Source organism: Caenorhabditis remanei, chromosome I (genome assembly GCF_010183535.1).
Source record: "Caenorhabditis remanei strain PX506 chromosome I, whole genome shotgun sequence".
Classification (NCBI taxonomy): Eukaryota; Metazoa; Nematoda; class Chromadorea; order Rhabditida; family Rhabditidae; genus Caenorhabditis; species Caenorhabditis remanei.
In genome coordinates, this window is record NC_071328.1 from 10,247,639 (window position 1) to 10,522,019 (window position 274,381).

Sequence of the window (274,381 nt, forward strand, 5' to 3'; positions counted from 1 at the left end):
GCTTGTCCAGCTTCTCTTCTTTTCTCGCGTTCTTGTCGGTTTTGTAATTTTTTACAATAGGCTGAAAAGAAAAATAAACAATTTTAGTTTCGTCCATGTCAGATCCTGACTGGAACAGCTATTTTTCCAAAACTTACTCACGAAATCCTCAATAGAAGCATTGTCTCTATCTCCATTAGACATCATCTCTGCTCGTTTGGTTTTTGCAATGGCTAACAGTTTTTCTTTGTCAATAACTTCACGACTCCTGGATCTTCTCCTCTTGTATGCATCGTAATCTCTCCGTTCTCTTGATCTACTTCTCCATCTAGATGGCCTATCGTGACTCCTAGCTCTTCTCCCACGAGATTCGCTTCTTTTTCTTGTTCGATTATCTCGTTGAGATCGTTCTGGGAGTGGAGATTGTCTACGGACTGGATGTCGATCTCTAGATCTTGAACGACGGGAAAGCTTGCTGAAAGTTCAAGAAATATGATAACAAGTGGTAAACAATTATTAAAGAACATTACCTATCTTTCTTCCTGTCGCCATGACTTGACAAACTCCTTTTTCGCTTCTTTTCTGATTTTTCCTTTTTCTTTTTTTTCTCTTTTGTCTCATCACTTTCTGTCTTTCGCTCAATTTTATCTTCTTCAGCTTTAAGTTCTTTCTGCGATAATTTTATTAGCATCTTAATTAACAACACTTTTGTAATACCTTTTCGCTAGAATCTTTCGTCTCATTTTCCGCAAACGATGCCCCTGGCGGACCGTACACAATATCTTCAATCTCTCCATCTTCAATTTCGTTTGTTGGTTTGCTCGAGATTCCTTCAGCTTCTGGCAGAATTGACTTGATTGTGATTTCCAATTTAGTTTCCTTCTTTTTTCTATGCGTGCAGAACTCCTCTTCGACTGTGAAACTTTCGGATTGATCTTTTTTGGAAGGTTCCACGAAGTCTGAAGATTGTTTCGTCTCTTCTTTCTCTTTTGAGAGAAGCTGAGGTTTTCTAAAAATATAAATTGCAGTTAAATTAATACTCGAGAACAGCAGGAAAATATGTTTTGAGTACTGAAAAACTGCTATCTTTGAAAATGACGATTAACTTACTCTTTACCAGAAGAGGAAGAAGAAGAAGAATTAGCCATTGAATCGTTCTTCTCCACTTTCATGCTTTTAAGTCTGGAACGACTTCGGCTTCTACTTTTTCTCTTCTTGTTCTTTTTCCTTTCTTTATTTCGATTTCTACTCCGACTTCTGCTTCTTGAACTGCCGGAATATGTTCTACTTCTTCTCCGTTCTCTTTTACTTTTCTTTGATCGATGACTACTCCGATGTTTATGATGCTTCTTTCTCTTTTCACCTACGACATTAGTTTCGTCACATCCTGCTAACTTGTCAACGGAGAAAGTCTGAAAATATAACTAAAACTTTTAAGCTCATTCAAATCCCGAGACAAACCTTTTCAGAACTTTTCAAATCGTTCAAAAGATCGGCGATAATTGCCTCACTGTTGCTTTTAGGTAAGTTTTCACCATCATTTGACATTCTGAAAAATATTCAGTATTTGTTCGGTTGACGTTTACGAGCGAATTTTAAACGACACTCCGGTCTAACGGCTCGTAATCGTACATTAGCTGTTGGCTGATGGCCGTGGCCGCATACCGCTGGCTATTTTGCTTTTTTGCTGCACCCACACTTTTTTTCCGGGGACCCGTGACCACTGTTATTGTAAGCGGTGGAATTCAACTGTAGGAAGACAAATGATTAACGTTATTTCGAAATCGATTTTCTATTGTAAACAAATATTTCCTCATTCTTCTATTTCTCTTATTTTCCCTACTGGGATATCGTGGGAATCGCTAATTACTCACATGACCCTGGTCATCAAATAGTGCCCGTTTCTTGCACAAGAACAGAGCTTCAAGGTGTTTAACAGATGCTCGTGTTAACTTTCCGGTCACTCATATATTTCATAGTTTAAGTTTGCGAAGCTGGCATCCGTTCCCAATTTGTTTCCCTTCTTTAAAGTTCAGTTTAAAATTTCTTCTAGAGAATTTTCTTTTTTCGTTTTCGCAACAATGTCTCGAATCAACTTCTTCACAGTCTTGTAATGTTATTTTTTCAGAGTTTCTCTCTCAAAGATAACAACAGAATGGCGAAAACTTACGACTACTTGTTCAAGGTAATACTGAAAGTGTTGTTGCCCCATAGTTTCATGTGAACTGGGAGATGAAGAATTTCATTCATAATTGATATATTTACAGCTTCTGCTTATCGGCGACAGTGGAGTTGGAAAGACGTGCGTTTTGTTTAGATTCTCCGATGACTCATTCAACAACTCTTTCATCTCAACTATCGGAATCGATTTTAAAATCCGCACTATCGAACTCGATGGGAAGAAGATCAAATTACAAATTTGGTAAGTTTTAAAGAAATATCAGCCTTGAAAACAAATACAATATTCAGGGACACAGCCGGCCAAGAAAGATTCAGAACAATCACCACGGCGTATTATCGGGGAGCCATGGTTCGTTAAAAAATCGTTTTCTATTTCTATGCCCGATACGATCGTTATATATTTTTTGTATTGCAGGGAATCATTCTCGTTTACGATATCACAAATGAGCGTTCATTTGAAAACATCAAAAACTGGATTCGTAACATTGAAGAGCACGCAGCATCGGATGTGGAGCGAATGATTATTGGAAACAAGTGTGACATTGAAGAACGTCGCGAGGTGTCGAGAGAACGTGGAGAGCAGCTGGCTATTGAGTATGGTACGAAGTTCCTTGAAACCTCAGCGAAAGCAAATCTCAACATCGATGAAGCGTTCTTTACGCTGGCTCGCGACATCAAGAGTAAGATGGAGCAGAACGAGATGCGTGCCGGTGGATCATCTTCCAATGCGGGTCGTGTAAATGTCGGAGGAACTGGAACACAGAAGAAGAGCTTCTTCAGCAACTGGAGCTGTTCATTGCTTTGAATGAAACTAAATCTCGTCTCCCGCCACTCTTCTGCCTTTTCTATAGTGTATCATATCCTTTCTCTTTTCATCTTCTTTCTGTTCGTATTCGCTCCCCCCTCTCCTTCACACATTTTTGTATTCACTACGGTTATGATTGTAAAATAACCATTTTATTCACAAAAATTTTCATGGTTCACCGTTTACCATAATAACCTACTGCTTTTTTCTCATCTTTCTCGTCTATTTTAGTTTGCTCCCTCTCTCTGCTTCTATTTCCTGTTCCCGCTCTCGCATAGTCACAGCATTCTGATGAGATTTGTTTTCAGGATTTTAAATTTATTCTCTAACGTATGAACAAAATTGCATATTTTATATTTTCCATTCTTTCAGAATCCGAATATTGACTTTCGTAAAATATGAAGATAACTTTTCAGCATTACTACAAAATGTTTTCTGTTTTCAAAGGAAACGGTGATGATGGTTTCGGACATCAATCAAACACAACATTTACTCGCAGACAAATAGAAGATAATGTGACATTTCGTTCTCACATTCCATATCATCTCTTCCAAGGCTTGGAAGTTCCAAGCTACTCCCTGTACTACTGTAAAACGTGGAAATACATGTTTCTTTGCTGTCAAATGCGTTCAACCTGATGCAATACAGGTTGATCAATGAAAAAAAATGGTAAGAGAGGCTGATGACAATCGTCTAACAAAGACGATTGAGCGCACGTACCCTTTGATAAGCAGCGCACGTAGCGTCTCTTATCAGAATACCAACCACTGCACGCACACAGAAATTTCGTCTTTTCAATGTTGGAGCTCACGTGATGTGATACAATGATGATAAACTTCTTTCTTTGCCGCAGTAGATGTCAATATCGATTACCGATCACTTTGTGTTGATAATGGAAGGGTCAGGGATACAATTCATCACGGGATACGACCTAGATTGCGAAAATATCGTCATTCTGTATCAGAAAAGAATCCATTTTGGTGACCCGCGTCACTTCTGTGGCTTCTTCCTTTCGCCTTTTTTAAATCTTCATTTTAAATTTATTTAAAATTCTGGAAAATGAATTCGATTTTCGTAAGAGTGGTTGCCATGAAGACTGTAAGATCTTCGGTGCTTTCTCGGAGTTTCACTGGATTTTCATTGCCGTATGTTTCTTTTTTCTTTTGAAAAATTATTGGAAACGTATAGGTCTATAATACGAAAAAGAAATTTCAGTTACATTACAATTTTCGCGGCTCATACATATTCTTCCACAAAACTTGCGCGCTAGAAATGTATTATTCATCAAACAGTAACAACCATTTTCTATTGATCTATTCGAGTGACCGTTCATTTGTTCTCTTCAGTCAATTTTTTTTGTATTTAATTCAACTTGATTTTTTGACGCTGATCATTGTTATATTTTCTCAACTTGCTCTCTCCGTCGTTTCCTCTTTCTTCTTCTTCGTCTTCTTCTTCTTCTTATCACTTTTGTTAGTGACTCCACCCACTCTCCTCTCCGCCCATTTCTCTTTAAATACTCAACTGTCGGCTCATTGAGCAGTATTGCAGCATTACTAGCAACAAAAAATCATCACCAATCATGTCGCTCGCTCGTCAAAACTACCACTCTGAGGTTGAGGCTGCCGTCAACAAGCAGGTAATATTCTAGTCAATTGATTCTAGTCAATTGCTTTTTTTTTCCTTCCAGATCAACATCGAACTCTATGCTTCGTACGTCTATCTTTCGATGTCCTTCTACTTCGATCGTGACGACGTTGCTCTCCCAAACATTGCCAAGTTCTTCAAAGCCCAATCGGATGAAGAACGTGAGCATGCCACTGAATTGATGCGTGTTCAAAATCTCCGTGGAGGACGTGTCGTTCTTCAAGACATCCAGAAGCCAGAAAAGGACGAATGGGGAACCGCTTTGAAGGCTTTCGAGGCTGCTTTGGCTCTTGAGAAGTTCAACAACGAGTCTCTTCTGAAGTTGCACTCAACTGCTGACGGACACAATGACGCTCATCTTACCGACTTCATCGAAGAGAAGTATTTGGATGAACAGGTAAGACATTATCAGACATAAACTGACATCTGAATCTACCCATTTCCAGGTCAAATCGATCAACGAGTTCGCTCGTATCGTCGCCAATTTGAAGAGAGTTGGACCAGGAGTTGGAGAGTACGTCTTCGATAAGGAGCACTTCTCCGATTAAATCATCATATTTCTAGCTCTATCGCATCTTTTTCTGTTGCCTGTACATAATAATTTGCGAAAATCGACAAAATTTGACAAATAAAAAGTATTGCATCAAGTATTAACAAATATGTCGTTTCATTATCATTTCCGTGCCACGAGTTGAGATGATAATAGATAACTCCCAATTCCTTTGGAGTTCAGGGTTTGCTCTTTAATCTTATCAAATGTTTGAAAATGTGACACTGGTTGAATAAAAGAAGAAGAAGAAAAAGGTGACGCCGATCGTTCTCTGCTTTTTAGGACAGACCTCGGGGACCGATGCAAATGGGTTAGCGAGATGAGTTATAATTGAAGAAGGACATTTCATTGTTTGTTTTTATTTGTTTTATGAATGTAAGAGATTGGAAATCGGAAAGCGAGAAAGTTATGAGAAATTGAAACACGTCGATTCTGGTGACCTGTCTTCTAATCCTTTCATCTAACTTGTATTGTCTTGATATTTTTCTGCTTTTTTCTGTATAAGGAAGAATTAGAAAAAATAAATATTATTTTGAGAACAAGTGGGATTTATAAGCCTAAATTGAAAAAATGAAGTCCTTCTCCGGAAACGAGATCGAATTGTTTGTTTGTTCCCGTTCAGACATTTTCCGAAACACAATCTGTCAAAATCCGATATTTATGAAAAACACAAATAGAGCACCATTCAAAACGTTAATATAGTTTATTAATCACATCCAGCATTATCTTCTATATACCCTCTCGAATAATATACATGAAAATAGGTTTTGGAGGATTTTTCAAAACTAGTTTATTCTGGAAGAAACTCCTGTTGTTTCAAATTATGCAGTTTAGTAGTACAATTTTCAGCATAGTATATAACTTATCGGGTAGAATTTGAAACTGGGAGAAAATCCTTTCACTCATTCAATCCGATATTCTGCTCGTTACCTGGGTTATAACAGTAACAATAAATTAGAGTAATAGTCGTAATTTTTAATTGGATACAGTACCTAAAGTGCATTAGGACATACAATCAATTTCTAGTTTAAAGCAAATCTAATCCTATAGAAATACACTTCCTTTTCAAATCATTTCCTTACTAATTCTCTCAATTTAATAAAAGAAACGCTTCCTCCACTTTCTTCTTCTTCACTTTTCTCAATGAGGAGATATGCAATTCAATTCTTTTATTGTTATTAGAAATCCGTTTTGTGTGAATTACGACGAGTGGCCACACATGTGTACATTCACTCTCCTTGGGCATCCGATGACTTTTTAAGTTTGCCAATGATTCATGGTATTATCGAAAGTCCAGTAAACAAAAGGAAGAAAAGTATACATATGGACCATTTGTATGACTCTTTCGAACGTTATTCTCAAGATAAATGTTCTCAATTGGATTGCATAAATTAGATCTATCTATCCTGTTTCCAGACGTTCTTTATCAATCTGCTATCATTCTTCGATTACACTCTGCTTTTGTAATATCAATTTCCCCTGATTTCATAAGATATATACAGTATTCTCAACTTCATTTCTGTCTATTCATATACCAATCATCCGAATAAAGTTCCCATAAATGTCAAGTAATAACTGGTGAAGAGGTCATGAACCTGAAAAGAGAGTACAATACAAAAGTATTCGAAATAAGTGAGACTTTTATACCGAAAGAAGACGATTAGCCTTGTCAAATCCGTCATACTACTTCTTCTTCTTCTCCGTTTATTATTATTCTTCTTCTTCTTCCGACATTTTCTAAAAGTACTTGACAAGAACAGATTCCGATTCCTTCTCGGTCATAAACCTTGTTTCCCTCCGAGTGTTGTTGTTGCCACGTCATGAGTTTCCGAACAACCATCAAATTTTAATTGTTGTTTTGACTCCGCCTCCGTTGATATTACTTCTTTATCCCCTCTCTTCACCCTCTGATTGTCCTTTTATCCAACAATTACACTCTTTTCATTTCAAACTTCCATTTTCGGAATCCAAACAAAACTTTAGTTTTTTGAAAAGGAACGAAGAACTTTTGGACTCTCAGAATATCATTTTTCATTTCAAAAAAGGGAAAGGTACTCAACTTTATAACGACTGCAAAGTTATTTCGAGAATCCCTTTCATTTAAAACAAAGAAAAAGGTTCTTCGAGTTGTGCAACTTCCTTCAAATTGTTTCCAATCATCTTCTTCTTCCTCTTGTTTCTTCTTCTTCTCATAATGATTGAAGATGCGGAGAGCCAGAATCTCTTGTCTTCCCGGGTATAATTATATGTGTGTGGTGGTGGTTTTTTGAAAGAAAGAAAAGACTGCCAACTGCCAGAACCCTCTCTTTTCGACGTGATTGAGGAAGCATGTGTTGTTGCAACATTGTAAAATACACAGAGAGAGAGAATAGAAGAAGAAGATAGGAGGAGCCGTTGATTCTCATGAAGAACATCAATTAGAGAAACGACGATATAAGTTCTCTCGGGCTCTCTTATCATCTCTCTTTCCTCGATTCACCTCTCAATTCAAACATTTTTATTTCGAGTTCAGATATACTTTTGATTCGTGATCTTCTTGATTGATCCGTTTTTCCCAGAGGTTATCCGGGGATATCTTCTTCTTTTTCTTCTTTTTTCAAAGCATTCCTTTTCATTTCTGAGTTGACACATTTTTCGAAAGGAGTATTAATTTATCGGATAAATACACCTTCTACATATTCTAATTTATCAATACAATGGAAATCTTCTTTTCAAATCTTCTTTGTTTCGCCTTCACTCATGTCATTAAAACCTTAAAGCTACAGTATCCTTTTTACGATATTTGTAAATCTAAATTTTTGTAATCTTTGCCCCTCAACTATCAAAGACTAGGCTCTGACTTTATGCATTTGAATGAAAATACAAAAGTAAGACGGAAATTTCGAATGAAATGTGTACCGTAATTCAATACACCTGGAAGCTTTGAAGAGTGCATAGTTTGTTCGAATGTTTGCCAGATAATCCCTTGGTGCGAGAAAACAATTCACTCTTTTTCATCTATTCACAACTATTCCTACACACAGATTTTTCATTCTTTTTTGGTGTACAGGGAGGGGAAAAAGAAATAACAATTTTGTCGATGTGAAACTGAAATTGGAATTCCGGAATTGTTTTTTTTTTCATGTTTCTTCTCCTCCATCTCACACAATTTTCCATCTTTTTCTCATCCCTTTACCCTTATTCCGTTCCGCAAAATTTGTCTAATCTCAGCGAATCTTTAATAAAAATCTTGGACAAATGTGGAACATGACCAACAATCTGCATATTCTCATCTTATGTAATACATAAAATGTCAACAGATTTGACTAATTTCTTGAACAAACCACACCAATTTATGAAATTAGAATCTTCATTTCCATTCTTTTTTCACCTTTTTTCTCTCGAGAAATTGAAAAGAAAAGTGAAATTGGACCAAGGGAAAACGCACTGTTGCATGTCTATTAATGTTGCGTGACATCTGAGAAATATCTCGGATTTCTCGTTCAGTAGTGGTCGAAATGGCTTACTTAAAATTTCCGTTTTTCGCCTTTTAAGTTTTTAAAATTCGTTGAGAATCTCCACGACGTCTATTTTCAAATCATCTACCCTTTTTAGAAAATGTCTGTTGGGTGAAAAGCTCCCTAGTAATTAGCTGAAAATAAACACTTATTTTCCGATAAACACTTATTTTCCGTGTGGTTTACGTCGACTTAGTGTCGAAATTAATGGTTTTTTTCTCAAGATTTTATCGTCGCAAACTCTAATATCTCGATTTTAGAATTTTGCTCTAGCAATTCATTTGCTTGATTTCATTCATTTTGAAACATTTGTCCAGGTGTTGCATTTCTTATTCCAAACCGTAAATCTCAAGTAGACAGATGTTTTAACATCTTCTCCAACTGACCCACTGAGACACTCTCATGATTTATCTCGACAATTCAACACCTCTATTTTAGCATCCAGTCAACACTCATTTTCTCTCCTTCAATTATCTCCAATTACATAACTCAATCTGATTGATTCCTCAATCCAAACCACACCCAAATACTTCTTCCAACTCATTCCTGTATATTTTAGAGTAGAAATGTGGTCAGTTTTGATGTGAATTTCTCGATAAACACTTATTTTCCGTGTGGTTTGCGTCGACGTAATGTCGAAATTAATGGTTTTTTTCTCAAGATTTTATCGTCGCGCCTTTTCTGGGTCTATCGGGAACCAGGGGGATCCCACTCTGTGTCTCTTTTTCGTTCTCTTCCATTTTCATGCCTAAATGTCTCGTTTGAAAAAGAGAAAATAAAAAAGAGTTCGTCGTAATTGATAAGCAGCACTTATCAGTTCTCTCCTTTCTCGATGCGACGAAACCTCTCTCTTTTCTTTTTTCTTTTCAAAATGATCTGTTTTTCAGAAAACTGGCTGACGTGCACATTTCCATCCATTAAAATTTACCAAAATGTTGTCATTTCCTTCCTTTTTTTAGTTATAAAGACAAACTCGGATTTTTTCGTTTCAACTGAAATTTTTGGAAGTTTAAGGAACGATTTAACAATTTTGAGTATTAGGAACAAAAAAGCTTCACTGCTCGAAACCCTTTTTTCTAACTGTATTCTCCTATGTTTAGGTCACTTAGCCCAACTTTTTTTCTCTTTTTGGAGCGATTGTTCAAAAAAGTTGTCAAGAGATCTTATCTCATTTTGGACGATGCAGACCAATCTCAAAACTTACGATGTATGTTTGGTGAGTCTCGCATCAAATATATGTTATATTCAAGACTAACACTCCACTATCCATATTCCATCTGAACTCGTCTTGAATTAACAAATTCAGCCAATCAAGTCGGTTTGGGATCAAAATGTTCATATTTTTCTATTTCATTGGTTGGGTCCGTAACCTTTTCTCTTTGCTGATCATTCCCATTATTAAAGAACCCCATAAACTTGTTCTTGACCAGAGGAACATGCCCTCCATGCTTTTTTGTTTACTTGTCGGCGACCTCAAAGTTGTTTGTTCCATTCCGAAATGTGACTCCCTTTCGAAGGAAGAGAGAGAGAGAGAGAGAGAGTTCACACCCTCCCGTTTATATCTTTCCATGTGGCTATCAGTTGGCTTTTTGCCAACTAAAATCTCTTTTCTGCGTCTCTTTCGATTCTTCTTATCTTCTTCTTCTTCTTCCACCACAATCTTCAAATTCACCATGATCTTCTTGTTCTTCTTTCTTCTTCCAAATCTGTCGAATCTATCATTTTCCGCATGATAAATGATCTCCTTCTTCTCAAGTGTTTTATCACTAATCAGGTGTTACATATCTTCTATTTTACAGATATCTAAAATGCAAAAACAATGAACTCAATTATGAGTTGAAGAATCAGAAATGCTCTTTCTTATATTCCATCTTCTACTTGTTTCCTCTCTTGGCTCCGCCTCTTTTTTCAGTCCAGATACAAATGTTTCGCGAGTTGACGTATCACATCGTGAGTTAATTTTCTTATCAGAGTCAACTTATCAAACTATCACCCATGTAAACAGTTTTCGTCACTAAATAGTTTCGGAGAACGATCTTTTTGAATCGGATTCAGTTTGGAACATTTTATATTGCACTCTTCAGACAACACTTGTCATTTTATTCACTTTTAATTACAAAAAAGAGAGAAACTGGAACTAGTTCTGATTGGAAGTGTGTCATTTGGAGTGATCTGATAAAGAAGAGAAAGATAAAACGGAAGAGGGGAATATAAGTACTCAAATAGAGGTAAAAGTTCTCCAAAAGATACTGTAAATAGTTGAAATGTAGAATTTGAAAAAGCCTGGAAATCCGATGTTACAGTAACTCGAACGTTGTCATTTCCACCAAATGAAAAACTTGTGGTCCTTCATAAACTTGCTGATGAATTTGTACTTCTCGGTGGACGGAATCGTGTTTACAATGTATCAATCAGCTCAATGAATGAAATGAATCGATATGAATGGTCATCGAGTGAAGAAGCACGAAATAACTGTGCATCTATCAGCCAGGTTAATTTTATACTTGTCATCCTATCTTCTTATTAATTTATCTCCAGAACCCTGCTATGTGTGAAAACTACATCCGAACGTATTTTGAGTTGACAAATGACACATTTATTCTGTGTGGAACTCATGGATTACAACCAACTTGTGCTGAGTTCAAAAAAGGAAATACGAGTAGGTTCAGTAAGATTTAGAGAAAGTCGACGCTCCCAATTTTCAGAACCAGCTCGTCTTATCTCAGCAGTTGGAATGTCTCCTATTGACGCCGATTCCACGTCACCATTTATTCGATCTAATGACAATATCATCACTGTCAACGTGGCAGAGCTATCATCATCTGAGCCTCTTCTCATCCGACGAAATGTCATCAAAATGTGGAAAGGAATCGAGAATGACATCATACTCAGAACGCCACGTGGATTGAGCTCTTTTGAGCAAGCAAACTTTCTATCGATGCACAAAGTGAAAAAGGTTTGTAACACTCAGCGAAAATTAGTTTTGAATACCTCTTCAATTTTCAGGAAGTGCTCTTCTTTTTTTCTGAATCACCAATGGAAACCGAAGGATGTGGCCTTCATAAAGTAGCGCGGGTGGGACGAGTTTGTGAAGACGATCCCGGCGGCAGGTATCATCTTTATTTATCGTTTTCATGTCACTTTCTCTCTTCTCTAATCGAATATGACTGGGATTAGAAAGAGAGAGAGAGAGACAACTCTCTCATTTTCATCTTGTTCACACATTTCTTTCAGACTTTCATACAGTAAAGAATGGAGTTCATATGAGAAAGCAAGAATCGAGTGTTCAATTGAAGAAAACGATACGGATACTTTCTATTTCAACCAGTTTGCTGGAGTTGCTGAATCACCAAGTTCATTTTATGGAGCATTTCGATCCCAATTAGCTGGAATCGGTGCTTCTGCTATCTGTAAATACAGCAAGAAACAAATTTCAAAAAGTTTTTCGGGAGGATTCAAAGAGAATTCATCGGATTCTCCTGACTCTTGTGCAAGAGCAAATGATTTGGAAGAATTGAGTAAACTTCGGTTGAGGCCTCTAATAAAACAGAGTAAGGAGACATATTGAATGTTAAAAGAAGGAAAATATGATTATATTTTCAGAAATCTCATCAAATCCCATTTATATATTCCATGGAAAAGATCGTTTTGTCCATGTTTTGGCTCAAGAAGACACTCGAGATTTGAATAATCGTGCTTTCGATATTCTCTATGTTGGAACAAATCTTGGAAATGTTCTGAAAATTATAGTTTTAAACTCAGACTCTACTTCTAATGTAACAGGAAGACATGCTGTTACATTGAAAGTTTTACCTTCGAATTCAAAAATTGTTGATATGAGTTTTTATTCGAAAAATGGATTAGAGGAACTAGTCGTAGTAACTGAACAAAGTGTTAGTTTAATTCAACGAATTCTCTGAAAGCATGGTTGAAATTGCAGATTCTAAAAATGCCAACTGCCACGTGTCATCTTGCAACTAATTGTGCTGAATGTCTTGCTCATGGAGATCCTCATTGCGCATGGGCTGATGGAACCGAGTGTATTGATATTAGAACTGATCAGAGAAAAACCGCGAGTCACGACAGTGGAACGTGTGATGTCGTCAGCTTTGAGAATCATAAACCAGTAGTGTTGGCCCCACTTAAAAACAGTGAGTCCATCTACTAGTGGACTTTTTGGAAACGTATTTTCAATTTCAGAGGAATCTTCAAAAGTTCCAGTTTGTCTCTGTGAAACTGATAAACTCCGAAAACCATGTGCGACAGAAGTCATTCAAAAAGAGATTGTTCTTTCTGGAAGTTCAGGTGAGCTCTACTCAATCAATCATACATCAGCATAATGTATTTTTGCAGATCCATGGAAGTACATAACTGTATTTGCAGTTGGAGTTTTAACAGGTTCAATATTCAACTACTGCTATTTCTATTTCAGCAGGTACCTAACTTTCCGTTCTTATTGCATGTACACTAACCCAATATTAACCCAGAAATAAGCCATCCCGATTAACCGATGATAACTCTTCTACTAACGAGCACTGTCAGCTTCTTCTGTGAGCACTCTCACCGCTCTCCCCTAGTTATTTTTCAATAAATTGTTTCAGGAGTCTTGGGGGTAAAACTGTTTCATCATCTCGTTCATCTTCGTCAATGACTCGTCCAATTACAACATCTTCATCAACAAGACTTCCAATTGATGCTTTTACCACATCTTCGATTGCAGATGAAATGTTTTCATCAACTCTTTCATCAAATGCCAATAGATGTAATACTGTTTCAATGCATTCCTCAATTCGCACTTATTGTTAATTATCTTTTCTTCCTGTTCATATATCACGGGTTTAACATTTTCAATTTCTTTCCAGTTCCGGGTTTCAAACTTCTATTTATTTTATATCTGGTTGTTATTACAGTCATTCAATAAACTAATTCATTGTGAACATTTTTGAATCTCCGTTTTATTATCCGAATGTTTTCAGAAAAGTTTCTCACAGTCTGTGAATTTCGATTACCCATTGATGAGATTCATCACAATCTCCCGATAAGAATAATTCGATAATCGAAGTGTCCAAATTTGAAAACGTTCGTTCCCGTAGTTACTCGTGAACTTCGAAACAAAAAGCGACCTTTCAAAGCATAATCTCAGTTTATTCTATATTTATTTACTAGTTCTTTTTATGAAAATGGGAGCAGAAAACTCAGTGATGAGACCGCCTACGAAACGAGAACCTGAAAGAAGATCAATAATGCATAGAAGTGGTCCCCCATCTCAATATTATGATGCTAAGAATACGGTAAGTTCTTATGAATTCAAACAAGAAAGTATTGGTAGAGATTCAGAAATATGTTGAAAGTGAATCAAGTACGGTGTCAACAGAATCTACTACAACTTCTGAAGATACAGATGAGAAAAAAGAAATGAAACCATTCGAAAGAACTGAAAATGAGGCAAAACAAGCAACCACACCGAATCCCTTGAAAGCTCTTGAAGGACTTTCACAAGCGGATAAAACGAAAAAATCGGAAGAGATGCTGCGTCAATTATGGAAACGTCCTCACTCATCGTGGGATAAAATCACTACTGTAACAAATACGGTCACTGAAAGAACGAATACAGATGGACAAGTGACTGAGGAAGTGAGCCGAGAACTGGATTACAACATAGATAAAATCATATACGATATTCCATTAGAATACTGTCTCATTCGAGTTCCTCGAGTTCGCACCGCTCGATCATGTCCAGATCCATGGAGGAGACACGGGGCACATGTGAAATTGTGTGAAGTTAGTTGAACACACTTGTGATGGTGATAATTATAAGTCTTCAGGTTGGTGGATGGATGCCCGAAACTCGGAACAAAAATGCTAAAGTTACTCCAGTTCGGAAAGGATCGATTCCACCTCCTCCGCCGAGAACGAAGCCACTACGGACCGTTGACGATTACCTCAAAATGATAAAGAAATAAACTAGTACCTCGTACCATAAACTATTTGTCAAACATTCCCACCATGCGCTTTCATGGCTTGTTTGAAATCATAAATCATTAAAAAACAGTTTCTTACACCATTTTATTGGTTTTTGAACAATCTTTATAGGGTTGTTGGGGAATGATCGGGCAATCGGGAGAAATAGTCTATATAATGTCAGCCAGAACGCAGCTAAGCAAATGGCTGACATGCTAAATAGAAATTTTGGGTAAAGAGGGCTGGGCGGCAACATTCCATATTAGAGTGTATTGGTGGAAACCCCAAGAATGACTAGCGAGACTAGAGGGGTGGATTCATAAAAGAGAAAAAGAAAAATGGGGGACGAGACCTGATTGAAACTCTGGGGGATATAAACCTTTAGTTGCTCTCTGGGTAAATCGGGGTACGGGTAAAAAGGCACAGGAAATTGGATAAAAATGTTGATGAAGGCTAGGACCTGATTACTTGAATTAGTAGGGTAGGTTTGCTTAGATGCTTTTTGATTAGAAGTTTTGTGATAGTGGTCATAGCTTAAATCTATAAAGGATTTGGGTAAAGTGAGAAAGAAAAGAATGAGACGTATGTACAGTCGATGGTACACGAAACGGCAATCTAGTTAATGGACATGAGACGTGGTCTAGTAGTGGCCATGGAGACCCAGGTTCTCCTCCGATGTCCACTTTGTGCTGAGCGAGGTTCGTCGTTTGGTAGTCGGTGGATTGGCCATACGGCCCCGTCTCAAGTGTGGTGGCAAGTATTCCGGACTAGCATCTGCCTGACTGAAATCACCACCAGCTGCGGCAGCTTCACGTCCAGCATTTGAAAGACACATCATCGATCTGAAAAAATGTTCCGTTTTCGTTGACTCAGCGAAATATGCAGCAAAGTCGATTACAATCCCGAGAAAGCTCATAAATATTGGTGAAAAAATCCGCCTTTGCAACGTTATAATATATTCACTCACCCGGCGACGTTGCGATGCTTCAGCATAACTTTTGTTGGAGTTGTGGATCTTCCACTGGATCGCAAGAATCGTGGCTGATGTCTTGCAACAACGTAGTCTTCTGGCACGACATCCTGATCGAGAACTTGGTCATCAACCAATAGACGTTGCTGAATGGAAAATATTGAAAAGATGCAGAGAAGGTAATGTCCCTTACATATGGTGGGATGTTCTGGAATTCCTTGTCAGTTGGATGAACGAACTCGCATCTCAGTCCATACGGGCAGAAGCCTGAACCACCACGAGCGAAATTTTTGCACAATTTAGTCTTGTATTTATTGTTTGGGTATCGTGCCGGCTGTAAATTATATTTAAGAAATGAAAAAAGCTATATTTCGTACAGCATCAGTTGATCGAAGCTCTTTGAGTCCATGAGCAAATTTGCACCGAGATCCCATATCACAAGGTCTTGTTCCCGAAGCATGCATCATGCAGAGACGAGTCTTGTAGTTTGGTGGCTGCTCTTCAGCATTTTTGAATCCACGACGAGCGGTTTTCTCTCCGTGCTGCTAAAATATTGGAATAAGAATATGCGCAGGTAAAAATAACAAACCGCGAGCATATGGTTCTCCTTCTCGGCGCTCATTGTGTCATCATGTCCGATGTCTGAGATTTCATCAATCGGCAACTCATCATGTTCCATGACGCTGAAATTTTCCGATTCAGTTTCCAGCGATAACTGACGTTTAAATCTTACCGATGATATCTGAGCTGGATGTTTCTGTTGCGAGCATGGGTATCTCGTTGCATCGTCTCATATTCAGCACTGGTTGGAAGAGGAGTCGACGAAGTCAATGGAGCTGCGCGTGGATTACTCATCTCCATACCCATTGGTCTGTGTTGATGAGTTTGCTGCTGGAGGGTTGGCTGCATTTGAGGCATAACCGTCATTTGATCAGAGATCATTTGGGCTGATGTTGGCTGCATTGCATGGAAATAAACTGGTGCCGTTTGTGGAGGCATCTGTCCAATTGCTTGCTGATAATAAATAAGCTGGGGTTGTCCTGGTTGAACGACTTGTTGTGGTCCTTGTTGTGGTGGAGCCATGTAGATGTACGACTGTCCGGGTACCATTATTGGCTGTGGTGCAGACATCGAACTTTGTTGCGCAACCTGAACGTACTGTCCACTAGCGTCCTGGAAGTACTGATTGGAGGGAGCGTAAGCCTGGCTACTTCCATTTTGTTGAACGTAAGTCGGCATTTGCTGTCCAGGCATCGCAGCAGTGTAGTAATACTGCATCTGAAAATCAATTAGTGAACAAGGAGTACTCTAACATGTAATTGAACACTTTGCATGAAAAATGCGACAATATTAATTATTAATTGGGCTCAGCTAACCTGTGGATCATAGATCGCTTGCTGTTGCTGTGGATGGTGACTTGGTGGGGCAGGAGGTAGCTGCGTTTTTGTCGGTGACATGGCCCCTCCAGAAGATGATACACTGCTGGACGCCGCTTTCATTTTCTGACTGAAAAACGATTTTGAAAATTTAGAAATGGGTGTTTCAAAGAGAAAAGAGGGAAAAATATTATCAAATCATATATGCACATTTATTAAGCTGAAAACGCAAATAAAATTCTGCTCTCCAGAACTATTTTGAGCAGTTGCTTTCAACGGGTTTTCAGCGCAAAACTATGAAAACGAAGACGAAACATGGATACCACACAGTAAAATAAAAATTAACCGAAATTGTGGAAAACGAAAATTCGTTGGATAGAATCGGAGAAAAGAAAAGCGAATTACCCGCCGGCGGTCCCAGTCAAGATCAGCTAAACAAGTACTGTAGACGTGTCGAGACTCAACGACTGATTTAAAGAACGCTCCTTTAACCGTAGTGATTGGTCTCACGACGAAAACCTGTTTATTACTTTTTTAGTCAGATATCTTATTTTAGGTCTTTGAAATGCTAAATTTTATAGTTTTGAATGCGTTTTGTCATAACAATGTTTTGCTATTATAAGAAGTCGAGTAATGAAATTCAAAAATTGAAATAATTATATAAATGTCTTTAATTCTTTTTTGAACTTTTGAATCCCCTTCGCGAAGGCTTCGTTATCACTTCACTCTTTGAATCCGACTGCTAATGAGAATGCATAAATTATTTCATTACAGATGGTCCTCTACACTGAAGTTGTTAGAAGTAACCCAGTTTTTCATGCTGCATGGTAAGTTCTCTTTATTGAAAAATGAACTTTTTAATGTTTTTAGGCTACTGGGAACTGGCGATACAAAAAGTCTTTCGAAACGAGAAATCATGGCGCAAGATTTATCGGAAATTTGTGTGCAGATCATCAGAATGATGCCAGACAAAGACAGAAGTACCGAATCTAAAGCTGCTCTCTATCTGCTCTCACTATTGACTTATGGGACTGTTCTCATTCATCGAACGCAAGTTGAATTTTTGCAAAGTAGGAGCCTTATCGTTTTGGGTTTTTTTTTATATCGGGTTCTTTTTGTAGGAGATGCTGAAAAACTGAAGGAACTCATTCGGAAGAAAAGTTTCATTTTATTAATGGCAGAGAAGTTCGATAGAGAGCAAGAGATTCGGAAGCACACTGAAAATAGGGCTAAACTACGATCAACTCCGATCGCTTGTCTGGAAGATATCGATGAATTGGTTAATTTGGCGGACTTGCCTATGATCAGTGCGCGAATTGGAGTAAGTGAACCCATCAGTCGCTTTAAAAAACATATCTTTTTTTTGGAAATTTTTAGATTAACGGAGATCCACGTGACTTTACGATGCTGGATGCCGTTCCAAACTTTTCACAATGGAGTGATGTCACTGCGGACGTAGCAAGTTTTTATGGTTCCGTGGAAGCATATTCCAGGTGAATTCTAATTCAAGAATAGCATCTATTTTTCTTTTTTCAGTCAGAAAAGTGATACCTTACACTCTACTTTCGTTGAAGGAAATGGATCAAACGAACAAAGTAGAGAAAAGCGAGCAGCTACTGTATTTGCAAATTTCCATGAGAACATTGTTTCCAAACATGGAAATGAACATTCACCGAATGCAAGAAAGATACCTGTCGCCGTGGAAACAGAAAAGGAAACTGAGTGGATTGATGAATCGAAAGCAGGTCAAAATCAACTGGAAGCGGGAGCAGTTCTGGATCATATTGAGGAGCCACAAAGACTTCTTCCTGCGCAACTCGATGATCTAGATCTTGTGGATGTCCCGTTAGATCAACAAGCTAAAGTAACCGCGTACTTGCAAACAATTTTATCTTTATCACTCGATGAAACAAACTTACCGCCAGTACCACAAGATCTTAATCTTTTTGAAGACATTTTGTCACCTCCTCCTAAAAAATCGAGATTGGAAACAGAAAGAAACGGAGAAGAAGAGTTCCAAGACAGGGAAGTTGCTCGACGACGACAATCCTCACGTCCACATACTCCTATCAATCAGAACAACTTGACTGATCTTCATTCAACCTTGAAAACAGACGATCAGACTTCAAGAATCGAAGACCCAGCTGTAACAACGGAACAAGGGCAAACTATGAGAGCCGATAAGCCCACGACACCGATGGAAGATCCTGATATCCAAGTAGAGATTAGAGGAACAACAGACACAAATCGAACTGGTGAAAATTCAAGTCCAAGTCTTGAGCTTGACTCTCAGATACAGTTCATTCCGCCTCAGAGAAAAAGGTCAAGACGAAATTTACCTTTTGTACATGGCGATGACATGGAAATTGACGAAGTTGTACAAAATGTACTTCAAGCTGATTGGTCATCTTTAGTTCGCAAAAAGGAAGATGTTCTAGTCATTTCTAATGCAAAAAAGAGTGATATTCCATTGCTTATGTTCAACCCCGCTCCAAACTTTGGCCGCTCGCGTAACTTGCCTGAGGAACTCCAGGAATTCTTCAAATCCAGGGTGTTTCGTGGCTATACTGGATACGCTGTTAGCGAAACGGACGAGGAATCAATCAGAGAAGAGCCGGAAAAATTTGCAGCAATGCGACTGTTGACACCAAATCGCTTGGATGAGCCGATAGAATTTCAAGAAGAACTATATCAACGTGAAAGATTCAACGATGAATTGATGCCAGTTCAGATTGATGACCAGACAAAACTAATGCAAGAGGAATTATCTGTTACCAAACGGTTGGAAAACATTGAAAATGATCAACCACATGAAAAGCTCGTAGAGTCCGCATCACAGAACTTGAGTTATGCATTCACCAGGCTGCTAACACCTGAAAAGGAAAGAGAAGCAGCGATTATTGAGGAATTGGATTTAGAACCGCTACCAGTTACTCATAATTACGCCCATCTTAACTTATCCAACCCAAACAATGAAACCATGCGACCGAGTGATCCATATGAGTCAATCGGAACAGAAGAAGATGTTGAGAATGTTAGAAAAAGACAGAAAAGTAGTTTGGGTGTCGGACATCAAAGAAGTGAGTTATCCTCCTAAGTTTGAATAGCAAATTTTTGTTTTATTTCAGCTGAAGACTTGGAAGAGGACGCATTTGAAGTTCAGCGTCGCCTCCGAGCGTTCGATCGAGAAGAGCGCATGCGTCTCGCAATGGAAGCGAAGGAAGATGAAATATTCTTCTACTCATCCGGCTCGCTACTACCTAACAACAAGCAGATAATTCATGACCAGTTTCTGAGGTGAGCGATTTTTGATAATTATTCTCCTAGATTACCAGTTTTCAGAGAAGCGGAATCAAAATATCCTGGTTGGTTGGATTTCAATGAATTCACTGCTGATAAAACTTGTAAAGAAGCAGCTATCGCCTTCGAAGGCTTACTCTGTAATAAAAACTCTTTTGACAGTTAATCATTCTATCGTTACAGTGAATTTAAAGAGCCGCAACGTTCTCGCCGAGCAAAACGGCCCGTTTAGCACCATCTTTGTTCAACACGTCAAAAAATAGGCTAAATCTTTGATCCTGTACCATTCATTGTTATTGTTGTTGTTTTCCTTTCAATTTTTATTGCTTTCCTTGTTAATTTAATCCTGACATCCGCGTATGACACCCTGTAACATTTTGTTCGAAATATCACCTAATCTGACAAGTTTTAATGAATGAACGGTGAAATCGATTTATTATTATTTTGCCTCAACAATAAAAACAACAAAGAGAATCACAAATGCGAATGATTAAATCCCGTAACATGCGAAAACAAAGGGGAGCTTATTGGTAACAATTAATTTACAATTCATCGCGTTGGATGAGCTTCTCGAGAGTGATATCGAAATACAGACGAGCCTTTCCTGGAATTGATGGAGTTCTTCCATCATCACCATATCCGAAGTCCGATGGAATAATCACTTGACGACGTTCTCCCTCGCACATTCCAGTCATAGCAATATCCATTCCCTTGATTACTTCCTGAAAATGAATAGAATTAGAAGATTCCCTTCGATTGAGCTGTATAAACTTACATTGTTATTCAGCTTGAAGATGAATGGAGCGTTACGAGAGAAAGATGAATCGACGAAAGTTCCATCCTCCAAGTGGAGAACGTATTGCTGATGGATAGTGTCTCCGGTCTTCGACTTCTTGCACTTATCAGCCTCAATCTTGTGTGTTTGTTCGATCACAATTCCCTCATCAGTCGTCCATTTCTCTCCTGGAACAGCACGGAACAAATCGACGAGTTGAACTGTGTAGTAGAGTGTTTGATCCTCTTTGATGTTATCACGTTCACGTCCCTTTGCTCCGAATCCCAAGTTTCCTGGGATCACAACCTTTCTCTTCTCTCCCTTACACATTCCAGTCATTGCTCTCTCCATTCCTGGGATAACTTGTCCTTTTCCAAGAGTGAATGTGTATCTGAAAAGAGGAAATTAATCCATCTGAATAACTCATTCATTCCAACTTACGGCTTCTTGTTGAAGTTTGATCCAATTTCAGTTCCTTCCTTGTCTGTCAGTTTGTACCATTGATCAAGAACATCTCCTTCTTGTGACTTAATTGGACACTTCTCGGCCTTGATTGGTCTGATGATCTTGATTTCGAGGCCATCTTCATCCTTCCATTGCAGTTTTTGCTCTTCCTCAGCAAAACAAGCAGCCACCAACAGACACAGAAGAATGACACGCATTCTGAAAATTATTGAGTCTCTTTCTAGAAGTAATGAATAAGAGAAAGAGAAGGAAATAAGACATTTTAAAAAGAAAAGTGAGTATACTAGTAGGAAGGAAGAACGAAGAAATGTTTATGTTGAGTCGAAGAAGCATCTGGTGGTGGCGACCCTCATCGTGTCCGTCTGGTGCATCTGAGTAATGAAAGTGTAACCAAACAGCTGCCACGTCACCGTTTTAGTAGGTCACTGCACTCGCCACATTGCACAAATATTACAAAAAAAGGAAAGCTTCTAGAAGGTTCAAATCGATTCATCATAGTGAAGGAGTGTATGATTTTCGAGTTACAAAAAAATATTTTTCTAGATCAATTCGATATCACGTCATCAATAACGTAAAAAAGAAAATCTTGACAACAGTTGAATCTGAGTCAAATCAGGATACGGTATATACGATTCCTTTTCGAAATTATCCGAATGACTAAACGTCATCCAAATATAAATACAGAAGCGTCATATTCTAGATCAACGTGGAACTTCCTGAATCAAAATAATTGAATTTCTAAATAAAAGAGATGAGAAGAAGAATAAACGGGAAAGGAGAACAAGAATGTATATATGAATGGATCTATCCCGCACAAGTCTGTGGGTCATTAGTAGTGTCCTCCCGTCCTCTTCCTCCACCTCCTACTCGATCCGTCGCGCTGTAACTTTCTTTTCTTTTTCGCATCTTGTTGTCCAAGGTCTCCGCAATCCGAGTTATCTCTCCAGTTTGCAGTTCGATGGTCATCTCTTGGAGATCTTGGAAGAGAGGTCGGTTAGACGATGAGAATGTGCGAGAAGGGGAGAGAAATTGGAAGTAAAAAAGGAGAAGAAGTGGGTTACGAAGAACATTGGAACACGATTTGATTATATGTTTTATTTTATTCACAACAAGGCGGGAAATCGAGAGAAAATGAATTATTGATAGGCTGAGTATGGGACATTGTTTCCTGGAGTTCGTCGTTGACAGAAGAATTTCAGAGCGAATGCAGCCAGGCCAATGATGAGACAAGCAACGAAGATACCAACTGAAATTAATTCAATTTGCTTTTACACCAGGAAAGCTTTTCAGGTTTCATCGACCGAAGTGTTCTACTATTGAATGCTTTCCTTATTTTGTTGGGAAAACGGGAAGTTCTGAGTATTATAAATTTGGATCTTGCATATCACGGAGGTTTCTAGAACTTTATTCCAACTTGTCACGGTCCGGGCCGGACCAAAACCGGGTTTTTTCTCGTCCCGGGGTTTAAAAATAACACATTTTTTGAACGAATTTTTGAAGAAATTTTTGAAATTTTTTGAAGTTTTTCCAAAAAAGTCGAATTTTTGAAAATACTTTAGAATTCAATCTGAATCGGGACGTTTTTAAATGAAATATTGGAAAAAATTTAAAACATTTGGTTAAGAAATAAGTACTTTTTTGAATCCGGACCGGGCCGAGGCGGGCCAGTCCGTCGAGTTTGCTTTATTCGAATTTTTTTCTGCAAATGCCAAAATTTTTGTTTGGTGATTCCAGCAAAGTTAATGTTTATTTAATCAAGATGTTTGATTTGTTTGGTTTAGCTCATGTATTTTTGGAAAGTTACGGTGCAGCTGAAGCTGAAAACATAACAACACCCAATTTTTAAAAAGTGGATAGAGGAGAAGTTAGCTAATTTCAAACAGTTTTATATTGATCTACGCAGTATCTGAAACTCTAGAAAACGTTCTCGAAGTCAACCAGTTTGTTCCCAATTAAAAATGGTACAGGGTCCTAATCAAATCAGTTACAACCAAATATCTAGATTCTAAAATATTCTAGGATACAACGTATAAAAATTTGAAAGTTGTATCAATGGATCAAGTTGATACATGACTTACTATTTGTCTTTCCCTACTTTCTTTAGATCGGAGCTCTAGAACTCACTGAAAAAAGACCAAACCGTGAAAGAGGGTGCTTTGGGTTTTCCAGATTTTGGAGTAGTCGTCTTGACATCTGGGCCAAGAGAACTAGTTGGAATAGATGATCCTCTGGTTGAAAGAACATCAGTTCCATTTGTCGAAGTCGAATTAGTCTCATCGTATTGCTCTTCAATAGTCAGTTTTCCATCTGATGCATCTGTATTGTTACTACTGATTGGTTCATCTGATAACAGTTGTTCAACCGAGTTTGAATTTTTCTGGAATTTTAATTTTGATTTCCAGAATAAAAAAGAAATTTGAGCTCACATCTTCTGCAAAAGTTTGAATAAATGTAGCAAGAATTACGCAGATGAACAAAATCGGAAACCTCATGATTTTTTTGGATGTTGAAATGAATGAAATGGATTTGATTATGGGCAAATGAGAGCTCGGAAGCAAGGTGTGTAAATAGAAGAGTCAGCAACAATTCATTTTATTTGGTATAAAAAAAGAGGCGTAGGAGTGAGAGATCGACTAAGAGGGATATGAAAGAAAGAAAAAAGGGACAAAATAGGGAAGGTAGAATCGGCAGTGATTCTTCTTTTTATTAAAAATAGAACAACATAATATCCTAGCACATCCAGTTATGTGGAACCCATTGGGTCTCGTATCGAAGAGTTTCCAGAGCATCAACAAGTCTGAAATTAGAAAAGAGAGTTGGGTGAGATTCTGAAAAAAAAGAAGTTACCGTTTGAATGTGACATCGATATTTCTATTGACAAGAGTCAGATGAATTCTCGATTTGCATTGGAATCCAATCTTGGCACTCTCCTCACAGATTGATCGTAATTGTTCCTGGGTTCTGAAGATATGAACATATTGAGAACTTATTTATTGGCTTTGACTTTCTTCTACAGTAACTCTACAGTAACTAAAACAGCATAATAAGGTTTGTGGTTATTCAAATAAAAAGGTAAAAACACAGATGTTTGTTTATTTTACTTTTATAAAGAAGGAAGTGCATAGGCTATACATATCCAACCGACTTATCTGAAGTTTACAAAAAGTCCGAGTAATATAGCTCAACTTTTTTTTTAAATCAGAAGTTTTACAATTGCTTAAAGAGTTTCAAGTGTTTCTCATTTTTCTGGGAAAATTTAAATACTTATTTTACCAATTCAATCTACTAACCGATGGGTTCTTTTAACAGCTTCAAGTTGAATGAACTCTTCAATTGGAGGTGGAACTATATGGACTACAAATGGCATGAACTCGGCATTATATAAGTAGTCGACACTCTGAAAATGTCTGAATTCTAAAACAGTTATCGTTTCTCAACTGACCTGTGTTGCAGCATCTATAACACACATTCTTCCACTACGTACTTCAGCTCTAACTGCATCTGCAGTTGTTCCATATAACTGATTATCCATTTCACCCCATTCAACCATCCCTCCGTCACGAATCTTCTGATAAATGTCTTCTTTTCTCACGAAATGGTAATCTCTTCCTTCTACTTCTCCTGGTCTTTGAGCTCGCGATGTTACTGAAATAAAAGTTTTAGAGTGAACAGAAACTAGCTGTTTACAAAGTCTTACAAGGAACAATTGTTGAGAAATAGTGTGGTGCAAGACGTAAAAGCATTGATTTGATATCTCTTCTTCCAGTTCCAACACCTCCAAGAAGAACAAGAGTTCGCCTTCCGAATGGACATAGCATTGAGACTTTCTCTATTGTTATTGAAGATGGAAGATATCCAACTTGTGTCAAATCACCCAACTTTCTAACTTGCATCCATTTCTCATCTTTACTCAAAACTTGTATAACATCTCCAGGAGAAACTTCTAGATCCAACCAGAGACATGGACGATCCACGTCTTCTCGAGAACTGTAGTTATCCTGGACTCGGAAAAAGTTCTGAAATTCAAAAGAAACAATATATGAAATCTTTGAGTCTGGCTCACTGCAGGTGCACAATGAATAGCAGCTGGCTCGAGTGTCAACTCAACATTTCCTTTCAAATTCTCAATATCCGCTCGAAAATAGACATCTTTCCCGTCGACCTGAGTAATAACGTCTCCCGGCTTCAAGTCATAATTTGCTTTTTCGTTAATTTTAGTGACGACCAGCTGTCCGCCATGCTTCTCAACCTCCACCTGAGTTAATTGACCTGCGTCGACGGTTGTTTGTCTCGACTGGTATTGTGGAAGAAGGATGGCCGATTGATGAATTGGTGCATAATTATGGTTTTTATTTCCAGATGAACGAAGAATTGGAGTCATTGTTGGAGATGGACCATCAAGTGCAAGAGCATGGAATGTTTTCGTAGTCAGCACTCTTTCAGTTACTATCGTTCTCTTTTTCAATCCAGTTTTCGGATCAATCTCTGTTTTCTCTTCTATTTCTACTTGTTCAAACTTTTCTTTTCCATCTCTATTTGAAGAAGACGTTCCGCTGCTCTGAATTTATGAATAATGATGGGTACTGTAGGATTACTGTATCTCGGCGGGATCTAGATATTTCTAAATAAGAACTTACTTTTGTACTATCACCATCTTGTTCTTTTCCATTTTTCTTCTCGATATTTTCAATTTTTTCCAATAAAACATGCAGGCATCGGGATAAATTATCAGCATTTGATCTCAATTGAGCCAATTCATCCTCTTCACTCATCTTTCGTTCTTCAATATTGATCATTTGAAACTCTCAAACATTTTTTTCCAAAAGTAAAAGTAAAGGTTCACAGAAAAGGAGAAAAAAAATAGTGAAACTAGGGAAAACCAGGAAGCGAAACATGGAAGAAGGTGGTAGTGGAGGAGTGGGAAGAATTGAAAAGCATACAAAAATTGGCGGATGGAAGGGCAAACAAGTGCGAAACGACTACGCAATTCGAGGCTTAGAGCATTACAGAAAACATTGAGAAACAACAAATTTTGAAAATAAAGTACAGGTAAATATCAGAAAGATCAACAATACTGCTCATGGAATTGATTCTTGCTGATGATTAGAAGACTTGTTTCTAGCTTTTTTTTTGTCAATGAAGTGTTCAGCTAATCTAGATCATAGTTGAGAAGTGTGTTTATTCCAAAAATACGGTAAAAGATAGAGCAACAGGTTTTTGAAAATCCGAGAGTTCAAGATGATAAACACCAGGATTTATATAATTTTTTGTTATTTAAGAAGTAGAAAAAATCATAAAGAAATTAATGGGTTAGGATAGAGTGAGTTGAAATACGTCTATATCTAAGAACCCAGTAAATTTCAGAGTGAGATTTAATATTTGTATTCTAAAAAAGTTGAGATAGAAACTGAAACCAGAAGAAGTATCAAATTAACATGTGTGTATGTGTATATGTGTGTATGTTTCAAATAGACGGAGAACGAAAGCATGGGAAAGGAGCTCAAACATGTGAATTCATGTGCTCCTGTGAAGAGAGCAACGACTACAACTGGCGAAGAAAAGTGGTTGAAAGACGCAGAGAAGTATAGAAGAATCAATGGGGAGCAGCGGGGAAAAGAAAGTGACGATGGGGGGTTTAGAAGGATGAATTGGAAACGACATGAAGACAGAAGGGAGAAGGGAGGAAAGAATGCTAATTTAGGAGAATGGACCCGATACATGTTGTGAATGGAATATGAGAATTGGAAAATTGGGTACCATTGACTTGTTCTCAACCAAGTTATTGAACACAACAATAGATGAGGAATGCATTTTGAAGTGGATAAGAAAGTTGCTAAATGAATCAAAAGATCCAAGAACGGAAGAAGAATCTGAAAAATGAAAGCATCCGCGGTCATACTGTAGTTGACAGAAAGGAACAAGAATTACATCAAGATGTGAATCCGAAGTTTAATTTTCTTCATCATGATGAAACAATGTGACCCGGTGACCGTGAATGCCTTTCCAAAACTCTCCCTCTATTATTAGAGTATTTCTATTGTTTATAAACACGGGTGGCCTCCGGAGGGAATGAATGAAGTGGTACCGATGGTGTAATCCGAACGGCGGTTTTGCCTCCCCGCCTAGTGGAGTGAAGACAATGATTAATTGTCGGAGAAATCTTTCTCTCTTTCTAGAGCATTTCTTATTTCCTTTTCCTACTCAACGACATCTGCGTTCTCTCTTTCAAGAATGAATAAATTGAAGAAAAGATGAATACAAACGAACGTGGAACAGATGGTGGTAGTCCAATCTGCTCGTTTACGACTGGAGAATTGATCCGATAATGAAATAAATATCAAACATTGAATCGAGAAAGAAAAAAGCCTGATTGGATAATTTTTATGTTTACCAATGCACTTGATGACACTCTTCTCACATATATAATATCAATTTTAGAAGAAGACTTGTTCAAAGTGAACAAATATATCTCATAAAACTTATTCTCACTCGAGAAGTGATTCCAAGTCTCTAAACAGGCCCATTCATCTGTAAACCGACCCGGCATTTCGATTTTAATATGTGAAATTGGGCAAGATGAAGAACTTTGTCTTTCAGAAAACTTATTAAAGAAATATTAGATAAGACAGACTATTTTATTCAGTCTTCTAACGAGAGCGATCTGACAGGGATGCAATACTGGAAGAAAGGGAGACTTCGATATTGCTGGGTGAGTGGTGTCGGGATAGGTTCAGGAAAATAAAACAAATTATGGGACGAGTGATGTATAAAGACTGGGAAGATATAGTAATCCTTCACATAAATAGAAAATGTGTGGTGGATGAGGGCAATACATAAAACTCATTATACAAGAAACGAACGAGATGAGGTTTGATGATATCACTGGAAGAACATATGAGCAACCTCAAACTGAAAATCTACCAAACTTGAGTTGACATTCATTCGATTTCTATCAACTGAAGTATTCACAGTGAGATGATTAGTGGGGAAATGTGACTCATTCTTCTCGCAGAAATCGCGCAAAGTTGAAGATGTGTGCGTAGGAATTATGGTACAGGGATGAGCTGAAGTGAGAAAATATTAACAATTTCTGAATGATCAGTAACAAAACTCACCACTTTCACACCATGTCTGCTTTCCGGTCAGAAGTCCTTGGAGCTGCTCTTCGGTAATACCCTTCGAAGCCAGAAGCAAATATTTCGATCGCACTTTCGACATGAATTCCTGAAGACCAGCAGCAGAAATAGGGGTCACCATATTCTCGTTTCTAGGAGCCGTCACGAATTCGAAGTAATATGGACGTGCAAACTTTACGGGCTTCGGAGCGATTTTGGTTCCAGGAACAGATGGCATATTAAGTGTTTCAAAATTTGCAGCAGTCGGAACGGTAGCAGAATCAACCCGTTCGCTCTCAGAAATACATGCATTCAGAACATCATCCAAAGCTGGATCGGTTTTCTCGTAGTCAACGGTTGTTCCATCACTCTCAACAACGCTAGCCCTTGATTGCATCAAGTCGGTTCGTGGGACCTCTTTCGGTGCACCGTTTGATGGAATCGGGTTTGTTGTTTGGCCGGCGAATTGTTGTGGGGCGGTGAATCCATTAGAAGTAGCAATTGTGTTGGCTAATGCATTGGTGAACGGCAACGTGGCATCCTCTACCATTTGAGAACTCAGTTGTGAAATGTACTCTTCAGTCTTCTCATTGAGACCTAATTTTTGAAGTTCTCCTGAAATCCGTGTGATGTCTCCGACAACAGTGGTATTTCCTGATGACGTCTCTGCTGTTCTGTTAATTTCATTACAGATCTCCGACTGTTTGTTCACCTCTTCCTGTGGGTTTGGTGGAATTCGAGACTCCTGAAAATTATTGAATGAGTGAAAACTTCATGAATGATATTTTTTACAATTAATGAAAACGTTCGGAAATTCAAGACCCAGTTGATATTCATTTTGATATTTTTTATTAGTTTATGGTCTACGTACTAACCAAATTATGTGTAGAGGTTAGGATGTTTTCCTGTAGACTGATTTCTGATTCATCAAGAGCTCCGCCCAGATTCGAATGACCACGTTCGGGTGCTTTGAGAGCGTCCACAGTTTGTGGAGTGTAGTCAAGCAGAAGATCAGTGCTGCAGTCCGTTTCGTGAAGCGAAACCTGAAAAATTAATATAGTGTCTCCAAGTTATAAAAGACAAGCTGAAAATTTCTTTAAGAAATACAACTAAATTTCATGGTATTACTTTCGGAGTTACCACGATTTTGTCTCTGCCTTGTTCTTCTAATCCAGAATTCCTTGGAACATCATTTTTAGTTTTAGAAGATTCTTTTCTCCCCTCATGATGTGTTGGTGTAACCGAGTCGTGACCCATTAGTTTCATCGCGCTGTCCACAGGAGTTTCAGATGAAATATCCGAAAACATCAAACCGTGACTCTGAGTTGATTTATTCGATTCACAGTATGTTGAATCGCCCAGCTCAATTGTAGAGTTTTGTGACTGTGGAACGGAGGCGGTTATTCCTGTTACCGCTAATTCCGTTGCTTCTGTTGGCTCTGAAATCGGAACTGGAACAGTCGGTTTCGATGACGCAGTCTTTTGCATTGGCTTTGAAAGAGGTGCTTCGCGAGTCTTCACCAATTTTTTATTCTGACCGGGAGGCTCAGTGGTACGTCCTGCAGCTCTCGATGTGGTAGCTGATTTTGTACTATTGACAGAGATGAGTGGCTTCGGTGGAGCCGATCCTCTCGCTTGTGATCTTGCTGGAGCCGGAGCAGATGCCTGAGTCGTTTTGGGTGGCACAGGATTTTGTGGAAGTTTTTTTATTGGACGAACAGGTCTGGTGGTGGTGGGTGCTCGATAAGACGGCTCTCTCGAAGAACTAGCAGTGCTAGTTGGACGAGAAGACGGTCCTGATGTCATGGCTCTTGCTGTTGGCCGTCCAGTTGCCAATTTCCCGACTGACGACACAATGGGTCTTGAAATCGTTGGAACGGAGGTAACTTTCAGAGCATCTTTAGATTTCACTGTTGCTGCGTTGAGGAATGGAAGATACTTGGCTGCTTTGTCGAGAGATTGTTGAATTCTGCTTACGGTAGAAGTTCCTGTAGAGAAAAGAAATTTGAATAAATTGATAAATAGCATCCTCCAAGTTACCCGAAATCAGGACTCGGATCACAGAACTATCAGCGCTCGCTGGTCTCCACAACAAGACCCCGATCGTTCCATGATTCGCGGCTGCTCGTTCCACCTCGGCTTCGTTCCCAGATGCTAACGCTTTGGTGATGACTTCTCCATCCTTTGTATCTCCTGCTAGAATATACAATGAGAGGATTCCAACCACACCTGATTGACATAGAACAATGGCAGGATATTTCGGGTCGAAGAGCAGCGGAGTGTCACAAATAAGTTTCGAATTAGCATCCTGGATGGTCTTGACAATTTCTGCGCTACTGTCAGGCTTTGCTGTTTTCAGTGGCTTCGTGTTCATGAATACAGGGACAACTTTTCCCTTAAAACATACTTGATTTGAAGAAAAACCTCTAACATTAATTCACCTGGTCTAACAACGATGCAGTAGCTCCTAAGCTATTGCGAGTTGGTGCCGAGAGAATCACTGCACTGACAGTTTTAACAGTCATGAGAAATCCTGGTGTTTTTTCAGGTTGCCCACCATCGAGAATGTAGACACCATCGAAATCAAAGAGTGTTGCCGTGCTCGATGAGCCTCCCAAGATGTATGCAGATGAGGTCGTTCGTGGCTTTGAGGATTTGCCGCGTTCCTCGGTCATTCTGCAAATATATTTATAAATGTGCTTGCTTTCTAAAAAAGTGGAGAGAAACAAAACGAATGTTTTAAAGGCATATTCCAGAAAAAAAAGAAACCTTATTTTGACTTTTTAATATTTCGCGGGCAAAACAATTACAAGTTCGCGCTGAGATAAAACGGCTTCTACTATTAATCGGTACGAGACCGCAGGCTGATAAATTTTTTAAAGGATTTTCTGCAATATGAAAAGGCATCTTTTCAACAGACAAGCACACAGTTCGTTTCGCATTAATTAATATATTCACATGCTTGAAGTGTTTCATAAGCAGCTGTCTTTTTATAATCAAAGACCTATTATTTTTCATATTAAGCTCTCTTTCTCTTTCATTTTCACAAAGAATCCCTTGAGTTGACATTCATAATCAAAATTATATTCAGCTCTCCATGTTGAGATCTTATTTTTTTTGAGAGATGAATCTTTACTCTAAGTGTTTTATTATTGTAATTTTTCCAATCACAGCGATATTAGCTTTTACATCTCGAATTGTCAAGGCTCCTCCCATAGCTGTCGTAATTTAAGGCACATTGAAAGTTCACACAGACACACCGAATTCTACGCCAAATCACGGACGTCATCATTTCCAAATTTTTTTAAAGTTTCATCTTTTTTGTTCTGTTTTTGACAACATTTTCGTTCACTTTTCTTAGTTGTATTCGTTTATAAACTTATGCGTACCTAAAAACTTTTTTAAGACGAGATGGCCGGTATGCACTTCCTGGTGGGAATCTCCACCGAAAATTACGTGATTTTGGCTGCGGACAAGGCCACATTCGCTTACGGAGCCATTCTCGCAGACAGCGGTCAGTTTCAATGACTTTAATGCCCAAACTTCAATAGCAGAATTTCAGAAAATGACAAAGAGTACAGACTGGGAAAAAAACTCACAATGATGTGCATTGGTGAAGAAGGAGATGTCGCTCAGTTCGGCGACTGGACCAAAAGAAACCTTCAGCTTTATTCCGTCAGAAATGGTAAGTGTTTTAACTTTTTATATTAATCTGAGTGGTTTGTTACAGGTTATGAGGTGTCCCCAGCATGCGCTCATCATTTCGTCCGTCGCAGCATTGCCGAAGGTCTCCGTTCAAAAGATCACTACACCGTCGATGTACTTATTGGAGGTTATGATGACAAAGAGGAAAAGGCTTTCCTAGGATCCGTTGATTATTTGGCAAACGGTCTTGCTCAACAGGTATTCGCAACATTGATTATGTGCTCTTAGCCTTCCATTTTCAGCCATACTTGTTCCGCGGATTCTGTGGACGATTCTGCTACGCTATCATGGATCGTGAGTACAAGAAAGGTGATTTTTTTTTGTTTCTTGTCATGTAATCTATGAAGTTTTAAGACATGTCCGAAGCCGAGGGGCTTGCACTGATGAACAAATGCATTGGCGAAGCCAAGAGACGCTTCGTCGCTAATATTCCTGGATACAAGGTGGTGATTATCGACAAGAAGGGATATCGCAAGTTGGATGACGTCCTTTTCTAATTGGCAATTCATTTAACTTTTCCCCGGTTATTCCTCTCAACTCCCCAATTCTTCTCTGTTTTGATCGGTTTTAATTTATTGACACAATCGAATGTATCTTATTACACCTTAAAAATATATTCTACACATTTATTCTACCGTCAATTGAGCAATAACAATGAGAGAGAGAGAGAGAGAGAGATTTCAATTAGACAACTTGTTTTAGGAGCTGCTTTCGTCGTTCCTCAATGATGAGATTTCCTCGTTGTTCTGCGGCATGTTTCATAGTCAAAAGTGCTTCTCTAGTCTTCTTAGCTTCATCCGGTCTCGTCGAAAATTCAGCTGATGATTTTTTATCACTGGTTGAATAAATCTCGTTGATAGCTTTTTTGTACTCGTTCAAAATTCGTCCTTTTGCATCAGACGCCATTTTCTCTCTTCGCTCTTTACTCATTGGTGGCACATTTACATAGAGAACAGCACCTTCTTGTTGTGGAGTCACATTTAATGTGGATTTCTGAAAACTTCAGTTTGGATGGGAACAGTCGAAAAGATAATGAACCTGGATTGCTAGTTTTGCAGCTTTTATTGCAGTTGGATTATCTTGAAAATTCATCATGACCATCAGAGGCGATTTTAAAGTAACACGAGCGACCATAGAAAGTGGTTTCTCTTTTCTATTTTCAAGTTTTACCATAATATCTTCGTATTGACGAATGTCAACCTGGAGAAACAAAACTTATTTAACCAAGAACCACGCCGTTAACTCACTTTCAGTGAGAAATGTCTCGTGAGTTCTTCAACAAGAAGAGTCTCAACTCTTTGAATTTCTTTCAGTGCATTCTGTACAACTGTGTTGTCATCCAGATTGGAAAAAACTGCTGGTGGACTCTGGAATCAGCTAGTTGTAACTATAGGTGTTTCTAATTGAAAAAAATTTTTGGAGGAAAATTATGTTTTATTAGTTTGTATAAACTGAAAATTATAGTAACCTTTTTCTTGTTCTCAGCTTTCTTTTTTGCGTAGCCAACCACTGACGTCGAAAGTTGATGTTGATGTTGAATAAATTGTCTTCTAGAGGCACTTTGTGTTAATCTGACGACAGCCAACCGTATCATCTGTCCTGAAATTAGAAAAAAAAGATAAAAAATTATTTGAAAGAAAAAACATATTAAAAAGTACAGAAGCACGGCAAAGACGCCTTGTATTTGTTTTTCGTCTGTCGTCTCTTCAACATGAGAGACTCTCGCTCAAGAGGAATGGAGATGGCAGAAAGGAAAGTTGATTGTAAACCAGATAAGTCTTGACAGATGTTAAATGTTTTTAATTAAAACTGGAAATCAAATTAGAAAGATTTACTAAAGTAACAAGAACGAAAATTATTGTTATCATCAACTTTCTTGACATCAGCTATAATCGACGAAGCAAATAAACTGTAGATTCGTCGTCGAAGTATCGTTTAACAGATGAAGTGGCAACATATTTTCTGATAGTCTCGCTGAAAAGAAAACGATTTTTACATTGAACTTCATCCTTAACTGCAAAATCTTCCAATAGATTTCAAATGAATGAAAGAAACCTGCTGACTCCGGTTGGCATGACCAATTGATCGTTTCTGAAAAAAGAAGTTAGAAAGTAAAAGTTGCTGGGAAGACGTACTTGACTGCAAGATCGAATGCTTCCGCATACTCTTCCGTTGAGAAATTCTCTTCAGAAAACGTTGTAATGTTCAGTATAATAGGCTTTTCGAAGTGCTGAAAGATTCTACAGTAATCAACTTCACTAATGCTTGGGAGAGGTTTTTAGTTAGTGGCTACTTCTTGATATTCAATATTCATAATAAAAGAAATAACATATTGACCTCTATGAGGGAATAATCATTTCATTCGGAAACAAAATGGTTTAGAATCTTACCTGGATATTCGCTTTTGTCGGATGAGAAAAGTTGATAGAAACCAGAAAATAAATCAAAGAAGGGAGAATGAGGAGCAAACAAATATAGATTTTAGTTTTAGTTTCCATATTCTCAGAGCAATATCTATCACAAAAAGCGTCGACTGAATCGACTCTCGGCTCTCCGGGAATTTCAATAGCGAGTGGTTCAAGGCTTCGGACAGCAATTTCGCCTGTCGGTTGCACACTTTCAGTCATCATTCCATGAAATGAGAAAGAGAAAATATATTACTATTCTTCTTCTTCGTTTCCCAGTTTCAATTCTTCATTCTTCTTGAGAAAAAAAAACGAATGGGGTAGTACGCTATCGGAATTCTTCAAGTTCACACGAGTTATTTTGGCAGAAAGAAAACAAAGAGCGGAATTTGATAATTTATCGGGACGAATTCATAGTCAATATGAAAAAAGTTATAAGTTTAGTCACTAGCGGTACAATATGTTTACAAAGATTTACAGTTGTTTTAATTTTTAAAAAATGTCCGTTTACACAATGACGTGGATTTCAGATTCTGGTTTCCAGAGTTGTTTTATTTCAATATCTAGATGAGATTTCATGAAAAGATGAAGAAGGCGAGAGTGCATTCACAGAGGTTGCGATTGAAGCCACGTTGATCTTTGAGCAACTTTTGGTGAGACATTTGGTCTTAAAATCAAAGTTTCCTTTTCCATATTTCCATAAAAGAACACTCACCTCACGGCAATCGGTTTCGCAGCGAAAACATTCTTTGAGTTCAATCTGGGAGACCGTATCTTGCATGGCTGTGCATAGTGTTGATTTGGTTTCAATTCCATTTGAAGAGCCCGTCGAACTGGTGGAGAACGGGCTGGAGAGAAACGAAGTGGTGGTTTAGATGGCTGTTCTGGAGTGGATACGTAGACTACGTTGGCTCGAAACATTGCATCTGCTTTCTGAATCCATAGTTTAATGAGAATATCTATTAAGAATCTCCGTTTAATTACCTGCTTGTTCCATCGAATAACTTCTGCTTTTTGTGGTGTTTTTGATTCGTCGTTGAGGCTCAATTGGCTCAAACTACTCGGTAAATTAGTTGGTTCAATACTTGAATGTCGCTTCGATGATTGATTTATTACGGTGAACGCTGATCGACGCTAGAATTAAATCAACTGGATTATTCAGACATAATACTAATTTACCTCTTTGGTCAAATCAATCGGATATCTCGGCGGCTTCGAAAATCTGAAAAACATAAGTTTATATGGACTTTCTTTTATCACAAAAACGGGTATCAGTGAGAAACTTACAAGTATTCGGTAGCTGATGTCGTTGAATCGAACATACTTTTGGGTCGAACCCTCTGTGGTGACGTTTTCCATGCTCCTCGATGACAGCTTCTGGATGTAATTACAGGCGGTGCAAAGGATGTCTTCTCCATATATTCATTATCATTGTTGTTGTTATGAGGAACATTACAATGTGTGGATTCAAGGGACATTTTACGAAAAGTTGAGTAATTCATTGTTGTAGAACTATTCCTAAAACTTTACTTCTCTCTATAAATTAAAAAAAATCGCTAGCTTACTCATAAATATTCGAATGCCGATTTGATGTTTTGAAGTCTTCTGGTGTAGAACTACGAGTTGAGCTTATTGTATTTTGAGACGATATTCCAGAATCAACTGATTGTAAAGAGAATCGATCAAGAAAACCATCTCTTGATTTCTTTTCTCTTGCCTGTACATCATCTAAACTTCCCGGAATAACTGGTAGTCTTGAGCGAAGGTTCTGAAAATAAATGCAAATTAAAAGGAGTCAAAGGTTTATAAAACTTTCAAACCTGAATTAAAAGAGTATGTTTTGCTCGAAGAACATCTAATTCATGCATTCCACTCCGACATGCTTCGTATCTATTTTTAAGTCTATCATCTGTATGTCCCGATGACGTCATTCGTGGTACTGTAGTCCTACTGTAATAATCCTTCTCTGGTGGTGGTGGACCGTACCCAGAAGGACCACCACCGATCTGAGTACGGTCGGTGTCACGTGGCAATCGACTCAGATTCGGTGCTGAAAAAAGGATGAATGAAATGAATTGTTGAAGAGAAAAGTGTGTACAAGGGAAAAGTAGTTAGTCAATGAATATGCACTCGTCCACTTGAGACCCTCAACACGGAACGGGGTGTTTATTCGATGAAACGGTAGGAGAAGGATAAGTCGACATTATTAGGCAAAAGAGTTGAACGGAGGAGACGAGCATACAGAGCAAACTGCTCGATTCGGTTGAATGATTGAGCACCGGAAAATGGAGAAAAAGAAAGAATAAGTAAGAATAATTGCGTGAATATGATGAATCGAAAAGAAGAAAAACTGGGTCAACGGACGATAAAAACGACTTATTGATCATAAAAATAGAGGTAGGATAAGATTTGATTCAAGGTTATAAAAAGAAATATAAACAGATGATAAGTGTGTCAAAAGAGATTATAAAAAACGCATTACAAATATACATGTATCCGAATAAAGTGAGGGGAAAAGTATCTAAAATAATTTCAGTTGTTAGAGCTTCTTAATAGTTTCATATCAAAGAACGTTTCAGATTCTTCAATATAAATTTCCGATAAGCCTTTCATACCGTATATTTTAGAAAATCTGAAATGGCTATCACTCAGATAAGACCAGCTTGCGAAATAATATAATACAACTATTAGCAGCAATTTTTAAACCACTTAAAATGGAGAAGAACTATTTTCCTACAACTATGACCGCTCGAATTTCTAGAATACAATTACTTGGAACTAAGTTCAACAAACAAAGAGATAAATTGGAATAAAACAAAAGGAAAATGGGGGATTTGAAGATGATAATGGTGATGGGTGATAATATAAACGAGATGATAACTTGAGGAATCAGCCAGCTGATCGAGTGGTCGGGAAACACGAAAGAAGGCGTCCAATGTCTCTTTTCTTTTTCGGAAAATGACAAGTGAAAGCTGAGAAGAAATACAGGAAGAAAGGAAGGGAGGAGAGAAGAGATAGTCAAGTGTCCTTTTGGCGAGACATAATTCATATTTCGATAATGTTGTCTGATTGTTGCAAGAATGTTGAATGACCAGAAATTCGCACATACCACCATCTCAAAGAAGAAAAAGCGGGCGGGTTGCCGCTATTTGGAATCAAATCGAGAAACTTGATTTCAAAATGAAAAATGAAAAAAAAGTGATTGAGAAGAAAAGGGGAATCTACTCAAATATTTATTCAAAAAATTCAAAAAAAAACATAATAGAGATCTTGAGAAAGAACAAGAAAATTTCAGACAGACGAACCACATCCAGACGGGAACACAGTATTCACCTCAAATCTTGAATAATTCGATAATAGAAGCACAGTAATTTTCATTTTCTCACCTTCTTCTCAGTGTTCGGCGGGGGAGTTGAAGTATTCAATGGAACTATTGGGATGTTTGCTGGAGCTGGAGATGCAAGAACATCTGGAGTACGGACTGGTGCCATCGGAGATTTAGCCTAAAAACTATTTTTATTTATTTAAAAACTATGTGTTATAATTACCAGAGTAACATCCTTCGCAGTTGCCAAATCAGCTGATTTCGTTGTTTCTGGGGGACCAGTTCCAATCGAAGTGTTACCAGAAAGAGTGGTTGCAGATGGAGTAGATGCATTCACTTCTTTCGGAACAGTCATTTGAGTTCTAGTACGATTGGAATTAGCTTCTTCTGGTGCAGTGAAAGAAGTCATCGATGATTCATTTGATTGAGAATTCTCAGCTTTTGGAGCATTGAATGTTCCTACAGCTGGAACAACACTTGGAACAGAAGAAACCGAGTTTGAGGATTGAGAAGAGTTCGAGTTAATATTCACGGCAGGAAGAGAAGAAACTGGTTCAACAGCAGTTGTCACATCAGCAGATGCCGCATTTTCAAGAGCTCCATGTTGAGGTGGTGGTGGAAGTACTGTAGCGGATGATGGAGCTGGTAGTGGAACTGGTTTTTTTATAGTTTTCTCAGTTTGCGAAGTCTCGGTTTTCGATGCTTGACTATCCTCAGTTGTTGATTCCTTTGATGGAGCACGTACTTTTTTGGATACAGACATACTTGGAGAAATCGAAACTTTCATTTTCATTGATTTGGATGGCAAAACGTCCTTCTCATATCCAGAAGCCATCTTCGATTTGTCGTTTCTACTTGACTTGTTATCTTGTTTCGTGTTGTTATTCGGTTGAATAACAATTGCCTGTGGAGTGAAGTTCTGCTTCTTCTTTTTTCTTCTCTCTAAAATCAAAAGACACATGTTGATGGCTGCAAAAACGGCCAAAAAACTAAGAGTAATGATGAAGAGAACTTCTTTCGCACTGATTGATGAGAGAGTTTCATTAATTTCTTCACTGAAAATTCATCATTCTTGCGATTCTAACTTATTCGATAACTTACAGTCTCTTTTCAATATTCTCCGGATCCACGGAAGTCATGTTTGTCTTGTTCATTTCGACGATGATAATTGAACGTCTCGACAGAGCAAAGACTCTTTTTGAGAATATTCAAACAATCCACATGGCGGATGGGAACGGTCTAAGAAGTTCACGTTTCTCTAGTTTATAAGTTCTACAGTTCACCACGTCATCTTCATTTGAAGTTTCAGATAGACACGCGTTTTCCGAAGATATCCTGCTGAGAACACTTTTTTGTATAAAAACGCAAATTTTTTTCAGGGAGAACTCTCAATTCCAACAATTACAACATTTTTTTCTGGAAAACACCAAAAGAGAAGCGTTTTTTTCGAATGGAGTGCTTTTTTATATGTACCTTTATCAGCATTCAGATGATTTATTCTTATAATATCAATAGTTTCAAATCAGGTAAAATTATAAGAATACAAAATTGGTGAATCTCATATATGAAACTATTTTTAGTCAAAGAAAAGCTTATTAGGACATGTAAAAAATGAAATGAGATAAGGTAACTCGTTAGTGTTCGTTATTAGTTTCATCCACAGGTTTATCGGCGAGCTGAAAATAATTATAATTTAATTTAAAGCACACTTCGAAAGCCATACCTTGCCGGCGGTTTCTATTATTACCGCGAGGAACGCGTTGAACAGGATCATGGCGTGGTGGATTGCGTCTTCTAAGTCTTCTAAGAGCCAGACCTCCGCGAACGTCATCGTTTTCTTCCACAACAACTGGCTCTTCCGGTTCCGGAGCAACTACGCGACGATTACCACGACGATTTGGTGGTCTTCCTCTTCTTCTAGCGGGAATAGGTACATGTGCGGGAATATGTACATCCTCTTCCTCCTGGACCATAATTTCAGCATCTGGTTCATTATGTTCGATTTCAGCGATAGGTTGATTGTTAACAGCTGCTTCTGGATGCTCAAGTCTGAGTCTAATTTGAACTCTTCTTCTTTGAACATTCTGGGCAGCCATTTGACCATTATCTAGCAAATCCCGGTCAAATATGGCGATTTCATCAACTACTGGGTCTATTTCAAGAATTGGATCTTGCCCGTGATTATTCCTCTCCTCGTTTCTAACTCCTGGCTCCACTGCAACTTGATCGAGAAAATCAAAGACTCCACGTAGTAATCCGTTTAAAACTTGTTCGTGCTGTCTACCATTGATTATGTGCAGGCCCGCGACTCCTTCATTATTTCCGAAAGCAATAATATCAGGTTCTCCACCAACGTCACCGGCTTCAGCTCCAGCCCCAAATCGATTCATAATCTCCCGTACACGTCCCTCTCTTTCATGTTCATCAGCAACATGAATGATGATGTTCACATTGGCCCCTTCACCAATTTGGATGTTTTCACCGTCAAGCAGTCGCATTTGAGCAGGATTCTGAGGTTGTTGCTGCTGTTGCTCTGGCTGAATTTGCTGTGGTTGAATTTGATGTGGTTGAATTTGCTGTGCTTGAATTTGATGTGGCTGAATTCGCTGTGGCTGAATTTGCTGTGGCGGTTGTTGTAGTTGTAGTTGTTGTTGCTGTTGTGGCAAATCTGGTGGTTGTTGAACTTCTGGTATTGGATTTGGTGCTACACGTTGTGGTCGCGGACGGTTCTGTTCTGAGCGTGCAAACAGTACGGGTAGTGGACGGCTCTGTTCTGCGAAGTTCTTGATATAATCGGATAGTCCCTGAATTTTATTCGAATTATATATATTTTTTAATTTAAAATTTACCCCGAGATTTGTAGCATGAAAGTGGGCGCTGCTCCTTACGGATTCAATATTTTTCTCGAACGTTTGAAGTTTCTTTAGAAACTTCGCAGTTAAACAGTAGAGACTAGCGTCTTTTGGCCTTTCGTTCAATCTGACCATGCACTTTTCAATTAACTGAAAACGATTATGTGAAAATGAATTCAATGACTGTAAATATGAATTAACTCACACTAATGATTGTATCAAGCTCATCAGTGCAGTTGTCCAGAGCACGTCTGGAAGCATCTGACTTTCCTCGAATAAGGTCGGCTACCGTTTTCAGATCTTTCATAATCACCATATTGTCAAAAGCGGCCTCAAAATCAAAATTTGTCTAAAGCCATCTTAATTTTCATTGAATTACCTTGACCGCGGCCATTGGTTTCACATCATGTGTACGATGAGATGCATTGATACAATCGACGCAAATCAAATGATTTTTTGGTCTATCCTGAAATCGAACAGGTTGAGTATAAGAAAATATCATTTTTCGGAAATTCGGCAAGGTTTATGTGCCAAAAGAGTTATTAAGCATTTTACCATAAAATCCAAGTCTGCACCTGCAGGATCCTTCACACAAACACATTGGGTGCATCTGAAACATAATGAAAAGTTAAGCTAATCGAACCCGGAATGCAAACTCACAAATCCTCGGAATACTGTTTCTTGCAATCTCTACAATTGACGAAGCATAGGTCTGCACGTGCTTTGTCTTGCTTCTCCTTCAGTCTGGCTACTTTCTCAACTACTTCGAGCAACTGATAATTTTTGGGAAAGCTGAAAGTGTATGCTCCGCCGTTTAGCTGTCCGTAATGCCTCTTTCGACAGACTGGACACATCAATACAGGTTGAGTATGGCGCGGAACAAGAGCGCTTGAGCATTGTGAGCAAATAGTGTGCCCGCAAGGGACATTGATTGGAGATCGTTCAGTTAAGTCTGAAATAAAACTTATAGTTTACTGACTCATGTCGAAATGATTTCTTACTGTAAACTTCGCGACAAACCGGGCAAGAAATGACTGTACCCATCTCGATATCACCGAACAATTCATCGACATTGGTCATTTTGAATTTCGATTCAACCCCTGCAATTTTGTTAAAATCCGTTGTGTGGGAAAACCTATGGCTGCCGAAGAATAAATAGGAAACAAACAAATAGATATTTCTGATAAACGCGGAAACGTTTGAAACAAATTCAAATAGGAAGTTCGTTGAGTAAGTATCGTATTTTTAAAAATAAAACTCAAAGAATTATTTTGAAATATCAATACAAAGAAACACCGTGAATTTGAAAATAACGGGATATAAAAAGATATTATCGAAACAAAAAAGTTCCGACATTTTTTTCCGACGCACGAGAAATGCGCCTTGAGCTTTTGGCAACGCCCACTTTTCAGCAACATGGGCGCGAGATTTTCGCAATTCAGCGCACGAGGTTGTTGGCTTGCGGTTTACAGACCTTTTTTAATGATTTTATTTGCAAAAACTATATTTTTCAATCATATTTCTTGATTTTTCCAATGAAATATCAATTAAAAACGCAATATTTACAAGATTTTTATGTGTTTTATATGATTTTTTTCTTTTTTTGTGTTGGAATCGTCGATTTTCGCCGTGTCTCTTTCCCTTCTCTATTTCTTCCATTTTTTGCATGATTTTTGTTATATTTCAGATTCAAGTAGAACCACAATCATCGTTTCAACACTCGACTCTCACGGATTCTCTGTTTTTGTGTTAGTTTGTCTCGTAACTATTGTTTTCTCTCCGCCCAGTGTTAGTTTCAGAAACGCCGATTCATTCGGACAGTTGCCGGGCACTTCTGCAGACTCTCAGTCATCAACGTCTACTAAAACAAAATGTCCAGGATTGTAGTCGTGTTAGTTGTAGTAGAAACTATTGTCTTTTCTCTCCGCCGATTATTTTCAGGAGCACGATGCGAAGAAGAAAGACAAGAAAACGGAAGAAGATAACGAAAGACGAAGGAAAGTCAAGGTGAAGAACAGAAGGACAGAAAGAAGAGATGAAGTACGCAATTAAAAAAAAAAGTAAAATATGTGTTAAAAGATGGAAATATATTTGCGTGAAATCTAAATAAATGTAGTTTTCTTTTTATTAAAATTGTTGAAGAATTGGGCGGCATTTTTGGTTGTACGCCAGTTAACGGTTGAGCCATGTGATCTCGCATACACCTCCTGGTGCTTCGTATTTCTTACTGAAATCTTTATTGTTTCCTTCTCGGTTCGTCTTCATTGTCGCTTCGCATCGTGCTCCTGAAAATAATCGGCGGAGAGAAAAGACAATAGTTTCTACTACAACTAACACGACTACAATCCTGGACATTTTGTTTTAGTAGACGTTGATGACTGAGAGTCTGCAGAAGTGCCCGGCAACTGTCCGAATGAATCGGCGTTTCTGAAACTAACACTGGGCGGAGAGAAAACAATAGTTACGAGACAAACTAACACAAAAACAGAGAATCCGTGAGAGTCGAGTGTTGAAACGATGATTGTGGTTCTACTTGAATCTGAAATATAACAAAAATCATGCAAAAAATGGAAGAAATAGAGAAGGGAAAGAGACACGGCGAAAATCGACGATTCCAACACAAAAAAAGAAAAAAATCATATAAAACACATAAAAATCTTGTAAATATTGCGTTTTTAATTGATATTTCATTGGAAAAATCAAGAAATATGATTGAAAAATATAGTTTTTGCAAATAAAATCATTAAAAAAGGTCTGTAAACCGCAAGCCAACAACCTCGTGCGCTGAATTGCGAAAATCTCGCGCCCATGTTGCTGAAAAGTGGGCGTTGCCAAAAGCTCAAGGCGCATTTCTCGTGCGTCGGAAAAAAATGTCGGAACTTTTTTGTTTCGATAATATCATACGAGATTGGTTCCATTATTATGATATAGAACAAAAAATATAGCGAAAAAGAAATAAATACTAATTATTATGATGGCGTAGAGGTCAATTTTTTGACAAGGACTCGGATCCATTCATTCACGATTTCTCTTCGCAGCTGGTTCATCAGGAATAGGTGATTGGGCCCGTCGATGAAGATCTGAATAAAAGTGAACGATATGTAGATTTTAAGTTTGCCAGTTTTACCTCTTTCTACAACGTTTTCTGGTTCAATTGGGACATCGTTTGCAATCTGATTGATTGGCTCGATAGGATCTGGGATTACTGGCTCAGCTAACGGATTCAAAGCAGCAACTCCGACGGCAGCTCGTGCACGACGGTCCCTTCCTCTTTGAATCCATTCAAGTTCGAGAAGTCTCAATTCAGCAAGAAAGGGTGCAACTTGAATTGGTAGCAACTGGTTATAGTCTGGAACTCCTGGTATAGCTTCAGCATTTAAAAGGTGTGGCATTTCGATATGATCTGGCACTTGTGCTCCATTTGCAGCAGCTTCCGCGTGTGCTTCATTTCTCACCATTCCTATCACACGTTGAACTAGCTCAGCGATTTCAGCTCTTTGAATCACTTCTGGTTCGTATCCCTCAATTGGAGGAAGTTGAGGCAATGGTTCATCAATTACCTGATCTACCCAGGGTTCTTGAACTGGTTGAACTTCCGCTGGTTGTTGCGGTGGCACTGGTTGTTGCGCATCAACAGCTTCCAGTCTGTCTAACCGTTGACGTAACCTATTCAATTGGTCTTCTGCACGTTCAAGTGCGCGAGCGAGACCTTCATTCTCGCCCTGAAGATTGTTCTCTCTCCCTAAGATAGGCTCAATGTGTCCACCAATTTCGCGATCTCTCAATGCATCAACTGCCTGTTGAATAGCAGCTACATCCCGGAGAGCCGGATTAGCTTCTCTAGCTTCAATTAAATTAAGACGAGCTGCTCGGACGCCTCTGATTTGTCTTGGATTTTCCATACGACGAAAACGACGGGGAACAAATGGACCCCTAACCGCCCACATTCGATGGGCAAAGCCAAAATCATCCCGTGGATCGCGAGGAACATCTGGGTCGGCCAGATCAGCTCCTCCTGCGGCGGCGGCAGCACCTCGCACTGCGGCGGCAGCAGCTCGCATAGCGACGGCAGCAGCACCTCGCACAGCGGCTCGAGCCTCTCTAAGAGCAGGGACTTCTTCTGCGACAGCCAATTCTCCAGCGGCTCCTCCTGCAATTGGGGCTTCTTCTGCGACTGGATCTCCCCCCTCGATAGGAGCTTCTCCTGCGACTGGATCTCTTAATATGGGATTGTTTGGCACTTGATGAAGAAGAGGTGGCGGGATGACGTTCAGTTGCACATTTTCACCGCCCATTTCCAGTTGTTGCATCACGTGATCGATCATGGCTGCCATATTTGGCACACCATCAGCTAAGATACCACCAGCTGGTCTATTGCGAGGAGCAGGAAATGGACCAAAAATATTAATTCTTCCATTTCTATTCAATCGATTAATTGCTTGTGGAGCCCTATCTCGTGGTGGAACTAGATTGTTTGGTTCATCTTGCTGCTCTATTTTTGGTTTAATCATCTCGTCTCTTTGCACAACTGAAATCGGACGAAGTGTGTCATTACCAAATGCACGATAGTAGCGAGCCTGAAAACACAGATCATCAGATATACATGTCAAGTTCGGAATCTACCTTTGATTTCAAATCGAAATGGTATAAGTCTCCAATCAGACGCTTGAAAAGATCTTCAGATGCTTTCACCGAAGTCGTGAAACGGTTAAGATACTCATAAATAAGTGGGTGATCAGCCTCAGCTCTAATGTTAACTAACGCATTTCCCATTCTCTGAAAATCTTTAATGATCGCTGGCAAACATAACAACGAAACATACTCGTCTGTGTTCGATTATTTCGGTTTTAGCGAGTTCCATGTTTATGAGTGCATCATCGGCAGCTTTTAATGCTTTCGTGAGTGAGGTTTCGGCGTTGCGAATTTTTCTACAAGCTTCGTATTGTGTCGCCACCTTATCGAACGAAATGAAGTTATGGCGAGAGTGGTTTTTTTCAATGCACAAACGACATTTTAGGTGACATTTTGATCGTTTCTAAAGGTGTGAAATAATGTAATTGTTCAGGATGGATAAGCTCACGATGTTATCGACAAGTTTCAATCGTTCTTTATCAGTTACGTCTTGACAATTATCTTCATTGCACAATGTGACTCTGAACAATTCATAATAAACAATTCGGCAGAATTTTTGCAACTTACTCAGTTCCTTCATACACAATTTTACACTCGCTGCACTCTAGCATTTCCTCTTCCAGCACTGCTAACTTTTCCTCTTTTCGTTGTTCGAGCATGGCTGAAAAGACAGACTGTTGAGTTTCAGAGAAGAAGTCAAGATGCTCACACAGCACGCTGAAATTTGTTGGAATTTTCTCCGCTCCTAAGCCTGTACTAAAACGCGTATTTTGGCGGCAGGTTGGACAAATGACAGTAGAGCTACTCAAAAAACTTCTGTTTGTCATTAGTCCTTTCACACAACTCAGACAGAAGGTATGACCGCATGGAAACACCTTTGGTGTTCGTTTTCCAGTGTCTGAAATCAATTTGTTAATAAAACCTTGATAATTATAATGAACATACTGAACGAATCGTAGCAGATCACACACGAGAATCCTCTCATCTCTGTTCCTTTTTCGGTTAGAATAGGTCCTTCGAGTTCTTCTTTCACTTTATTTTTAAAAGATTTTGCATCAAGCACTCCCGCAACTGCAGCTTCACCTTGGCCATTTGGGTTATCTCCTTGTTGTGGCGCTGGATTTTCGTGCTCACCAAGAGGTATTCTTTCTTCTCCATTACCAGCAAGATCAATATTCCCTGGATCTTCCTGAGGATCATTGCCACCAACCATCCTATTTCGTCCGAGAAGCTGATCGACATTTCCATCTGGCTGATCGGCGTCTAACTGATCCATCCCAAATTGATCGTCAAGGTTTCCAACGTTCAATTCAATGTTCATGTGAACTGCAAAAGTCTAATAAAACAACGAACAACTGGGAATAATCAAGTAATATTTAAAACGATTCTTAATCCATAAAAATTGTATATTTTTTTAATTATATTTAACAATAAATAGATTCTGGATCTAATCGTTTTTGGTTGACTTTAGCACATCCAGTATTGACTCGTGTGCAATGAAACTTTGACAAATCGAATGTTAAAGGAGCATGGAATTTGTTAGGAAGGGTCTCGCAGTTGAAAACATGAGAAACCGTAGTTAAGTGTTTTATGCCAAGATAAAATACGGTATACCGCGGTATGTCATCCATTTCAACTACGATATCAGTTCTATTAAATTCCATGTGCCTTTAACATCACAGGGTTTTGTGAAACGGAATCAAAGTTGTTTTGCCGCGTTAATATTTAAACACATCCAGAAAGTTTTGACTTACTTTCGGCGCGCAATTCGTCCTGCAACTGGTTCAGGCGATCAAGTTGTTCCTCGAAATCCATGTCAAAATCATCCATTTCAAAAACTTTCCCAGTATCGTTCTAAAAATATGCAGTAATAAAAACTATTTTCTAAAAACAGTGCAGTAATAAAAACTATTTTCGGCAGAAATGAAATATATGTAATTATAGTCGATTAAACGCTGAATGAAAGCCATGCACAAACAATCAATTAAACTTTCATTGTATTACCGTCATTGTATTACCGATTTAGAAAAAATTACAACATATGAAACAAGAATGATTGACAAGGTTTGGCAGATATTAGAAAAATAAATATGAGAAATCTAAAATGTTTGAATCTGTGAAATGGTTAAAAAATATAAAAGTAGCAACCGGGTTAGTATTGAAATTTAATTAATATCGATCAGCGTTATGCACATAATAAATAAAGTTGTGGACTCATTTCGGGTACCATACGTTCGAAAATTAGATTTGCCGTGATCTGCCGTTATTTTCGTTTCAGCTTTTCGTGGGATGTAGAGGCAGGAGACAGAGTGCGGGAACACGACGGGCCTTCTTGATCAGCCGACGCTATTTCTTCGGCACGGCGTTTAGCACCTGAAAGATTGACAATGCGTGAGCTTTTAACATTTGAAAAACCTCTTGTTCCACTCGCTGGTGGACCAATCCGATGGTCTTGAAAAATTAAATTATTGCGAGCTTGACTTTGAAGTTGCTGCAAGCCAACCTCGGCTTCTCGTTCATTTTGATCGAATTGTTCAGCATCTGCTTCTGGCTCATTTTCATTTTCAACAATAGGCTGTACTTGAACAACGCGCTCGGCGTCTCTCTCTAGAAATTCGGCAGCATCCACTAGACCGGCAATCGGGCTGGGGGGACCAGCGTTCAGACCGAACTCTGCGTTATTGTCGAGCAGAAATTCTATCTCTTCTAGTCCTCCAAATATATTCGGAATCCCGCCATCATTGACGATATGTTGATCATTTGGAAACTCCAAGTTGTTTTCCATCCCATTTTCTAACCTATCAAGCTCCTCAATTTCGTCGTCTTCGTCGTCATCATCAAGCCAAATAATATCTGGCTCCTCTTCTCGAAGTGCATCCAACAATTGTGTAAAGGTAGCATGAATTCTATGAGCGGGAGGCAGAATATCTAAAACATTCCTCAGAACGATTTTCGCTTGAAAGCGAGCTCGTGGTGTTAGAATTCTGTTTTCATACGGTTCATTGAAGAAATAATCGTTGACTTCTTGCCATCCTGCGTTCCCTGGCACATTATTTACAAATCGCCGAATCAGATCGCCTAGAGTTTCTTGATACAACCCAACATAGCCCGGATTAAAAACTCTAAATGGTAAATGGAAACTATTCTGAATTCTGTTGGCGTCTTCAGGTCGCATAATTGCTTCTTGCTGTTGCGGTGCTGGATCTTGATTTTGCAAATTCATTTCTTGCTCTTCTGCCACCACCAGGTGCTGAGCAGGATTTCGCTGTAGATCAATTTGAACTTGCTGTTGCTGAACTAAAACTTGCTGCTGCTGAGCTGGCGCTTGTTGTTGCTGAGCTGGCGCTCGCTGTTGCTGAACTGGTGCTTGTTGTTGCTGAGCTGGCAGAACTGGTTGTAGTCCAGGTAGATTCTGAAAAACTCCAAAATTGAACCTGGTCTCTCCAAATTCATAATGTGGCCATACATTGAGGTTGGGTATCTGTTGGTTAATGTTCTGCGCTTGTTGTTGCAAATTAAGTGGCAGAAAGTTAACATGAAGAAACGGTAATTGTAGATCTGGGGGCAATGGTTGTAATTGCATGGGTCGTTGCATTTCTTGTAAAATTTGCTGCATTTGCTGATTCATTTCTGGTATTTGTTGTACAAATCGCTGGAAAAAGTTAGCAACGTTTGCTCCATTGTGCTGGTTCAGGTTTGGATTTGGTGGAAATGCAGGAGCAACGTTCAAGATGTTTGGATTTTGATTTCCTGCATTGAGCTGAGTATTAGGTCTTCTTGTTGCAGTAGGTCGAACCCAAATTCGTGTTCTAGCCGTTGATCCCGTCGTATCTGCATCGTTGAAGAGCTTCGACAACAGCTGTCCATATTCCGGGAGCTGATATTCTTTTTGATCTTCATTGTTTAGCCGAAAAAGAGCTTTTCCGAGTAAGTTATTTTGAGGAGCCTAAAATTTACAATAGGCTGATTAAATTATACAGTCTACACCAACCGTCGGATGTGTGAAACGATTGACACACTCAGTAGACATATCAATGAACTTTGAAGAATTAGGCAATGCATCCAAAAAATTTTGTAGAATGGAAGTGATGTCGATGTGATCAGCATTTTGTTGAATTTGAGCAACAGTTTCGAGTAAATTCTGAATAGAAGTTCATTAAGTTAAGCATTGTCTTCATACTCGACTTACATTTTTGAAGTTCTGTGCCGTTTGAATTGATGTCGTCATTGTATGCACAAAACGTGTGACACGAATATTTTCAGCGTTAGCAGCTTTCAAAAATTTGTCGAAAAGGATTCTATTCTCCCATCTTGCTGAAACTGTGGCATCGGAATCAAAATCATGCCCAACGTGATGATTTGTTATACAATCCGAACAAAAAAGAAACAACTTCGACCGACCCTAAAAATAATTTCTGTCCAAAGTTATTATCGAAAACGCTCCCCGAACTCACCATGAAATCTAGCGATTCTTCAGGTTGTATTCTCGGACAACATGTATCACATTTTCTCAAATTTTTTTCGTGAAACTCTTTTTTACAGTGTCGACAACTGTATTCGTTTCCCTTTTCGAGTTTATCGGATGCTTCCTGTTTCTCAAGCATATCTGAAAAAGTTGCGAAATTTTCACTGTGCGAGAATGCGATTACCTCGAAGCGAAAAATTAGTCGGGAATGTATTGGAATTTCCGAATGAGCAGGAGTGAGTTTGCCGACATGTTGGGCATGCTAACCTTCTGATCATAAATCCATCATTTGATAACAATGTTGTAATACAATCTTGGCATAAACTGTGTCCGCAGGGGAGAATCTTTGGAACTCGAGATTTTGAATCTGAAAAGATATATTGGAAATTTCGGCGTTAGAAACACCGTTTTTTGGTCGCTATGTTTTTGTTTTGAAGAAGTTGAATCAAAACAGCAAAATCAGGTACTCACGGAAATCGTTGTAGCAGACCATACAGCTGGGTTTTTCCTCGGCGGCTTCAGAGGGAGAAACGGAACGAAGTACACCCCTTTCACCACCCTCCATTGTTGCCTGAAAAATATTTTTGAATAAATAATCGAAAAAGCACAGCAAAATGAGAATTTATTGTTTGTAAGAAAGTTTGATGAAGCAGCAGGAGAACTTTCGAAACGCGAGTCTATACATCGATACTCACAATTTTGGAGGGAGCACGGCAACGCGAGCGCGACAAGGAGCGAGTGCGGACACCGGCCATAGAGACACGTATATTATCGATTAAAAAGGAAGACAAAACGCCCATGTGAGGCTTGCCAAAAGAGAATGAGGTGCACAGTCTCCCAGACTCCGAGTAAGAACTGCAAGGAAATTTTTGATCTACCCTCATGAAACGAAAAATTTGAGAAATTAGCAGGCCTGTAACGTTATTACTTTAATTTTTAGCGTAAAGCTCAAGGTCAGAAGTAAGAAAATTTCAGTTTTAGAATTATTCTGAAAGCATTATCCAATCATTCAATCCAAAAAATCCTGGTTTCAGATATTATTTCAGGTCGAAAAGGCAATTTTTCATTTGGACTTCGGAAAAATCTACGGGATTTTTTCATTTCTCAACATTATCCAACGAATGATATCTCAAAACGTGCTCCGGAGATTTGTACACATTTCTGTAGGACGGTTTTTCAATTTTCTCATTAGTTTTTGAGAAAATAACAAAAAATTGAAAGAAATTCGGAATTTGATCGATTTCTCAAAAACTAATGAGCAAATTGAAAAACCGTCCTACAGAAATGTGTACAAATCTCCGGAGCACGATTTGAGCTATCATTCGTTGGATAATGTTGAGAAATGAAAAAATCCCGTAGATTTTTCCGAAGTCCAAATGAAAAATTGCCTTTTCGACCTGAAATAATATCTGAAACCAGGATTTTTTGGATTGAATGATTGGATAATGCTCTCAGAATAATTCTAAAACTGAAATTGTTTTACTTCCGATCTTGAGCTTTACGCTAAAAATTAAAATAATACAGTTTTAGGCCTGCAAATTTCTCAAATTTTTCGTTTCATGAGGGTAGATCAAAAATTTCCTTGCAGTTCTTACTCGGAGTCTGGGAGACTGTGAGGTGTTCAAAAATGGGAGAACAAGTAGGCAATTTTTGAAGTTATTCTGTAGTCTTTTTCTTTTTTACTCTCAGGGACGCAGGAGACATAGATTCTAACATCTAAGGTAGTGAAAATGGTTTGTGACCAGAAATTGAGAATGTGTGAACCGGAATCAAGATTATTAGCTAAAAGCGGTTCTCGGGAGCATGAAATAAATATTAATTCTATTTTTTACTTTTTTTTTAAAATTATGATTTTGAAATTGTAGATTACTAAATATGAACATGAAGAAACGTATAGTTCTCGACTTGGGAGTAAATTTTACAATGCATAATACTTGATTTCGATCTAAAATCTTTCGTCTGGAATTTCTTGATGCAATAACAATACTAGTAGGTTGCAGATACTTGATTCGGACGAGGACGATTCGGGCACGTACATTCTAAAGTTAAAATAAAACTTTTATCGGATGATTTTGATGAGTTTTTGCTTCTTTCAAAAGCCTGAAAATAGAAAAAAAAAACGAATCATGGAACAGCAAAAATACAAATAAAATAACAAGTGAATACAACATCGAAAACTGCGGGAAAACGGGAAAAAAAATGAGGAGAGACCAACCAAATGATAATTAAAAAGTCAGAAGCATTGTTACAGGAATGAAAAAGCTGCCACTGATACGAACGAATACACGTATGACAGAATACGGGCATGAAGATCTTTGTATAATATTAAAACTTCTATATTGAACTAAGTCAGATGAAAAACAGCATAAGATCGACTTAAAAATGAACTTTGATTAATTTATTTTCTGCCACGGCGACGTTTTGGAAGTGGTTCTTGTGGCGCTTCCGAAACGTCTGCCTTTGAAGAAGTACTCGGTTCACAAGCCGCGGTCAGTTCCTTGATACGTTTTGTGGTGGGTTTCGTCATACAGCCTCCGAGCACTGGAATTTTTTGAATATATTTAACAACGAACGTCGTAAATAACAGTTTTGTTTTAATTAGTATTGATGAAAGTATGTACCTCCAAATCCATTTTTTGGAACGTCCCCTTTCTGGATCAACTCCAGCTTGATCGATCCATTCACTTCAGTTGCTTTCAATTCGAATGAGCCCTGGAACTCTAACTCTTCTAACTTTGCAGGTGGTTTCGCGCATTTCATAGCTGACTGTCCGGTTGCCATACTGTTTACTTTTGCAAATTTCTCAGCCTCCTTTGTCCGACCTTCGTCGTGAACAATTTGAGGAGTCAGTTTTCCCGTTTCAATGCAAATTCCATTGTCGTTTATGAATTTTATGATTTCCTCTGGAGATCCCGTCTTTCCGGCAAGTACTAAATGAGTTGCTCCATCAACATCCTTCCGCATGTACATTTCTGTTCCATTAAGGTCTTTCTTGGAAGCAATGTGAATTTCCATTTTATTACTGCGTCCTACTCTGAACTGGAAATGTTGATCGGTCTTCTTGACTTTTTCGCCTTTGGCAGTTCGCTCTCGTTCCATTTTCTCTTTTTCAGCAAGATATCCCATTAGCTGAAAGTTGGTGTTGCAAGTCTGAGATTGCATACGCTGTGTGAATTGGCGGCATGTGGGACAGCGAACTGATAGAGAAGGCCTAAACTGACAAAAGTTTGACTATAATTTATATAAAACTCACGAGTTTGCGTCTTTAAGATTTTCAGAGCATTCTTCGCAAACTGTGTGTCCACAATGAAGTACTTTCGGCTTCCTCGTTTTGGTATCGAATTCTCTGATGCAAATGAGACACGTTATGAGATCGGCAGTGGTGAAGTCGAGCCGCGTTGTCATGCTATAAAACTTATGTTGAGATAACGAAGAAGTTAAGTATAGACGCTAATCAATAATAACATAGACGCAGAGATTTTCAATTTGAATGCCAGAAAGAATTGAAGAACACGAGGAAAAGGAGGAAAGCAATGCGGAAGGTTTTCTGTAGTGGACACCATAGAGAGAGCAGACGGTGAGAGAGGAGGCAGTAAGTAAGCTTCTAGAAGTGAGGAAACATAGAGAAAGGGAAATTTCAGAAAAATCGTACTGTAACGATACTGTAATTGCTCGACTGCTTCTAAAAATCGTTGGGTCAGCTCAAACAAATGAATCATAAATGATGATGCGCAACGGCTGGTCCTTCGTTCTTACTACTACGGTCAGTGGCCCAGACGGTGAAATCAATATCCATGAACATCTTGATCTATATCAATCAGGCTCTGTGTGTAGAACGAATTAAAAACAACATATTTCAATGTCTCTTGTCAGCAAATGTTTTATGCCAATTTGTTGCAACAAAAAAAATTTATTGAGATTTTCAAGAGTTCATATTAAGGTTATGTGATTGTGACAAGAGGCATTTTAACTGAGTTTGAAGCTGTTAATACAGACGAGAAAAATAACATTATCAGTCGAAACATACTGCACGTGAAACAACTCGTCGTTAAAATTGAAAAGAAACGGAAAACGTTCAAAAGAGCGTCAGCTCACATATAGAATGTAACTACGCTCCATGGGACATATTGTGAAACAGCAATCATTTTCATTTGTGCGGCAAGATGAGGACCACGATCGCGATTGCGTGATCTAGCCTGATTTAAACAATAACAAAGACAGTTTGTTTCTAATACAATATCATTCCTATTGTATCAAATTGAAACTTGAGTAAAGATGGCAAGGATTTTGGCAGATATAATTTTTTTCGTTCTGTGGACCGGTATGTGCTCCCATTAGACAGACAAAAATGAACAAATTTAGTCACGTTTGTTGTTTGTTCCAAAAAGAGTCAAGAACCGAAACAAGAAGAAAAGAAACCGAATACAACGTCGACCTCTCCTAGTATAACAACTTCAGTGGATTCTGTTGAAAAGTGAAAAGAAAAGTGAACGGGAGGAATAAATATTAAGTTATATTACAGAACTTGCTCAAAGCAAACGACTGTTTCGAAGACAGTCTCAGTACAAAATGAAATCGAAAAAGAAATAAAAGATACTACTAACTCTCAAGAACTTAAAGAAAAAGATTGTCCAAAGTTAAAGATCGAGGTGAAGAAGAGCAAACAACTGGTTTTACAACCACAACCGACTAAAGATTCAGAAGAGAAAAAGACTATTCCGAAGATCGTGGAAAAAAAAGAACAGAAAGAGTCTAAAACAATTAAGAAAATGTCGCTTGAAAAGATAGCTGGTAGAGAAGAGGATGTGAGATGTGATAAAGAAGTTTCGCAGAAGGCCGAAGAATCGGAGCGCATTTTACATTTTTCGAAGAAGAAAGGACCGGAAAAAAATGAAGATAAATCAGAGTTACAGTTAGAACCAACTCCATTATCTTGGAATAATGAAGCATAGATATTTTTGTTTTTTTCTCACTAATGAATACTTTGATTTCTCACTAATGAATACTTTGATGATGAAAACAATAATGATTAAAAAAAACATTTTTTGCGAACATTTTTGTGTACGCAAATACTTGCCGAATCATGCTTACCGTAACCCCCGCGCAAACTTTAAGCGGGAAAATAATTTTTGCATTATTTGCTTCTCCGAACATTGAGACAGTTTTTTCTATTTGAACCTTTCAGCATTACTTGTTGCTTTTTAACATTGAAAAAACCAATTTTCTAAAAATTACATTGTATGTATTTCAAATTTATTAAATTTCTCTCTATATTCAGCCATGGCTTTGAACAGTGAAGTGATGTTCCGTGAACAAATCACCGCCATGCGTCTACAAGCAGGGAGAAAGCGTGCAACTTCTCTCCAGAGCTTCTGTTCCGGAAACAACGATGACTCGTCCACAGAGAGCATGGACAACATGTAAGTTTTCAGTTTATCAATGAAGTAATTCAAATGAACCACATACAGGGAGCACATGGTTGATTATCCGCAACAGAAAGGAGTTAGTCGCATGAGAACTCGGTTCAATAGCGATACAACGTTGAGCAAGAGTTTTCGAAGGAAAGTGAAGAGACTCGCTCAAAAAGACAGGTTGGTCATTGCCTTGAGGAAAAATCTGTAGGTGAATTTTTAGAAGATCCAAACAAAGTTTAAATGGTGATTCTGAAGACGAGATCGAGGTGGCACGCGGAGCCCCAACAGCGTATGCAGCTCCATCAAAATTACGCAAGTCGAAAGCTCTTGACTGTCTTATTTCGGAAAAGGTTAAAGAAGATAGAGAAAATGTCGGTGGAATTGCTAACATTGAAATGGCCAAAGAACACTTTAATAATGTTCGTATGAAGGTGTTTGCGGCAAGAACAGCAATGCAGGTCGAGCCAGGATTGGTGGTGAAGACGAAAAAAGTAATCGAAACGAAAAGCACAGTCTTAGGAAATGACCAATCGCCAGGCGCATTCTCACTTCATGCTGCTTATAAAATTGCTTCTACTCCCGATTCACGTGTGGGCTCAGTAACACAGAGTAACAAGAAGATAACAAAAGAAGCCATGGCTAATTTGATTCGCACGAGCTACGATGATACAGAGATTACACAAGATCTTCTGTTCTCTGCAAAATTCGACACAAAATGGAAAAGCCGTTATACTGACATCTATATCAGACGCGATGAGAATGGCAGAAAACCAAAACGCCCAGTAAATGGTCAGGGTTGGGTGATGCCGTTGAAAAGTATTTGTGAGAAGTTTGGAATCAATTCAACTTTTTTCACCGATCATCGTATTGATTTGCAATCAGCAAGGGATCAAGTTCTTCTGATGCGCCTTCTCTCGAAGGATCAGACAAGCACGTGGATTTCGGATATTCATCCAGAAGCAGTCAAGAACGAAACAATGTCAGAGTACCTTCTTCATGACTTAGATTCTTCCACAATGCAAAAGAGAGTTCAAGCTTTCAAAGCAAACGTTTTGGCTGATCGTGATCGAGTTCGGGTGGCTGGACAATGTAAGTTATAGCCAATTTCTACCCTGGAAAGAAATAGTTTACAGTTTACAACAACATCAGAATCGGAAAAAGAATGTTTGGAGCCGCAAGAAAAGCGAAGTTTGTTTCTACAATAATTGGTGGAATGGAACGACGCTTCGAAATTCTCGAAAATTCTGTCAACCATATACCGTTTACTCACGTCGCTTCAGATGCAAACCAAGACAAGTGCCGTAACTCACGCGTTCATTGTAAGGATACCACTCGAGTTTCTCTTGAGTTCCCTCATAATCAATACTTTGGGGATTTCATTCATGCCAATCGAATTTCCGGAAAACCGTTGTTCAATGAATTTATTTTGACCCAAGCACCTATGGAGAACACTGTAAATGATTTTTGGAGAATGGTATGGCAAGAAGAAGTTCCTTACATAGTCATGCTCACAAGCAGAAAGGAACCTGAGAGATGTGCTTACTACTGGCCGAGGACACCATCAGATCCCTCTATTCAAATTCCTGGCGGTGTTCGCATCGAAAATTTTGGAGTTTATCAGGCTCCAGATCCTCTTTTCCGTGTTACACATCTTCGTCTCATTGGGCCCAACCACGAAGAACGCCACGTTGAACATTGGCAAGGAGATGTCAATAATTCATCGAACATGTACTCTCCATTAAACATCCTTCGCTTGCTACGAAACACCTCTAAACCGGTTGTCCTTCACGATCACTTAGGAATTTCTAGAGCCGCCTGTCTTGTAGCTGCCGAAATTTCTATCTGCAGTTTGCTGCGAGGACCTACTTACAAAGTATGTCGTTTTTTAAATTTTAAACGAAAAATCTTATTACAGTATCCTGTGCAACGAGCTGTTCAATTTCTCCGTCAACGTCGCCCATTTTGCATAGAAACTCCTATGCAGTATGTGTTCGTCCATCGTCTCGTCGCATTCTTCTTCCGCGACATTATCGGCAGCGCCAAAGAGTTGGATATGGATTATGAACGGTGGTTGCAAGAAAGATCCGAGAGAATGTTTCTTGATGATATTGCTGCTCCAATTGCTGGATACCGTTTACTCTCTCCGAAGGCTGACCCTGACATTGTCCGAATGGTTGGAAGGCCGGAAAGGCCGAACTATAGACGGTAACTACTTATTATGCGTAAATTTAAAATAAATTAAATTTTCCAGCGAAGCACCAGATTGCGTCGGAGAAATGCCAAACAAAGTAACTACTGCCGAAGGAATTCTCTCGCCAGCTAAAAGTGTTTTCGAATTCTGATTGCTGTTTCCCTAACATTACTTTACAATTTACTTTACTACTAACAAGCTCTTATTATTAGAGCCCGCATGTCAGTTGTCTATATTCTCATATTATTGCATTCTGTAAAGTATAGCATGCCACTGTATAAAAGTCATTCAAAATGTGGAATATGTTCATTAGGTTAAGAGCGGAAAAAAATTACCAGTCGGGCAAAAACGAATCGTTGTTAAAAATGATTGAAAAAAAAAACAAAAATAGGAACGAGATAATTATGAGTAGGAAACTGAGTAAGAAATAAAAAGTTGAGAGCTTGATGAAGCACATTAAAAAAGCCTAGTTTCAAGTTTTGTGGGAAAAAAAACTCGGAGGTGGTCGGCAAGTGACAGGGTTATACAGCTGAATTCAATGATGAGTTCGAAAATAAATAATAATACTTAGTTTGAAGATCTATTTGGCAGCAATTCTTGATTCTCGACAGTATCGTTGTAGATCGGAACCATTTCTTGCTCAAAAACCGGATTATTGAACGATCCTCGCTGCAAAATTGTTGTGTTCATTCTAGAATGTTTCTCAAAATAATTTAACTCACATCGTGAGATGAAACAAGACTCGTATTTTGTGAAACTAGTTCTATACCCCCTTCATCTATCAAATAAGCTGGGTTGCTGAATTGATCGACGGGGGCACCATGATTTTGAAGTGGGTTGTGACGGAATTGACGGAAGACGGCGAATCTGTGAAATTACATAAATAAGAAAAGGTTATCATTGGAATATTAATACCTGTGTGAGCGGTTCGCGAGTATTCCGACAACAATGACTATGGTGATGATTATGATAGCAATAATGACAAGAGGTTCTGAAAAAACAAAAATGTTAGATTGATCGTTGCAACGTGTCTGTTTCGTTATAACTTACTTGCCCACCGGTCATCTTTATCATTAATTATAATAATTGAGGATCCTTTGACTCGATATTGACATCTGTCTCCGAAGAAAGCTTTGTAACAATCACATTGCGGTTCAAATTCTTCGTCAAGTGTACATTTTCCATCGTGATGACAGAAGTTGTCACATGAATGGTAGTCACAAAGAATTCCTTGAAATCCTGGACGACATACACATGATGGATGCTCTCGATTCACATCCAAATCTGATTCCAAACAGTATCCCTCATTTTGACATTTGAGTTCCTTGCATGTTTTAGCAGTTATCTTATTACAATACTCTCCTCCAAGACCTTGTGGACACTGACAGATTACTGTACCAGATGGTTTTTTGATACACTTGGCTCCGTTTTCACACTCACTGCATTTCGTGTCTTGTTCGCACCGTAATCCCTTGAATCCTGGTTTACATTCACACTCGAAGTGGGTTCCATTCGTTTCCACACATTTCGAATTGTTGGTACAGTAGTCATCACAATGGACAGGAACGTCACATCGAGGTCCTGTGAATCTTGGAAGACATTTACACTTTCCTGGATATCCAGGCATATCAATACACTTTCCACCATTGTGGCACCAATTCGGTTCTTTTTGGCAGATTGGGGAACAATCTGAATTGTGTGCAGCAGCATTCTTCTCACAGGAGCAAGTGATAGGATCCAATGGTTTTGTCAGATCATATGAGCATTTTGATCCATATGGACACGCATCTTTACACAAATAGTTTTCACAATGAAGACCTGTGAATCCAGATGGACAAATGCAATGTGGAGCAGAGGTGTTTGAGTGAGCATATGCACAGAATCCACCATTGAAGCATTCATGATTATTGCAATTTTGGCATCTGTTTCCAGTAAGTCCCGGCTTACAATCACAACTTAAATTAGACGGATTGTCTCCATCACATTGACCTCCACTAAAGCAGTGTCCATAACAGATTTTCGCATTTTCTTTGTGCCTACAATGCGGACCAGTCCATCCTTTGTCACATTCACAGAAGCTGTATGATCGACAGTGTGGTTCTGCTTTTGTGCAGGGAACAGTTTTGCATGATCCGCGTGGTCCACATACTCCTTCACAAACATTCGTGGCACAATCGATTTGTGTATAGTTGGCTGGACAGTGGCATTCTATGTTTCGGGTTGATCCTATTTCTCTGATCGCGCAAGTTTCTCCATTCCAACAGCGTTCGGAACATTCATTGATCTGTAAAAATTATTATACTCAGGAGCTATTGTAATACAAAAATTCTCTCACCTCACACTGCCTTCCATAAAAACCAGGTGGACAAATACACTTTTTCAACGAGCTGCAAGCGGCGTTATTATAGCAGAAATAGTCTCCACATTCTGTAAAATTATTAATTTTCAAAATGAGTTGAAAAATATTAAAAGGAACTAACGGGAAGCTTCTTGATCTTTTTCTCGGAGTTGCAAACACTTTTTGGTCGAAACCTCGAAGAATCTTCCAGCTCCACAGAGGCATTTCGGAATCAATACTTTATTAGCCTGAAATTTCAGAACGAATTGTTTGAAAGGAAAGATTGACCACTTACATCTAATTCTGGAACACAAACAGTTTCTGCAGGGCAATAATCGGATTTGCATGGATTTCTTTGATGAGTGATATGTGATACCGTATGCTTAGCAGGATGGGCGATAAGAAGTTGAATACGTGGAGAGACGTTTCGAATTCTCCGTTGATACTTGTTGGTTTTACCAGTAAACTTATGCATTCTTTGAATGTATCCTTGATTTGTCACCAAATAAATATATCCTCCGAGTAGATCCATTGAAACTGGAGTATCTCCTAATTCGAATTTTCTCACTGTTCTTCTGTCTTTACCATCGAAGGACACCGTTTCAACAGTTCTCTTGAATCCATCAATCCAATATAATCTTACGTTTGGTGAATCCAAAACAAGTGATCTTGGTTCAAAGATATTCCTTTCGACTAGTGCTTTATGAGGCTGTGATCCAGTTTTGAATGGCTGAGAAAGCGGAGTTCCATCAAGATGAGCGGATAGAATTCTCGGAACCGGAGCCACGGTTGTCCAGAATAAAAGTCTTTCGATTGGATCAACTGCGATTGAATTAATGGATCCCGTTGAATTTACAACAAGTGTTCGAGTATTTGTATTCTTTGATCTTGAAATATAAATATTTTCTTGAGTATGGAATAAAACTCCAGGAGAATATTTACTGCTTTCCGTGAAGTAAACATTGTTGTGCATGAAATCATAAGCAATCAATCCAGCCGTACTATCATCCGTTCTCTCTCCCCATCTATCCGTTAAGGTCGTTTCCGACCACTTCTTTGATCTGATATCAACTCGATTGTTTCCTACTCCAACAGAATACATTAGAATAGTTCGGTACATATCATAACCGAAATCAAATCGACCAGGAATCAAATCCATTTTGTAGTTGAAAACAGTTCGTAAACTGGCGTTATCGACAAGCATCAAATGCAGTTGTTTACCATTCGAAAGGAACATTTCAGTCGATTTCGAGAGGGGTTCACATCCATTCAGATCGTGTTTCGTTCTTGCATATCCAGGTGCACAATGACATCTTGCAGTACTATTGTATGCAATCCAACACTTCTGAGGACATGTTCCGAAATGATGGCACTCAAGTCCACAAGTATCTTCATCTGAACCATCACCACAATCATCTCTTCCATCACAACGTGCTAATTCATCAATACATCTTCCATTTGTACACTTGAATTTATCTCTGCACATATCTCTGCAATGAGCTGGAGCCTCGTCACTTCCATCGACACAATCTTTTATTCCATCGCACAATGCAGTTGAAACGTCCAAACATTGTTTCTTGTCATCACAGAACCCAATTCTGAAGCATCCCGCTTTTCGAGTCGCGCACATTTCCGGAGATTCGTCGAGACCATCAGCGCAATCCCACCGCCCATCACATACTTGCCATTCTTTAACCGTTTGTCTCGAACATTGAAATAAAGGATTACTGTAGCCACCATAACTTTGACAGTTCTGTTCATCTTTTCCACTTTCACAATCTATTTTTCCATCACAAATCAGAGATTCGTTGCTCGAAAGATGACATTCCAAATCCGGACATCCTTTTTCATCAGATCCATCTTCACAATCAACGATTCCATCACATGTAAATCCGCCACATCGACGAAGTGCTGGCTTATCGAATAACTTTTTTGTGGCACATGCGTCTTCATCTTCATCTGATCCATCAGTACATCTTGACTTTCCATCGCAAAGATCATTGACAGGAATACAAGTATTATCACATACAATTGCACATTCCTTTTTACATCCTCTCTCATCTGAACCATCTTTACAGTCAATTTCTCCATCGCATTGTCTTCTTTTCGGAATACATTTTCCACTGTCACATTGGAATTGTTCATGAGTACATTCTCCAATTCCAAAACAAGTATCTGGTTCATCTTGACCATTCGGACAGTCATCCTCTCCATCACAATAGAAATCCCTTGGAATACATTTGGTTATTTGAGATGTTGTTTCGTTGACACAAGCAAAGAAGTCAGGTTTACAACTCTTGATATCACATTCTTTCTCATCTGATCCATCGTCACAGTCTTTTTTATTATCACAAACTGAGGTGAGTGGAATACATTTCTTTTTGTCCAAACATTTGAATTGAGCTTCCGTGCATTCAAAATTCTCGCAGAAACTCTCTTCTTCGTCATCTCCGCCTGAGCAATCTTTCGATCCATCACAAAGTTTCGAGGCATACAGACATTGAGCAGTGGCGTTTGGAGCAGTCTTCGAGCATACAAACTGCCCAGGATCACATGGGAATGGAGGACAAACTCCATCAAGGAAGAATCCTTCATCTTCTGCATCTCCACAGTCATCTTGTCCATCACATCTCCACCACGAAGCAATACATTTGTATGTTTTTGTGCATACAAAATCATTTGGCTTGCATTCAGAAACACATGATCTACCTTCTGATCGGAATCCTTGCGCACACATACAAGTGAATTCTTCAGGAGAATTTGCAGGTATACATAGATTGTCACATCGAGCGGGTTGAGAACATGGATGTTTAGCTGTTTTCAGACTTCCCATACTTTGCAATGATGGATGAACAATCTTGAAGCCCATCGGTCGAAACTGTTTATCTTGAATGAGTATTTTTCTGTTATCTCCAGTTATTTTATGCACTCTTTCGATAGTATGATTATGCCAATCACTCCAATAAACATAATCTTCGAACACTGCCAGTGCAAAGATATGTCGTACAGATTTCCTTAAAACAATTCTTCTCTTCGTTCCATCGTAATTGCAAGAGGCGATGTAATCTCTGTGTGCATCTCCGAAATATAATCTCTGTGCTGGTGTATCAACAGCCAATGCATTCGGCCAACGAATCGTACGATCTTCCAGTATGATTTGTTCGCTCGTTCCATCCATATTCATTCTTCCAATATGTGCAGAAGCACCCCAATCAGTCCAGAAGATGAGTCCATGTATTGGATCGAGTACAATTGCTCTTGGATCATTCAGAGGAGTTCCTTTGAGAAGAATTCGATTGAATCTACCTCTCATATCACAAACAGCAATTGCATCGTGATTTCTGTCAGTGTAATAGATGTTCCTTCCAAGCCAATCGACCGCGATTCCATCAATTCCTTTCGTTGGAAGAGAGTTAATAATTCGATAAGTGTTTGGTTGATTACTCATTGATACGATTCCTGCTTTGTTTCCACTATTTGTTACATCTGTCCAATAGATCAAATCACTCTTCACATCGTAATCCAATGCGACTCCGTTCGTTAAATTCGAGAGAAGTGTTGCTTTTGCGTGTCCATTTATCGTGAAAAGCTTCAGTCGATGACCATAAATCAAAAGAATTTCCGGTTCAATTGTATCATTTCTTCGACAATCTCTCTGATTATCAGCAAGAATATAGCCAGGAGCACAGAAACATTGATGCCCGATATCCCGACGATCAATACAGAAATGAGAGCAATTCGCTTTTGGACATGAAGGCGATCGTAGACAAGTCTTCTTGTCATATGGAGACAGATGGAATCCCTCATCACAGGAACATGTTTCGAAGCCAGCATGTCGGTGACAATTCCACGGTTGTTCGCATGAATTTCTAGTTGACGAGCAGTTTCCTTGTGGTAGATCACATTTCTCATCGAGTCTGAAGTAAAGGAAAAGTTATTATTTAAACTGATTTTTTGATTCAACTCACCCAGACATGCAATCCTTCTTTCCGTCACAAAGTTGTTTCTCTTGTAAACATCCAATAGTTCCGTTTTTTAAAACACACGACCATCCATTCGGACATCCTCGTTTCGGTGGTTCAGATAGTGAGCATATCTCAACCCATTCATCTGAACCGTCTATACAATCAACTGATGCATCACAGAGACGGGATGAGTCAATACATTGTCCACTATCGCACATCCACTCATTCTTTTTGCACTGTCTATCCAAAGAAGCACAGTTCTCTTCATCGAATCCATCTTGACAATCCCTGATTCCATCACAAACAACTGCCGTCAACTCACAAGCAACAACACATGTCTCATCGGTACATCTTGATGGAACGTGATATGAAGTCTTTCCAGGTGCACAATCAATCTCATCTGATCCAAGGGACTTTGCATTATCCAGACAATCATCAGTTCCATCACATCTCCAAGCCATTGGAATACATCTGTGGTTTGTGCATCTGAATGTTGAATTTGCATCTTTTGAATCACATTCCGTTTCACAAGAGTTCTCATCTTCACCGTTCGGACAATCACTTCGTCCGTCACATTTCTGTTCAAGTGGAATACATTTTTTCGAAAATCCACAAGTGAATTCAAACGAGTTACACGCTTTCTCTTCACAATCTTTCTCATCTGATCCATCAGCACAATCCGGTTGTCCATCACATCTCCATCGCTTTGGCATACAGTTTCGAGTCGCCAAACAAGCGAATTGAGTTTCAGAATCACAACTTCTCGGAGGTGAAACACTTCCTTTATTGAAATCGAAATCAACGAGACAATCGGTTTCATCTGATCCATCATAGCAATCATTTGTTCCATCACATTTCCATGAAGGATGAATACATTGAGATGTAGTTTGACAGTTGATTAACCCTGTCAATCCGAATTCATTAAGAACTGAGCAGTTTCTGAATGGGCATCCAATTTCGTCACTTGCATCGTTACAGTCCTGGACATGATTACATCTAGCAGTTCGTGGAATACATGTCCCAGAAGTACACCTGAATTCATTTCCACTGCAAGTGCAGTTCGCTTCATCCGCAAAATTTGTGCAATCATTGACACGGTTGCATAATTTTTGTTCAGGAATGCAGAGACCATTTCCGCAGTTAAAATATCCAGGACGGCATACACGAGTCGAGCAATATTTAGCATCTTCATCATCGAACATCGGACAATCATTGAATTGATCACATGTATCTTCATACCGAATACACAGGTCAGAGTGTAAACATTTGAATTCATTCTCTGCGCACTTCTTGTCGTCAATATCTGTAAAATAGGTGTTCGTTGAGTTGCTTTTTTCATGAAGTCTCCTTCCTACTTCCAGTGCATGTCCTATTATCCGGATTCAACCGTCGTTCTCCGTTACAAGCACATGTTGCTTGTCCATCAGCCATCAATCTACAGTAATCCTCGCATTTCAATTCGTTTTCGAAACATGGATTTTTGGTGCCTGCAATGTTTTATTGCATAAAACATGTGCGAAACAGAAAACTCACAAAATTCTTTTTCCATATCAACAACAACTAAACCAACTGGAACTTCTGTGGCGCGGTTCAATGTTCGATTCTCAACTCCTGAAATCTTATTGATTCCAACCACTGATCGCCTGACCCAATCAGTGAAAATAATTTCATCCTGATAGACAGCAAGTTCGAATGGATGAATTGATGGAATGTCGGAATTGGAAACAACGATCTGAAATACTTAGAATGATCGGTGAAAGTATATGTGGATAGTATACCTCTCTATGAGATCCATCATAATCGCAGCGAGAAATTTTGAAATCTTTGGAATCCGAAAAGTACAATTTCTCTGAATCAAGATCAATCGTCAATCCTCGTAAGTCATGGAGATCTTCTTGAACGATTTGTTCCTAAAAAATTATTTTTGGAAAAATTACGCATAAAAATGAACTTACTCTTTTGAACCCGCTGAAAAATACCCGCTCAATAACTGATCCAGTGACTGCATTATTTGTGAAAAATAGAAGCATTCGACATGGATTAATTGCAATATGGCGAGGACGATCTCTGATTGTCAGAGTCAAAACGACACGTGGCTCCTTTGGATAACTTTCAAGATCGTTATCAGATACATCGATTCTCCAAATACTTGCCGGATTAGCTCTCACATAATACAGTTCTCGATTCACTTCGTCATATGCCATACTTGGAACAACCCCAACATCCTCTGCAATCACAACGCATTGAGTTCCGTCGTAGTTTACTGCAGAGATTCTGAATTTATCGTAGTCAGCGAAGTAGATTCTTCTCCTTGAAATATCAGCAGCGATTGCTCCTATCTTCGACATGACACAACGATTTGATGTGATTTGTTCATGTGGAGCAGACAAATGACCAGGAGTTGGCGACAGAAATTCAATTGAAGTGAAACGAGTAAAAGCTATAAATGAATATGTTTCACCGCAAGTTCCATCTTCTTGAGTGATCGAATGAACACAAATACATTCTTTTTTGACTATCGCGTCGGTTGGTGTAGTGATACAAAGATGTTCACATCCTCCATTATTGTTAGAGCACGCGGTGTAAAGAATCGAGTTTGTCGTATCCATCAAATCGAAATCAATGACTCTCAGCTTCTGTCGTGGCAATCGTTTCTTGATTGAATCAACTAGAACCACAGTTCCATCTTTTTGAACTAATCCTCTTACAATACTTCCAGAAGAATTGAACTTGTCGAAGAAGAACATTTCGTCTCCATTGAATGATAAACTGACAACTTCAGCGAGTCCTTGTGCTTTGAACATTGCCACATTTCTCTGCTCATTTTCTCCATCGTAGTCGACACAATCGACTGCAGCTCTTTCTGAATCCATATAACAGAGACGAGAACGTTGTTCATCCACTGCGATTGTTGCAATCGAAGACTTTGGTACAATACATTTGACTTCCGTTCCATCGTAGTTTGATGATTTGATACAATGAGCACTTGCCCAGAAAAGTTTTCTGTAAAGCAATCAAGTTAAATGTGTTCCATGTGATCAATTGAGAACGTACCCTTTGGGAGGATCAACTGAAATCTCATAAGGAACTTTCTCTTCATCTTCCACAATGGTTGAATACATTCCTTCCTCGTAACGCTCTGGATCTATCAAAACAATAATTCCTCTAGCTGAGACTGATTCTCTTGCGGAAACAAGTAGATATCCAGTTCCTCTATCAATTGTAATTGCAGCTATCCGATGAGAACTCGTAGAATAAACCATGTGAGCAAAGGAACCATTTGTAGCACACTTCCATACCTCATTCTGTCGAGTCACAACGTAAATCTGAAGTTTCAAACTATTGCTCACTAGTTTTTGTGATTAAATAACAAACCACATCTTTTTTGGAATCAGCTACAACTCGGACAATCCTTTTCTTTGCCACATCACTGTGCAAACTGTGAGCTCGAATCTTCTGACTCATCTCCTTTGCTTTCTGATCTTTATACCATCCAACAGAATGAACTGATCCATCATCGGTGACACAGAAGACTCGCTTTTCAGCAGTCCGACATTTTCCGTTTTCCATGAAAAAGCCTTGAGGACAGGAGCATTCGTATTGATTGCTTGGTAGACTCAGACAAAGGGATTCACACTTTTTGCAGTCATCTGGAACTCTTTTGATCACTGGTGAAGTATCAACAATTGACAAGAAGAACTGAACAGAACTATGAAGTGGAACAAGCATTACACTTCCTCGTTGCGTTGTTTTTATCCCCTTTATTCCCAATCGCCTGATCGTTGTTTGATTTGCAATTCGAACAAATTCTCCGATCAGAATATCTCCATTTGATGGATCAACAGCAATTGAACTGACATTTTTATCTCCTCCGGGCACTTCGATCTCTTGAATTTCTTCGTTTGCTGGATTGAATTGAACTATTTTTCCTTGAGATATCCAGTAGATCTGAGAATTGAATTGGTCTACAGAAGGATTATATACTTTCGTGAGCAATGTGGAATTGACTTTAAGCTTCTTCGCATCATTTCCATTGACGGACATTGTGAAAATAGTGAGGGGACTTGTTCCAGAATCAAACCAATACAGTCTCTTTGTTGAATTCATGAAAAGAATATCTCGTGGAAGTCTCATTCCACTCAAACTATTCGAATCGATCAACACTTTCTTTGATTTTCCATCCGCACTGATAACTTCAATTCTCCCGATTCCATCAGTCGACATTGTCATGTAAGTATTTCCAAGAACGGGGTCAATTGCCATTCCACTAACTCCATATAGATCACTTCCAACAGCTAGAATCTGGTCATCTGCTTCTCCAGTTAGATTGACAAGTGACACGTGAGTTGACATATCATCTAGGATTTGAAGACGATTGTTGAAACTTCCAACTGCTCGAATGTTCTCAAATTGTTTTCCAGAGACGAGAGGGAACGCATGTGGATGCGGAGGAATCGTCGAATAGCCACGTACTCCGTTTTTAGTAGAAATGAGAAGAGTTTGTTGGATATCAACACATCCATCATCAGTTGTTGATTGCATGTTTGTACACTGGCAACTTGCTTTATTCTTTCCATTATTCAAACAGATTCCATTGCATTCGAATCCATTACACATGTTTTTCAGTTGTTGTTTCTGCTTCGAGCGGTGTACAATCTTCAGTGAAAATGGCTGAGTTGAAACTCTTTCAATAATTGACACATTTCCTCCAACCCATTTATCAACTTTATTTATTGTATTCGTTCTCCAATCAGAAAAATAAACGTGTCCTTCATAAACATCGATTCCAAAACAGTGCCCAAGTCTCTCTGGATCTCTGAATACAATTATATGATCTCTTCCATCATATGTTATTGTATGAATTGAGTCTGATTTTGCATCAACCCAATAAACTCTCTTTGAGATTGTATCCAATGCGATTCCATTCGGCCATCCAGCTTGAGCAACATTTGATATCTTCCAGACAACTGCTCTATCCTTTCCAGCAAGAGAACATCTTTCAATTCTAGGGTTCGCTTCTTCCCAATCAGTCCAGAACATTAAACCTTCTTCAACATCAATTGCCAGAGACCGTGCATTTCCCATATTCTCATTTACAACTGTTCCTCTTTTGGATCCATCTTCCGATATGACTTGAATTGTATCTAGATAACTATCAATCCAATAAATGTTTCCAGTTATCCAATCGATTGCAATGCCTTCTGCATTATAAACTCCATAAGAAACAATTGTTCGTTGGTATAAAATTGTTCGCTGGTCCACTAATCCCGCGTATATTTTATCAGAGGATAAGTCCGTCCAATATATTGAAACTGATCCATTTTTATTATACTTGAAGTCCAAAGCAATCGCATTCACAAGGCTTGAAATCATCGGAGAACTTCCTGGATATTTCGATTGAATCATCCGAATTTCATGACGATTTGAATAAATCAAATATGGTTTCTGTGGGTCATCCGAAACGCAGGAGAATCCATCATCCGAAAGTTTGAATCCATCTTCACAGTAACATAAATGACGAGATCCATGTGGAATACAGTGTTGCGAACATTGTCCAAATCTACATGGGTCTTTCTTAGAGCACGTTACACCGTCTTTATCAAGATAATGTTCGTCTGGACAAGAACATATTGGACCAGATGGAGTAGCACGGCAAGTATGAGAACATCCTAGTTCATTGGTGGCGTTGCACTTGAAAGAACACCAGATTCCTTCGTCATCTCCTCCTGGACAATCATTTTTTCCGTCGCATAGCTTTTTGTCAGATATACATTCGAACTGCTCGCTGTCACATTTGTACATTGGAGCTTTGCAACGAAGATTGGCTGCCTGAAAACCAAAGCTTTGTTAAAATTAAATTGTTAAAGCTCAAAAGTATCTCGAATGTTAGAACTGTCTCGATGTATAAATTTCCATTCTCAAAAAATCGAAATGTGTTTCTGATAGGAAATGGCTCTGAAATCTACCTTTCTAGAATAGGAATATTGAAAACCCCAAAAATGGAAAAGACTTACATCCAATCGAATGTTTTTACAGTTGAGTTCATCTGTTTTATCACCACAATCATCGACTCCATCGCATGCCAACTGCTTCGAAATACATTTGTTTCCGTTTTTGCAGCTTATATGTGTTGTACTGTTACACATCGACGCAGGACATTCCTTCTCATCTTCTCCAGTCAAACAATCCGGAAACCCATCACAGAGTTGGAAACTTCTTAAACATTTTCCATCGGCACACATGAATTGATTCATTTTTGAGCACGTTGAAGAAGTGTTTCCTTTGCAGAATTCAGGTGATTCGTCACTTTCATCCTCACAATCAGCCACTCCATCACACTGGAAAATCGCATCCAAACATGGGGATTTTCCATTTGAACAACGAAATTCTCTTCCTTTTATACACTTTTCTTCGTCACAATTCCTCTCATCCAATCCATCCAAACAGTGTGAAACTCCATCACATACTTTTAATTGTGGTATACAAATTCCAGTTCCACATCTAAATTCTTCCGGGCCGCACAGATTTTTTTGTTGACAATTTTCCTCATCTGACCCATTGTCACAGTCTTTGACTCCATTGCACTTTTTGAGTAAATCGATACATTTGGTCTTCGAACAACGGAATTGATCTGCAGTGCATTCTTGTTTTACAGCTTTCTTACACAGATGATCCAATTCGTCTGTTCCATCAGCACAGTCGGTCTTCCCGTCACACAAAAATGACGGTGGAATACAATTTATTCCATCACATTGGAATCGGTGTCCAACACACTTGAAGTCTTCTGGAAACATGAATATTAACTTTTTGTCGAGAAGTCCTGAAGTGAAACACTTACTGCAAACTGCATTCGGATCTTCATCACTTCCATCTCCACAATCATCATCTCCATCGCATATATTCTGTCTCGAAATACATTTTTTGCTATGCAAACAAGTGAATTCTGTTTCATCTTCACATGCGCTCGGATCAATCCATTTCTCGTCCCTCACACATTTTCCATTGAAAATCAACTTCATTCCATCTGCACATCCACATTTCACTGGTTCACATCCTACTGTTCCTTTACAAGAACTCGCAAAACAGAAGTGTTCACAATTGTTTGAAGAAGTTGAGCACGGTGATGTGGCTGGAAATTTTCAATTATTTTTAGTTTTTCGCGTTCAAAAATCTTACTGTTTGGAGGAGAATTTTTGAATACTGCGAGCTCAAAAACAGTGGCAGAATGTTGGAAAATCTCTTGAACTTCTTCAGGAAAATCAACGTGAACTCGTTTGACAGCTCCTCGTTTGAATTCAGTGAAGAAGATGTGATTGTCAAAGAAAGCAAGACCATATGGGTGAGATATCTGAAATTAAACGAAAAGTTATTGAAACTGATAACCAAGAAGAAACAAACCTTGTCCACGCCTTGAATAAGAATTTCTCGATCAGATCCGTTCCACCGGATTCTTTCAATCACATTTCGATAAGCATCACACCAATACAAAAAGTCATTTTTCAGATCAAGAGCCAATCCATTAATCCACATTGCATTCTTTGAAACCAATGTTTTTCGTTCGGTTCCATCAAGTTTCGATCTTTCAATCATTGCAGGAATACTCTCATCGTCAGCATTTTCTTCGCTCCAACTTCCCCAAAACAGATAACTTTTTGCAATATGAATTGCAATTGCTCTGGGATTACTCATATTTCCACTCACAACAATCTTTTGTATCGAGAGATTCGATAATCTCTGTACTGTAATCAATTTTCGTTTTTGATCAGTCATATAGAGATTATCTGAAGTATGATCATAAGCCATTCCTTCACAATTCATAACTCCAGTCAATCCGTGATACGTGGCATTTGATTGATCCATCTTCTGAATAACTAGTGAACGTCTCTTCAAGTCAAACATCAGTATTCGTTGTCCTTTTGGATCAAAAGTGATTGCACTTGGTCGTTTGACAGGAAGAATGTCAGGAAATCCAACATTTTCAGTAGTGTAGTTTGAATTGAAACCAAGAACTTTTACTCTCGCGGGTCTCAACTGAGCAAGCACCAGTAGCTCTTTGTCTTTCAAATCTTTTCCATTTATTACTTGACATTTGTTTTCTTTTTGAATCAATCCATCTCTACAAATGCATGAGAATTTCTTCTCGATGTGTCCAATACAGATGTCATCACAAGATGCTGCTTTACAAATATTCTTCCCTTTGTTCTTCCAAGCGTGTTCATTTTTTCGGAAATGAGTTACATCGACAAGAATTGTGTTGGGTCCTCCGTTATTTGGCGGGGTAATCTCTTTCCACGTCTTCAACATAGAATCAGAATCTTTTTCCAGAGAATTTGCAACAAAAACACGATAGTCTTTCAAAGTGATTATCAGTTTTCCTTCAGCATAATCCATTTTTTTGATCTTTTTAGCTATTCTCCCGGAAACAACAATTCTCGAATAATTGGAGTTGTAATCGATTGCTTTGATTGAATTAGCAGTATTATCCACGTAATAAAGTGTTTCCGTAAATGGATCAACAGCCAATGCAGGAGCAGTTATTGGCTGAGTTGTCAGTCGATATCTTTTTCCCGAGGAAACGTCGATTCTCCAGATTCCTTGTTGGAAATAGTCGCTGTCCGTGATGAAGAGTTGACCATTCAATCCATCATACTTGAGATCTTGAAGAGTTCCCATTCCTCCAGCAACGAATGTGTGACATTTCGAAATTCGAACAGAATCATGCTTACAGATGAAGATGTAATAGGAACCATCCGAGAAAATCCAGTTATTTCCAAAGTTGTCAAATCGAAGCAAACGAATGGCGGTCAGTTCAAAATCAATGGCATATGATTTAGTTGCAGGTTCAGATCCTTCAGCATTTCCGCAAGTGATATAACTGTCATTGGAAGTTGGATGCTCGGTTAGACAGATAACTGGAACAGTTGCTTCAGGAAAGTCCGGATGTTGGGTAACAAGAGTGATAGCTCCAGGTTTTCCAAGTGGGCGTGGCATGCTTGTATAATTTCTTCTTGAGTTGTTTTGTATGACGTAAAGTTTGAGCTTGGTGAGAATAGCAATCGTCGGAGTCGATGCTGAAGTTTAGGGAGAAATTTTAAATATTTAAAAAAATTAATTTACCTTTTACATTTTCGACACAATGAGTTCCATTTACCAGGGAGAGCCTGGGATCGAAGCAAGAACAGGAAAATGTTCCATTCTTATGATCAGTGCACCCTTGACTACAAACTGGTGGAAGACCTGAAAATTGGCATAAATGTTCTCTTCTTACTTTTCTTGATTCTCACCATTTTTAACTTTTGCACAGTAATCAAGAAACTCGCATTTTCCTTTTTCATTCAGAATCTTGTTTCCTGGACAATAACATTTGATTCCATCCATTGTCATTGCTGCTCCATACTCGCATTTGTCAGCTGTAGTTGGATCTTCCACGTGACACATTGCATGTTCATCCGAGCCATCAGAACAATCAAGTTTGCCGTCACAAAACTTAAAAAGCGGCACACATTGAGCAGATTTCAAGCATGCATACTCGTTCTGCTCGCAATGCAAAGGTTGGTTGCCTGAAAACATTTCAAAATTGTTTGAAGAAAACTATCTGGAAAAGATACTGACACATTTCGGGAGCTTCATCGGAAAGATCTTTTTCTCCACTTGGAAAACGTCCACAATCAGGCTGTCCATCACACAAATATCCAGGAGGAAGACATCTGCCCGTTTTGCATACAAACTCGCTTTGAAGGCACGGTCTTCCTGGAATCACAGTTTATGAATAAGACACTTAAAACTAGAAAATTTTTAAACAGAACATTCACAAGATTTATTCTTTTTTAAATCATATTTTTTTTCAAATTGATGAGAAAAAAGAATAAGCTATTATCAATAATAGTTAGAAACTGATGGGTTCCGCCGTTGACCGTTTTCGGAAGCACTATGATTCCCCCTAATTTTTCCCTCGCCTTCTCCAATGACAGTAGGAAAAATTAGATTTTTTGGGCTTTACCTGTTCGACTGAATTTTCGGAATATACTGATACAACATGAAGCTTAAAATATGAGTAATATATAATTGATTTGATGTTTGCTATTGAATTAAAACCAAATGAGCTAGAATGTTTGGAAGAGAACAAAGGCGAAACTTACTACACGTGGAAGGTTCATCTGAACCATCTTGACAATCGGGATACCCGTCACAATACCATTGCTCTGGATAACACTTCGGACCACTTTCCGTAAGACGATCGCATTCTCTCATAGGAGGTAAACATGGTGGAGATGGTAAAGAATGATCTAGAAATTGAGAAATATTTCTTATTTTCTTAATCAGTTAGAACTACCTTCCCAGTCATCTGAAGATTTGACGATATTTAAACCCAGAAGGGCGATAAAAAGAATAGCTAAATAACGGGAAGAGAGCATCGGTATGTATACAAAACCTTCATGGAGAGCCGGTAGGAACAGGTTTCGACTGAAATGATCATATAGCGTGTGACATGGAAAAAGAGAAGAGAATAGACAAAGACTAATTCGATTGGTGATTTTAATTTGGAACTAATTGCCATTTGGTTTCGATAGTTCAGAAGAGAAGAAACGAAATCAAGGGGAGGAGAGAATTGGAATGAATAAGAAAGGGAAGTAAGATGGAAGACGATGAGCCGAATGCAATAAACAAAATTAAAATAGAGGAAGGACGGGAAAGAGAAACAGAAGAATCAGATTTGAACAAGAGAAGAAGAAGAAAGAGAGAAGAAAAGATTTGCAAATCATATTGGTTCTCAAAATGAACTATGACTCAGTAAAACATATTTTGAATTGAGGAAAAAATAAGACATACATAATAATTTGTTACTTTCTAAAATTTGCTAGCTTTTCAGAAATATATCAGAAACGCTTCTTTCAGTGTTCGATTCTCATGAACTGATAATTTCTCAGCCGATAAATGGAATCTCCCATTAAATACAAGACGAGTACAGGTTTTTCAAGTGGTTTGTAGTGAAATAAACTCTGAAAACTTGATTCAAGGTGATGGTCAAAAACGGAGAGAGTAGAGAAAGTGAGACCCAGATATAAAAAGAGAAAGAATGCGAACTTTCGGCATTTGACACAAAAGAAGGCAATTGAAAAGAGAGTAGAGTTATGTTATGGTACGGAGGCGGCACAGAGAAAAGAAAAATGGAAGGGGTAGACGGGAGAAAGAAGAACAGTATGTGGTGGATACAAAATACACCATTTAATAGATTGAATGAAGGTAAGTAAGTGCATTCGACAATACAGAAAGTATTGAACAACGGAAGGAACGAATATGACAGATTCCAATCCAAGTACCAAATTTCTTGTGGAGTAAAAAGAGCCCACGAATCAGAGAGAAGGGCTCCATCCAGATGTGAATAAATTCCATCCATCTTTCAAACTACTTTGAAACCAAAAAACGATGCAGTCGACAAAAAAGCCGGAGGGCGAGTAAGTACCCAATAAAACTGGAGACATTCCAACCCTGGGTGTCTTTTTGACTTGAAGAAGAAAAATGAACGGAAGTGAAAAAAGAGGATGAAAAGAAGGATAGAAGAGAGATATCTGGAGAGCCAAGAAATTGTGCGTGATGGAGAACGAATGGCTATTTGGGAGAAAAGGGTACCAAGTACAATTTATGATACGAGAATTGGATATCACCGCAAAGGGCAAGAAAAATTAATGGAAAACGTTCTAGCAAGGGAAGTGAGATATTGAAGAATACTTTTTTTTCTCAAGAATCCACTATTTTTAAATTGATTTTCGGTTATTCTGAAACAATTATTTTTCAGGAAACTGTATGTTATCGATGAAGTAGTTCACCTAATGTTAATTAGAAGAAAGTGATCACCAAGTTTTAATTCAGACTAAAATAGATTAATCAGCAAATAACACGATAAACAGAAACAGATATTTGTCTCCGAATTAGAAATAAAACCGTTTGAATACCACATTTCAACAAAAAGAGACCGAATCCCCCGGTGAAAAATTTGGAAAGAAGAATGAAAAAAGTTGAAAAGAGAAAAAAGAGTTTCCACTCGCAACGGACAGATATGTCTATTTCGTTTTCTCTCTCTAACTATCTAAATCTCTTTTACTCTCTTTTCAGAGTGACCTCATCAGTGGTCGAAGTGTGAAAAAGACCTTGGAAAATCGAAAAGAAAAATACAAAAATAAGAGAAAAGAATGGAGAGTAATGTGTTTGTGTTTTCAACTGTATTATTAGAAAGGAAGGGGTCATGTGAGTAATTATTGAATCATTAGAAGAAGATGGAACAAGGAATTTCATTGGGGTCAAATATTGCAAATATGTATTGTAAGTCTACCTCAATCGCAGATAAATGAGCCAGATGATTATAGCTTGAAGTATTTTCTATAAATATTCATCAAAAAGGCAGAAAGTTGGAACTAGCAATTATGAAGTGGAGAAAACTCGTAAAACATCTGGAATAGCTCTCGAACTTCGATTAACCGGATTATAAAAACTCGAGAATTTGAAATGAACGACAGCAATTTCACATATTTATTTCTTTTTCGGAAACCAATTTCTTTCTGGCACGTTTACCTCAAGAAGTAGTTTTTTTCTGCGAATAGTTAACAATCGTTTCTTTTTCCCACAGATTTTCTCAGAATTGGCTCTCTTTTTCTTGAAGTTTTGAATGAATTGTTGAAAACGAAGTGACAAGTTGGTTTAGTTTTTCCCCCCGTTACGGCTAGATGGTTTGTCTCCAAAAGACATAATCCGAGAAGAAGAGCACTCGAAAAAGGAAAGAGAATGGGACCATAATTGGGTGAGAGCACGAGAAACGAGAAGAAAGGATTAAGGAAAGACAAGGAAAGAGAGAGAGAAAGGACTAGTCAGAAAGTGATGAAAATTGAATCGAATCGAGAAAGATGATTGGAGGAATGGCCAGCAGGGGTGAGAGTGCACGGAGACACGGGGGACACAAAAAATAAGTGACAAAGACTTCTGAGTCTCCACTCTCTTCTTGATCTTTTGAGGGAACATTTGATGCCACCTGGTTGACGGATATCGAGTGATATGTCTTCTTCAAATTTCATCTTATTTTTGGATTTTATTACTCGAAATGAGTTTTTTGTGACAGAGAGTGTGAAAAGAACTTGTGAGAAAAAGAAAAGTAAGACGAGGAAAAAAGAAGAAAAGAAGACCAACGGATAGCAATTAAAAAAGTGAAACAGGGGTAGAGAAAGAGAATGGAATGAACACTTCACGTTTTTTGAAACTACTTCTTTCTTGATAATGCAAAAAAGAAGAGGAGTAATTGTTCCAATATAGATCTCTTTCAAACGAAATGATACAATTCTGTGCAAAAAACAGTAACAAGCAACCGTCTAATCCCCAAAAAATATAACTAAAACGCATTGCATTATCCTTAGCAAATAAAAACAAGAATAAATAATTCAGCGATGAGTTCCCTCGTCTGTCATCAAAAAGAGACTGAACCTTTGCAAACAAATGGGAATTTGTTAGGAGGATAATCGAATTACTTGTACATTTTCAGAGGAAACGAAGATCTTTTCATTAATTCGAAAGAAAGGTTTTTGCAGCGAAAAAACCAAAGCAACAGTTTGTGGAAAAGACAAGGTCGGTGGAGTGTGATGGATGCACACGACGATGCCTCCGGATAGCCGAAATGACGACGACAGATGGTACAGAAGAAGAGACGCAGATAGTGTTGAAGAGGAAGAGAGAAAAAGAAAAAAAGGAGAAGAAGAAAAAGAATGCGTGATGTTGCGGTGGCTCGGGTCTAGTGGAGAAAGCCGAAGGATATACGTACCTATGGGACACAGGATAAACAACAACAAATATACTACTGCTGGAAGGGAGGAGAGTGAATTCAAGTTTCATCTGAACTCCTTGGAACGAATCTTCGAGATGTCTAGTTTTAAGTTATTTCCATCAAGAGTCATTCCACCTCGTTCTTTATTTTTTAGTCTGTCAAATACAAATTTTGATTGAATTGCAACTTCTCCGTTACTGCATAGTTATATGACCTCAGGTAGCAGGTGCCGTCAGTCTCCGATGCCCTCAAAACGTGTGGCATTGTAATGTGGCAACATGTGTCATTATTCTCATTATTTGAATAACATTGGATGGTAATTGGTCATTCAGAGATGATCGACAATCCTCTTTCAATCAAGGAATGCTGCGCTATATATGGATTGAATGCCGTATCTCAAACAAAAAAACTTTAGCTGTGACTCAACACTTGTACTTTGAAATAAGAGTATCCAGGGAAAAAGTGAAGGCATTTTCGGACTTCTACAGATGTCGCAAGCACATTCATTATTTCTTGCCTATTCACCTCTTTGTATGTAGTGAATTATCATATTTCTCGCCCTTTCTCTCTCTCTTCTACACAATCTAGTTCATTCATCTCTCTCCCTTTACTCAACCATTTCTCTTGTGTACTTGTATTGATAAGAATCTTTGATTGACATGTAAATTATGTACATATAACCATTTATCCAACAAGAAATCCTCAAATAACAACTCAATATTCCTACTGTTGTTTCTCTTTAAAGCTGTGCCAAAGAGGTTTCAGAAACTCTGCCGCTTCGAAAATTGTGGCATTCGCGTAGACGAGATGTGTCAAGTTAACTCCATCGATTCTCAATATTTTCCGATTGAATTCTCCAACTTCTGTGTCACTGATATCAGAATCTCCGGTACAGGAAAGAATATTTGAAATGAAGGAGACCTGATGATGCACTGTGAATCGGAAGATAAATCGAAATATGTCATAAATTGAGAGAACAGCTAACACAACATACCACCACCAGAGAGCAATAAACAGTTTCTCATTGAACATGTTCACCTGAAAATAAGGGATTTTTGAGTCAGAGCAAAGTGAAAACGAACCATCAAAACACATTGAAGTGACCAATTATTCACATAACCCAGTTCTCGAACTTCGAAATCACAGAATGTAACTCTCGGGAATGTTCCACTTTCTTGCCATTGACGTCCTTCTAGCAAGTCTTTTGTGACCGTCCATCCGTAGAATGGACCCATTCCCATGAAATAATCAATGAAACCCATTGAAGTTAAAATCATTATTGTTGCAAATACTTTTGTAACGAGTAGACAAACGGTCAGTTTGGATCCCCAAAACTCTCCATTAGCTAAAAATCTGGGATTCAATTATAGACTAGAAGTTGATGAACACTCACTCTTTTCACTGTCCGCTTTCTTTTTGCTCTGCATTTGTTTTGTTTTCTTTTCAATATCTTCCCCATCTGAAGTGAATCCACCGATTGCATTCTGTCGAAGGTAAGATGTTACGATAGAGATGTTAATTCCAATTACGGATTGAAGAATGACCCATATAATTCTCGGAATATAAAGAACCAGTGCCAATCCGAATAGAATGAAAGGAACCCACTGAATGATCATTAGATTGGAATTCTCTTTTGGATTTCTAGCGTCTACCTGATAATACCTCAATTCTTTATTTCCTCGAACCCCTTCTGTCGGCAGGTTCGTGTCATTCATATTAACATAATATGTATTCTCAATGAGACAATACGTCTCTGCATAGTCCTCCCATCCTCCTTTGAATTGTTTTGGCGCCCAACATTGAATACTTTGACCCACATATTGTTTCGTCATAATGAATAAAGCACATGCACTGAGGATGATTACTGTGGCAAAGTATCGAAGTCTGAATATTGTAAACTACTCAAAAAAAAGTTTTCTGGTTGTGACTCACCTATCAATTGCATCTGAATCATATGTAGGAGTAACTGTTTTTGAATAAAAGGCTGTTTCGATCTTCATCTGCAACAAGTTATTCGGTAAAAGATTCAAACAAGTTTAAATTTAAAGAGATATAGATATGGTTTGTTGATCCAAATTCAAAAATGCTCATTTTACAACAACTGTTAAATTATTTTAAATTGAATTCAGAATCATATATTTGTAACTAATAAAAGAAAAAAATGATAAGTTTTAGATTATGAAAGTTGTTGATTCGAATCGCTTTCACTGTCGATTGAAGCGTGTGGAGCATGTGCTGAAATGATTTGTTTTTATTCTAGATCTAATTCAAGTTGATTTCACTTGGATAATTCTCCATGAACTCTTCAAGAACCATACTTTCACTGTGATTCAGGTCTGAAGCCCCTGAATTTTGTTTATGATCTACATCATTTTTTGTTCCTATTTCTCAATCATTTCCCTCTACTAATCCCTTTTTCACTCACCAGTTCCTATTGTTCTTCATCAATTGGAGTACTCAAATTGGTTGAATCTGAAAAAGGAACTGTTGAGTGAAAAGGGATAGAGAGAAGAAAATGAAGGGAATAAAGCTTACTTCCAACCGAAATATTATAAATCTTCCTCATAAGTTCTTCAGAGTTCAAGCGTCCACTGTTTGAATCGAGAAGTCGCAGGAATAGAACTCCATCGTCACGGAGCACATTATCGTACAACTCGTTTGCTTTTTGTGGAGAATGATCGATTCCTTCTTGGTTCTGAAATTATCATTATTTTTAGAAATAGATCAGATCAAGTCTTACAAGAAGGTCTAGAATGAATCCGATTCTCGATTGCTTGTCGAATCGTCTCCAAACCCAAACAATGAAGTCACACGTGGTTGCAACAAGAAGGAAAGCAAACCAGAACCACAAGAAAATGAAGATCTTCTCGTTGAACATATTAACCATGAGCACGCATTGAAGACTCCAATGATGTACATTTCCGAGTTCTCTTACATTGATATCGCAGAATGAAACTCTTGGAAAATGACCACTTTCTTGCCAGTGTCTTCCATTGAACATATCCCAGAAAATTCCCCATCCCCAGAATGTATAAGCAGTGTTTAGGAATGAGTTGAGAAGGAAAAATTGAAGAATAATATTGATTAGAATGAGAAGTTTCATAACCAGGTAACAATTGAATATCCTCGATCCGTGACCTTTCTGTCGTTCAGTTCTCCAGTTTGCCAGTGCGACTTGTTCAAGCGCCTTTTCAGCACTTTCCAGTTTCTTTCCATTCGCTCTTGCGGCAGTTATCATATCAGCAATTGTAAGTCCACTGTACGATGGGAATATGATCCAATATGCTCTTGGAACACAGAAAAAGAGAGCTTGAATTATCAACAGGAATGGAACCCACTGCAATTTTTTTCATTTCTTTCTTCAGATTGAGCTGATCCACTGACCTGATAATAAATCATTTCCCTATCTTCTCTCGTATCCGCTGCTGGAAGATTTGAGTCTTGCATTGGAACAAAATAAGTATTTTCAATGAAGCAATACTGCTCAGCAAATGACTCCCAACCGTCGTTGAACTGATTTGGAGTCCAACATTGCATTGGTTCTCCCACATAATTTTTGGCGAATAGAAGAAGGGAGAAGCCAATTAAAATGGATGTGGTAACTACATAGTTCAATCTGCAACACGTTTCAAAGTTATAATTTGAGGAGTACAATAAAAATGGTTACCTATCAATGGAAGAATCATCATGATCTGACAGTTTACTAACAGTTGCCGCATAGTTTTTGATGTTGCTTAACATCTTGGTCAACCCTGAAAATATAAGAATGAGTCAAATTGAGAAAGTTTTGGAATTGGAAAAAGATAACAAGTAAATCAAAAAAGAACAACAAAAAACTTGAGATAAACTGTTTTTGAATGAGACAGATGGGTGATTCATATAGGAACATTGGGGTTTCAAGTCTGAAGTAGAGTCAGGTTAAAAGTTTTGTTCACAGATCGATCATAGAGAAACAAAAGAAGAAAGAACTGTAGTGATGGAGCCTCTATTCGCGGCATGCCGTACTCAAACCTGTAAACTGATAACTTCATTTCCAGCTCTTATCTTTTGTGTCTGAAACTCCTCCTCCCACACACTCTCTTTTTGAGTCACCATGTTAACTGACTGATAATCTAAATGAGGCCGAATACGTCCTTGTAATAATGTTGTGTGCTGTGTGCTCTTTCTCAATTCTTTTCATTTTTGTAGTACTCCAGTCGTCAAAATTTCAACTTTATCTCATTACAGGTGATGGATCAAATCCTGAGTTTAGTGACTCAGTATACCGATAAGAGACATGAAGACGATTTCATTGATCGACTCAACTTTCAGTACACTTCATATGTTTTCGCTCTGTCAGCATTGATTATTGGATATAATGTAAGTCATTCTGAAAGGCATAAACTAAAATGCTAGATCTCATTCAAACTTCAGACATATTTCGGCACTGCAATTTCCTGCTGGACACCAGCTGAATTCAAAAAAGGATGGGTCGAATACACTCGAGATTACTGTTTGATTGAAAATACGTACTACGTTCCGATTGAAGATCCAAACATGCCACCGGAAAGATATAGAGAAGAGAGAGAACTCACATACTACCAATGGGTTCAATTCATTTTGGTATTCCTTGCATTCCTCTTCTATCTTCCGTATTTATACTGGAGTACAGTCAACTGGTGGTCTGGTCTTCAAGTGAAAGCAGTTGTGGATGAAGCATGCAAACTGGATAAAACAGATGTACAAAGTCGAGAAAAACAGATTGAAAGAATTGCAAATCATTTGAAAAAATATATTGATAGACAAGGAAGAAAGAGTCCAATTCCGTTCATTCCAAATGCAATCGGAAGAAATTGGGTGTCGTTCAATTATGTTTTGACGAAGGCATTGTTCGTTGTCAACTTGATGGCTCAAATGATTTTGATTCATTTCTTCCTTGGATTCGATATCGATGATTTCTTAAGTGAGTTTCATTCTTTTCTTTGAATATATGAATTACTAATACTCTATCTTTTCAAGGTCTCCGTGTTGGTTTCGGTAGCAATTGGATTGCAAATGGAATTTTCCCAAGACAAACTATGTGTGATTTCGAGGTGAGTGTCTAGTTTCTGGTCCTTGTGAATACAAACTTCTGATTTCAGGTCCGCAAAAAAGGAAGTATTCAAAAATACAGCGTACAATGTGTTCTCTCGATGAACATGCTGAATGAGAAGATTTTCCTTGCTCTTTTCTATTGGCTGCTTGCTCTTCTTCTTCTCACAATTTGGAATCTCGTCTCTTCATTCGAACATTTCTTCCGTGATTCCTCCAGAAAAGCTTTCGTTAGCAGAATGCTCAGTGCTGGTGGTCACGGATCAACAGATGATGAGGTTGGGAGTCAGAGCGATGAGAAAGTTCCACTTGTTGAGAGACCAACTAACTACACGGTAAGAAACTAGTTGGGCTATTCAACTTCAAACCATTCTGTTTCAGAACGACTACAATCGAGCTCTTTCAATCAATCGAGATGTCGTTGTTGTTCTTCATCTAATCGCGAAGAATGCGGGAGATAATGTTTGTCAAAATGTCGTCAGCGTATTGTTTAAGAAACTCTCAGAAAAATCTCAATAATAGTTTATCACATTTACTCATGTTCTATATTTTGTTGTCTTCAATCAAAGTTTTATGAATTCCAATAAATTATGAAACGCTTTTTCCAGTTTTCCAAGTAAAACACTCCAGTAAATGTGTGGTTCCAAGTGTCTCTTTTTGACCTAAAATATTTCTTTCTCATCCCAATTCTCACTTTTTTTGGATATTCATGAGGCTTTTCCATTCTTTATTAGCTCACCTGTCCTTCGCAGACTCCAACGAAATGACCGATTTCTTTTTGTTGACCATTCCTATCCTCTCCATTAGGTTATACATATTTCAACATTATAATGTTTTCCTTCTCCCATATTTTTCTTCTTTCCATTACAACTTCCACACTTTTTTCTGCTCTTTCTAATTCTAAAACAGGTATTTTCTCTGTTTCCTTCTCTCATTTTCCAACGGGTAATTCAGAATTTCGAGTATGCTGTCAAGTCGGAACGAAGTCCGAAAACTGTACTTCCTACTCTGAACCCCGTGAATTGATTGGTGTCGCCTGTTGTGGCAGCCACGTTTACAATACATCAAGTCAACTATGTTGCGAAGAAAATGTACACAATAGGGACAGAGGTACGTGCTCTCTTTGTCTCTCTCTTTCTTTTACTCGCTTATCTATTTGATTCCTTTCAATGGCATTCCTTTAACCAACTAATGTGCTAGTTTATCAGTGAAAAAGGGCGAATACTAATGTGTATAAATAAATAATCATAGTAATCGGGTATTGTTTCAGGCGGTGTCATGGCTCATTCCTGTTGCGGTACACAGCCACTTCGTCTCGATCAAACTTGTTGTAAAGGGGTGGTAAGAGAAAATGAGAAAAGGGAATTGGGAGAAGAGGGAAATAAAAATGAAAGTATTACTTGAATCATTTGAAAGCTAACACTGTAATTATCGTGGAAACAGAAACACTTCTTGTGGCCGATGTAAGACGAATACAACTATAAAGAGTACTAAAAACGAGATTGAAGCTAGTTAATTCATATATCTGGAAGATTGATCACACTTGTACTTTGAGCTGGAATGATTTTGTTCCTGTAGAAAAATAGCTTTCGAAACGTGTTTGTACGAAAGTATGCGTGATTTCAGAAATGGAATCTTTGGACTCGAAAACTAAGGTGGCCCCCTCTTCAGCAGTAGTTTGATTCAGTTTTTATGTTCTCATGTTGAACAAAAACCGTTTGTTAGTAAGACCTCCAATTCCAGTACTCAGATCTTCAGAACTACTCAGGTTGCAGTTTTTCATGACACGGGTAGATGTGGAAAGTTTTGGAACCCTTATTCCACAAAAGATCTCATTTTTCCTTTTCTAAATCCCCTCGTTACTGAACATACTTTCTGTTTTCGATCTTCTAGCCAAAAGAAGTTTAAGAAACTTGCTAACCCCTTATCACACATTGAATATCTTTCTTCTGACTAGAATGTATTCATTTATCACTTACGATGATCAGGATTAAACTAGATACATAACGTAGCGGCAATCTGTTATGCGTACGATTATGTCATGAAAAGGGTTCGCAAGATCATCAAGAAGCTTTACGTAATGTTTTTCGATCTCTAGAACCTTCATTTCCAGATTCATAATATAATTGGCGGTGATTGCTGCGGCACCGACGTCTATTTCCAACGGGATACCACATTTTTGTGTTGTGATCAGACGTTATCAGTGTGAGTTTTTCTTTATTTCAGGTTTGTAAAGTGGAATGAGGATGAATGGCATTTGAATGGATGGAGAGGAAGATGTAAAGATTGAGAACCATGAAATGCCCAAAAGAGAGAAAAAAAAAACTTTTTCCCAGCCTCGTTTAACGGCATTGTCGTAAACATAAAATGGGTGCGATCAGATCTCGTTCGTTTCGAGGTTGATTCCGTTTTTACCTATTTCTTGCCGCCAACTACAAACCATAGATGAACAATAAGATGTGGTTGTAAAGATGAATGTGTAATATGAGTAGAGGAAAAAAATGAGGAGGAGAAGAATAGGTGTAGTAGGCGATGAGTAATTTCAGATATGTTGTAATGTGGTCATGCCACGTCACAGACAATGAAGCCGGCTAAACAAGTTTCTTCAGTAGACGTGATATGTTTAGTAGACTACTTTGTGGTGAATGAGGTAAACAGATACCGTAAAAACTGTATTAGAGCGACACCTTTAATAGAACGACACCTCTAATAGAACGACACCCATCTATACTCAGGATTCATGAATATGATTATCCCAGTGTATTTTCTTGGTTCTGATTAAAATCATCGTGAAGAATAACCTCTAGATCAACAAATAGAACTATCAAAAAAGTTTTTTCCGTTTAACTTTAATGAGTTTCTGAAATAACAAAATTTTTCTGAGAAGCGGTTGAAAAATAGAGCGACATATCGCTCTAATACAGTTTTTACGGTATGTGAAAAGTGAAATTTTAGAGTTCGGTTGTTTACAACAGCTCGATAGCCAGAATAATTTCCAGACCCCCACAACCACAGAAATTATAGAAATATATCAAGAACCGTTTCTTCTTCTTGAAAGCTCTGTTTTCCAATTTCGTTGCATAATGTGATGCTATAAATAACATAAACTGACGACCTTCATTACGTAGCGGAAAGCTGGCAGATTTTATCTAGCTGACCAAAGTTTTCAATCCTTTGTACAACTTGACTCAAAGACTTTCTATTCTCGTTTCAGAAAAACGACTCCAGATGATGTTTGTTGTGGCAATTCCACATTTGACGGCGGTGTTCAACAGATGTGTTGCGGGAACTCTGTGTTTGAATCATCTGAATACAACTCTTGTTGTCAATTGAACAATGGTACCGCCCGTCCTTATCACTCATCAACTCATGTTTGCTGTGATGGTCCATTAGAGAAATCATCAACCGTCCGAGCATGTTGTTATCTTCGGAATGAAGACGGAAAGTTTAGAGATACGGTGCGTTTTATAGGTTTTTACGTGTATAGTGAGGTACAATGCCAAATTGATAATCAACAACTGATAATACCAATTATAATTTATTTATTTTGTTTCAGCAATACGACAAAACGAAACAATGCTGCAAGTATCCGTATGACAAAATTTATTCAATGGGAAAGAATAAAAGTTGTTAAAATTAGATTTTATTTGTTTTATATCATTGCAGAGAAGATCAAAGGGGGCCCTGAAAAGACACAAGAAATTGAAGAAATCGTCTGAAGAGAAGTCTATGTTGTGGCGGAGGGGCTTTTAATTAACTATGATTATGAAGGAGAGCTTGCAGCTTTTCAGACAATTACCGTAAAAACTCTATTTGAGGTGCCCCTCTATTTGAAGTGCCCCTCTAATAGTGGTGCCCCCCGACAGACTCTTTGAACAATAGAGTTGCACCCTCTAATTGAGGTGCCCCTCTAATACAGTTGCCCTCCAGTGATTTCCACTTTTCTCTAATATCATCATTAACTGACTCCTAACTGTTCTTTCACATCACTATTTCGGCATTTTTGTTGTTAAAAACGTAGTTTGCTATGAAAGTTCAGGATTTTTTTTCCGTTTTTACCTAAAAGTTCGAAAAATTCGGCATAAAAACTAATGAAATCAAACAAATTCAAAAGATAGTTGGGTATCGAGGACGGGCGAATTCGTCGACGAAAAATAGAGGTGCACCCTCTATTTGAATTGCCCCTCTAATAGAGTTGCACTCCGACGGACCCGTTGAACAATAGAGTTGCATGCACCTCAAATAGAGTTTTTACGGTAGATAATTTCTGGCAATATCACCTCGTGCTTTATCAAGTTCTAGTGTTTCCTAATATCCTGGGTCCCTCCTGTCTCTCTGGAAAACTATTCATTTTTCGCTATCTGACTTTCTTGGTGTTAACCAATTACCAGAACGTGTGAAATTCCAACAATCCGGATGGATAAATGTTGGCAACATTTATTTCATGACAAAAAGGCGTCACATTTCCAATTTGCATACATTTAGCGGGTCTTCTTTCTCTTATTTCTATTCATTTTTCAACCATTTTTCTCCCTAAAAGTGGTGCCTCCGTTTTTGAATGAGGCGGGGGTCTTGTCATTGTAAGTGGCTTCCCGTCTTTTCTGCCAATCTCATTTTATTCCATTTGAATAACGCCCTCCCTTCTTTTTCCCTAAAATACAACAGGTAACGAGATCAAGAAAAGAGATGAATAAGAAGAAGCTGAATAAGAGAAAAAAGGGAAAAGCTGAAGGCCGCAACGGCAGGTGGTCGAATTGGGATCCCGCCTACTCTACGTGAGATACTATAAAACTGTCTGAATGGATCAGTTCGGCATGCCATTTTTGGTTTCAACACAATTATGAAGTTCTTCTCTGCTGCTGCTTTCGTCGCCGCTCTCGTCGCTTCTGGAAATGCTTGCCTCGGAGGAGGAGGTGGTGGTGGATGCTGTCCACCAGCCCAGCCAAGCTGTGGAAATCCATGGTATGTTTCATCCTCATCGTGGCTTTGTTTCAGCCGGAATCTCATAATTTTAAATAATTTCATCTTTCAGCGGAGGAGGAGTCGGACCAGCACCAATTGGACCAGCTGCTTATCCAGTCGCTCCACCACCAGCCTATGCTGCTCCAGCTGGAGGATACCCAACTGCTGGAAAGTAAATATCTCATCATCTGAAGCAACTCGATTGATGCCATGAGCTCTCAAGTTCCCTCTTTTTCTGTATATTTCGAAATCCATTCATGTTTTCAATAAATTTTCATTATTGCATCTTTTCTCTAAAGGAAATACAAAATATGCACATTATCTACTTTGAAGTGAAATGAGACTACAACGTTGAACGATTGGAATTCTGAATCTCCTTGGAGAAAGTTTTGAAGAACACAACTTCGACAAAGAGAAAAAACTATCTAAGTTTTATATGTCCTTCCAAATCAGTCACTTGAAAACTTCACCTTCTGATCCGATTTCTCTGAATCCAACTACCGTAACCAATGAGATTAAAACACATGAAATCTTGTTTAGAAGAAAAAGAAAGTGGCGTCACCGCTAATTTTTTCAAGCGGATTTCGCGGACAACGACGTAATAAGAAAGGAGAAGAAGCCGTCGGCATGTTCAAAGTACATACATCATCATATGAATACTTAATGTATAGTGACTTGCTTTGGAATTCAATGATATAGTCAGGTGACATTGAGTTTCTCTGTTGGTTTTTTTTTCAAAATCCAATCAAAAATCTTCAAAACATGTGGAAATTTTGCAATATTTCCCATATTTATGGAATTTCAATGAACATGAAAATTTCAATTTCTAACGGTCTTCTATGTTTTTTCTACTTTTCAGTTTGTGATGACATTTGAAGCTCATTTCCAACTACCAGCAAGCTTCTGAGAAAGACGACTACACTTGTCTAGACACCTATAATGAAAGATCGGTAGCAAAACTTTTTTCGTAACAAGAAGTGGAATAGATTACGCAACATAATATCTTTTCTCTATCTGAACTTGTCTGTGGATCGCCTTGGTGTAATGAAGATGCCGATGTATCAATCTCATATAGTGTGTTCGGAATGAAAAAAAAAAGTTGGATGCAGAATAATTTATTTGTTTTAGACAGCGTTTTTCAAATATACAGAAACAAAACGGATTCGAAAAAGTGTTTACTTTCCGGCAGTTGGATATCCTCCGAGTTGTGGTGGAGCAGCGTATTGAGGTGGTGGTGGGGGTGGAGCAGCATATTGTGGTCCAGCTCCTTGGCTGAAAATAATAAATGTCATACATTTTTTCAAAGTCAAAATATTGCATACCATGGGTTGGAGCATCCTGGCTGAGCTGGTGGGCAGCATTGACTGCCACCTCCTCCTCCGATACAAGCGGATCCAGAAGCGACAAGAGCAGCGACGAAGGCAGCAGCAGAAAAGAATTTCATGCTTAGATAGATGTGATAACCGACGAAGGTATGCCAATTTTCGTATTTTTTTCTTTTTATACCCGGATTAAATCATCTGATTGTAAAAAAGAGGCGGGTCAACACATGGCCTACATCTGTTATTTTCTTGTGCGAAACATGATTTTTTGTCTTTATTTTATCTGTAGCTTGATCATTTTGCAACACCTCGTTTTGATCTTTAATTCACAAAAAGAAATCTGTGGCTTGAAACTGTAAAACACAACGATCAGAAGCTATTCCGGTCCTTGGATGAGAAATGGGAGAAATGACACCCACAATCAAGGAAATGTTCCACCTTCCGGTTCGATAAATGAACAAACAGCAGGTAACAACGGTCCGCCTTCTGATGGATATGCAGATGAGAATACTATAAAAAGGACAGAAATTGTTCTTCCAGCATCAATTCATTCGTCTTCTTCGACTCAAAATGAGATTCTTCGTTATCTTCTTCGCTCTTTTCGCTTTTGCTTCAGCTTGTCTTGGAGGTGGAAGCCAATGCTGCCCACCAGCTCAACCAGCTTGTGGAAACCCATGGTAAGTCTTGATAATAAAGAGAAAAAGCATTTTAGTGATGGAAGTGAAGTCGTTAATCCAGACACGCCCATACTTTCCGAGAATCATCTTTTAGTCGGTCAAGAATAGACTGTTTGTTGACTTCTCATTCATTGTTCAGCCTTTCATATTCCGTCTAAAAAGAAAACAATTTTCAGTGGCGGAGGAATTGGTCCAGCACCAATCGGACCAGCTGCCTATCCAGTTGCAAATGCTTATCCAGTTGCTGGAAAATAGATGTTTTGCTGAAATTGTACCATGTGCTGTATTCGCAATGTTCATTTTTCTGTATATTTGGGATATTTTATTTAACTTTAAATTCAAATGAATAAACCAGTCAATGCTCATAATTTTGATTTTAAAAGTTCTAGATCAACAGATAACCCCATTATTCAGGTCATGTAAAAATGCATTTTAATACATTTTCTCCTTATTCACGAGCATCGAGAAATTACTTTCTACAAATCTCAGTTTAGCGTTGGTCTAACAGCGTTTCTCCCCTTTTTTTGCATTTTTCGGCATGCGCATGTAGAAAAACTGTCAAAAAAAGGGGGAGAAATGTAGAAAAATGGGAGAAAAACATGTGAAAAAATACATTTTTTACCGTTCGTGAATGAGGTAAAATTTGTACTAAAATACATTTTTACATAACCTGAATAATCCCATTAGTGATATAATATGAAATTAACAATAGAAAAAAAATTCTTTAGGAGGTGCAGCCTGATTGGTATGAATGGTTTACGACAAACCTGCGAGAAAAACCTGAAGTAAATCCAAATTGAACCCGTTCTAGTACTTCAGTTCCAATCGTCTTTGAACAAAATTAAAGAGCCTCAAATATTCTGGAAAAGAAATAGATACATCTAAAAAAAGTTAGATGGTGAACTGTGACTGATTCGTAACTTTATGAAAGTTGCACGCCCTCATTTATTAGACTAATATCTTTCTAAATCTGAAGAAATATCAAGGTTTCATAATTCCGTATCACAAATCTCAGGAAAATATTCCGAAACGAGAACAAAATCCATGTAATTTTCTGTAAAATACGGTTCAAGTCCCAGTTAATCACACATCGAAAACTGTTGAATCATCAATTTTCTATCAGGAGAGTTTATTTTCTGAACATGAAATTTAAGCAGGAATCAATAGGACTTGTAACATCCAATGTTTCAGAATGTAATAAATAACTCTCTCCGGTTTTCGTTTCTTTTTTAGTTCTTCCGTTTATCAATATTCTATCCGTAATCTCTCTGGAAGATCTGGAAAGAACATTACAAAACTAACAATATTTGTATGCAGAATAATTTATTTTCACTCTGGGCATTGAGTTGATATGTTTCAAATATACAAACAAAAGAAATTCCTCAAATGAGTTGTTTACTTTCCAGCAGTTGGGTATCCTCCAGCCTGTGGTGGGGCAGCGTATTGTGGTGGTGGTGGAGGTGGGGCAGCAGCATACTGGGGTCCAGCTCCTTGGCTGAAAATAAGAAATTGTGTTTCATTCTAAACCCAAAACAGTTTATACCATGGGTTTCCGCATCCTGGCTGAGCTGGTGGGCAGCATTGACTGCCACCTCCTCCTCCGATACAAGCGGATCCAGAAGCAACAAGAGCAGCGACGAAGGCAGCAGCAGAGAAGAATTTCATGTTTAGATAGATGTGATAACCGACGAAGGTATGCCAATCTTCAATCTCATCTCAGTTTTATACCCAGATTCATCCAGCAACAGCTTTATTAATGGGCGGGGCATCAGATAGCATAGTTAATTTTTCTGAAAAAAAACCCGTTTTGCCTTTTTTCAATATGCTGGATTTTTCGAATTTTAAACAAAAGAGGCATTCAAAACATAACATTTTTTCAAACACTGAATTCCTTTTGACAGGTAAAGCGACTTACCTCTTGTCTACCATCTCCTCTTATTCTCGTTTTTTTTCTCATATCCAATTCGCACTTTCCATTTCATAATCTCTTTTGTGAATCATCGTGAAACCACTATAGCTTTTCCTGATATCGTGCGTGATCATTCGGCAGTGTACGATGTCCGTAGATTCCAATCGGCAAAAGAACTTGAACTTGCTTTCCGACGTGTGTAGTCTTCTCATTACGCAACGTCTTACCGCATGGTTTCCTCGCGCGATTACGCAAGGTGCCGGTTTCTGAAATGTCAAAAAGAATACAGCAATATTATCAAATGACCCTCCCACTCGTCGGATGAAAAAGCGGCTTCAGGTATTGGGTATAAAACTGAGATGAGATTGAAGATTGGCATACCTTCGTCGGTTATCACATCTATCTAAGCATGAAATTCTTCTCTGCTGCTGCCTTCGTCGCTGCTCTTGTTGCTTCTGGATCCGCTTGTATCGGAGGAGGAGGTGGCAGTCAATGCTGCCCACCAGCTCAGCCAGGATGCGGAAACCCATGGTATAATCTGGTTTGGTTTAAAATGAAACACAATTTCTTATTTTCAGCCAAGGAGCTGGACCCCAGTATGCTGCTGCCCCACCTCCACCACCACCACAATACGCTGCCCCACCACAGGCTGGAGGATACCCAACTGCTGGAAAGTAAACAACTCATTTGAGGAATTTCTTTTATTTGTATATTGGTAACACATCACCTCATCATTGAAGTTCAAATAAATTATTATTCCACCCAAAGTTTTAGTGATTTTCGTTGGTTTACAGAAGTAAATTTTAGCAGGGTTCGATGGAACAAAATGAGAATAACAAGAAAACCAAAATCCAGATTGTCACCGCTTTTCAAAAAACCGTCTGATTCTGAGCATTATACTCCAGTGGATGGAAAGCATCAGAGAAGAAAACGTTTCCGAATTTACCCATTTTAATCTAATTAGGAATACGTTTTCGGAATGAATATAACTTGTCTTTTGTATTTTTGAGAATTTCAACAACTGTCAATAATCGTTTCAAGGAACATTATCTCTTGTTTTTGACACAAAAACAAACTGACAGTATCGAGAGAGAACACGAGGGAGGCGGTTATCAATTCTATCTTTTCAATATTTGTTGACTTGATATTTATCATTTTTATTATTTCCAATTCATACCTATCACTTCTTCTCACTGCCAATTCTGAGAGTATGTTGAAAATAGTTTTGGTTGTTCTCCTGGCTTTTTTGGTTCAATATGTATTCAAAACACTGTGAGTTTGTAATAAAATTGAAGATTTTAGAATATTCATTTTCAGATTAATGTTTGATATTCACAAACAAACGTACAATCATCGGCCAGGACAATGCAGAAAAATAGAAGGACCAGTTCACGGATCAGAAGATATAACAATTGTTGATGAGAAGAACATTGCATTTATTACTTCTGGATTAGTCTATTTGAATGATGATCCATCTCGTGCCACGTGGAAAGGACATATATTCGTTTATGACTTGACAAAGAGAACCTATAAAGCAGAATCAATTCCAATTCTGAATCTGGAGGATGAAGAAGGATTCCATCCACACGGAATATCTCATTGGGTGAAGAAAGATGGATCGATTCGATTGTTCATTGTTGTTCATTCGAAGGATTTCAAGCATTCTATTGTTATTCTGGATTTCGATGAATCCAAACGGCAATTGAATCATGTCAAAACATTGAAAGATGAGAAATTCGTCAGGTAGTTTTTAGGTTTCAAACATTAAAGGAGGACTGAAGTCATATTTTTTTATTTCAGATTCTGATACTTCAGAAAATTCTGAGCAACTTTCATCATTGGAGCATAGGCTAAAAATCGCTCTAAATACCCAAAATTCACGTTTTCCCGGCTCAAATTGAGGTTTCGTGGAAGAGTTTTCCCAAGCGAATTTTCGCCCCCGTGTAGTCCTCTCGGATAAAATTATTTCTTTTAATTTCTCGATTTCTCGTTTTCTTGCTTTTTTCAACGAAATTTCGTGTTTTTTCTTCTTTTTTTACGATATAAATTGAAAAAAAAACACGAAATTTCGTTGAAAAAAGCAAGAAAACGAGAAATCGAGAAATTAAAAGAAATAATTTTGTCCGAGAGGACTACACGGGAGCAAAAATTCGCGTGGGAAAACTCTTCCACGAAAGCTCAATTTGAGCCGGGAAAACGTGAATTTTGGGTGTTTAGAGCGATTTTTAGCCTATGCTCCAATGATGAAAGTTGCTCAGAATTTTCTGAAGTATCAGAATCTGAAATAAAAAAATATGACTTCAGTCCTCCTTTAAATTAAACTACATTTTTAGACCAAATGATATTGTTGCAACTGGAGATAACTCATTCCTTGTTTCAAATGATGGTGGTGCTCAGACTGTTTTGGCAAACGCAATCGAAATGCTGACAGGGTTTTTCAAAGGAGGATTAGTATATTACGATGGAAAGGTAGATCACTATCTTGAATGGACTTGAATATAATAACTGGGTTCAGAAGACACAATACCTTCTGGAGAATACTGTAGCCAATGGTATAATTCTGTCTCGTGACAGAAAAACTCTATTCGTTTCTCATATAAATCAAGAAACCATCGGAGTCTTTGCTTGGAATCAAGAGAAAGTTTCAATTCGAAAGATTTCTGAGATTGAAACTCTCACTGGATGTGATAACTTCTTTATTGATCAAGAGAACAACCTGTGGTCGGTAAGGCTTTTGTTCTTCTTCTCCCCCTCGTATCGATTTTCTTTCCGGAAATTAATACTTTCAGGGATGCCATCCTGTACTAAAAGACGCTGTCGGACATCTTGGTGATGCCACGAATCCATCTCTTTTCTCTCAGTCTCAAGTCCTTCGTTTCAAATTTTCATCCGATTTGAAGACAGCTGAAATGGTTGAAGTATTCTCTGATGATGGAAAATTCACTTCTGCAAGTGCAATTGCTGCAACATTTGACAATGGGAAGCAACTTTTGATCGGAACGGTTTTCCGTGATCTAACTCATTGTGATATTGATGTTCCACTTGATTTCTGATCGTTTTAATTTGCTATCGCCACAATTTTAGATGATAAAAGACTAACTTTATCGGACAAAAATCAATTAAAAAGAAGATAGATATAATTGACCCCACTTTCAATCTACCGACAAATACTTATGATGACAGGCCGACGTTTTTGTCTCATTGTTCGATGGTATCTACAAAAAAGAGAGCCAAGTGGAATCGGATTTGATTATCATTGATCGAATCAGATAACAAAGATTATGTTACGTAACCACCACTTTTTTCACTTCTTATTTTCGAACAGAAGTTTTTTGAACACTGATATCAGAACTATCGTTTTGTCCTCGCTTGTTGGAATCTGTGATGAACGAAAACATTTCTAAACCAAAAAAAAACCAAACAGACATTATATAGTTTGGTTCCTATATGTCTGTTTACCTACATTTGAGAAAGTAATCGAACGAAGGTACACAAACGAAACTTCTTGCTTTCAGTTGGAGAAAACCCTCAACTAACTTGATTTGAATACTTTTTTTAAATTAAAGATTCTCATAATTTTTTGTATCTCTTGTTTACTCAGTAAACTTATAAATCAGTAAAAAGCATGAGCACATGTTTTTTTCTTTCCTTTCTCTCATATTTCAGTTGAGTATAATTCTTAGATCCACCTCCAACAACAACAACAACTCTCAATCATTTTCAGGTAGTCAGAAATGCTACTAAAAGCATTATTCGTGTTGCTCTTGGGCCTTTCGGTTCAATTTGTTTTCAAAACTTTGTAAGTTTTTACCCAGAAGAACCAAAATAAGTACATATTTACTTTGTTAGGTTGATGATGGATATAAACAAAAGAGTGTATAATCATCGTCCAGGAGAATGCAGAAAAGTTGAAGGACCAAGTAAGTCTACTTCCTTTTGACGCGAAAAACAGTTAAATTTTAGGTCAAGGATCTGAAGACTTTGTCTGATGTAACAATCTGATGTAACATGGAAAGGAGAGATTTACCTTTACGATCTTACGAAAAGAACCTACAAAGCAGAGTTGATTCCTATTCTAAATTTAGAAGATGAAGAAGGATTCTACCCACACGGGCTGTCCCATTGGGTTATGAATGATGGAACTATTCGATTATTTGTTGTCGTTCATTCGAAAACTTTCAAACATTCCGTTGTGATTCTGGATTATGACGATAGGAAACAACACTTGAATCACGTAAAAACGATACGAGATGATACATTTATCCGACCAAACGATATAGTGGCAACTGGAGAGAACTCGTTCTTGCTCTCTAATGATGGAGGTGCTCAGACTGAATTGGGAAATATGTGGGAAGTTATCAGTGGATTTTATAGAGGAGGAATAGTGTATTTCGATGGGAACGTGAGTGAGCTTGCACGTAAATTGCTTCACTTATTCATTTAAACCGCCAGTTTTTTTTTAGAAATCACATTATTTGATGGAGAACCACGTGGCAAACGGAATTTCCTTGTCTCGAGATGGTAACACACTTTTCGTGTCGCATATCAATCAGGAGACAATTGGAGTTTATTCCTGGAACCAAGAAAAAATTTCCCTGAAGAAAATATCCGAAATTGAAACTCTCACTGGTTGTGATAATTTCTATATTGACAAAGATAATCACATGTGGACGGTTTGTAGATCAAAATTTGATTCTTTAAAAAATATTTTTAATAGGGTTGCCATCCAGTAACGAAAGATGTTCTTGCTCACTTTGGAAATCGTTCGGATCCATCTCTTTATGGCCCATCTCAAGTTCTTCGCATCACATTTTCGAAAGGCTGAAATGGTTGAAGTTCTTGCTGATGATGGAAGGCTAGTTTCTGCAAGTACAATCGCTTTTCCTTTTGATGACGGAAAGCAAGTTTTGATCGGAACTGTTGGACGTCACCCTGTTCATTGTGATGTAGCTGTCCCATTAAGTTTGTATTAGAATGTATGGTTTATGTGGATTATGGCACTTTATACTATTCGAATATCACAATGGAAATAAATAAGTTTAGTTGGAAAGAGACAATTATCAGTCATGTTTTCTTATGAATTGGACAATATATCCTTTGGAAGTCATAATGGAACGTTTGCGTACCCATACCGAATAGCGAGACAGCCATGTTGTCTCGAAAAGAGGGCTGCACACTGCTTTTTGGCATCCACTGTCAATCTGAAAACAGAAAATAATTTATATGAGTCAGTCTTGTTTCTATTTACGACGAAATCATTTTTTTCGAGAAAAAATTAGAATGAGACTAATCTGAGAACTAGTTACAATTAGAGTTATAAATAGATCGGAATATTTTTATTATCCCTTATTCTTAGCATCACTCACCTCACAAAATGTCTTGAAAATATTATTAGTTGGGAACGGGGTAGGATCATTGTGAACTAGAAGTTGAACATCATGGTCATTGGCTAGAGCTTGCAATTCTGGGGGGACTTGACAGCATCCGTCAAGTCGTACATGATTGATACTAGGTTTAACATCAAAATGCTCAAGAACTTCTTTTAGTTGACGTGCAGAGAAATCAGAAACTCCAATTGAAGCTATCTCCGAAGTTTCAACAAGTTTTTCCATGTACGTGTACAAAGGCTTCACTTTTTCGAACCAACGACGGTGTTCATCGTCTTCAGATTCTCCGTCAATAAGGTCTAGTTCAGGGAAAGACAGAATGAGAACCTGAAAATCGAACCTATTTTATGTTTAATTCTTCTAAATAACTCAATACCTCAATATCTTTAGTCTTGAGTTGTTCCTTTAAACTAGTTACAGCCTGGTCAATCTGTTGAACATCCCATGCTGACAGAAAAACCTTCATTGTTATTTTGATTTCATCTCTCTCATAGTTGTCCATATGATCATTGTCGCATAGCAACAAGCAGCTGTTTTCCTAAATACGAGTTGAAATTTTTTAGCTTGCAGTTACATGAATCACTTTGAAATCCGCAGCGATTGGATTTGAGCTTAACTGGAGGTCGAGACATGCGGATAGCTCTTCTGCTGACGTTTCGAATCGACGAACCTGATAAGTAGAAATGGTTGTTATGTGCGTTCATGGGAGAAGTCCCTTTTTAAAGAAAAAACAACATCATGTTTGCAATATAATGCTTTATTCGAGAATCAATTTCGTAAACCCCCTTCCGAAATGTCAGGAAACACGTATTTCTTTTCTACTGTTCAATTTCGTCACAGGTTTTTTAAATCACACACCCTTTTTTATTCTCTGTCTCACATACACTAGAAGGTCGTCTTGTTGGATTCTACAACTTCTTACCTTCAACTGGGTGTATCCATTGACATTACCGGTGTGAAGACGGAATCGGGTCAAGGATGAAAGGTTGCTCAAAAATTGGTGGCAGTACGTCATCTTGTAGAACTGCTGAGCTGAAATAAAAGCTTTTCCGAGACGAAATGGGACAGAAAAGGAGAACTGAAGATAGAAAGAGGCAAATAGAGCCCTCCAGTGAGTCTAGCAGCTTTGTTTAAAGAGTGCGGGTGCTACGGCTGGCTCGCAGAAATGACGATGGAAACAACATGACAAAAAGGAATTGTCATCATTTTTAGCTGACGCTCTCTAATTCTCTGTTTCTTTTCTAGAAATTATCTTCATTCTTCGTCTGACGTCTCCTATTTCTCATCACTCTCGCAGACCTTATTTTCATCAAGCTGCCATTGGGAACCACATCCACACACAGCTGAACGAAAGGCTAGTGCGATGTAATCTCAAATACGTCACTTGCCAAGTAAAGTGATAAATCAATGTTTGAGTTAGATTAAATCGGTTAATGTAAATACGGCTACAGTAATAACAACTAACTGGAAACGCACACTTGTAAATAATAAATGCCAATATTCTGAACAGAAAAATGTAACAATAAGTATCTAAATAGCGAGGTATAAGAAGAAAATGAAGAACACAAACTTAATGATTCAAGGTTTTCCTGGGACTGATGAAACAACTATTAACTAGTCATTTCTGCGACGTAATTCTGTTTCAAAACCCTCTCGACAAACGCGAAAAAGAAAAAAAGAGATACCGCTGTGAAGAATGATAAGTTTCGCTAGCTGATGAAATCATTCACATATTTCTTCGACTTGACATGAAGGTCGTTGTCTGCCATGAAAATTTAAATGCATTTGGTGCAAATAATTTACCCTCAAACTTTTCTGAAAATATTTTGATGCTGGTACAATTTTCATTCTTCTACAAATCTTGCACTAGGAGTTTCGGAATTTGAGCTTATTCCATTTAACGCATACGTTTCTAGATATTGCTTACTATTGTATAATTTCATACCAAGAACACCAATAAACCGTCTCATTTCGATGGTAAAATGAAATGGGCGTGCCCGAACGATGTTTGAACTGGCGGCGCAGTTAGATCTGCAGGTTCTCTCCACCGTAACCCTCCTCCCATTCATTCATTGATTTTCTCATTTTCGCATCGTTTCGTTCAGTGTTCTGACGCGTCGATCCCAGTTCATCGATTTATATTCCAACCAGTCTTTCATAAACTAATTCAGGAGTGTCTCAACGAAAGACGCCTTCTCTTCTCTTCGTGCTCGGCTGCGGCCTCACTCTTTTTCTCTGCTGGGAGATATCGATTTTTTAGTCGATGCGCTTGCCGCCCCATTTCTTTTTACACAGCCTGCGCATTGCCTGCTTGTCTTCACAATTTTCTATTATTTTCCTTCACTATACGCTTCGGGTTACATATTTTAATTTAAAATTCTTTTTTCGTTCACGTTGATTTTTTAGGAATGTTTTCGAAATTATTTCTATCATTTTCTATAAAATTTCGTAAGCTTCTTTCTTGAATATGTCGTATCCTCTAGTGTGAGCTTTTGAGAATGTTAAAATCGGTTAATTCTTTGTTTTACAGTGGTGAAATAATGGCTTGTGGACTCGCACTGAAAAGACCTCTGCAACACGAATATGAGTCTTTTTTAACCGATGAATCATACAATGGGGAAGCTAAGCGAGCAAGAACCCAGTGCCCTCCGTTTCGTGCTCAAATGGGAACAATCGCCGCTACACTGCCATCTACCAGTACATTTGCTCAGAAGTTTAAAGAACAGGTAAGCATAACAACGGTTACAATCGTGTCATATATTCCTCGTTTAGCGGATCTATTCCTTTTCGAGCTCATAATGACACCATATTAATGGCAGAGTTGCAACTTGTTAGAACTTTGTAGTTCTAGCTATACTCTTTTCTGACCACATTTATTGAAGTTAGAATCCAAATAACGAAAACTCGTTTATTATGGGTCGTAAATATACAGCGCAAAACATTTATAGATACAATTTTCAGGAGGAGAGCGTTTTTCAAGCAGCCACAATCATGACTCGCTTATCCAGAAATCAGCTGAAAACCTACCTTTGTTCGGAAGTAAAAAATCTTCGTAAACGGAAGGCACTTCCTCGCGGCAATGATTGTGATGATGATGGAGAACAGAGAGGAGATGGATGTTCTTCTAGTTATTCTAAAGCATACAGAGCTCCTTGCTCCCCCAAGGTAATTTTTTCGTCTTTCAAACTGCTAATACTGTGTCTGTTATTCCTTTAGGAGGGTTAAAGTACTTCCTTGAGCTCAATCGGACACTAAAAAAACGGCAGATAGCAACTAGTCTGCTTCGTATCAACGAACGGGCTTTACTTTATTTCTGACTACACGCATTCAATAATGTTGAAATCTATCATTAAAACACCTCTAATCAGGATCTAAGATAATTCATCTCGTTTCAGTCAGAGTCCGATTCCGAAGGCGAAGCACCATCTACGTCTGTCACCGAGCGCACCAGCAACAAACGCGAGTTCACAATGGCCAACGTTCAAATGATCTGCGAGCGTTTACTCAAAGAGCAGGAGATCCGTCTTCGAAACGAATTCGAGGTTGTCTTGACCAAGAAACTTGATGGTGAGTGGTGGGAAAGAGGATGAAAAGTTAACATTTTTGTATTCAGAACAACATCAACAATATGTTCAGTTTGCGGCCGAGCAATTGAATTCAAAGTGTGTCAGCACCGGAGATGACTACTCGTATTCCTACCTTTCTTAAATTACTTCGTCATAAACAACAATACCACGCAGTCATCGTTACCCCCTTTGCCTTTTCCTCAGAATTACAACCAAAACTAAATGAAGTTCGAATCACTTGCTTTTTTTCCGCCTTGTCTTCTTTCTTTTTCACAACTAAAGACTATTCCTCTTCCCCACAGTTTCTCGCTCACTGGTACTTTTAATTCTAAGCGGTTATCTCGTTGGTTTCGTCCTTGATTTTTCCGCCTCCATTTTTCCGTCGCCTTCGACTTTATAACCTTTCCTAGGCATTGACTGTATGAGGCCTTTTTTTATTATTGTAATTAGAAAAAGATTAGATTTTCTTAGCTTTTGTTTACACAATATCATAATTTTGATCGATATTTGCAATGCGCCAACCATTTTCGCTGATATATTGTGATAATCTCTGTGAGCAAAGTTTTATTCATCAAAATTAGCTCACGTTTAAATCTTCATTTGACAAATACTTCTTTTTGTTTCCTTTTATTTTACCTTTCTATCGCGTCTTATTATGCCTTCACTACATTGCTTTCACCTCATCAAATAAAGTGTGCTCTTCAAACGCAATAAAGTCACAAGCAAGCATGTTCAGTTCATCAATTTACTCCTTAGGTACAATATAATATTTCAAATACTTATATTTCCAGTAGGAACATGCAAGTGGTTGGGTTGATTTCGGGAGGTAAGGATAGCTGCTACAATCTCATGTGTGCCGTTCGTGAAGGGCACAAGGTAGCGGCTCTGGCTAATTTATACCCACCAAAAAGTTCGAAAACTGATGAACTGGACTCGTACATGTACCAAAGTGTCGGAGCAGATGGCGTCGAGGTGAGCACTGAAAACACTTCCTATTTTAAAATTTCATCAAGCGATTACGAAAACGCTTTTCCAATTTACAGAGGTTTACTTTTACGAATACTCGAGATTTCTGTATACCGGCATATCTAGAAAGCAAGCTCTTTTCAGCTATATGGAGAGGCAATGCAACTTCCATTGTATCGTCGAGAAATTAGCGGTCAACCAAAGAATCAGAAAGCAGACTACGTGAAAACAGATGGTGATGAAGTGGAGGATCTTTATGAACTTCTAGCCGAAGTTAAAAAACATCACCCAGAAGTGAGAGGCGTTTCGGCTGGAGCGATTCTCTCAAGTTATCAGAAAGTTCGCGTAGAAGATGTATGCCGGAGACTCAATCTCACTCCTCTGTGTTTTCTTTGGGAGAAAGAACAAAACGTAAGCTTCGCTTTTTCAAAGGAAACAAAACTCAGGTGACTCTAGAAATTGAAACAATACATCTCAATGCTTTTTGAGCATCACATCACTTTCATATTGTCATAGCAACCGTTATGCAACTGCGATATTCATAAACCTGCATAAATAAATATTATATGAGATTTTAAATGATTACTATAGTATACTCCAATTTCCATACTACGAAGCTACGAAGCACTAATCTAGGCATCCACACCTTTAAAATTATGACTTCAACCAGAAGTTATTCAGTTCATAAAAATCCTAAATATCTTCCAGTCTCTTCTTGCCGAAATGATTGAAAACGGAGTAGATGCAATTCTCATTAAAGTAGCTGCCATTGGACTCGGCGAAAAGCATCTCGGAAAAACGCTGTCTGAAATGGCTGCAACTATGAAGACTCTTCAAGACAAATATGGAGTTCACCCATGTGGCGAAGGCGGCGAATTTGAGTCATTTGTTCGAGATTGTCCACTTTTCAAGAAAAGAATTGTGATTGATGAGACTGAGGTATTCATTCGTTCACCAATTGATTTCTTCTCTATTCAGTTATTTCAGACTATAACCCATCAAGACGACCCGGTGGCTCCTGTATTTTATCTTCGTCTCAAAAAAATGCACTTGATAGACAAATAAGTGTCTGAAAAGATTGTTTCTGTTGTTAAATTTCTCTGTTAATAAAATTGTTCGTGCCTGCTAATTCCGGTCGTTCGGTATTAATATGAAATACGGGAAGATCAAAATGAAACTTTATTGTAGAGAACGACAGAAACGGTCAGGTATATTATTGACCAAATAATTATTAGACGACAGTATTTAAATTAAAACAGGGACAGAGAAAACGAAAGGGGAGTAGTAATGTTTTAAAGAAACATGAATGAGTTGAAATAAAAATAAATATACTGGATAATGTTTATGGGATGTCATCAGGAGCATCCAAATCCCGGTATGACACCGGCTGACGGCGTGGTGCATCATCGAAGTAACGTCCACCGCGTCCGCCGAGACTGTGGCGAGGTGGAAACTGAGGTCGACGTTCATACGATCCATTACCAAAGGAACTCCCTATAAAAGAACCATGAGGAAAATAAAGTTATAAGAAGGGAAACTTACTTCCACCGCCGGCGCCTCGGTCATCTTCCCGCTCTCGTCCATATCCGCCACGATCGCCACCTCCACGATGCTCATCTCTCGAAATTTGTTTGGGTTCGAGATCCACAGGCCTTTGTGCATCAGCTAAATAATTGTTGAAAAACTCAGCTTCTGCTTTGGCCTCTTCTAGCTTGTCTTCATGTTTCGACTGCAAGTGTTTCCGGATGAACTCCGGCCCTTTGAATTTCTTGCCGGAAAGTGGGCACAGCCATTTGTCCTTGGCCAATTCGACCGTGTTCTTCATGATGAAAGCCTCAACTTCTCTGAAAATAGATTATAATTCGGTTCGAAAGCATCAGAAATATTGGAAGAGCATGAAAAACAACTCACTTCTCGCCGTCTTTTTTGCCCATCTTAACGAGTTCTTCTTCGCTGACATATTGTTTCTCGATCAAGCCTTTGTCGATACGAGTGTTGAATCCTGAGATAAAGTCATTCACAAACTTCTGTGGAACAACGAGCGTTCCATCTTCATCTGTGGTGATTGAAGCTCCAGAAGGTGGTTGCCCACGGACGTGAATGAGACCGCATCTGTTAGGCATTGAATCCTCTTGAGCATAATGACCATGATTGTAGAAATCGATAGAGTGAACAATACGGAGATACACTATAAGCAGATCTAGTGCTTTGAGAATAGCATCGTCTCTTTCGTAACGCACTTTTTCAGGTTGAGCGTCTCCTCCGTTTGATGCTCCCAATAACTCGGCCTCTTCTTCGCTGATATCGTTCAAAGTATCTTTTGGAACAAGTGATTTAACCTCTTTGATTACTGGATTTGTTGATGCTCCTACCAAGTCAACTCCCATACGGATGTCCATTTCGCGATCGTTCTCAGGTTCATCAGCAGCATTGAACAGTCCGATTTTCTTATCGTAAAGAGCAGTCAATTTAACAGCCAGCTTCAAATCATTAACAGCCACTTGTTTATGCGCAGCAATGCCGTTGTTAGTGCGAACACGACGAGTAATATCACGATTGATGATAGCGTTCAGATCAGTTTCACGTAGACGATGAGCGTTGAGTGCCCAACAAATCTCTTTAATGTTGACGTCTCGCTTGAAAGTGGCCCACCCACGTCTATAGAATCTTCTTTCGGCAATTCCGTCAGTAAGAGCAAGACGTAAAAATCCTGGACTTCTTTTGCAAAGATTCTCGAGCTCTTCGTAAGTTAAACCTGGTGGAATATTTCTCAGAAAAACAGAGCATGTCTTGTGGATGTTGACCTTGTTAGAAGCTTTCTCAGTTCCGTCTTCAATTGCTCCTTCTTCCAATTCTTCTTTGGGAGCTGTTTCCACAATTGCAGCAGGCTCTTCTTCGGTCTTGTCCGATCCATTACTTTCTTTTTTGACATCAGCAAGTGACTCATCATCCAATTTCTGAGAAAGAACAGCTTTCAGTTCTTCATCAGATCCATTTTCCAATTTGACCACAACTGAAAACCGGATCGTTAGAGTTTAATAAATGTTTTAAATTCGATTCTTACCCGAATCAAGCATTCTAATGATTGCTTCTGCATCACCGAAATCGAGAGTGAATTTATCGAACTGTCCTTGCTCTCTAAGCTCATTGAAAATTTGCAACCGTTTCTGCACATTCTCCAAATGAGCTTCTTTCTGCTTTTTCGCCTCTTCCGGCTTGTACTTCAGACGGAACCTAAATAAAATTATGAAAACAGTCGCACACCAATACAATAACGGAACATTTGAAACAGAAATTGATTGGATTGAACATATGGCATCCTTGCCGTGAAAGTACAAAGATTCGAAAATTCCGTTTGTTTTTGACCGCGGCATAATGCGCCTCTGGTCTCGCTTCAATTCCTATAAAAGCTGAAAATTACCATTCTTCCTCTTTATGTGCACGGAAGAACCGTTCAAGTTGATATTTTTTGTGTTCGCCTTTGTATTCATTATACTTTTTGCTCGCATCTTCCTCAGAAATATCATCTTCCTGATTACCAAGAAATTTCTTAAATGATAACAAAGGACCAGAATAAATACTTTCAGATTCTGACGGTAAATCAGCACCGTTACCAGAACGGTCTCCACGATTTACCGGATCGAACCCATCGTCTCCTTCACTGAAAGATAACAATAATCAATATTAAGAAATAGAAAGTCATTACTCACTCTCCACGGCTTCTTTTCACCTGGTAATCATCTCTTCGTCCAGCCGGTCTTTTGTTGTCGTATCGTGAATAGTTTCCGCCACCACCATTTCGTCTATAACTAAAAAAAATAATTAATTCAATTACCCTGAACAATTTAGTAGACAAACCTATCATCGTCTCGACGTTCTCGAGCAAATTTGTCGCGGCGACGATCACCATCATCATCAGAATCCATCATTCCTGAAAGAAACTAAATTTAAACAACTTAAATAGACCAGAAGAAAATCGATTGAAAGATGAAATAAATAGGTAGAGTAAATTGTGAGCAGATGAAAAGAGATAATGAATAAAAAATCGATCTCTCAATATCTGGACGCGGTAAACGAGCAATATTCAAATGTGTCGAGCGTTGCAAGTCCGGCATGGTTAAAGAGGTGTGGTCAGCAATTGCAATACTGCGGCGCAAAAAAGTACAAAATTTTTTCTTGTCTGTATTCGAAAAACTTTATATATAGATTTCTTTAGAAGAAACGACTGAATTTGAGACTATTGATGCAGAATGAGCGATATTTCGTTAGATTATGAAGGTAGTTCAAACAGTTCTCGTGCTTCTTCGAGAGAGGTACTTCAAAGTAATACAAAGTATTTCCGTAACCATTGTGTTTTCAGAATAAAAAGAGAAGATCGAGAAGCAGAAGTGACAGTGGATGCGATGACAAGCCTATGTGGAAATCAAAAAAGTAAGTTTTTCATAATTCATCTCGAAAAAAGAATGGTTTTCATCATCAAATTCGCATATATTGTTTTCAATTCAGATCTTCGGACCGTAGTCGCAGTTCCAGTCGATCGAGTCGGTCCAGCTCAAGATCTCAATCTTCTAGTCCAGCTGTGAGAAGCCCATCACCAAAACGTAAAAGAGAACCAATTCGAGCTCCCAGTCCTTCACCACAACGCAAGCATCGTGATTCTCCAAGAAGACGAAGCCGATCACCTGAAAAACGTCGTTACCGTAGGAGTCCATCTCCACAAAGATGCAGAAAAAATTCTCGTTCCCGATCTCGTGAAAGAAAAAGAGTCTCACGAAGTCGTTCTCCACAACCAGCACGCAGACGCCCCTATAGAAGTCGTTCTCCCCCACCGAGGAGACATGATTCCAGAAGTCGCTCCCCACCTCCGCGACGCCAGCAGCGCTCAAGAAGTCCTCCACCAGCTAGGAGACGAGATTCGAGTCGCAATCAATCTCCAGGTGGTAGGTCACCATCAAGGAGAAATTACAGACGACAGAGGTCTAACTCGAGATCTCCCCTTGAAAATCGTAGAGATGCCGAAGAGAGAAAAAGAGATGAAATGTGGATGGCGTAAGTGTTACATGAATAAAATGAGGGATTCTAATCGGTTTTTCTTTTCAGAAGACGTACCGAGCGAGTCGATATTCAAGCAGCTGGCTTGAATAGTATTTGGGGTCACTCACCCAGCCAAGCAGAAATTCAAGATACTTATAAACTGAGAGTTGCTGCGGAAGAGATTCTAGCTGAACACATAAAGAAAGGAGAGGAATTAAGAGAAGACAGAAGAAAAGCCAAAAAAAGAGAAATGCGAGCGGTTAGAAACGTTTCAGAAGACGATTCATCGACGTCTTCCGAATCTGATGACAGTGACAGAGAAGTAAGAAAAAAGAAGAAAGTGAAAAAATCCAAAAAGAGCAAAAAGGATAAGAAGAAAGATAAAAAGAAAGGAAAAAAAATGAGTAAGGAAAAAGAAGAACGACGAGCAAGACGAGAGCAAAGAAAGAAAGAAAGGGCCGAACTGAAACGAAAAATTAACAACCGATCGGATACTGAAGAGGAATGGGAGGAGAAGCAACCAGAAAGAATTTCTGGAACGATCGGAACATGGAAAGAAGGAAGCATGTCACCGACACCAATTCTTCCAGAACACATAAAACAACGTGATCAAGGTGGTGCTTTCGAAATAGAGAAACCAGGAAACTATGGAAAAGATTTACTGAAGGGAGAAGGAGCAGGAATGGCAGCTTACGCAGCTCGAGGTGAACGTATCCCAAGACGTGGAGAGATCGGATTGTCATCTGGAGAAATTGCTGAGTACGAGAAAGTCGGTTATGTCATGTCAGGATCAAGACACAAGGCAATGGAAGCGACACGGTTGAGAAAAGAGAATCAAGTGAGTAGTAAAGAGAAAAACTACACATTATAATCCCTTGATGTTACCAAAGATTCCACCATTTCGTAATGCTAATTTTCCTTGTTTCAGATTTTGACAGCCGAAGAAAAACGACTTCTAAGTGGAGTTTCAATGGAGGCCAAGAAAAAGAAAGAAGAAGCTGTTTTGGACCAATTCCGAAGCTTGATTCGCAACAAAAATATGCGAAATTAATTGAATTCCCTTTTTCGTCCCAGTTTCATCAATTATTTTGTTTTCAACCCGTAACTAATTTTCTTGTTGATTTTTAATTATTTAATGAACAAAATCATGAGAACAACCTGTGCATTTGTAAGAAGTCCCTATTCTAAAACTTAGTAATTCCTAATATCCTATCAATTCTTTCTCAAAAACACATGTTGCTGGGAAGATTGATGAAGAGGTCCCTTTCGCTTCGACCTAAATCGATGACTTCCGTTTGAGTTTGTTTTCACCTTGAGACTGACGCCAGTTTGTCGCGAAATTCAAATATTTCTGACACACATTCATCCATCTCTTCTCAAAACGTCTTTAATGTACATAATACATGAATCTCCGCTCAAATACAAAAAACGGGAGGAGGTGGGTGTCATTTCCGATGAAGGTTCGTACTGTACTTTCTAACGGAAAAGTGATTGGAAAACGACACGATGCGAATAAAATAAATTAGCATATTTATTGAAGAGGAAAGGCGCAAATCAAACGAAAAACGATGAGAATGAGAGGAGGCAAAAAAGTAATTAGAAAACAAGGGTAATTGTACATATTCAGAACTAGGAGAAGAGTTGACCCGCAAATGAAAACGAACTGATTCCGACTGATAAAATATATTCTCACTGAGAAAAGAGAAGAAAAATGGTTGAAGGAAGTTATATATTACTTTTTGAATATTAAACTTTTAGGTGGAGTCCCATTACACGTGGAAATCCAACGATGTTGTATACAATCTTTACAGACTAAATTGCAGCACCAAACGAATTCGCAATCGCATTTCACTCGGACCACTTCGTGACGGATCTGAAAATAGTCTTTTTCAGAGTTTGAATAGTTTGTGATGGATTTTACTATATGATTTTTATTAAGGGAAAATACCAGTCATCAGGAATCTGAATCCGCTTTAAACTACTATATTTTACGAAAGTTTCTTATTTGAGGTATATATGTTTTTTTTTAATTCATCAGTTCATTTAGGATAAGGCAATATTTGTTATCCGATCAGATATGTAGCCCAATCTAACTTCATTGTTAAATTATATACAGAAAGACTTTCAAAACCTTCAGAGTTCATAACTTATCGAAAAACTCTGAAACACTTACACTGAACCCATTCCCACAACATAATCTGTCGCAATCTCCTTGAGTATGTGTCTCATTTCTCCAAGCACAAACCCTTCCTGCTACCGATTTCGACTGCAAGAAAATTAGTTGAACTGAAGATAGCTGCTCCAAAACTACCTTGCAAACATCTGGAGAAGCCTCCAGGTAGATCAAATCAGTTGTCTTTACAACAGAGTCATCCGTGTATAGTTTAGCTCTTGCATATCTGAAATAAAGAGAACGAAGATAACTGGGAACAATAGATTTTCCCACTTCTCTACTAAATAATCAGTGATATGTTCCAGTGTTGCAGTCCTTTTCCAACATGTTTTCTGTTGACAAGAACCAGAGACTCCGTGACATTTACATGATGATATCAAAGTTTTCTTTATCGCCTGAAATGAAAACCATCAGGATTACAGGTATAGAAACTATCAGATATTCACCAATCTACCAGCTTTCAAGTTGTGTTTTTCCACTTTACGCAACAAAGAATTGACGGCGCCGACCTTTGTGAGCAGCTTCCGACTGGCCGTTATTCCGTGTTGAACACCATGTGTACATCTACAACAACCGGATCTCATTACTTTTATTTCAATGTTCCCTTTGACCTACCCGCCGAATTCATACTCATTCTGTCCCATGTGATTGTTACACGCACAATCGTCAATCCATCCTTGTGCGCAAGCTGTCGCAACACCCCATGCAGCAGATGCAGACGACAACGCCCAGATTAAAGAAGATTCACGAAAACCTCAATTTGAATAATTCAGATTAGATTCAGTCAAGTTTAAGTCTATTACCTTGGCGTAATAACGGAGGATCATGCATTATATTTCCAGCTTCAGAACAGTCCCATTGCTGAAATCTCAGTCGGTTTGCACAGTTTTGAAGTCCTTCTTGAACTCCTTCAAATGCTGAGATTACTGTAGATGGATGAGAACGACAAGCCAATTGAATAGCTCGAAGTGCTCGGGAATGTAGAAGATCTGATGGGCAACCCTGGAATGAAATTGAGTGTTTCATGAGTGAAAGGAACTCAAAAAACTGTCCGATCAAGTAATTAAGGATCAATTCCGTTTTTATGATCAGTTTCGAAATGGTTCTCAATGCCGATGACTCAGAAGAAAACGATGAGAAATCCGAAAGGGATCAGATCAATTTCGAAATAAGAAAATCAAAAGAGAATTAAAATGAATCAAAATGAACGCTCAATTGCTATGTGGGTAGAATAGAAAAACATAATTTCCGTTCGGCATAAAAAACAAAAACATGTAATCATACCTGTTTCAGAATATTAGGTTTCGGTGGTTGCACAATCTTCCCCCCACGTGGAATTTCGTTTGTTGCCAACGAACAAAGAATAAAAAAAGTAGAAAGAGCTGTCGATCGAAAGTAAAAATCAAGAAATAGAGCTCGCATCACGCTGTGTCACCTCAGAAAGTGCGTTTCTTGATTCTCTTCGTTTTGTTTCGTCTTTCACCTTTCTTTCATCCACACACTATTTCCGGTACAACGAGACACATCAGCCCTTACCGTACACCTTCAGAGGGAACCTGACATCGGACGAAAAGTGGGCGGAGTCTGTCTCGAAGCAAAAAGAAGGTGGGATTTTGTTGATTTTCTTGGGGTTTACGACGTGAAAATCGGGTCTATTTTCTAAGGAGGAAACCGTCTTTCTTTGATGTGCGTTGAAAACGAAGACAAATTTTTATGGCTCTTCTGCGCAAAAATCTTATTCAGACCCCTCATCTTCTGACCAATTATACCATAAAACATAAACGAAGTGCGTCGATTTTTAATTGTTGGCAGAAGAGTAAAGGAGAAACCGATTAAGAAAAAAACTATCTGAAGGGGATAATGGACCCGATTCGTTCTCATTTTTTCTGAAACACTTCTCAATTATCGGCATTAACCACCTGATATATAAAATCTGAATTTCCGTGAAGAAAAGATGTTCAGGAGCATGGTCTCCCCGAGAAATAAAAATTCTACTACTTTTCTAGTTTAATCCAACATATTCTTTTTCCAGAAATCTTTGTTTTGTACTTTTTCCCTTTTCATCAAATTTCATTTCCTCTATCATAACATTCCTCAATCGGGGTGTTTTCTCTCTCTTCCGTTGACTAATCAAAACGAAATTGGAGGTAGAAAGGAGGAATCGTCTCGCATCGTAAAACGGACACAAGATTGGATTGCCAATATAAATGTGTGTGTCTACGCGTCATACTGTAAGAAGGGAAAACGATATATACAGAAAAAATAGACGACCTCGAATAACAGTAATCTGCAATTCTGATTTCTGTGTCATATGATTTCGTGTGTTTTTGTTTGCGTTGGTTTCATTTTATAAGGATGCATAAACCGAAAATATCAATAATTATTTTCCAGCAGTTGGATATTTTGGAGAAGGTGGTGGGTGCACCGCTGCAGCGACTGCTGGTTGAGCGTATTGTTGAGGTTGTTGAGCATACGATGAAGGAGGAATTGGATAACTGGCTGGACCAGATGAAGGAGGAGATACGTAACTCGAAGAACTGGAAACGAAAAATAAATATCATTTTTTAAAATGGAGATTCAGATTCATGGAATTGAAAGAACTGAATTCAAATTTTAGGTCAAAATTATTTTGTTAAACTCCGTAATTCTGGAGCACATCGTGAGAATCAACTTCAAGCTTGAGGTACTCCTGTAGGAATGAAAATCTTAGATCCAGAAAATTTATTGCATCCAATAGAGCATTTTAAACCTGTTCTAAACCACTTTTCTCCAAAAAAATAACGTTGAGGATTTGTTCGAACTTACTGAATTGATTTATTGAGATGAAGGGCCAAAAGCCACTAACACAATCACAGTAGAGAACAAACGAAAGCGGTAAGGAAATTAGATTAGTAGGTAGACATGTTAAGAGTGAGATAATTAGAGAAGTCAAGAAGTTTAACATTATTTCTGAAACAACGGGAGGAAGTTTTAACCGGGAAAACATTAACAGGAAGGGAATTCCTTACCATTGATTTGCTTGAGGACAGGATGGGGTCGGTGGACAACATGCACCACTGCCACCACTGCTACCTCCCATAAGATTTGGCAGACATCCAAACGAATTCCCAATAAGAATAGAACATAAAACAACTGAACAGAAATTGATTCGTGGCATAATATTTTGTGGATAACTGGCCCCAAGCTGATGCCATTTCTTTTATATCAACAGGTAGACCGGATGAATTGAACGAATTATGAACACAAGAGATACACTAAAAACCGCAGAATATACTGGTCTCGGTCGACTTTTTGTGTCCAATCCGTTTCGCTTCTGATAATAATGAGGCGTGAAAACAGGGGAGGAACATTGGATTGGACAGACAAGATATTCAGAATCCGGGCGACAGAATCTGTACGATTATGTACGATTTGATGAGACATATCACGAATTTCACTAGACTTTAATGCCAAAATTAAACGAATAGAATTAAACGTGATCCGTTTTCTTTTTTGCCTAAACAAAAAAATACCTCAAGCATCACGCACTCTCTTTATTACTAAATTAGTAAACTTCAAGAAGTCACATTTCTTCATAAAATAATGAGTGCTTCCAATCCGACTCCTCCACCTCCTCATGCTAATTCTACTGCTCCAGCTGCTCCAGCTGCACCACTTCCAACTGCACCTCCCTCCACTCCACCTCCATCGGCCCCAAGTTCTACTCATCCGAATGCTGCTGCTGCTGCTCCAAGTCAAGGTAGAGTAGAGCCATGCGAGGCTAATCGTTGGACGGTTCTCGAGGCTGACGAAATGAGTTTCAAACTATCGGATATGATCAAGAAGTTGTTAACAAAAGGAACAGCCAAGGCAGTTAAATTCGACGTGAGTTGAAGGATATCTGATGTTTACTGAATGAAATGGATATTTTCAATTCATTATTTCAGTTTAAAGAAGTTCACATACTTCTCAATCGGGTAATGAAATATTATCAAAGTCCACCAGAGAAGAAGGGATTGGCTGCAGTTCCTCCTCCGCCAGCTGGTTCTGTATCCGCAACAACTTCGATTACTCCTCCAAAGTCTCCAGCTCAACCACTTCTTGAACTTCAAGCACCCGTCAATATTTGTGGAGATACCCATGGACAATACAACGATTTACTTCGTATTTTTAATGTTTGTTTGATTGAAAGATCACATTTAAGCTGTGATTTCTTTGTTTTCAGTCTTGTGGAGCTCCCACTAAGCATCAATACCTGTTTCTCGGAGACTATATCGATCGGGGTCGTCACTCTTTGGAAGTTATCATTCTTCTTTTTGCTTTGAAGTTGGCTGTTCCCAAAAAAGTGCATTTATTGAGAGGGAATCATGAGTTGAAGGCAATTAACAAGTCAGTTCTTAATTTTTCTCTTCTCTCCCATCTTTTCAAATTTTTGTTTCAGAAACTATGGGTTTTTCGGAGAACTAAAAGCAAGATTCCGCACTGGAGTTCAACAAGCAGAGTCTTTGTATATCCACTTCAATCAAGTCTTCTCCTACATGCCACTAGCAGCCATTGTTTCGAAACGGATTCTGTGTATGCATGGAGGTACGGTATGGGTATCATTAAGGATTAGAGTTAACAATGTACAAATGATGGTTTTCTGGAACGATCTTCTAAAATACAGGAATCTCTCCACATTTGCGATCTCTGGACGATATCCGTGCCATTCCTTTGCCGCTAGAAACTGCCAAATCTCATGTATGCAGATTTATTCTCATTCTTCGTTGATCATTTCAATTTACAGCTTCTTGCATGTGATCTTCTTTGGGCAGATCCGGAGAAGACTGCGAATGGATTCGAGCCCAATAAGATACGTGCCATCTCGCATATTTTTGGAAAGAAAGAGGTAGATGAGTTGTGTAAACGACTTGATATTGATCTGATTGTCAGAGCTCATCAGGTAATTTAGAGATTACTGTAATCTGCAACTGTGTTATATATCTGACAGGTCGTTGAATACGGTTACGCTTTCTTCGCTGATCGTCGCCTCATAACTGTCTTTTCGGCATCTCGTTATCAAGATGAATTGCATAATTATGCTGCTGTGGTCATTGTAAATCGAATGCTCGAATTGAGTTTCGTCCAATTGAAACCCGAAGAATTCGAGAAGAGGCGAGAGGAACAAGATAAAGCTGGAGGAGTCAATCAGGAACAAGTCACTGCGAATACAACAGAAAAATAGTGAAAACGAAGAGAAATGGAAGAAAGTGCTTGTGCCTTTTTTAATATTTCCAATTGAATGAAGAGATAGTTCAAGAGTATTAGTGTGTGTGCAAGAACGAAGACAAATATAACCGCCATTTCAAACAAAAATGGTTCCAGCCAGAATACACAACACGTAGAAAAAATTCTTCATTAAAAAACTGCATTAAACCCGAAAGATACCAGCAAATTTCTGAGAAATAAACAACAAATAAAGAGTAAATCCTAATATCTTTGAATACTAGACCTAGATTTTCCTTCTTCTGTTCGACTGTAACCGGAATCTGAATCCAATTGATCAGCCAAGTCTTTCAAATTTATCCGAAACTCTACATTTTCATTTGAAGGAATGTTTTTGAATGATGCTCCTCCAGTTGTATTAGCCAACGTTCTATGAGAATTGAATTAATTTGAATAACAAAATGTTTCAGCTTACGATAAATTTCCATGAAACGAGATCACTTTCATTTTTTCGACAGTTTCACAAACTTCTCTTTCATGGGTCTGAAGTGACCAATTTGTATTTTGAATAAATCATTTCAAACCGTTACCTTTTCGCTTATCTTCTTCGAGTACATATAACCTCTTCGTTTTTTCGAAAATCCAATCCAAAATACTTTTGAGAAGAACAAGCATATTTCAGTGATTGTGATGACTGACATTCCCAGAAACATTCCCATATTTCCTCCAATGTCACCTGAAAAATAAAGCGTTTTTTGGCTTGAAATCAAGAGAGAGTTTCCTCACTGAGAAGTTGTGTGATTGAAGCATCTTGAACTTGATTATACTCGGTGTATGCCATATCTCGGTAGAAAATATTGATCATTTGGAAGTTGGCTCTGCAAATTAGTCTATGAATACTAATTAGAAGGTATCAATTTTCACTTCATGTGTCCAACAGTCCAATTCGAGTTTTTCGCTCTGAGCCAGTTGAATGCTCCAGCAGAAAATTGGCTTCCGTAAGAGTTGTACGCCCGGAATACCAAGCTATTACATTGTTGTGCACAGCGAGTGCAACTTGGAGGTTGGAATTCAAGCCTTCCTTCAAATGAACTAGTCAATACTTTCAGATCAAAACATTAAAAATACCTTGCGTGTGGTGACTAAGTTTTGTATCAACGCAAGTAAATGTTTCATAAGGAGTGCATTCTTTTGTTGCTGTAAATTTCGAATATAGAATCAGTCAACCAAAAAAATCTACTTACTATTTTCAATATTGTACAAGGCAGGAGTGCAGCCGCAATGATCTGAATAATATTTCGCTTTGCACAATGCAAGACAATTTCCAGAGGAGTACGGTAGATTTGATTCAATTCCACTCGGATAGTCTTCTGTACAGTTTCCCCATTGATGAGAAGGTAACAAAACATACTGCAATTGCTTCTTTAGATGATTTTACAAAACATTCCAACTCACTCGATCACTGGAAATTGCAGAGTAAGCAACCGAGTTCGGAGAAACTGTGAATTCATCAGATGCCAAATGAGGAACAGTGTTCGGCGGATGAACGAAATATCGGAATCCATCGACAAATGAATTGGTGAAAAGAGCTTCCATAGAGTTGGAAGTTCCATCGAATTGTTCTTCTAAATGAGCATCCAAAGTGATAGCAAGTCCGGCCTGAATCCCAGGTTCTGTTTGTTTATGCATGAATGATTTTGGGCTTTTTGAGAGATCTATGGTGAAACATTTCCCTAATGGAGTCAGAATTGGAGTAGCCAATGCACAACAATCGAATCTGAAATGAAATTAATCCCACACTATTCCTTCTGAATCAAGCATACAATTCTCCTTGAAAAGTGCACAGTTTGATAACTTCAGTGCACTCGAATCCAGCTTCCATAAAGAATTTATCTGCTGTGAAGTCTGGATGATTCTTCTGATATAATCCCAGTTCTTCGTTGCCTTGATGCAATGTTTGTCTATCTGCAGTACCCAAAAGAGTCGGAATTTCAGTGAACCATTGCATTAGGTAATTGATCATTTCTGGGTAAACATCGCCGGTTTTATTCATTTCTGAAATTGAATTGATTCAATGAAATATCTAGTGATTTCTTTACCATTTATATAACTTTTGCGAATTGGATTCAGATTACAAACAGTCACAAGTGGAAACTCCATTCCGTCTTCATTGATCAGAAAGGAAACCTGAAAACTATTTGTTATTAAGTAGAGTCATCAATTCCAGATCACTCACATCAGAAACAGTTGGCTTCGAAAGATACTCAGAGGCAAGTATAACAACTTGCGTAATCAAAAGACCAAGGGAACAAGAAACCATTATAAACCAGAAAAGAGTCGCCCATCTGAAGAATAGCTCAATATTCCACAAATCTCTTATTCTCAATTACCGTTTTCCTTTGAATATTCTTTTCGGTCCGTGCATTGTTGTCGTTTCTAAAATGATTCATAGTGTATTTTCATCATTTTCCAATTCCACAAACCACAAAAATGTTGAGTTTCTCTGTTAACCGAAACTGTTCCTTCTGCCTTTTTCATCTTCCTTAGCTGAGAAACTGGTACTTCAATTATCATATGGGATCTAGATTCATTGTATCGAAGATTACATTGTGGTGTTGAAGCGGGTGACCTGAAAATATTAACTCAGTCCGATTCGTTCCCATATCTTTCAACTCACGGTGTCCGAGAATCAGCAGAAGATCCAGCTGTGAAGCTTACAAGATATTTATCGTCATTCTCAAATCCCTCATTTTTATATTGAGATGATATACTTGAATTCATTTTTCTGAAAGTGACAGTTTTGAACAAATTGAGTAAAAGAGGAGATACGGTAACTAAAATGGATGAAATAGTTAGCGCAAAGATAACAAAACGTTTTGATGGTTGGTGAGATTGCAGTAAAGTTTAAAAAATAATAATAGAAGAGAAGTTTCACAGCTGATAAGATAAGAAAAGGTGATAGAATGGAATTTAAAAAACATTGTAATTAACTGAATGAATGTAGAAATCAGGAAGTCGCATATGGAACACAATTGGACACTGTCAATTATAATCTGTTTGTAGAACTATCCGTTTTGTTTTAATCCCTACCTTCTGTTTCGAAAAAAAGAGAAACAATACTTTTGGAGGTTGAATGAACATTTTTAAAAAGAAGATTAGCAAGGGATAGAGTGAATTTGGATGACCTTTCGTAATTCTTCAAACATGTTGTAGTAGTAATTTAGATGTTCAGTTTAAATTTTAAATAGAATTAGCTCAATGTGAGAAATGTCTCATTTCTTCTGAACTTAGGAGATTGAAATTGGAAATGCGAGGGCGAAATGCTTAGAAGCGGGTGAGTGATTCATTGGAAATGGAAAAATGACTCGAAAAGAAACTCATTTAAACATCATTTACCCTCACTGTCATTTCCTTTTTATCAGTCTTCCATACCGTATCCCTTTCCAGCCGTTTCGCAACACAACTTCCTCTTATCAGTTAACTTTTCACACTCTCTGAATTGGGCTCAAATTGTGGATCAAATGAAGAATTGTATCTAAAGCGTAACGCCTTAAAAGGTTCTTAACGATAAGAAATGCTTATAAAAGGATGGAAAAAGTACTTAATTTTCAGTTTATTCAGTACTTCCCGAGATTATACTTTTCTCTTTTTTCTTTGGTTTATTTTCATAATCGTTTAGTTTTATGTTTTCAGACAGTTGAAAAACAAAATAAACATGACTGAAAGAGCAACAAAAACTAAAAAGAAATATAAGGGCTTGAGTCCTTTTATATGCCGTGAGTATATTCAGAAGAGGTGGAGAAAAGGTCGTACGATTCTCGATTTACAGTCATTGCAAACATGTAGACGTACATGAATCCTGACGTCTCTTCTTCCACATTATCTCTACCTTCTACTATTATGATTACTTTTCTTATTTGAATACATCTTGAATACCTGTTACTGTTAGTTTTAGAACGAGCCAATTTTGATTTATCAGAAGTTTGACCGGTGAGCTTCATAGGTCAGAAAAACCATAAGGTCAAAGAATTATTTCACGAAATTTGCATAACTTTTGAAAGAAAGATTCAATATGAGAAGAACTTTTTGATACTTACAACTGGCTTGCTATCGTTAAAGTCTTTGGTTAAAATCGGAAGATATTTATGAATCAACTTTCAATAGAAGAGACACTTCATTAAATTTACAGTTGCAATGAAACACGTTAGCAAATGCCCGAAATCGTTTCTTCATTGTGAGTAACGGGGAGCAAAATGGGCGGTGATTGGTTTCATTTATTATCTGATTTCTAACTTTTGAATTCCTCAATTTCTCTGGGATTCAATTGGAAAATCATGTGTTTGATAGACCTAATAAACAGAGCCTCACTTGATATTTGATTTCTAAAATATTCCGGAATACCCTGGAAGTGACAGAGTTCACAACTCGACAATAGGTTTCCCGAGAGATACGGTAGATGAAACTGGGTCATGTTTACATTGGAACAGAAGTATCAGAAGTTTGTTGTTTTCACAACTTCTGTTGAGGTCCTACAGATAAACATACCGTTTCGAAAGTTGAAGAATTCTTTGATTATTATGATCAGTCCTTATATCGAATTGTATTGTTTATTGACATACGAAAACAACGAAAACAACAGAGATTTGAGAGGGGCGATCCTCTTGAGTTGTGCCCAATAAGAGAAATGAACAACGAGCATTTAAAGCGAAACAGGATAAGGATGGTGGAATGAATTCCATCAGATGCTCGTTTTCACTGAAAATATTTTTCATTTACATGGGATAATTTTCAACAGGGCATGATCTTTTTCTCCCATTTCTGCGGATTTGCTCCTTTCTATTCTTAATATTCTTCTTTTCATCTAGTAAATCTTATTTTGTGAATCGCCGAATCGTTGAAATTGTGGTCTACCGGAACCCCTTCTCTCGCATTCTCCGCTCGATTCAGCGTTATTATTCTTGTGAAGGTTTTCTGGATTACGGTACTCTCCACGTTGAAAAACCCTTGAAGATAAGTGATCATAATTTTGAAGCTTCTCCTTTATCTACAACTGATTCTTTACTGAGCAAATGTTGAAAATCTGAAGAGCACAAATGCATACTATTTCAACGACTAAACTTTTCCTTCGTTTTGCACGATTATCAGAATGGCACAGACAGTGACCAACACATTAAAACGATGAGTTCAAACCGACAAAGCCATAAAATCGCCGTCATGACGTCGTTTACGGTAACTGACCAGTGCGTGCACTCAGGTCATTTCAAACATGACAAATCGGTTTTACGATATGTTCGTTTAAAAAAGGCGCCAAAAATGTGTAGTCTGATAAAATTTTTCGTGCTTTAGAGTTGAAATAACCCGACAAAGAGCTGAGTTTGGATGGAAGAGTGTAGTTGTATTCGTGTGATGATTTTCCTGGAATTAGACGACTTAATGAATAATAGTGTGAATACTCTGTGGTTGACAATTGGCTTAAAATTGTTCAGAATAATTACGTTCTCGGAAGTTTAGATCTTGCATTGAATTTGTTAACAAGATGCCATTTTTTCTTACAACTGAATGCCAATAACAGTTACGATTAACCATACATAACAGTTTATATTTTAAAGTTTTGATTGTTCTTTTTCAACACGATTTCTTCTTCAAAACCATATTCAAATAACTTGAGTTGATGCTAAAAATAGAAAAGGCAGTTGCCCCATTTATTTGTTTTCGCATTTCCTGATATCAATTTTTCAGCTACGAACTGATAAGAATGTGTGAGCTGTTAAAGGGTGCCGCCTGGTGCGCTCCTCTGTTTTTCTTACTCTGACCGGTCACGGAGCGATCGAATCGTTTCCGGCGGACACCCATAAATGACTGGAAATCGTGGAAGAAGCAGAGAAGTTTGATGGCTACACAAAACACACCAAATGGCTGCTGAAAAAGAAGAATTCAAATAGAAAGAGAGGAGAAAGGAGGAAATGAGAAAAATATGCAGATTGTGAATAGGTATACTGTAATTGAGGGATAAGGAGAGATAACTGGCTAGTAAATGAAAGTTATATTGGATTCTTTGCTTAGATTTTTAAAGAATTTCGGTATGGTTAATTTCAAAATTACGAAAGACTGTCTCGAAAGTGTGATTTACAGAACGTCTCCACAGTTGAAGGACTACGGTAACAAGTTCGTACTTTGTTTCACTACAATCACGTTTATGGATTTGAACAATGACAATTTTGTTATGTGACAATGTGATGTTTTAAAGTTATAAAAGTACAGTAATATCCAAAAAAATTTAAATTCAAAAGTTGTCATCACGAAAAAAAAGCGTGTCAAAAACTTCAAGGGTTCTCTTCGTTTAAAAAAAAACTTTATATCAACTGTTTGGATACACAAAAACAGTTTATGGCCCAGTTGTAAACATAGTTTGAAAATTAATTTTCAGAAGTTTCGTTGGTTAGAATGAAATGAACATTTATTCAAGAAAAGTGAGAACTCGTATTGTTTTTCTTCAAGGGAAAAATGAAGGATTTGTTTTGAAGAAAATACCCGTATGTTTACAAAAAATGCAATTATGACTAGTTAAATCAGCTATCTACATAAATATACATGATTTTGAACTATTTAGAAGATTGATAAAAAGGTCCTCGGATAGGCGGTGATGGAGTTTGAGATGACTTTCTGGAGAGGGGTTCAATTGTGAATATAGGTGGTCCTGAGGAATAATTATCCATATTTGTAGAGTTTGGTCGGGTCGTTTGAGTTGGTAAACGAATACGAGCGATTCCATCGGAAGACTGTTGATTCAACTGACGACGCAACTCATTGATGTCGAATTTTAGTTCTATCTGTAATTATTATTAGCTGATTCTCAGATAATTCTTGAGTGTTACTCACCACACTATCCAAGCTGTTGGACGAAAGATTATCCATTGAATTCCCATTTTTATATGCAAATTTCTTTTGAAATTCTTCCAACGGAACGATTCGATTACTGTAGTTACTGAGAGCAGAAATGTTTTCTCTTGAATTTCGTCTCGATCTTCTTTCTTGAAATTCTTTAACTGCATCATCCAATTGTTGTTCTTTCTCTTTTTCATGCGCCTTCTTGGAATACATATATTGTCTCCTTCTTTTTGAGAACATTATCCAGAAGATCTTTGAGAAAAACAGTGTTAACTCGGTGATTGTGATAACTGACATTCCCAAAAACATGCCCATGTTTCCACCGATATCTGATAAAATTTCAGTGAGAGAAGTGGCTTGAACTTGTGAATATGAAGTATAAAACATCTCCAAAAAGAAGATATTAATGACTGCTACATTGTTTTTGATATGAGTTTCCGTTTTGTTACTGATTTTCTTCAACCATTCCAGAGATCCTCGATTAAATCCATCTCCATATGAGTTGTATGATGTATAACTGGTGCTTTGACATTCCATATGACATTCTGTACAGTCTGGAAGTTCCAAATAATCAGTTCCATTCAATTTTCGAAGCATATGGTTATCCATACAGGTGATTGATTCATATGGAGCACAAATCTTTTTCTCTGAAATTCAATTGTTGGATTCATTATTTGCTTGAGCAACATACTTCCATCAACATTATAAGTAAACGGAGCACATCCACAAGTGTCATTGAAATACTGAGCAATGCAGAGAGCTCGACAGGCAGATGCAGAGTAAGAGAGGAATGTATCGTATCGCTCAGGCCAGTGTTCGGAACAATTTCCCCAATTTTTTCGATTCAATAGGTTGTGCTGTAATCGAATCATCTTTATTATTGTTTTGTGACAAACTACTCACCGAAATCGTTTTGATAGCAGAATAAACAGTTCTCGACGGAGAAACACTGATTCCTTCGGAAGTTAATTCAGCATTTGCACCTGGTGGATGAATGTAATATCTGAATCCATTTTCATAGATATCAGAGAATATTGCGTTTGCATCTCCATCTTCTCCTCTCAGTTCTTCTTCTAATTGAGCGTCAACAATCATCTGAAGTCCTGATTCACTTCCCGGTGATATTTGCTTCCTCATCCATTCTGGAGCAAGATTCTGTAGATCAAGCTCCCAACACTTCCCGAGAGATGTCACTTTTTGTTTCATATATTTGCAGCAATCGAATCTGAAATAAATCAAATAAATATTCATATCTTTTCTTATTGTAATAATTCGTCTGTTTTTATGTACCTTCTTCCTCCGAAGTAACAAGTCAAGAACATTTCTCCGCAATCGTATCCAGCAGTCCGCAGAAACTTAATGATTTGAAAATCTGTGTGATTTTGAAAATACGTCTCCGCCTCATCGTGCGCTGCAATTTTCTTTTTTTCATTCAATTTCCCCATTTTAATTTTCTCACTTTGTTTTAAATTATTTCTATCCAGGTTACTGAAGACAAACATTGCATCCATATTTGTCTGTAGAAGATACTCTAACGTAGCTCCTGTCAAATCTCCAGATGCATTCAATTCCCGTACGTATGACTTTTTGATGGGATTGAAATTACAGACTGTGACTGCTGGAAAGTCCATTCCACCCTCGTTCACAATGAATGACACTTGGGAAAGTGTTGGTTTTGAGAAGTACATTTGAAGAAGTACGACTATTTGGAAGATCAACATTGCGAGAGCAAGTCCAACAATAAGAACCCAAAATGCTCTCGCGACACCTTTTCCATAAAATATTCTTTTTGGACCGTGCATTGTAGTTGTACCTATAAAAAGGAAGAGGAGAATGAGTGCAAACATTAAATATTTTATGATCAAAGAATACTTTGGCTATATTTGATTTGGAAAAGGTGAAGAAAGATCAAAGATAACTTTGAAAAGTTAGGTTCAAAGGTTCACTTCGAGGAAAGATAAGTATCGGTCAAAGTGGTTCTCGAAAAGATTTTAATGAATTATGCACCGTGTTAACTATAACTGACCGGGATCGGGTTTTCTAACTTTGATCCTAAGTGCCAATTATGTAATAGGCACACTCTTAAACTCTAGTTTTAAAAAGACTTGCAAAATTCCAGGTCGGCCTCCAATTTTTTTTCTGAAAATTTTCTATATTTTTTGTCAAGTATATTACTCAGAAATCTTTGAAACCTACAAAAAACCAGTCTTAAAAACTTTAAAAAAAAACGATTTTTTCAGTACGAACTTCCGAGCCGACCGGCCGGAAGAATAAGAAAACACATCCTGTTGCAAGTCCAGTTCAAATGAAAACAGGTCTCCTTGAAATATAAAAATTAACGGACTGTCTATGGAGGTCTTACGAGAATGTTCATAGAACCTGGTATATTAAAGCGAATACGGTAACTCCTGTTCACGAAAATCTATTTTCTACAGAAACCACTCCCCATAAAATTTGAGAAAGTAATGATTCTTTTGTAATAGAAAAAAAACTCTGACCAATTTGAATGCATTAGTTGCATTATATTTAAAAGTAAAGATGTTTTAAAACTAACTTGAAAAGTGTTTCGTCTCTCGATGCGCGGATCCAACTCCTTTAATTTTCTTGACATGTTTGTATGAGTTTACAGGAACTTCAATAACCAATTGATTCGCCAAATGTTTCGTGGAAGAGCCCCTGCAATACATATTGTAATCAAAAGAAGTTGGAAACTCATACCGTTTTTTGAGATGATCTACAGTATCCATTTCTCTAACTGCACAACCAAACTAACCGAATGGAAAACTATCAGAATATGCAACAGAAAAGAACATGTTTGCCAGGTATCAATGATATTCTAGATATTTGCTCGAGAATACAGGCGGTTTTCTTCTTTTTCGCTGGTAGGCAAGCACGAAAACTTTTTCAGTGTTACTCATCGTTTTGATTCTATTTTGGTTTTGACCACAACTTGATACAAGTTTTATAACTTGAATACGGCTTTCAGTGTCTTCTTGTAACTCATCATAAGGTTACGGTAGGAAATCGAAATTTGAAGTAACACTTTAAAAAATTAATTTAAATAAAATTTAGAGTGATAAAACATGTGAAAGTGTGTTCCATTGAAATGAATAAGTCTGGGAGATAATTTTAAATGTATGTTCTTATTTCATCTTTTTATCTTATTAAATCTGGAAAAGTCTGAAAAGTCACTGTTGACTTATTACTTTTTAGTATTCTAGACCGTTCTGATGTCGTCATTTCCTCAGGTATTCTGATAGTTTGGTCTTCAATGTTGTCTTCCTCAACACATTTATTTTGATTGACCGGTCGAATTTTGATTGAAATTTTATCAAGCTGTGTCTCTATCTCTCGCTTTTTCACACTATCTCATCCGTTTCTAGAGTATAAATATTCACAGAAATCATTTCAGCTGGCTACTTTCTTCGAATAAAAAATAGAAAGTACTGGTATTCAATTAGCTTTTCTGAACAATTTTTGGAGGCAATCAGACGAAAACTTGAATTAAATTATTATTTTCGGACATTGAAAGTTGTATTTACAGTCGAATTCTGTTTCATTGAACCAGTCATGTTTATTCTAATTTCAATCTATTTTAGAAACACATATTTACCTTTAAATCATATGAAATTCTTATGATTCTCCACAGGTATGATCTCTAATATTTAAAGAAACCAAGTTCTTGAGTAGGTGAAAAACTTGTTTCAGCCTATTGATTTAGAACTTCAAAGACAATTCTAGAATCAAAACAAAATCTGGTTCCTAACTAAGTTCATGAAAAATAACTAACCATCCTTTCAATGACCGTAACGTCCGAACTGTGTCATGATGTTCACATCCATCTGATCCTGACAGAGGTGGCGGGGGCTCTTTATCAGTATCCGGAGGTAAAGAAGAAGGACGTGGAATATCGATATACATAATTGATCTCTGCAAATGACCGGTCAAATTCTCAATTGATAGTAGCAAAAAAGTATCAAATTCTGAAGGAATGAAGATCGGGGAAGTGACAAAAATGGAGACGTTGAGACAACTAAAGACGAGAGTGCTTCGAGAAAAGAGGAGGAGAAGAAAGATGAAAACGAAATGGAACGATCTGAATTCCTTTTAAATACATATGTTTTTGATCTGCTGATTAGTTTTATGATTAAAAACGGAAGTGAACCAAAAAATAGGATGTTTTTCTTTTTCGAAACAGAATGCAAACAAAAAAAGAAAGGGGTAAAACGATCAAAAGTCAAAATAAAAATAGACATAGTGAGAGAGCAAATAGTAAATTATGAGTCAATCAAAATTCATTCCATGTGGTTTCATATCGACTTAGTTACTCTGAAAATGTTGAAAGTTGAGGAGACTTTAGCAATCCAAAAAGAGTGCATTTGAAATGAAATCTTCCGTTACCGTATTGCTTTGACTGCGGATAAGAATATTCTCGAGAGTAAAGTTATGAATACGTATAGAAATTCATCTGAACGGATAGATATATTATATTCTGAACGGATAGATATTATTGCTGTTATATTATATTCATTTTGTTTTGAAATACTCAAAGTATGAATGACAATTTGACTTATAGGCAACACCAAGTTCAAAGTGAAGTTTCAAGAACTCGTCGAAATCTTACTCCTCTAGACGATAAATTATTGTTTTCTGTCTTTTGCCTTACCATATTTTTACTTACCCATTTTCAATTAGAACTTGAAAATAGGACAATTCTGATACATTTCCCTTTGCTTTTTTCTTATAAATACACTCCACTTAGACAGTCTGAAAATAGAAGTGTAAGTGACGTCTTCCACCAAAAAACGAATAATTCAATAGAAATGATATCAGTTTATAACCACACAGAAAAGTATCAAAGTGATTTTTTCAAATGTTTCCCCGATCTGGAAGAGTCAACAAAACTCTGAAAATATACAGACAAGAAAAACAAAAGGGAATAAGGATCTCCTTGTTTCCTGTGATTGAAATGGATATCAATTATAAATTCACAAGAAATCAGGATTAAATTATCAATTGGATCACAGAGAGTGAAATTAATCGGAAATGACTAATTTTTAATTATTATGATAGTCGATAGATAAGAACCTGAAATTCGTTTTTCTTCATTTGAAAATTCACTTTTGGAACATCATATCACTGACGGCATCTTGATTTTTGTATTCTTGATGTCTCTCTTTCTTTTTTAGTTATCTGAAAAATGTAGAACGAAGTGTTCATAGTAATCAATCTTCATTTTGTGATAAGTGAAAAGAAAACAAATGAGAACAACAATGAAAAATAGGAAGAGATCAATAAAAAATGGATGAGATCATTAATAAAAAGTGACAAAAAGTAACACAGGAAGGGACGAAAACGAAATTTATGGTCTTCTAAATATCTGGTCTATCTGATCAATTTTCAAAAGAAATACTTCAAAATACTCATTTGATTTCTTCATTATTTCGTTATTCGATGTTCTGAATGAAATTTCCATGTTATTTTTCTCTGTTCAAGGTTGCACCGTCTTTCTTAAGTTAACTAACAATTTAATTCTAAATGGTTAACGATGTTTTTACTGGAATATTAAGAGAATGTTTACTTCTACTTTTCACATTTTATTTTTATGACTTCTAACGGAAGTATTTGGAGGCTAAGAATTCGGCGCTGGTTTGGATTAAAAACTAGGTTTTTTGGGAGGAGAACAGTTAGACAAGACAAAAAACTGAGAAAGTAAAATAACTTGGTGTAGAAACGTTTGGCAACAAACAGTAAACTGTAAGTTTCTTGAACCAAAAGTTCATGGTCGAAGCCAATTGTTTTGCAATGATAAATTCCTATTTTTTTTTAAATTTTAAAGTGCACTATTAATAGGAAAGATTTTTGTGCGAAATTTGATTTGTGTTAACTCGTTCTCTGTGTTTATCACTTCAAAACTTGAAAATTGAACTACTTAGGTTACTGTAGGATTTCTGTAGCCAAAGTGATACTGACGAATCCATCAAAAGTTGAAAATTGGTGCATTGATCAAAGTTTTTAATACCAGAAACACTTTGTAAGTCTTTCCTTAGAACCGATTCTTCCAATTACATGAAAACCCCCCTCTGAGTTACCCTCTCCCTATTTTGTTTTTATCATTTTATTTGACAAGTACATACATTTCGTTTTGATGAAAAAAATTGAGCAAAGATGAAAGAAATTAAACGAGATATAAAAAAGAAAACTAAATCTAAATACAATACATCATCGTTTCATAAATAAAGAAATATTCAAAATCAACTCAATTATCCATTGGGCACTTTGGAGAAAAAGAGCGAATTCGAATAGAAAGAAAGCACAGAAAGGCAAATAATTCGTTGGTTCAAGTTGACCTATTGAAGAGAAAAAACTTAAAAATCTACACGTAAAAACGATAAAATCGAATATCAAACGGAGAATCTCGGGCACAGATAATCCGAAGATATCGATGGAAACATGATTATACTAGTAAAATGAAAAAATATTTGAATTTTTAGATGAAATAGACAACGGAAAATGTGTTAAATGATTAGATTAATTTCCATATTTCGACTCGAGTTCATCGCTGACCGGGCGAGTTGATTGGTGTTGACGGATCATTGCGGCAAGTTTTCGGAGTCTCGAGGCGGAATATCTGCAAGTTGGATTGAAAATGTATCCATTATAAAGGGAAAACGGAAAAGTGAGCACTACCAGTTTGAAAACTTACTTAATAGACTCTCTCCTTCTGACCATCGATGGATCGGAAGAGAGGAATTTATGAGAAAGAGCCTCATCAGTTCTCATTCTTCTAACTGGTGATTTCTTGAGAGCCCACGTGGCAAATGAAAGACATTCTTGTGAAGCGTTGACTGGAATTAGATTAGGATCGCATTTCACATTAATCACATTATCCTTGGTTTCCTCCTCTCTGTCGTATTCTGAAGTGAATGGATGGAAACCGGCGAGTCTGGAAAATGACGAAATTGTATCAATTCTTAAATTATTTTTAACTTACAAACAGAACGTGACCACGCCCATTCCCCACATGTCACTTTGAACAGTGACTGGAGTATCTGGAATATGGAATTCTGGTGATGCCCATTTCGGGTCAAAGTCCACAGGTTTCACTGCAGATGACACTTTTTGTGCTCTTCCAAAATCAATCAATTTAACAATCCAACTACGTTTCGATTGGAACATTATGTTATGTGGATTGACGTCAAGATGGGCAGTTCTGGAATAATGAAAGGATTGTTCAGATAATTTCAAAGTGGATAACTTACCCTTTGAAATGTAGGAAATGAAGAGCAGAAGTGACTTGTCTCATTGTCAATGCAACTTGTTCTTCGTTGTAATAATCATTGAATACGAATCGAGAGAAGACATCTTCGTATAGTCTTTCAGTGAAAAGATACAAGAAATTATTGAAGTTGAATGCAGCAACAAGACGTTGAACATTCTCATGTTGTCCATCACGAAGAGATTCATATTCAGAAATTGCTTCGGAAGATGGATGACGGATTTTGACGGCACAATGGGCGTGGCCTTCAGTGGTTGAATCGACGGCATCACGGATAATAGAGAAGCGTCCCTTGAAACGAAGACCTCCGATCTGAAAACATTTTTGGGCTTTTAACTATATGTTTTTGGTCGAAATCCTCACCTGGAATCTTCCGAGTGGGTCAGAAGTTTGAAGTTGCATGTTCGATTTCATGTCATCATTTGCAGTTCTTGCTTCTGAATCCTCTTCACTTTCTTCCGAAATTCCTCCTAATTGACTTGTTGATTTCTGTGGCATTGAGACAACATTCAGACGAATTTCTGACTTCAAAACATCAATTTGAAGTTTTGGAGCTCCTTTTCCGTGAGTTTGTACAATTCTGCTGCTCAATGAAGGCAATCCAAGTCCAAATCCATTTTGAGCAGTCACTCGGAATTGATAGATTCCAAGTGGGGACAAGTGTTTCACAACTACAGATTCATCATCGATTTTCTCGGAAATAGTGATCCATGGGGCACCATGATCATTCGGTCCGGCAACACGATATTCCAATCTGTATGTGATTCCTTCCAAGTAAGTTGGTCCTTCTGGAGCCTCCCATTGAATGAAGATCTCAGTGTCTGATGAAAGTTCAGCTTCTGGTCTTGATGGACGGGAAGGTGTCTCTCCACTGATCATTCGGCAACTTGTTTTATCTGTACCATATTCATTCGTAGCTGAGCAAACATATTCTCCAAGATCGTAAGGAGCAGCATTGTTGATGATGAGGCGAGAGATATTATCCTCTTGTTCTATCTTGATTCTGTCATTTGACTCGAGAATCTTTCCCTGGAAATCCCAAACTACTTTCGGTGATGGACTGGAAGCAACGGAGCATTCGAAGATTGCTGGCTGATTTTTACGAAGATAAACATCACGGAGACGGGAAGTGAAGATCGGAGCGAAAGCTGGAAATGACAGGAATAATTACATTTATTTGAGGAAATCAACTCACTTCCATCTTCATTCTTCTTCGTGGCACATGGTGTAACCTTCTCAATATCAGCCTTTATTCTCTCGATAGCAGTTGCTGATGGAGCCTTTTGAAGGAGAGCAGTCGAATGTTCATGGGATTTTGGTTCGAGTCCTTGAGTGGATTCACGAAGAATATCGGTGTAACGACGACGTTCACGAACAGTAATGTCACGATTACGTACTCCGAGGAATCCTTGTTTGACTGTTGGTGCTCCGACTCCGAAGAGTTCTTCACGGTAATTACGGACACGAGAGTTGAATGCAGCACCACGGGCTGCCATCAAATATGTATCTGGTCCAATCTGAAAATCAGAACAACATTTGAAACATTCGGTGAAAAATAAGCAAACCTGGTAATGTGAATCCCATGGAGAGTCGTCAATATCATAACCTGGATGTCCGAAATCATTATCCTCTTTGTAGAATGCACCAGGACGGAATTTATCAAGATCATCCAAGTTGACAGCTCTTCTGTTTTTATCTCTCTCAAGTCTCTCCTTCTTATCTCTGAAATCGTCTTCTCCATCATGATCTTTTGGTTTCACTTGTTTCTTTCTATCATCCATAAATGCATCTTCATCATCAATCTCTCCAGCAAGTTCTCCTGGAGGCAAGAATCCTGGTTTTCCTCTTTTTGTTGCAATCAACACTTCCATTGAATGTTCTTGACGTGGACTCAACATAACTGGACTCTTCGTTCCCGGAGTTGATCTTCTTGGAGATTTTGGAATTGGACTGAGAGTGACAGCTGGAGAAGTGACTTTGATAAGTCCAGATGCAGATGTGGTGTCGATGGTAAGATCTCCGTGAATTCCTTCGAGGAAAAGTGGAGCTCCGACTGGAATCGATGGATCGTTTTCAGCGTCTTCGAGGATCTGTAACTCAGTTGTTTATTGAATGAACTCACACTGTTTTCATATAAATTTATTTGTTTAATACCCGATTATTATTTGGTGCAAGTGTTCTGAGGTGCGTGGATTATCGAGAAACAATCCTAAATACCTCTTCTATAATCAATGCTTCTGGACGAAGAACATCCGGAACAACGCTTTCACATTTGTTTTTTCGCGCCAATTTGCCTGGCGTCTTGCCCACCTTAGCGGTGTTTTGTAGTTTCTGCTCTATTTTACGATCAATACAAGAGATTTTAACACCGGGTGGATTGATTCCATTAGTACGAAGAGATGGTGAAATGAGCATTGTTGTGGGGCGAGATGGGCTCACTGGACGAGTTAACTCATTTATTGAACTCATGTTCTGCAGGTTTAAAATATAGAAAAAATAGTGAGAAAGAGAAAGAGAGAGAGAGAGAGTTATACGATTTTTTAAAGTTTACAAACAGAAAAGTGGAGTGATACTTTAAAAGTTGGCAAAAATCTAATTGGTAAGGGATTTCCTCACAGTAGAACACTTATTTTTGTCTGATTTTGACATTATATGAATATTTTTCAGCGGCTATCATCATATTCTTAAAATAGTTGCATTCAGATGTTGAAAAAATTTGATATAGACAAAAAAATTTAGAATATTCAACACTAATACTCAAATTGAGTTGATATTCTTGTATCACTATTGCCTGATTATTCAAAAATAGAAAAACAGAACGAAAACCATTAAAAATAGTAAGTTTCACCACCTACGCAACGGAGAGAAAAAGTAAAACAGTGCTCTTTTCCATTGCTTTTTCTCAGTATCCCACCCATTTTTCTCTCCAACAAGTTACTCTTTTCCCCCAAGTTCTCTGCTCCGATCCAACTGCGCGGATTTTGAAGAGCTCTTCCTCTCGCCCTCTTTTTATAAAGTTTGCCCTCCTTTCTGTCAGTTTGCTGACCCCCTTTTCTACTAACAAAACGAGATATCCAACCAGTTTGAGACGATACCTCACAACTTTATTTGTTTGTTTCTTCAAAACTCTCTCACCTTTTTATCTGCTTCTGGGAGGCCAGCGAGTACTGTGTCAGGGTATGAAACTTTCGGTGGAATAACAGTTCCCTCTTGTGGTGGAACTGGAGACTTTTGAGGGGTCGATGGAGATGGAGTTGGTTTTGGAATAGTCTCACGGATAGTAACTTCTGGAGTTAGAGTTGGAGTTGATGGTTCGGATGCCTCGACTTGGAAATCCTGGAAATTACGAGTTTTAAATGGAAAAGGAGAAAATAATTTGTTCTTTGATACTTTTTTCTAAAATTTTGAAAGAATTCACGGAACACAACAACGGAAGTGCTGAGTTATATATCAGAATCAGAATCCGATGCATCCGAATTACAATGGGAAACCCTCATAAAGTTAATGTCGTTTTCAACACATGTTTCCTATTTCTCCTTTCCTCACCTTGGGAATTTCGAAATCTTCCAAACTGGCAAGGGATCCAGCAATCGAACCTTCTTCCGAGATATCTGATAGTATTCTATTCGCTATCTCTTCTTCGATTTCTCTACGTTCTCCTCTTATCATTCTCATCGGAATTTTCTGTTGTTGTTGCTGTTGTTGTTCATTATTCGTTGGTTCCAAAATCGGAGTTGACACAGGAATTTGAGTTTTTTCTTTCTTCGATCGAGATGGAGTTTCTCCTTTGTCTTGTGGAATCAACTTCCGTTTTTCCAAACTTTGTGGAGCCATTGGTCGACCGAACTCGTCTAAATGAATTGGATTTCCGTACTTGTCGACGTAGTATGGAGCGTCGTCAAGACTCGATGGCCGATGAGACGGATCGTTCAGATATCGAGGATCAATCGGGCGACCTGTGAAGGATACATTATTTGAATATCTTAATTCTTTCAGCTTGATAGGTTCGGAAACAATAACAGAGGTTGTAAACTCCTATCCAATAATTGAAAAACAACTTACGGTATTGATCGACTGGAGTTCTTTGTGGTTGTCCTGGTTGTTCGAATCTTCGAGAGTCGTGAGATGGTTGGTTCGGTCGTTGAGGTTGAGGTGGAACGGTTGGTTGTCTTCTGAAAACTTTTACACTTTCCAACTACTTTTATTTTCTCATTCAGTTACCTAATTGGTCCCTCAAACCCAGTTCCTTCTGGCTTATCGAATGCGTCTCCGTCAATCAATTGCCCGAATTCGTCAATGAATGGTGGGTGTTCTTTTTTCGGTTTCGGAATGTATTCGACAGTTGGAGGTGGTTTACGTGGTTGAATTCTCAGATAATCGTAGATTTCTGCCGGCCGACGACCTTCTGGTGCTACAGGTTCATTTTGTTGTGCACGAGCCGTTACAGGGCCAAGAATTGCTTCGAGAATCTGCTCAGAAGGTGTCTGTTGAACGAACACTCGACGTTCCTGAAAAATAGTAAATTTTGGAATTGAGAGAGAGAAAAAAATGAGTGCTCTCCGCGTGCAGCTGAGTAGGCAGAGAGAAAGAGAAGTGAAGTTAGCAGTGTATAAAAATGTTGTGTGCTCTTTCGGAGGTAAGTGCACACAATGAATCGAATGGACCGTAAGGTTCAATCCAACTTACCAGCCATTTGTGTTGATATTTGAATTCTCTTAATGTGTCAGCTGATAATGGTTCATTTTTCAGTTTCTCATCGTTCAACCAGGGATGATCCAACGCTTCAGCAACTGTCAGACGGTGAGCTGGAATCTCCATTAGGAGTTTTTGGACGAAGTCTCCGGCGTCATAGGAAAAGTTTCCAAGGGGAGATGAATCATATTGACAACGATCTACGTTTGAAAGTGTCTCGTTGTCATTGTCTCCGTGGAATGGTGACAGTCCAGTTAATCTGAAAATGTGGATTTTGTATGTTTAAAAAAATCAGATCTCAGTCTGAAGGAGAAGTCTTCTTTAGATGGGTCAGAAATTGGTGTACCATGAAAATTATATTTCAATATAAGAAATCCACAAAACTTCAAGGTCAAAAATAATCTAAATATCTGAAAAAACACAAATATCTATCAGATCTAAATCTACGCTTTAGAATAAATTACTTCTGAAACAAATCTTATTTTAAATTTTAAAACTTACAAAACATAAGTTAAAACTCCAGTGCTCCACATATCAGTTGCCAATGTCAATGGATAACTTCTAACAATTTCGGGACTGACAAACTCTGGAGATCCTTTGATTTCACCGGTAATCAATCCACGAAGAAGACGTCTTGCCTGTCCAAAATCAGCCAACTTCAATTTGTCATCTTGCAAAAGAATAGTCTCTGGACGAAGATCCAAATGAGCAATTCTCAAGTCATGCATATGCTGGAGAGCAAGAAGTAGCTGACGAACGAATACACGGACGCATGTTTCACGATTCACTCCTTTTGGTTCAGCAATCGAAACTCCTGGATGAGTGAGACTTGAGAGACCATCTATTGTCGAATTGGCACTGAAATTTTATACTGAATTCAGTTTTTGATTTACTTTTTGAACTTAATTCCAACTGTCTCATTCAATTTCGCAAATTTGTAGAAAACTAGATTCACAGTGAACCATATTCATCTTTCTAACTCCAGCAACTCACCAATTAATAGTGAATCTAACCATTTTATATTACGAAACCATGGAAGAATGTGGACGAGTGACTATAGTGTCCGTTCTGTTCTTTCTGCCATGAGCATACTCTTTCCTATCTTTTCCTCAGAGCTATCATATCTTTTCATCTATCTTTTTTCTGGACCTTCAAAAAACCCCATTGGCAACTGAGAGAGCAACCTAAGTTTTTCTCTCCGAACCTGAGCAAAATTCTATTGAGAATTGAGAGAAGTAGTGAAATGAGAAAACATCTTCTCATTGTAACAGATGAGAGAGAATGAAATCAGAGAGAATCGGAGAAGTTGGAGGAGCAGAAAGTGTTTCGAAATGAGTGTCACCGGGGGACTAATCACTTTTGATGGGGGAGTTCCACATAACATTCCGAACATTGAGATAGAATTTCAGTCTGTTCGAGTAAATATCAGACTGGATACTGTAAAACTTGGAAACAAGCGGAAATTAAAGTTAAAGATTTTAAGAGTTGATACATATAGGTGAAACTATTGGGACATGAGGAAATTCATACGGTAAATGAAAAATCTGAAAACTGTACAGAAACTGTATTCACTAATTACAATATTCAGTCGTTGCTAACAATTATATCTTATAAAAAACAAACGTGACTAGTCTGATTTCACTTCCAGATTGGTCCCGTTACTTACTATTATTGGTGTTTCATGACCTACATAAATCCCAGAATCCACATTTTTTCAAAACGAATATATTCTCACCATTCGTCATCTTCAACCAAATGAAACATTCACAGTGAGAGAAATATCAGACGATTCGAAAGTAAATTTGTAAACTCTCCGTCATAAAATCGGAAAGATCAAGCCTTCAACAACAAGACAACATATTGAAATAATTTGATTCAGTTTTTGTGAATCTCTGAGAAACGAATCGGCAATAAAAGTGGGCGAGGAGACTCACTGCGCACAAACACTGCACTACACATCTGTTTTTATTCCATTTTTACACTTTTTTGAATTTCAATGGAAAGATGAGTGCAGCTGATGTGAGTCAGTCGACGTTCCTCTTCTTTCTTCAGATTATTTTATTCAAATGTTGTGATGTCAACTGGCTCCTCTTCTGCTAATTTCCTTTTGGTTTTACATTATTTTTGATTTGAATACGAGATAACTTTTCACTTCATTTTGGTTTTTCGTTCTTCGAAAGCTCTTTTTTTTTCTGATTTTACTTCAACTGGACTTTGTTGTTTCCAGTTCCGAATTCTTATTGAAAACTCCTGTTGTCACCTGAATTATTAAGTAAACAATCATACTAGAATTCCTTAATCTAATCTTCGAAAGTAAGAATACAGTGGTGAAGCAACTGCGCATCTTCAAAAGTATATTTCTTAGTGTTTTGTCAAGTCAGAACTCTGATGAATACGACCTGTTCTTAAACCAGAGCCACGCAAATTCCATAAATACTCTTAAAAAGAGCTGTGGTTTCCAGGCACAAGATGTCGTTTGTTCTGTGAAGCATTTAGGACAAAACATGAAACTTTTGTCACTTCTGATTTAGGACAGTTCATTTTAACAGTAGCCTCTTGCCGGATAAATAAATTTAGAGAATTTGGGAACTTTTTTCTTTTTCGTGATGAATTTTGGTCTCCATTTTCTTTGGAAAATGACCGATGAGATTGATTTTTTCATATTGAAACGATTTCGATTTCAAATTTTTTGTTGTTTCAGAACCCATTTCAGAAATTTCTCTTTAGTTAGGCACCCAAAGCAGGCTTTGTTTTCTCCAACCCTCATATTTCTCCGTTCCAATTTTTTGATTAAAAGAAAAACCCACTTATCAAATACAACCAATGCCAATTTCTCATCTCTAAGCACTCGATGCATTTGTACGATTCCTGGATGATCCAATGAGTTATGGATATCCACGTGCCGCAATAATGCATCGTCAATTGGTCTCAATTGAGCCAAGAATTCGCGTCCCGTTGCCTTTTCGCTGACTCGAAACGGTGCTCCTTCGGCAGCCAATCTGCAATATACCACCAGCGTTAATTGAGTATTACGGAGGGAGTTCTAGGGAATGAAACTAAAATTTCTACGTATTCTAACTAGAAGAAATTTCCCAAAAGTATAACTTATTCTCAACTTAATATCACTAATTCTCAGAATTTCTAATCAACTGGGACACGGGACGCTGGTGGTAATTGCAGTTGGCTGACCGAATCAACGATCTTCTCAACTTTATTTTAAAGTAGAGCCCCCACTGATTTTGTATCATTTCTCTTTGTTTCGTTTCTTTTTTCAGCCAGAATTCCCCCTTTGATTTCTCGAATTCTCATTTTCTCAGAAGTGCTCCCTCATGATTTTTCCAGATTTCAGATGGTACCAGAATTCGAAAAGATTGCCAGAAGACCACGGTCGATGAAGATGAATAATCTGTAATTTTGTCTGATAATCTGATTTTTAATTTGAATAAATCAATCATTCAAGAGCACTTCCAATGAGAGAATTCAAGAAATCATTAAAAAGAACGTCTCGCTGAAAAAGAAAAAAACAAATAGAAATGACACAGAAAAAAGAGGAGACCGATCGTTGAGAGCAGCCGCCGAAAGACAACATATCACCGGGACACAAAGACGTAATGGACAAGAATCGGATAGAATGGATTCAGAATTTTACCGTCAAACTGTTTCTCCATTATCCGACTCAAAAAGTGCTATAAATGATGAGTTAGTGCTGTTTTTGACGTGGACATGACGTGGACACAGGGTGGGAATAGTTAGTCAATCTTTATTTTTGGATTGAAAGGGAAAGAAAGAAACAAAGTGATATGATCGCTGAAATAAAAAAGAAGAAAAATCGGGCAATTGAATTGAGCAAAGGGTAGTTGGTCATTGGGCACGGGATGGACAAAATATGAGTGAAATGACACGTGGCAATTGGGCACTTTGTCACGTGGCACTCACTTGAATAGGGTCTAGGCGAAAATTACTACCGGATACACAATAAAAAACAGGTTACAGATAAGAAAAAGAGAATTGAGAGAAGTTTCGAATCGGTGTGAACAGCATGGGATTTCACTACTGGGCGGGGATTTAGAGGCTCACTGGAAAACAATTAAAACATGGGATGGGGGTATCTAAATATAAGAAGAACCGGTATAGATGACAAAAAGAAAGATATTTTTAGAAAATGATTACTGTTAATTTCAGATTATTCATAATGAGAACAAGATAATTTGATGATTGGGCACTTCATCAAAAAATCCCGACGCAACTGAAAAGTCCAAAAAGATACAGTAATATTACAATAAAAATTGGAATATAAAAGAATCAAAAAAGTTTGAAAAAAGAAAACAAAGAAACACTTGATACATATAGTTTTTGTTTGGGAAATTTCTTTTCAAAAAACATTTTTTGTCGATTGGAATTTTGGAATTACTTTTCGTCTTTTTCAGAAATTTCGTAGAGTTCTCGGACTCGTCGAGATTCGATTGTCACTCGGCGACGTGGAAGTTCGACATCGTTGTAGTCGCCTTCGGCTGAAAAATTTAGTTTGGATGAGAAATTTAACATCTAGCTGAGATTATCATTTTTCTAGTCTATCAATAAAAATTTCCAGTTTTTAAACTAACCTTCAACAGTTACAGTACACGAAGTAGTTGCTTGTCCGGCATCATTGACAGCTACACAGGAATAGATTCCAGAATCTCTCCACAATGGATCATTGATGATCAAAGAACACAAAAATGGTCCGTCTTGAACGAATTTGATGCGAGAGGACTCGACAATTGGTCTCCATTCCTGAAAGAGAAAATTTAATTATAGAGGGGGAGATATTTATAGAATTAATTAATACCTTCATCCATTTCAATTCTGGGAATGGTTCTCCTTCAACTCTGACGTCTAATCTCATTGGTTGAGCCGATGAAAAGGTTTTATTAACGAGTGGTTGGATGAAGTTTGGTCGAGCTGAAAAATGAATTTATGTACTTTTCAAGATATTCTCTTAATTTAAAAATTCTTACTGGCTAGATCAACAAGAATGTTTTGTTGGGCATCTCCGTATTCGTTTTTCGCGAAACATTGATATTGTCCAACATTTTCTTTGCTGAATCCAGTGATTGCAAGTGTTGTTTCAGTTCCTCCATAGGTGTAGACCTTGCATTTTGATGTTGGAGATGACGTGTCGATATCCCATCCACGGAATTTCCATTTAATATCTGGATCTGGGAAACCGGAGACGTTCAGAATGATGGTGAGAGTATCATTCTCTGCACAGTATCTCTTCTCAACAACTCCCGGAGAAAACCATGGAGCACATGCATATTGTTCAGAATATCTCAAGTCAAGAGCCTTCTCTGCATATGGGTCAAGAAGTGGAATGACTTTGTTTGTTCTTCTATCGAAGACTGGTTGAGGTGGAGCCATGAGTCTTGATGGTGGGGAGGCTGGTGATGGATCAGAGATTCCGTAGATGTTTTCAGCACGAACACGGAATTGATATGACTTTCCGAGTTCCAGATTACGTACTTTACAAACAGGCTCTGGAATGTTGTAGTCCAAAAGAGTCCATTCTTTCTCCGGAAGTTCACGAATCTCAATGACATAAGTGACTTGTGGATAACGTGGTGGAGCTCTCTTTGTTGGAATCCACGAGAGAGTGAGGTAATGTCCAGTGACCTCCTTGATGAATGGCCCACGATCTGGTGGAGTTGGAAGACTGGCTGTGTTGAGTTTCTTGAATCCATACTCCTCGGTGAGATATGGAGTGACATCAATCTCTCCGTTGAATTTAATGTTATCAAGGAATGGAACAGTCACATCCAAAACTGCCGAAGAGCTGGCACTTCCATGAGAATTCTTGGCAATTGCCACGTATTCTCCGGCGTCTTCGAGTGTTGTATCCAGAATAATAAGAGCATGAGATCCTCCTCCACACGACTGAATCTTGATTCTTCCTCCTGGAATGATCTTCTTTCCGTTGTGGAACCATTCAACTTCTGGAGCTGGATATCCGACAACAAGGCAATCGAAAATAGTTGGCATGTGATTGAAGACGTGCTTGTTTTTGAGTTGACGAACAAATCCTGGTGGGAATGGCATGCCTCCTCTGAAAATTAGAAAATATCTTTGAGTGTTTAGAATTTTTGAGTCTAGAGAGGGTGTCTGTCTTATGAATAAACCAACAATTTCTCACCTATCATCTTTATCAGCAGCATGTCTCGGTCTGATAATATTCAAAGATCCTTCAGTCTTGGCTGATCCCAACTTGTTGGTTGCTTCCAAAGAGTAATCTCCTTCATCATCTGGACTTGCATTCACAATGACCAAGTGATGGATTCCTCGTTCATCAGTGAAGATCACTCGTTTTCCATCTGGGCCATCTCCAATTATTTCCTGTCCATCCTTGTACCATTTGACAGTTGGAGTTGGAATTCCAGTGGCACAGACGATCATTTCGATTACATTTCCCTGAAAACCGGAAACGTATTTTCTCTATTTTTTCCGCTTTTTGACGTCGACAAATGCTCACTTTTTTAGATTTCATAAGAGAGTAAATTTGGAAACAAGTTTCGGAGAAAGGCTCTCTATTATCCATTGTGCTCCATTGAGCAACAATGATTCATCTCTCGCCAACTCATTCCATTTTTTACGTTAAATTTCACACCTTTCTGGATTTTCAAGTGAGAAGAAGGGGAGGGAGAGAGTGGGTCAGCCCGTCATAGTTTTGTTTGTTGATGAGAAGGTCAACTTCTTTTTTGATGGAAAACCGAATGAATCATTTGTGTGTGTTTTATGGGGAGGGGTTTTCTCGAATAAAACAGACCAATTGGGTCTGAGAATTCATTCATCTCGTTTCTTGATATCATAGACTCCTCTTGTATTTTCTTGTAAGTTAAAAGAATCTTTTCTTTTCGAAAGTTCTCTAATCTTTACAAAAAAGTTGTTCTTTCGAATGAGTGAGTAAACACTTTCTTGTCTCTTCTCATTCCTTTTTTCTCCGCGTGAATTGGATAATTGTGAGAATCTCGGTAGAATTATAATCTCAGAAACAAACAGTACATGACGTACCATTGCATGTTTTCTTACTGTTACTTTAAGCTTATGATTCCTCACTTGTTCTCACGAAAAGTGGCTTTCTTCCACTTAGTTCTCGTTCTCTAATTGATTTGATTACATAAATCTTATTTATCTTGAAATCTAATAATACTAACTTTTCCATGAAAATTAACTTTCAGAGTATGTTTTACTAGTACTTGGTCTACACATTAGTACTCACTTCTAGAATAACCTCTGATCTGAACTTTCTTCAGTTGTCATAAGGCAGAAATTGAACACTTTTTGAATAGATATTTTCTGTCATTTGTAAAATTCTGTCTTGGGTCATCTAAGATTTCAAATCTGATAAATAGGGCAGATGCAAAAATTTAGTTTTTACCTAAAAATGGGGTTTTCCAAGCGTTTGCAAAGTGCAAAAACTTCCGAAATCTCTCATAATTTGCACCTCGTTATTGCCACACGTGACTTTTTCTGTGTATTTTTCCAAAAGAGAAAGCGCAAAAATTGCGTCAAAGCTTCCGATAAAAGAACTCTTTCGAACACAAAACTAGACTTCAAAACAAGCGTTTTTTCTCTCTCTTTTCCGTCTCAATCACATTTCGTTTTTGTGTTTGGTTAGCTGATTAGATAAGAAGGATTATCATCGAATTGTGCATGTGTGCGTGGTCAGTTGGCGACACTTTGGCGCGACAGACAGAAGAAGATTCGTATTTTGTTGGTTTCCTGTATTGTTTTCTCTCATTTACCTCATGAATACTCATGTTGTACAATCCACGACGAATTCTTGGTTTACACTCTTCTGGCTCTCCATTTCCTTCTGGAAGTGGGCGGGATCCAATTGTTCGGTCTCCTGAAAAACTCATTTCTGATAAAAGTGAACTTTCTCCTCCTGCCCCCCGTTCTCACTTCGTTTTTTATCTCCTAAAAATCACGAAAATTTTCAGTTGAAACTGCTCTAATATTCTCTATGATACGGTGACATGACCTACTTCTATTTTATTTCTCTCTTTATAACATCACTCCTTCTTCTACTTCCGACTTTTGGCCTTTCAATTCCGCCTACAACGTTTCCAAATTGCCCTAAAGTGAGTTCTCTGATCTATTCTATTATTTATAAAAGGTCTATTCTCCTTCTTTTTAAAGGGATGGCATCATGATGAGCCGGGACGAACATGCTATCATTTGGCACGTAGGAAAATGCGTCTACCAGAAGCACACGCCTACTGTCATAAACTAATTCCGGATGGTTCTGCTCATGTTTTACGAGTTGAATGTGGCGGAGAAAATGATTATATCAGTGGTCTAGTGAAAGGACATTCAGATAAAGTATGGATTGATGCGAGAGCTAGATTTGATATTGTTGATGGGTCTGCTGGTCTCTTTGGACCTGGATTTGTGTATAGATGGCCAAATGGAAAAATGGTTCGATATTCGAATTGGGCTGATGGGAATGGTCTTGAAGAGATTGGAACGTCGGACAAATGTGTGTTTATAAAGAATGATGGACATTGGATAAATGCAAATTGTTCATCAACTGCAGCAGTTATTTGTGAGAAGAAACTACACAGACCTTACTCGAAATTCTGCCCAAAACACTGGGTTTATAATAAAGAAACTCAATCTTGTTATCGGACAATTTCAAAGACAAATATGACGATTTTGGAGGCTGATAACAAATGTTTTGATTACGGTTTGTTACTTTTTTGGAGACTTATTTTTTTGATGATTATTCAAATTTTCAGGGTTCGAACATCGACAAGATGCAATGCTCACAAGTATTCAAAGTGAAAGTGAGAATCAGTTTGTGATGAATTTGGCAAAAGAAAGAGATGCGAATTTTGAATTTATTTATCTTGGAGGGTATGGAAGGTCTAGAAACGGAAATAAGTGGCATTGGATGGATGGTTTGTTTCTTTTTTACGGATAACTTCTAACCTTTGAAGTTCTTTAAGGATCAGAATTCAATTATTTGAATTGGGATCGTGGAATGCCATTTGGAAGAAGAGCATTGGCTGTTCTCGTGATGAATAAAAGAGGAAAATGGATCAATCACTATGCTGATAAAATCTTATCACAATACAATGCCGTGGCAGTTTGCAAGTTCAAAAGTTGATTTTTTTTTCTATTTCTAATTGACTTAGTTTTCATTTTTTCTAGTCATTGCCCAGTCGCTTTCTTTGTTATTTCCGTTGTTCAGAAATCTCATTTCTTCTTTTCGATCTCTAGATTTTTCATTTCTTCTCTCTCCAAAAATAAACATGTTTTTCTTACCTTCAATCACAAGTTCAGCCTTTGTCGAAGCAGTTCCATGCTCATTAGTGGCAACACATCTGAAGTATCCTTCACTCAGGAAGGTGACATCAGACAGGATGAGTCGTTGAGTTCCATCTGGAGCTGCTTCCATTTTGATTTTGTCATCAGAGAACAATTCAAGTCCATCCTTCAACCATTTGATTGATGGGAATGGATTTCCGAATGGAAGACATTCGAAAGTCACAGACTCTCCTGGTTTGGCACGGCGAATTGTCAATGGAACAGTGAATCCTGGAGCCTTTCCTTCACGGATCGAAGAGTCAATGTCACGAGGTTTGCGGTCTCCACCTGAAAATGATAATATATTGGAGAACAATTTCTAGTTCAAGAATTCTTACGAATGACATTAACATCACAAGATGTTCTGGCAGATCCATAAGTATTCTCAGCAACACATCTGTATCCTCCAGCATCTTGACGAGTAGCTGAATCAACAACCAATTCACAGACACCGTCTGGAGATTCAATGAGTTGAAGACGTCCGTATGGGAAGACTCGTTCTCCGTCCTTAAACCATTTGATCGTTGGTTTTGGATCTCCACTGAATTTACAACGAAGACGGAATCCTTGTTTCTCAGGAATCTGAAACGAAAAGATTACTGTACTTGTTTGGTAAGTCAAAACTTACTCTGAGATTCTCGAGTGGTTCGATGAGTTTCGGTGCTTTGTTGGCATCAAACACATCTCTTTCAGCTGATCTTCTTGCTCCACTGTCTCTTGGAAGCTTCTTGACGGTGGCTGTACCTTTGTCCTGAGCAGTTCCAGATGGATTTGTTGCAATGACACGATAGATTCCATCATCATCATAGACACAAGATGGAATGAGCAATGTAGCAATTCCATCAGGTGAAAGACTGATTTGAATTCTATCAGATGGCGTCACAATAGCTCCATCCTTGTACCATGTCATCTCTGGAAGTGGGCTGGCATCAACCTTACATTCGAGTTTCAATGGTTGTCCTTCAGTTGTTCTGACATCTCCCATCTTCAATGTGAATCTTGGTGGTTGACTGGCAGTTACAACTCCTGATCCAAGTCCATCGTCCATTCGAACAAATGATTTGGTCGTAGCACTTCCATTCTCATTTGTTGCAACACAACGATAAGTTCCCTCATCGTGGACAGTGGCCTTCTTGATTCTGAGTTGATAAACTCCCTTTGCTGGTTCATTTGTCCATTCGAATCTTGAATCCTCGATTAATGGACCTCCATCCTTTGACCATTTGACAGATGGATTTGGTAATCCAGTGACCTTACACTCCAAATCAATCACATTTCCAAGAGAAACTGACATATCGGAAAGTTCCAGAATGAATTTTGGTGGTTTTCCTTCATCCATCTTTGGTTTTTCGGTTTTTCCAAGAGCCATCTGGACGTGAGCAGTCGCTTGAGTCTTTGCTTTTCCGTGAGCATTTTCAGCTTCACATCGATAAATTCCTTCGTCACTCATTGTTGATTCCTTGACAGTCAAAGAGCAGGTACCATCTGGAGATGTCTCCAAAATAGTTCTTGGTCCATTTCTGACAAGTTGTCCGTTTCTGTACCACTTGATTTCTGGGAATGGGTCTCCAGTGACTGCGCATTTCAATGTGAAAGTGTCTCCACGATCAGTCCATAAATCAACAAGTCCCTTCGTGAAGAATGGTTCTTCTCCTTCTTTTTTCACTTCTTGCTTTGGTACTTTCACATTTACGCTGCAACTTGTGTTGATTGTTCCATGAGCATTCGTGGCAACACAGCGATAAGCTCCAATATCAGCCTCAGTACTGTCATTGATAGCAAGAGATGCAGTTCCATCATCTTCGTATTGAATTGAGATTCTGGAATCAGCACGAATCGGGAGTCCGTCCTTGTACCAGACGACAGATGCTCTTGGAATCGCATCAACTTTGCATGAAAGTCTGATTGGTTGTCCTCCGTTAACTGTCTTGTCTTCCAATGGAGGATTGATTCTTGGAGCATATTCCTTCTTCTTCTCTTCTTCGACATTTTCAGTGATTTCAACTTGGTATGTGGCTTGAGTTTCAGCTTGTCCCAACTCGTTGATAGCTACACACATGTATACTCCGATATCAGATTCTTCGAATGGAGAAATCTTGATACGACAAGCTCCATCAACAGTGTTTCTGATCTCGGTGTGAGCAGTGTGCTCGATCTTCTTACCGTCCTTGAACCATTCAATTTCAGCAGTTGGATTTGCATCAACATGACATTCAATGAACATTGGATCTCCGACTGGAATTCTTCTGTCCCAAAGTGGAACATTGAATCGTGGTGGATAACGAAGATCGTCTCTCATTCCTCCGTCACGATCAGCTCCTTGTTCGAACTCGCATACTGCCTCGTCAGTTCCATTCTCATTTTTGGCGATGCACTTGAGAGTTCCGAAATCTTCTTCACGAACGTCACGAATAGTGAGACAGTAGTTTCCATCAGCCATATCATCAACAGTGATACGATCGTCGAAAGTGATTGGTTTTCCATTCAAGTACCATTCTAATGTTGGTTTTGGAAGTCCGCGAACCTTGACATTGAATTCCTTTTTGTCTCCTGGAAGAGCTGCTCCAGTTCTCAATGGAATCACGAACTTTGGTTTGGATGGTTGCTCTCCTTGGTCAGTTACAGTAACCTTGCAGTCACTTGAAGCACTTCCAGCTTCGTTCTTTGCAGTGACACGGTATTGTCCAATATCACTCTTCTTCGCTGAACGAATTCTCAAAGTAGCAGTTCCATCAAGAGCAATTCTCATTGTGATTCTATCATCCTTCTGAAGTACAACTCCGTCCTTCTCCCAAATGATTTCTGGGAATGGTTCTCCAGCAACAACACATTGAAGAGTGAGCATATCTCCTTCTTCGACTTCAGTATCTTTGAGTGGAGAAAGGAAATTGGCTCCAGAAGTAGCTTCAGCTGGTTTAGGAGCCTTGACATGGACAACTGATCCACTGTAGACTTCTCCCTTGTCATTTCCGAGAACAACACGGTATGCACCACCGTCGGACTTCTTGGACGATGGAATAAGAAGTGAGAATTCTCCAGATTCTGGGTTCTCTTCGAACTTGAATCCGTCAGCATCTGGTTTCAATTCCTGTCCATTTTTGTACCACTTGACAACCTTTGGAATTCCATCAACCTTGACCTTCAGCTGAACAGGTTGTGACTCCTCAACATCAATATCCTTCAATCCATCAATAATCTTGAGAATATTTGGTTTGACAACAGTGAGAGCAGCAGATGAATCACAGTCTCCGGCAGCATTCGACAATACAACCTTGTAATCAGCTCCATCGTCCAATTGAGCCCGGTTAATAGCGAGTTCGTACTTCTTCGGCCCGATCTTCTTAGCTTCCAAATGGCTGTTTGGTTTGATCTCTTGTCCATTCTTGTACCATTTGACTTGTCTGACTGAAGCGCTGACTTCGACCTTGAACACATCATCATCTCCTTCTGGAATCTCGATATTCTCGAGACCACGAACGATTTCTGGTTTCTCGTCAACTTCTCCATTAGCATCACTCTTTGCTTTTCCACTTTCATTGATCACTTCGACTGTGTATTCTCCAGCATCCTTCAAATCAGCTGATGGAATTGTCAGTCTATAAGTAGTTTCATCAATCTTTTCAATGATTGCATTGGCTCCAGCACTGATAACATTTGCATCCTTAAGCCATCTGACATCTTCCGGTTCTCCTTGAATCTTGACTTCAAACACCATTTTGGCTCCCTTTGCAACCACTTGGTCTTCGAGTCCCTTGACGATTTTACAGAGTCCAGCCTTTGCTTTCTTGACAGTCAATTGAGCGGATGATTCAGCTTCTCCAGCAGTATTCTCCAATACAATCTTGTAAGTTGCTGCATCGTCGCGAACTGCATTCTTGATAACCAATTGATATTTAGTGTCAGTTTTCTGTTCGATGATGAATCTGGCATCTGGTTTGATTTCTTGTCCATTTTTGTACCATTTGACAGTTCTTGGTTTCGTGTTGGTCTCAACTGAGAACTCAGCATTTTCTCCTTCAGTGATCGTTTGATCTTTCAATGGTTTCAAGAATGTAATCTGTGGTTCCACAGTGATCTTTCCATTACTGTTTGCAGATCCAGCTTCATTCGAAACTTCGACCTTGTAGTCTCCAGTATCTTCAACAACACTCGATGGTATCTCCAAGACATATTTGTTATCATCAATCTTTTGAATCTTGATGTTCTTCGCAGCAGCTCCAGACAATTCCTTTCCATTCTTGTACCATTTCACAGTCTTTGGTGATCCAGATGTTTCGATTTCCAATTTGATTGGAGATCCAATTGGAACAACTTGATCTTGTAGACCCTTGATAATCTTTGGCTCTTCAGCTGGCAATTTGACAGTCAATTTACAGAATGAATCAGCGGTATTTCCATCATCATCAGTCAACACAACCTTGTATTCAGCTGCATCATCATCACCAGCATCTGGGATGATCAATTGTGGTTTCTTGTCTCCATCACTACCGATCTTTGCCTTGTCATCTGGAGTGATCTCCTTTCCATTCTTGTACCATTTCACTTCCTTTGGTTTTTTATTTGTTTCCACTTCAAGTACAACCTTCTTGCCTTTCGGAACTTCTGTATCTTCCAATCCCTTGACAATGGCAATTCCAGGAAGTTTAACGGTGAGCGCAGCAGAAGAATCAGCATCTCCAGCGTCATTCGAAAGGACAACCTTGTAATCAGCATTGTCATCGAGCTGAGCATTTGGAATTTCGAGTGAATAGGATCCATCTCCGTTATCTTTAGTCTTGGCATCAGGCATCTCCTTTCCATTTTTATACCATTTCACTTGCTTGACTGGTCCTTTTACCTTGACATTGAATGTGGCAGTATCTCCTTGCTTGACGGTAGTTGGAACGAGTCCAGAAACAATTTCTGGTTTCACCTTATCCTTTCCATCGTCGGCAAGTTTGACAGTGAGAGCAGCTGATGAATCGGCATCTCCAGCGTCATTAGAGATAACCACTTTGTAGTCAGCACCATCGTCAACTTGAGCGTTCGGGATTTCGAGAGAATAGGATCCATCTCCATTGTCCTTGGACTTAGCATCTGGAATTTCCTTTCCGTTTTTGTACCATTTGACTCCCTTGACTGGTCCCTTGACTTTCACATTGAATGTGGCAGTTTCTCCTTGCTTCACAGTTGTTGGAACTAATCCAGAAACAATTTCCGGCTTGGCGCTGACATCAACCTTTGCCTTCGATTCAATTTCTCCGGCTTCGTTAGCGGCTGTGACACTGTATTCTCCAACATCAGTCTCCTTGAAGTCTGGGATAGTGAGACGATACTTTCCGTTTCCGAGATCTTCGACTTTTCCATTCTTGATCTCATCTCCATTTTTGTACCATTTCACCTTTGGTTTTCCTTCAATTTCGACTTCAAGAACCAATGGAGTTCCCTTTGGAACTGATTGATCAGAGAGTCCCTTTTTGAATGATGGGAGACTGATCTTCTCAGCAGCCTTCGTGACAGTTACAGTAGCCGAAGATTCAACAGAAAGCGAATCAGTTGAGAGAACAACACGGTATGATCCACTATCAGACAGTTCACCACTTTCAATCTCCAATTTGTATTCTGATTCTGTCACTTGGGTGATCTTTGTGGTCTTCGATGTGCTGACAGTTTCAGATCCCTTGTACCATTTGACAGTCTTTGGTTTACCTTCGACTTCAACGGAAAGAAGGATTTTGGTTCCTTGGGTGACCGAGACATCAGTGAGTCCCTTCTTGATCTTGAGAGTCTCAGCTGGGATGACTGTGAGTGGAGCCTTGCTATTGGCAACTCCAGCGTCGTTCGAAACTTCGATGCGGTAGTTTCCTTGATCTTCGGTCTTCGATTCTTCGATAACAAGTCGTTGAGTTCCATCATCACTCGATTCAAAGTGTACTCTCTTGTCCTCCTTCAATGGTGTTCCATCCTTGAACCATTTCACATCTGGCTTCGTTCCCGAAACCTTGCATTCGAACTTGGCTGTCTCAGTCTCCTTGACTTGAATAGCAGAGAGTTCTTTGAAGAATCCGGGTGCAACATGAGAAGGTTCCTTGACTGTAAGAGTAACGTCACTCCAAACATCTCCGAATTCATTCGATGCTTCACAACGATACTCATCCATATCAGAAAGCTTAGCATCTGAAACTGTAAGTCTTTGAGTTCCATCATCCAAATTCTCAATCTTGATTCTATCCGAAGGCTTGAGTTCTTCTCCGTTCTTGTACCATTTGACAGTTGGTTTTGGTTTTCCAGAGATCTTTCCTTCAAGAACAGCAGTCTCTCCAACTGTAACAACAGCTGGTTTGACTGGTTGCAAGAAGTCTGGAGCTTCTCCATCAATCTTCGGTGCTCCTTCCAGAGTAACGATAATTGGACCTTCAGTCCAAGCACTTCCATACTCATTTTCAGCTTCACATCTGTATTCTCCAGCATCAGACTGAGTGACATTGTCGAAAGTCAATGTAAGAGTTCCATCATCCTTATGCTCAGCACGAACACGGGCAGACATTTCGACTTCTTTTCCTTCTTTCGTCCATTTGATTTTTGGCCTTGGTTCTCCTTTGACTTTGCACTTAAGCACTGCTTGTTGTTTCTCAGTGACAGTGCATGATCGGAGTAATTCAACGAATTCTGGAGCTCCACGTCCGGTGTCGGTTTTGGAAGAAGCGGTTTCTGAAGAAAAAGATTAATAAAGAACAGATAAAGTCTGAAAACGGAAAAGGGATGGTCACTAAGTGCTACACTACATGCAAACTACAAATTACCTCCGACAGTTTCCAACTGTCCAATCTCTTCAAGTTGTCCACTCTCATCAGTGACGTGTTCCTCAACTTTGGCTGCAAACTGAATCTTCAAATCAGCCTTTGTGTCGGCCTTTCCAGCAACATTGACTGCTTCACAACGGTAAGCACCAACGTCTTCTTTCTTGGCATTTTGAATCGTCAATTTGATGTTTCCATCTTCCAAAACTTCCAATTGCATGTGTTGTCCAATCTCGACTGGTTGGTCATTTTTGAAGAATTTGATTTGTGGATGAGAGTCTTTGTTAACTTTGCATTCAAGTACAACAGTATCTCCTTCGGTTGCAAATGTCTCTTTCAACGGTTCAATGAACAATGGTTTCACTTCTTCGGCTGTTTGTTTTTCGAAAGAATACTTTGGAACCTTCAACTCTCCAACAGTTTCATCCTTTCCTGCCTTGTTTGTAGCTTGGCAGGTATACTTTCCGAAATCTGCATTATTCGTGTCCTTGATGATGAGAGTATGTGATCCATTCTCTCCCTTCTTCTCAATCACATGTTGGTTATCAATTGCAACTGGAGCTCCATCCTTGAACCATTTCACTTCTGGTTCTGGTTTTCCTTCAACTCTAACTTCCAACTCAACAGGCTTTCCTTGTTCAACTTCATATGGTTTCAGTCCTTGAACGAACAATGGAGCCTCGATTTCTTCTTGAACAGCCATGTTTGCAGTTGTCTTTGCTTCTCCAGCTTCATTTGTTGCCTTGCAAGTGTAAACTCCAACATCTTCTCCTCTTGCCTGTTTGATGGTGAGAGTATGATGTCCTGATCCCTCATCCTTTGCAAAAATATGAGAGTTGTCGATATTGATTGGTTTATCATCCTTAAACCATTCGACTTTTGGAGCTGGAGTGCCGATAACAGTGACCTTCAAATCGAGAGTTTCCTGTTCTCTGACTTCCAATGGGCGCAACTTTTGAGTGAATTCTGGAGGAATAGAGTCTCTGATGATTCCAAAGTTGGCAGTTGTCAATGCTTCTCCAGCTTCATTTCTGGCACGACATGAATAGATTCCGACGTCTCCTTGTCTGGCATCATCGATTGTCAAAGTGAAACTTCCAACAGCTGTCTGTTTCTGGATGACATGAACATTGTCGATGTTGATTGGAGTGTCATCCTTGAACCATTCGACGGCTGGTTCTGGTTTTCCGACAACCTTCACCGATAACGTGATTGATTCCTTCTCCTTGACTTCCACTGGAGACAACTTCTCAATGAATTCTGGAGGAACGAGGTCCTTGACAACGGCAAAGTTGGCTTCTGTCTTCGCTTCACCAGCTGGGTTGGTAGCACGGCAAGCGTACTTTCCAGAATCTTCCATTCTTGCATCTTTGATGGTAATCGAATAGCTTCCAGATCCTTCAACTTTAGCAATCACATGACTGGAATCAGTCTGAACTGGTTGTCCATCTTTAAGCCATTCTACACTTGGTTCTGGAACTCCCTTCACTGTTACAGACAACGTAGCACTTTCATTGATCTTGACTTCGGTTTGAACAAGTTCCTTGACAAATGTTGGTTTCTCAAGAGCTTGAGTGACTTCAGCTTCAGCTGATGATTCAGCAGTTCCAGCTGGATTTGTGGCTTTGGCTGTATATTTTCCAGCATCAGAAGTTTCAGCTTGCTTCACAACAAGAGTGAATACACCAGTCTCTGGATTCTTCTTAATTTCATGATTTCCATCTTGACTGACTGGTTTATCATCCTTGAACCATTCAACATCCGGAGCACTTCCACCAACTTTCACTTCCATCTTAATCTCTTCCTTCTCTTTCACACTTGTCTTTTTCAATCCTTGTTCGAATACTGGAGCATCAACTTTAGTAGTCGTCTTTGATGTAGACGTGGCAGTTCCGATTGAATTGGTGGCAACTGCTTTGTAAGAAACAATATCTTCTTTTGTCACTTGACTGATAACCATTCTCCAATGAGTATTCGTTTGATCATGCTCAATTGCAATTCTGCTTGAAGAGGTTATCTTCGTCTCGACTTTAGTAGTTTCCGAGAACGAATAGAAATCAACATGTGGTTGCGGGGATCCTTTGACTGAGCAAGAGAGAATCAATTTCTCTCCGATCGAGAGCTCCTTATTTTGAAGTTCCTTGGTGAATACTGGTGCTTCGCCTGGAAAAAAGGGAAAAGAGTGCAAAAGTGCGAAGTGGGAAAAGAAAACCAAAGAAACGAGCAATCAACCGTGGTGAATGGTGGGCTCACGCAAACAGAAAACTCTGGAAGCAAATGGAATAAAATAACCAACCTTGAACAGTCAAGAATGCTTCGGTCTTGGATGTTCCCTCTGAATTCTCTGCAATGCACGTGTACTTTCCTTGATGAGAAATTTCAGTCGAAGTGATTGTGACCCTTTCGACTCCTTCCACAGATTCAATCTTGATTGATTCTTGTGAGATTGTCTTCTGAAACAATAAAATTATAAAAACGATCTCAAATATCTTTTCAACTCACATTATCATGAAGCCAGCTGACCTTTGGTTTTGGCTCTCCAATAACTTTGCACTCGAGAATAACTTTTTCGGTGGTCTTCGTTGTTTTATCTTGAAGAGCAACAATGAATTCTGGAGCCTTGTTCTCAGACTTCTTCTCCAATGACTCAATGACTGTCAAAGTAGCTTCACAAGTGTCTTTTCCAGCGGTGTTTTCAACGATGCAAGTATATTTTCCAGCATCTTCTGGAGTGACATTGTCAAGAATGAGCTCTTGAGTGATATGTCCTTCTGGTCCAGTTCTTGTTTGAACCCGAATTCTGGCAATCAGTTCAATTTCTTTTCCGTCCTTCAGCCACTTGCAGCATACTCCCTTCGTGTCTGGAACAACACATTCGAAAACGGCAGAGTGTCCCTTCTTGGCCTTGGTATCCTTGATCTTGGTGATGAATTTTGGTGCCATGACTGGGGTTGGAGTACGTTGTACCTCCTCACGAAGACTTTCGTCCTCTGTGAGATCATCTCCAACGAATTCCTCAGCTTGCGCTTCACTTTCAGATTCACTGAACATGTCAGATGTGTAGGTGATCATGTTAGCTGTACACGACACTTCTCCCGCATCATTTTCAGCCTTGCAGATGATTTCTCCGACGTGGAGATCTGGATTGAAGCTGTTGATTGTCAAGATGGATGTCTTATCATCAGTGACAATTGTGTAGAGATCCGAGTTCAAAATCTCGTTGTTATTGATATACCAAGTGAGACTTGGTTTTGGATCTCCAGTGAACACAACTTTGTGGACAACTTTGGTTCCAGTACGAGCACGAACATTGCTCAGCCATTCCAAGAAATCTGGAGGCTCTCCACGTGGCAGAACAAGCAATGTAGCTTCAGACGTGGCTTTTCCGTACTCGTTGATAGCCTCACAGACGACTTGTCCGGAATAATCACAAGTGATGTCCTTAATGGTGACAGTGTATGTTCCTTTCTCGGAATGAATCTTGATATTCTGAGACTCTTCCAGTTTCTTTCCATTGACATACCATGAGACAACTGGTTCTGGTTCTCCAAGCAGCACAGCCTTCAACTTCAAAGTATCTCCTTCTCTGCAAGTAGCATCACAAAGAGATGTTTCAAATTCAACTGGAATCGGAGCAACCACTTTGAGTGGCCCCTCTATCGTCGCTTCTCCAGCTTTGTTGTAAGCGACACACTTGATTTTTCCAGTCATATCAGAAGTGACTCCGTGAATTTTCATGGTGTAAACTCCATTGGCATTCGAGATTTCAGTGTCTTCAGTGGCACATACAAGTTGTCCATTGATATACCATTTAACGAATGGAGTTGGATCACCAGTGATCAAAAGTTTGCATTCGAGAGTATCTCCTTCAGTGAGGTTGATTGGAGCAATATCACTTTGGAACGCTGGTTTGGCCATCGGACGTCCTTTGACAACTCCGAGAGATGCAGAGCATTCAGCAACTCCAAATTCACTCTCTGCCTTGATTGTAATTCTTCCCTTGTCGTCCAATTTAGTAGTGATGATGCTGAGTTTGAGAGTTCCATCTTCCTCTTCGACCAGCTTGTAATGGTCATCAGATTTGATTTCAACTCCATCCTTAAGCCAAGTAATCTTTGGTTTTGGCTTGACAGCATTCAGTTTAGCATGCATAAGAGTGAGTTCTCCTTCAGTAACCAAACGATCTTCGAGATTCTTGGCGAATGTTGGAGCATCTCCAACCTTCTTGACAGCCAATTGGACATCTCTCTTCTTGGATCCAACCGCATTCGTGGCTTCACAAGAGAGTTCTCCAGCTTGTTCTGGGGTGACAGCAGCAATCTCAATGGTGTGTTCTCCATCCTTGTCAGTGAGAGTGATGTTTCTGAAATTATACTCATTCACTTCTCTGTCAAACACCAATTAAAACTTACGCATGCTTGGCAACTGGCTCTCCATTCAGAGTCCATGCAACAGATGGTTCTGGATATCCTTCGACATTTGCTGTGAATTTCACATTATCTCCTTCCTTTACTTGTCTGTCATCCATGTTTGTTGTGAATTTCGGCACTTCAGTCTTCTTATCAACCTTCAATTGAGCAGTTGCTTCAACCTTTCCAGCTGCATTCACTGCTTCTACTCTGATTGTTCCGTTATGTTCCATGAGTGGTTTATGGATACGAATCGATGTTTTTCCAGTCTCATGAACATATTTGACTTTCACTTCTTCACTTTGGATCAACTTCTTTTCATTCAAGTACCAAGTCACATTTGGCATTGGTTTTCCAGTTACAATTGCACTGAATTTCACGCTTTCTTCGATCGTTGTCTCATGATTTTGTGGCGCTTGAATGAACTCAGGCTTCTTGTTTCCTCCGTTTACAGTGACCTTCGCAGATGATTCGCATTCTCCAGCTGCGTTCTTAGCCTTCGCTGTGAGAGTTCCAGTCATTTCTGGTTTTGCTTCTGCGATAGTGACATGATATGTTCCATCTCCATGATCTACAACCTGGACAGAATCACTCTTTGTAAGTGGTTGACCATTCAGAAGCCAAGAAACTTCAGTTCCCTGGAATGGACCATCCAATTCAAGATTCCATCGTAGTGGTTCTCCCTCATCAACAGTTTTATCCGTGAGTTGAGACTTGAATTTCGGTGCAACAACATTTGGTTCCACTTTGAGATCGGCTTGTTTACTGTCTTGTCCAGCAGAGTTCTGAGCAGTAACCTTGAGAGTTCCAGTCTGTTCAATCTTTGCATTTGAGATCTTCAAAGTATAAGTATCTTCCGTTTTAATTGTAGTAACAGTTGTCGATTCCTCAACAACTTTTTCATTGATTGTCCATTTGACAGTTGGTGCAGGAAATCCAGTGATGGTTGCCTTGAATTCAGCAGTTTCTGTCTCCTTGATTGTCACTGACTTTGGTCCATCAACAACGATTGGAGTCGTGGATGGTGGATTTACAGTCAACTGCGCAGATGATTCAGAAGATCCGACTTCATTCGAAGCTTCAACTGTAATTTTTCCTGAATCTTGAGCATTTGGAATGATTAATGATGATTTGTTCTCCTCGTTTTTGATCGTGATTCCATTCTTTCCATCTTCCAAAAGATTTCCATTCTGGTACCACTTGTATTGTGGAGAGTGGAGAGCAATGACGTCCATCTAAAATTATTAAATTTTAATTTATCAGTAGATATATAATCGATGAGATACCTGAACAGTGTCTCCTTTAGTGACATCCACATCACGAAGTTTATCAGTGAATTCTGGTTTCTTCGTTTCTTTCGGAGTCTCCAAAACCTTCAAATCAGTCTTTGTTTCAACTGATCCAGAAGCATTCGAAGCCACAATCGAGACGACTCCACTTCCGAAAACGGTCGTATCAATGGAGCAACGGAACTCGAATTGATCGTCATTCGAGACAGTAACTCCTTGAGATTTCGTGATTTCTTTTCCATCCAAAAACCATTTGCATTCGGTCGCGTTTTCAACGACAACCTCGAAATGAGCCAAATCCGTTTTGTTGACAGTTTGGGATTTGAGATCTCGGGTCAGTTTTGGCGCTGGAGGCTGAAAAGTTCAAGCGGTCAAAATTGATTGGGAAGAAACCATAATTCTGTATCGTAATTTTTTCTCTCAGTTTTTCTTACTCACAGAATCAACACAAACATCTGCTAATCCAGAAATTCCATAAATTTTGACACTTCTTATTGATTATTTTCTTTTTGAGCTTTTTATTTTATTTCATTTTTTGAATTCTACTTTGTTCAATCAACTTCTGTTCACTGAATCTAATTCAATGTGTCTATTGATGTCATCAAAATTCAGAAAAATTGTTTTCCGTCATTACTACTGCGCTCAAAATCAAACAAAAGCATACAACACTTCAGCAAAATGATTGGACTATACTTTTATTGAAATTACACCAGTTAGTACATGTGTCGGCTTACTGAATCAAAATCGAAACTGGTTCAAATCAGAACTATTCTGAATTAGAACTGATGTTGGAATCTCATTTCTCAGGTTTTTTGTGTAAATTAGAGCGAACCGCTCATTCCGGATATCAAAATTTCCTACATCTGATAGACGGTATCTGCGATGTAACGCGGAAACTTTTGAATTGATAACTACAGTATACTTTGAAAATGTTCGATTCTTCTCACAATTATATTTTTGATAATAAAAAAAAGAAAATTTAATTTTTAAAAATTTAACTATTCTCAAAAGTGTGATTCATCCATCTCGGTTTTGACGTCTCAAACTTTAAAAGACACTCAAATTTTTGAAATCAAAGGTATTGATCAAAAATTGGAAATCAAAAAACTAAGGTCTCAACTATCCTAATTTGCTGGATTAGAACAAATTTTTCAAAAAATTCTCAACTGAGATTCTTGAGATTATTTTCTATAACTAAGATGGACGAGTTTCACTTTTCGAATAATTATATTTCCAAAATTCTCTCTAATTTTTTATTTAAATTTATTCCAAAATGTCTCCTAGCACAATTTTAATTTCAACTAACCACTTCTTCTTTCTCTTTTTCATCTCACATCTCACGTTTTTTCCAAAAATTATCAATCAGAAATTTGTCAAAAAGCAGTCTCTCACAGTTCCATCCTACCAAACATTACCTTTTCTGCTTCTGGAGACTTGGACTTCTTCTTTTTCTTTGGTGAACCAGGTGGAGATTTCTTTGTTGGAGATGTTACTTCTGTCGTTGAAGACGATGTAATTTCTGTTTTCTCAACTGTTGTTTCAGAAAGAACAGTTTCTTTCTTTTCAACGATTTCTGGAGATTTCTCCGTCTTCACTGGAGATTTCACATCTTCAACATCTGATTTCTCTGGACTCTTCTCCTTCTTAGTTGGACTCTTTGGCTTTTCATCAGCCGATTTCTCAGGAGATTTCTCCTTCTTCGTTGGTGAAGATGGCTTTTCTGGACTCTTCTCCTTCTTCGTTGGAGATTTCACCTCTTCAGTTGCTGACTTTTCTGGAGATTTATCCTTTTTGGTGGGACTCTTTGGCTTCTCATCAGCAACTTTTTCTGGTGATTTCTCTTTTTTCGTTGGAGACTGTGGCTTCTCTTCAACCTTCTCTGGACTCTTCTCCTTCTTTGTGGGTGACTTTACACTCGAGTCAGCCTCTGTTTCAGGAGACTTGGCCTTCTTTGGAGATCCGGGAGGAGATTTCTTCGAGATAGGAGATGTTGGTTTTTCTCCAATTTCGGTTTTCACTGGAGATTTTGGAGTTTCAACAGCTTCAGTTGTAGTTTTAGTTGGAGAGGATAGTTTATCTTCCATAGATTTTTCTGGACTTTTCTCTTTCTTGACTGGGCTTTTCGGCTTTTTTTCAACTTTCTCTGGGCTCTTCTCTTTCTTTGTTGGAGATTTCACACCCTCATCTTCAGTTTTCTTGTTTGGAGATGACAGCTGTTCAGGAGATTTTTCCTTTTTAGTTGGGGAAGAGGGCTTCTCTGGAGTCTTCTCTTTCGGAGATTTCACCTCTTCTGTTGTTGATTTCTCGGGTGATTTCTCCTTCTTGGTTGGACTTTTTAGAGTTTCTTCAACGTTTTTGTCAGTAGCCGATTTGATCTCTTCGGAAGACTTTGTCACTTCAACTTCATGAGTAGTTTCAGTCTTTTCGATAGTTGTTTCGGAAGATACTTCAACAACTGCTTCAGGAGATTTCTCCGTCTTCACTGGAGATTTCACATCTTCAACAGCTGATTTCTCTGGACTCTTCTCCTTCTTATTTGGACTCTTTGGCTTTTCATCAGCCGAATTCTCAGGAGATTTCTCCTTCTTCGTTGGTGAAGATGGCTTTTCTGGACTCTTCACCTTCTTCGTTGGAGACCTCACCTCTTCAGTTGCTGACTTTTCTGGAGATTTATCCTTTTTGATCGGGCTAGTTGGTTTCTCATCGGCAATCTTTTCTGGAGATTTCTCTTTTTTTGTTGTAGACTGTGGTTTCTCTTCAACTTTCTCTGAACTCTTCTCCTTCTTTGTGGGTGATTTCACTTCTTCAATTGTTCCCTTCTCAGGTGATTTCTCCTTTTTAGTCGGGCTCTTCGGTTTTTCGTCGCCAGTTTTCTCTGGAGTTGGGCTCTTTTTCTTCTTTCTATCAGCATCAATAACTTCCTTTGGTAATTCCTCTTCAGCAAACGACACTCTTCTTTTCGGAGTTCCTTCTCTAACATCAGTTTGTGATTCCGTCTTTGAGACCACCTCAATCTTGCTCACACTGATAGATCCTTCAGTGGAACCTCCGATAACTCCCGTAGTTGTCACGGATTCCGATTCCTTCGTCTCGACCGTAACGCCTCCAACTGTGGACGTCACTTCTGTCGTTGACATTGTTGTTGTTTTAGTTGAAGTCAACGATGTCTCCATGGTGATTGTTGTTGTTGCTTCCGGTGAAGCCTCTTTCTCCTTTAATTATTTTGAATAGAACCTATCCGTTTTTCCAACTAATATGTTAGTTCTCTAACGGAAATTACGTGCTCAACACTTGAAAATACTTGAATTTTTCAACATAGCTCTCGAAATGTTTCAAAATATAGTAAGCCTTCTGGTTTTTGAAACTTGTGTTTCGAATGAATGACGGTATTTTCAGTTATGAACAAGTAATTTCTCTAAAAAAACACTGTTAATTCATATGGTAATTGGTAGGAGTTTCTATAAAAAAGAAGTGGTTGATTGTGCTTAGAATCGTGCTAAGATTATTTGGAAATTTTGGAAAATTATAAGAAGTTTTTTATGATTTTTCTCAATTTAATGTCAGTTTTTTCTGGAATTTCTGGGAAATAGCGGAATAAAGGACACTGCAAACCATGCATCCATCTGAAATACCTACCTGTTTCATAGATTCAGAAGACTTTTGGACTTCTGAAGTGGACTTTTTCGAGTCATTCTCGTCGACGACAACACTCTCCTGAACGTGCAAAACAAAAAATAAACAGCAAGAAAATTGATTTTGATTTGATTGGAGGAAGTTGCCTTTCAAGGTTTCTTCAGATTGTCCTATACTTTCTAGAAAGCGTCTACCATGGCTGATTTGGAGTTCTAACAGTAGATTCCTCCAGCTGACAGTAGTTTATATTGAAAATGGTGACTTGGAGAATCTATTTCCAAAAAAACTTAATTTAAAAACAACTGAATTTATGGGCATCAAATCTAACACGACTTCAGAACTTTATGTTCTTAGTTTCTATTTTCAACAAAAAAGTGAAGTTGAGCAGCTACATCTCAGAGACTGTTTGAAAATCGTCTCACTTTCGAACATGTTTTACTAAAGACGAGTAAACTGATACAGAACATGAGAACATCGAAAGTCAGCCTTTCCGCCAATCAAATCACAATCAACACAGCAAAAATCAAAATAAATATAAATAACTTTTGTGAATCTATAGTTACCTGAATATAATTTGATGATTTCAGTTTCTCAGAATTTAAGTTTCTCGTAAGATTTTGAAAAGAAAATTTTGAACATTTTTGAAAAGAAAATTTTGAAAATTTGTCTCAAAAATTGAAATTGAAATGTATCACAAATTTGAAATGAATTGAACTCTGAAACCACCAAATCATGTCTAACCCAACGAGACCTATCAATAAATCCCATAAAAAGAAACAAACCTTCTTTGGTTCGATCGTCAGCTGGGCGCCCGTCTCTTCGGCTCCGAGTGTGTTTTCTGCGACAACAGAAATAGTCAGATGATTCACTTCGGAATAATATGTCGCCGTGTCGATCGTCAGGATCGATGCGCCGTCGACGGTGCTCTCGTCACGTGTTACGCGCGCCCCTTCCTGTCCATCACGCACCTGAAAAGAAATTAGATTGAATTGAATTTCGATAGATGAGTTTTTCAAATTGTTACTCTCATCAACAATAAGATGGTGATAATCTTCAGCAATTGAAAGAACTAAAAAGAGAAGACTGAACCTAACAAGTTCAACGTGTTTGAATACATATTAACTTGAAATTAAAACATTCTGAGACAGAATAAAGACAGTTTGAGGGATATAATTTTTGTAAGAGTAGGATAATATAAGCCTCAAACAATAATAGAATAAAAAGAAAGAACGACTAACCTTTCTTCCATTAACAGACCATTCGTATGTTGGGAGTGGAATACCAAATGCATGAGCTGTGAACACAGCTTCGGATCCCTTTTCAACAGTCAAACTCTTCGGTCTTAAATCGAATTCTGGAGCAAACGGTTTCTTCTGAACTGTCAAGTTGGCTCTCGTCTCATCCGATCCTTCTGAATTCGTGGCAACAGCCTTGATTTCTCCGGCTTCTTCAATCTTGATATTCTTGATTTGGAGTTTGATTGATCCATCGAATTCTCTGATTTCAATACGATCCGATTGTTTCAATTCAACTCCTTTCAGATACCAAGTGACTGTTGGTTTTGGTTCTCCTTCAACACGAACTTCGAATACGACTGTATTGTCGACTGTTTCTGTTTTATCGACAAGAATTTCAACGAATTTCGGTGGTTTCTTCTGTTTTTCTGGCGCCAGGACTATGAGTCGTGCTTTCGTTTCGAATCGTCCTACTGCATTTTCAGCTCTGGAAAATATCAATTTATCATTTTTGAATTCTTATGTGGACTATCTTACCTGCAGAGTACGGTGCCCGCGTACTGTGCTGAGTCGATCGTAAGTTTGTGGTCGTGGTTGTGCGCCTCGATCTTGACGCCCGGACTTCCCTGATCCATCTTGTGCCCGTTGATGAACCAAGTGACCTCCGGGTTCGGATTTCCGCGAACGGTGGTCTCAAAGACGGCGAATTCGCCGGTTTTTACGGTCTGAAAATGAGATAATTAGAGGTTTAGATACTACCGTTTGAGAAAGATAGAGATCAAAAATACCTATAGGATTGCAGACATATTGAACAATGATACTTAAAAGTTTGGAAACTTTTCAAAAGTATATCAAGTTTCAAATGGATCGTTGGAACAAACAAACGTTTTAGAAACAATATTTCACTTGATAAGCCAGGATAAATATTTCGAAAAAGAAGTTCCAGCTGCCACAAAACAATAACTGTCTTGTTGGCAAGGGAAAAATGAGTTGTCTTTGAAAAGTAAAAATTAAATTTCGAAAAATTTTCCTTCGGAGAAAGTAGAAATATTCAAGTTTCTCATTTTCCTAAACTAATCAATAATGTTTCAAAGATACAAAAAATATCTTGAGAAACTACGGCAAAACGCGTGGGGTAAGCTATCTTCTTTGTCGAGGAATCCAGAGAAATCATCGTCAGAGAACAACTGTTTTGTGAGTAAAAATTTAAAGTTCCAGACAATAAATCTACAATTTTTTAAATGAATTTGAATGAGAAAACTCGAAGATTACTGTAAGAAGTAGTAGGGAAGAAAGTGCTAGTTGTTATAGAGACAACTTAACGTGAGACTTCCTGATCGAAAAGAGAGGAAATCAAAATAAAATAGTTGAAATATCCAAAATAATAAAGAAACAGATGATCGGTTCGATGAGAATGAGAGATTCCCGACGGATAGAATCCGAAAAAAAACAAAAAGCGTGTGAAAAAAGCGTTTGAACCGTTTCTCCATGATATGATTGGATCTCTCAACTGTGTCTCGTTTCGCAATATCTCTTTCATGATGTTACACTGATCAACAACGAAGAAGAGTGGGTCCCGAATGAAATAGTGTACTAATCAGAGAGAAAACAGAGATAGACAGAGAGATCAGTGAAGGTGGCATTGCTGGATGGCATCCACCTCCACAGAGCAAAAAATGAGAGAAGATGAAGAAGAAAAGGGTTTCTTGTTTACCAGACGACACCCAACTAACAAAAATAAAAGGGACCAGATTGGTGGAAACTGGTCAATTTGTTTAGGATTATGATTGAAAGAAATCAAACTAGACCTATTTGTCAATGGCATAAAATTTCAAATTTGGACAGCTAGATCATATCTAAAAAGAATTTCAGAAGGCTGTCTGCTCTAGTGAGCTCTAAACATAACGAACAGATACTTTTGGTCTCAGGTAACTCAATTCGAATGTTTAATCCCCAAAATGGAACTAACCTGATCTTCAATATCTTTCAAGAATGTCGGTGCACTTCTTGACTCTTCTTCTTCTTGTTCAACGGTAAGCCGTGCCCTGCTTTCCGCTGTTCCATGCTCATTTTGTGCTTTTGCGACAATCTCTCCATCATGTTTATCGATTGAAGTGTTGGCGATGGAGATTCGATAAAAACCGTCGTGCCCTACGATTTCTACGCCTTCTTCGCCGTGTTTCAGCTAGAAGAATTTTAGGTTTTCATATATTTTCTTAAGTTGAAAAAACTTACTTCTTTTCCACAGAGAGTGAATGTGAGAGTTGGTTCTGGCCATCCACTAACATCAACTTCGAATACAACCTGAAAAAATTATATTTGAATTTTCATTCTTTTTTTTCAGAAAACTTACAGTATTCTTCTCTTGAACGGTCTTATCCTCAAGTGGTTTATTGAAAGTTGGTGGTGCTGGTGGAACTCTGACTTTGAGTCGTCCGTCACAAGAAGCTGATCCGAGTCTATTTGATCCTTGACATGTAACCATTCCATCGAAATGTCTGGTCACATCTTTGATTGTCAAAATGCAGATTCCATCTTCAGAAATGAACTTGACTTTCTCTGATTCGCTCAATGGTTTTCCATTGATGAACCATGTGATTTCTGGATTCGGATCTCCAGTGATGACTGATTTGAATCTCACTTCTTCTCCTTCATCACATTCCACGTCTTCAATTGTTGCCTGGAATTCTGGAGCAACATGGTTCTTATCTGGGTCTGCTTGCACAAATAACTCTGCTTTGCTCTCGATAGATCCGAATTCATTCTGAATCTTGACTGTATACACTCCAGTATCATCTGGTTGTGCATCACGAATCTCCAATTTTGCCGTTTGTCCATCGTATTGTAATCGGAAATCATGAGATGGTCGGAGTGGTTGATCATCAACCAGCCATACAAGTTCTGGTTCTGGCCATCCTTCAACTTCACACTCGAAGTCAATAACATCTCCTTCTTTACATTCTTTATCTTGAAGTTTTGTAACGAAAGCTGGTGGAGCTGCTTCTTTTTCAACTTTCAAGACACGGAAGAAGGCGGATGTGGATGCTTGTCCGTATTCATTCGTAGCCATACAGGTATAGCGACCAGTGTCTGTTACCTAGAAATTATGCAAGACTTGACTTTGTATGTTTCTTTACAGTTTTTTTTTAACTTCTAGGTTAATTTATATTCAAAATGTTTAGAAATTGCATTTAAAACAACTAGATAATTTTGATTAATTCTTGAATTTCAAAATGTTGAAAAACTCACTTGAACTGGATCAATAGTCATTGCAAAGAAGCCATCCTCATCAGAATAGAATGTATGTCTTTCATCTTCATGTAACTGAACATCATCTTTGTACCATGTAATATCAGGTAGTGGATATCCGGTCACTTTCAAACACATTTTTGCAGATGATTCTTGGAGAGTTCGGAATCCGTATTGTGTTCTGGTCACTCGAGTTCCTTGCATTTCAAGAGTTGTTCCGGTTGTTGCTGAAAGAATTTAATATTAAATTTCAGAAAGAGTTTATGTCTCCTACTCCAATCAATACTGCTACTTCCACCGGAATAAATACTGGTTGACGATCCGGTTGGTGAAATCACGGGAGGTGATTTCACCTTCTTTCGGGGAGGACCACCTTCTTCTGGACCTGAAAAACATATTTGATGGGGGTGTTCCTTTTCAGATTTTTTCAACATTTACTTGCACTTCAACATAGAATGTTATCATTTTCTTTAAAATAATTATTTCTTGTTTGTTATTTTGCAGAATTGTTGTTTTTTACAACTCTATTGAACTTTTATGAGTTCCAATCCACACAAACCACATTTCAAAACGAGATTTCAACACCTGTTTTGAGACGAAAAGACAACAAGTTACACACTCTTTACTGACTTTGAAATTGTTATTGTTTTTTCGAATACACAGATTACACAAAATGACAAACTACACATAGCCAAACCAGGGAACAAGCTGCTCTTTCGAGAGCCAGACCATTCCGAAAATTCGGATTGTTGGTCAGATACATTCATATCGAAATCAACCGACGAAGCGGTCATTTCAGACGTTGCCGTCATAGAGATTGCATCTCGTTCCGCAGCTATAAATGATCTTTTAATTAAAACTTACACCATGATGGATCGACGAGCTCGAGACCTCCTTCCTCGGTATCAGTTAATTCGATAATATAAAGTGTCTTGAGCACCATGGCGATGCTCGAGACAGAGTATAAAGACTATCTATAGATGGGACTAGAGAATATACCGTAATTGAATTAAGAAGGGGTTAAAGAGAATCGAAAGAAACAGAAGAAGATTTCTTATGTGTGTATCTCGTCCTTCTTCTCCTCCTCCTCCTATATGTGTGTGTCGAGTATGTGGTGTATAGCCGGGGGCTAAAGCCTTCCTTCTTCCACTGATAGCAGCCTGCTGGCCATGAAGAGCACACCGATCAAAGAGACGCAGCACGCACCGGTGGGCGATTACACACGGTGAGTGAGAGTATGTGGCAGATGCTCTCTTGCCAAGGATCCCCCGACGACCCACCACCACGGATGAGATCGAGAAAGAGAAGGAGAGAGAAGAAGAAGATTTTTGCGCTTTTTGTGCGTCTATGTCTGCGTGTCGTCGACCCAGAAACTTTTGGGACACAACTAGGGGAGAAGTGTCCAAGTGGTCCGCTTCGGAGGTCCCTTTCTGATTGAGTCACTTGCTTCGAAAATATTGGAAAAGAGGGAGAAGAGAACACAATGATTGGTTGTTTTGATGTTCGATTGAGTTGTAAGAACATGGCAACAAGATAAGTTCACCTTTTGATTTGAGTTGTAAAAGAGAACATCTGGATTACGGTATCTTCTGAAACCGTATAAGACTTTTGTAGTTCTAATACTATTCAATGTTCGGAAGCATGATTTTATTATGTTTTTTAATCTCCTCTTCTTATCTCTGAACTAATAGTTTTCAGGTGACATTAATAAAATAAAAAGCTGAAAAAAGAGGATCCGAAAAGTTTCTTCGTATTTCTTGTGGTACGGAAGTAGTCTCTTTTTTCAAATCTAATAAAGGTCTTCAGAATGTACATCAGATCAATCAAGTCAACCCAGTCAACTCCAACTAATTGTAGGTCATTCCCTATGGACATTCCCCTGTCTCAAATTCGGAATCAAATTTCTGTTGTACTTTTCTTGATATTTTTAAGAAGAGAGTTTCAAATCACTTGTTTGAACTTTTCTCTCTTTTCTTTTCATCATCTTTTTGTCCTCATCACAAGTGTTTTATCATCTTTTTCCCATTCTCTCTATCACCCCGTCATCCAATTCCCTCTCATGTGTACTCATTCTCTCAACTTATTCTTCCATCCGAACACAAGAAAAAGTTACGAGCTCGTCGAATCCGATTACTGTTTGTTACCGCACTGTTTGTACATTTGAAACATTCTCAGAGAAAGGGATTCTCGAGAAAAAAGGTTCTAGATGATTTCGAAGTGACTTACCGTATTTCTCTTGTTCTTCTGCAATATCCTTCAGCCAGGCTTTTCGAACATATTCTGATGTTTCCAGATCTTTCGGTTTTATTCTGAAAATTCATATTTTCGGGTTTCATGCAACATTTCAAAATCATGTATTCTATCCCATGGAAATCTCAAAATACCTGAAACTTGGAAGTCCAGGTTCTTGAGGTTGAAGAACGATAGTATCGTCATCAGTTGTATGCTGTCGAATGTTATATTTATCCAATCGAATTGATGAATAATGAGTATAACTTGGAGGAGAGGTCGATGAATCTTGTTCAGTGAACATTATTTTGTTCCGGAACAAGAATACATATCGAAGTTTCGGTGGTTCGTCTCCTTCCCACACTTGGAAAGCATCCTGAATCGAATGAAATCATAATCAACTTTTTCGTTTAATCACTCTCACGTGTCTGATAATTCTTCCCAGTTTTCCAGTGTCTCCTGGGTGTTGTTTCAAGTTGTTGGTGAACTCCAAATCGTGAACTCTGCAAAGATAAACTCAAAATTATTACAAGAAACATCAGAAACCTTTGTGGAATAGTGGTGACCAATTCCAAAGCCTTCTGAATACTTTTCGAAGATCCATGAGCTCTTGCAGAATATTTGACAAATTCTTTGAAGTAGTTTTGATATTGAACCATTCGATCGGCGATCTCTTTGACATGATCAATGAATGAAGATGCACTAGCATCGTTTTTCGCGGAGAGACCCTGAAATTTATCAAATATTTTTTTAAGTTCAGGGATAAGTTGAACGCGCGCTATGATGAAAATATGAAATGCAAACATGGGAATTCTCGATTAATCAAGTTAAGCAATGATGTTAAGATATCAAGAGAATTAACGGAACACAAAATTATCAAAAAATAATGCAGTTCAGTTCTATATGTTCAGGTCACAAGAAATTCTGATAACTTAAAACGAGATAATCACAATGTGCAATCACAATTTAATTCAAATTTTGAGATTAAGACGAATAGAAATTAGATGTAGGAGACCTAAAAATAAAGAAAGAGCGATCGGCCAAATGAATTTACAAGTTTTGATAAGCAAGTACAAGCCACTTTTGAGCTATAACGGTTCCAGATGGAGTTTGGCGTTAAAAGAAAACAGTTCAATTTTAGCTGGCCGTATTTAAAGAAATACTAAAGGACAGAGAAATTATAGAAAGTGTACTATTGAAATTGTGATGTACCCAATTGAAGACATCAAAAGCTGCCTGAGATGATCAAGTTTCATACTGGTTGTAAAAAACATAAAATTTTAAATGTCTCAAAAAAAGATTCAGAGAAATTCAGCTCCCACTGGGTTCAAAGAAAGTTCAGAAAAAAGTTCAGATTCCGTTATATCAATTGGGTCTGCTGCAATCATTTGGGGTCACAGAAGTTAGCGTCCAAGCCGAAAAAATAATAAAACGATTAACATACGTTTTTGAAAGCATCTGCTAAACTGGAAAGGGACACCCTCCCCCCTCTGCATTCTTGAGTTGGAAAAGATCTGACACGAAATTTCAGATCAATCTATAGCTCCTCATGTTTGAATCTCTCTTTTGCAGCTTACTTCTTTTATTTACTACACAAGATGGAAACCCAGTTTTAGAATACAAATACTCACTTGTTAATGAGCAGAAACCAAGTTGAACGAAGATACAAGAAAAGTACAGTCGCACCGTCGCAAATCTGCGAAATAAAAAGTAATAAGTTGCTTTTCCAGGAAGCTCGGCAAAACATAAATTGGAGAAAAATATAATACGCTAACACTGTTTATTGTACCGGCCAAAATGATATCATACTTTGCCTTTAGCAGTTGAAAATGTCCAACTTTGAGAGTGTGTCATAGTAAAACAATTGTTCCCAGGAAGTAGATATTTTTGGATCAAACTGATCAAAAGTAGAACTCCGTTTTTGCAGTTATGAACTATTCTGTACGGGCCCTCCCTTGAGAGTTATGGTAATTTTAAGGTGACAGCTCAAATATCACTCTATTTTGCATTGAAATGGATCGATTTGAGGAGGAAATTACTTTGTCGATATGTAACTCTTTAGGGAGTGCTCGTACAAAAAAGTTGTCAACTACAAAAATGAAGCTCTAGCTTTGTTCTGTATGGTTTATTTATAATTTACTTTATTGGACAATCAGTGGAACCGTAACACCATATCAAAGTTGGGCATTTTCCACTAAAAAGTATGATATATTTTGGCCGGTACTGTATATAAATCAGTACCAACATTTTTTAACGGCATGAAAAATTCGCTCTTTGTGATCCCCCCACTTGGCATTAACCGTTCTGCAACCTCTCGATGACGAGTGGACGTGTCGGAGATCACAAGGTGCGAATTTTTCGGGTTGTTGAAAAATTTCAAAACGTTTTGATTCCGGTAATATCATCAACTATTAACACGGCACGTTTCTAACAACCGCGCTCTACCGAAACCGAATAAAATTATATGCGAAATTGAGAGTCTCAGAGAAAAAGAGACATTTCTCAAGAGGATTTCGGTTCGGTGGAGCGCTGTTGTTGAGCTGTGCCGAGCTAATACATAAAAAGATTTATCCATCAGTCTCTATCATTAATAATGTTTCCTGTAATATAAGGACACCCACAGATGTCAGTTCAAATCGGCACATCTCGGTCTCCAGAAGAAGTATCAAAAAGTTGTCAACTGACAGAACATTAATCAATATTCATTGAATGTTTCATAACTTGGAAAAAAATCATATCTGTGAAACGAGTCGAGATACTCAAGTCGAAGGGCGAGCTCAGGCCTCACGTTTTATGACATTTTTTGTTTGGTCATGTTTTGGCAAAAACATCAATTTTGTCAAAATTTTAGGTTAATAATGTTATTTTCAAGTGAAAATTGTATTTATTCCTAATTATTCTTATCCTTACAAACGGTTGAAAATCTGAAACCGCAAAGGGTATCAATTGATGAAAAGTCTACTCCAATAAGAGAAAATATAATTTTTAGAGAGAAATACGATATGAAACTCTCAGAAAGCAGGAAATGTACTAAACTTTGAGAAGTATCATAAACATCGGACATACATTTACGAATTCAAATTATATTTTGAGTAGGTGGGAGACGAAGTGTTAAAGAATACGCGGGACGCAGAAAAATAATTCGTAAAAGGAAAAATAAAAAAGAAAATGAGGTAAAAAAAGGAAAATTGTCAACGAATCGAAATGTTTTAGCAAAAATGCAGTAGTTGACAATATGAAGTGTATTGCTAGTTATGTTTTCAGATCTAGCGGAAGTTGGAAACAAAAGGAAACCAGGAATTCGAGAAAAAACGAATCCAACAGAAAAAGAACTGATGATGAACAATCAATCTAGTGTATATTTTAATCGTGAAAATTTCTTTCCAAAACAAGGGAAACAACTTTTAGTGACAAATCTTCGGAAATTATATCTTAATGTGAGGGAAAATCAATGTAAGAATAACAAAGTAAGGTTCAGAAGCACACGAGTTCGTCGGTCTACCCATTTTGGTTATTTTCTCGAAACTCTAATAGAGGATAGATTTATTTAATCAGGAATGTTGGAAATGAATGGTTATGGAAAGCAAATGAAGATGAAATCAGATCTACTAATTGTCAGATTACTGCCAATCTCCTTGGATCACAAACACAAATGAGTTACAAAATCGAGATAAAAATGAAACTTTTTTGAGGTTTGCATGAAACCATCTCTGATATTTGAAAAATACTAAACACAACGATTCAATTCTAAAGAATGTAGAAGCAGTGAGATAGAATGGACACGTAATAGCTCATATGAACAAGTTTCACAATGAGGTAATTGGAAGTTTCTAACGCTTGAGATCTTGATTGAAGTTTGCTCAAAATATATATTAAAGTGCCATAGAAATAAAAGCATGATGGTTGATTTGAAGTGGAAAAAGATTGTGAAAAGAAAAACACTGAAAAAAAAATTACTTCAAAGAATAGTCAATATTTTCAGCTCAACGAAGGTGGATGGTTCGCAGGATGTGTTTTCAGTATTCTAGTAGGAGTTTTCAGTGTCCACGTTTCAGTTTTTTGAATTTCACTGTTGAAGCAGCAAAGATGTGATGGGAAGAAACTGATTTGAAATTGTTCGGAGAACTTAGAATAATTAACAAGTGAGACAAACAAGATGATAAGAATAACTTATGTGACCGGTCCAACGAAATATGTAGAAACTCCATGGAGCGTAAAAGAATAGACGTCTTCGAGAAGAATTGGGTCAATGTAAATCACTGTGTTGATTTTAGACTACACCTAGCGAATAGTTGACTGAAACAGAAAAGGATTTAAAATATTTTATAAAATGAGATATTGAAAGCCATCAAAATTACGGTAAAAACTGTATTATTAAAACACCTGTAATAGAACGGAACCCCATCTATACTCAGAATTCATGAATATGATTATCCTGGTGTTTTTTATTGGTTCTGATTAGAAGCAGCGTGATTAGTAACTTCTAAATCATCAGAAAACAGGACTCCAGGAACACAAATTTTCAAAGACTACGAATTTGGTTGGTGACTGCTCAGATATTATCCCCAAAATTATATTAATACAAAAAACAGATAAACGCATGGTCACGGACCCACGAGGGCTACAAGTGCAACCTTCAGTATTGAGAAAAATGAACAAAATAGCGAGTTTTTAGATAAACCGTCACAAAAATCACAGACCGAATATAGGAAGAGTTCAACAATTCTGAACAGAATTTACAGTGTCTAATACATGCTTTGATCATTTTGTTCTCAGGTTATCGCATTCTTATGAGTTGATAATCATCGTTTTCCATTATTTGTTTCAAAAACTAGATCTTCTGATATCAGAGAGGCCCCCACTCTCCTCAATTTCAAAAAATTCAAGTTGAGGGCTGAGTAATGTTCAGAAAATCTACCGTGAGCTATTTAGACCAATAATGGGACAATCGAATAATTGTTGACCGCTATATTATTGAATATCTGTTGTTGATCGTGAAACCTTCGTAGCCGCGGCACAGAGTCTCTTTTTCCTTGTCAGATCTTGGAGTCTGGCGCGCGACCACGAAATCAAACGTTGTACTTTTTTTTCAAAAGCTGGTCATAATGTTGTACTGATTCGAAAAATGCAGTTGTTTTCTGAAATAGACACCTTGAGTTTTTTCTATGCAGGAAAATACAAGTCTCAATACTTATCAGCCACCCTGTATATATATATATAACCGTGATTTCCGAAGGTTTTCAAAGTCAGCAGAATAAAAAATTGCAATGAGTGTTGTAGAAGAATAGAAAAAAAACAAATCGAAGAGTAAAAAAGAACTGTTTCGAATATTTCATTAGACTAACTTTATATTACGGATATAAATTATGTTTGATAAAACAGAAAAATAACGGAGAAGTGAGAAGTGGACATGTTTAATGTGAAAAGCCTTGTTTCATCGAAAAATATCATGTGCTCAACCAACAAAAACAAGATGTTTTCTGATAGAATGGCTATTCTAGACTGGGATACAAGTTTCGTTTTAAAAAAAAATAGACTGATTATGTACAATTAAAATAATGAATATGGACTATTGAATAAGACTTGATACAGAAACCAACGGAAGATATATGTAGTAAATGTAACAGTTGTGGGCACTGGGTGAATTTTACTAGGATCATTTTTGAAAATTGTATTATTGTTCTTTTGAAGTCCGATCAAGTGCTTTCACTGATGATTGAAAAAAAAAAAAACGAACTCTGGAAGTTTTCTTATTCAACGTCGAAACCTTCACTGAGAGTCCCGATTCGCCAATGGAAGACGAGATATGAATGTTTTCTCACAGTTAGGATTCAGAAAAAAAAGGAAAAAAAATTGGTACAAAAATTCGAACAATGTTAAGAATGCTAAATAGTAAGAAGGATATCAAGTGAAAATCTTTTTTTTTTGAATAATTAAATTTTCTGACGAACGACAATAACGAAACTCTTATTATAAGCAATCAAGCTTATTTTGTCGGATCAGATGGTAATACACATTTAGATATTAAAGTGAGACAAACCGCGAACTATTTATAGAAAAATATACTATGAAGTTTTAGGAAGTATATGTTCCAAGACCAGTAAGAGTTTTCAAAGGATGATGTCATCAACAAAATATAATGAATAAAATTTTTTTAAATTTTTTACTGCACAGATAGAGCTTTTTTCAGACTACAATTCTAAAAAAATGTCTTTTCCTACCATGAGGGAATATGGAAATTGAGCAATTTTCGACTTTACCTAACGGAAGTTTCTTTTTATGTTTTCCTTATTTCAAAATAACCTTACAGAAGAACTGGAACTTGAGGAAAATTAATGAAGACAAATGATCCTATAAGAAATAAGTTAAGAAATGAATATGAATTTTAAGAAAAAACAATGTGAATTCGGTTGGTGAAATTCAAGAGGTTCAAGCGGTTGGTAGAAAACATTGATAATCATAGTTGACCACAAGGAACAATAATGTGGATTTGAAATAATTTGAATTCATGACATATAGGTAGAACGGGAAAGAGAGTTGCAATAAGAAAAAACTTCCGATAAATAATATAAATTAAAACAAACAATAAAGAGAAACAGAGAGAAAAAACTGGAGAAAATGAGGATAACTTGGAGAAGAACTGAATCAAGAATAGTGTGAAATAGTGTTTACAAAAATCGAATGAATCAAAATAAGTGAAACGTTCATTAAAAATTGAGTTAATTGGTCACAGATAAAAATATATAGTCAGCGAATAGTAGCGAATGAAAAAGTACAGTACTTTTAATGATGCTCAAAACAAAAATAAAAAGAACAGAAATGTTTGAATAATAGTGAATAAATAGAAGTTCAAAGAAGGAAAAAGATGAATATATCGAGGAGAGAAAAGAAATTTTTGATTGAGAGTGAAGGATACTGTACTTTTTTGGGTTAGTTCGAATATGATGATGTTCATGAAAATCAGGACAGAAATTTCAATTAATGAACAAAAAATAAATACGAAATAGAGAAGATCAACGTTTTCGAGACGGAAAAAGTATTATACAAAAAATGAAGTAACCAGGAAAATTTAGTGAATAAACCCAAAACGCGCAGAAAAAGAGAAAAATATCAAGTTCGATGATCGTTACCTCAAAGAATCTTTTGATTTCAGGTTCTTCAAGTAGTTTCAATGTATCTGCATACTGTTTATAGAATTCCACATGACTCTCAAAGTCTTTCTCAAGACGTACAAATGTCTGACCGACTTTGCCCGGGTCGTCAGAATAGTAATTGAGGCCTTTCAGCATCACACTGAAATTTTGAGGTGAGAGGGATTAAGATCTGTGTTTTTAGTACTTTGCGTGGAAATTATAGAGCTCTGGAATGTTGAGAGTGAGCTTTTCACGATGTTTCTTCACAGCTTCAGGTACTTCTGGATCATCGAGAACTTTGATGTAGTCGTCGACACATGTTCTGAGAGAAGAAACGAACTCCTCTTCGGAACGGAGCAATTCATGATAGACTTGGCTGGAAAAAATCTAGAGATGATGAGTATTTCTTTATTCTACTGTTCTGATTTTTCGATTCGATTTTTATATTGAACTCTACGACTTTTAATTAAATTATCACTATAGTTCCAAATGAAAATTCTTGAGTTTTTGTCTGTTGGCCAAGTCTTCCAAGTGTTGCTCACTTGCCATTTTGTCATGTTTACTGCCGTCTTTTCATCTCTTTTTCTCTTATTCTTCTATTATCTTTTTATCTAGAAAGAAGCGGCTGTTGATTCATTTTTCTACATACAAAATCTCTGCCATCGAAACGTTTGTTTCGGAAGAAGAAAAATAAGAGAAATAAGAGAGAAGTAGGCGAAAAACGTTTGTCGTCATTGATCGAACATCTGGTAGAGAGAGAAAACATCATTTTAAATGTGCCGATTTGATGATAATGGAACGGGCAGAGTGGAGCACGGAGAAACACATAAAAAACTATTTTGAGGCCGTTTTATGTTATGCGGTCGAGTGAAATGTTCTAATTTTTTTTTTGAAATTCGAGAATTTTTATAAATTGGTAGTATGGACCGGCATCTAAAACTCAAAACAAGAGACGGTCAGCTTTGGAACATAGAGTTCTTTTGATATTTCGAAATATTAGTTTGAAACTCTTAAAGATAGTTTTTTTCCATCTACTCACTCTCTCTTCACAAGAGCCGCCTGTTCATCAGACAGACTGACGTTCTCAATTTCTCTTGTTCTTCTTCTTTGCTTGTAAAACTCAGTTGGAGTTTCAAAGTATGATCCCGGAACCCATCCGGAACGAGGTGGACGAGCCTACAAAGCAGAGATATAGAGGAAACATGATAATGATTTGAAACCTTGGTTCTGACAAGCCATCGGATAGAATTCTTTTTATCGAGAACTTCCACAATCTGTCCTTGTTCTAATGGAATTGCTTCGATATCTTCTTTATCGGGAGTGTAGTCTTGAATTGCAATGTAGACTGGATATGATCGAGATTCCGATCCAGCGATCACTTCAGAAGACGTGGACCGCCCTCGTCCATCGGTTCTTGAAGTCACTGATTCAGAACGGTAAGATGATCTTGATGAGTGGGTACTGTAGTTGACATCTTCAGTAGCAGTGAACTTTCTGAAAGTTCGAATTTTCTCAAATTATTAGTTGTTTTTCTTTTTTTTCAGCCTAATACTTTTCCTGGTACTGTAAGTTTAAAGATCGCATTCATTATCATGCCCGAACATTCTTTTCATTTATCTTCAACTCGTTTCCGGATCTTAAGACTTTTGTGCAAACAATTTGGTTTCAGTTCAAGTGGCAGGCGAGAATCCACGTGGTGATAAAAAAGTAACTAATTGAAAAAGTGTGAAAATAAATGGTTTTTTTTTCATTGTTAAAGTTTTGGGGAGTTCGATTACAGAAGGGTGTTTTATAATGATCCGTCAAGATTCGAAACCTACCGATAGGAACTGTACTTCCGATCGAACTGTTTCTGGCGTCGACTAGCCATGGTGGTAAGGACCTAGGCGCCTTTTAGGAGCAAGTTCAGAAAAGAACGTTCTGATGTTCCAGCTGGCTGAAGGGGGAGTAAAAGGTGAAGATGGATCAAATTAGATCACACACGCAGACAAAAACGGCCCGATAATGATGTTGGCACCCGGATTCTTCTCTTTTCTCGAGCCGACCGCTCTGGTTTGTGTGTTTCTTTGCGTTTCTCCACTGGCGCCACAATCGCTATTCTCTCGTCTCGTCCGCCCATCAGGGAAGATCCCGCGGGTAAGATAGAGCCAGTCAGTCCACTTCCCACGCACATACACACACAAACGCATATATACACTAACACACAATATCTCATAAAACTCTGTCAGCGTCTGCGCGTCTCATGTTCTCACCAATGAGATAGGTGAGAAGGAAGTGCTCATGAAGGATCCAAAGGATTCCTCTCACCTGCTGCGAATGCTTCTCTTGCAAAGAAAAAATGAGCGGGGGACGAGAAAACGTTTGTTTCGAAAAACTGAACTTGTTTTTGACAGCTGCCCTGCTTTAAAGAACTTACAGGAAGTACTTGTTGGTCATACGTGTTCAGGATTCCTGATGGAGGAAAAATTGATTTTTTACGAGCTACCGAATTGGGAAAAGTCAATTTTCCATCCAACCAGTTTATTTCAAAACATAAAAAAGTGGAGTATTTTAAGTATATTGTAAGTATTTCGAAGACAGACCGCAGAAACCGGGTTGTGAGTACAAAATTAGAAGAATTTCAGAAAACATCGGAAAGCACTGTTTTTGTTACTCAAATTTTGGCCATCTTTATGAGAGAAGACTGTGCTGAGAGTTACTGTAGTTCTTTCCCTGCCCTCGACTCTCAGTGTGAGAACCCCCATATTTTTTGAAATATGAACACAAGCAGAACGACATGATTACAGTACACTCAGATTACTGTAACCATGTCATTCCCAAAAGAAAGAACTAGTTTATTAGACGCGCGTGCGTAATGTGCCACGTAATGATAACCAATAATGGATCTACCCACGAAGAAAACTTATACCATTTAATTTAATTTAATTTAATTTATTGTGACTAAAAGGAAACCAAAAAGATACAAAAGACTAGAAACAATCCCTCACGAGACAGTTTCGAGTAGAAAATAGGGATGACATGATACATAGGAAACGGGGAATGAGAATAAATATAAAAAGGAGGGTAGGCAGACAAGTTGGCAAGGGGGGAAGAGATAACCGTAGAAGGCAAATTAAAGGAGAGAATAATGATATGTATTTAACAAAATGACCAGATGAGATAATAAATTAAAACCGGGTAATGGCAGAGTCAAGAAGATGTTCAAATTGGGAGGGGGAGAGGAAACTACTAACATTGGCAACAATGGCATTCCAGATGGGAAGGATAAAAGAGAAAAAATTGTCGGAGAGGGGGGAGACATAAATGAGAGTCATGGGTCTTCGTGGAGAACTTGACAGTCTGATAAAGGAATTGAGATTGGGAAAATGAGATGCGCCAGCTATAAATTTATACAGAAGGAGTAATTGGGATTTGAGTCTACGGTGTCTTATAGAGTAGATAGAGAGAAGTTCTAGACGATGCGAATAAGATGAGAAAGCGATATTGCATCGTTGGAGAGTTTTCCTAGAGTAAATTCGAAGAGTGGATTCAAGAAGTCTGGAGAGGGATGAGGAGGGGGCAAGACAGAAAATGACAGAAGCGTATTCAAGAATAGGAAGAACATATGTTTTGAATAGAAAAGAGTAAAATGCCGGATTATTAGACTTGAAAGATTTGAGGATTTGGGAAGAGCGAAGACGAGCTAGAGATACTGACTTTTTAATGTGGGCAGAAAACTTGAGGTCAGGTTCAAAGAGAATTCCGAGATCACGAACAGAGTGGGAATCTAGAATGGGAGAGCCAACGATGTGAAACCGGTGAGAGGGGTTGAGGGAACCCAAGCGGAGTAAACCCGTTTTGGAATGAGCCAAAGGAAGATCATTGGAAACTGCCCAGTCGGAGACCAAGTCAATACCTGCTTGGAGGCTGGAGGGAAGGTGGGAGTAAATTTTTATATCATCAGCATAAGCAGCGAAGTGGAGATAAGGGATAGATTGAAGGCTGATTAATAAATCGTTAATATACAAGAGGAATAATAGAGGTCCCGAGACGGATCCCTGAGGGACACCAGAGTGGATCAGAGCAGAGGAAGGATCGGTGGTACTGTTAACTTTGACGGAAAAGGAACGGGAGGTGAGAAAATCAGAAAACCAAGAGATAAAGAGAGGTGGAATGTCAAATAAGGCAAGTTTTAATGCAATTTAATTCTATTCACGAATGCAATTTAATGCATTTTTTGCATTTTTCTGCCATAAAAATGCATTATTTTGCGTTCGTGGGTAGGAAAGATTTCTTCGTGGGTAGGTCCATAATACAAAGAATAATGAGGGAACAATGCAAGTTCAACAATTACTCCCATCTTCTTGATATATTCTTTTCCGAGGTGTTGTATTCTTGAGTTCTGAGACATGCTTAGGATAAACGGGATTTAATTAAATACTATCCGAGTTACAGTAAGGTTAGGGAACACGTCACAGACATGTACCTCAATATTTCAGTACCATGGTTCAAGCTACGAATTAGTCCACATGATCAAGTTTTAGTTCGGAAAATATCAAGAAGTAGACGGCATAGGCGTGACCCTACGGACCGATGATTCAGGCTATGAGTTAGTCCCCCATTCACTATAAGTATCTCATAGATGTGTGAAACTTGTAATATCCGGTATCGATCGATTGATTGGCTCGGCGTCGGCGTTCATCGTTCGGATCATCTAGAGTTGAGTATCGTAGTAACAGCGTCACCTAAAAATCTCATCATCAGTCTCAGCCTGAACGGCGGTCTACTGTGGCGTTATCCCCTTTGCCACCGTGTTTTTCTGCCTGCTGAAACTCACCGTTATTAGTATTCTCTTGAAGATCTCTTACATATTAGCCCGATCCGATCGTCTCATCAGACTCCAGTGAGTTGGAACTGATTGCATTTGTTGTACATCATCTCTTTTCAGATCATCTTCGCTCTGGTTTAGTATCGAGAACGTGTCACGGGAGTCTAAGAAATTTCACGCTTTGTAGGGAGAAATCGGAAGAGGTCGCGTGTAAAATAGGATCCGAGATGTTTTAAATCGGGAGGCGTTTAGAAACCAAGTCATCTGACGAGTCAAGATCGGAGTCATGTGTGCAGGATTTCTGCTGGAGGAAAAATTGGTATTTCTGCGAGATACTAAATTGCGAAAAAGAAAAACAGGGTATATTTACTTTTCGTCCCCCCCCTATATTGAAGAATGACCCCCCAAAAAGGACCTGGGAAAAGCCCCCCACCCATTGATTATTGACCCTCCACCCATTGAACATTAGCCCCCCCTCCCTTTTCTCTTTTTTTGCTTATACTCCTGAACCATTTAGTCCAACATAATTCAACTATACCCGAATCTTCAGGCTTAGGAAAAAAGACCCGGAAAGACACTTTCGGCATAATTTATATTTATGATGTTCAAGCTTATAGTCTGAAAACGTGCTTCCATTTGTTTCATTCATAGTGTGGGGTTCAATAGTGGGGCCTGATGTTCTATGATGGGGGTCTATTGTTAAACAGTGGGGGTTTTAAAGTCATTAATGGGGGACTGATATTCAATGATGGGGGTCTAATAATCCATAGGTGGGGGACCGATGTTCAATGGTGGGGGGCTATCAATAAATGATTACAGCTAAAGATAAAAAGTAAGAATTACAACTTCACTTTCGGTGGGGGGCTCTAGGGGGGTGGGGGCGATAAGTCATGAATACCAGGTTCTTGAACAATCGTCTTCCACTTTGTACTGGTGGGGGGTCATTGTTTCACACCAAAATAGAAGTAGAGCCCCCCGCCGTGAGGAAAAAGCCCCCACCTGTTTTGTACGGGGTGGGGGGCTCTTCCTAGGTAAATTTCAACGTGGGGGACTCTACTGATGTGGGGGGGCGATAAGTAAAGAATCCCGAAAAACAAATTCCTTAAAAACACCCTGCACTACAGGAATCTGAACATGTATGTTGATAGTATACTGAATGGATTTCTGGAAGATTAGAGGCAAGATTTGATACAATCATATGAGTTCGTCAATTCTCGTGAACATTTATCAAGATATCCACATTATACCATCGTCTTACATATCTTTCTTACTTTGAAATCTGGCTAACGAACTGTGAGCAAGCAAACATTTATCAGAAAAGGAAACTCCTTTAAATAATTGAATAACAATTTTGAAAGTAAGTGATGTGAAAATTGCAAGAGTAGAACATAGATTAAGTTTCTGAGGTTTAGATAAGTAGTCTTGAAGGTTCACCACTTGGATACGCATTACATGTCTTGATTTTCCAGATTTTGTCGTTTCGCTGCGGCAATTTTCGCCTATCGTCTTCTATTCTATCAGCTGAAGAAGGACGGTTTTTATAGGACATTAGAGACCACTGCGGATGAACTCACATTGAGAAGTTTCTGGATATTCAGCTGAATATTTCAGGGCAAACATACGTCTGGATAAAATGGACGGCGACGTCTTTCATATTCACCACATTATAATTTTTTTGAAAGGGTTTCACTTTTTTGTTTAATCTCTAGTGATGAAAGAGAAGTGTTTTAAGTTTCAATAAAACATATCAAAAACACCGGTAATGGTCGGATCGGGGTGCTCTAGGGGTTTGTGGTTCTTTGTGTTCACATGTTTCTTTCGCTGTGAGCTGTGAAAATTTTTGATGCTCCAGTATTCGGGTAGTCCAAAGAAGGAAGTGAAAACTGCAAAACTGCAAACATGTTTGAAAAGAAAACAAATCTCTTCGTGCCGAGATATCGCGATCAGAAACCTCTCTGCACCTTTAATCAGTTTGTTGCACATTTTAAAACAATCCTGTTTTTAACACCATCGACCATGTCCCATTCTTTTTCTTTATCTCTTCATTGATGTATTCTCTGCACATTAGTTTTCTGTATATTTTTCGAAGAATAGTTTGCCTGAATTTCCCTGAAAAAAACCGGAAAATGCATTTATCGTGTACGAAAATTTGACCACATTTCATCGTGCAAAGTTTTCTGAGGTGGAAAACTTCAACTTTTAGTAATTTTTCTGAAAAAAAAACTAAACAATTTTGTTTTCCACCGAAAGCGCGGGTCTCGCTGCGATTCGCTACAGTAACCTACAAAGAACAATGCAAACTCACCGACGCAAATTTTGAGTGCAAAATTTAATTTGGACGCATCATAATGTAGCATTCCCAAATACATAAATTACCTTATTCTTACTTATCATTGTCGAATTAGCTCCTAAAATTTTGTTGGTGACTTAATCTTCAAGAAAGGGTCCATGTTTTAACCGTTTTATATATTTTTCTCTTTATGGTTGTCGAGCTTGGTTTAATCCACCTTTTCCGTATTAAAAAACGATTTCGTTTGAATCTACATTTCCAATATTCAGACACTTGGACATTTCAAATTGTCAGTTGTCGTCATGGCCAAGAAACCAACAGTAAGTTTCTTAAACCAAGTCATTATTGCTTAACTTTTTGTTTTATAGAGATTAACCAAGAAAAGGAAGCGTTCGAGCTGTGCACCGAAGCAGAATGAGCAAGAAATTGCTGATACCAACGTTTACGAAGTTGAAAGCATCTGCGGACAAGTGATTTTTGGTTAAGTTTTACAGGCATCTAATTAATTGATTCCAGAGCATTCAAGGCAACACAATTCAGTATGAAGTAAAATGGAAAGGGTATTCTGATGATGAAAACACATCGGAACCAGAGTTCAGATTGAATTGTGACGATAAAATTGTTAGCTACGTTACGGACCTAATCGATTGTACCAATTACATCGAGAAGATTCCCAAATCAATTGAAGCTCTCGATAAGTTGAAAGCAAATAAAAAAGCTATTTTGGGTGCGTAAAATTTTTTTTTTCCGTAAACATTATTTTTCAGAAGATATTGCACCAATCGCATATCTAGCTCAAACGACGGTGCATGGTGGAGTTGTAAAATTTGCGAGTGTCGACACAATCTCAAATATTCTGAAATATTCAAGATACATTATCTCATCCGATCAGTTATACGCTATGTACGCAGCATACGTTCCGAATGATGAAAAAAACGAAAATGTTGGGAACGTCAGAAAAGATATGGAGCAATGGCAGATGGAACTTGACCGATTGCAAATCCATTTTGCTGACTATCCAAAACTGAAAATCAAAGTTCCTGATACGATTCGTTCAGTTTTCTATCTACCACCGCCTTTGTCACATTTGCTGTTTGAACCAGTGACTGAGGAAACGTTCGAAAAACGTAAAGTGCGCATGTATCATTTTCCTCCTAAAGCCAATCAACTCAGTTTCCACGGAGTAAGTAAACAAGAAACACATGAAGTAGTTCACACACCGTTTTTCAGATTCAAATGTTCATCAAGCCATCAAACTTAGATGCTTTGGAACAAAATAAGTTTGAGCGTGCGAAAGAGACAGATAGATTGGATTTCCGGTAGCTGTTTTATCAAATGACGGAATTCTATTAAAACTTATTTTTTCAGTAAAAGCCCTCGGTTTAGAGTTCCAATGAAGCTTAGCCAACATTATGCTCGTGGATACATTCTCACGTTGGGTGAAGATGTTGAACAAAACACACCTTTGATGCTAATGGCAGGAGTAATTCGTCCACAAGCAGTTGCTGATCAGTGTCTGAAAAATGATGGGGAACGAGTAGCATTTAGCTCGTTCATTGAAATCCCAAACAGTAACATGTGTCTTGATCGTCGCGAGTTTCACGATTTTTCCAAGTATATTCCTCACAGTGTGAGTTGTTCTATATTGTTGTTTAATATAATTCAGAGAGTAATTATTCACGGAAGAAAACAAGATATTCCATAAGTTCCTATTTTTAAAGTATTTATTTTTTACTGCAAACTGCGGACTGAAATACGTGTTTAATAGTTGTAAAACATCTTCAACTTCAGTGTGAACCTACTTGTGGTGTGCGTCTGGTCAACTCTGGGGCCGAGTTCCCTGATCTTGTGGTCTATTCGCTGCACGCGATTGATGCTTCCTACTCTCATGCGATCACATTGGATTATTACAAAATGTTCCAAAAAGACGTCAAACAATATTTCAACAAAAATAAGCCGTCTTGTTCGTTTTGTTTCTAAATACGCAAAAGAATAGTGTTTTCTCTTTCAGCTGGCAAGATTTTCTCTCTCTACGATCAGGGTATAGACTTCTTGCACTGCCAATGCTTCATGGAGAAATGTCCAGAAGTTTTATACATCGCGAGATCAAAAGAAGAATGCGCGCCTCCATTGAAGAAAAAAGCAAAAACAGCAAAGGTAATCCAGAAGAAATAACTAAAGACGTGAAATATTTTCAGAATCAAGAGTCTTTTGATTTCGGTGGATTGAAATTGGCCGACTCTGATACCACATACATGATCATCGACGGGGAATTCGAAGAATGAATTTTTTCAATTTTTCGGCTTGTCTGTGGCCATTTGAATTTCCTTTTTAATCTAATAACCTGTTTTATATAAATATTCGTATGTTTTTTTTCTGATTAATTATGCTTGATGTTTTAACAGTATACTCTGAATTCAGTAATTTATATCAAAGAGTTGAATTGATATAGCTTTCACATTCCTTCCATATAATTGAAACTTCTAGTTTTGAAAAAAAAAACACGAGGAAAACGCTATACTTCAAAGTTTTCTAACGTCCATATTCTCTTATATTTAGTCGCCTCACTACTAGAGCATTCATGACAGTCGAATCTTCTTGAGACCTAATCTCTACCATATGCTGTTGTTAATCCGTATGCTTCACATTTCTACTGAAGTCTGTAACAAGAGCAGATGACGGTTCACTACATCAAGCGCTCTTGAGTTTTCGAATTCGATTAGAGATTCTCTTTTCTAATTCAACTCTGAATTTAATTCAATCAGAGTAGGGTATTCGAAACCACTGATCAAGATTCGCTGGCCGCATAAGTAGTTTGTTGTCAGCTGTCGTTTTCATCATTTGCACCTGCTACTATTACCACCACTTTACCATTCATGTCCTCTTTCTTTTCTTTTATTTCTTCTTCTTTTCCCGGTCTGTCATCATCATCCGGCTGCCCGTAGCGCGTTGACCCTTGTGTTCTCTTTTCCATTCTGCGCTTCTACTGCCTTCAGCACTGTCTAACTAACCAGCGGTCTGCTCCAGCGGCCGTTAGCCTCCCATAGCAATTCCCTTTCCTCCCGCTTTCGTGCACTATTCCCGGCGGTGCCCACTGCCTTGGCTCCATTTAAACACGCGGGCCCTCTTGAGAGAGTTCGTTTTGCGCTTTTCTTATCGTTTCTTTCATCCTATTCGAACTATTAAAATCCTTAATTTCGAATTTCCCATATGAAATAACTTAACATACATTTATTGCACAGAACATTCCCGTTTATTACATTTTTCCTTTTCTTTAAATTATATCCAGTTTCAAACTGAAATTAGTCTTTAAAAAACTCCTATTTCACAATAACTTTCTTTTCAAGACGTAATTTAGAAACTTTTGCGGGTAAACACATCCGAAATACAGTTTGTTGAAAATTATATTTTTTGTTGTCAGAAAGCTTATATTTAGTCACTCAAAGTATTCACCCAAATGTATCAATATTTTTTGCTATCCGTTTTCATCGTTAAGACATTCTCGTAATTTTTCGATTTTCAGCGAGATCGTCACACCACGCTCGATCATATGTTGACACTATATGCCGATTTAGTTCTGTTCACATAAAATGCCAGTCATTCAGGATGGTAAAGTGAGTTTTTTTTGAAACGGCGGCATTTTTAGTGGAAAATGTTTACGACGTCGATGGTGGCGCCGTAATCCATCGAAGCGATTAATGCGGAGAACGATAGAGTGCGAACTGTTCAAACTGATGGAATTATATACTGAGAAAAGTTATTTTCACTGAATCTTCAAGTCGTCAAGGTGTAAAATCAACTCATATTTTTTGAAATATGTTATGAGTCAATTGTTTTGTGTCACTCATTGCTCCTCGATGCTTCCGTATTCTTTTTCTCATCCATTAATTCCCACGTCAGAGAGAAAACGAGACGTAGACACAAAAATGAAATAGTGACCGGTTGTAAAGTTGTAGAGCGTTAAAGAGTGTAGCTCTTCAGACGAATCCTAGAAACAGATGCCCGTTTTGTACTCTTGAAGATGTGTTTTCCTAACATCGTTCAAAATTGTATATTAGAATTTTAATGTTATGTAAAAGAATAATGGCCTATAAAAAGAAAAAGGGAACAAGAACAGGGAGATAGGTTTGTAAGAAAAAAGAGTGAGTGTGTAATGGTGGCAGTTTATGGCAATCTGACGAAAAGAATGCTTGGAGTGATGACAGAAAAATGGGAGGAAAAAAAGAAAACGAAAGGAAATCTCTTCAGTCTTGTCTCGGGTTTTCTTTCCATTTTTGCGAGTCAACTGCTATGTTTTTTCTTCTTTCCGAATTTCTTCGAAATTTTCGACTCAACTCCCACTTAGTTTCTGCTCTATCACTTCAAGTGATAGAATCACAATATTTTGAATTCAACTGACTTTCAAAGTGTGCGATAATTCTAATCACTGGGTCCTGCAATAAATTTTCCTATATTCTTCTCTAAAACTTAGCTTATTCAATACTATTTCATTACCATTCCCGTCGCGGACAAATGAACAGCGCGCGTACGCACACATCACATCCGCACACAAAAAGTCGATTAACAGATTGAACTTGGTGATAAACTGCAGTGCAATGTGACCGGCAACCCCACTCCCAGTCAGTAGTTTCATCCCCATTTTTCGTTACCCTCAACTCTTTCTGTTTCTGTGCGTCTCTTCGCTCTCCCTTTTCTCTTTTTCCTGTGACGGCGAATTGAATTCCGATGGTCCTTCTTCCATTGCGGCACCCCACACCAAACAATGATATTTTTAGCTTCACCAGTTGTTCCTTTTCCCACTCTTTCTTATGAGTAAACTGAACGATTTCTTTTTTCAGATGACTATGAAAGCAGAAGATATTCTCCATGTTCTACGAGATGGCATAGCCATACTTCATGGAGGACGATGTCGAGCTGGTCAAGCAGTCGTTGTATGTCCTCCTAGAGAACAAGTTGTCAATCAGGACCATCTACGCAATGTTCTCCTTTATTTATTCGAAATCACCGCGTAAGTATTCGGTTTTTTCCTAATTTGAAATTTCAAAAAAATTTAAATTAAAAACGCCCATGTTACTCAGAAAAAGTTGCAACAAATTCGCAGAAGTTTGCTCAGTTAGTTTGTTTACCTTTTCGACTAAAAAAGCAATCAGTTCAGCAGCCCAAAACTTAGATTGAATTTGCAGAAAAGACGCCCGCGAGAAGGGATTCCTTGTGGTAATTGATATGCGTGGAAAACAGACATGGACCAATGTTCGAAATATACTTAAAGCACTAACCGTATGTTTTTTATCCCTAAAAACTCAGAGAGTTTTCAAAAAAATGTTTTTACAGAATGTAGACAACTCATCAAAAATACAAGTATTCATCATTAAACCAGAAAAGTTTTGGGAGAAACAGAAAGCTCAAATGTCGTTAGGAACATGGGATTTCGAAGTCGAAATGATTTCATTCGAATCTCTCATCAAAATTATTGATGCTTCACAACTGCCGAAATCTATTGCCGGAGGTTCTTATCCATATGATCATGATGAATGGCTTGAAATAAGAATTGATCTTGAAAAGTGGATATGGAATGTAACTGAAATCATGGAAACCTTGGAATCAGTTAGAAGGGATATTTGTCAAGGAGAGAACCCTATCGATGTAGAAACTGCTGAAATAGCTTTGAAAAAGAGTCAATTGGCGAAGAAAAACATCTTCAATATTCCTGTAGATAGCATTGAAGCAGAAGGAAACAAAGTAAGGATTTCGAAAAGTCATTGAACATTTTCATAATATCAACGTGTTTTCAGATTGTGAATCGAATACTACAACCATCGAAAGGGGTGAAAAATCCAGATCTTCAAGCCACAACTCCTTATGTTTCAAATTTGACTGACTCTCTCAGATTACTAAAGTGAGTCAAAAGAAGTTGAATCGATTGACATAGTGTCGGTTTCAGAGGTGACGTTCACAAAAATTGGGATTCTCGTCAAGCAGAACTAGTGAAAGTTTATCACCAAAAACTATTTGAGCGTGATGTAGAAATTATGATTGAATCTCTGGCACCATACAAGAGAAAGTGTGAACGCAGTATGGGAGATGTTGGGGGATGTGTCAGCGATGTCAATTCACTTGCAGAAGATTTTGAAAAATTCCAATTAGCTGTCAAGGTGAGGGAAACAACAATTTTCTAAAAATTCCAAATGATCATTTTAACAGGGAATGGAAGTTTCTGTAAAACGAGTATTCGACCAAGGAAACCATTTGAGAACTACAGGAGCTCGAAATCAAATTGTGAGTAAATATTATTCGATTTTACACAATCATTAAGTTTATCTCAGACTGACCATGTCACGGAACAGTTAACAATTGAATGGCGTGTTGTTAAGGAACTCATGGATCGCAGAAGTACAATTCTACACAACGCTAGAGAGTTTTTCAAATCAGCCCAATGTTATTTTGCTGAAATTCCTTCGTGGACAGCACAACCAGGCGTTAACCCAAATGATGTGATGTTCAGTCAAGAATCTTTAGAGATTGCAATCAGGACGCATGATTCTTTTTGGGCACAAGTCGAGGAAATTTATGCGCAAGCATACGACGATGCACTGAATTTAATGAAGTCATTGAAAGAATCTGACACCGAAGATAACGTTGCTAAAGAGCATTCTGGTCGACTACAGAGAGCTCACAAACAGTTAGGAGAAAAGTGGAAAGAAAGACAGGTCAGTTATCCTGAGACCTTCAAAGTGTAAACTTCAAACTTGCAGGTACTCCTCCATCATATGCTCGCAATGATCGCATTTGAAACTGATGTCAAATTAGTAGTCGACTGGCTTCAACTTCATGGAGAACCCTATCTACGACGTAATATTCATATAGGAGAGAATATGAATCAGGCGAGAACATTCCAACGTAATCACACAAATTTTCAACGGGTAGCTGCAAACACTTACGGGAATGTGCAAAAACTTCGACGAGTTTATCAAGATGTTACAAACTCGGGCAGCCGTAAGTTTTTCTGAAGAATCACCATAGTAAAACAACCAAACCAGGATTTTCAGAAGTTTGCGATGTCAACAAAATGCAGGAACTCATGACGGATCTCACAGCGAAAATAGAAAAATTTACAACTATAGAACAATCGAGAGAACATTTGCTTCGCCAATCTGTTCTTTTTCACACTCATTACACAGAGTTGACAGATTGGTATGCAAAAATGCGTGAAAAGTATAATGATAAACGGATAGATTTGACTGTTCAAGTTTGTGATAAGAATAAAGAACGATTTGTTCTGGAAACGGATGAAACAGCACAGGTATGGTTTAAGAGGATCCTCGTTTCAAATAAGTGTACATTTTAGGCATATGCAATGACAATTGACGAAGGAAAGACACTAGTTGAAATGATGCACAAAGCCACTCGGTCATTTGATGTTGATTATGCAGCTAGTATAGCACATATCCAAATTCTTATATCTGATATTGGTGTGTCATTTCAGTTATTGAAATCAATGTAATAATAATTATTATTTACAGAAGAAAAGAATACACTTATATCGTCAGAATGGGGACCGAGGCGTACTCTCTTGCACATCGCTTCTAAATTTGCCATGTTTGAACAAAATAAATTTGAAGTATTGGAACAGATCCAAGGCTGGGAGGAAGACATGCGAGAAATGATCGAATCACCTTCCTTCCATGAAAAAGCTGACAATGTGATGCCCTATCACATAGAGAATCAAGAAAAGGTTCGAGAAGCCATCTCATCTATTCAAAAAGCTGCAATGGAGTTATCACAAGTACTCTACAGTCATAAATTAACTGATCTACGTGATAAACGGGATAGAGTAGTACTCGAAGCGATAAGAGAACATGTTCGAGAACTTGAACTTTCTGAGACCAGAGTTATGTCTTACGCCAATGAAACATCATCACGGATCAATGCAGTTCGCGAAGTTGTGGATTTACGAAAAGTATCCGATGGAGTCTGCAGACTGATCGACACTCAATTGAAAGCTTTAACAACTCTTGGAGTGATTCCACATGATTACAGCGATACAGTACAGAAACAAGATGAATTGAGAGCTTTTCGAGATGCTGTTACAAACAGACTGCGAGATCCGTATGACAATTTCGTCGTACGGTTTCGGGAGTTAATGGAAAATCGGCTTGCCAATCGTGATGTTGTTGTACAATACAATGAAGTGATACAAACTAAATACCGTCGACTGATGGCACTTTGCGAAGAGAGAAACAAATTACTGAAATCTGCCCATGGATGTTACAAGACTTACGAAACTGCAGTTCTTCCTATTCTGAACCAACTTGAATCCGAGTATCATTCCCCAACTGTCACTGATTGGTGTGCTGGATGTACATCTACTGTGCACGCTGATCGTGCCGCCTATATTGATGATTTGCTCAACAAGCATGATGATTACAAAGAAAGATTCGGAAAAGGATGCACGTATGCGTTGAGAAATGGAGATTTTCTTCTACGATACATCAAAAGAGCCAATGTAGCTCCGAGCGAACGGTAGGTTACACTTCAAATGAAGTAGAAGCATTAAGAAATCCCGCATCAATCAAACAGTATTTGATTTGAATCCATATAGTCTTGCCTCTTAGCTTTAGGCAATATTTTTATTCTTCGCGCAAACGCGTTTTACGACTCATTTTATATGTTATGATACGGCATTTGATGAAAGAAATTACGGTTCCAGGAAGCGACATGAGAACAAAATTGCCGACATGAAGAACAATATCCGTGAAAGACAATCGAATATTCTCGAACTGTGGTTGCAGAAAAAAGCGCTTCTTCAGGGGTGAGTAATGTTTTTTTTTCACTTTTAGGTTTTTTTGCGTGACCTTTTCTAAATTGTTGCTTTTTTCTTTACTATCCACATATGCAACAGTCAGGATTTTCTGGCTGACTACTCATTCAGTATATGTTCTCTACCAGAGTGACAGATCATGAAAAACTGTTCGTTATACCTTATTATTTTTGAAATCAGATTTTTATTACAGATGTAAATTGTTCATCTGTATAGAAGCAAGGGCAGCACAATTATTAGAGTTCATGAATGGTGAAGGAAATGATAAACTCAAACAATTCGAGAAACGAGGACGCGGAGAATTGAATGATGATGATGACGAATTCGCAAAATTCAAATCAGAAGTGAAGCAGAAGAAGACGGATATTCAAACATTCTTAATGCTTTGTACCGATGATTCGATGAGTCGTGGTGTGCATACAGGACAAATTGATCGATGTATTGAACAAGTTAGTTAGATTTAAATTTCTGTAGACGGTGCAATGACGAAAATTGATAGAAAAACACATGTATTTGACCAGCGCCTGCAGAAATTATAATATCTGCGAAACATCTGGTAGATCAAAACATTCTTTCATTTTGACCTCAAATAGTTACCATAACTTTGGTTTTTTGCATCCAATTCAATCGTCTCGAATTTAAAATTCCTTTAATTTCTCAGTGAACTTCTTCAAGATTTCTGTCTGAAAATAATTAATTAATAATAATATTTTTTGAATGAATGAGGTAATAATCTGATAATTTTCCTTTCTATTATCAATTATTTTTCAGGTGAAAGAAAAGTTCAATCAGTTCTCTCGAAGAGTTGGAGATTGTGAAGTTGTTCTGAGGGGTGAAAATGGTGGTCCAAGCACATCGAAAGATGAATTCTCACTTGACCGTCACTCTGATACAGCTATATTCAATGAACGAACAATCAATCAACAGCGTGCTGAGAATAGGAAAACACTCGAACCAATGCGAGAGCTTATTCAGTCAGAAAGGGATTATATTAAGGATCTGGAAAGATGCGTTAATATGTGAGTACTCGAACACAGTTTTTTCCAGTTTCTTGTTGTTCAATCTCGAGGCAATAATTTTCTGTTTTCAGATATGTCAAGGAGTTCGATCAAGCTGTGAAAAATGGTACTGTACCTACACTACCAAAATATGAAATATTTGGTAACATTGAAAAAATCTTTCAATTCCATCATGAGTGAGTTTAATATTTTTTCGAATTCCCTAATACTAAGACTAATTTCATAATTTCAGCAAACTTCTTCCTGAACTGGTAAAATACGAAAATCAACCGGAAGCGGTGGGAGCTTCGTTCACGGTTTGGATTGATCTGCTCAACGAACTCTACACAGAATATTGTGTGAATAAAGAGCAAAAGAATTATATGCTTGCCACTCCTGAAGCTGTTGCGTTTTTCACCGGGATTCGAGAGAAAAATGGGCTCGAAATCAACAACGAAATCGCTAGTCTTCTGATTAAGCCAGTACAAAGAATAACCCGATATCGTCTCCTGATTGAACAGCTTTTGAAAAGTTGCAATGACAAAGCATATGATCTGAAAGAAGCATATGAAGTTGTGTGTAGTGTTCCAAGAAAAGTCAACGATCTCATTCATTTCAACTGCCTAGAACTGAAAAATTGCAATGTAAGTTTTTGTCTTGTCTAGTATTCTCTTTATATTCTTGGTTTCAGGTTGATGAATTGGGTCCATTCGTAACTCAGGATACCCTTACAGTTTGGGAACCGAGAGCATATTTCAAAGGTCGTGGAAAAGAGCGTCAAGTATTCCTATTTGATCTTTCAATTGTTTTTGCCAAGAGACTCGAAATTTCACCGAAGAATTTCAAATATGTCATCAAAGGAAAACCCCTTCCGTTGAGTGAAGTCTCAATTGTGGAACATGTCGAAGGCGACTCATGTCGATTCGGATTACGTGTCGGAACTGTATCTTCAAATGATAACCGAACCGATTTGAAGGCTTCCAATGAGAACACAAAGGTGAAGTGGGTTCTAAAGATTCGCGAGTTGACTACTGGAATGCTACCGTTGGGACTTGGAGTTTCACCAGCCCTTTCAGTTGGGACACTTTCGTCTGCTAGGAGTGTATCGCACCGTTCTGGAGCTTCAACATCTTCTGGAGGAGAGAATCGACAATCGCAAGACGTTGAATCTCTTCTGGCTCATCGTTATAGTGTTCACAGCGTTGATAGTGAGGTGAGCAATTTTTTCGCTTTTTCTTTTACATGAAAAGATTGCGATAGAGATAGGAAAATCTCTCTTTTTTATTGGCGGGTAGGTCGTGTCTCGTATGACAGGTGCCATTGACTGGAATGTATGGAATGGAATTTTTCACATCAAGCAAGATAATGATAGGAAATTTCAGTTGTACTGTAGTAGAGAGTTATAAACGAAAATAGTGATTCATGGTGTATAAATTTCTAATACTCGGGCATCAATTGAGGAATATTTTGTTTTTGTTGGTTGTTGTTGTTTCATTCTCTTCATCAGGAATGATATACAGAACTGATGATTCACTAACAAAAATGTATTCAATGGCTAGTGATGGTACTTAAATGATTGCACATCGCAAGCACACATATACACGCACAGGATTAGAAAGTCTCGTTTCTCACACAACAAACTTCGGTCGGCTCCCTCCCGGGAAGACGGCTGTCGTCTGCAACCTCGTGATCGTTTCTACTCTCTTCTCTTCCCGGAGCAGCTCCCTCTCCTCATCATCATCATCTTCTTCTTTTGCTCCTTCATCCTATCCATCTTTACTCAAGAAGTCTAATCGATATCATTCATCAGTCCCCGAAGAAAAAATAACTGGGACAGCCATACTCCCACGAAAGCTCGTCGTTGTTCTGATATGCCGCTATAATTCATCTACCGTAGTCTTTCAGTCAACTAGTATTATTGATTGATTGATTGTCCCCTGGTTATTTTATCGAAGCGCAGTCTATTCTTTTTATTCCTTACTGCCGCATTCGCGTCTCTTATTTTCCCACGGTTCGCGCTGTTCAATTCGCTTCTCTAACAGTCGATTCTTTTTTTCGATTGTGGAAGTTCCCGTTGTACTTCGAAAAACTCAAAATGGCAATAAACTGCTTTTCGTGTATAAGCAAGGTGAGTACTGAAAATAAATCCTTTGATATGACGTGTTTATCAATTTCCTCTAGGCGTGACTCTGATGAGAAGTGGCGCAGTGTGATCTGCTCCTATACTAGTAATATGTTGATTGGATTTGTGGCTCCCCACCCGTCGGCTAAGCTGAGCTCCTTCTTTTCTTTTTGGAAAAAAGAGTTTTTAACAAGTTTGATACCTCTTCCGTTTAGTTATTTTTCTTCGTCATAGTTGTCTCATACTACTCAAAAAATTTGAATAACATTTTCCAAAATAATCTGTGTGGTGGTAGTAAAAGGGAAATGAATTAATAATAACACATCCACACACACACACACACCCTTGCAACTGAACGTCTTTTCGTTTCTCAAAAACAGAGCTCCTATTTGTGTCTCTTCGGTTTCCTCACATTTTGCCACGCTGGGGACAACGTAGTTTTCATATTTTTCTTCAAAAAACGATGGATTAGTTAGAATTTTTCTATTTTAAGTATGTCCCATCGAGTTGATGTGTTGTTCCGCGTGACTGCCCTATTCTATTCATCACACTGGTCTTTCCGATCATGATGAGCTATCCTTTCTTCTGTGGTTCTCAACTTCTAATCCTCATTTTCTTCGTTTTCATCTCTTCGAATTCAGGCTCTCCCCCCTTACTGACTTTTTTCTTCCCTGTCTTAACATCGTTTCCGTGTCGATGTTGTTGGAAATGTGAGTAATCCAACAAACGAGTCTCAAATTCTTGGCGATGGTTGGATGTTTGATATTTGTTTAGTCCAAGATGTCGTCCCAACTCCGCCCACTTGTCGCATTGGCTGTGCTCAGCGTCGGACTCGTTTTAATTGGCTCAGATTATCAACTAAGACGAACAAAAGAAGGCGAAACAAAACCTTATTATTGTTGTCGACACTCACATTATACTAAATCGTCACCTCCTTTTCATGTCCCTTTCTTCTGAATTCATTCTATCTTCTTACTGCTGCCATCTATCATCATTGTTTTCAATCGGAATTCTAATCCTTTTTTCTCAGTACATTAACTCGGTCAGTAGTTTTCATGTCTCTTGAAAGGATTTTCTTCTTTTCGTTTCTTGTTGGTTCTTCTACTGGCGACATCGACTAATTGGTTCAGTGCTCTTCTCTTATTTCGTCCCACCCATTCTCTTCTTCATCGTCATTTGCTTTTCCTATTATCTCAAATGATGTTATTTGAAAGAAAACATCAAATTCGGTTATGTCGAGACTCCGCCCCATATACTCCACGGTGGCCACCGCCAGTGTTTTGTGTCGCTTGGATCAGATCCACTTGATATTTACCCTAGTACATGTATCCATTTCATCGTTTTTTTTTGTGTCGCGCCCCCGCTGCCTCTTTTTCCCTTTCATCTCTTTTCACCTCTTGTGGTTCATTTCAGTGGTTCATATCGCGTTAGATCGGATGTCAGTTTTTTTTGCGTTTGATGCTGTTTCACTTGATTTCATTTAAACAATTGATATAGTTTCCCTTTTCATCTAACACAGTTTGAATATGCCGTCTCGGAATCTAGATATGATGAAATGCAGTGTTTTCTTCATGAATATAAAATGAAGTACTCTAGGGAGTCGACAATATAATTGGCGTCGATATCTTTTTATTGAATAGACCTTTTCCTTCTCGTCTCCATAATTCCTTTCCAATTCCTAGTATTTTTGTCTAGCTAGTCAACCTATCCCTTCTTTCGTCTCCTGCTTTTTGCGTTTGGCTTTTTGGACAGGTGGAGCGTGAAAATTAGATCTGATGCTGAGCGGTGAGCTATGAGACTAACGAACTAGTTTTTTCTAGTGAGATTCAGAAGGTCGAATTGATTTCACCCCACGCAGAACTTCTGAAAATTTTTTTTTTTCGTATAATAATAGTTTTTCTCGAATAAAACTGAGAAACTGAAATTGAATTTCTAGTTGACACTTTGAGAAAACACATTTCAGAATAATATCCTCGGGCGTTTTCTCTTCTTGAAATTTCTCTCATGTTTTATTCCAAATTCATGGAACATTTGAACAAAACTTGTTAAAATGAACCATGGTGAATAATGAATTAATTTTTTCTGTTCATGCTCTAGTCAGCAATTCGAAGCCATCTGATCCGCATCTTTCTCGTGTTCTTCTTTTTCTCCTTCGAAATGTAATTACTCGGCAGTTGCTTCTATTTCTTCGGAGCTACTACATTCTTTGTTTGCCATTTTGAATCCCACTCGTTGCTCTTCTTTTTCATCTTTCCATTCGTATTATTAAGCTCTCACTACAGAATGCTAACTTATTCAAAATCGTGGCGATCAATCAGATCGAGAACGGGTAGTCTTTATACTCGAGCGCGGAATCGGTTGACAAGCTCTTTTCGAAGTGGAACTAAACCCGATAAACTGACTTTTGACGGCGTCGAATTCGATGATTCAGCGGTGAGACATTGAAAAAAAACTCAAAGGTGACATTCTCTGCGCAAATTCATGTGTTTTTACATCTAAAGCGAATTCATTAATATTTTAAAGCAAGCCGGGCCAACACTGGGAACTCATTTCGGCCAGTGTTTGTGTGTGTGTGTGTGTGTGCAGAGTATGAAAAAGAGAGAATATGTTCCACATGACACTTTTCTCACCAAAATCTGTCACTGATTTTGAGAGATTTGAGTGGCGGTTGATGACCCCAAGGGACAATAGTCTGTTAAAAAATGTTTGTTCTTGCAGCAATCTTCGGAAGTGTGGATCGTGACGTCTGATTTTGATGGAAATGCGGAAGGGCATCTAACAGTTCGCAAGGGAGATCGAGTCGAAGTATGAATTTCAGATTTCTTTGAAGGGGTTTCTAATATTTGAAAGCTTAGAATAGAGGCTATCTTATTTCTCAAGTAAATTATGTAGTGATTAGTTCTATCAAAATGCTTCCTGTTTTTCAAATTTCAGTTTAATTTTCAGATTGTGGAAGATCAGGCCACGGACTGTGCTGAATATATTCAAGTAGTGCTATGTGATCAGCCCTCGAAACACGGCCTCGTGCCTGTGTCTATAATTGTCCCACGTTAGTTTTTCCTTTTTTTTTCGTTCAGAGTTAGTTCAACAGTGAGAAAGTCAAAATGACTACTTACAAGTTTCTTCGATTGTGTAAGCCAACGGTCAGAGTTTTGAATAATTCAGAAAGCGAGTAAGGAGTGCGTGTGGTTGTTGTGTCAGTGATTCGAGTATATGCATGCTTTCTACACCATCTTCTTCTTCTCCTACTTCTTTTTCTACTTCTCAATTTTCTCATCACTTTCCATCCTTTTTTCTTTTGTTATAATACTGATTTTTCTTCTATTAACAACTTGTCAGTCATAATTTTTCATTCCTAATTTATTGATTGTGTGCCGACGAATTTTTCTTTTGAGTCCACAAGCCCGTAGCCTAATGAGCAAAGGGGCACTCTCATTTTTGCTCTTCTTGCCGTCTCCCCTTCATTTTCTTGATTTTTTGTTGTCTTTCAATTGGGAGGATACGTGAGGCTGTTGCAGAAGAGAAGAAGACAAACAATTCCTCTGCTTCTGCTTCACATTCTGCTTCCAATATTAGAGGCTGATCCACTTTCTTTTCCTCCCGAAGAAGCAAATGACACCAGATTTCAAGAATTCGAAGATTTTCTCGGTTGTTTTATCTATTTTATATTCCCCTGTTCATATATCTTACCTGTTTTCATAAATCACGTTGATCTCTTTCCCATATTATGTTATTTTTCTGTTTCTATGATTCCCTATATTTTGTGGGTTTTTGTTGTACAAACTGGTTGTCTTGTATGATGTGTATATGAATTTCTTAAGTAAAACATCAATTTAATCTTCCCCAACGTTTAAAGTTCAAATACACTCCTCTCGGAGGCCATCTCATAAAAGTTTGAGGAGACACATCTGGCCTGCTTTATGGATCATCTTTTCTTTTTCAGCATTATATGCATTACACTCTCTTTTTCGTGAATCCATATTGTGGCCGTTCACACGAATATCAAGTAGTTTCTGAATAACTAGGAAGAAATGCACACATTCATTCAATAATCGAATCGATTCTGAATGTTCCAATGATTCAGACTCCATTTGTTTTGTTTATTGATAATTCGCTTCGCAGAAAATTCGAGTTTTCTGTCTGCTCTCCCGAAATCACTCTGGGAAAGTCGAGCCTTAGGGTATATATTTTTCATAATTTTCCCACGTCTTCTTTTTATTTTCTTCTGTGAATTCCTCAAAAACAAAGTCTTCTTCTTTTCTTTTTCCACTTTATTCTACCTTAATGTTTCCACCGGAAACGTGTAATTCCGGTCCCTTCCCTTTTCTTTTTATAGCCATTAGTTCATGCTTCAACTCACTAAATCTTCGTATCAAACTTCTATTTCTTTGTGATATTTATCAAAAAGTAACGGTAAAAAACCCCTATGAGAACACTTTATTTGCTCAGACTCTTCACCGAAAAAGTGATAAAAGAGATGAAAATTTAGAAATAGTTTGAGATATTAATAGACGCAGATAACTTTTATTTATTTGAATGGAACTCGAGTAATTTTTTGGAGTTTTCAGTTCAATTGAGATACGAAAAGAGACAGAGATATTACTGGAAATTTAACTGAGTTTTTATTTATTTTCATTCGGCTTTTTTCGAACGGAGAGAACTCTCAAACAGTTCATTTCGATCAAAGTTCTGGTAAAAATGTTTTTTTCTTTAAGTCTTCCTGAAAAAGAACTTAGAATATTTTGAATTTACAACATTTTCAGTTTTCCTTTTTCTATGATACTGTCAGAGTCATTATCCGTCGGAAACCAAAAAATATTATTGAACATCAGGGTTCTATAATCGAAATCTTTATAGTGTTTTGTTGAATTCTTTTCTCCTTCCAGAAAAAAGTAATTTCTCGTCTTTCTGGCCTTCTGACAAAGGATTCACTATTCGACAATCATTGTGTCAATATATATTTTTGATGTTCATCTTTTGATTTTTCAATTATTACACTGAATCGACAATTGGACGAACGTCTTCTTTCTCTTTATTATTATCATTGAACACAAAATACAAGGTTTTTCGTGTTTTTATTGCGCTGTGTTTTCATCTGAATCTGCAATAAAAGAACCATCGTCGTCGTTGTCGTGTTCGGAATTCGAAAGCTCATCTCATTTAATTGAAATATATTCCCATCTCTCCTCCTTCTCTTGTTTTTCTGACTGCTTATTGTGAGATTCAAATTATTTTCTCTGTTTTCATTCTCTCGATTTCTCGTTGATATAGACAAGACAGAAATGAATAATTCATTGAATTGTGGCGTTCTGTTCAGATGGTTCAAACACTCACAAGCTCTTCTCTCTCTTTCTCTAAACTCTCTCTGATTTATAAACTCTTTTCATTTCGATCGACTCTCTTTCTCTCCGAAATGACAAATATCGGGGAGCAGCTCCTTCTGTCTCCTCCGATTCACACGTGTCTCTTGTGGTACCCGATTCTTTTCTTTTTCTTTATTTCTCAAATATCTCTCAGTGATTTTTTGGTTGCGGTTATGTATATATTTATTATATACATTGAGCAGAAATGAGAGAAAGTAGAGAGTTTGTGTATGTATGTGCTCATCAAATCTCACTGGGCGCCCGGGTGCTCTCGCGAGCGCGCACACTCCTCTTACTTTTCCCTAACCGATTATTTTTTTCTGTCGAAGGGTTTAGAGAGATTTTTATAGTCTCATTAAATTCAGTTTCACTAGAATTCCCTTCTATTTTCAGCATTTCTCAGTACTTTCAGTCGTATTTCTCCAATCAAAAGAGCAACACAAAAATGAAAGAAATAATAGAGACATCTCATTTCCGGAGCACTTTCTATTCGATTTTCATTTCCAATTTCGTCTTTGCTCGCTTTTTCTTTTTCTCCTTTTTTCCAATTTCCTTCCATTTTCCTTAGAATTCTTTCTTCTTCTCCTTTTTATTCTCCTTGACGACGTCACATTTAGCTCCATCGTAAAATCTTCATTTTTTATTGGAAGACGAGGAGAAGACGTCGAATTGAGCAATTTCTTCTTCTCTTTTTTTCATTTTTTTCAATCAGATACAATATATTCTCCTCATTGTTTACTCTGTCCAGACTGTGGCCAATATCACGTGGCTTTCGGAAAAAAAGAGACGTCGAATTGGTCTCGAAATGATTTTTGGAACTTTTTTGACAGTGAACAGTAATCTAGGTTACTGTAGTCAAGACTCTTCGAAAAAACGAGGTAATTCTAAAAATTTCCATAAAAACGCATCCGTTCATTTCGACAGTTCCCTTGGACTATTGATAACTTTTCTCCCTTTCCTATCTCTTTTTTCTCTGCTTACCACTTCAACTCATTTCCGAAAATCGTTCTATGAGGTCAAAGAATGCCGCCAAGTTTCAACATACACACAAATCTTGATTCCTAAACATTTTTTGCATCCTTTTATTCTTCTTTGCAATGCTTGATTTTAAAATTCAGCCGAATGATGCGTCGGTCTCAAACTGTGGAGGGCAGTACGGATTCAGAAGGCGGTGGAACGACGCCTACTAAATCATCGAAGAAAGAACGATGGTCGTTTGCTATAAAACGTCGTTGGTTCTCATCATCGACCAGTCGACACAGTCATGATCATGACGTGGCAATTGTAACACCAGCGAAGACTTCCTTAGGAGGATCTGCAAATAATAATGGTAGAAAAATATTGAAAATTGTGACCGTTGGCTGAAGAATTCAAATCGAAAAAGATACATCAGAAATCAGAAAATATATTTCAGAAATAAATGTTTTCTAATAATGTTTTATTTTCAGCTGAATCTGGAAGTGTCCCCGACCGTCCCGACGACACAAATGCCTCTGGATCCGCAGTTTCGAAAAGGAAATCGTTGCGGTGAGTCGTTTTCTTTTCTCTTTTTTTCTAAACTTTTCTTTTTTCTTCTTCGTTTTTCTCCTCTTTTTGATCCACGAATTGAAAAGAAAGTGGCACTTGAAATGGGGTAAAAGGGCCAGTTTCCATCTCACACTTTCCATTATTTTGTTCTTTTCTTCGCCTCCTTTTTGGTTTTTTTTCGAAATATTTAATTCCCGTCTCAGAGTTTCTTTTTCTTTTTCGACCGTCCGAAGATAAATTATAGAGCAAAAAAAGAAGAAGAAAAAGCGAAAAAACGACAATTCGGTTTTCTACATCTTCGGGTTTTTCTTCTTCTCCATTGTCGTTTTCTTCGTTATTCGATTCCAACTTTTCTCTTTTTGGAGAAGCAGTCACTTTTATGTTAAATCAACGTTTCGCCAACAACTTTTTCTTCTTCTGGATTTTCCACATTTCAACTCATACAGAATCCAGAATTTTGAAATTTTCACTGAAAAAGAGATTAGATGGTCATTCATCGCCATCGAGAATTCTCCAAGTAAAGATATCAAATTTCAATAGGTCAACCCGTCTCTGAGACTTATATTTCAATTTATTATTATTATATTAGATGAACAATTTCTATTTGTTTTCATTTGTTTTCTGGAAGAATATTGAACTACGGGTCAATGTGAAGTATATTTTTATAAGAATTTCTAAAGGAATTTAAGTAGAAACAACCTAGAAATGTTTTCTTACCAACTCCTTCACCGCCTTCCGAATAACTTTTGACCACAAATAGATCTTCCGACTTTATCGGCTTATACCTCCTCTTCGTTTTCTCTTCTTTCTTCTTCTTCTTTTTCTCATTTCTTCCCTAACTTTTTCCATTTAAAATGTTCGATTTTCCTAGTTTTGACATAATTATTTTTTCTTATCAAGTGACTCATATACTGCATTAAAAATGCTTTGCGATTTCCTCAGGTTTGTATTTTTCTTCTTTCTAACCAGTCCAATTTCTTACTTTTATTTACTCTCATCAACTCAAAATTCTCCTCGAAATTCGTTTCGGTTAATCCCAAAAAAAGATGTCATCAACCAGAATTGCAATTGGTTTCGTCTCCATTTTTCTTGTTTCTCCGCCTTTTTTGGATGACTCATTTCTGCTTCTTTTTTCATTTTGCAAGAGAGAATCCTCTTTTCGACGAGAGTCGACAGCTGCAGTAACACAATTATGAAAAGAATTCGAAAGACAAGAAAAAAGGAAATACCGTAGTTCTTTTGAAAAGAGAAAGAAGAACTTTCAGACATCTAGAGATCGGAAGGAAATACAGAATCTTTGACTTCTGAAAAGAGGGAAGGAAGTCAATTTGAGAATTCAGAACTCCGTGGTCGGGTTCCTGGAGAAAAGAAGAAAAAAGTATGGTGCAATTATCTTTTTTTCCTTCCTTTTCCTCTCTTTTTTGTCTGTTGTGAGTTCACTTTTCCGTTCGTTTCTCCTCTCTCTTTCAGTTTTTTTCTCTACTCTGAAATGGTACTCAATTGAATTATGACACAGTCTCTCTCTTCCTTCTTTCGAGCTTTTTCCATCCTGAATGCACACTGACACAATCGAATCAACCGCCCCGATGTTTTTCGTCGAAGGCTCCCTCTCTTCCTCTTATTTCTCTCTCTTCCATACATCCATTTTTGGGTCTCTTCTCTATTTCCCCTCTGTATTATAAACATTTGTGTTAGAGAGTCACTCCTTCTTCACTCTTTGCCAAACATCAAAACATCCAGTGGTTTTTGTTCATTCCAAATTCAATTCGTCGTTGAAATTTGAAAAAGAAGGAAAAGAGTTTTCTTCCCCTCATCATCTTCATCTACAACATCATTTCACTCCGGAAGAGAAGAATTGGAAGACCGACATATTCTGGAGACTACTGAAGAAAAGAAGAAGCGAATTAATCTGTGCCCACGCACTTTTTCTTCTTCATCTTCTTTTTCTACTCATTTACTTCTTCATACTCACCAAAAAGTTGAAGAAAAGAAGAAAAAAGAAGAACATTGTGGGTTTTTATCGTCTTGTTACCCCGCCTTCTTCTCAAATCGGCAGCCATTTCAACCACTGTCACCTACAGAAAAAATAAAGAAAAGAAGAACAAGAATTTCACGACGTCTGCGTCTCTCTATCTCTCTTTCAATTCATATTGTAATCGTCATCAGTGGTGGCACGGTTTTTTGTTCAACCCGCTACTGTTCTACCAATCTCCTTTCTTCTTTCTTCTCTCTTCACAGCTGAAGCCAAACAAAATTGCAACTATTTATTGATACTTATTTATTTTTTCGAAAACGGAACAGTTCAAAATGCCGTGCGCTAATCTGATGCCACGGTGTAAGCAAGAGTTCAGGTGGGTTATTTGGCTACTTTTAAAACTACGCAACGTCATTTAACTGTCAACAAAACATCCGAAGTTCTCGTGGGTGTCTTTATTGATTATCTAATTTGATCTAGACAAACTAACCGTCATTTCAATTACGGAATCGAAACATTTTGTAAACATTCCACATCAGATAAGGAAAAACAGTATTGACTGTGAAGTCGGGGATTCTGAACAAGATGCAGTACACTCATAAACTTCTTTGCGGAATCTTTTCTACAGAATTTTTCTGAAGAATCTTGATCGTGACTCACACTGTTTCCTGTGTAAAGATTCATCATTTTATGATCTCAATTCTAGAATGGTTTTGGAAAATTCACTTATAGGACTTTGAAATGGCCATGAACGTTGATGTCTTCTAATTTTGAGAAATGCCAAATAGTCTGAGTTATAGAGATTTTTCTCTTTTATTCTAATCATAAAAACTTTTTCTTTTGTTGATTTGAGGTAGCTCGACTCATTTTGGTAAGAAAAAAGTTTAGATAAAAAATTCTGAATCTTTTAAGCGTCAGTTTTCAAGTAATCTGCTTCTTGTATGCAGATGAATCCAGATCGAGTTCAGAATACCCTCAAACTTCGAACCATACAATTCCTTCTTATACTCTTCTCATTGTCCCCCGATCACCCAACTGAATAATAGTCTTATTGTGTCACAAAGCTGAACGTCACGAGTGTAATTTTCATGTCGTATTCTCATGTTTAATATGTTCCGGCGACATCTTCGTCATGTGTGAAAAGTACACGTACTGACGGCTTCCGTTGCGTGTTCCGAGCCCCAATTTGCCCTCTTTTTCCCATCTATCGGCAATGTTTTTTCTGAGGATTCCCGAAGCATTAGAGGCTTCTTCTTTTTCCTCCTTCTTCTTCGTCACTTTTTCTCCATCTTCGTCTTCTTCTTCTTTCTTCTTCTTCTTCTTTGTACGCGAGAAGAAGGAGGAGTTTCGAGCAACTTGAAAAACGGGACCCTCTTCACTATTTTTCGTGGCGACGGTGATGCCGTCCCTCTCGCTTTCTCTTTCTCTCTCTCTTCCTTTTTTCATTTTTTTGTCGTCGGAAGCATTTAATGAAGTGGAGCTCTCTTTGGAAGAGCACACCCCTTCTTCTGAGCCGTCCCCCCAGAAGAGTCGTAAAACTGAAGACCCCCGACAAATGTCTTCCTAGTTTTCTTCTTCGTTTCTTCCCTTTTTTCTCCCCGTTTCTAGTGTCTTCATAACAACACATTAGTCTATTCGATACGTTCGAAGAGATCATTTTTAATCCGCCGATCCTGATCCGGTCCTGCGTCTTTGAGCCCATCTAGATGTACTTCAGTCTTCGCAATGTCCCGTTTTCTCATGTATCATCATCAAAAGTAACAACTTCAGAAAAACCACATACCACAAATATTCAAATCTAAATACTCTTTAAATACGCTCTCGGTCAAAAAATCTCGTGTAACATTTTTATTTTTCTTAGCTCGGATACAGTAGAAACAGAGCCATACTAATAATTATCCGATCTTAAAAAAAAGCTCATCTTTCGTTTTCTCATTCAAAAATTAGAGCTATATCTTGTAATTCATGTAGCCAACTACAGCTCTGGTAGACCAAGGTATACCAAAGAGTGGTTTATTTCTTTTCCATTCCATCTCTTCATGATTTTCCGTTTACAAGTTGTAGGTTTGACCTTTTTGCATGAAAAAGTCACGACGACCACCACTACTACGTCGATCTCAAAATGGCATAAATGATGGACCATGAAATATTTATTCACTCACTCTTTCCTTCTCTATATCTTTTTCTCTTCTTTGCGCTTTTCGTTTTTTGCTCACATTTTCAAGTAAACTCCAAGAGGTGAAATTGGTTTGAAGAGGAAGAAAAAAAGAAGAAGGGACCCTTTTGCATTCGAAGCGTCACTAAAATAAGAAAAAGTCGAGTAGAAGATGTAGAAGTTAAAAAAGAGAGAAAAAACGAGGCGGCGTATAAATTGAAATGACGAATTCAGTTTGAACTCAGTTCCTTTCTTCAAAGTTATTTTTGGAAAAGTAGGAATGAAGATCTAGATTAATTCAATTTTTTTCGTGTCTTATGAAAAATATTCTAGAATTTTGATGAAAGTGTTTCAACTCGTTTTGAGACTTTTATTCTTTACTATACACTAGAATACGGTATTCTCATACAAAGATGCCGTATTTACAAGTGCCCTCAATCGAAATTCAAAAAGTAGTGTGAGAGGCAAGAAACATAGAGATGATGAAAGAATTTCGGTAGAGCAAAACTTGTAAAAACCGTGTCACTCCAATATATATTTTTTCTGTTCTATATTTCTTTGAGCACTACCGGAAACCTCTAGATTCCAATGATCACTTCTTTAGAAATTCCACTTTTCCGCCACGTAATTCTACCTCATGACCTTTCTTGTTTCTCACTTTTCTTCTGCGTCATTAAACTTCTCTGTTCTTTTTTCTCATAAAACTAGAAATTATTTCTGTAATTCTAATCAATCTTTTTCATGCTTCTATAAAACTCATTTTCAAAAAAAAGAGAGAGAATGAAGTCGAATCAATTTTAGTCTACATGATTGTTTTTGTTGGGGACGGGCGCCCAACCTAGAAAAGAGAGAGAGAGATGAGAAGCTCGGCGACCTACATCCATGCTCCTGTTTCTCTTCACTTCTCTTCTATTTCGTCTTGCAAAGTTTTGTTGCCCTGCGGCAGCTTCCTCCCTCTCTCTCTCTCTTTTTTCAATGTGCTGGACTGACTGGAGTGGTTGTGAATGATGCGGAAGAAAAAAGAGAAGCCCAGAAGACGAAAAAGAAGAAAAAAAAGAGAAGAAGGGAATCGGGGCGGCTACCATATATGTATATTTATCTGAAGGGCTTTGCTCAGTGGCCCCTTTTTCTTCATTCCCCCACCTTCTCATCACTTTGTCGTATCCCCCTTTTTTTCCCGCTCCGTTCTTCTCGTTTCATCGTTGTCGCCGTCTTCGGGGGTGAAGCGGCTGCCGCCGCTCTAATATCTGTTTGTGTGAGTGTGCATGTGTATTTGTGCTCCTGTTGCCTTCAGCTTCAGGCTCACCGCGCGCTTCTCCGCATCGATCCTTCTCTCCTGTTTCTTCGTCGTCGCGCTTCACTTCTCTTTTCGATGCTGCTTTTTTTGCATTCCTAATTCGTAGTATCGTGTTTCTCTCTTCGTCGCTTCTTATTCGTTGTCGTCGACGCCATCTTCTTCCTTTTCCTATTTTCATTTTTTGTTGTCTTGTGCATCCAACCTCCTTGATCTTTTTTCTTTCTCTCGTTCTCCAATTATGAGAAATGTCGAAGAAGAAGAAGAAAAAGAAGTAATTGGCTTGAAATAAGTAGTCCTAATTTGTTTCTTCTCAAGATCCTGAATTCGTTATTAATGTAGTTCCAATTTCTTGAGAACACATTCATTTCCCCTTTATAATTATAATGTCTGTCTCACTCCTAGTTGCTCATTTAAATCACTAGTTTCATAATTGTATGTTTAGAACCGGAAACGTTTCAAATCAGAACAGAACTTCGTTTCTATTTGTAGCCGTATCATTCCCTTTTTTGCAATCCGACCCACTTCTTTTGGAGTTTCCAACACTCCTCTTCCCGATAGAAACCGAACATTTGCATATTTTTATCATCTCATTTACATTATTTCTTTCTCTCTTTCATACTTACTCACAACTTTTATTGGGTAAAAAGAAATTTGAAAGAAGAAGAAAAAGCTGGCTGATGTTTTCGAAAAACGCGTGGGGCGGATGAGCATTTGGAACCATCCACAGAAGAATAAGAAGAAGAAAAAAGAAGACGAAGAAGAAGATGGAAAAGAAGGGCTCATTCCAATTTGCTCCTCCTTATTCCGTCCTCTTGCTTCTTTTTTCTTCTTCTTTTTTTCTTACTTTGTCCCCTCTCATCCTTCAAATCGAGAACCTACCACCCCAATAACTCTATTTTAAACTTGTTTTCCCCCATTCATGAACTTTTTTCTTTTTTCTCGGGCTCATTTTAATTTTTTTAATTTACAGACGAATCTTCGCTAACTCGAGCAAAGAGCGAGCCTCGTCGTCAAACAACAACAGCCCGGCAACCAGGCAGTCCACATCTACATCATCTCCAGTCACTGCCAACGGACATGTAAGTTCTTCTTCTTCTTCTTCTTCTCATCTGATGTCATTTATGTTTTTCTATAATTTTTAAAATTGAAACATCCTGTTTTCAGACAGCCGAGCCAATCGGTGTTCTGTCATCTGGAGAATCATCGACTGCTGGAAATTCCAACTCAACTCCATCTGCATCGACACCAACTCACAGAGCAACACCTTCATCATCACCAACTGTCGTGCCTGTAGTCGTGTCAGAAGAGGAAAAAGTCGAGGATTGTCTGCCGCCTCCAATGGAAAATATCACAATCAACAACAGTATGGAAGAGAAAGATATGAACGAGGAATCAGTGGCAGCATCTGATGTTGCTGAGCCAGAAGTACCTGAAAAGGCGGAGAAGACTCCAGAAGAGACCGCAAGATTCAAGAGATCGTATGTGCTGATGGAATTGGTTGAGACCGAGCAAGATTATGTGAAAGATTTGACGTCAGTTGTTGAAGGATATATCGGAAATCTGGAAAAAATGGATTTACCAGCTGATCTAGTCGGAAAAGACAAGATCATTTTCGCGAACATCTCTCAAATTCTCGACTTCCACAAGACTTGTTTCCTCAAAGAAATTGAGAAATGTCAGAATAATTATGAAGCGGCTGGAGCGGCATTTGTCAAATATGACAGACGGTTACGGAATTTATACGTGACTTACTGTCAGAACAAACCGAAATCTGATTATCTTTTGGCTCAAGACGATTTCGAGGGATTCTTCGCTGATACAAAAGCAAAATTAGGACACAAAGTAGCATTATGTGATTTGTTGATAAAGCCAGTTCAAAGAATTATGAAGTATCAATTGTTGCTGAAAGATATTCTGAAGTTCACTGAACGCGCCAAGGATAGACCGGATGTTCTCAAGAGAGCATTGCAGGTGAGCTATTTTTAAGCATAGAGATTACGTATACTATTGAAGTGGACTACTGTAGATATATATGCCTAGTCATTTGGAATTTTCAAGTGTATACTCGTCTACTAGACATGTAACCAGGCGACACGAAATCTAGACAGTTTTCTCTCGAGACAGAAATTTCATTCCCATAAATTATCGTTTCTAGGTGATGCACGTCGTCCCGAAAGCTTGCGATGACATGATGCAAGTCGGTCGCCTCCAAAATTTCGATGGAAATCTCAACGCTCAGGGAAATCTGATTCATCAGGGAACACTTCAAATCTGTGAATCTGTGGCTGGAAATACGCAAAAACCGAAAGATCGAAGAATATTTTTGTTCGAACAATCGGCAATTTTCGCTGATCATATTCCGCCGAAAAAGGATTTCGGAAATCCAACTTATATTTTCAAGAATCAAATTATGGTGAGTCAATTGAAAGATATGATCAAAATCTGAATATTCTTTAGGTGAACAAAATGGTCTTCGAGCCACATGTTGCTGATGACCCACTTCGATTCGTGATCAAGAGCTCTGATCCAACTCAACCGACGAGTTTCATTGCGAATGCTCAAACTCAAGAAGAAAAAGATGAATGGAATAAGAAAATCAGTGAGCAATTGGATCAACAGAAACGACTACTTGCTGCTCTTGTGGATCCGAAACGATTTATGGGAGGAAATGACGATATGTCTGGAGGAATGGGCAACATGAGCTTGTGAGTAGGTTTTTCATGTAAACTTTCGCATAGCATCATTCATTTCTTTATTAATTTCCTGTTAAATACAGTATTCTCTGAGTGATCATTCAAAATTTCAGAGGAGGAAATGACAAAAAAGCATCTACATCTGGAAGTGACAAAAAAGCATCTACATCAACTGCTAAACCCTCTTCTTCAACATCCAAAAAATCAACAGAATCTCCAAAGAAAGAGAGCAAATCAAAATCATTATTCTCATTTGGAAAGAAACCGGCCAAGTCACCAACATCTCCCCCACCGGTTGGAAATTCGAAATGAGTCGTGTATTTTCCTACTAATCACTAATAATTTTGTTCATTAACCTCATCGATTCTGCCGTTTCTTTTCATTTCATTTCATCCGTTTTTCTGTTTTTCTTGTGAAGTCCTTTTTGTGGAAGTTTCCTTTCCATTCTTCTCTCGTTTTTGAGCTTTTCTGCAGGTTTTTGCATTAGATTTCTGTTCCTTTTCTCTCATATTTTCTAACAAATCTAATTCTTCATCTCCTTTTTTCTCTCCTTTTTTCGAAATGTCTATCTTTTGAACGGGTACTCAACACAAATTCTCCTCGTCTAATCTAGGTCCCTATGTATAATTTTCCCCCGTTTTCTCTTCACCTCTCGCCACTTTTTCACGTCTCCTCTCTTCAATCCGGACCCATTTTCCCTTTCTCTCCCAGAGCCCAGTGATGTATATGCAAATTATATCTGGAATTCTTTGAGCTACACTCTTTAAATTTCTCTCTCTCTCTCTTCCCTCTCGCACGCGCATTTCTTCGATTCTCTTGACACTGTCCATAATATTTTTCTGTTCATTCATTCAAACAACCCACTCATTTCTCTTTTTAAACCCTTCTTTTTTTTTGAATTTCTGTTTCTTTTTTCGTTTACAATCACAATACAGACAGTATGTTTTCGTGTATTTTGAATAAATTTCTTCTGCTTGAAGTGGGAATTGAACATTGTAGAAAAGAGAAAAGAGACGGGTGCTGTGGGATGCGGTGCCTAAAAAGAAACTAAACAAAACAACAGAGAGATAAGAGAATGTTTTCAGCTAGAAGCAGCTGCAACTGGAAAATTCAACAAAGTTACAGATGATCAAGTGAATTTGGACACTGATGAAAAGGTGATTAGAAGATTGACTTCTAGATAGAATTGGTTGGCGGAATTGAGATCAGCCCGATTTTTTGAGCATTATTTACGAAGTTGGGTACTAGACAAAGTTCATGAAATAACAAGACCGTTTCAACAGTTCAGGAATTCTAATTCCCGGGATCCTAAAGTCTGGAAGAAAACAAGAAATAATTATTTCAGGTGCAAGTTTTAGAAGTGAAAAACGGGTACGCAAGTGTCAAAAAAGCAGATGGAACTATCGGAAAATGTCCGAACTATTTCCTGACAATGTCTGAAATCCCTGGCAACAATTTTGCTGAACAAATACAGTAATACTTCTTCTGTCATCTGAATCTATCCCTAACTTCTCAATTCAGATATCGTCGTGAATGGCAACGAAGAGTTGATGAAACTGAAGTAGAATATGGGCCGAGTGCTTTCGACGTTACAACAGCGTCTGCCGAGAACTTCGATGTTTTATTAGAATTATCGACTTGTGAAAGACCAGTTGTAGTAGAAGAAATGAAAGATTTAGAAGTTGTTGAAGGGGATGATGTGGAAATGTCTCCGGTTATATCATCTCGTAAGATATTATAAGTAGAAAAAAAATAACATTATTTTCAGATACTGACTTTAATGTAGTTTGGCATGGACCAGCAGTTGATTCGAAAAGAGCAAGAATACAGGTAATTTCTAGAAAAAAAGATAAAGAAAATGGGAATTCTTTCAGACGAATCAACTAAACAGTCGTCTTCTCATCAAAAAAGTTCAAAAATGTGATTCTGGAGCATACTCCGTGATAGCTAAAAACTCATTTGGAGTCACTTCAACTGTAGCTTTTCTAAGTGTTATTGCAGTTCCAGGTGATTAAGAAATGAATTTTTCATCTTCTTCATAAAAAAACTAAATAATTTTCAGAACCTCCAACAGAATTCACAGTGAAAGTAACTGGAGATCATGAAGTACGATTGAAATGGAAAGCTGAGACCGGATTGAAATATTATATCGAATATCGTGCACTTGGTATGATACTTCTTGACTGTTAGCATCTCATTCGACCGATATTTTCAGACGGATTATCATCTGAAAACTGGCAAATCGCTTCTACAAATATTGAAAAAACGCATGTTTCGTTAAGAAATTTCGCGAGAAACAGCTATTCATTCCGTGTTTTCGCATACAACCAACGGGTTCGAAGTGCTCCGTCAAACTGTATTTGTGTGCATTTTGATGGAAATTTGAAAGAAATTAGTTGATAACTTTTGTAAGATTTCTTATTTGTGTGATTCCATAAAACCTTCAAAATCAATCTTTGTAAACAGAAAATGCAGGACTATTACTTTGAGTACCAAAATGAGACAAAGCGCGGCATAAATATAATAAAAACGAAACTTGTACGTGAACTTTCAGTCTCCCAAACCGCAAACATTTTGCTCCATTTTCCCCCGACAAACAGTCATTTTCTGATTTCTACTCGCGTTCGTCGTTTCCTCGAAATAACACAAAAATGGACGATATCTACTATTCTCCTCGATACGAAGATGATCAGTATGAATATCGTCACGTCATTCTTCCTCATGATCTCGCAAAACAAATTCCCAGAGATAAATTACTGACAGAAGGCGAATGGAGACGTCTCGGAGTCACACAGGTGAAATTGAATGCTTTGATTAAAGTGAATTAGTCAAGTTTCAGTCTCTCGGATGGGAACATTATATGATCCATAATCCAGAAAAGCACATTCTTCTGTTCCGCCGTCAACGCAATTTTACGAAAGAAGATGAGGAAAGAGCAAAGGAAAGATTGTTGAGAGAACTTGATGCTTATGAAAGATTCCGAAGAAATCAAATGGGAAGATTGAATTATGAATAAACTAATGAAACAGTTTCTTCTTTCATTTTCAGTTTTTAGCAACGTTTCCTTTAAGATTTGAATATCCCAACCAATTGAGTTTTCAAATATATTAATTTCGACGACAAATTAATATATTTGTTCTAGCACTATTGACAAATCCTAATTTCAAGCAAATCTCTGAAACAAAATAAGAACAGAAGAGCACTCAATAATTCATTTTTATTCGGAAAAATCTTTGGAGAGAACATTGTGAGATTGAAAGGCCTAGGCCTGAATAGTGGATCCTCCACATGGAGTTGCTTCAAGGCACACATTGACATCCTTATTCTTCTTACGTGCCTGATTACGACAACTCTTTGCAGAGGCACCACTCTTCGACGAACGACTCGAACGACGAGATCTCATCGATTGTTTCTCCGGAAGTTTTTCGGCGGCCGGCCCACCGCAAACGTAGTTGGTCAACCAGCATCCCTTGTTCTTTTGTCCACGTTTGTACTCCTCAACGAATCCCATCATTGAGCCGATCGGAGCAGCAGTGGTCACATCTGGAAATATTGATACAATTCAATGATCTGGAGACACCGAAAGATCCAACAAACCCTTCTCGATGTTGATTGCAGTGGATGTATCCAATTCCTCCACATCAACTGGATGATCAGTTGATTCGATACACGTGGCAGTTCCAGGCAAGTTGATGACAGTCTGAGGAGCCGAGAACTGGTCGGTGAACTTGACAGAAAGAGAGAATGCTTCCTGACAAGTGGTTCCAGCAGTCGCCTTTTGCTCAATGAATTGTTTCAAATTCTTGGCGTAAACCGGGAGAACGAATCCTTTGATAGTCAATTTGGTCTTGTCCCATTGGGAAATCTTCGACGAATTGACACGAAATTGGATGACTCGATGCGATGCAGGAGGGAAACGGAAGACGTTCGTTGGGAACGAGACCGCTTCGTTCGAGGCAACCAATTTCAGAATGAAATCCTTGCCGGTCGTGTTGCGGAATACGAGAGTGCGTTGAACAAGATCACGGCTTGTTGGAATGTGCACTTCCGTTGGATTCGATTTCTTCTGTCTGGAAGAAAATGAGGGAGATTTTTGAGTTATTTTCACGAGAACTCACGAAGGCATCGTAATTACTTGGAGAGAGGGAGAACTGGCGATTCGAGTTGTCCTAAGATCGAGAATAATTTATTCTATTCACTTCAATTTGATTTAACGAAACATTCAGTTGACCCTTCGATAAAGGTTATTAAAGTGAGATATCGGAAAGTTTAGTTCACGTCGAACGTTTTATTTTTCAATCTTCGGAAAACTTCAAAGACTTGATCTATTCTCCGGGGCGTTTCGTTTGCCAATTTTCGATTTTTCAACATTTTTGGATTGCTATGAAGTATCACCATTTGGCAATTGTGCCGTTCTCGGAACTCACTTTCGAACTTTTCTGTAATTCTTTTATCTGAATATTTGTAAGCTTTTTTAAGAAACTTAAAAGGCATATCCTTTTTGAAAGTTGTTATACCATTCGAGTTTTTTTTCGAGAAATTATTTTATTAAAGGCATTTTTAGACAAAGACCAGAAGTTAGAAACACATCGGAAATCACAGTACAGCGTTAGATGAGACAGAGAAAAAGATGGGCGGTGGCGAGTCAGAGACCGTAAAAATAATTGGAATAGATTATGAAGATAAACCGTAATACAGTTATTATTAGAATCTGTGAGAGAAGAGAAACGTCTAAACGAGGCAAAAGATCGGGCGAATGACAACGTAACAGGGCGAGAGAGAAAAGAAAGAAAACAGAGATTTGGATGGGTGAAATTATTGCACGAAGCCATTAGGTTTATAACCTAAATATTCGGAGATTTGGGGGTGTTAATCACGATAAGAAGACATGGAAAACCGTTTTCAAAAATACATGTTCGATAAATGAGAAGGTTAAAAATTGAGAGAAGGCAACGGGTAGTAGAAAGGGAAAATTGTCATAAATGGGGGATCTTGGGAGAAAATTCTTGATGAAAGATGACTGATTGGATTCTGAAGATTCAGTTTACTTGTCATATTTCGATCAAAGTTATCTGACAGAAATATTTGAAAAGAGACTTTCTCACTGAACCAAGCAATAATCAATTCTACATAATGCAAGAATTTTGGGGGTAAAAAACGTCTAGACGAAATAACCGAGCGTAACTCTAAATTACTCAACTAACTGGGAGAATAAATAGAGTAAAAAAAGAAGAAAAAGCATTTCATATCACCTGAAATTGAGACAATCCGTAATGAAAATGAATGACTATCGAAGGTTTCGAGGTGGATTGAGACGAGAAGAAAAAGTCGAAAAAAGCCGTTTGAATGATATTAACCGAGTGATGAAGGAGATCGGGTGATGAAGATTGTTTTAGAATTGTGGCAAGTTTGAGGTGTTCCAGTATCCAATTTGATCAATTTGTGTCGAGAATTCCGATTCAGAGACCGATGGAGAACGGCTTGATTTTGGATTGAGAATAGCTTCAAGAGTCTTCCAGCTGTTCTTTTCCTCCGATGATTCCATTGATGTTGTTGGAGATTCAAGAGAATGAGCACGATTCGAATAGACTGGGAACGATGGAGTCATGAGATCAATTGACATTTGAGAAGCAGATGGAACCTTCCATTCACACATGTTCTCGAAGACGTCATCCTTTTGAACGGGAGTTTGTGGTGCTGGTGCTGGTGGTGAATGGAAAATCGGCGATTGAATCTGATTCTGATTCTGAATCTGTCGTTGACCATTGGCTTTCTTCCATTGGCTTGGTGGTATCCAATGAGTCATGGTGCTGAAGATGTCGTCATTTCCATCCTGTTCAGTTTGAACTTCTCCCCATGATTCTGCTTGTGGAAAATCGAATTTAGTTGGAGATTGATGATGTTGATGACGTGGATTGACTCCTGATCCAGTTGGTCCTTGAACATCAGCCCATGATGGTGGTTGATTCTTTTGGAAGAATGGTTGTGGATTTGGTTGTTCCCATCTCAGCTGTCTATTCATTTGCTCATTTTGACGACGCATGTCATATGAATAGTTACGTTCTCTTTGGTTCATGCCGCCATAGTATTGATTCTCTTGAGGATATTGTCTCGTGAATGGACCGACAGGCATTCGGTGATTCATTGTTCTCCTTTGGATAAAGGATTTCTGAAATGAAAATAAAATTTGTATCGAATTGGAAATCAAGACAAGACGGTGCTGTACGAGAGGGAAAAGTGAATAGTCAGCGGAAACATAAAATAGGAGGCAAAAACGTAACGAACCGGAATATTTACGGGAGAAAATATGAACAGTGGCCGAGAAAGAAGAGAGAAAACATAAGAGAGGGGAGGAAGGTCAACCGAGAAATTACGCAAGAGAGCCACTAGAATATGAAAGACAAAGAAGAGAAGAAGATAAAGAGAGAGAGAGAGAGACAGAGAGACAGGTAAATGAAGGAAGGTGGGGGGAATGACCCCTCCTTCTACACACCATCTTACGTTTTACGTATCTTCCCAACCATTAGTGGAGTGCTCTCGATATTGACAGGTGACCCACACAAGGATCGAGATTTTTGGGAAGATACGCATGGGAATTTATGTCTTAAGTAACATTCAAAAGTCGACAAACCGGAACTTCTAGCCCTACCGTGTCCTCTGAATACACATTTGAAAATAAGAATTCTCTGATAATCAATAAAACTAGGGAATCTTCGAACTCCTCAGGCACACCAGTTATTATATCAATTAGGTTCACTTATTTTATGGGAAAATCGGCAGGTGGTGAAGGTTCTGTGAAACAAGAAAGATATGATTCTGTCACATCCTTAATTATTCACTTGAGTATGTTTGCACCAATGTATCTAACAGAAAAAATGATGAGGTTGCTTGCTGGAGTGAAAATTGAAGGGTATGCATCTGTGTGTTTCTGAGAGAAAGAGAGCATAATGCATTATAATGAGCGATGACAGATCGTGGTCATGCTCTGCAGAATTTGAATAAAAAGGAAAGGTGAAGAGAATGGTGAGAACAGCGAGATGACTGAAGAAGTGTGAATTAAATGAACTTTTTTCTGGTGAAAACCAAACAGATTTTTGAAATTGTTCTTATGTTTGAAAGAAAGGAAACAACAGTAATAATAACAACTGCATTGAGTAATAATCAGAGAAAGAAAGTCACTGAAACAATGTCAATAAATCAATGTTTCTTTCACAATCATTATGAAATCATCCTCTATTTCATTCTCTTGATAAGAAAAACGGGGCGGTCTCAAAATGAATTTAGAAATTGGTGGTTGTAATTGTTCACCGTATTCATGTGATCTATTGCCATCTTACGTCAAAAAATGGAAAATGTGAACGTGAGCAACAGAAAGAATTCAGTTGTTTGTCTGGTAATCTTTTATAGCCTTCTTAATCTTGTAACATTTTCTTTGATGTGTCAGAATTACTCCAGAACGAAAAAGAAGAGATTGTGAGTTTACAACGAGGAAGAGGTCATAAAGCAAGTGTTCCTCAATCCATTTTTACAATTCGCCAGTAAGATTTTTATGACGAAACATTTGAAAATATGAGTGGAACAATGTTATTATCACTCTTTCTAACTACCTGAAAAATAGAAAATATAGATCGAAAAGGACGAGAGGAGGTGGCAAACAAACCGGACAACCCAACACAACACACACAGTGAGAGAACAATTATCGGGAGGAAATGGGGCTGGAAAACGGGAGGAAAAATGAGAGTGAGAAAAGGGAGAGGAGAGGAAAAAGAAGATGGAGAAGAAGAAGAAAAAGAAGAAGACGAGGAAGAAGACGACGGAGAGGACGATCGGACAGTGGACTGCTCGCACCGCTTCTGCATTTTCTCATATTTCTATGTGTTCACTTTCGAAATAATATTACATACAAAACTACTTTTTCGAAATGGAAAATCAAAATGAAAAGTGAAAAAGGGTGTGTGAATGCTAATGGAAAAACAGAAAGGGAGAGGAGAAGAGAACAAAAGAAAATGTAAATGTGGAGACGATATTTCGGAGGATTTATTATACTGTCTCCGAAGAAAAAAGGTTTGTGGAGAGACAAGTCAGTCTTATGGATTCACTCAATTCATGCGTTAATAAATAATGTTCTTTAGAAAGAATGAAAACAGTTGAGTGTTGGAAGGATTTTTAACTAAAACAGGAATAAAATGTAAATATTTTGGATGAATTGGCCGGAAAAAGAAAAATTCGCAATTCGGTTTCAAATGGAAGTTCATAATCTACTTGTACTACATTACCTAAACATATTAGATAAAATTCAATTCCAAAAATAGTATCCAGAACGACAAGTTAACATTTTGATTTGTATATCGTTTGTTTCAAAATAATACAAATCCGAAACTGCAATTGGGGATTTAAAAAAGATTAAGATGATTTGCAATCCCAATTTCATAATGAAAAGAAAAATGGAGACACTCAAAAAGAACAATTTGAATAAGTCTGCCTCCTGTCACCATCCTGATCCAATACATCCCAGTCGGCCATTGAAAAGAAAACACCGACAGTAATCTCCCTACAAAAAAAGGAGGCGGTGACCAGCAAAGAAAGGAAATATGACTGGATAATATCTACATGTTTATTCAGTATTTGAAGGAATGATTGCCGACAAGTCTCCTTCTTTTTTACTTGAATCTCTTATGAGTCACAGGTTATTATGAGAAAAATAGAAGATTTCAAAACAGTTTCACAACTGGTTTTGTCGTTTTTTTTTCAAAATCTGAAAACCAGACTTGTCACGGACCGGGCCGTGCCAATATCAAAAATATTCTCGGCTCGCTCGGCCCGTTTAGGAACATGCTTTGAAAATATTATGAAAACTTTGCATTTTTTTTGAAATTTTTTGGATTTTTTGGAAAATGTATTTTTCACCTGAAAGTTCAGAATTTTCAGAATTCAATAAAAAGTTTAATATGTAAGGACATTTAAACATTTTTATTTACTCAAAAAAATTTTTTAATTTGAAAAATTTTGTGAAAAATAGGTACCCATTTTTGAAAGGGCCGAGAATATTCAGCCCTGCTTGATTTTTGACAAGTCTGCTAAAAACCTCTTTTTACTATATTTCTCCATTTAAAAAGCTCTCACTATCGAATGATCCTCAACTCTCCGTTGTTGTTCCTTGATTTTTTTTTCCAAGATATCATGTGATACACTCATTGACACTCTATCATTCGACCCATTTGACCCAGGATTTCCTCCTACGCGGCGGGGGTAAACTCAAGAAAAATGAAGAGAATAAAGATTATGAATGTTGGAGTTTGATGTAGTGATCACTCGATATGAAACAGAGATCTTGATCACTCAGTGGGATTTTACAAAGGAGAATTAAGATCGATACTCTATTGAAACTCATGTTTTAGTGTTTTTTTTTTGTTAAAATATCCTCATATTCGTCAAAAGGTTTCGATATAAGTCCAAAAAAGGCTATAGTTCTGCAGTTCCTAACGGTGTTTTTAGGAAACAAGTCTTCTTTTCAAAAATCGATGGAAATGCGAAATATGAATGGAAAGATCGTATTCATGTTGGCAATTTCTAGAATAAAATGAACGAGTGAAAATCTATTTTATTCCCAAAATAAACACAGATTAATGGACGAATTGAACAACAAGAATTTAACTTGACATAACTAGAAATTTGCGAAAATTGAGAATTCTTGTTTTGTTGTTGTCAAAAATTTCGAAATTTTGTAGCTGCAAAAGTCAGAAAGAGTGTTTTCTATTTTTGCATTCTGGCAATATTTGATCAACAACTCGCCGCCCATCTACAGTATCCCTTCTTCTACCAATTCAACCATCTGCTAATTGATGACTTGCCGATTCCATCATCTTTTGCAACACCCTCTCTTTCTGATCTCTACCTAGATATATTCTCGCTGCTCCGAGAGAAAGAAAGAGAGAATTGCTGTGCCATTCGCCCCCAGTAATCCATTAATGTTTTTGAGAAACCTCCGAAATATTAGAGAGTGTCACTTTTCGAGAGATTGAGAGAAAAGTTACAACGCTCTGGAACAGCTGCGTGTCGTCTCTGAAGACGAAGAGACGATGGGAGCACATCCGAACTTTGTTGACCAAACAACTAACAAACATTCTGAAGACGGAGAAGAAGAAGAAGAAGAAGAAGAAGATTCTGGATCAGTGGCCACTTTTTATTTTTTGTTTTGTACAACAAGGAAGAGACAAAAATCATATTATTAGGACATGAGAAGGTATTTTGTGGACAGAGAAAAGAAAGAAAGCGGGGGCTTGGCCATTGAAGAATCAGATGATTGGAAATTTGGAATTGTTGGAGAAACTGGCAATCTAGAATGGATGGCTCTTTCCGGCCTTTTGGAGCTGAAAAATGAAAAAGTTTGTTAGATGAAACTGGAGTTTTGAAAAGAAACTTACGATTCTTCCGAGGGAGAGAAGAGTAATACAAACAGAGAAGAGATCACGTCCTTCGGTGAGTTCAACAGATTGGAACGTCTCCTCATTTGGAACTCCTTGCTTCTTGGCGAACTCGACGAAGGCGTTGATGTTCTCCATACAAGCGAAGGTTGAGATTGGCTTCTGAACCTTTTTCACTGATCCGGCTTCAAGTCCATTGGCAAGTCTGAAAATCGAGAATAAAATTGAGTTTTTAAGAAAGAAAAAGAAGAAAAAACATACTTGCAAAGGAGGGTTCCGTCCTTAAGGAGATTGTGGAAGTTGTCACGTTCTCCAGAAGTGGAGATGTTCTCTCCGGAAACCTTCTTGATCCATTCGAGAAGAAGAGCAGCTTCCTCCTTGATGAATTTGGATTCTTGCTGAAAAAAGGAAGCAATTATGAGATAAGGATTCTGAATAATTGTTACCTTTTGACGGACAGCGAATCCGATTCCTCCGGCAGTGGTGCGGTTGGCCATGGTGATTTGGAGTGTGTGAAACTGAGTGTCTTGGAAATAAAGACAATGAGCTTCTGCTCTCTTCTATCCTTTCTTTTATCAGATGCTCAAGCTCCGCCCACTTTCGGGAAGCTCCCGGGAGCCAATTGCTCTTGGACGTCTGGTTTCTCCGAGAGGAAATAGTATGAAAAAGTTGTTGCGGGGGAGAGAAATGGAAGGAAGATCGATGATGACGTGGTGTTTTGAAAAAGAAAATAGTGGGTGGCGAAACGAAACGATGATGATCCGAGAAACGAACGGACCAATGGTGTCTGACTCACTTTGTGTTGTAAAATAGGGGAAGAATTTCGAAATATTTTGAAACAGATCAGTGTATCCCCATTCTATGGCATTCAACTCATTCGGATCCTCCCAATTTGTGATGTTCAAAGTTTCAAAAGTGCTCAAAACACATTCATTTATTCACTGCTCCGATAGCATGTTGGTTTCGAGTGAAATAATTCTTGGGCACATTATTACAGCAAGATTTCAATTAATCCAGTCTGAATAGGTTCACCAGCTTTTGAGAAGAAATTGAAACCGTATCGAACCGATTTTCCATCATTTTCCCAATGTTACACAACAAAAATATCTGCAAATAACGCAGTTTTGCATTACAATCTACTTCTAGCCATCTGGAATCCATCGCCCTAATCGTGCCGTTCAATCCCTTCGTTTCGTCTCTTCTTCCTCGTTGTAATGATCTGTTCTTCCACATAACCACAAATTGGATCCGTCCCGTTGTGCTGTGTAAATAATGACGTGGCATTCTCCTCACAGAACCATCCGGAACTTGTTGGTTGACAGGACGAAAAGCACTTCTTTTTTTGAAGACGAAGCAGAGGTGTTTATCAGAAGAGAGCAGCTGTCTCCTGTCGAGTCCAACCCACTCAAAATTGTTTTTCGTGAAGGTTTTGAAAAAATGTTTGACCTCTTTGTTTACTGCATAAAAATTTCCAATACACCAACAAAAACCAGAAAAGAAAATAATGAATGAGTGGGGAGAGAAACTATAATGCAACAGACAACAATAAATAGAGAAAAAATAGGCAGATATGAAGGAAGAAAAAGCAGGAAGAATCAAATTGGAGGCCTCAAAAATTAATAAAATAAGGATAACTTAATTGATTGCAGCGAGAGCGAACTTCTGAGCCAATTCGACAGCAGCATCTAATTTATCGACGTTTTCTCCGGTCAGTTGAGCATTTGCGTCCTTTCCACCACCTTTTCCACCGAGAACAGTACAAACTTCATTGACCCATTCGTTGGCTTTCAAACTGCTCACTAATGACTGAAACATAACATATGAATGAAATTTAAGCAGTGTTTATCCAACTCACCTTATCAACTTTAGCGAGGCAAAGAACTTTTCCGGTGTCTTCATTAACTGAAAATGCCATAACAGCTTTGGTGTCCTTGAGAAGTTTCAGGGCATTGTCAATGGCTTTACTGTTTGCATTCGATGTGAACACATGAACGAGCACAGCTGGTTGCTCTGAAGCAGCAGCAAGTTCTTTGGCTTCTCCAAGAACCTTCTCGGCGACAGCAGCCTGTTGGGCTTTTGAGTAACCATCCATGTCCTTCTGGACATCTTTGGCCTTCTTACGAAGAGAATCTTTCCGCCAGGATGGAAGCAGGGCCCCGTTGGCTTCATCGACAATTTCTTGAATCTTCTTCTGAAGCTCCTTGAATTTGTCCTTGTTGGCCAAAAGCTCCTGGTTCTTGGCGTGTTTTGACTCTTCCACTAGGCGAGCCTCCAGGCGATCAGCTCTAGCGATGGCTCTATCGGCTTCCGGTCCGGTCAATGCAACAATGCGCCGAATTCCTTTGGCAATGGCTTCCTCCGACGAGATAACGATGCGGCCAATATGGGACACATTTTGAAGATGGCTGAAAGCTTCAGATAAAACTGATGCGCAATAAGAAAATCCACTTACGTTCCTCCACAGAATTCGACAGTGGTATTTTGTCCTTCTGGAGCATCAGGATTCTGGAGAAGTTGTTCAACTGAAGTTCCAACTGCAACAACTCGAACTGGGTCCGGATAAGTCTCATCGAACATTGCACGAAGTCCGTTGATTTTTTTAGCATCAGCAAGTGGGGAGTTCTTAGCGTAAACTTGTCCTTTGGTATTAATCAATTGTTGAGCATACTCTTCAGCTTGTTTGACCTGCTCTGATGTCATGGCGGCCTTGTTGGTGAAATCGAATCTCATGCGATCTGGGGCAACAAGAGATCCTTTTTGATCAGAATCAGCAAGGACCTTTCGAAGAGCATAATTGAGTACGTGTGTTCCGGTATGGTTTTTCATAATCAACTGCTTACGATCCTCATCAAATCTTTGATTAACATCGTCTCCAATTTTGAAATTTCCCTCAGAAGATCCAACTAGAACGATATATCCTCCACGAACTTGACAGTTGCTAACATTGAATTCATTTGATTCATCGTTTACTTTCGTCAGAACTCCGACGTCATAAATTTGACCTCCTTGTTCAGCATAGAAGTTTGTACGATCAAGAAGAATAGCACCTTCTTCTCCAGCAACAAGCTCGTCAACGAACTTTCCATCACGGCGAATAGCAAGAATCTTTCCAACGCATGGTTCAAATTCTGAAAATAAATTTTTTTTAGCTTTAAGTATTAATTAGTAGAAGAGACTCACTGTAGACTGCATCAGCCCCTTCTCCTGTGAATGAGTAGGCGTATTTTGGTGTATCATCAGTGGTAGGAACTCCCTTCTGCTGTAAATCGGCCAAGGCATGAACATCCAAATCAAGAGTATCGCGGAACTTTCCGGTTCCAGCTGAAGAAGTTTCGATAGCCTTCTTCCGAGCCTCTTCGAATGCAGTAAGATCAACGGACAATCCTTTTTCTTCGGCCATTAATTGGGTCAAATCAGCTGGGAATCCATAAGTGTCATACAGTCTCCATGCAACATCTCCTGGGAAAGTTTTTGTTCCTGCTGGGAGGGAGTCGACAGCCCTTTGGAAAAGAACACGTCCACGAGAAAGTGTTTTCAAGAACTGCTTCTCCTCGTCGTTGATGATATCCATAACAGTTTCTGGATCACGACTGAGTTCTGGGAATGTTTCGCCGAGAATTGAGATGACGACGGGAACGAGAGAAGCGAAGAACCCTGGTTGTGCATTCAATTTTTCTGTGGCGTAACGAACTCCACGACGAAGAATACGGCGGAGAACATATCCTCTTCCGGAATTATCTGGACGTCCTCCATCAGAAAGAGCGATTGTGAGAGTTCTGATGTGATCAGCAACTACACGATAAGCCATATCGATTCCATCTTTATCATCATCTCCGATGTGTCCTGTGTAAGCGCGAACACCGCTTCCTTTGTTGATTGCTTGAAAGATTGGTTGGAAAATATCGGTATCGTAGTTACTGGTCTTGTCCTGCATAACAGCAATCAAACGCTCGAGTCCAAGTCCACAATCAATGTGTTTAGCTGGCAATGGCTTCAGGGATCCTCCTTCTTCACGATTGAATTGAATAAAAACGAGATTCCAGATTTCAACAACCATCGGATCATCAGCATTGACCAAATGGGAAGCATCTCGGTTTCCGATACGGTCATAGTGAATTTCAGAACATGGCCCGCATGGTCCAACGTCTCCCATCTCCCAGAAATTGTCTTTCATTCCGAAGTTCAAGATTCGTTCGTCTGGAACTCCGACGGACCTCCAGATTTCTCGAGCTTCGGAATCAGCTGGAACACCAGTTGCCTCATCACCGCCAAAAACGGAAACATATAGTCTTTCAGATGGAATTCCATAAACGGTAGTGAGGAGTTCCCAGGCCCAAGTGATGATTTCTTTCTGAAAACGAACAATAATTTTGAATACATAACAACTCGCTTTGTTACCTTGAAATAGTCACCGAATGACCAATTACCAAGCATTTCGAAGTAGGTGTGATGGTAGACATCCTTACCAACATCATCCAAGTCGTTGTGCTTACCTCCGGCACGGATACATTTTTGAGTGTTCACAGCTCTCTTGAGTTTAGCCAAATCACTGTTTGGATCAGCAATTCCGAGGAAAAGAGGTTTGAACTGTAAATTATTAATATATTATAGCATAAGTGTTATTGAATATCTCACTTGATTCATTCCAGCATTAGCGAAAAGAAGAGTTGGGTCATCGTGTGGAATAACAGATGATGAATGAACGTAGGTGTGTTCTTTCTTCTCTTTGAAGAAGTTGATGAATGTCGAACGAACCTCAGAGGCAGTAAGATGCTTCATGGTTACCCAAAAGAAATTTTACTCTGTAAAAGTTTTACTTTTGAACATAATTATTTTTTTGAAACGATTGAGAAGCAGTCATCTTACGAGAAATTTCGCAACATAAACAAGATTTGGGTGCGAAATGGGTGCGATAAAAGAAAAGCTGTACAAAGAGAAATTGAAACACTGAGTGGATAGTTGCGGAAGTACGGAAAACAAGAAATTCGCGGAAACGAATGAAAATAGACGCTAGATGCGACAATTGTTCGCATTGGGCGGGCAGAGTCAGATTGCAACTGCGGCGCGCTATGCTTCAAAGAGGAGGGAGAATATTATTTTCAAGCTTGGAAAAAATTCTTAATGAATTTCCGCGAGCTTGAGGACTTCAAGATTTCTTTAATCAAAAAAATTGAAATCTCGAAAATTTTTCTACCCGCAAACACCACGACGTACAAATGCACACAATGTATCTAGCACTTACTTATCGCATGTAGATATACAGTTTGGGTGAAAAAGCATAGATTTTAATCAGAAATATGGAAGACTATGGGAAGTGTCAAACTGGACCACAAATGATAGATCTGGCACATATCAATTTTTGCCCAAGTCATGGCAATTACTACGTGAACGTTTCTCAAAGTCTGTTAACCCTGTAATAACCCTGTAATCCACATTTTCCTTCAAAAATTAGTTCTTTGCCGTAAATGGTTCATTTCACATAAATTTATGAAATTGATAGAAGACTAAACGAAAACGAGCTAGTCTTCAAAAATTATTCAAGCTAATGGCAAGAAAGGTTAGTCTTGTGTTGAACTTGAGTTAGATGTCTCAATACATTCCAGGAATTTGATCAAAGAGTGAACAAAGAAATGGGCACTCAAGAGGAAGAATTTTCAGCTCGAGGTCACGATAAAAAAGAAGAAAAAACGGTGGATAATCGTAAAAAAGGGGCGAGGACAGTTGATCAAAATGAGAAAGAACCTAAAACGGCAGTAGGGAAAAAAGGAGATAAATGTGGACTGAAACAGTCTCCAATGTCTCCAGCAACTCCAACTCCAAAGGGGACACCGAATAAGATAAAGTGTGAGGCAACAAAAAATGAAGCAAGTAATAAAGGAAAGAAGGTATTCATAGTACTGAACTGGGAGTCATTATGAACTTCTACATCTTCAGAACAATTCTCAAATGGAACAACTGAAAGATCGATCTCAAATGTCAACATATGGTTCAGCTAATCCCAAAACAACGACTCATGATTTTCAATGGTTGGAGGAATACATCACCAAAATGCCATGTTTTCACGGATTCATTGGGAGAGAAGATTTGATGTGTCTACTGAAAAATGTTGGTGATTATCTTATCCGAATATCAGTTCAAGCGAACAGGCAAGAAGTTGAAAAACGGAAGAAAAATCAACAAGATGTAAAGGTTTTGGTGAATTTGAGTAGGGAGAAATGTGCAAAAAAAGAAAAAGAACGAGAAGCAAAAGAAGCAAAATTGGCTGCGATTGGAGATGTTGGACGACGGGAATTTGTGATTTCTGTTTATTGCAGTGAGTGATTCAGAAGATTACATTAGCATACTGTACTTTTTTTCAGAAGACAAAGGAACACAATCACCCAACAAACCAGTGTACACGCCAATACGTAACTTGGTTATCAAAAGAGATAATGGATTGATTCATGTCGAACCACTTAAAAAGTTCAAGACACTTCCTGAGTTCTTCGCACATTATCTGAAAAACACGGGGATTTGTAAAGAGGTATTTAATTTATTTTTCAAGGAAAAGAGACTAGAAACAGTTAATATATTTTTCCAGACTGACTTCCAACTTCTCAATCCAATCGGTCTCTCTAATTGGGAGTTTGTTCACGAAGATGTCGATTTACAAGCGAAGAAATTAGGGGAAGGGGCTTTTGGGGAGGTTCGAGTCGGTAAAATGAAGATCAAGACGACGAAGAAGATGGTTGAAGTCGCAGTGAAGATGTTGAAGAATTCAGATGTAGTGACGAGAGAACAAGTGTCTGAACTGTTGCACGAAGCACGTGTAATGAGAATAATGGATCACAAAAATGTTTTGAGAAGTTATGGAATAGCAGTGGTTCGGGAACCATTGTATCTGATGACTGAGTTGTGTGCTTGTAAGTTTTCTCAAATTTTCCAAGAACTAGTTTCATGAATTTCCCAGGCGGTGCTCTTCGAGAGTATCTTGATGAGAATAAAGATACAGTAACCTTAGCCGAGAAACTTTCATTTGTACTTGGTGCAGCACGAGGAGTTGAATATCTTCATTCACAAAGAACGATTCATCGAGACTTGGCTGTTCGAAACATTTTATTATCGGAGGATAAAACGGTAAAATAAAATATGAAAGTTCTTCAATCTCATCATATTTTCAGCCCAAAGTATCAGATTTTGGATTGGCAAAAGTGACGGATCGATACGAAATGAAAGAAAAGTGCAAGATTCCGGTCCGTTATCTGGCTCCAGAAACTCTTGAAATTTTCATTTTCACACCGAAAACTGACGTTTTCTCGTTCGGATGCGTGATTTGGGAAATTTATGAAAATGGCCATCAACCGCATGACGGAAAAAATGCGCAAACGATTAGGAACTTGGTAGTGATTCTATATTGAACTGAAACAGATTTTCTGTTTTTAGACCAAAAAGAGCCAATTCCTCAAGTTGACCAATTCTGCTCCAGCAGAACTTCGTAAGCTTGTCGGTGAAAAAGTCTTCACTGCGGATCCAGAGAACCGATGTTCCATGACTACGGTAAATGTGAAAGATGTGCAGTAGTTTATATCGAGTTGTTCAGATTGTGCAGTGTGTTGAAAATATCGAGAAACCAGCTGCTGGAGCGAAGTGACATTGGGATATAACCTTTTATTACTATTTTTGTTTCGGAAGTAAACTTTCTATTTTATAACTTTAACATTTACTGTGGAGAAGTGATCAAGATTATGGTCATGTGATTAGTCTTGGGAAGGTATCAGCTCAAATTCACTGAAATATAATGGAAACTCGTCATGTCTTTATAAATTCATTTTCTCTGTGAACTCTCTGGATTAATCAAAAAGTATTCATTAAAAACCGTGAACTTCAGTTCAGAACTACGGGAAAAACAGTTTTGTATTATCCAAAATTCATTTCGAGATGAACTTCACTGGGAACGGAATGACACACAAATGGGGATCAGTTAGACAAGAAACCATTAGAAAGGAAAATGTAAGCATGAATCAAACGTTTGATTCAACATCCTTCTGTTTCAGAGTGAAGATTTGCAGTCTTGCATTGATGTTGGACAGATAATGGAGAAGGTTCAAAGAGACAATTATATCGTAAGTTTGATTGATGAGGATCTCAATCAGACAATTATTAACAGCGTCAACAAAAAGCAATTGAGCAAACTGAAGGCGTTTCGAATAACTTGATGAATTGGAAAAAATCAAATGATATGGACATGCAATCACTAGAGAATCAGATGGAATTACTCAAAAAGAGAAGAGAACAAATCCGTCAAAACTCGACAGAAATGACTATTTTGGCGTCTCAGTTGAGAAAGAGATTGAATCAAATTGATGAGATGAAGAACGAGAGCCGACAATTATTTAGAGATGAAGGTTACTGTAGTCATTCAATTAGATAGTTTTTTTAATGGAGTTTTTTTCAGAGGAAATGCAAAGTTGATATCCAGTCCGACAGAATGAGAGATTCGAATGACTGTTCGATGTAATAAACTTGTACTTTTTGATCATTTCCTTCACTAGTTCTCACACTCAACCGGTTTCCGTCTGCCGAATGAGTAATTTTGTACTTTTGGGGTTATTGAACAGGTTAAATAGTCTTTGAATCATTTATCAACTCAGCAGAAAAAACAACTGTTTCTTCTCCACAATTCTAAGAACTGAACCAATAAGATCAACCATCATTCATTTAATTCTTTCTCATTTTTTTCTGATTCTTCCCATCATCTTTTCCGTTTCTCCCATTTCGGTGTTTCCTCCTCCGTGTTGTCTTCTAATGTGCTCAAATCCTATTGTGTTCATGTTCGTTGTCGCCACCTATCGTATTTCGACGGAAAAGAAGAAGAAGAAGAACACATGTTTACATGCGGAATGGGCGGAACTCAAGAGAAATACATGTAGAAAGTGCGAATGCTCATCATTCTTCGCTTTGAGACCATATTTGGATTCTTGTAACGTTTAATCTGGTTTTAGGGGAGAGAGAGCTGGAAATGGGTAGTGTAGATTCCGTCCTCTTACTTTGACATTTTTCTGCAGTCACACAAAATGTCTGTTTCCAGATCTTTTTATATTCTCGAACTACAGTAATATTATTCGATATTCTACCATCTCTCTCTCGATACTTAGCAGCGAATATACACTTTTACATATCTGACCTGAATTCTCAAAGCAATAATTTCCTTTATTTGTTTACCCCTTTTTCGTAAAGTTGTTCACCTTTCCTTTAGTAATTCCAGTTCCATTTTCTCATTTTGACTCATTCTGTATTCCCCTTTTTCCAATTTTATGTACTCCTAGCTTCTGTCTTCCACTGAAAAAGTTTTCTAAAACTTAGTGTAATTTCAATTACAGATTCTCACACGACGAAACGAAAAACTACTAGAAAAAGAATAAGAAGAATACAAAATTAAAATTGAGAAAAAAGAAGTCGAAGAGCAAACAGAAGAAAGACAATTCGAACAAAGACTGTCTCAGAAGAGAAAGAAGAAAAATCTTTCCGACGCATTTGTTTGTGTCTGTCGTTTTCAACTCCAGCATGACCAACGGTAGGTTTTTGTCACTTTTTGGTTTCTGTGATATGTGGCGGTCAATATTGTCGGAACTATTTGTAGTACGAGATGACCGGAATGATACATGAAACTTATGGATTCTTTCAGAGAAGGTTGGAAAAATAAAAATTGCTCCTTAAAGAAGACTCACGAAATTTTATAGTTTAGACTTTTCAGACCAGTTTTGAAAAAAAAATTATTGAGAAATAATCAGTGCTTCTGGTACGGAAACAGCAGTACACCTTTTTCATCACATTTGGTTTCAGGAGACAACGTATCAATTGTGACACTTGACCCTGTTGCTGATGGTATTAAATCAACGCATACTGTAACTATATATCCAGAAGCCTTGGTAAATGCTGAACCAACAATAGAGGCTCCAAGTCCTCCTCCATTACCCCCTCCAATCCAGAAATCAGCCATTATTACACTGGATCCAACGAATATTCTTCAGGTATGCGAAAAAATGCTTATCTTATTTCCTTTCCAGTAACTATATGTTATCTGTATCTTCCTGCTCAAAGTTCTAATTTCTGAAAGATGTCCGTGCTCATCAGCATCTATAATTGTTCTCCTATCAGAAATATCTCTTCAAATCCTCATCCTGTTAACTATGCAGTTGTCGTTTTTATCCACATTCTCTTCCTCTCTCACTCTTTCTCGCTCTTTCCGAATATTTTTTTCTTCGCTTCGGGTCCCCACACAACACATTTCAACATGTGTCCTTCGATCATTTCTTTTTATCTCTTTTTCCTCTTTTCCTGATCATCTATCTTCTCTTCTCGTATCGGTGTAAAAGAGCAAAAGGATGCTCAACGAGAGTGGGGGCGGTTTTCTTTTCCATCTCAATTCCTGCTCCCTCCGTTTTTTGTTTTTGTTGTTGTTGATTCATCACGAATTCAAATTTTTAAAAATATTCATATGTGAAGCCTTCGCGTTTTTGATGACTCATTTGTATAGTTTCAGGACGAAGAACCGAAAATAAAAAAGGAAAAACAGAAGAAAAAAAATAACAATAAGAACGACAAGAACGAGAAGAAAATGTACGATTCACCACGTTATCAGACGACTACAACAGTTGTGGAGACAACTGAATACATTTCAAATGATGGTCCAGCGGTTCGAGTGAGTTCATCAACTGAGAATCAGTTCTAAAGGTCTCTAATCCAGATCGAATTCCCACGTCTCGACTGTGAATACATCCGAACTCTGGGGGGAATCATGAAGATTGTCTGTATCGTTCTGTGTCTTCTCACCTTTCTTTTTGTTATGATGGGACCTGCATACTACACAGGTATACTTTAACTAAGAAACACCAAAAAACAAAGAGTTTTGATTCAGGAGTTGGATGGGCAACTTTCGTTTCATCGGTTGGAATTTTTGTGACAACTTCTCTTTTGACTCTCTACTTGTTCAGAGTTGTTGACAGCCTTCCATCAATTAACTGGATTGTATGCGTGAGTATAACAGAGTGATATTTCAGTGAAAGAGTTTTGAATTTCAGGAAATGGTATATTGCTTCGCTTGGGCCGTTTTCTTTTTTATCGCAGCATGTGTTCTTGCCGTCGCTTCTGCTCAATTCAAAGGAACATTCGCATGGGCAATTGCCGCTGTAAGTCATCATATTAACTAACTTCCACGTGTACCAAACTGTATTTCATCCAATTTTAATTGTTTCTAAAACATTTTATTCTCACGTTTCAGTTCTTTGGATTCGGAGCAATGTGTGCTTACGCATTCGATTGTTATCTCAAATTCCTTTCATGGCAGAACAATGAACGTGCAACAGGAGGCTCAAATCCAGTAGTCGTTCAACAACAGAGACGAAACAACTTTGTCTGATTAATTGATAATTGTTCAAAAGTTGAAGTACATTCCATTCTCTTTTGCGTATTATTCCGAATTGAGTATTTCTTTTTTCGCCTCTCTTCTTTTGCTTTAAAAAAATGAAATTATTCCTTTTCACTCATTTTATACACGATAACTTTAACTTGCATGGAAAACTTTATAACTTTATTTGAACAATTGAAATTATCACTGTTATGCTCTCAAGATGTGGAACGGGGTGGAGAAACGAACTGGGAATCACAAAGTAGGAAATCAATCAAAAAGAAGCTGAAACGAGAAATGCTATAAAATGTTCAGAAAATATTTAAACATACAGCACAAAGAGCAACACGAACAGACAGAACAGACAATGAAAAAATACTCTTCTGTCTACTATCGGAATAGTTCTTCCTTCTTCTCGGCGTTGGATGAGTATTGACTAACAATATATTTTATTCAAACTTTGAAAAAAAACAGGGAGGGGAAAATGAAATAAAAAACGAAACAACTTGCAACAAAGCAATGCAACGATTAGAAGGGTTTGGCGAGATGCTCGATGATCTGATGCTTTCGCTCTTCTGTCATCTCGTTCTTTGTTATGAGGCCATCAAGAATTCCTTCCATGGTCAGGAAACTGAAATAAAACGGTTGAGAACGTGTTTAGTGTTGAGTTGAGATTCGTGAAGATGTGTTTACCTCATGAAGTTGAGTTTATCTTCAGCAAGATTGGCAGATGCACCTTGCTGTCTGTCCAAAACTGCAATAGCGTCTGTCACTTTCAAACTTTCTTTGCGAATGGCTTCTGCTGTCTCGCGAATAGATTCTCCAGAAGTAACAACGTCTTCAACTAGAAGCACAGTTTTCCCTGGTTGATAGACTCCTTCGATCAATTGTTTTGTGCCGTAAGCTTTAGCCTCTTTTCTCTTCATCAGCATTGGTGTGTTGAGGATATCAGAGACAAGCTGTAATCAGAATAAGAAATAGCGAAAAATATTCACATCTGAATACCGTAGCAAGTGGAAGAGCAGCATATGGAACACCGACAACATAATCAAACTTGATATTTTTTGCAACAAGTTTATCACACATAGCTTGAGCAGCCATTCTGAGAACGCGTGGCGAACTCATGATTCTGCGCAGATCAATATAAATTGGAGTCATTTGTCCGGATTTGAGGTAAAACTCTCCAGTTCTAAAACATTCCATTTGATAGAGCTCCTCGAAAAGAGTTGTCTCTTCGATTGGAGAAGCAGATTGAACTTTGACAACTACTGGATCGTCAATAGCATGGTTTCCGTTGGCAGTAGCAGCGGTCATTCTGAGCTGCAAAAGTTCAAAATTTAAAACCGAATTTTATCTTTTTTCTTTCATATTGATGAAAACAAGTTTTCGTGAGAAAGAAGTAAATATGTCACATGGTCAAATAAACCATCGAGAACAAAAACAAAAATTGAAAACAAAGTGCCATATTTATAACATCAAAAAATACTATTGAACTAAATGTGATAAAAACCGATCTATATATCCTAAAATTGTACAGAAAACTAGAGAAGACAGACAAAGTAAATGAAGATTGTCTCGACTGATAACACCACCAATAGGCGTGACCCAAAGTGCATTGACGGTGATCTTCGACCCGTGAATTCATATTGAGAACAGATGTATCTATGGTCTTGGTGGTGCGATAGGATAACTCTTTGGAATACTTTTCCACTCTTTTTCGGTACGCTTGTAGATCATCTGGCGAGTGAAATGTCCCATCTTTTGGTTTTCGCGTAGATCACTGACAGCTTGTCTCTCTGCCGGTGCCTTCAGGATTTCTTCCAGATTACACTCGACTTTTAGTGCCGGCAATGTATCCACCTGGATTAGGTCAACTTGCACCTGCAACTCAACCTAAAATTAGGAGGAACAGAGAATTACTTACGGTATCTAAATCATGTGTCAAAATTGACTTCGTTTTTTGTCTTGCTTCTCGTGACATATGTGCTTTGAAGAGGAAGAAGCTAAAAAAAGGAAAATAAATAATTTTCAATACAGGCGGATATTACTTTGAAGCATAAACTGGTTCGTTCGTTTGTTTTGCCAGTCGTTTATAAGGTAGATCGCGATGTCCCAGCGATTCCACTTTTTCAATAACTGCTCCGTGATCCAAAAGAGTGTTTCCTGCTCGAGTGAGAGCTTTAACCAGATCGGCCTGCAAGGAAAAATATTGCCGAACTAGGTTTTCTTCCTTTTTGTGAATGTAAATTTACCTTGGATAGAGATCGAGTGATCATGCTCACTTCATAAAACGGCATTATAACCAGTAATCGGTTAAGAACACGGAGAATTTGAAGAGATCTGGAAAAATTTTCATCACATTCAGGGTCTTCAATATTTAATGCTTCATTATTTATAGTCTTATCACGATGACCGAGATTGGATCCGGATATTTTTGAATGAAAAAAATGGTTAGTATAAGAAATTTACATCAAGGATTGGAAAAATATTTTTATTTCTTTTTCGAGCTGTAAATTTAATACTTTAGAAAACAGAAAAATACACAGAAAATGGGTGGAAATACGAGGCGGGTCTCGCAGCGACTGGTGTTGATTTACGGAGAAATAGCATGCGCCTTTAAACGATGATATTTCTTTTTAAACAGCACTAGCGCGAAATCTGCTAAATTGTGAAAATCCAACGTTTTCAGGTACATTCCAATTTTATTCACTTTACATTCAATTTTTGCAGATACAATCAAACTCTCGTTCGTAATTGTTCTCTATTATATCAAATTATTAATCGTTTCAACTGTTTGCGTGCTTGCAATAACTGTCATAAATCTTAAGAATTCGAAAAAAATTATAGAAATGGCTCCCACGAATAAGGATGGAGGTGTAGCAACTGCAAAAGCAGTGGACGTTCTCAAACAGAAAGCCGGAGCCCATCATTGCCTCGGAAATGTTCACGCGAATCTTCCAGTCAATAAGGTTGGTTTTCGTGATGATTTCATTCAGAGGATTTTGTTTTTAGGTAACTGTTCACCCACTTGTGCTTCTTAGTGTTGTTGATCATTTCAATCGCGTCAGTAAGACTCAAAGTGTGAAGCGTGTTGTCGGAGTGCTTCTAGGCTCGATGAAGAAGGACAAGACCTTGGACATTGGTAACAGTTTCGCCGGTACGAAAACTTTTCAATTTTCGAATGTTTAAGTGACAAATCTTTCCAGTTCCATTCGATGAAGATGACAAAGACAAGAACACGTGGTTCTTGGACATGGACTATTTAGAGAGCATGTATGGAATGTTCTACAAAGTGAGTTAAACTTATGAAATTTTCACCTTGTTAATTTTTTTTATATTTTAACCCAATTTACTATTTCCAGGTCGCAGCAAAAGAGAAGATTGTCGGATGGTATCACACTGGGCCAAAACTGCACAAGGTATAAAGGAGACTTTCGGCCCGGGGCTGAGAGACGCAGGGTGTGGTGTAGCGGTTAACGTGTGAGACCGCCGCTCTAGTACTTGTTTGTTCGACGCCATTTTCATACACCGGGTTTGTGATGACCACATACGGATCACTGGGCTCTGAATCTCCATGAACCGATAATATCCGTTCTGATACCCGTTTTACCAAAAATCTTGGTTTTTAAGATAATCATGGTTAAATAAAAACATCATACTTTTCCTAAGTAGAATAATCATTGAATCAATTTGATTTTAGAATGATATCGCTATCAACGAACAATTGAAGAGATTCTGTCCGAATCCGGTTCTTGTGATTATTGACGCTGAGCCAAAAAACATTGGATTGCCGACCGAAGCTTATATTGAGGTTCAAGAAGTCCATGACGTAAGATTGTTGAATTTTCGTTATCAAGTTCGAAAAAACTCTTTCAGGATGGAACACCGCCAATCAAAACTTTCGAGCACGTTCCTTCAGATATCGGAGCAGAAGAAGCGGAAGAAGTTGGAGTTGAGCATTTGTTGAGAGATATTAAGGATCAAACTGCTGGAACTCTTTCTCAACGTATCACCGATCAATTGATGGGCTTGAGAGGACTTCAATCACAACTTGAGTCGATTGAAAAATACCTTCATGATATTGTGCGTGGGTCTCTTCCAGTCAACCATCACGTTATCTATTATGTGCAAGAAGTTCTTAACCTGCTCCCCGATGTAACTCACCCTGATTATGTCGTCTCACAGAACGTTCAAACGAACGATCAGCTTATGTGTGTTTATATGGGATCGCTGGTTCGATCTGTTGTTGCACTACACAATTTGATCGATAACAAGGTGAGTAATAGGGATCTATTATTACCACAGAAATAATTTTATAGATTGCTCTCCAAAAAGCCGAAAAGGAACAGGAAACAAGCGAATCAGATAAGAAAAAAGAAGAGAAAGACAAAAAGGAGAAAAAGGATGAGAAGAAAGACGAGAAGAAGGACAAAGACAGCAAGACATCTACTCCAAACACTCCAAAAAAATAAAATTGCTCTTCCCACCATCAATTATTGGCCCCATAACGCATCATTTACGTCTAATTTATTCGGTCTTTTATTTTCTGTGCATCAATGTAGCATGATCACCCGGTCTTCATTTTTCTACAGTTTTCAGAAGAGTTTATACTAAAACCTGAACGATTTATTCGGAAAGGACAGAGAATCTCCCGTAAAGCATTGGAAATCACAATTAAATGCATGGCAATTATTACATTTTGAACTAAATCAGAGGTCTTTTTGCTGGTGCTTGATGTAAATTCCTTCTGCTACTTTCCATGCGCTTCCACCAGTGATTGAGTCAGATCCTACGACCTCCCGCTGACCATGAATAGGGCGTCCGAACTGCTGCCCCGAAAGTGAGAGATACGATCCAGTAACAACGTGACGCAATTTGAATTGCTGAAAAATTAATAATTTGAATGCGTAGGAGGGCATTCAAATGCGATGTTATCAATAGTTTATGCTACCAACCTCGGACTCCACCCACTCATCTCCGTTGCAGATCACAGTCCAGTCATCTCCTGTGTCACTCTCCGATTCGCTTCCGAAAGCAGACACTTCCTTAAATTATTTATTTTCTCGACTTTTTGCAACTTCTAGACCAACCTGATGTTGTTTCGACAGTGGTGCAGTAAAATGATGAGAATGAAGGAAAGTTCCCGTAGTTAGATGCTTCAAACGGATCTTGTCTCCGCATTTGATCACATCTCCCCGATTGCATTCCTCATTCAATGCTGAACAGAGAGAATTTCAATAACGTTTAGGAAATGCGTGTTTCAATTTCTTCAGCATTCTGAAAATCACTCTTATACCTGGGAAAATCTGCCAGTGAGAGTTGATATCGTCAGAGTTTTTGACTGCTGTCACAGATTGTTGGCCGGACCCGCTACCGTATTTGACGTCGTGGGAGTGTAATCTGAACAGAACGAACTGTTTATATAAGTAAATATATTCTCATTTGTATTTATTCGTATCAAAATTTGAGATTACCCAGAAGAAAAGAGTGTACTTCAATTTCGATTTAAAAAGATTTCGATTCTTTTTGCTGCTAGGACAAGCCCCATTTGTTTTATGTATAAGAATGATCATACCTAGCTAGGCCTAGGTTCAATTTCCGTGAAAATTTCTTGCAAATATGAGCTCTGTTCTGTTTGTACAACTAGAATCTAACTGTTTAGTTAGCGAAACTTCATCAAAAGAGCACAAAATCAAACTTTTAAAAAAATAAAAATTTGCCATTATTTATAAATAATGATACCTTGAACCATCATTGGCATTCATAAGTTTGAGTACGCTGTAGCAGGTTACAAAGTCGTCCTCTGCATAAATGACCGAAGAAGATAGTAAGAGTGGGACACCGAGTAGAAATACAAACTTCGACATAGTTTTTACCTAAAACACCTTTTTGAAATAATCTAATTTGAATAAAACAGCGAATTTCTTGATACGCACTACTGCAAACGGTTATTCAACGTCGCTTTGCACTAAAAATGCGTCTACAACGCGGACGAAACTGCATTGACGTCAATGTTTTTGGCTTGACGCACTAGACACCCCACCCGCAGGCCTCACGGTGCCTGTGTGGTTTTTTGGTTTGCAGACACTGGTGACCGCTTTTGGATTCATCACGAGACTTTCTAATCTGTCACAATTGGTGTGAAATCATACGGTTGTTATCACTTGTCGTTTCGAATTTTTCTATTTTCACTTCACAACTTTAATTGTTTTTTTCAGCTTCAGGAAAAGATCACGCATGGGTGAGCGAGAAAGGTGGAGCAGGCAATGAAGCTCAAGCAATTATTGATATTTTGGTGAGTTTTTGAGTTTTTTCAATATGGATATTCAAATATCGTTGCCATTTCAGTGTACTACTAGTACTACCCAATATTCATGCCAACCAAGACGTGTCATTTGTAAAGCATTGGAAGGATATCTTACTAACTGATGGGGATAATGGGTAAGCATATTTATCACGAATAAATGAATCTCAATAACACTTCCAGATCCATGTGCTATTTATCAGTTGATGAATGTACCAGAGCAGCACCGTATAACATAACAAAAAAAGTTATTAAAACATCAGGTAATACTCCTTCGAAGGCAATTCATTTCCAAATCATTTTTTCAGTGAATGCGTCCGAGAAAGAATCTGTACCGGAAAAAAGTATTGAAAGTTTCGATGAATGGACGAAAAAAAGAAGAGATGCTGTAGCAGTAAGTATTCAAGTGTTTTCAACATTATCTTGAACTTTTTTCATAGAATCAAAACGGACAACACCAGAAAACGGTAGAGCCAACTCCTGGAACGACTATTCGACACGATGAAGTTGTCATTTCACTTCCCTCAATTTCTCGTCCAGCCCGGAATTTTGCTAGCCGAGAATGTGGTGCAAAAGTGATTGCAGCAAATCTGGAAGCCGAGAATGCGAAAGCTGTAGTAAACGAGAAAGACGTAGATGATTACATGAGAAATCCTTGTCAATCAGCCAAAGAAAAGTTTATAGTGATCGAGTTGTGTGAGGCAATACAAATCAAGAAGTTCGCTATTGGAAATTTTGAGCTGTTCGCATCAAGACCTAAAACAGTTCATGTTTTCATTTCGGAAAGATACCCTCCTCTCACTAGTTGGGTATCTTTGGGAACATTTAATCTTCAAGATCATCATAAACAATTGCAAACGTTTGAAGTGCCGAACACCAATATATATGCAAAATATATTAGGATAAATCTTGAAGATCACTATGGAAAGGAACATTACTGTATTGTTTCGGTTGTCAATGTTATGGGAAGTACATTAGCTGACGAATACGATAAAGAAGAAGCGGCTGCACATTTGCTAAATGTCATCGATGAGAAAAAAGATGAACCTGTGACTACTCCTCCACCGTCAGAACAAAAAGTTCAGACACAGTTACCAGTTCCTCCGAAATCGTCAAACCAAAATAATGCTAGTGGCGTTAAAGCATTCAAGTAAGTAATGACTGGATATTTAGCTTAATCTATCTTATACGCAAAAACATAAACATAGCGTAAACTCGTCTGAATTCACCCTAAAAAGTATTTTTCAGCTTCCGTCAGCTCAAATCCATCTGTTCTCAATGCTCTGCTGGAAAAGTCTCATATTTGATATGTCACCTACTTCCTAGACAGTCGAAACCAATCAAGCTAAACCCTACACCGAAGCCGTTTTCAGCTAAACCCCCGGTCACTGAAAACAAAAATCTGACAGTTGAACTGGGGCTCTGGGCCGAACGGAGTAGACAATCAAATTTCGAACAATCTAGAAGAAGAAATATGGCTACCATTCAGAGGCTATTAGAAAAGAAAAACGCATTAGAACCCGAAACGTTTCCACCATCGACAATGACTTTCACAGAACCATCTCTGTCTAAGATTGAAAATGGCGAAAAACCAGCAGAAAAAGTTGCAGTTCCAGAAGAAGCAAAATCATCATCTCAACCTGCAGTTCAGCCTCCATTCCAAGAACAACCACCACCGAAATCAAAGACAGAACACATTTTACCAGCTGGGGGATCCACTAGTCAGAGAGAAATGGTTTTGATGAAGTTGAGCAAAAGGATTGCAGCTGTTGAAATGAATTTGACATTGAGTACAGAGTATCTCTCGGAGCTTAGTAAACAGTAAGTTCCTTTGGATAAAAATCAATTGACGAAACAGTTCTCTATTCCAGATACGTCTCTCAAATGAGTGGTTACCAACAGGAGCTCAAAGAAACACGAAAAGCATCGAGAAAATCTTCTCAAACTGTAGAGGCAGTTATGCATTCGAAAATAAACAATGTGAAACGAGAACTTCGAGATCTTCGTCATTCAGTTTATTTGTTGCAACAACTAGAGAATAATCGTTACAAAAACGCTCAAAACGAAATGAGCAGGAATGTATTCATGTCCTCTTGTCATATCAGTTCAAATGTGCCTCCAAGTGAGTTATTCTGACTATATCATTTGATTTTAATCAAAACTCCAGGTCCTACTCTCGCACGACTACCGTTAGTGATCCCATCGATAAACAGCAAATTTGAAAACTTTACGAATTTCGAGGAAAGAGTGAAAAAAATTTATCAAACTGCTAAGTCTGTGATGTTCGGATCCATAACATGGAATGTAAGTAGATGGTTGAAAACAACTGAGGTCTTGAGAAAAAAAATTCAGACTGATCATCTTATCGTTGCATTGATCTCATTCAATGTCCTCGCGTTATCATTTTTGTTTGCCGGAGTATTTTACATTCATAGACGAAACAAAGAAAGATGCGAAGAAACACAAGTTATTGTGAAGAACGAACTTCGAGCTCGAATCGCAAAAATCGGCGCGGACAATCGAAAAATGATATCTAAAGGAATGCGTCGAGCTGAGCTTGCTGTTACCGCTGCTGTTTCGTCTGCTCTAAAAGTTGAAAAAACATCTAGCAATCGAAAAACAATGACTGAACTGGAAACAGCGTTAGCAAACCTGTTTGCCGCTCAACAGATACGAATAGAAGAGCAGTTTGAACAAAATCAAAAAATTCTTCGAGATGCCTTGACAACGGGACAACGATCTAGTGCTGACGATACGCTGAGTATGGAAGGCAGCGAAAGTTCTTCAGAAACTGAACAATCAAAAGAAGACACTCCTACTTTTAATCAGGATTAGTTACTTCTAGCACTTGTAATTTATGTAGAATCTATGTAGATGACTAACTTGGTGGATATTCTTATATGCGGGTACCACTGTCACTATGTTTGCTTTCCCACTTCTCTCGCCCATTTTCAATCAAATTGCCCGTTTGAATCGTTTTCTTGTACAGGTCTCTCAAGACATTTAATGTCATCTATTTAAGTTCTTTCTATTATTCAGCTTGCTGTGCATGCTTTTGAGTTCTGAAACTTGTGTACCTTGAAGGTTTCGTCTTTAATTACCCAGGGTATCTTTTACGCCATCCGGTTTGCTTCACTCCGAAAATTACAAATAATGGATCTTATTTCTTACTCTCATTTGTGAAATAATAGTTCTTCTTGGATTCTTTTATCAATAAATACAGTCTTCTTCATCAAGAAAAACAGATAACGACATAAATTGACTCGAGTAAAGTTCTCGGCATTGAGTTTACTTACAGTTTTTAAGCGAGCGAATTACAGTATTCTGATGTATAGCATATTAAGATGAGAGAGGGACGAGCAGATAGCAATGACATCTCGAACCGTCCGTCAACATCTCAAGAACCTGCTGAAATGTTTGATATTAAAAAATCTCCCAATAAGTATAAGGTAGTTCATATTTCAGTAACGTGAAAGGGCCATTGCAAGTATATACTTTCAGAACATCCATTTTGGAAATACAGTACTTCAACAACTCGGTAATTTAAGAAATCAAGATGTTCTTTGCGATGTTACACTGGTCTGTGAGAAGAAAAAACTACAAATGATAATCTTAACGATTATAGGTTTGTGGATGGAAACGGGTGAACGCTCATCGAGTAGTCCTCTCATCTTGTTCATCATATTTTTTATCTATGTTCACATCACAAATGTCGGAATGTTATATGAGTGAGTTGGTCGTTAAGTTATTTTAAAAATAATTTTTTTAGAAGAAATTCCTATGGAAGAAATCGAGCCACCAACTCTTGAAGCACTCGTAGAATTCTGCTACACCGGTAGCATATCAATTGATGATTCGAATGTTCAAGACATTCTTCCGGCAGCCGGTCTTCTACAACTTCATGAAGTTCAATCGGCGTGTTGTGAATACCTGAAAAGACAATTAGATCCATCCAACTGTCTAGGAATTCGCGCTTTTGCAGATACACATTCGTGCAAAGAGTTGCTCAGCTCAGCTGACGAATTTGCTCTTAAAAATTTCTCGGTTAGCGAGGTACAGTCAGTCATTATTTAATACAAAGTTCTTGCAGAGTGTTATTGGCAAAGAAGAGTTCCTCCTTCTAACTGTTGAAAGCCTCACAACAATCATAAGAAGTGACAAATTGAATGCGGCTTCTGAAGAGCTCGTTTTTTCTGCTGTAATTCAATGGGTCAGACATGATATACCGAAGAGAAAGTGTCATTTATCGATGGTAAGATACTTCTCGTTTCCAACAGCAGGAATATAGTTATTTCAGCTTTTATCTCATGTTCGTCTTCCCCTCTGTACTCCGAAGTTTCTGGTTAGCGTTGTCAGCGAGGAGATATTAGTAAAATCAGATCCAGCCAGTCGAGATTTAGTAGATGAGGCGAAAAATTATCTTCTTCTGCCAGTAGAACGACCCAACATGCAAGGACCTCGTACTAAACCTAGAAAACCTCTACAAGTTGCGGAAATGATGTATGCCGTTGGAGGATGGTGCAGTGGAGATGCAATTGCTTCAATTGAAAGAATAGATCCCATAAAAGGCGGAACTACTTGGAAGTGCGTAGCTCCTATGGGAAAAAGAAGATGTGGAGTTGGAGTTGCAGTACTCGAAAATCTTCTATATGCAGTTGGCGGACATGACGGACAATCTTATCTGAACAGCATTGAGCGATACGACCCAATGACTAATCAATGGAGCAGCGATGTTGCACCAACAGCCACATGTAGAACTAGTGTTGGTGTAGCTGCATTCAATGGATCACTTTACGCCGTGGGAGGACAAGATGGAGAAAGTTGTCTAGATGTAGTAGAAAGATACGATCCTAGAAAGAACGAATGGACCAAAATTGCAAGCATGGGAAGTCGAAGGCTGGGAGTATCTGTGTCTGTACTAAATGGTTGTCTTTATGCGGTGGGAGGATCTAATGGGCCGTCACCTTTGAACACCGTTGAACGCTATGATCCACGTGTTGGCAAATGGGAGGAAGTTCGCCCGATGCTCACGAGGCGAAAACATCTTGGTACAGCTGTCTATGATGGTCACATATATGCAGTTGGCGGAAGAGACACCACAACTGAACTGAATACTGTGGAAAGATACAGTGCGGAGCGTGACGAGTGGCAACCTGTTGTAGCGATGAGTTGTAGACGAAGCGGAGTAGGCGTGGCGGTGGTTGGAGATAAGCTTTATTCTGTTGGAGGATTCGATGGACAAACATATCTCAAATCCGTCGAGGTTTTCGATAAGGAATCAAACCGATGGAGAACACACTCTCAGATGACGTATAGACGGTTAGGTGGAGGAGTTGGCGTCGTGCGCATGACTGATATTCCAACACATGGTATGGATGCATCGACAAAACGACGCGATTGAATTTACATGTCTTGTAATTATATTCACTGTAATACAGATGACAATTGTATAAAAAGATTGAATACTAATTATAATAAATATATGAATATATGAATATTTTTCTCTCGTGCTTGTTTAGTATTATATTGAATACTGCTATTCTATTATTTCAGTTGCAATTGATTTCACCATTCCGCTCTTTGTATCTAAAACTTTCATTGAAATTGATGATGAAGATTTTGCTAGGGAATTAGGAGATGGTCTTTGTTCAAGGCGAAGAAGTGAAGTAAGGAATCTTTAAACATGGAGGCCGCTAGCCCCAATAAAAAAGGAATTAATGGCGCGTCCAAAGTTGCTACAAAACAGCAAAAACGACAAATCTGCGGTGTCCAAAGCTGATTTGTAGATTTGCAGGTTTGCAGTTATAAGTTATTGCTCATCCTTAATTTTTCAACTGCGAAACCTGCAAAACCTACAAACCTACAAATCAACTTTGGACGCAGCAGATTTGTCGTTGTAGCAACTTTGGACACACCATTTGTTTAATTTCAGTTCGTACAGGGGACGAATGTTTAACTCTGATAAGTCAAACTTGCAAAGGAAGATTTTGATTAGAACTGCTGCAACAAAGAACCGCGAAACGCGCTTTTGTCGGAAATTTCTTGCCTCTGTTCTATTTTTTAGCGAGTTCTATTTATTTTCCGAATTCTTAAATCGAGTACCCCTTCGTAAAGATGTCATTGAAGGAACATTCTATTTAGCAGGGTCTTGGTCTCGCAGCGAAGTTTTTAAAGCGCGAAAGAAGCGCTTTGAAAAGGCGCGCGTTAACAGTGTCGTCCCATTATCATGAACTTGTTCGCTCGTCCACTTCTTGTGAACTGTGACCGGGTCGCTCGCTCCTTCGTTTCTTAATAGCGTACTCTCTACGTTATTCGTGTTCAACAGTTGTTTTTCTTTCAATATTGTTGTTCATCTGTAAAAACTATTCGCTGGAAACTTTGTTGCAGGAAAATTATTGCTCATCTTTAAATTTGCGCTGCAGCGAAACCTGTAGAACTTGTACGTTTCGGCTGTTTGTAGTAATTGTGGGGTAATATAAGTCACCGCATAGGATAGTTTTTTCTTCTGTTTTCTGATCTGGTAAAATGTATTTGAAATATGAGACGTTTTCACTGATAAGTAACTTCAATGATAGCTGTGAATAACCGTTATTTGTCGATTTGTCTTCTCCAAACATCATTTAACGCTGAGCAATACGTGCTATTTTTCTTGCATGCTTTTTAGTTTAACGATTCTGCTGACTTCAGTTTCTTTATTTTCATTCACGTAAAATAATTCATAGTTTCGCGATGTTGATTTACCACTAAGCTATTTTCGCACCCTTAAATCGTTTACCACTGACTTTTGCGGAGTTCCGTTATACTTCTCTCACTACTTCGCTGTATTTTCTCATGTTAGAGTTTTCTCTGTACATGATTCGTTTTCTTTCAGTACTTCCTGTTTCTAACAAGAGAGAAAATAATGGAAAACGAGATTGCCAATCTCGTGATTTCGGAGAACCCGAGCAAGACTTCGGCCAAACTCGGACTGGTTCCTCTGGCAGCAAAAAAGCCAAGAAATGCTGACCGAGGAAAAAAAGTCACTGTTGAGACTAACATCAGAAAGCTAAGTACGTTTCTCTTTTTTTTTCGTCTAACTATATATAATTTGTTTTGAGGCATTGCTCCAAACCAACCAATCTTCAAATATGCGGTTGAAGTCAATTTCGTTTACCAAAAACCAGACGGCACGGAGTGTACCATTGAGATGTCAAAATCCACCAAAAAGGGAACCGAGCACGACTACGACAAGATTAAATGTCAGAAGGTCTATGAAGAAGCTGTGGGACGATACGAAGCTTTGAGAAAAGGCGGACCGTTCTTCTATGATCGTCAAGCCTCTCTCTACACGCTCACCAAATTGCAGCTCGAGGTGGTTGAAATCAATAAAAACTCATATATTTCTTCTCTTCAGAACATCGCCTTCGATGTCACTCAGGGTATCAGTAAAAGACCAAACTTCAAGAAAGCTCAATTCATTCTCAAGAAAGTTGATGAGTCTTTCCAATCAACATCAAACGATATCAAGAAAACTGTCAACCCGTGCCCAGCCAACGCTGATCGTACCTTGTTGGAGGCCATGAACATGGTCGTATCCGGACCAGCTTTTGAAAAGTGAGAACTTATCCAAATTTTTTCTCCAAACAGGCAATTTTCAGCAAGAACGTCATCACTGTCGGTGCATGTGTTCACTACCTCATCGATTTGAAGAACATTGAGTATGAAAATATGATAAACGAAACGGATAACAAAACTTTATTTCAGTGTACAAAGCAAGTTTTACGAAGAAGGAGCCCTTTATTCCGGAGTGGGAGCTTCAAAATCTGTCAAAACTCTGGAAGGATCTGACAGAAATGCTCCCAGCATTTTCATGACAACGGAAAGTGAGTTGGTTTAAACAGAAACTAATCAAAATTCAACTTGACAAACAAAATATTTCACTTAATCATTTTTCCTTTCAGTGAAAACTACCCTGTTCCATCCGGACGATTGGCCGCTTCTTGATCTCTTGAAAAGCTACAGAGGATTCACGACTAACTTGAAGGCAAACACTCCAGCTGCTCAACGGATTGAGAAGGCTCTCGTCGGTCTCGATGTCCAATTGAACTACGGCCCTCATGTCGGACTCGGAGCGGATGGAATCGTTATGAAAATTCGAAAATTTTCGACATCGGCAAAAGAAACGAACTTCCTTGTGGACGGAAAGAACACAAACGTTGCTGCGTATTTCAAGTCAAAATACGGAATCAATCTGAAATATCCGGATCTCTTCACAATTGAAGCGAAAGGAAAGCACGGAAAAATTCATTTCCCACCTGAGCTTCTCGTTCTTTGTCCCAACCAAACAGTCACGAACGACCAGATGATCAACAACGAGCAAGCTGATATGATTAAGGTTCGGTTAAACTTGATTAAAACGTATATATATTTTTTAATTTCAGATGTCAGCTGCTCAGCCACATATCAGAAAGTCTACAACGGACTCGGTTGTGAAGCAAGTTGGACTGGCTTCGAATAACATCCACGGATTCATCAAGGTTGAGGAGCCTGTGAAGGTGGATGCAATCGTTCTTAACAAGCCCAAGATTATTTTCCATGGGAACAAATTTGCCAATCTGGACGATCCAAAAAGCAGATTCCCAACTGATTTCAACCGTGCTGGCGCCTACTTCATCGCCAAAGATTTGGCGAATTGGGAGATGGTCTTTGTTCAAGGCGAAGAAGTGAAGTAAGGAATCTTTTTTGTTTTGAAAAATTTTGACGATTTTTTCAGGGGCCTTGCCGACCAACTTGTCAGTGAGATGCGTACAAACGGAATGAAAACTAACCCACCAGCAGTCAGCTTCATCGTCCATGGTGATCTCAATACTGTTTTCCAAAAGGCAAAAGCAGCCAAAAGACAACTTCTTTTCTTCGTCGTCAAAAGTCGGTACAACTACCATCAGCAAATTAAAGCATTGGAGCAAAGATTCGATCTGCTCACACAAGAAATTCGTCTTGAGACGGCGGAAAAAGTTTTCCGTCAACCCCAAACTCGTCTCAACATCACCAATAAAACTAACATGAAGCTGGGAGGATTGAACTACCAAATTGGAAGCGAGTCTTTCAATAAACCAAATCGTCTCATTGTCGGATTCGAAACTTCCCAACGTTCCGGTGGCAATCCAGATGTTAGTTATAGTTATAACAAACAAATGAAAGAAATAATTTTCAGTATCCAATTTCTGTGGGTTTTGCCGCAAATATGTTGGACCACCACCAAAAGTTTGCTGGAGGATACGTTTATGTGAAACGCTCGAATAATGTAAGATTAAACGGAAATTTCTGTCATATTTCGATTTTTGCAGGTTTTCGGATCAATCGTCAAGGATACTCTTGTAAAGGTTCTCGAGACTACCAAGAAAAATCGTGGAGTGCCAAACGACATCTTATTGTACTTCAATGGTATTTCCGAGGGACAGTTTGCAATGGTGAGATTTTACTTTAAAATTTTCTCATTTAAATGAAACAAAAATTTGCAGCTGAATGAAGAGTTCAGTCAACACGTCAAGGAGGCATGCAAATTCATGAGTCCTTCATACCAACCACACTTCACGATCATTGCTTCTTCGAAGACTCACAACGAGCGTTTGTACAAGTCTGACAAGGTAATTTCATCTATCCCTGTATTCGTTTGAACGTTCTTATCCTCGTAGGGTCGCATTGTCAACTTGGAGCCCGGAACGGTTATTGATCACACGATCGTGAGTCCAGTCTACAACGAGTGGTTCCATGCATCTGCTGTGGCTCGCCAAGGAACTGCTAAGGCAACCAAGTTCACGTTGATTTTCACGACTCAACCCAATGAGCCAATGTGGAACTTGGAACAGCTGACAAATGATCTTTGCTATGATCATCAAATCGTTTTCCACCCAGTAGGCTTGCCGGTTCCGCTCTACATTGCTGGCAGATACAGTCAGCGTGGAGCTATGGTCCTAAACGAGAACGACGGGTATGCTATCTTGGTTAAAAGAGAATGAGAAACTTCGGAATTTTCAGACCTATTTTCGCCAACGGTGAGGTCGATCTTGTCGCCACTAACGCCCAGTATGGCTACGGAAACAAAGCCTTGTTCAACACCCGCTTCAACGCCTAGTTGCCTCTTCTAAAAGGAATATTGTAACTTGACCATATTATGTACAGCATTTTACAATATGTTTAACTATTTCTATTCTTGTCATTAACAATGAAGGATAGCTGTATGTTTCAACATATTTTTATTTCTTAGTAGTCTATCACGGTTGAATCCTATTTTTGGTTTTGCATTCTCTCGAAGTGGAGCTTCATGAATTCAGATGGACCCATCTCTCGTCTCTCGAATCGAGAATTTTGCTAATCGGATGGAAAACATACTTAAGAAGTATGAAAGTACCGATTCGGGTAAATAAAAATGAAAGTAGTGTTCAAAAAGAAAGAATTTTCAGTGAGCATTAGCCATGGTCCGGGTAGTAATCTTCCTAAAAATAATTCGACATCTACATCTACACCACAACTTGTCAAAATTCTCGATAATGTGATTCACGAAAAACTCGTCAGTTTTCTTGAATTGTCAGCAAAAATTGATATTGAGGTTGATCACCTTGGAGGACTGGTGTGTGACTGCAAACGGAACCGTTCATAATGAATTCTTTGCAGGTAAAAAATGCTTTCACTGAGCATCGCCACGTACTGTGGACAGCTTGTGGTATGCGCCAGCCCGAAGACACAAAGTTCGCCGACCTCATCAACGAGTTATCTAAGAAGATTATCGCCGTTAGTGAGTACAAAGTGAAAAATCGAAATTCCAAATTTTCGAATCACTTATCTGCCGTTGAAGCTGCTGTTGGTGGTGAGCTTTTGGAAACTGTTACGACAGTGATCAGAAACTGTCTTTATAGGTCTAGGATGGGTGGCGCAACCAAATACACCGGCTCCGTTCATTAATGACGCTCTTGATATGTCCATGTTTTACATCAATCGCATATTCATGGCTCACAAGGATAAAACAGATCACAACTTCGAATGGGCAAAAACACTCAAAGAACTTCTGACTAAACTACATGGATATGTGGCGGAAAATCATGTTACTGGATTAGTTTGGAATTCTGAACCTGGCACGAAGCCTACTAAACAATCTTTAGTACCTGTTACTACCTCAGGAGCACCACCACCGCCACCTCCTCCGCAGGCGTTTATGATTCCAGAAACGTCTAAGAAATCGTCAGTAATGGCTTCTCTGCTTGAATCTCTCAACACTGGACTTTCTGCTACAAAGCGCTTGAAAAAAATTACTCCAGACATGCAAACCCACAAAAATCCTGCTCTTCGTGCTGGGAAACAAGTTATGAAGGAGGAAAAGGAAAATATCGCGCTGACACACTCTAAACCTGGAAAAACTCATGATCCGATAATTTTGTGGGACGGCAAGATCTGGAGAGTTGAACATCTGGTTGGTAACAAAAACGCAGTAGTGGAGGTTACTGAGATGAAAGAGGCTATTTATATCTTCAAGTGCACTGATTCCATTATCAAGGTGAGTTAATCTCTCAATCGGTTGATTTCGGAAAAGTGAAAACTCCTGAAAGGAAGCTTAAATTTTCAGATCAAAGGAAAAGCCAACTCAATCACGTTGGACAGATGCCATCGAACATTTGTAGTATTCGATGGCCTTGTTGGCCCATTTGAAGTTATCAACTCGCAATCGATCGAAATTCAAACACTTGGAGACCTCTTAACTGTTTCCATTCAACAAACAGACGGATGTAACATTTTTCTCTCACGCGATTCTTTGAAAGCTAAAATTATTGCTTCAAAATCCAGTGCGGTATGTGTTTCTGCCCAACTGGATGAAGGAGACGATGAGTACAAGGAGATGGCTGTCCCAGATCAGTTTATGACTCAGATTGTTGGAAAGAAGCTGGTCACCACCGTTTCAGAAATCGTATAAATTTGAAGTGTATTTTTTTTTCGATCGCAAATTATTGCATAATGCCTACTTTTCTCTTAAACTATATAGCCGTCATTCTTCTTCGCATATTCTTGTTTAAAAAATAAAAGTATAGTGCTCAGCTTTGAATTTGAATGAAAAAACGGTTTGAATTCCATCTTGATTCTTCCGTAGAAAAGTGGTATTGCAAAAAAAATCTTTCAGATTCTTTTTGAGTGATTCTACGAACAATGATTTCTATTCAAAGTCCTTCTACAGTCGTGAATACAACGTCACTCGAAATAAGAAGAACAACAAACTTGATGGTCCGGCAAAATAGTAAATCGTTGGAAAAGAAGTTGAAATTTCCAGACTACAACAATGGTTCTCCAAGGACATGGAGGTGAAATCTACACAGCACAATTCAGTAGAGATGGAAATATTATTGCCAGTGCTGGATATGATCAACAGGTTCGCGTTATCCGAAATTATCTCTGAGGAGCTTGTCATTTTAAGATCTACTTGTGGAATGTATTTGGAGAGTGCGAGAATTTCGCAGTTTTGAAGGGACACAAAGGAGCTGTCATGGATCTGAAGTTCAGTTCTGATTCCAGGTGAGTTTTCTTAGTTTTCATGGAACTTGTCCAAACATTATAACCGAGAAGTGCAAGCATATTTCCAGCCATCTCGTTTCTTGTGGCACCGACAAATCAGTTCGTGTTTGGGATATGGAAACCGGTGAATGCGTCAGAAATTTCAAGTCACACACGGATATTGCCAATGCAATTGATGTTAACCGAAGAGGTCCAGAAATGATTTGTTCAGCCTCAGATGACGGAACAACTATGGTAGTAAAATTGATTACATTTATGTGAAGAATACTTTCAATTTCAGGTGCATGACTTTCGCAGCAAAGAGGCTGCGAAAACGTTCATTGATAAGTATCAAATGACTGCTGTCACATTCAACGACTCTTCTGAGGAAGTTATCTGTGGTGGAATTTCAAACCAAATCAAGGTAAGTGCTGACCAGTAGACGAATCAAGGAATAATTGTATTGCATAAGAAAGCAATTGTTTTATTTACAAATTTCGAACACCTCACTACTAAGAGAGTTAGTTAGTTCACAAGTTGTAGTATTCACGTTTTAAGAAATTATGAATCCTCAATCCTGTCGAATAACACACCTAATTAGTGCAGATTCTTAATTATTAGAGTGGTGAGAGACATCCATTTGAATAAAATGAATGTGTCACCAATTCATCATTTGTTCTAATTAGGAAAGAAGCAACGAAACGAAATAGAGCTCGGTTTCCATTTTCTTTCTTTTTTTTTTCGAAATTGGCTCATATAAAATGAAAGAAAATGTGGCTTCTTCATTCAAAAAAGAAATTAGACGATTGAATACGAAATTAGATAAAATAGAAAAGGACTCAAACCATCACAGTAGATGAGAGTCTAAACATATAATGTCGAATGCTGAATGTTGTTAGCGTAGTGTGGTCTCAAAGTGTTCTGCAGGTGTGGGACATGCGTCGAAATGATGTCAAATACACGCTTCACGGTCATCGAGATACTATCACTTCACTATCTGTCAGTCACAATGGAAACTTCTTGCTCTCGAATTCGATGGATTGTACCTGTATGTATCTTTAATAAAAATAGCTTTTAGGTAGTAATTTTCAGTAATGACCTGGGATATCCGACCATTCGTACCGGCGCAAAGATTGGTGGGAACGTATAAGGGAGCAGTTCATAATTTCGAGAAAGTAAGAAACTCATAAGTTTATGCAGATACAAAACGAGCTCGAGTTCCAGAATCTTCTGAAATGCGGTTGGTCTCCAAGTGACAATTATATCACATCTGGCTCTGCCAATCGATTTGCATTTGTTTGGGATGTCAAATCTCGTGCGTGTGTCTACAAACTGCCAGGCCATTTAGGTTCTGTCAACAGTACTGCACTTCACCCGCTTCAACCGATCTGTAAGTTCTCGAAGGGATGCAACTAGAAAAGGAGAATCAACAGGTCGTGATTTTCCAGTTCCCATAAGCTGATAGGTCTTTTTTCAAGGTGAATGAAGTAAAAGAGCAGTCAGGAGTGCGGATAAAAATATAGTTTTACTCGAGAGCTGGGTACCCAACTTCAAATAGAGAAGTTTTTCCGCGTTGGCATGACTAATTGCTTCACAACGATACTATTTGATAACAATCTCATGTTCTCACGTCTAATCATAATATGTAAATCGAGGTGCATCCAATTGGCCACTCTCTGCCATGGTAATACTATTACCTTCTCAGTCCTCATTGGCAAACGGTCATCATTACGTAGTCTCTTGACTGGTGACCAGCAGATGAATAGTGCGGGTAATCCCCTCTAACATTGTTTAACGGAAATGTGTTGTGACCGCTCAATGGGTTCACATAGGGGCGGGTAAAAAACCTGCAGAGTGTTTAGAACTCATTTTTCTTATCCAAATTTAAGAAGTAAAAATACTATCATTGATCGGTTTGGAGAGCAACACGAACTTTTGCTTTTAATTACCCGTTTCCTACAAACCAATACTTATTTCTCGACATCACATTAGTTGAACACACTTGCGTGCTCCGATTGTATTACGCCCACCCGCTCATTCTCTTTTACGGCTTTTATTTTTTCTCCGAAACCACGAACCCTTTTTACTCCCTCCTGGTGACTCCACCCACTTATTTCGCATCTCTTCGACGACGGTGGCAGTCGAGAGAAGGACGCCATTCCTTTTTTCAAACGCCCGTCTTCTCAATCTCATTCTTCTTTTTCGTTGCTCTCCCTTTTTCTCTTCCTTTTCGGCGTTCTTTTTGTTCTTCTTTTCTCACACAATTCGGAAATTTTCTAGTCGACGTGTACTTTCCTTTAGTGCATCTTATTCATACATGTATTATATGTATATCAACTTCCGGCCTCATTCTGTTTTCGATTTTGAGTTTCATCAAGTATCTGTCGCATTGTAATTTGACCACTACAAAATAATATGTAATACGAAATATCATTAATATCTTGCTCTAAATAGCTTCGTTGTTCATGTGACTTCAATTTCGTAGTATTATAGGAAGTGAGCATCTTGTACATTTTTTTTCTGAAATCAGATGTGACGACGCATAAAATTTCTACATCTAGATTCTTCACCGTCACATTTCAGGTATGCTTTAGATTGGACAGGAATGCACAACTCCATCACCTCGTTTATTTCACAACTTTTAAAATTTTCTTTCTTTTCATCACCTCTCCATTAGCTTGAGTTCGTTTTTCAAATGACGATGTGGGAGATTCTTTGTCCTTTTTAGTGTGATTCACCTATTACACTTCGAATGGTACACATTGGTCTGACCCTCTGTTTTTGAATGTAAATGTCTTCTGACGTCATTCGGAGTTCATATCGGCCGACGGACATTTGAATTGTGGCCCTAGTGGAGAGAAAAGACGACTTTTTGATCAAACACGGAGCCAATGCTACAAATTTTATTTCCCTTCATCAAAAGACATGATTCAACTTAAATTTATTGCTGATGTGAACGAATTGAAATTAAGTTTATGGTTCCCATATTTCAAAACATTCTGAATTTTTCGTTTTGGTGATTCATAAAAGATGGAGTAGAGGACAAATGAATGGGAATGGGAAAGGGTTTTCGAAATCATTATCTTTCTTTGTTTACAGAACTGTTCTCTCTCCCTCTTTTTCGATTCTAGAATTTTCTTTCACTTGTCAACTCGAATAAGCAGCTATTGAGATTGCAAGGATCCCAATCGAGTTCTGATTTTGCTCACAGTCGATTCGGACTCCTTGCATATGCAATTCTCATAAATTGAAGGAGGAATTGCACACGTGTTGACCTGTCATTCTCTTTCATTTCGCCCTTCTCTCCATTTCTCCATCTGCGTACCCCGTTGCGCATTCTTGCAACGAACACCTGCTGCCTTGCCTTTCGTCCCTCAAACCTTCTTGTAGGTTCGGTCGCTCTTCCCCTTTTTTCTTTATTCATACCAGCCGGCGTATCTATTCACTGCGGTACCTCATTATGATTTCCCTAATTGCGAATGTTGTCTTTTTTAATAGTCTTCTATGCCGTTTCTGAATTTTTTCTCATTAACGTTATCAATTGTTCGGATCAGAAAAAAAAACGATCTAAAAGAAAGTTCGAAACGGCAAAGTTGTGTCTCATGAGTGAGTGACCTTGCCATCAACGTATTGACAGCTATCTCAATTCTTTCATCTACATTGGCGGCATCATGCATTTTGCTTTTTTTAGGAGCCCATGACTACAATTATCGATTGATGATTTTTAAACTGACAAACTCGGAGCCGTTTGACAAGAGAAACACGTTATTCCAACTGCTGTGAATAGATGGTATTCGGAAAGAGCTATATTCTTTCTAGAAGAATCACATCACTGAGTTTCATTGCTTCTGGGTCTCAAACGAACGACCGTCTAGATCTGCCCCTTTTTCACTCCACAGTGTTACTACTCGATACTGATGTATTATCATATGTTTACTCTATTAGGTTGTTTTCACGAATTACCATATTCTCAAACAACATATGATCTATTGAAATTAATCATTTCAACAACATTGAGTTGTTTACCGGCGGAGCCAAGCCCCGGGGGATGAAATTGTGAAGCACACTACCCAACACCGCCTCTGTGTAGTCGTTGTCACCAATATGAATTTGGAAATGTAATAGGTGGGTTTTCGAGTTGGTGTGTTGAGTTCTACCTTTATCTCTATCTCTCTAACGTCCTCTGGTCGTCGGCTGGTTATGAAAACGTTAAGCAGCAATTCTTCTCCATACGAATATCTATGTATGGAGGGGATTCGGTCGTGTTTCGAACAATAGTTTTCCAATATGCACAATTTTGGATATATGGCGAAACATAAAGTCATATCGATTCCTGAGTGTTTGACTGCTGAGATTGGCATTGTATTTCTAAAGTCTCTGCTCTTATATAGGAATTTGTTCATTACAACTGAAACCTGATGTTTCTTTCCCTGATCCCTGATTTCTGAACTTTTCTGAGAAAGAATTGTTTATGATGGTAAATAGTAGCAGTGACATGAATATGTTCTCTCTCATATTGCTCTTCAATCATTATTTATCATATTTATGTTTTTAAAGTCATTTCTAGTTTAGTTATTTTAGAGACAGTAATCTAACAAATGCGCTCCAATCTCGAGGTTAGAGACAGACACAGAGTTTAGAATAGCATAGAGAAAGTGAAAAAAAAAAACACATAGACTCTTGCGTCGTCGGGGTCTCTCTGTTTTTAATTCTCAGGTTTCGGCGTTTCTCTTCTCTAATTTCACGCCCCTAAAATTACCTCCTAGCATCACAACACTGTTCTGATTTCCCAGATGCAATAGGGGCAGCTCTGTTTCAGATTGAGAATTCATAATATTATATTTCAGTGCTTTCGGCTGGTAGTGACAAAACCATATATCTAGGAGAGCTCGATTTGGAGGACTATTAAAATCGTTTCTGTTCCACAGAGTTCTCAACTGTCATTCTTAAATGATCTTTTTTGTTTCTTTGTTTTCTTTTTCTTTATAAACTATGTCTTACCACACATCATTGTCCTAATAGTAAGCTTGAGACTTCCAATTTATCATTTCTTTGTCGTATCTTTCATTTGGTTTCTCGAGTTATCTGCCCATTTTTTTGAAACAGAACCTCTAAAATTTTATGTTTTTCTGTGCTCTCGAGATTAAAGATTTTAATTAAACCAAAGCACTTTTGTTCTCCAACTTCTTATGCACGTTAACATGTCTATTTCGTGTCTCTACTTTTCCTTTTTTCACATCTTGTCTTTTCTACCCTTTTTGGAGTAGATCTATTCTGGTTTTCCAGAAGCTGAGAACAAAGAGCATGGGTGACGATATTCCTTCCACGTCATCTTACCAATGGAGGAATGGTTCATTTTACCATGAGGTATGTTTTTCTTGAAGTATCCTGTGTAGAACTGATACGGTAGAACATTCGTAACCTGAAAAGAATACAAACTTTCATTCAGATTGAGAACGCAACCCAAGAGCAGCTTTGGTTCGGAATCTATGGCAGAGAAGCAACGTCAGTGAAAGAGGCGAAACAACTCCTAATCAGATTTCGAGGAGAACTTAATCTAGTTCGTAATCAGTAAGTTTGCATTCTTTCATGATAATATGGATGACTTGTTCTGTGTTCCTAACTAGTGATCCATCTTATTCTTATGAAACCTAATAGTATAACAGAGACCTCCTCTTGAAAAATGCAGTTCCTTTTCTTCAGGATCGTTGGAAAAATTCAGAAAAGAGAAATGAGACAGCGCCCTTTGTGTGTATACATTTCGGAGTTCCTAAACGATCTCACTCACAGTTTGTGCAAATTCGAAACGCGATTTTTTCCTATGGAATGGGTAGGCGCTCTATTTCAATTCTTACAAGTGGGTCATACATTTAGGTACTTCCCGATAACTGCTGTATTCCACATGAGTTTTCAAAGAGTGCTCCTGAAGGAAAGTACACAATGATTATTTCAATACGCATGCAACCATTGTCTGGTAAGTTCGAAAATATTATTAAAAATATAATACAATTCGAATGATACTTGCAGATGTACTACAAGATCCTGAAAGTTCTAAAATAGCGCAACATATCTCTGAAATGCCGGACCAGACATCCCAGAAATCTGCATATGACAGAGCAAGTACATTCTTCAGAAAGTTTGTGAATGATGCCGTTGAGTATGTGATAACCAATTTCCAACAATTGCAATTCATCTTTGTTTCAGACATTTATACGGTTACAATATAAAATGGGTTATCGAAAATGATCCACCAGAACCAAAGCGGGTCATTGAGAAGAGACGACAACTGCAATATGAATTATATGTAGGATCCCTTTTGAAATACGAAACTGCCGAGAAAAGGATGAGAATTGATGATTCGCAGATCAAGACAAAGACTGACGAAAATAAGAAAAGATTACGAAAAGTAGAAGAGGTCACCGAGTTTATTCCGATAGAACCCAAAAATGCCTTTGAAAGAGTTAGTGGTGACAATGATTCATCGTCAGTGAATGAAGCGCAAGGAGAAATATCTGGAGAACCGGAACACTCACAGCTCAGAATGCCGTCATATTTTGAGAAGAATCCGGACAAAAGGAATGAAATCAGTCAGATTCTGGCGAAGGTCGAAAGAAATCGTGAGAAGCTCAATGACAGTGTTGGTTTGATAGCCGGTCAATCGCGTGTTTACAATCAAGAAGGAAGCATGCATCGAACATCTTTCAATAGTTCCCTAATCTATCAAGAAAGTACAAAAGATTCTCAAGTTGGAGCAGTACTAAATAAATCATGCCCCAGAGACAGCTTGGATGTTCATCATTCTAGGGAAAATATTGGACGATTAATCAAGGAAGCGAACATAATCCTGAATACTCATGAACCAAGTTCTCATGAATCCATTTTATCGATAGGCAGCAAGTATCCGAGCGACGATTCTTGTCTGACCTCCTCGACGTGTTCCCGATCTGAAAGAGTTACTGATGAGAGCAATGGACGACATGGAATGAACTCTTCTTGTGACAAACCAACAATGAAGACTATTTCCGATGTGTTAACGATCATGACAGATGCTGAGGAGCAGAAAATTCGACATGTTCGTTATACTCCTCCTTCCAGTAGTCCTCGTCTGAATATTGTCAACGATGACTCGACGAATGCTTCACCTGTCAGTAAAACTATGTTGTCAACGCCAATATCTTGGAGTCCGGGATATCTAGATGATAAATCGATTGATTCTAGGATCAAGGATACGATTAGAGACCTAGAATTGATGGATAATGAGACGTCTCTCGATATTTCTCCAACTTCATATCAAGAGAAGAACGAAGAAATGGACGGATGTCCACTACTTGAATCAGATGAGTCTGATGAAGAATATGGTGACTTTATTGGATATTCAGAAGCTCATGCTTCACAAATTCCAACTCGAGGGCAAAATTTTGACGTTTCCCAAATAAAGGAAAAGAAGTCAGATGTTCATGCAAGTTATGTAACTGTGTCTACCGAAGAAACTGATGAAGTGATTGTTGAAAATTTATCATGTCCTTCCGAAGAAAACAATTACTCAGATATTAAAGAAGTCAATCGCTCCGAAATTTCTGGAAATATGAATAATTCGGAAGGTTCACTTGTGGAAAACCCAACCCAAATATCACTCAAATTTCCACAAAAACCACAGTGGAATCAGTGCGCCGTAGCACCGAGAAAGGAAGAAAAATCATCGAAATCCACGTCCACTTCTACCTTTAAACACAACACAAACATTTCTTCACCTTTTCAAAATAAGTTATCTACACCTAGCGTTACCATAAAATTCGCTAAGAAAAAACTTTCGCCGTTAGTTGCGAAAGGGTTCGGGTTCAATTACGAAGACGTCACATCAGAAACACTGCATCTTTTGCCGAAGCATATTCAGTTAATGTCTAGAATGAAAGCGAGCGAGAATCGCAAATATTGGTTCAATCAAATAATCGAGAAGTATGAGCTTTTTGGTGAATATGGAATACTATGCAAAAATGAAGAAACTAAAAAACTGATGAAGAATGTTTGCAGTCAGTTATCCTCTAACCAACCAACGATATCCCATGGTACTACATCGTGAGTTTCATTCGCTGCAAGGAACCCAAACAGTTGCATTTTCAGACAATTTTCGAGCTTCTTTAACACAAAAAAGGAAGAGCCTGTGGATCATCACCAACTGAAAAAATTCCTGAAGAATAATATAAAAAATCGGTTCAGATTGGATTCAGGTCAATTTAAGTACTACATTCCAAATAATTGGGTAAGTTTTTATTTGCTCACTGATTGCATGGTTGTTATTCAAAATCGATTCGATAAACTCTTTTTGATAAAAAAATCCGTAATTATTTTTCAGATAGATCATTTGTGTCAACTCGTCAGCGGCAAATCTGCATCGTTCAATTTCATAAGCTCTCTTGGAGATGAAGACTGTGCACTCTGGTATATTGCGAGGCACTTACCTGCACATGCGGAAAGAGAGATGAAGCAGCGGAATTTCGAATTGTGTATGAAGCTAGTATTTGATCTTGTGCGGACCGTGCTGATTCTGAAGATAGATGATAATGGAGATCATCATTTGTTCTTTGATGGAACGTTGGATTTTAAGGTATTCTATAATCCAGTTGGACTAAACCGAAAAATGTTCATGTTCCAGACTCCGCCCACATATGCAAACTCAACTTCCAGCTCACCACTAGAATCCGAATGAGCTGACATTTGTTATTTACAGATAATTCATTGTTTTATTTTCTACTGTTTCATGTTTCAGTATAGCTATGTTACCAGTTGGCTTATTTCCGGTATACTACAAATATCCACCGTCTCTGTACATAGTGACCCCAGTTTCTTACAGCTTTTGTGAAATTGATTCATGTTGTTACAATTACTATTTATATGAAACTCTGTATTTTGGAGAACTTGTTGAAAAAGTTTAAAATTTTGTTTGAAAAGAATGGCACAGTGAGTCAAAACAGGATTAGTTTCACGGTATACGAATCAATGAAAGGAGTCAATGCGATATGAGAAGAAAAGTAAAATAAGGCCGCTATCGCAAGAGGGAAGGGAAGTGCGGGAATCGCTGTTTGTGATAAAGTAACAACCGGAAGGGTAATCGTTAATCCAACAAGATTCGACACAAAACAGGCGACGACAGTGGAAAGAGAGCTCGTCTGAAAAAAATCTATTTAAATGAATATCGTGGCATTTCTTACCTGTACAGTGTTTCCAAGCATTAGAGAATAGAATACAAAATCGCCCATTCCGAGACGAATCGAGCCTTCCACTTCACGCACTTCTGCTGGAAGTAAGAGTATAGTTGTATCATATATTGTTATCTAGTTTTACTATTATATCAAATAATCTCACTTTGTCGCCTCGGTGTCAGTGGAGTTGTTAGTAAGGAATCCGATTGCAATACAGACGAATAAGATGGATGAGGTATATCAGTTAGTAGAGTACTATTGGATCTGGTAGTGTCAGGAGTGTCCGCATAGGAACTGGCTGAAATTTCATTATAATCAAATAGCTTCTGCATAGGAAAACTCACAATTGTACAGGATCGCTGGAAAGTTGTCGTCTCCTCGACGGTTCGCAGTTTCTACTAGCATTTTTAGAGGACCACATGGTGTCAAAACTGCAATGATGTCCCAAACAGAGATTGAAATTATTGCAAGCCAAACACTCCAGTCAGGCAAATTGTTCAGAAGGAATATGGCAGTGAGCGCTGCCAGCATGACGAGATAAAACTGATGAAGTTTTCGGTGACATTTCCAGTGAACACAGAGAATTCCGAGACCCCCAAATTGTAAAACTAGGAAAACAGCTGTGGGTAGAGAAACTGGAACCGAACGAGCTTTCATCACATTATGAACATGAAAGAACGAGTAGACAACAAGAAGAGCCACACTGTTAGCAATGATGTACACTTTTATTGCCTGTAAAATTCTTAGATGTATCTTTCAAGTCAAGTTACTTCTCACCTTGTAAAACTTCATCCTATAACAAAAAACCCCCATACTTGTCGTTACAATCAAGAATCCCATGAGAAATAGTGTAATTTTTCCACTTAATTCACTGTCGTAAGAATGGAACAGTCCGTACAGCCTAAGAATAATGATAATACAGCAAAATGCATTTATGAACTCACACTTTAGGTGATCTTTTTATAGGTGGATGACTGAGATTCACATTGATCGCAACAAAAATCATACACAGAGCAACAGGGTAAAGTACTCGCATCAAAGTTGCCCCCGAATATACTCTTCTCGTTCGAACCATCTGAAATATGACATTCGAAACTGAATGAAATCAATTGTATACCTTTGAATTTGTCTTGTTCGCTAATTATTAGTTGTACATGGCTGATGTTTGGTTCGAACGAATAATTTTTACAACAGTGAGACCGTTCGTTTAAAGGGACATGACCGCATTTTATCTCGAGGTCTCAAGATGAATACTGTATCGCGAAACTTTCACATTAGTTTTCTGTGATAATTTATCTGATACCATTTTTCTCTTCCGCCTTTCTGTTCATAAAATGATATTAGTCGATCTCAAAAAACTATCTAGTATATCAAAAATTTATTTTATATTCAGATTATGTATACGAATGTCTCTCTTATTACCGATTCGAATGCTGTTTATCGTTCTATTTCATTTTCCATATACTTCGAAGATGTGTGAGGGACTAGCCGCTAGCATAATGTGGCTACGTCTTTACTGGCGCACTATTTGCGGTCTGCAGCTAGCGCATTTCCGAGCGACTCTGTGAATTCCCGTAGCGGTGTTCTGTTGATTTTTTCGAAAATTGTAAAGTTTTTATTCTAATAAGTTTTTCAGTTGTCACAACCAAGCATCTTAAAGTATGTCGGACGACGATATAATGATAGACGGGCGACCGTTGTCGTCTCTTAAAGTGGCAGAACTGAAAGAAGAACTTGAGAAGCGTCAAATATCAATAAAAGGAGTAAAAGCGGTTTTGCAGGATAAACTTAGAGAGGTGATAAAATTTGAAAAAAAACTTCTTATAATAATATTTATTTAAGGTTATCGCTTCTCAAGGCGACACAAATGTTGAGACGTTGGGATTGGAGCCAAAAAGACAGCGAACAGACAGTGATGCTTCTGGAACTAATGTTTCCCAGGTTTTTTTTGTTTGAAGTATTTTTTAAACAAGTGTTCATTTTAGAATGACTCGTCGCCAACAAAAAAATCAGATTTGTCTCCTACCAAGAGGCAGACGCCGAGAAGAAGGTAACTTTGTTTAGTAGTCGATCGATATATTTATTTTTTAGCCAAAAAACCTCTCAGTCAAGTGCAGACAATGAACCTGTTGAGGCTGAACCCGAGAAAGAATTGCATCAGAAAATAGATACTGAAACAGCAGAATCCAATACGGGAACTGAAGAAGATAATGGACCTTCCGGAAAACCTGAAGCATCCGATTTGCCGGCAGTGTAATACTTCAGTTTGTAAATTTATTTTGAAAATATTATTTTTCAGCGAAGATTCGAGAACAATTATAGAAAACAACGGCGAAGTAAACGTTCCAGCAGTTGAGCAAAACGAAACGGCTGCCGGAGATTCTGTAGCTCCCGTGACAATCAAGTATGTATCTATTTATTTGGGTTTCTTAGTATTCTTTGGTTTTTTCAGGACTGTAGAAGCTCAGGCGATGAACTCGGAAAGTTCCAATGAGAAGGTTGAAAAGGAAGAAGCGACAAGTATGTTTTCCTTAAAAAATTCAAATTAACGTTTCGTTTTTAGCAGATGAAGTTGCGGATGAAAAAGAGGAACCGAAAAAAGGGAAAAAGGACGAGGATGACGATGAGTTGGATTATGGAGATGATGAAGAAAAGGAGCAAAACGAGGATTCGATGGACGCAGAAGATGTTAAAGAAGAGAAAGAAAAGGTTATTCAGATCGATAGAAACCAAGGAAAGAAGGACGATGGTGTCAAGAAGGAGGATAAGGTACGCGGATCGGTGTCTCACCGTCGCGTATCTTCTCCTTCGTCTAGGTAAGAAAATAAGTTTTAGTCAAAAAATGTTAATATATTTTCCGCTCCAGACACCCAGTCTCGAATATCGTTCACATCCGTGGTCTCACGCGGCCATTCACCGAAAGGCAACTGCGCAACGAAATCGAGAGGCATGGTGGAGAAATCGTCGATTTTTGGATTGACAAAGTTAAAAGTCATTGTTTTGCACAGGTAATCAGTGAAATGACGTGTTACTTTTGAAGCAAATCAATTTACAGCTCAATACTGATGCCGACGCCGGCAAAGTTCTTGATGCTATGCACGACATAGTGTGGCCAGACGGTAATCCAAAGAAATTAGCAATTGTGTTTGATACTGAGGATAACGTATGTTAAATGCTTTTAAAAAGTATTGATTATCTTCATTGTGTTTCAGATGATCAAGTACAAGGAAGGAAGAGAATCGACCATCATTGAACCAGCTACAATTGGTGGACGAGCTGATCGTCTTTCCACTACATCGCAAACTTCGATGCTTGGAGGCAAAGCCAGTCTTCAGATAACAGTGAGTCTCTATGATTGGAAATGACTTTCACAGTTTTTTTTTTCAGTTGCAAAACGTTATCCGTGACAACGACAAGCTGGATTCGGAGAGAAAAGAAAAAAGAGGAACTCTCGCATCTCGATTGACGCGTGTTGACGATAAGGATAAGGGTAAAGAGGAGAGAAAAAGGAAACGTTCTGAAACTCCTCCATTCTCTCGTGGAGCTGGTTTTATGGATGAAAAGAAACCGAAGCATGACGAAATAGATCGTGGAACTCGAAGGTAGAGAAATGAAACTTTTTCCGAAAGTAAAAAAAGTATTTAAGAGATGAGTCAAGTCGCCGAGTTGTCGAAGAAGAGGTTCCGAAAAAATCACTTGATCAGTGCTTCAAAAAAACAGCAGCACTTCCTCCGATTTACTATTTGCCGTTGACTGATGAGCAGGTTGGTTTTGAGATACATTTGCAAATTGTTTTATTATAATTTGATGTGACTGAATTTCAGGTTGCTGAAAAAAACAATAAGAAGAAAACGAACGAGCCCGAGAAAGCTCCAGAGCGAGTCGAAAGACCTGAAATTGACCGCAATCGCGGAGAGCGTTCTGACCATGGAGATCGAGCAGCCCGCGTAGATCGTGGTGGTGATCGTGGGGATCGTGGAGATCGTAATGATCGTGGTGATCGTGGTGATCGTGGAGACCGCCCACGACGTCGCGATTGAATTGTTATCTATTTCCTGATCACATTCCATATTAATCTATATTTTCTTCTTAATTTTCTTTTTCTGAGCGTTCATTTTTCTACTGCTACGAACACACTCCCTGTTAAATAATTTGAGAATCCTTCAGTAGATGCTATCAAACGGAAATAAGACTGTCTCTGTTTTCTGTTAACTTTTTGTATACTGTTCCGGAAATTTTTGAAAAACGATCTACCTACTCTACCGTGTTTTTATCTTGTTTTCCAATGTTTTTTCAACTGATCGAACTGTTCCAACATTTGTTTCAAATGTATTCTTTTATATTTCCTTATTGCCACAACAGATTTATTCTGTTGTTAATTCAAATAAATAAAGTTCGACAAGCTAACGATTCATGACTTTATTGGCCAAACTGATGAGGATAAACTTGTTAGTGAGGGGAAGTGTCAGGAAATATATCACATTTTTTGGTGGTGCATCGACTGAAAAATTAAAACAAATAAATAGATGTGACGTTTCAGAAAATATATGCAGAATCTAGAAGAAATGGGAAGAAAAGGCGGCGGCGGGGAGTGAAAACTGAATATTTCAGGGAGAAGAGAACCCATGGATTGGCGATTCGGAACAACCTTGAGACAGGGAAAACAATAGAAAAAATAAAGATTTGGGAATAGAAAAAAGAGAAATCACATTGGAATAGTATGAGCAATAACACGAGTACGGCTTTCTCTTTCCAACTGTTTTCGTTCTCTTTCAATTTTATTTTTCATTCCTTTAACTTTCTTTTTAATTAGAGAACGATCCGAGTGATTTTGGATTCCCATTGCCTGAAATTTCATCGATTTTTAAATGAAAAAGTGGTGGAAATTTCTAAAATTACCTTCAGTTTATTTCCATCCAACTCCAGGAATTTGGCACCATCGATCTTATTAATTGTGAACTCGGGCACATATTTATCCAATCCCATTGAAACAAGCAACTGACATACATCATCAACTGTCCAATGAAGTGCTTGAAGTCCCACTGGTTGACACGTGGCACGCCAGAATTCGTTCTCTGCGTACTTCTTTCTGAGTGGAAATAGAAGTTTACGATGTGTCAGTTTATGAGGAAGAGCTGGTGACGCAGGTTCGGAGATTCTTGGAACTGGAGATTCACATGGAGATGAATACTCTTCTGTCCAACTACTTCCCACTGAAACTTCAGCATCTTTTTTGTTTGTTGTCGTCTGAAAATGTCTTGTTTGTTTTAGAAAAAAGGAGAACAGAACGAACGATTGTTTCCAAATTAGCCATAACTGCTTTATCCTCATGTGGAAGTTCTCCGCCTGGTTTATAAGCCAACCCTTCATTTCGATTCTCAATCTTTTCCTTCAGTTTCTCTCTTAATTCAATCAATTCCAAATTTTGAATTGAATGTCTTCTTTCTTCAGCTTCTTCTAATTTTGACTCCAATTCATCAATTCTTTCCTTCAGTTGACGTACCAGTGATGCATAATGTACGTCTTTATCTCTCAATTGTTCAACGTGATTCTCTTCTCGATTCAGCAATTCTTTTTCTCTTTCTTGATAATTCTTTATCATATGATTTGCTTGTTCATTCTGTTTTTCCAATTGATCACAATGAGACTTCGTTGAACTCAATACTTCATGGTAGTGCTCTGCTTTCTTGTGAGTTACATCAAGTTCCAATTCAAGAGCTGCTATCTTCGAACGAATTTCCGCTTCTTCTTTTGAAATCATCGACGAAGTGGATCTATCTTGTTCAGAAGACGTCATTTGAGACATCTGAGACATTTGTGGCATTTGTGATGGTGGTGGAGGAGGTTCCTCAATCTCATCTTCTTCATCTCCCATCATTCTCATACGATCTTGTTCGAGACTTTGTTGAATTAGTTGAGCCACTTCTGACTCTTCAAGATTCTGTTCTCTTCCTGAAAATCATTTTTTATTCAAAATCTTTTTTTGAATTCTGAACTCACCAATAGTGAAAGTAACACTATTACTCGTTGATCTCAAAGTATTTGCTGCGTACAGTTGAGATACGCCAACCAAACTCTTTCCATCAACGGAAACAATTTGATCACAAACACGAATACGACCGTCACGATGTACAGCTCCTCCGGGAGTGATACTTTTCACGAAGATCCCGAGTTTCTCGAGACCCGAATCAGCTCCAACACCCATTCCTGGAGAATAGAGAATTGTTTTAACTTTTAATTTCGAAGTAGTTGATTTTAGCCTCAATATTTCAAATGGTATGAGTGGGAAACCAAGGGAAAATCTGTGAACCCGTGACACTCTTAGGAGGCTACCCATATTCAACCCGAAATCGTTAAAGCATTCAGAAATATATATAGACTCATCAAGTTTATAACATTAAACACTTTTTTGCATTTATTTGTCCATAATTTCTTTTTCCACAACTGTTTTTCGTTCCAACTAACCAATAATAGAGACTCCAAGACCTTCAGCTCCTTTCTCTAAGTCAACTTCAAAAAGATCCATTCTCTCAAGTCTTCTTTCTAATTCATATTCAGCACAACTTGCCACCGGATCAATATCTTCATTCTTCCGATCATAGTCTTCGACGGAAAACGCGGAGAAGACCTGAAAGTGAAAATTTGAGTGACAGAAGAAGATATTATGCAAATTGAACGCTCTCTTCTCTCTTCTCTTTTCTTATCATATCAATTGAATAAGTGACCTAATTCAGGGATTGTATTAATATCAATTAATTAATATATATCAACTTTTGCCACATACATGAAAACAAAATGAAGTTAGAAAGTGAGCGGATTAGGTTTCTTACCGGAATCGGTGCAGTGCTGAACGAGACCTTTCTTCGGTTTGTTATATCTGCATCTGGTCGTTCCGGACTCAATCCACGTCTCGTTTCCATTAATCCTTTATTTTCAGAAGTTGTCTCACTTTCAGCTTCTTTCGGTGTCTTCACGACTGCGTACGTTGTATGCTTCACACCATTCGCAATTCCAATATTTGCTTCGTTTTCTTCTCCAAAACTGAAAAATTTGGAGTATGAGGAAGAGAGATTTGATATGGAGTTGGTTGGTGGAAGGTGTCAAATTGGATAGTTTTTATTTATTTGAAAACAAATCTAGATTGGGTTCAGAAATTCAGAGATTTCAAATGGCGTTACATTTTTTTCAAATGTAGAAAAGTGAGAATAATGAAGGCTGAGAGTTCTAGATAGCTGCTAGGAGCAAAATTCAACGAGTAAGAATCAATTGGATTTCGATTCGTTGCTAAATGTCTTCAGAGAGTTTTTGAAAATTTAGAAACACCGGAATCTAAGACACCAAGATAATCCAAAATAGACAAAAATGTTCTAAATGAAAATTTCATTTTCTAGCTAAATTGACTTTTCTAACCTCCCATTTGACACCTTCTCTTCTTTATTTTTGTTAGTCTCAACTAAAAAACCAAGTTCAAATCATAGAAAGCATGCAAAAAAAAACAGAAAAAGAAGAAATAAATATTTTACATACGGTTTATCGAACTGTCTTCGATATATGGATCCATTCCTCCAATACGGTTCAAATGAATTGTTGTTGTTGTTATGTGGAATTCCGTATTGCGACGTGGCTACAGTATTCTCGAAAGAATATTGAGAATCGGAATAATAAGACGGAAGAGTTGAAGACCTGAAGAGAAAAAGAAAGAAGCATGCGAAGCTGTTTAGAAGAAATAAAAACTAGAAGTGTTAGTAGTAGAAAAAAAATAGAAAAAAAAAGAACTCACTTATTCTGTATGAACCTGGAAGTGGCTGGTGACGACTGGATTCGATCCAGATCTGCTGCCAATTCGGAGAAATTTCTTTCGACCTGAAAGTGATTCGTTTTTATGTGTATGGGGTTGGAATGCATTGTGAGTGAAATCAGTTCCCAATAATATCATGAATCTATTATCGATGAGCGGATTAGGTCGAACAGAAACAGACAACACAATGTGAATTGATGACTGTTTGAGGGTGTAAAACAGAAAAAAAGGAAAGAGAAGAAGAGGAAGAGGAGCCATGTGATTGTTTGATCACATCGCTTACCTGCGACATTGGGCTCGGTGGACATTGTGATGGAGGTTTTGGAGGCAAAGGAGGTGGTGGTTGACGTTGAAGACGTGGGGAGTAGAATGATGGAACCTAAACTTATTGAATTGAAGAATTTGATTTGGAAACTGATAGATCAACTGGAAACTAATGACTTTTAAAGTGATTTTTCGGCGAACTCTAGGTTTATAAAACTAGCCAAAACATGATCTTTATTGGTTCTGATTCAGTATTTTAGTTTGAAAATGGACTATTAAATCGAAATTAACTTGTGGTAAATCAGATATTCATATTTTATGAACAATCAGGTAAACATTTATTAAAACTCTTTTCAGAGTTTGAGACTCAATATAGCTTGTTTTAATTCGAATTTGACTGAATTTTGATACAATATTGAAGTTGATTATCTTCAGTTAAACACAACTTAGAAGTTTTCCGAACAGTCGTATTCATACAGGTGAAATTTTTGAAGAAGTCTAAATGAGTAAGTAAGAAGAATTGAGGATCCCCAAATGTTTCATTTTAAAATTCGAGGTTCAGACAACACACAAATTGATACACACTTATCTAACCTCACAACTCACATCTTGTTGTCGTTCCAATTGTTCGAAAAGGGCTTTTGTATGTGAGAATCGAGCCCGTGCGTCATCAGACAGCAGCTCTGAAGCCGTTGTCATTTCGACTGATTGAATTGAATTGGGCAGCTGTAAAATGAGAAAGATTACTATAATCAGTTTAGAAGAAATGATTCCGGGCGGGACGAAAAGAGAAAAAGGGTGTCAATATCTGAGAGGATATTATTGCATAACCACAACAATAAAGGACAGTTTTCCGCGCGTGCGGCGCCTTCTTTCTCCGGCATTCAACGGAGTGACCTGAAATGATATTCTTCTCTCCGACTCACCGTCTTACACACTATTTTCTTGGTGTTATCAGCGGTGCGCACCACGCAAGCACCGCCCACTTGTTGTTGTTGTCCTGGCGACGTCTTCTTTTCTGGGAGAGAGAATTCAGGATTGATTAGAATTGAGTACGACGGAAAAGAGGAGAAGAAGAGAACGGATTGGAGAAGGCACGAAAGTGAAAATATTCCTTGTGTTAATAATTATAACAGGACGTTTTCTCCCGGGTGATAACTGTGATAAAATGAATAGAAAATACAGGTTTTTGCACGGAATAAAGGAGAAGAAAGAGAGAAGAAAAGGCTAATTGGATTGCGTTCATTGAAAGAGAAAATTCGGATGAATTGGGAGAAGAAAGTGAAGAAAAAGGATTACAGGAAAATGTGGCAAGGTGCCAGATATTTACATAATGTCTACAAGAGAGTTCATATTTCGGAATCGAGAAATTTGGAAGGAACGCTAGAATAAGTACGATAGTGGTAATTCCTTCTAGGGAAAACTAGTAGATCACTAGAGAATGGGATGTTGATAGACTGGAGTTATCCTTCGAAATAGAAATTCATGGGAATCTGAAATCATGCGAATTCGGACATTATGTTTTTAATATTAAATCTTATACCGAAATAGACTTTTTTTTAAATATATTGAGAATACTGCTGCATTTCAGCTGCATATAAAACTTTTTTCCAAACCGAACTTACAAGTTAACCACTTCCTGTGAAAATTGTTAATACAATTTGGAAACTAAATAAAAATAACTGAAAACATATACGATATGTAAAGCAGAGAAAGCCTTACTTTTTCCCAAAAAAGCTATAAGAAAACCAGAGATGAAAAGTGTGTTTTTTTATGAAAAAAACTCACAAAAATGACATTCATCAATCATCACACAGAACGGCTCTCAATCTTGTTTTTCTTCCGTTTTTTCTTTATCAGAAAGAAAGCTTTCGTCCAGTTTTGCAGATTCTTAGAAAAGCCTCTTCCTAGCGGACTTCGTCTAGTGGAATAAGAAAAGAGAAGAGGAAGTATGAATGAATGAAATATGAATGGAAAAAAGGATGACGACTAGCTGGAAGCTGGAAGAAAATGAAGATTCTCGAATATAAAATGAAAGAATTTCTTGTTATTGTTGATATAAAGGAGTCTGAAATTATATTATGAACAACAAATATAAATCAGAACTAAATGTAGAGATGCAAAAATAAAAAAGAGTCGGAGCATTTATCAAAATTTCAGTATCTACAGTAATTTTAATGAAAACTGTCAGAATGGGGGTGCTGAAACTGTTAAATGAGACATTATCTCAATCAAAGTCAATGAAGCATAGAGAAAGAATTCGTAGTTTACTGAATTCTTTAGAAGCGCCAATATAAATTTGCAGTTTTATCGTGAGCTTCCGACCGTTTCTTAATTCTATTTACCTAACACCCCAGCCCTTCTCTAGCCCTTCTCGTCCTCCCGTTATCCCACTTTTTCCCTCATAAATACCTGTTCTTTTCCCATAAAATCTTACACTCTGAATTCCATTTTCCAACAAATTGGACACCGGAACAATGGACAAAATCCCGCCGTACGACTATGCTCTCTACGCGTTTGCTGCCCGTTCAGCTGTCATCACTTGCTCGATTTTCGAGCTTCTTCAAATCTTCGGATCCCTTGAAGAAACGTCGTCTTTTGCCAAGTTCATCTACTTTTTATTTGCTGGATCATCAGCTGCTGCATCTGCTTTCAACATTGCAATGAGCACAGATGGACGAGATGAAATCAGAAAAGTTGTTGGGAATCCCGATTGTGAGACTCGTGGAAAAGCAGCGGCTTGTGAGTTCTCTTTCGATCAGAGTATTTAAAATCAATTCGATTAATTTTCAGTGGTTCTTTCACCTGTCCTCGCTGGACTAATTCTGTTCGTTTGTGTCTCTGGAAATGCCCTTTTCTCCTTTTTCGTCTTGATTCATGTCCTCATTTCGATCACTCAGTTTGGAGTTGAAGCATACGAAGTGAGCAATACGGGAGATGAGGCAAAGAGTATCACTGCTAAATCTAACCTGTGGAAACCACCACCTCAACAACCAGCACCACAATAGGATGCAGATATCTTTTTACTAGTCAAAATTAATGAATTATTGTTTTTTAATTGAAAAATCTACTGTTTGTACTTTCAGACATTCCTCCAAAAAGGAAGCGGGACTGCTTCAAACAACCCATATGCTCAACTGGCGAATCCATCTTGTGGGGCTCCGATTGTTTCAGAAAAGAAGGCAACTTCTCAGTTTACGGAACCATTACAAGATGTGAAGCCAGTGAAAGATGAGGGAAAATCGAAAGTTCAGACTCCGGTGGTCCAAGAACCGATTTATCATACATTGGAGAGAGTTCAGAAAGAGGCAGAAAAGAAGAAGTAAGAAGAAGAAGTGGAAATGATACTTGGCAAATCAACTCGTTGTTCTTTGATAAACATGGATTTTTTTAAAGCTTTCATAGTTATTTGCGAATAGTAACCGATATACTAAGAGTTGAGAACTAAGAATCACGAAGTAGTTTTTGTAGACATTTCAGCTAAAAGATATAAACAGTATGGACATTTTGATTGTTCTGCTCTATTTGGTTTTCTAAACCGAGATAATTGTTTCAGGAAAAGAAAAATTGAGATTCTACTTCTGAGAGATAAATGTTCAACATGGAATCTTACAGTCCAAAATATTAAAATAAACGAATTTTTGATCTTTATCTCTCGCTACATGTTTTTTTACAACAGTTTACTACATTACAAGCTTGAGTGTGAACTTTGAAAAATCATTTTCATTCAAAAATCATGACGTTTTTACTTGATTTCTATAAAAATAAGAAACGGACCGGAATAGAAGGGCTCAATGAGCTGGAAGTTAGAAACTTCCGGAAAAAAGTCGAATGTTTGTAAAGAAAAAAAGTAAGTAAAGAAGAAAGTTATTGTAGTTAGATTGTAGGAAATGAGTCAGAGGAAAGGAGTGGCACCAAAAATGGAAGGGCAAATAGTCGATTCAATTCATAATTTGACGAATCTCGAGGTGAGGACGGAATCGGAAAAGGTTATCAACTTGAACAATCAACGGAAATACGGCAAAACATTCGCCTGGATGAATATTCGGATGAAGAGAAATAGTGAGAAATGACGGAGAGAGTTAGAGAAAAAGAACATACGGTCAGAAGAAAGAAATGGAACATGATGGAAAATGAGAAGCACTTTTAGAAGAAGAAGAAGAAGAAGAAATGTATGCACTTGAGCAATATGTTTAGAATAGGAAGAGGAGAAAGGGACCACCGTGACAGATGGTGGATCAGAAAGAATGAAAGAGATTATGAGGGAAGTGTTAGGGGAAAAGTTTCAGAGAAAACACTGATTTCGTGAGTAAATATTGACAACGTTTTCAGAAAAATTCAGAATAATCTTGAAAGAAGAAAAGTGAAAAACATTTTGAACTCAGAATATGAATATTCGTACAACTTCTTCAAATCTTTCAATCCTCCTTTATCTTCTCTTTTCGGTTAATGATGGTCAAGAGTTTGTATGTTGACCAAACACGCAAACAGACACTTGCCAACTATTTCTCTTTTTATGGACTCGTAGAGAGAAGAGGAATGAAACTAACTTTTGAGGAAAGGTCACTCAGGTTTCGAATGAGAACAAAATGGCTGTGTAGTTGAGAAAAAAGTCGAGAAAACGGTAATAAAAACATAAAAACTTTACAGAAGTACACTCATTTATCGAGGTTTTTGATTTCTGAAATTCAATTCATACAAATTTTGTGAAGAAGACTCCGAAATTGATCACCAAGAATTAAAAATAATAACAGGAAGAATATTGTTTAAAGAAGATTTCGGAAAGAGGCTCAGACTAGAAGTGTGAATCAAAGATCTCTTAAAGAAAGAACAATTTTCTCTTCTGATTTATTTATTGGATTAGTGCAATGGGTCAAGAAAATAAAAGAGTGTGTGCGGGGGTTTTTGAAGAAGAATTCGAGAAGTCCTTGGTTGAAAAAACCACGAATTCGAGTGAATCATTGAATTAAATGGAGGGAGAGCAAAAAGAATTGAGGGAAAAAGATTGGTAGATGATAAGAAAAAAAGAACTTAGAGAGGGTGAACAGGGGTCACTGATTATGAGTCATCTAGTGGGGTAGTGGTATAAAGTTTGATGTCAGGTACCGGAAACCATCGTTCAAAAATTGTCTAATTTTCGAATTATCAGCTTTTTGATATAAAAATAAAAAAACTTTCCGAAAATATTCTTCTAGATTTAAAATAGAAAACCTGATTTCTATAAAAAACACGATTCTAGCAAAACAAAATTTATATATTAACATTAAAATACCAGTTTTTAACGTTGACAATTTTTGTTGATAAAAACTAATATTTCTTAGAAAGTAAAGTTTTTTTTCTGATATTCCAGAATTTGCTTACCATATCAGTACAAACTACCCAGATGAGGGTACTGGTATAATAGAGTAAATAAACGAATAACTGTGAACGTGAATGTGAATAAACAAGATAACAAATGAGGAAGAAAAACAAAAACAGTTCGAAAAAAGAATGAGTAAGCATAAAATTTCGAAATCAAGAATTTCGGGGAAGGGGGTCTTTTTCTCGTTTAACATGACAAAATCGAAAAATGGCATCATGAAACCGAGAGTAGGGATTACGTAGAGGGTTGGAAAACACGAAAGAATGACCGCTTCGCTCTTCTCGTTTTCCATCACATAATGCATTAGAGAGCTGGGATTTAGTGAATGGTGCAAGAAAAGAGAAAGGGAACAAGCTGTCTTGGACAAGAGCAAACGGGAGAAGTGGGTCCCGAAGAGTCGCAGGAATATTAACAGTTGAGTTGTAATAATCTGGAATATTGAGACGCAGAGAGAACTGGACGCGCGAAATATGTGAGAAGAGCACAACAGAGTGGGAAAATGGAGAAGGAGGAAGAAGAAGAAGAAGAAGCAACGAACGGACATAACCAGAATAGAAGCAGAAGGGAGGAGGAGGAGAAGGGTGGGTTCAATGTGAACGCAGTCATTGGGAGGGGGAGCACAATCCAATCATGCTCCAATACACTTCTCGTTTTCTCGCTCTCTGAGGAGCAAGAAAGAAGGAGAACCCTATTTCGAGTGGACATGACACTGGCTACTCGTACCCTTCTTTTCTTTTTTCTCATTCAATATTCATGTTGTTTTGAGGTGGCAAAAAGAGAATCAAAAAATAGAATTGGACCACCTAAGAAGAGAATGATAAATTGGGTTCATTAGGAGAAAATGTATAGTTATTATTTTGTATTCTATGTTCAAGAGATTTGAGTTTCTAGTCGAACTATCATTTCCTATCAACTGAATCATTGAATTTTCGAATGATTCCACTTTAAATAAAACATCTGGTCTATTCCGAGTGCATTCTCTTTTCTATTCCCTTCTCTTCTTTTTCTTCTTTTTATTTCTAACTCCTGCTGTTCTTTTTACTCGATCTCCAAGTCACTTATTCCGTTATTTATATCCATTTCTCTTCTCTTTTTGTTCTCTAATTCTCTCTATTTTTCTATTCTATTTCACCTAAATGAATGGCATCGTTAGTGTTTCTCGTTGGAACTCAAAAGATGTCAAATGGAAATGACAGGAAGTAAGAGAGGGTGCATGGGGTGTCCCGGATGGGCGGTATGTTGGAGTTGAAAGAGAAGAAAAATGTGACTATAATGGCTAGGTTATGACTGAGAATTGGCTAATTTCTCACTAAGAGAACGAGAGCATTTAGAAAAAGAGAATGAATCTATTAGGTAGAGAGCTATGGGACAAAAAGAAAAGAATTTCGAATTCGTTCTGTTTTTTCAAAACCGAGAATATACATATATTTTTTAATTTAGGATTTTCCGTTTCGTTACCTCTTCTGGTTATTTATATCTTTAAAAGTCTGAAAACCCTGATATAATGTAAATATATGGAAACTTTTGAAAGAATTAGTTCCAAACTTCAAAAACTAACTCAAAAGGTTCACTAGTAGAAATGCGATTGACTATAGTACATATCGAGCATGCAACATTCAAACAACATAGTGCAACATTTGAAACTTCAAAGATATCAAGAAGAAGACATCTTCTCTTCCTATTTCTCTCACATCATCATTATGTTCTTCTTCTGCTCCGCCTTCTCCTTCTCCTTTTTCTTTTTCTAAATTCGATTTGGCAACTCGAAAATAATCGCCAGATGGGAATAAGAATACAAATTATTCGTTTGGAATGAAGAAAAAAGAAGACCAGAGCCAGGAATAAAGACGAAGAAATGGACGTTTTGAATAAATATAAAATGTGCGAAGCGGCAGAAAAAAGAGAATGAACAACGACGACGTCTTCCTTTTTTCTTTTCGAGAAAAAAAACGAATTTCGTGACATTCATTTTTGTCAAAAAAGACGAAAAGAGAGGATTGAAACATGCAAAATATTAAAGTTTCAATAGCAAAAAATGTTTTGAATGAGCAGTGCGGATGGGCAAACCGAACGGCCGAAATATTTGTGAAGTGGTCATATCCGCGCTTTCGAAAGACAACAAACGGACAAACAAAGTGATTCAAAGAGACACCAAAATTTCCGGAATTATCAATAAAAAAATGAAATTTTTAAATCAATTTTTGACATGGTTTTCTTTTTTAATAAATTAATTATCGGTTAATTATCGGAAGCTGTGCATGACTACTGCAAACCGTTCCCTCTGAATTATAGATTATTGGATAGAAGGTCTTTCGAATTTTCTTTTCTTGAAGAATTTTCGAAAGATTTATGACGTGTCAACGACGGAAGATGGCATCAAGGGCACCAAAGAATTGACATGTCAGATGAATGACGATGGAACAGAAGGTGACGAAATGAGGAAATTGGCAAAATTAAGGAAAGGATTCAGAAATTCGCACCTGCTTGATAAGAAATAAAAATATATAAAAAATAATTCAAAGAAGAATTCAAAGAAGAATTATCAGTTTGGACACCCTCACTCTCCTCCGGTACTCAACAGTCGAATCTGAATACAGAATGAAAAAGCAACATAAGACCTATATTATTTTAAGCAAGTTTTATTAACCTCTACGAGCTTGAAACAGCAAATCGGTCTATTAGAATGAATACTGTAAACTAGAGATTTCGGAACCCAAATTAACTTGAAGCCAAGCATTTTCACTCATCACTTTAGCTAACAATACCTCGAAAATTCTGAAAACAAAAAGAACAATCAGTTCAACTAGTAACTGTACAGTAATAGTCAAGTGGTCATATTCCCAACAAAAAAGAACGGAAAACTGGCTGTAGTAGTACTTGGATCTCATAATTTCACGGAGAGACTGGATATTTCTGCCATTCATCCGGCTGTACTTCATCCGTCCATATCAGTTGTTTTTTTCGTTCAGTTTTTGTCCCTCCGACCGTTGGTCAGCACCGCGAAGTGTCGCCGCGGAAAAGAGAAACGGTTGCGCAAACCGGGCGCGAACACTTGAGTGTCCCATACATACAGCTAGTCGTCATAATACATGGAGACGACAAGAAGGGACGACAAATGGATATAGATGGAAGAAAAAAGGATGAAGAGGAAGGAAGATCGAAGGGTACAAAAAGTGAAGAAGAAGACGAGGAAAGGAATCTTTTGATTTATTTATGAATTTATGAATTCAATACGTTTGATTCATATATAACCGGCATCATCATCCAAACCACATTTCAATTGTTATTTATGCCATAAAATTGGAAAAATATAGAGAGTTATGTGTGGAGGAAAAACGGGAATTATTTGAAAGGAATCAGAAAGTTCTGGTTTCGTGATGAATTCTAGATTTAGTTTTGTATGAATCTGGAAGGATGGAATCCCGCCACACTGAAGATTCAGATTGTGTTTCGGTGGCTTTGAACTAGGGAAAACTAGAGAAAAAGCGATAGCCACTCCAAAAAGTTGGTACGGAAATGGATACTCTTCCTGGGTCATATGGCTTCTCAGGAACTCATGTTACGAGAGAAAATGACTGTAGAGGAGACCTAGACAATGTTTGTCTTTATTTATATATTTATTCCATTGAAAAAAGTAGGAAACTCGAAAGAAAAGAAAAAGAAGACGTCGTTTTCTTTTTCTTCTTTAACGGGTTCTGGTGGCTCTTCTGGATGTGGTAAAATGATCCATTGGAAAGAGAGAGTAGAAGATGAAGAGACTTAGAATGCACCAAAGAGTGAAAGCTCTTTCCCAACGCTACTAGACGGCCGGAAAAGCCCATATTTCATTTTTGTTCGAGTGCTGACAGAAGAACAATGAAACCAGAAGTAAAACAGAGAAATAGGTTTCTCGTTGAGAAGAAGAAGAAGAAGACGTCGACGAAGAATCGGACAAAGATTCATAATAATTGGATAGACGGTTGCAAGTGGACAGGTCCGTGTCTAATTGCCATCGAGACGAGGAATTGAAGATTCGGATATTAAAAGAAGAAAAGGGAGCGGACGCCCGGAGACGTCAACGATGAAAGTGGACGCGGATGATGCGCGGAACATTAGAAAATGACTGGGAATGATGTATTGAATGAATTGAAAATACTGGAAAAATGAGGGAAAAAAGACACTGCAGAAGAATTGGAAAACGAATTTGAAGGGGCTGAACTGCAAAAATCTTACAGTATGATTCGGGATGTTGACATCGTTTTTGGAAGTTCATTTCGCTTTTTTTCAGAATTAGATGGCAAGAATTGAAAATAGCTCGGATTTTTCGACAACATCAAATCGATTCATATAAATTTATGTTTATAAATTCAAAATGTTTATTCTTCTTGAATTTGTTATGAAATGGAACGATGGGAATTCACTATTCACGGGAAGAAACGTTTTTGTATTTTAAATTTATTTTCACTCTCATAAACTGTCTGAAAATATCAGATCTAAACACATTGAACCTATAGTTTCTAGCTGTACAGGAGAAAAGTAGTCAGAAAACAAGTAGTGGCAACGCCCCTAACATCCGAAAAGTAATGCGGCAAATGGTATCATTTTTGTCTCTGGATCTCTTTTCATTCGTTATCTCGTTATGAGATCCGATCATTCTAATATATAACCGAAAAAAGACGGTGGAGAAGTATGAACATGTCCAGACGAGTATGAATAATAACAGCATGGTTATATTATAAATTCCCGACACTGCGCCGCATGGCTTTTGGCGCCTCTAATTTGTTCAAAATGGTCTCGAAGCGAAAAACATTATTTGCATTTATTTTTAGACCTGCAAAGCTCGAAAATAGGGTATTTGATCTTTTTCAACTACGAGACCATTCCGCGAAATTTCTAATAAATGGGATGCGCCTTTAAAGCCATGCGGCGCAGTGTTGTGAATTTATAATAACTGTTTATTGCTATAAATGTT

At 38.1% G+C, this 274,381-nt stretch overlaps 66 protein-coding genes and 1 pseudogene across 67 annotated transcripts; 33 read left to right on the forward strand and 34 right to left on the reverse strand.

The window, feature by feature from the left end:
- Positions 1-2,134: 2,134 nt before the first annotated feature.
- GCK72_002202 (uncharacterized protein) lies at positions 2,135-2,965 on the forward strand (the record flags this gene model as incomplete). Its single annotated transcript, XM_003104690.2, has 4 exons — positions 2,135-2,164; positions 2,247-2,401; positions 2,449-2,509; positions 2,576-2,965. The coding sequence occupies 4 exons, from the start codon at positions 2,135-2,137 to the stop codon at positions 2,963-2,965; spliced, it is 636 nt and encodes a 211-aa protein (XP_003104738.1).
- A 1,582-nt stretch (positions 2,966-4,547) lies between these two features.
- Positions 4,548-5,160, forward strand: GCK72_002203 (uncharacterized protein; the record flags this gene model as incomplete). Its single annotated transcript, XM_003104773.2, has 3 exons — positions 4,548-4,604; positions 4,656-5,009; positions 5,059-5,160. The coding sequence occupies 3 exons, from the start codon at positions 4,548-4,550 to the stop codon at positions 5,158-5,160; spliced, it is 513 nt and encodes a 170-aa protein (XP_003104821.1).
- A 5,422-nt stretch (positions 5,161-10,582) lies between these two features.
- On the forward strand, positions 10,583-13,465 carry GCK72_002204 (uncharacterized protein; the record flags this gene model as incomplete). The annotated part of the gene is made up of 12 exons (XM_053723312.1): positions 10,583-10,613; positions 10,963-11,150; positions 11,198-11,318; positions 11,365-11,615; positions 11,666-11,769; positions 11,894-12,210; positions 12,263-12,552; positions 12,600-12,810; positions 12,860-12,964; positions 13,013-13,094; positions 13,147-13,209; positions 13,261-13,465. The coding sequence occupies 12 exons, from the start codon at positions 10,583-10,585 to the stop codon at positions 13,463-13,465; spliced, it is 1,968 nt and encodes a 655-aa protein (XP_053591957.1).
- A 374-nt stretch (positions 13,466-13,839) lies between these two features.
- GCK72_002205 (uncharacterized protein) lies at positions 13,840-16,510 on the forward strand (the record flags this gene model as incomplete). Its single annotated transcript, XM_003104787.2, has 4 exons — positions 13,840-13,950; positions 13,997-14,440; positions 14,485-14,589; positions 16,391-16,510. 4 exons carry the CDS (start codon positions 13,840-13,842, stop codon positions 16,508-16,510), a joined length of 780 nt encoding a protein of 259 aa, XP_003104835.2.
- GCK72_002206 (uncharacterized protein) lies at positions 15,261-17,089 on the reverse strand (the record flags this gene model as incomplete). Its single annotated transcript, XM_003104831.2, has 7 exons — positions 15,261-15,462; positions 15,588-15,736; positions 15,784-15,924; positions 15,968-16,135; positions 16,180-16,273; positions 16,324-16,868; positions 16,967-17,089. The coding sequence occupies 7 exons, from the start codon at positions 17,087-17,089 to the stop codon at positions 15,261-15,263; spliced, it is 1,422 nt and encodes a 473-aa protein (XP_003104879.2).
- A 651-nt stretch (positions 17,090-17,740) lies between these two features.
- Positions 17,741-20,529, forward strand: GCK72_002207 (uncharacterized protein; the record flags this gene model as incomplete). The annotated part of the gene is made up of 8 exons (XM_053723313.1): positions 17,741-17,793; positions 17,837-18,036; positions 18,088-18,287; positions 18,344-18,459; positions 18,503-20,046; positions 20,095-20,263; positions 20,309-20,406; positions 20,450-20,529. 8 exons carry the CDS (start codon positions 17,741-17,743, stop codon positions 20,527-20,529), a joined length of 2,460 nt encoding a protein of 819 aa, XP_053591958.1.
- A 279-nt stretch (positions 20,530-20,808) lies between these two features.
- On the reverse strand, positions 20,809-21,703 carry GCK72_002208 (uncharacterized protein; the record flags this gene model as incomplete). Its single annotated transcript, XM_003104710.2, has 3 exons — positions 20,809-20,988; positions 21,042-21,432; positions 21,483-21,703. 3 exons carry the CDS (start codon positions 21,701-21,703, stop codon positions 20,809-20,811), a joined length of 792 nt encoding a protein of 263 aa, XP_003104758.1.
- A 939-nt stretch (positions 21,704-22,642) lies between these two features.
- GCK72_002209 (uncharacterized protein) lies at positions 22,643-23,998 on the reverse strand (the record flags this gene model as incomplete). The annotated part of the gene is made up of 3 exons (XM_003104669.2): positions 22,643-22,752; positions 23,631-23,883; positions 23,933-23,998. 3 exons carry the CDS (start codon positions 23,996-23,998, stop codon positions 22,643-22,645), a joined length of 429 nt encoding a protein of 142 aa, XP_003104717.2.
- Positions 23,999-24,236: 238 nt separating this feature from the next.
- GCK72_002210 (uncharacterized protein) lies at positions 24,237-26,302 on the reverse strand (the record flags this gene model as incomplete). The annotated part of the gene is made up of 7 exons (XM_053723314.1): positions 24,237-24,303; positions 24,354-24,467; positions 24,797-24,903; positions 24,949-25,151; positions 25,204-25,522; positions 25,570-26,064; positions 26,144-26,302. 7 exons carry the CDS (start codon positions 26,300-26,302, stop codon positions 24,237-24,239), a joined length of 1,464 nt encoding a protein of 487 aa, XP_053591959.1.
- A 2,083-nt stretch (positions 26,303-28,385) lies between these two features.
- GCK72_002211 (uncharacterized protein) lies at positions 28,386-31,296 on the reverse strand (the record flags this gene model as incomplete). Its single annotated transcript, XM_003104795.2, has 6 exons — positions 28,386-28,570; positions 28,622-29,366; positions 29,497-29,664; positions 29,750-30,609; positions 30,662-31,016; positions 31,063-31,296. 6 exons carry the CDS (start codon positions 31,294-31,296, stop codon positions 28,386-28,388), a joined length of 2,547 nt encoding a protein of 848 aa, XP_003104843.2.
- Positions 31,297-32,032: 736 nt separating this feature from the next.
- On the forward strand, positions 32,033-32,823 carry GCK72_002212 (uncharacterized protein; the record flags this gene model as incomplete). Its single annotated transcript, XM_053723315.1, has 5 exons — positions 32,033-32,135; positions 32,184-32,306; positions 32,352-32,524; positions 32,569-32,635; positions 32,681-32,823. 5 exons carry the CDS (start codon positions 32,033-32,035, stop codon positions 32,821-32,823), a joined length of 609 nt encoding a protein of 202 aa, XP_053591960.1.
- Positions 32,824-33,010: 187 nt separating this feature from the next.
- On the reverse strand, positions 33,011-33,920 carry GCK72_002213 (uncharacterized protein; the record flags this gene model as incomplete). The annotated part of the gene is made up of 4 exons (XM_003104745.2): positions 33,011-33,319; positions 33,365-33,526; positions 33,574-33,693; positions 33,795-33,920. The coding sequence occupies 4 exons, from the start codon at positions 33,918-33,920 to the stop codon at positions 33,011-33,013; spliced, it is 717 nt and encodes a 238-aa protein (XP_003104793.2).
- Positions 33,921-34,212: 292 nt separating this feature from the next.
- GCK72_002214 (uncharacterized protein) lies at positions 34,213-34,956 on the reverse strand (the record flags this gene model as incomplete). Its single annotated transcript, XM_003104677.2, has 4 exons — positions 34,213-34,300; positions 34,382-34,417; positions 34,462-34,556; positions 34,717-34,956. The coding sequence occupies 4 exons, from the start codon at positions 34,954-34,956 to the stop codon at positions 34,213-34,215; spliced, it is 459 nt and encodes a 152-aa protein (XP_003104725.2).
- A 381-nt stretch (positions 34,957-35,337) lies between these two features.
- Positions 35,338-39,195, reverse strand: GCK72_002215 (uncharacterized protein; the record flags this gene model as incomplete). Its single annotated transcript, XM_053723316.1, has 11 exons — positions 35,338-35,398; positions 35,447-35,664; positions 35,716-35,865; positions 35,911-35,953; positions 36,019-36,249; positions 36,297-36,499; positions 36,552-36,781; positions 38,037-38,064; positions 38,118-38,234; positions 38,280-39,111; positions 39,158-39,195. The coding sequence occupies 11 exons, from the start codon at positions 39,193-39,195 to the stop codon at positions 35,338-35,340; spliced, it is 2,151 nt and encodes a 716-aa protein (XP_053591961.1).
- Positions 39,196-39,721: 526 nt separating this feature from the next.
- GCK72_002216 (uncharacterized protein) lies at positions 39,722-41,988 on the reverse strand (the record flags this gene model as incomplete). Its single annotated transcript, XM_003104766.2, has 8 exons — positions 39,722-39,732; positions 39,780-40,860; positions 40,906-41,058; positions 41,114-41,239; positions 41,288-41,374; positions 41,464-41,518; positions 41,569-41,860; positions 41,910-41,988. 8 exons carry the CDS (start codon positions 41,986-41,988, stop codon positions 39,722-39,724), a joined length of 1,884 nt encoding a protein of 627 aa, XP_003104814.1.
- A 1,935-nt stretch (positions 41,989-43,923) lies between these two features.
- On the reverse strand, positions 43,924-47,370 carry GCK72_002217 (uncharacterized protein; the record flags this gene model as incomplete). Its single annotated transcript, XM_003104716.2, has 9 exons — positions 43,924-43,988; positions 44,036-45,485; positions 45,532-45,684; positions 45,731-45,943; positions 45,989-46,061; positions 46,108-46,201; positions 46,250-46,438; positions 46,486-46,866; positions 47,295-47,370. The coding sequence occupies 9 exons, from the start codon at positions 47,368-47,370 to the stop codon at positions 43,924-43,926; spliced, it is 2,694 nt and encodes an 897-aa protein (XP_003104764.2).
- Positions 47,371-52,403: 5,033 nt separating this feature from the next.
- On the reverse strand, positions 52,404-53,410 carry GCK72_002218 (uncharacterized protein; the record flags this gene model as incomplete). Its single annotated transcript, XM_003104806.2, has 3 exons — positions 52,404-52,546; positions 52,627-53,216; positions 53,259-53,410. The coding sequence occupies 3 exons, from the start codon at positions 53,408-53,410 to the stop codon at positions 52,404-52,406; spliced, it is 885 nt and encodes a 294-aa protein (XP_003104854.1).
- Positions 53,411-54,280: 870 nt separating this feature from the next.
- GCK72_002219 (uncharacterized protein) lies at positions 54,281-54,957 on the forward strand (the record flags this gene model as incomplete). The annotated part of the gene is made up of 3 exons (XM_053723317.1): positions 54,281-54,326; positions 54,368-54,479; positions 54,528-54,957. The coding sequence occupies 3 exons, from the start codon at positions 54,281-54,283 to the stop codon at positions 54,955-54,957; spliced, it is 588 nt and encodes a 195-aa protein (XP_053591962.1).
- Positions 54,958-55,285: 328 nt separating this feature from the next.
- GCK72_002220 (uncharacterized protein) lies at positions 55,286-57,761 on the forward strand (the record flags this gene model as incomplete). The annotated part of the gene is made up of 6 exons (XM_053723318.1): positions 55,286-55,425; positions 55,474-55,596; positions 55,640-56,508; positions 56,553-57,292; positions 57,335-57,624; positions 57,671-57,761. 6 exons carry the CDS (start codon positions 55,286-55,288, stop codon positions 57,759-57,761), a joined length of 2,253 nt encoding a protein of 750 aa, XP_053591963.1.
- Positions 57,762-58,177: 416 nt separating this feature from the next.
- GCK72_002221 (uncharacterized protein) lies at positions 58,178-74,328 on the reverse strand (the record flags this gene model as incomplete). The annotated part of the gene is made up of 23 exons (XM_053723319.1): positions 58,178-58,279; positions 58,333-58,477; positions 58,526-58,601; positions 58,661-59,894; positions 59,946-60,037; positions 60,091-60,196; positions 60,244-63,865; positions 63,917-65,216; positions 65,269-65,400; positions 65,447-65,645; positions 65,692-65,823; positions 65,869-66,916; positions 66,968-67,239; positions 67,289-69,742; positions 69,928-70,697; positions 70,752-71,042; positions 71,090-71,261; positions 71,312-72,984; positions 73,031-73,150; positions 73,198-73,473; positions 73,526-73,663; positions 74,053-74,199; positions 74,247-74,328. The coding sequence occupies 23 exons, from the start codon at positions 74,326-74,328 to the stop codon at positions 58,178-58,180; spliced, it is 14,583 nt and encodes a 4,860-aa protein (XP_053591964.1).
- A 4,115-nt stretch (positions 74,329-78,443) lies between these two features.
- GCK72_002222 (uncharacterized protein) lies at positions 78,444-79,720 on the reverse strand (the record flags this gene model as incomplete). Its single annotated transcript, XM_003104752.2, has 5 exons — positions 78,444-78,758; positions 78,803-79,065; positions 79,114-79,324; positions 79,373-79,604; positions 79,653-79,720. 5 exons carry the CDS (start codon positions 79,718-79,720, stop codon positions 78,444-78,446), a joined length of 1,089 nt encoding a protein of 362 aa, XP_003104800.1.
- Positions 79,721-80,151: 431 nt separating this feature from the next.
- On the reverse strand, positions 80,152-81,461 carry GCK72_002223 (uncharacterized protein; the record flags this gene model as incomplete). Its single annotated transcript, XM_053723320.1, has 5 exons — positions 80,152-80,192; positions 80,256-80,415; positions 80,461-81,057; positions 81,105-81,336; positions 81,388-81,461. 5 exons carry the CDS (start codon positions 81,459-81,461, stop codon positions 80,152-80,154), a joined length of 1,104 nt encoding a protein of 367 aa, XP_053591965.1.
- Positions 81,462-81,950: 489 nt separating this feature from the next.
- GCK72_002224 (uncharacterized protein) lies at positions 81,951-86,424 on the forward strand (the record flags this gene model as incomplete). The annotated part of the gene is made up of 8 exons (XM_003104715.2): positions 81,951-82,079; positions 82,134-82,662; positions 82,719-82,792; positions 82,841-83,125; positions 83,172-83,252; positions 84,904-84,995; positions 86,005-86,248; positions 86,347-86,424. 8 exons carry the CDS (start codon positions 81,951-81,953, stop codon positions 86,422-86,424), a joined length of 1,512 nt encoding a protein of 503 aa, XP_003104763.2.
- A 1,040-nt stretch (positions 86,425-87,464) lies between these two features.
- GCK72_002225 (uncharacterized protein) lies at positions 87,465-87,797 on the reverse strand (the record flags this gene model as incomplete). Its single annotated transcript, XM_053723321.1, has 1 exon — positions 87,465-87,797. The coding sequence occupies one exon, from the start codon at positions 87,795-87,797 to the stop codon at positions 87,465-87,467; it is 333 nt and encodes a 110-aa protein (XP_053591966.1).
- Positions 87,631-87,928, forward strand: GCK72_002226 (uncharacterized protein; the record flags this gene model as incomplete). Its single annotated transcript, XM_003104700.1, has 2 exons — positions 87,631-87,752; positions 87,823-87,928. The coding sequence occupies 2 exons, from the start codon at positions 87,631-87,633 to the stop codon at positions 87,926-87,928; spliced, it is 228 nt and encodes a 75-aa protein (XP_003104748.1).
- Positions 87,929-88,927: 999 nt separating this feature from the next.
- Positions 88,928-89,196, reverse strand: GCK72_002227 (uncharacterized protein; the record flags this gene model as incomplete). The annotated part of the gene is made up of 2 exons (XM_003104724.2): positions 88,928-89,024; positions 89,075-89,196. The coding sequence occupies 2 exons, from the start codon at positions 89,194-89,196 to the stop codon at positions 88,928-88,930; spliced, it is 219 nt and encodes a 72-aa protein (XP_003104772.2).
- A 1,950-nt stretch (positions 89,197-91,146) lies between these two features.
- On the reverse strand, positions 91,147-91,416 carry GCK72_002228 (uncharacterized protein; the record flags this gene model as incomplete). Its single annotated transcript, XM_003104793.1, has 2 exons — positions 91,147-91,246; positions 91,295-91,416. The coding sequence occupies 2 exons, from the start codon at positions 91,414-91,416 to the stop codon at positions 91,147-91,149; spliced, it is 222 nt and encodes a 73-aa protein (XP_003104841.1).
- Positions 91,417-92,069: 653 nt separating this feature from the next.
- GCK72_002229 (uncharacterized protein) lies at positions 92,070-92,338 on the forward strand (the record flags this gene model as incomplete). Its single annotated transcript, XM_003104687.2, has 2 exons — positions 92,070-92,191; positions 92,239-92,338. 2 exons carry the CDS (start codon positions 92,070-92,072, stop codon positions 92,336-92,338), a joined length of 222 nt encoding a protein of 73 aa, XP_003104735.2.
- A 532-nt stretch (positions 92,339-92,870) lies between these two features.
- GCK72_002230 (uncharacterized protein) lies at positions 92,871-94,713 on the forward strand (the record flags this gene model as incomplete). The annotated part of the gene is made up of 5 exons (XM_053723322.1): positions 92,871-92,932; positions 92,978-93,403; positions 93,994-94,129; positions 94,176-94,385; positions 94,450-94,713. The coding sequence occupies 5 exons, from the start codon at positions 92,871-92,873 to the stop codon at positions 94,711-94,713; spliced, it is 1,098 nt and encodes a 365-aa protein (XP_053591967.1).
- A 681-nt stretch (positions 94,714-95,394) lies between these two features.
- GCK72_002231 (uncharacterized protein) lies at positions 95,395-96,485 on the forward strand (the record flags this gene model as incomplete). The annotated part of the gene is made up of 5 exons (XM_053723323.1): positions 95,395-95,459; positions 95,510-95,580; positions 95,746-96,062; positions 96,124-96,333; positions 96,378-96,485. The coding sequence occupies 5 exons, from the start codon at positions 95,395-95,397 to the stop codon at positions 96,483-96,485; spliced, it is 771 nt and encodes a 256-aa protein (XP_053591968.1).
- Positions 96,486-96,720: 235 nt separating this feature from the next.
- Positions 96,721-98,062, reverse strand: GCK72_002232 (uncharacterized protein; the record flags this gene model as incomplete). Its single annotated transcript, XM_003104762.2, has 5 exons — positions 96,721-96,861; positions 97,027-97,374; positions 97,424-97,585; positions 97,631-97,717; positions 97,970-98,062. The coding sequence occupies 5 exons, from the start codon at positions 98,060-98,062 to the stop codon at positions 96,721-96,723; spliced, it is 831 nt and encodes a 276-aa protein (XP_003104810.1).
- Positions 98,063-99,514: 1,452 nt separating this feature from the next.
- Positions 99,515-100,755, forward strand: GCK72_002233 (uncharacterized protein; the record flags this gene model as incomplete). The annotated part of the gene is made up of 5 exons (XM_003104718.2): positions 99,515-99,531; positions 99,578-99,773; positions 100,009-100,212; positions 100,443-100,614; positions 100,661-100,755. 5 exons carry the CDS (start codon positions 99,515-99,517, stop codon positions 100,753-100,755), a joined length of 684 nt encoding a protein of 227 aa, XP_003104766.2.
- A 656-nt stretch (positions 100,756-101,411) lies between these two features.
- On the forward strand, positions 101,412-102,644 carry GCK72_002234 (uncharacterized protein; the record flags this gene model as incomplete). The annotated part of the gene is made up of 4 exons (XM_053723324.1): positions 101,412-101,585; positions 101,724-101,990; positions 102,288-102,518; positions 102,567-102,644. 4 exons carry the CDS (start codon positions 101,412-101,414, stop codon positions 102,642-102,644), a joined length of 750 nt encoding a protein of 249 aa, XP_053591969.1.
- A 277-nt stretch (positions 102,645-102,921) lies between these two features.
- On the reverse strand, positions 102,922-105,508 carry GCK72_002235 (uncharacterized protein; the record flags this gene model as incomplete). The annotated part of the gene is made up of 7 exons (XM_003104747.2): positions 102,922-103,073; positions 103,122-103,423; positions 103,491-104,592; positions 104,644-104,813; positions 105,001-105,240; positions 105,290-105,388; positions 105,438-105,508. The coding sequence occupies 7 exons, from the start codon at positions 105,506-105,508 to the stop codon at positions 102,922-102,924; spliced, it is 2,136 nt and encodes a 711-aa protein (XP_003104795.1).
- Positions 105,509-105,829: 321 nt separating this feature from the next.
- Positions 105,830-107,664, forward strand: GCK72_002236 (uncharacterized protein; the record flags this gene model as incomplete). Its single annotated transcript, XM_003104790.2, has 5 exons — positions 105,830-105,892; positions 105,940-106,010; positions 106,086-106,628; positions 106,680-107,451; positions 107,542-107,664. The coding sequence occupies 5 exons, from the start codon at positions 105,830-105,832 to the stop codon at positions 107,662-107,664; spliced, it is 1,572 nt and encodes a 523-aa protein (XP_003104838.2).
- Positions 107,665-108,345: 681 nt separating this feature from the next.
- Positions 108,346-110,208, reverse strand: GCK72_002237 (uncharacterized protein; the record flags this gene model as incomplete). The annotated part of the gene is made up of 8 exons (XM_053723325.1): positions 108,346-108,486; positions 108,787-108,879; positions 108,925-109,012; positions 109,060-109,181; positions 109,233-109,350; positions 109,402-109,540; positions 109,590-109,788; positions 110,071-110,208. The coding sequence occupies 8 exons, from the start codon at positions 110,206-110,208 to the stop codon at positions 108,346-108,348; spliced, it is 1,038 nt and encodes a 345-aa protein (XP_053591970.1).
- Positions 110,209-111,141: 933 nt separating this feature from the next.
- GCK72_002238 (uncharacterized protein) lies at positions 111,142-111,468 on the forward strand (the record flags this gene model as incomplete). The annotated part of the gene is made up of 2 exons (XM_053723326.1): positions 111,142-111,310; positions 111,404-111,468. 2 exons carry the CDS (start codon positions 111,142-111,144, stop codon positions 111,466-111,468), a joined length of 234 nt encoding a protein of 77 aa, XP_053591971.1.
- On the reverse strand, positions 111,167-111,865 carry GCK72_002239 (uncharacterized protein; the record flags this gene model as incomplete). Its single annotated transcript, XM_003104789.2, has 2 exons — positions 111,167-111,323; positions 111,795-111,865. The coding sequence occupies 2 exons, from the start codon at positions 111,863-111,865 to the stop codon at positions 111,167-111,169; spliced, it is 228 nt and encodes a 75-aa protein (XP_003104837.2).
- Positions 111,866-112,368: 503 nt separating this feature from the next.
- GCK72_002240 (uncharacterized protein) lies at positions 112,369-113,989 on the forward strand (the record flags this gene model as incomplete). The annotated part of the gene is made up of 7 exons (XM_003104742.2): positions 112,369-112,650; positions 112,713-112,940; positions 112,991-113,154; positions 113,207-113,352; positions 113,432-113,505; positions 113,552-113,707; positions 113,756-113,989. The coding sequence occupies 7 exons, from the start codon at positions 112,369-112,371 to the stop codon at positions 113,987-113,989; spliced, it is 1,284 nt and encodes a 427-aa protein (XP_003104790.2).
- A 245-nt stretch (positions 113,990-114,234) lies between these two features.
- Positions 114,235-116,751, reverse strand: GCK72_002241 (uncharacterized protein; the record flags this gene model as incomplete). Its single annotated transcript, XM_053723327.1, has 14 exons — positions 114,235-114,400; positions 114,446-114,513; positions 114,561-114,706; positions 114,757-114,848; positions 114,895-115,051; positions 115,099-115,167; positions 115,215-115,380; positions 115,426-115,747; positions 115,794-116,025; positions 116,070-116,157; positions 116,207-116,315; positions 116,361-116,406; positions 116,454-116,599; positions 116,648-116,751. The coding sequence occupies 14 exons, from the start codon at positions 116,749-116,751 to the stop codon at positions 114,235-114,237; spliced, it is 1,911 nt and encodes a 636-aa protein (XP_053591972.1).
- A 3,821-nt stretch (positions 116,752-120,572) lies between these two features.
- GCK72_002242 (uncharacterized protein) lies at positions 120,573-124,779 on the reverse strand (the record flags this gene model as incomplete). Its single annotated transcript, XM_003104796.2, has 8 exons — positions 120,573-120,800; positions 120,850-121,505; positions 121,550-121,715; positions 121,762-122,083; positions 122,149-122,269; positions 122,318-122,671; positions 123,413-123,534; positions 124,649-124,779. The coding sequence occupies 8 exons, from the start codon at positions 124,777-124,779 to the stop codon at positions 120,573-120,575; spliced, it is 2,100 nt and encodes a 699-aa protein (XP_003104844.2).
- A 16,279-nt stretch (positions 124,780-141,058) lies between these two features.
- Positions 141,059-141,974, forward strand: GCK72_002243 (uncharacterized protein; the record flags this gene model as incomplete). The annotated part of the gene is made up of 3 exons (XM_003104799.2): positions 141,059-141,551; positions 141,604-141,765; positions 141,814-141,974. 3 exons carry the CDS (start codon positions 141,059-141,061, stop codon positions 141,972-141,974), a joined length of 816 nt encoding a protein of 271 aa, XP_003104847.1.
- A 9,742-nt stretch (positions 141,975-151,716) lies between these two features.
- GCK72_002244 (uncharacterized protein) lies at positions 151,717-157,882 on the forward strand (the record flags this gene model as incomplete). Its single annotated transcript, XM_053723328.1, has 8 exons — positions 151,717-152,401; positions 152,448-152,634; positions 152,724-153,301; positions 153,980-154,064; positions 154,768-154,985; positions 156,195-156,722; positions 157,071-157,475; positions 157,593-157,882. 8 exons carry the CDS (start codon positions 151,717-151,719, stop codon positions 157,880-157,882), a joined length of 2,976 nt encoding a protein of 991 aa, XP_053591973.1.
- Positions 157,883-164,307: 6,425 nt separating this feature from the next.
- On the reverse strand, positions 164,308-166,851 carry GCK72_002245 (uncharacterized protein; the record flags this gene model as incomplete). The annotated part of the gene is made up of 6 exons (XM_053723329.1): positions 164,308-164,357; positions 164,995-165,077; positions 165,153-165,373; positions 165,422-165,500; positions 165,544-165,725; positions 166,807-166,851. 6 exons carry the CDS (start codon positions 166,849-166,851, stop codon positions 164,308-164,310), a joined length of 660 nt encoding a protein of 219 aa, XP_053591974.1.
- Positions 166,852-172,328: 5,477 nt separating this feature from the next.
- GCK72_002246 (uncharacterized protein) lies at positions 172,329-174,000 on the reverse strand (the record flags this gene model as incomplete). The annotated part of the gene is made up of 4 exons (XM_053723330.1): positions 172,329-172,506; positions 173,170-173,306; positions 173,351-173,624; positions 173,951-174,000. The coding sequence occupies 4 exons, from the start codon at positions 173,998-174,000 to the stop codon at positions 172,329-172,331; spliced, it is 639 nt and encodes a 212-aa protein (XP_053591975.1).
- A 5,529-nt stretch (positions 174,001-179,529) lies between these two features.
- On the forward strand, positions 179,530-208,365 carry GCK72_002247 (uncharacterized protein; the record flags this gene model as incomplete). The annotated part of the gene is made up of 41 exons (XM_053723331.1): positions 179,530-179,547; positions 179,596-179,697; positions 179,744-179,954; positions 180,022-180,410; positions 180,458-180,546; positions 180,596-180,857; positions 181,019-181,190; positions 181,239-181,384; positions 184,066-184,235; positions 184,411-184,504; positions 184,559-184,966; positions 185,020-185,123; positions 185,169-185,379; positions 185,429-185,503; positions 185,551-185,934; positions 185,980-186,220; positions 186,274-186,527; positions 186,573-186,696; positions 186,748-187,747; positions 187,935-188,036; positions 188,239-188,494; positions 188,817-189,064; positions 189,136-189,240; positions 189,297-189,687; positions 189,735-190,256; positions 193,884-193,970; positions 194,112-194,214; positions 197,277-197,364; positions 197,647-197,858; positions 197,977-198,055; positions 204,453-204,561; positions 204,647-205,453; positions 205,638-205,895; positions 205,940-206,187; positions 206,289-206,469; positions 207,261-207,332; positions 207,521-207,648; positions 207,697-207,902; positions 207,962-208,005; positions 208,050-208,182; positions 208,238-208,365. The coding sequence occupies 41 exons, from the start codon at positions 179,530-179,532 to the stop codon at positions 208,363-208,365; spliced, it is 8,961 nt and encodes a 2,986-aa protein (XP_053591976.1).
- Positions 208,366-208,826: 461 nt separating this feature from the next.
- GCK72_002248 (uncharacterized protein) lies at positions 208,827-209,191 on the forward strand (the record flags this gene model as incomplete). Its single annotated transcript, XM_003104753.2, has 2 exons — positions 208,827-208,970; positions 209,015-209,191. The coding sequence occupies 2 exons, from the start codon at positions 208,827-208,829 to the stop codon at positions 209,189-209,191; spliced, it is 321 nt and encodes a 106-aa protein (XP_003104801.2).
- Positions 209,192-209,437: 246 nt separating this feature from the next.
- On the reverse strand, positions 209,438-210,301 carry GCK72_002249 (uncharacterized protein; the record flags this gene model as incomplete). The annotated part of the gene is made up of 3 exons (XM_003104673.2): positions 209,438-209,718; positions 209,773-210,245; positions 210,294-210,301. 3 exons carry the CDS (start codon positions 210,299-210,301, stop codon positions 209,438-209,440), a joined length of 762 nt encoding a protein of 253 aa, XP_003104721.1.
- A 1,266-nt stretch (positions 210,302-211,567) lies between these two features.
- On the reverse strand, positions 211,568-212,320 carry GCK72_002250 (uncharacterized protein; the record flags this gene model as incomplete). The annotated part of the gene is made up of 1 exon (XM_003104738.2): positions 211,568-212,320. One exon carries the CDS (start codon positions 212,318-212,320, stop codon positions 211,568-211,570), a length of 753 nt encoding a protein of 250 aa, XP_003104786.1.
- Positions 212,321-216,513: 4,193 nt separating this feature from the next.
- On the reverse strand, positions 216,514-217,097 carry GCK72_002251 (uncharacterized protein; the record flags this gene model as incomplete). Its single annotated transcript, XM_003104826.1, has 4 exons — positions 216,514-216,546; positions 216,601-216,805; positions 216,862-216,998; positions 217,047-217,097. 4 exons carry the CDS (start codon positions 217,095-217,097, stop codon positions 216,514-216,516), a joined length of 426 nt encoding a protein of 141 aa, XP_003104874.1.
- A 1,138-nt stretch (positions 217,098-218,235) lies between these two features.
- Positions 218,236-221,379, reverse strand: GCK72_002252 (uncharacterized protein; the record flags this gene model as incomplete). The annotated part of the gene is made up of 6 exons (XM_003104744.2): positions 218,236-218,406; positions 218,456-219,005; positions 219,053-219,728; positions 219,781-220,951; positions 220,999-221,187; positions 221,236-221,379. The coding sequence occupies 6 exons, from the start codon at positions 221,377-221,379 to the stop codon at positions 218,236-218,238; spliced, it is 2,901 nt and encodes a 966-aa protein (XP_003104792.2).
- An 851-nt stretch (positions 221,380-222,230) lies between these two features.
- Positions 222,231-224,230, forward strand: GCK72_002253 (uncharacterized protein; the record flags this gene model as incomplete). Its single annotated transcript, XM_053723332.1, has 8 exons — positions 222,231-222,485; positions 222,535-222,913; positions 222,960-223,123; positions 223,181-223,502; positions 223,550-223,716; positions 223,761-223,979; positions 224,023-224,136; positions 224,180-224,230. 8 exons carry the CDS (start codon positions 222,231-222,233, stop codon positions 224,228-224,230), a joined length of 1,671 nt encoding a protein of 556 aa, XP_053591977.1.
- Positions 224,231-224,517: 287 nt separating this feature from the next.
- On the forward strand, positions 224,518-225,010 carry GCK72_002254 (uncharacterized protein; the record flags this gene model as incomplete). Its single annotated transcript, XM_003104770.2, has 3 exons — positions 224,518-224,589; positions 224,634-224,702; positions 224,747-225,010. The coding sequence occupies 3 exons, from the start codon at positions 224,518-224,520 to the stop codon at positions 225,008-225,010; spliced, it is 405 nt and encodes a 134-aa protein (XP_003104818.2).
- A 374-nt stretch (positions 225,011-225,384) lies between these two features.
- On the forward strand, positions 225,385-227,998 carry GCK72_002255 (annotated as a pseudogene). Its single transcript has 7 exons — positions 225,385-225,505; positions 226,423-226,610; positions 227,123-227,281; positions 227,327-227,450; positions 227,498-227,613; positions 227,661-227,768; positions 227,861-227,998. Coding segments are annotated over exons 1-7 (954 nt in total).
- Positions 227,999-228,514: 516 nt separating this feature from the next.
- GCK72_002256 (uncharacterized protein) lies at positions 228,515-229,300 on the reverse strand (the record flags this gene model as incomplete). Its single annotated transcript, XM_003104668.1, has 3 exons — positions 228,515-228,617; positions 228,680-228,945; positions 228,992-229,300. 3 exons carry the CDS (start codon positions 229,298-229,300, stop codon positions 228,515-228,517), a joined length of 678 nt encoding a protein of 225 aa, XP_003104716.1.
- A 348-nt stretch (positions 229,301-229,648) lies between these two features.
- Positions 229,649-230,262, reverse strand: GCK72_002257 (uncharacterized protein; the record flags this gene model as incomplete). Its single annotated transcript, XM_003104767.2, has 4 exons — positions 229,649-229,867; positions 229,911-229,989; positions 230,035-230,180; positions 230,239-230,262. 4 exons carry the CDS (start codon positions 230,260-230,262, stop codon positions 229,649-229,651), a joined length of 468 nt encoding a protein of 155 aa, XP_003104815.2.
- A 573-nt stretch (positions 230,263-230,835) lies between these two features.
- GCK72_002258 (uncharacterized protein) lies at positions 230,836-232,458 on the forward strand (the record flags this gene model as incomplete). Its single annotated transcript, XM_003104811.1, has 7 exons — positions 230,836-230,955; positions 230,999-231,143; positions 231,193-231,278; positions 231,349-231,405; positions 231,687-231,815; positions 231,863-232,261; positions 232,306-232,458. The coding sequence occupies 7 exons, from the start codon at positions 230,836-230,838 to the stop codon at positions 232,456-232,458; spliced, it is 1,089 nt and encodes a 362-aa protein (XP_003104859.1).
- A 237-nt stretch (positions 232,459-232,695) lies between these two features.
- On the reverse strand, positions 232,696-233,853 carry GCK72_002259 (uncharacterized protein; the record flags this gene model as incomplete). Its single annotated transcript, XM_003104694.1, has 5 exons — positions 232,696-232,869; positions 232,942-233,031; positions 233,077-233,204; positions 233,283-233,386; positions 233,729-233,853. 5 exons carry the CDS (start codon positions 233,851-233,853, stop codon positions 232,696-232,698), a joined length of 621 nt encoding a protein of 206 aa, XP_003104742.1.
- A 399-nt stretch (positions 233,854-234,252) lies between these two features.
- On the forward strand, positions 234,253-237,125 carry GCK72_002260 (uncharacterized protein; the record flags this gene model as incomplete). The annotated part of the gene is made up of 9 exons (XM_053723333.1): positions 234,253-234,281; positions 234,335-234,427; positions 234,474-234,553; positions 234,599-234,684; positions 234,731-235,440; positions 235,539-236,111; positions 236,162-236,412; positions 236,458-236,594; positions 236,643-237,125. The coding sequence occupies 9 exons, from the start codon at positions 234,253-234,255 to the stop codon at positions 237,123-237,125; spliced, it is 2,442 nt and encodes an 813-aa protein (XP_053591978.1).
- A 509-nt stretch (positions 237,126-237,634) lies between these two features.
- On the forward strand, positions 237,635-239,691 carry GCK72_002261 (uncharacterized protein; the record flags this gene model as incomplete). The annotated part of the gene is made up of 6 exons (XM_053723334.1): positions 237,635-237,739; positions 237,792-237,869; positions 237,916-238,018; positions 238,063-238,334; positions 238,381-238,542; positions 238,588-239,691. 6 exons carry the CDS (start codon positions 237,635-237,637, stop codon positions 239,689-239,691), a joined length of 1,824 nt encoding a protein of 607 aa, XP_053591979.1.
- A 1,500-nt stretch (positions 239,692-241,191) lies between these two features.
- On the forward strand, positions 241,192-244,404 carry GCK72_002262 (uncharacterized protein; the record flags this gene model as incomplete). Its single annotated transcript, XM_053723335.1, has 13 exons — positions 241,192-241,339; positions 241,388-241,641; positions 241,684-241,883; positions 241,928-241,987; positions 242,034-242,152; positions 242,231-242,664; positions 242,711-242,997; positions 243,043-243,439; positions 243,484-243,573; positions 243,617-243,739; positions 243,791-243,916; positions 243,965-244,260; positions 244,308-244,404. 13 exons carry the CDS (start codon positions 241,192-241,194, stop codon positions 244,402-244,404), a joined length of 2,631 nt encoding a protein of 876 aa, XP_053591980.1.
- Positions 244,405-244,603: 199 nt separating this feature from the next.
- On the forward strand, positions 244,604-246,234 carry GCK72_002263 (uncharacterized protein; the record flags this gene model as incomplete). Its single annotated transcript, XM_003104671.1, has 5 exons — positions 244,604-244,688; positions 244,733-244,899; positions 244,944-245,136; positions 245,186-245,820; positions 245,890-246,234. The coding sequence occupies 5 exons, from the start codon at positions 244,604-244,606 to the stop codon at positions 246,232-246,234; spliced, it is 1,425 nt and encodes a 474-aa protein (XP_003104719.1).
- A 230-nt stretch (positions 246,235-246,464) lies between these two features.
- Positions 246,465-248,222, forward strand: GCK72_002264 (uncharacterized protein; the record flags this gene model as incomplete). Its single annotated transcript, XM_003104757.2, has 8 exons — positions 246,465-246,539; positions 246,586-246,684; positions 246,730-246,827; positions 246,896-247,061; positions 247,108-247,230; positions 247,734-247,854; positions 247,899-247,981; positions 248,031-248,222. 8 exons carry the CDS (start codon positions 246,465-246,467, stop codon positions 248,220-248,222), a joined length of 957 nt encoding a protein of 318 aa, XP_003104805.2.
- A 3,853-nt stretch (positions 248,223-252,075) lies between these two features.
- GCK72_002265 (uncharacterized protein) lies at positions 252,076-253,847 on the reverse strand (the record flags this gene model as incomplete). Its single annotated transcript, XM_053723336.1, has 2 exons — positions 252,076-252,228; positions 253,731-253,847. 2 exons carry the CDS (start codon positions 253,845-253,847, stop codon positions 252,076-252,078), a joined length of 270 nt encoding a protein of 89 aa, XP_053591981.1.
- GCK72_002266 (uncharacterized protein) lies at positions 252,111-255,513 on the forward strand (the record flags this gene model as incomplete). The annotated part of the gene is made up of 9 exons (XM_003104695.2): positions 252,111-252,173; positions 252,256-252,377; positions 252,510-252,636; positions 252,681-252,780; positions 252,834-252,963; positions 253,011-254,882; positions 254,928-255,066; positions 255,160-255,411; positions 255,460-255,513. 9 exons carry the CDS (start codon positions 252,111-252,113, stop codon positions 255,511-255,513), a joined length of 2,859 nt encoding a protein of 952 aa, XP_003104743.2.
- Positions 255,514-260,409: 4,896 nt separating this feature from the next.
- Positions 260,410-264,767, reverse strand: GCK72_002267 (uncharacterized protein; the record flags this gene model as incomplete). The annotated part of the gene is made up of 11 exons (XM_003104706.2): positions 260,410-260,507; positions 260,825-260,852; positions 260,906-261,253; positions 261,300-261,958; positions 262,007-262,213; positions 262,472-262,634; positions 262,837-263,047; positions 263,534-263,689; positions 263,787-263,869; positions 264,088-264,183; positions 264,675-264,767. The coding sequence occupies 11 exons, from the start codon at positions 264,765-264,767 to the stop codon at positions 260,410-260,412; spliced, it is 2,142 nt and encodes a 713-aa protein (XP_003104754.2).
- Positions 264,768-266,545: 1,778 nt separating this feature from the next.
- Positions 266,546-267,394, forward strand: GCK72_002268 (uncharacterized protein; the record flags this gene model as incomplete). Its single annotated transcript, XM_053723337.1, has 3 exons — positions 266,546-266,810; positions 266,862-266,989; positions 267,155-267,394. The coding sequence occupies 3 exons, from the start codon at positions 266,546-266,548 to the stop codon at positions 267,392-267,394; spliced, it is 633 nt and encodes a 210-aa protein (XP_053591982.1).
- Between the last annotated feature and the right edge of the window lie 6,987 nt (positions 267,395-274,381).